The sequence below is a fragment of the Acomys minous genome, assembly GCF_964271855.1.
Source record: "Acomys minous genome assembly, chromosome: 10".
NCBI lineage: Eukaryota > Metazoa > Chordata > Mammalia > Rodentia > Muridae > Acomys > Acomys minous.
In genome coordinates, this window is record NC_140491.1 from 60,627,700 (window position 1) to 60,916,057 (window position 288,358).

At 48.5% G+C, this 288,358-nt stretch overlaps 1 protein-coding gene across 2 annotated transcripts; it reads right to left on the reverse strand.

Moving 5' to 3' along the window:
* Positions 1 to 81,665: 81,665 nt before the first annotated feature.
* Positions 81,666 to 228,799, reverse strand: COL5A1 (collagen type V alpha 1 chain). 2 transcript variants are annotated; one of them, XM_084798098.1, is made up of 66 exons: positions 228,237 to 228,799; positions 192,021 to 192,188; positions 185,270 to 185,483; positions 184,006 to 184,168; positions 170,616 to 170,747; positions 169,414 to 169,545; positions 168,665 to 168,907; positions 167,758 to 167,937; positions 167,224 to 167,280; positions 162,269 to 162,310; positions 162,014 to 162,076; positions 160,452 to 160,526; positions 158,864 to 158,956; positions 156,792 to 156,848; positions 155,554 to 155,607; positions 155,212 to 155,265; positions 153,668 to 153,721; positions 152,408 to 152,461; positions 150,808 to 150,861; positions 149,216 to 149,260; positions 147,462 to 147,515; positions 146,796 to 146,840; positions 145,997 to 146,050; positions 145,753 to 145,797; positions 144,814 to 144,867; positions 139,678 to 139,722; positions 139,142 to 139,195; positions 135,369 to 135,413; positions 133,680 to 133,733; positions 131,338 to 131,445; positions 130,508 to 130,561; positions 128,641 to 128,694; positions 124,716 to 124,760; positions 124,558 to 124,611; positions 123,442 to 123,486; positions 122,675 to 122,728; positions 121,677 to 121,730; positions 119,685 to 119,738; positions 118,787 to 118,894; positions 117,154 to 117,243; positions 117,008 to 117,061; positions 115,779 to 115,886; positions 113,173 to 113,280; positions 111,873 to 111,926; positions 110,962 to 111,015; positions 110,765 to 110,872; positions 110,022 to 110,075; positions 109,813 to 109,920; positions 108,423 to 108,476; positions 107,574 to 107,681; positions 106,976 to 107,029; positions 106,690 to 106,743; positions 105,238 to 105,291; positions 104,629 to 104,682; positions 103,926 to 104,033; positions 103,790 to 103,843; positions 103,658 to 103,711; positions 102,639 to 102,746; positions 101,143 to 101,196; positions 100,427 to 100,462; positions 98,618 to 98,671; positions 96,228 to 96,483; positions 95,320 to 95,432; positions 91,092 to 91,160; positions 87,361 to 87,594; positions 81,666 to 84,321 (listed from the first exon to the last, which is right to left on the reverse strand). In XM_084798098.1, the coding sequence occupies exons 1-66, from the start codon at positions 228,343 to 228,345 to the stop codon at positions 84,175 to 84,177; spliced, it is 5,526 nt and encodes a 1,841-aa protein (XP_084654224.1). In that variant the 5' UTR covers positions 228,346 to 228,799; the 3' UTR covers positions 81,666 to 84,174. The 2 variants fall into 2 exon arrangements, with proteins under 2 accessions (XP_084654224.1, XP_084654223.1); XM_084798097.1 differs by lacking the exon at positions 91,092 to 91,160 and adding an exon at positions 91,222 to 91,290 and having other exon boundaries at positions 228,237 to 228,797.
* Between the last annotated feature and the right edge of the window lie 59,559 nt (positions 228,800 to 288,358).

Here is a 288,358-nt window from a genome sequence, read left to right on the forward strand (position 1 = left end):
TTCCTCTGTTGAAAATTCTGTTTAATTCTGAGCCCTATTTCTTAATTAGGTTACTTCATTTTGTGGTTTGTAATTTCTTGAGCTCTTTATATATTTTTGATATTAGACCTTTGTCAAATGTAGGATTAGTGAAGATCTTTTTCCAGTCCTCAGGCTGTCCCTTTGTTCTGTTGACAGTGTCTTCTGTCTTACAGAAGCCTCTCAGCCTCATGAGATCCCATTTATTAATTGTTGACCTTAGAGTCTGGGCTGTTGGTGTTTTCCTCAGAAAATCTCCAGTGCCAATGAGTTCCAGGCTCTTCCCCACTTTTTCTTCTAATAGTTTTAGTGTCTCTGGTTTTAAGTTGAGGGCTTTAATCCACTTGGACTTGAGTTTTGTGCATAGTGATAAATATGGGTCTACTTTCATTTTTGTACATATAGACATCCAGTTAGCCCAGCAGCATATATTTAAGATGCTATCCTTTTTCAATTGAATAGATTTGGCTTCTTTGTCAAAAATCAAGTGTCCATAGGTGTGTGGATTTATTTCTGTGTCTTTGATTTGATTCCATTGATCAACTAGGCTATTACTCTGCTAGTACCATGCTGTTTTAATTACTGTGGCTCTATAGTACAGCTTTGAATCAGATATGGAGATTTCTGTGGAAGATATTTTACCACACAGGATTGTTTTAACTATTTTGGTTTCTTTTGTTTTTCTATATGAACTCAAGAATTGATCTTTCAATGTCTTTTATAAAATTGTGTAGGTGTTTTGGTAGGGATTGCATTGAATCTGTAAATTGCTTTTGGTAAGATGGCCATTTTTACTGTGTTAATTCTCCCAATCCATGGACAAGAGATATCTTTCCATCCTTTGATGTCATGTTCAATCTCCTTTGTAAGAAGTTTGAAGTTTTATTTTCAAACAAGTCTTTCACTTGCTTGGTTAGAGTTACTCATAGATACTTTATATTACTTGTGGCTATCACGAAGGGTATAATTTCTCTAATTTCTTTCTCAGAACAATTGCCATTTGTTTTTTTTTTTTTTTTGTACTGTATTTTTTTTAATTAATTTATTCATATTACATCTTGATTGTTAGCCCTTCCCCTGTTTCCTCCCATTCCTCCCTCCCTCCCACTTCCCCCCTTCTCCCCTCCCCTATGTCTGTGATTGAGGGAGACTTCTTCCCCCTATGTATGCTCTAAGATTATTGAGTCTCTTCTTGGTAACTTGCTATCCTTCTTCTGAGTGCCACCAGGCCTCCCCATCCAGGGGACATGGTCAGAAAAGGGGCACCAGAGTTCACGTGAGAATCAGATCTCACTCTCCACTCAACAGTGGAGAATATCGTGTTCGTCGGCTAGGTCTTGGTAGGGGTTCGAAGTTTACTGCCTATTTCTCCTTGGCTGGTGCTTTAGTTTGAGGAGGACCCCAGGACCCAGATCTGCCTGTCATAAAGTTCTTCTTGTAGGTTTCCAGGACCCTGTGGGTCCTGTTATTTCCCCATTCTTCCATGCTACTCTCGCCTAAAGTCTCAATAGGATGTCCTCTCCTCTGACCCACTTTCTTGGTAAGTAAGGTTTTTCATGGGACGTATCCCTTGGACTAGTGTTTTGATATAAGTGAGTATATACCGTTTGTCTCTTTTTGCTTCTGGGTGAACTCACTCATTATGATAATTTCTAGGTCAATCCATTTGTCCACAAATTTCGGGAATTCCTCGTTTTTAATAGCTGAGTAATACTCCATAGTGTAAATGTACCATAGTTTCTTAGTCCATTCTTCTACTGAGGGACACTTAGGCTGTTTCCATGTTCTGGCTATTGTGTATAAAGCAGCTATGAACATGGTTGAGCATATGTCCCTGTTGTGTGTTCGAGCATTTTCTGGGTATATTCCAAGGAGTGGGATAGCTGGGTCTTGAGGAAGCCCTATTCCCATTTTTCTGAGAAAACGCCAGATAGCTTTCCAAAGTGGTTGTACTAGTTTGCATTCCCACCAGCAGTGAAGGAGTGTTCCTCTCTCTCCACATCCTCGCCAACATGTGGTGTCATTTGAGTTTTTGATCTTAGCCATTCTGATGGGTGTAAGATGGAATCTCAGTGTCGTTTTGATTTGCATTTCTCTGATGCCTAACGAGGATGAGCATTTCTTTAAGTGTTTCTCAGCCATTTGATATTCCTCTGTTGAGAATTCTCTGTTTAGTTCTAAGCCCCATTTTGCAATTGGGTTGTTTGGTTTTGTGGTGTTTAATTTCTTGAGTTCTTTATATATTTTGGATATTAAACCTTTGTCAGATGAAGGGTTGGTGAAGATCTTTTCCCAGTCAGTAGGCTGTCGCTTTGTTCTCTTGACAGTGTCTGCTGCCTTACAGAAGCTTCTCAGCCTCATAAGGTCCCATTTATTAATTTTTGACATTAAGGCCTGGGCTGTGGGTGTACTGTTCAGGAAGTTGTTTCCTGCGCCTATGTGTCCCAGGCTCTTCCCCACTTTTTCCTCTAACTGAGTTAATGTCTCTGGTTTTAAGTTGAGGTCTTTAATCCACTTGGACTTGAGTTTTGTGCATGGTGACAAATAAGGGTCTAATTGCATTTTTCTACATGTAGACATCCAGTTAGACCAGCACCATTTGTTGAAGATGCTATCATTTTTCCATTGAATAGATTTGGCTTCTTTGTCAAAAATCAAGTGAGCAAATGTGTGTGGGTTCATCTCCGGGTCTTCAATTCGATTCCATTGATCTACCAGCCTATTACTTTGCCAGTACCATGCTGTTTTAATTACTGTTGCTCTGTAGTACAGCTTGAGATCAGGTATGGAGATTCCTCCGGAGGATCTTTTATTGTATAGGATTGTTTTTGCTATTCTGGGTTTTTTATTTCTCCATATGAATTTGAGAATTAATCTTTCAATATCTTCAAAATATTTTGTAGGTATTTTGATAGGGATTGCATTGAATTTGTAAATTGCTTTTGGTAAGATGGCCATTTTTACTATGTTAATTCTCCCGATCCATGAACAAGGTAAATCCCTCCATCTTCTGATGTCATTTTCAATCTCTTTCTTCAAAGGTTTGAAGTTTTTTTCAAATAAGTCCTTCACTTGCTTGGTTAAAGTTATTCCTAGATATTTTATATTGTTTGTGGCTATCGTGAAGGGAGTAGTTTTCCTAATTTCTTCCTCTGCCTGTTTGTCATTTGTATACAGAAAGGCTACTGACTTTTTTGAGTTTATTTTGTATCCTGCCAATTTGCTGAAGGTGTTTATCAGCTGCAGGAGTTCTCTGGTGGAATTTTGGGGATCGCTTATGTACACTATCATATCATCTGCAAATAGGGATAATTTGACTTCTTCCTTTCCCATTTGGATCCCCATGATCTCCTTTTGATGTCTTATTGCTCTGGCTAGAACTTCAAGAACTATATTGAAGAGATATGGGGACAGAGGGCAGCCTTGTCTGGTTCCCGATTTTAGAGGGATTTCCTTGAGTATCTCTCCATTTAATTTAATGTTGGCTGTTGGTTTGCTGTAAATAGCCTTTATTATGTTTAGATAAGTGCCTTGTATTCCCGATCTCTCCAGAACTTTAAACATAAATGGGTGTTGGATTTTGTCAAATGCTTTTTCTGCATCAAGAGAGATGATCATGTGGTTTTTCTCTTTCAGTTTGTTTATATGATGGATTACATTGATGGATTTCCGTATGTTAAACCATCCCTGCATGCCTGGAATGAATCCTACCTGGTCATGGTGGATAATGACAATTGCCATTTGTATACAGGAAAACTACTGACTTTTTGAGTTAATTTTGTAACCAGCCACTTTGCTGAAGGTGTTTATCAGCTGTAGGAGTTCTCTGGTGGAATTTTGGAGATCACTTGTATACATTATCATATCATCTGTGAATAGGAATAATTTGACTTCCTCCTTTCCCATTTACATCTCTTGTCTTATTGCTCTAGCTAAAACTTCAAGAACTATTTTGAAGAGATATGGAGATAGTGGGCAGCCTTTTCTGGTCCCTGATTTTAGAGGGATTTCCTTGAGTTTCCCTCCATTTAATTTGATGGTGGCTATTGGTTTGCTGTAAATAGCCTTTATTATGTTTAGGTATGTGCCTTGTATCCTTGATGTCTCCAAAAACTTTAAACATGAATGGGTGTTGGATTTTGTCAAATGCTTTTTCTGTATCTAAGGAGATGATCATGTGGTTTTTTTCTTTCAGTTTGTTTATATGGTGGGTTACATTGATGAATATTAAACCATCCCTGCATGCCTGGAATGAAGCCTACTTGGTCATGGTGAATGATATCTTTGATGTGTTCTTGGATTCAGTTTGTGAGTATTTTATTGAGTATTTTTGCATCAATGTTCATAAGAGAAATTGGTCTGAAATTCTCTTTCTTTGTTCGGTCTTTGTGAGGTTTAGGCATCAAAGTGACTGGCCTTATAGAATGAGTGTGGTAGTGTTCCATCCATTTTTATTTTTTGGAGTAGCTTCAAGAGTATCTATTTTAGCTCTTCTTTCATGGTCTAGTAGAATTCTGCACTGAAACCCTCTGGCCCTGGGCTTTTTTATTTTTATTTTTGATTGGGAGACTTTTAATGATGTTTCAGTTTCTGTAGGAGAAATAGGAATATTTAATTTGTTTATCTGATCTTGATTCAGCTTTGGCAAGTAGAATTGATGAAGAAAATTATCCATTTCCCTCAGATTTTAAAACTTTGTGTCATATAAACCTTTGAAGTAGGATCTATTGATTCTTTGTATTTCTTTAGTGTCTGTTGATAACAGGCCTTTCCCCCTTGCCACTTTTAATATTTTTCTTTGTTCTGAACATTTTGTGTTCTGATTATTATGTGGCAGGAGGATTTTCTTTTCTGGATTATTCTATTTGGTGTTCTGTAGGCCTCTTGTATATTTATATTCATTTCTGATTTTGTTGATTTTGATAGCATCTCTCTGTTTTTTAGTTTGTCTACCTTGTTGGCCAAGTGTTTGTCTATCTTGTTGATTTACTCAAAGAACCAGCTCCTGCTTTTGTTGATTCTTTGAATTGTTCTCTTTGTTTCTAATTTATTGATTTCAGCCCAGAGTTTGATAATTTCTAGATGTCTACTCTTCTTGGGTGATTCTGCTTCTTTTTTCCTAGGGCTTCCAATTGTGTCATTAAGTTGCCTACATAAGATGTTTCCAATTTCTTTATGGAGGCAGTTAGTGATATGAATTTTCCTCTGAGCACTGTTTTCAATGTGTCCCATAAGTTTGGGTATGTTGTATCTTCATTTTCATTGAATTTTAGGAAGTCCTTAATATCTTTATTTATTTCATCCCTGACCCAGTTGTCATTAAGTAGAGAGTTGTTTAGTTTTCATGTGTGTAGACTTTTTGTTATTTCTATTATGGCTGAAGTCCAGCTTTAGTCCATGGTGATCCGATATTATATAGGGTATTACTTCAATCTTCTTGTATCTGTTGAGGCTTGCTTTGTGACCTACTATATGATCAGTTTTGGAGAAAGTTCCATGAAGTGCAGAGAAGAAGGTAAAATCTTTTGTGTTTGGGTGAAAAGTTCCATATATATCTGTTAGAAAAATTTGATTCATGACTATGGCTAGTGTCATTATTTCTTGGTTTAGTTTCTGTTTCATTGATCTATCCTTTGGTGAAAGTGGGGTGTTGAAGTCTCCCACTATTAATGTGTGGGGATCAGTGTGTGGTTTAAGTTTTGTTAATATTTCTTTTACAAATTTGGGTGTCCTTGTATTGGGGAAATAGATGTTCAAAATTCTAATGTCATGTTGGTTGAATTTAACTTAGATGAGTATGAAGTGTCCTTCCTCATATCTTTTGATTAATTTTGGTTGAATGCCTATTTTATTAGATATTAAAATGGCTACACCAGCTTGCTTCTTGTGCCTGTTTGTTTGGGATACCTTTTTCCAGCCTTTTACCATGAGGTAATATCTATCCTTGTGGCTGAGATGTCTTCCTTGAATGCAGAAGAGAGTTGCGTCTTGTTTATGCATCCATTCAGTTAGTCTGTGTCTTTCATTGGCGAATTGAGACCATTGATGTTGCGGGATATTAATGACCAGCATCTGTTAAATATCTTGATATTGATGTTGGTTTCAGAAGAGTGTTTGTGTAGTTATGTTTTGCAACAGAGAAGTTATCTATTTTCTGTGTTATTTTGGTTGTAGTTTGTCACTTTGGCTTGGAGTTTTTCTTCTAGTAACTTATAGGGCTGGATATGTGTATAGGTGCTGTTTGTATTTGTTTTTGTCATGGAATATCCTGTTTTCTCCATCAATGTTTATTGAAAGTTTTGCTGGGTGTAGTAGTCTGGATTGTCTTTTGCGGTCTCTTTAGGTTTGCAGGACTTCTGCCTAGGCTCTTCTGCCTTTTACGGTCTCTGCTGAGAAGTGAGGTGTAATTCTAATAAGTTTGCCATTATATATTACTTGGCCTTTTTCCCTTGCCACTTTTAATATTTTTTATTTGTTCTGTACATTTTGTGTTCTGATTATTATGTGACAGGAGGATTTTCTTTTCTGGATTATTCTATTTGGTGTTCTGTAGGCCTCTTGGGTATTTATGTGCATCTCCTTCTTTAAATTGGTGAAATTTTCTTGAAAATATTTTCTGGGTGTTGGAGCCAGGCATCTTCTCTTTCCTCAATTCGTAGTATGCTCAGGTTTTGTCTTTTCATGTTGTCCTTGATTTCTTACATGTTTTGTGTCAAGAATTTTTCAGATTTAACATTTTCTTTGATGGTTGTATTGAATTCTTCAATAGTATCTTCTATTCCCAACATTCTTTCCTCTATCTCTTGAATTGTGTTAGAGAAGCTTATGTCTTCATTCTGTGCTTTCTTCTCTAAGTTCTCTCATTCCCAGCTTTATTCTGTCCATGCTTTTATCATTGTTTCCATTTTCATCTACAGATCTTGAACTGTTTTACTTATTTCCTTCATCTGGTTGTTTGTATTTTCCTGAATTTCTTTCAGTGCTTTGTTAATTTCCTCTCTATAGGCATCTTTCATGTCATCATTCTGTTTGGCTGCATCTTCCTGCATTTGTTTACAGATTTTATTCATTTCCTCCATTATCATCTTCATCACTATGGATTTGAGGTCATTTTATTGTGATTCCATTGTGTTGGAGTTCCCAGGGTTGAATTCTTCCGGATCGCTGGGTTCTGGAAATGTCATATTATTTTGGTTTTTGTTGTTTATGTTTTTTACACTGGACTTTAGTCATCTTGTTGTCTCTGACATTGGGAGGTAATTTCTGGTGTTCTTCACTGGTCATTGATAACAGTTTGTTGGTGAATGTTTATAGGCCAAGAAGCCTCACTTGGTGGGATCAGGGAACCCTCCCCTAGGTCAGGCAGATGACCTGGTTTCAGCTCCAGGAGACTTTGCCCCACATCCTAGGCTCCTCACTGATTCAGCAGAGGCTGTTGCTGTTGCTCTGGAGCCCAATGATCAGTTTGAGGTAGTGGAGGTATAGCTAATTATCCTGGCTTTGGATGGGCTTTGAAAACCCTACCTTTGGCCCTGGAACCTTGAGGTCCTAGGCTCAGTCCACCCTAGAGAGCCAGAACCCCCACTGGCTTGTGGTGGTTGTCTAGGCTTCCGCCTGATTCATCCAGGCCATGGGGCCTAAGTTCAGTCCCACTTGAGAGAGCAGATACTGCACTCTGGCTTGTAGCAGTTGTCTAGACTTCTGACCAATCCTTTCAGGCCAGTTCAGTCCCACCTGAGAGCATGGGAACTGCTCCTTGGGTTCAGGTGGCTGGTTAGGTTTCTGCCCAATCACCTCAGGCTGGTTCAGTCCCACCAGAGAATGATAGAATAGCTTCCTGAGTTGGTGTGGCTGGCTAGGTTTCTGCCTGATCCTCTCAGACAAGCTCAGTCCTGCCCAAGTGTACAGGAACAGTCTGTTGTGTGGGGACGGCTGGCTAGGTTTCTCCCTGATCCATTCAGGTTGTGCTGCCTTAGCTCAGTCAACTTGAGAGTACAGCTAAGGAGTTGTAGCTTAAGAATGTGTGCACAGCTGCCTGGGCCACCTTGTGGGCACTAGGTCCCTCTGTAGACTGACAGGATGATCTGAGGTCAGATCTATTCCAGATCCACACTCTTGTCTTCCCTTGGGTCAGCAGACACTGCTACTGTTTCTCTGTATCCCCCAGATCAGTCAGAGAAGGAGAGAGAAAGAGTACAGGTAAGGCATGATAGGCTCTGCTGGCTGTGCTGAGCTTTAGATACTGTGCCTGCATGGTCACCAGCCCCTGGGGCTTTTTGTGCAATGGTGGTGCAGTCTGAGGTCAGATCCATTCTTCTTCCTGGGTTCTCCCCAGGTCATCAGATATAGACTCTGGTGCTTCACTGCCCACAGTTTAGTCCCAGTCTGTGATATAGAGCACGGCTTCAGCTCATAGGCAGGTATGAGTCCAGTCTCTGGAGACCGGCCACCTGTCCTCTGTGGACCAGTTTGATGGCCCATGGTTGGGCCAACCTGTGTTCTGCACTCTGTGGAACCCTCTCACTTAGGGCTCTCTAGGTCTTGCAGTCTGTAGCTCCCAGCTGGATCCCTAGTCTCTGTCTTGCAGATCAGATACTATACATGTTTGGTGCCACCATCTTGGGTCCCCATGTGCCTGAATTTTTGCAATTAGGCATAGCGTTGGTCAATTGACATGCTATGCAGTTAGTGACAATGTCTATAATTTTTGAATTTGCACTCCTAATCATTATATTAGATTGTGGGACTAATTCTGGAATCTTCTGGGTGCCCATGTGGGTTCAGTGATGTATTTTTCTCAACATCTTTGTCCCTAACTCTTCAGGTAATATCAGGTCTCCTGCTAATTTCCACCCTCCTTAGAAATTGAGACATGGACAACCTTTTGGACCATTTAATGTCTTCTGGAGAATAGTCTTGTTGTTTGGGAAGGACTGGATAGACTAGGGCCAATGAATGTTCAGCCTCTAATACGATTGTCTTTGCTACTTGGTCAGCTCAGTTGTTTTCTACTCTTATGGGTGAGTCTCCTTTGTGGTGTCATGGACAATGGATGATAGCTAGGTTCTCGGGGAGCCAGAGGGCTTTTATTAATGCCAATATCTCCTCTTTGTTCTTAGTAGTTTTCCCTTCAGCTGTTAATAAGCTTCTCTCCTGGTAGATGGCACCAGGCACATGGGTGGTGGCAAAAACATATCGACTATTGGTATATACTTTCAGTCTTAGGTCCCTTCCTATGGTCAGTGCCTTTGTCAGTGCAATCAACTCAGCTTTTTGTGTGGGAATTCAAACAGGGAGAGGCTCTGCCCATTTGGTCATAGTCAAGGACACTACTGCAGTTACTGCATATCTTTTACCATTCCAAATGAAGCAGCTCCCATCTGTGAACCAGATCTCATCTGCATTGTCCAGGAGAACATCCTGGAGATCATCAAGGATCCCATATGCATGTGCCAATATCCCAGCACAGTCATGTAGGGGAGTGTCTAGGTTTGGGTCTGGCAGTAGGGTTGCCAGGCTCAGAGAGGTTGGTACCTTGACGGGTGGGTTTAGAAGTAGTGCCTTGCAATGAGTCAGATGTGCATTGCTCATCCATAGGTCTGGAGGCTGCCTTAGAATTCTCTCAATGGCATGGGGGGTGGTTACAATCAATTCCTGTCTAAGTGTTATCTTATCAGCATCCCTAACCTGAACAGTGCTACTGTAGGGATAATGTGAAGGCAAGGGGAACAGCCTGCTGCCACTGGGAATAATCTCTTGGATAAATAAGCTACTGACCTTCTCCAGGGTCCAAGCATCTGGATGAGGATGCCTTTAGCCACTCCCTTCTTTTCATCAATGAAGTGCTGAAGTAGCTTAATAACATCAGGTAGCCCGAGGGCCAGGGAAGATATAAACACCTTTTTTATGGTTTCAAAGGCTTGCTGATATTTGGCTGTCCAGGTGAAGCCACCAGTATTCTCTTTTGTGACTGTGTAAAGGGGCTTTGCAAGCTCTGCAAAACTTGGTATCCAGAGTCTACAGAACCCAGCTGATCCCAGAAATTCCTGCACTTGCTTTGGGTTCTTAGGGGGTGGGATCTTAAGGACTGTTTCTTTGCAGGCATTGACAGCCACCTCTTACCTCCTTTTAAGACAAAACCCAGATACTGTACCTCTGATTTTTCATATCTGGGCTTTCTTTGTGGAGGCTCTATAACTGAGTTTTTCCAGTGTCTAGAGCAGGTTCCTTGTAGGCAAATCTCTTTATCTGCAACTGCTCTCAGCATGTCATCTACATACTATAAGAGGGTAACTTGGGGGTGCTGTTCTCTCAACCAAGTCTTCATGCAGGGCCTCATCAAAGATTGTCATGGAGTGTTTGAAGCCTCGTGGCAGCCTTGTCCAGGTGAATTTTCTGTTCACTCTGATTTCCAGATCATGCCACTTGAATGCAAAGTATTCTTGACTTTTTGGGGCAGTAGGCAGGCTAAAAAATGCATCCTTTAGGTCTAAGACAGATACCATTGATATTCTGGGGGCAGGGCACTCAAGAGGGTGTATGGGCTTGCCATAGTTGCATAAATGTCTGTCACTCACTTGTTGACTTCCCTGAGGTCCTGTACCAGTCGATAGTTGTTTGTGTGTGGCTCCTTGACCAGCAGCAAGGGTGTATTCCAGGCTGACTGACACTGTTTGAGAACCCCCAATCCCATCAGCCACTGGATATGAGGAGTGATTCCCCTTTTAGCTTCTAAGCTTGTTGGATGTTGTTGAACCCTAGCTGGATCTGTGCTAGGTTTTAATTCAATGAAAACCAATGGCCTGAATTTCACCAGTCCTATGCCTCCTGTTTCTGTCCATGTCTGGGGGAAATATTTCAGCCAGACTTCTATGTCCCTGTCTGGCTTTACAGCTAGACTGAAAAATCTGTATTCATCTGCGAAGGTGGTAGTGAGGATGTGAACTGGGGTCCCCCGTCAGTCAAGAACTTTGTTACTATTTTGAGGAGAAATATATCTGAGCTCTTAGTTTAGGTAGGAGGTCTCTCCCCAGCAGTGGGTAGGGGCAATCTGGTATCACCATAAATGAGTGGGTTACGCGGCCCCTTCCTAAGCCCACTGTTCTTCAGGTAACCCATGGATATTGTTTTATCCTGGTGGCTCCTTGTACTCAGGATATTCTATTGGACAGTGGGCCCTTTGGTTGCAGTAAGACTTAATGTTTGGCTCCAGTGTCAACCAGGAAGTCCACAGGTTTACTCTCCCCTTTTACTGTTACTTTAGGTTTGGGGAGGGGCTCCAAACCCCATCCACTTCAATCTTCTCCATCATCTGACTCAAGGGGGAGTATCCTTTGGCTTTCCTTTGTCTTGGGGCAATTCCTTACCCAGTGCCTTGTTTCCTTGCAGTAAGTGTACTGGTCACGGCCCAACTTTAGCCTTACCTTGCCTCACCCTCTATGTTCAGAGTTGTGTGCCATCTGCTCCAACTGTCTGTGGTGATCTGGTTCCAAGGTGGCCTCTAGGAGTACCTTTGCCATCGTGGTTACAATGTCCTTCTGACATTTCTGATTGGCTCTCATTTGTTTTTCCTCTGCACTCTCCATGTTGTTTTATACCCTGACTGCCATGGCTACTAAATCTATGAGACTCTTTTCCTGCAAGCCATCTAAACCCTGGAATTTTTGCCTGACATCTGGTGCCACCTGAGCTACAAAGGACATTGCAACTGTAGGCTTGTGCTCAGCAGCCTCTGGATCATATGGAATGAATCTCTGGAAAGCATCTATGATTCTCTCTAAGAAGGCAGATGGGCTCTCATCAGGTTCTTGCCTGATGTCATTAGTAACCCTGTCTCTGGTGGGGCCCGTCGGGTCAGTTGCTAGGTAACACTATCTCTGGTGGGCCTCTTTCTTGCAGCTGTGAGCTCAAATCTCCTTCCATGTGGGGAGCCATGCTAAATTCAGGCATGTTAGAAATCCTGTGCTTAGGCTGTGGGTTGTGACCTTTGAGTTGTTGACCCTTGTTGAAGGAGGTCTTGTGTTTAGGCTCTCTTTGGATAGTTTACCTTTGAATGAAGTGGGGGAAGTTCTTACAGGGAACTACCCAGAGAAATGGGGATGTTCTTACAGGGAACTACACAGGGAAATGGAGAAATTCTTACAGGGAATTACGCAGAGGATTAAGGAAGTTCTTACATGGAACTATTTAGAAGATTGTATTCTTGCCTGGGGACTAGGGAAAGTGAGATTACAATAGAGCTTCTGGTGACCTTGCTATATAAAGTCTACTTGCCTGCATTAAAGAGAGCCTTGATCAGAAATCTCCAGACTTGTCTCAGTTTTTCCTCATGTCTCTGTTCTCCACTTTCAATTCCTACCCCCTCTTCTGGGAAACCCTGTTTGATTTGTCTAGTGAGCCAAGACACATACAGATTTTTTTTTTACCTTTTTAAGTCTCTTTTTTCAAAGAACTTTGTGACCCTTAGATAGGCACCGAGGCCATATATGGATCCAGCAGCCTTGGTTTTAATGGCCATCTGGGTGGGTTGCTAGGGAATGATATTGTGTTAGCTCAGGAGGAAATGCACACCCTGGTTACTCCCTGGGCCTGTCTAAATGCTTGTCTCTTATATTGGGGTTTAGTCAATTTTTAAAATCTCAGCACCTGCTAGCATTTTAAATCTGCCTTCTGTAATAGTCACTGTGTTGGTTTGGGATGGAGGAGGTGCTTGCTATCTATGCCAGCCATGTGACTGGTCACCATCTTTGTTAGGGGAAACCACATGGCTAACCTCAGTCTTTAAGAACTACCAGGTGGCTAGCTGCTATCTTTAAGGGCAACCACATGACTGCTAGCTTCCTGCCTCTGCCCTTGCCCCACCCTCTTCCCACCACAGATGTGCCAGATATTCAGTAGATATGTGCATGTGCAGCCCCTACTCCCTGAGCCCCACCTGCCCAATGATGGACCAGGGGAGAGTTAACCTTCTTTATGCAGTGCTAACTCAGTATTGTACCCTGGTTCTAAATGTTTCTTGTTTCAAAATTACAAATGTCTATTCAAATTAACAAGATAAATTCTAAATGTGATGTTATTGATCATACAAAAACTGTTCTGTTCTCTTTTATGGACTGTGGTTTTGGACTATGTTTATGTTTTTAAGGTTCCAACTTAACAGGGATAAAGCCTAAACTCCTAGTCTTTAAGTATTATGATAAATTATGAACAAAGTTGTCTATTTACATATTTTTAAGATAGACAGGACTGTGGTCTTGCTACCATCTTAATTAAAAGGCTGAGGATGTTTCCTGGATCCCCATATAAGAACTGGTAAAAAAAAATAATTTTAAAATCTTTAAAACCCAAGAGGAGCCTTCCCAACTGGCTCAGTTACAGCAAACTATACTCCAGGCCTTAGCCACTATGCTTGAGGAAAAAAAATAGAGGCTTGCAATACCCCCTCCTGCTGGGGCCCATCCCAATCCAGCTCTGCCAGGGACCTGTTTCAGATGCATCCAAAAAGGAGACACTGGTCTCACAGCTGCTCCAGCCAGAATGGGACACTGGTCATACAACCTAGCCTTTTGGCAAATTTAACCTATGGATGGCAATGCTTGCACACAGGTGTGTTCTCTGAGCCTAGTCACTGGAAGTTCAACCAACACAAGAGCTATAGACATTTCCAACCTTCAAGCTCCTTGACCTGGTGGAGTACAGATGGCTCTTAGATTCAGCAGCCTCGTCAAACCCAGGGTAACATAGTTTTGTTTTAACCTCATACTCAGGTTACATAGTAGCATGGCTAACTTCTATCATGGGAGACTTCAGGTACCTTCCCAGCCCTCTTCATAAGCAGGAGACCAAACTTTTAACTGTCAGGTCTAGATACAGTCCACCTTGTTACCATTCTTTTAGCTAAAGGACAATAACTATTTACAATTTTACCTATTGCTTAAAGCTTCCAAGAAGGTGTTTTAAGAATGTGCTTTAAGTTGATAAATACAAGTTATAAAGGTTAAAAGGTCTAAAAAGATGTTTTATTCATCCTGTTGCTATGCTATTGTTATATTAAACTGTTCAGAGTATTGACACTGATGAATGGAGCTCTAGTTTATTAATCTAACTATGATAAAGCATTCCACTACACAATCCTATCATAGTTACAAGATTTTAAATTTCCTTTTGCTTGTCTTTTTCTTAAAATGTCTCTCATTGTGCTAAAATTATATACCTCCAGTCTTCTAAACAGAGGGAACAAGTCCCTTTCTCATGATGTGTACTGACACTAAAGTGAGCTTTTGCCTTCTGCTCTACAGCCTTTTCTACTCCCCATGTTACTGTTCCACAGAGGCCAAAAAAGCTTCTGCCTTCCCTAAGCTCACCTAATAGTATTTGTGCTTTTAATACAAAGTTCTTTTCCTAATCCTCTTCCATGCTATATGTCTACTACTTTTTCCTACAATGTGTTCATGTCTAATAATGTGTATTTCATTGCAGATTACAAACAATGATGATGATAAATCTATCTCCCTTTATGAACTTAGAAGGATTCTTGTAAGCTACAAAAAAAATCAACCTCTCAAGTCAGTTGAAATCCAGATAGGTACTACAATCCAAAGCCTATGTTTCTCACCTATTGCATATCTCTGAGTGTGGGATTCCTTCCCTTTTCACTCATTTTGGGACTCCCCTCACCTAACTACCCGATTGCCACCTTTCTGCACCCAACAACAGCTGAATTCTCCCTTCCTAGTTGCATAAATGATTCCCTTTGCCCAAGAGGCTGTCAACACCTCTCTGGTTTACTGGGAGTGGAGGTACCTAAGCCCAGTCTCCATGACTGGTTGGTCTTTCTTGTTAACCTACAACTAGGACAGTTCCCACTAGGTGAGAACTGACACAGTTGCTCCCGCTGCTGCTTGGCCTCTGAAAATTTCCTAGTGCATTAGGTAGGTGACTGTGTCCCTGGGCCAGCTCACCCACCCACCCACATTAAGGGCTTCTAAGCTTATGCCTCTGAAACCTAACTCAGATAGATCCAAAACTAAAGTGTTTTAATTATTGCCAGCAATCAAGTAAAATGGAAGGAAGCTCCCTATATCCAGACTTTTTCGTTGCTCTTCCAAAAATTTCACACATTGTCAGCATTGTCTCAAGCCTTTTCTGATTGCTCCCCCAAGAGTTTCAAATGTACACCTAAAGGGAATTTTCTCCTTAACCTACTAACTCTGTCTTCTGCCCACATACATGTTCCAGTATCTTGCTAGACTTCCTACATCTGGGACATTGTCAAAGCAGCTACCCACAAGTGCTCCTATCCAACCTGGATCCATCCAAGCTGGACTTGCATTGTTCCTCCTAGCTTGACCTACATTGCCCTTCCCAGCTACAGGTGTTCTCAGACCCTGGACAGCAAATCAACAGCCTGTTCTTTGGGAACTTGGCCATCCTTTTAAGCTCCTATCAATGCCCTGCTGACAGCAGGAAGTAGTTAAGATGATTACTTCACCCCTTATCCATTTGCAAAAGGCTGAAATGGTGTGTTCCAGACCTGGGACAAACAGTTCAAGGTTCTCCCAGCTCCTCAGTCCCTATCTGATGCAGGACTTAGCTGACATAGCCTGCCCTCTACCTTGAACTTTCAGGGCAGAGCTTTTCCTTCCCCTTCACTATGTAATATCGACATTTTGTTGCTATGGCTTTTCTTTCTTTTCTCCCTTATCTTCATTTATACACTTTAACTTACCTTATATAAAAACAATTCACCATTCTCTATATTTTAATTAAAAGAAAAGTTAGGAATGTTAGGTCTCAGCCTCAGTCCACCTACCTGTCATGTCATTACTTACTTGCCACAGGGGTGTAACCTTATCCAAGGCCATATAAAAAATCAGACCACCCATCAGGTCTGTCTTTCCTCTCTCTTCTGTCCCTGCCCCTGTCCCTGTCTCTGTCTCTGTGTCTCTGTGTCTGTCTCTGTGTGTCTGTGTGTCTCTGTGTGTCTGTCTGTGTGTCTGTGTGTCTGTGTGTCTGTGTGTCTGTGTGTCTGTCTGTCTGTCTGTCTGTCTGTCTCTCTCTCTCTCTCTCTCTCTCTCTCTCTCTCTCTCTCTCTCTCGTACTCCTATTCCCTTTCCTTCTCTCCTCATGCTCATTTAATAAACTACTCTACAACATAACATCTGGCATCTGGTACCTATATTACATTTACCATCTACCTCCTATTTATTAAACAGAAAAATAAGGTCTCTATGGAGAAGACCTGCAGGGCCCTGGCTCTCTCTTGTTTGCTTTCCTCTCCGGTGATCTGTGAGAGACAAACAGGAGTACTATAAACTCGGAGAACTGAAAGTATAAAAAAGGCAGGTTTGTTTGGGAACTAGGGCTACTGGGAGAGTTTACTAGGCAAAGGGGACGAGACCAGAGGAAGTTGCACCCAGACTATAGTGGAGCAGGGCTTTTTAGGGATTGTAGGTGGAGAAAAATGCCATGTCTGCCACATGCTGGACTTGTGCCCAGATATAGCCATCTGGGATGGTGGGCGTGGGCAGGGTAGGGCTAGGGGAGCTAGTGGCTCCAGGTGAGGGGATTAGGGCAGTCTTCAGGAATGCCAGGATACAGAGGATTTTCTCTGAGCATGCAGGGTTAGAGAGAAAGAATGGGATTTACCTTATCATGGTGGAGGCCATTCCAACCCAATAGTTTTGTTTTTATTTCTAGTGGCATTTTTATGTTCCCCGAAGTCTTTCTTAGCTGAGTGTTTATACATTCTTTCCCACTCATCTAGCACAGTTTCTCCCCCAATTTCCCAATCTCCTAGGGCTCATGATCTCCACTTTTATTTTTTATTTTATATGACTGCTCAAGCCTAAGACAAATTGAAAGCAACTGACTGCGTAGGCACCAGTGGCTAGCTGGGGAAACAGGAGCCCAGTGCCTTCTGCTTATTCATGATTAACTAATGTGCTAAATTCACTTCTTCCTAAAAACTGGACTATGGTGACTTCTTTCTTACAAGATGGCAGCTGCCTTTCAGACTGAGCACTTGTTGCCAGGGATCCAGGTTATCCAGGAATGGGTGTCCTGATTTTATTTCTGTTGCTTCAATAAAATACCTTGTGTTAGTTCACAGGCAGTTCCACTACCCTGCCTTTCAGGGGCTTAGCAACTTCTGACGTCATCACTTACCACCACCAGGTGTGTGTCAGGTGTGTGCCGGATAAAAACGACCCTGCCAGCCTCTTATGCTCTGCTCAGTTTCACTCCCTTTCTGTGCCTCTCTGCCTCTTTCGATCTCTGCCATTGGCACCCTCTTCTCTCTCTCACTCCCCCCCTTTCCAACAATAAACCTACTTTATACTAGATCTATTGCATGGCATATTGATCATCATCATAAGATCTTGATGAAAGCAATTTAGGAGAGGGAGGATTTATTTTAGTTCACAAGTCCACGGTATAGTCCGTAGTAGCTGAAAAGTCAAGGCAAGGACTTGAAACAGCCAGTGACATCCACTCACAGTCAAGAGCAGAGCAGTAACTGCATGCATGCTTAGTGCATAGCTTTGTAAGATTCCAGACTCAAATAGTATGTAAAAACAAGGAGTGTTTATTCCGCAGAAACAGCCTGCATGCAGGGGTCAGCCAACCACACAAAATGCCAGCTACCATGGTCAAAGGCATGCAGGCCTTTTAATAGGGAACTAGGGGACTTTTAATAGGGTGTATATCTCCTAATTTGATTGAGTGGACTAAGGAGCAATCATAGGGGGCATAAGCTAATAAACTAGGGCTGAATAGTCAGTCACCTGAGTTACAATCCAGAGGCATTAGGCTATATAATGTCACCTTAGAGGTTGATTGACTCAGATCTTTCCTGTGTGTGGTCTTTTAGGAACCAGAAGCATCCTGTTCTATGACTCTAACTGGGATTCACTGGTGTCAGCCAGTGCCTGCACGTGACTTCTGTCATGGGCCTTTTATTTTTATTTTTTAATTTCTATTTTGTTGTTTCCTCCACATCTTTTTGCATTTTTATTTATTTAATTTTAACATATACATTTATTTTATTACACATGAATAAAACAAACTACATACAGCAGGGAGAATCATAAGGCAATCATGAATTATAAAATTGTTGCATTCATAGTGATTTGGCTATTTGTACTTAAGGTAAACTTGTTTCCTATCATGTTGGGTCTATATTTCTGAATGAAATTCAATAACTATCATATCCCATCTCTATTAACTTGAATAATTTATCTTGATCTAAAAAGATCTTATCCCCTAACCATCAAACTTGATTGCAAAACTAAACTATCTGATCTTCGACTCCCCTCAGAGACTTGAGAAGGAATAAAACTTAAGTGCTTGAGTGAACTGGTAGTGCAGGTTGGCAGCTTCTAAGATGAAAAGAGGACCAAGACAGTTTACTGCCTGAACAGTCGCCCAACACTCTCTATATGTTGGAGCCTCATTTTTGGCCTTCTAGGCCAATATCTCTGCCAGACTTATTCTCAAGGCAAGAACTATTGAGGACTTGCTTACCCTGTCTTGGCAGAGTATAGGCATCGACTCTGCCTGCGTCTAAACTTGCCCATTTTTAGGCAGAATTCTGTCTGTGGCAGAAATGAGGACATTTTGCCCAGTGGCTTGTTTGCCACATTAGAAGCCAACTCCATAAGGAAGTTCTTTGATGTTCATCATCTTCTTTGAGGTCAGCTGGATATTGTCAGGAGTTAATTTGTCTTGTTGTCAAAGAATTTTTAGAATAATATAAACATCTTTAAATGTCGTTTTCTGTGGGTCTCTGAGGAATTTGAAGACCTTATTTAACTATTTTACCTTATATATTCATAGAATCATATCTATCTGTTAGACTTAGGATACATATTCTTGTGCTAAATCAGATTAGCATTTGACATGACCATGATTTGCATCAATATAAAAAATTCTATACCAACGACTTAGAGATAACCTTTTTTTGTGAGTGACATTAAGGCCTTGAGTAAGGAGTAGGGTCAATCACCCATCTTTTGTTCTACCCTCACTCTATATTTCAATATCCTCCTTTCTTTCTTTTCAGCTCCTATTTCCTTACCTGCAGATGAAAGCTAAAGGAAAAGAGAGACATTGCTGCGTTCAGCCTAGTTTTCCCTCTGTATAAGACCAATAATTACTTATAACCACCTCCTGATGACCAAGAGACTAAACAGAAACCTATCTAACCTCCCCTTAGAGGTAATGGGATGTCGTTCTCTTAAGGTGTCTTCAGGCTGAATTGGGTCATATAATACCTTAAAGGGCCCCAAAATTGGGGGAAATGGTTAAGAAAGCCAGGGATTGCATTTGTAGTCCAGTTTCTAAATGTTGAGAGATCTGGCTTAATAGGAGTCCTGTGTGGGACAGATTGAAATGCTGGACCAAATGGGATCAGGGGCTTTCTACAATGCTGTCTGGAAAATTGTCCAATTCTGATGGGTAAGAGCAACAGAGGTGTCTGTGGCTGGAGCAAGGAGGATGCAGCGTATCAGTGTCCAACGTGCTGAGAGGAATGAATCTTTTCAGGTCTGATCCAGCATCAGTGGCTGGTTCTTTTGTTCTGAAAACATAATTTTTCACAAGCATTATACAGTTCTAACATTATAATTGTATGAGGTGTGTGGTATGTACAGAGCAATTAAGGCTAATTCTCTGCTCATTGTATGAGCAGAAGTAAGACATCTGCAGATGTTCTTTCGTTCCATACTAAGAATGGCCTCTAGTAATAAGTCACAGAGAGTCTGTGGCCAACATGAAGCCTCTCTATACATTTACATTTGTATCTCTGCTAGTCTCAGAGCTATTCCCATGTAGTGGGATTAGCAATATAAATTACCTGCTTGTTTTGCAGTTTGAATTCTTTACATCCCAATTGTCACCCCTCCCTCAACACCTCCCAATCCCACCTCCTACCTCATCATCTTCTGATCTCATCCTCTCACTCAATCACTTTCCTTCCCTTCCCAGTCCTTAGAAAGGGCAGCCCTCCTCCCCTAATGTCTGCCCTCATCTTATTTAGCATCCCCTGAACTACATATAACCTCTTACTCTGTGGCTTAGCAAGGCCACCCTAGACTCTCAGCACTCTGCCCAGTATCCAGTTTGAGTCTTGGTAACTGTCCCTATTCCCTGCTGGGTGGAGTTGCTCATAGGACGTCTATATATCCACATATAGTGAGTATATACCACGCGTGTCTTTTTGGGTTGGGGTTATTTCACTTAGGATGATCATTTTTAGTTCCATCCATTTGTCTGCAAAATTCAAGATTTTCTTGTTTTTAATAGCTGAGTAGTATTCCATTGTGTAGATGTACCACAGTTTCTTTATCCATTCTTCATTTGAGGGACATCTAAGTTGTTTCCAGATTCTGTCTATTATGAATAAAGCTGCTATGAACATAGTTGAGCAAATGTCCTTACTGTATGGTGGATCATCTTTTGGATATATTTTCAGGGGTGGTATGGTTGGGTCCTAAGGTAGAGTTATCCCCAATTTCCTGAGAAAGCACCAGATTAATTTCCAAAGCGGTTGTACAAGTTTCCTCTCCCACCAGCAATGGAGGAATGTTCCCCTTTCTCCACATCCTTGCCGTCATGTGCTGTCACCTGAATTTTTGATCTTAGCCATTCAAGTAGGGTTAAGATGGACTCTCAGAGCCATTTTGATTTGCATTTTCCTGATAACTAGGGACGTTGAGCATTTCTTTAAGTGTTTCTCAGCCAGTCAATATTCCTCTGTTGAGAATTCTCGGTTTAGTTCAGTACCCTATTTTTAATTGGATTATTTGTTTTAATGGTGCTTAAACAAAATGGTGCTTGAGTTCTTTATATAGTTTGGGTATTATGCAGATGTAGGGTTGGTGAAGATCTTTTCACAGTCTGTAGGCTGTCATTTTGTTCTGTTGACAGTGTTCTTCACCTTAAAGAAGCCTTTCAGTTTCATAAGGTCCCATTTATTAATGGATGCTCTTAGGGCCTGGGCTGTTGGTGTTCTATTCAGGAAGTTGTCTCCTGTGCCAATGAGTTTAAGGCTCTTCCCCACTTTTTAAAATAATGGATTTAGTGTATCTGGTTTTATGTTGAGGTCTTTAATCCATTTGGACTTTAGTTTTGTGCAGGATGATAGATATGAATCTATTTTCATTTTTCTACATGTAGCCATCCAGTTAGACCAGCACCATTTGTTGAAGATGCTATCTTTTTTCCATTGTATGAATTTGGCTTCTTTGTAAAAAATCAAGTGTCCATATGTATGTGGGCTTATTTATGGGTCTTTGATTCTATTCTATTCTATTGATCAATGAGCCTAGTTCTATGCCAGTGCCATGCTTTTTTTTGTTACTGTTGCTCTATATTGCAGCTTGAAATCCAGGATGAAGATTCCTCCAGAAGATCTTTTACTATTCAGGATCATTTTAGTTTCTCTGGTTTTTTCCATATGAAGTTGAGAATTGATCTTTCAAGATCGGTAAAGAATTGTGAGGATGAATACGGTATGGTTTGGCAAGAGTGTTGGAGCATGGTCCTTGATCTCCAAGAGAATGTATTATAGTAGCACAGATCTGTTAAGTTGCTGCTGTTCCTGTTGCTGATTTCTTCAGTGATACCAGAAGAGGTGTTTTCAGGCTTCTGTCCTTGACAAGAACCAGTGGTTCTCCAGGAACTTTCTAAGTTTTATGCACTACATAGCAACTGCTGAGGCACCCTGTACCATGGGCTGAGCAACTGCATAGTTCTCAGCCTCTCAGATACCAAAACCTCTTTCCACTATAGAAGTTGAAGAAATTGGAAGGAGAAAATCAAATGCATAGGATGGCATCGACCAGTATGCACCATATCTGATCTACTTTGAGAAGACCATGGACTTGAATGGAGCCACAGACTGCTGGATCTTGAGAACTGTAGGTGAGTGGGGTCCCAAACTCTGCAGAGAACAGGTTGGCCTGGTCCTGAGACAAGAGCCTGGAGGTCCTGAACCCACTCCCCAGATGCTCCAACGCAACCCACATGTGGGCTGCAGCTGGCCTATAAAGCACAAACTCGCTATGTGGGGAGGTGGTACTCCGGAGCCCCTGGCTTGAGGAGTCTTAGCGAATAGGGTGAAACTGCCATTGGATCCCTCTACCTACCCTATGCCAAAATGTGGGGGTGCCACAGGCCCAGTGGAAGCACAGGTGGTTGGGCCCACCAAAAACAGCTAGAGTGGGCATGCAGCTTACGGGCGATCCTGGGTCCAATCTAAAGCCGGACACAATGGAATGAGCCTGCAAACAGGGGCAGTTAGAAACCAACTTGGACTGCTCCCACAGGCCCAGCAGGATCTCCCACTCTATCGGGAGAGGTTGGCCACCCCTGAGGTGTCTAATCGCTGACCTAAAGGCAAATACAGCTCTGAGGTTCTGTGAGTGGTCACAGCTACGGGGTTGTGGAAAGCACAGGCACCTTGGAGCATGCCAGCAGTCTGAAAAGTTCCTGTCTCTGGGCAGCCACTACTGACCCTGCACTTTCCAACAGACAGAACCTAACTGGATCAGCTCCCACAGGCCTGGCAGGATCGCCCGTGCTATTGAGAGAGGTTGGCCACCCCTGCAGTGTCTAATTGCTGACCTAAAGGCAACTACAGCTCTGAGAATCTGTGAGTGGTACCGGCTACAAGGTCGCAGAAAGTGCAGGCAACTTGGAGCTGGCTGTGGTCTGAAACAGTCCTGTCTCTGGGCCGCTGCTACTGATCCTGCACTCTCCAACAGACAGATCTTTTTTTTTCTTGATCCTAATTTTATTTTTCCCTCACATAGAGAATAGGTCAAAGAAAGATTTGATTCAAATGTTAGTCCAGAGAGGTTATGAATCTGACCCAGTGAAAGCATGGAAAGAAGCACAAGAAAAGGTAATCACTTGCAGAAAAAGACACTTAGAGAAGCTCTGAAAGCAACTTCCAAAACAAACAAAATCCCTAACACTAGAAGTTTGAATTTAGAACTGATAAAGGTGCTAAGCTGGTTCTTTGGAGACTGAAGGCTTCTTCTAACCCACAGAGGAGACACAGTCCAGGGATTTACAGTGCACATCCACCACAATACACACATCTCCCCCAGGGCCTTTAGAAATGACTTCATGGTAGAGAAGGTAGCTCAGTCTCCTTGATTTTTTCTTTGAGTCTGCCATTAAGAAGTTTAATTTGTCATGGTGGTTTCTATGAGGTACATCCATACTATCTGAGATCCAGACTGGTAGCCCTTAAAATCATTCCATTGTCCAGTCTGTGATGACAGTGTGGCATCTTGTCACTATTTGCTTGGTCTAATTGTGGTTGGGGCTGGAAAGATGAGAGACAACAGGTCTTTGTTGTAGTCACTAACACTAAGCATGTACTTTGTCTGTGTTGAGACTTTTGGTCCAAAATTGTAACACTATAATTAAGTTGTCCATTTCAGATAAATGTTGTATTAATTCAATGAATGAAGCATTTAAACCTTAAGAGTCCTCTCAAGCAACAGACAGATCTTAACTGGATCAGCTCCCACAGACCTAGCAGGATCTGCCATGCTTTTGGGAGAGTCTGGACACTTCTGCAGTGTTTAGAGGGAGAACTAAAGGACAGCGACAGCCCAGAAGATGTGATCCAGCTGGGGTATTGGCTACAAAGCAAAAGGAAGGACAGGCAGCTAGGACCAACCTATGCAACCAGAGCACTTGTGTGCTGACCTTGTTCTAGGTCCCTAAACTGCTGATCAGAATTACAGCAGTAAGGTGAAAGGATCCAGACAGAAACCTACTTCTGCTGACTTAGTCTCGAGCCTAAGGTGTAGAGCAAAATCTCCAGGAGTGGAAACCAGATCACTTGCCTGTTCCAGGGAAATACTCCTTGGTCCCCACAGGAAAGGGCAACTGACCTATAATCATTCACCAACTATACACTCTCAACCTTCTGGTGAAGGACACCAGAAGCTACCTCCCAACATCAGACACACAAAAAAATAAGAGGACAGCGAAAGAATGCAACCAAAATCCAAAACAGTTTGACATCTCCAGATCCCAGCAATCCCGATGAAAGCAACCCGGAGAACCCAAAAACAATCGAAATACAAGAAAATGACCTCAAGTCCTTAGTAAGGAAGATGATAATGAAAGAAATGAATAAAATCTGTAAACAACCGCAGGAGGATGCAAATAAGAGGGTTGACGACATAAAAGAGTCATATAAAGAGGCAATGGAAGAATTTCAGAAAAATACAAACACCCAGATGAAGGAAATCATTAAAACAGTTCAAGATCTGAAGATAAAAATGGAAACAATGATAAAGGAACACACAGAAGAAAAACTTGATCGAGAGGCATCAGAAAGGAAAACAAGCATCACAGAGGTGACCTTATCTAACAGAATGCAAGAAATGGAGGAACTAATATTGGGACCTGAAGACACAATTGTAGAACTTGAAACAATCATCAAAGAAAATGCTAAATCTGAAAAGTTCCTGACACAGAACATCCAAGAAATCAAGGACACAATGAAAAGGCGAGACTTGAGAATAATAGGTATTGAGGAAAGAGAGGACACCAGACTCCACAGCCTAGGAAATATCTTTAACAAAATCATAGAAGAAAATTTCCCCAATCTGAAGAAGGAGATGCATATGAGCATACAAGAGGCCTACAGAACACCAAATAGAATAGACCAGAAAAGAAAATCTTCCTGCCACATAATAATAAAAACACAAAATATACAGAACAAGAAAAAATATTAAAAATGGCAAGAGAAAAAGGCCAAGTAACATACGATGGCAAACCTATCAGAATTACACCCAACTTCTCAGCAGAGACCATGAAAGCCAGAAGGGCCTGGACAGAGGTCCTGAAAGCCATAAGAGAACACATGCCAGGCCAGACTACTATACCCAGCGAAACCATCAATAAGCATTGATGGAGAAAACAAAATATTCTATGACAAAAACAAATTCAAACAGTACCTATCCTCAAATCTGGCTTTACAGAAGTTACTAGAAGGAAAACTCCACTCAAAGGGGTCAAATTACAACCAAAACTACATAGGAAATAGATAACTACACCATTGCAAAATCACAACCTCACAAACTCTCGACTGTAACAAATAGCAAAAATGAAGGGACTTAACAGTCACCAGTCATTAATATCTCTCAACATCAATGGTCTCAATTCTCCAATAAAAAACACAGACTGAGTGGATGCATAAACATGACCCAACATTCTTCTGCATTCAAGAAACACATCTCACCCACAAGGACAGATATTACCTCAGAGTAAAAGGTTGGGGAAAAATATTCCAAGCAAATGATTACAAGAAGCAAGCTGGTGTATCCATTTTAATAGCTAATAAAATAGACTTTCAACCGAAATTAATCAAAACAAACTAGGAAGGACACTTCATACTCATCAAAGGTAAAGTCAACCAAGAAGACATCACAATTTTGAACATCTATGCTCCTAATACAAGGGCACCCACATTTGTAAAAGAGATATTAACAAAGCTTAAACCACTCATTGATCCGCACACATTAATAGTGGAAGACTTCAACACCCCACTTTCACTGAAGGATAGGTCTTTGAATCAGAAACTAAGCCAGGAAATAATTTCATTAACCAACAAGATACCTACAGAACTTTTCACTCAAATGCAAAGGATTATACCTTCTTCTCAGCACCCCATGGAATGTTCTCTAAAATTGATTACATAGTAGGTCACGAAGCAAGCCTCAACAGATACAAGAAGATTGAAATAATGCCTTGTATCCTATCAGCTCACCATGGTCTAAGGCTGGACTTCAACAACAACAGAAATAACAAAAAGCCTACACATACATGGAAATTAAACAACTCTCTGCTTAATGACATCTGGATCAAGGAAGAAATAAAGAAATACAAGACTTCCTGAAATTCAAGGAAAATGATGAAACAACATACCCAAATTTGTGGGACACAATGAAGGCGGTGCTAAGAGGAAAATTCACAGAACTAAGTGCCTTTAGAAAGAAAATAGAAACATCCCACATAAACAACTTAATGACACATCTAGCAGCCCTAGAAAAAAAGAAGCAGAAACACTCAAGAGGAGTAGATGTCAAACTCAGGGCTGAAATCAATATGTTAGAAAAAAAGAGAAGAATTCAAAGAATCAACAAAACCAGGAGCTGGTTCTTTGAGAAAATTAACCAGATAGACAAACTGTGAGCCAAACTAACTAAAAGACAGAGAAACACTATCCAAACCAACAAAATCAGACATAACAACAGACACTGAAGAAATACAAAAAAATCATAAGAACCTACTTTAAAGGTATTTATGCCACAACATTTGAAAATCTAGGGGAAATGGACAATTTTCTTGACCGATTCCATTTGTCAAAATTGAATCAAGATCAGATAAACAAATTAAATAGCCCTATTTCACTTATAGAAATGGAAGCAATCATTGATAGTCTCCCAACCAAAATAAAGCCCAGGGCCAGATGCCTTCAGCACAGAATTCTACCAGACTTTCAAAGAAGAGCTAAAATACATACTCTTCACGCTACTCCAAAAGATAGAAATCGATGGAACATTACCAAATTCTTTCTATGAGGCCATAGTCACGTTGATACCTAAACCCCACAAAGACCCAACAACAAAAAAGAGAATTTCAGACCAATTTCTCTCGATGCAAAAATACTCAATAAAATACTCGCAAAGTGAATATAAGAACATATCAAAGACATCATTGACCATGACCAGGTAGTCTTCATTCCAGGCATGCAGGGATGGTTTAACATACAGAAATCCATCAATGTAATCCACCATATAAACAAACTGAGAGAGAAAAACCACATGATCATCTCCTTAGATGCAGAGAAAGCATTTGACAAAATCCAACACCCATTCATGTTTAAAGTTCTGGAGAGATTGGGAATACAAGGCACATACCTAAACATAATAAAGGCTATATACAGCAAACCAATAGCCAACATCAAATTAAGTGGAGAGATTCTCAATGAAATCCCTTTAAAATCAGGGACCAGACAAGGCTGCCCACTCTCTCCATATCTCTTCAATATAGTTCTTGAAGTTCTAGCCAGAGCAATAAGATATCAAAAGGAGATCAAGGAAGTCAAATTATCCCTATTTGCAGATGATATGATAGTGTATATAAGTGACTCCCAAAATTCCACCAGAGAACTCCTACAGCTGATAAACACCTTCAGCAAATTGGCTGGATACAAAAGTAACTCAAAAATGTCAGTAGCTTTCCTATATACAAATGACAAACATGCAGAGGAAGAAATTAGGAAAACTACACCCTTCATCATAGCCACAACCAATATAAAATATCTAAGAGTAACTCTAACCAAGCAAGTGAAGGACTTATTTGAAAAAAACTTTAAATCTCTGGAGAAAGAGATTGAAGATGACATCAGAAGATCGAGGGATCTGCCTTTTTCGTGGATCAGGAGAATTATCATAGTAAAAATGGCCATCTTACCAAAAGCAATTTGCAGATTCAATGCAATCTCTATCAAAATACCTACAAAATATTTTGAAGATATTGAAAGATCAATTCTGAACTTCATATGGAGAAACAAAAAGCCCAGAATAGCAGAAACATTCCTATACAATAAAATATCCTCCAGAGGAATCTCCATACCTGATGTCAAGCGGTACTATAGATCAACAGTCATTAAAACAGCATGGTACTGACACAGCAATAGGCTGGTAGATCAATGGAATCGAATTGAAGACCCAGATATGAAACCACACACATTTGGTCACTTAATTTTTGACAAAAAAGCCAAATCTATTCAATGGAAAAATGACAGCATCTTCAACTAATGGTGCTGGAGTAACTGAATGTCTACATGTAGAAAAATGCAATTAGACCCATATTTGTCACCATGTACAAAACTCAAGTCCAAGTGGATTAAAGACCTCAACATGAAACCAGAGACATTAAATCAGTTAGAGGAAAAAGTGGGAAGAGCCTGGAACACATTGGCACTAAAGATAACTTCTAGAACAGAACACCAACAGCCCAGGCCTTAAGGTCAACAATTAATAAATGGAACCTCATGAGGTGGAGAAGCTTCTGTAAGGCAGGAGACACTGTCAACAGAACAAAGCAACAGCCTACAGATTGGGAAAAGATCTTCACCAACTCTTCATCTGACAAAGGTCTAATATCCAAAATATATAAAGAACTCAAGAAATTAAACACCACAAAACCAAATAACCCAATTGAGAAATGGGGCTCAGAACTAAACAAAGAATTCTCAACAGAGGAATATTGAATGGCTGAGAAACACTTAAAGAAATGCTCAATGTCCTTAGTCATCAGAGAAATGCAAATCAAAATGTTCACTGAGATTCCATCTTACACCCATCAGAATGGCTAACATCAAAAATTCAAGTGACACCACATGATGGCGAGGATGTAGAGAAAGAGGAACCCTCCTTCATTGCTGGTGGAAATGCAAACTAATACAACCACTTTGGAAATCTATCTGGTGCTTTCTCAGAAAACTGGGAATAGGGCTTCCTCAAGATTCAAGTATTCCACTCCTTGGAATATACCTAGAAAATGTCCCGCCACACAACAAGGACATATGCTCAACCGTGTTCATAGCTGCCTTATTCATAATAGCCAGAACATGGAAACCACCTGAGTGTCCCTCAGTAGAAGAATGGATAAAGAAAGTGTGGTACAATTACACTATGGAATACTACTCAGTATTAAAAACAAAATGAATTGAACTAGAATTTATCATAATGAGTGAGTTCACCCAGAAGCAAAAAGAGTCAAATGGTATATACTCACTTATATCGAGACACTAGCCCAAGGGTCATGTCTCATGAAAATCTTCATGTACCAGGAAAGTGGGTCAGAGGGAAGGATATCCTATTGGGACTTTAGGTGAGAGAAGCATGGGAGAATGGGGAAATAGAAGGACCCAGAGGGTCCTAGAAACCTAGAAGGAGAACATTATGATGCATGGATCTGGGTCCAGGGGTCCTGCTCAAACTATAGCACCAGCCAAGGACAATATAGGCAGTAAACTTTGAACCCCTACCCAGATATAGCTGATGGACTGGACATTCTCCACTATTGAGTGGAGAATGGGGTCTGACTTTCATGCGAACTCTGGTGCCCCATTTTTAACCATGTCCCCTTGATGGGGAGGCTTGGTGGCACTCAGAGGAAGGATAAGAGGTCACCAAGAAGAGACTCAATACCTTATGTGCATATACAGGGAGGGGGAGGAGGTCCCCCTCAGTCACAGACATAGGGGAGGGGAGTAGGGGGGAAGTGGGAGGGAGGGAGGAATGGGAGGATACAAGGGATGAGCCAACAATTGAGATGTAATATGAATACACTAAAATATTTTTAAAAAGAAAAAAGAATTGTGATGATATTTTGATGGGAATTGTATTGAATATGTAGATTGTTTTTGGTAACATGCCATTTTTACTATGTTGATTCTCCTGTTCGTTGAGCATGGGAGATCTTTTCATCTTCCGAAATCTTCTTCAAGTTCTTCAGAGATTTGAAGTTTTTTTATACAAATATTTCACTTCCTTAGTTAGAGTTACACCAAGATACTTTGTATTATTTTTGGCTATTGTAAAGGGTGTACTTTCCCTAACTTCTTTCTCAGCCTGTTTGTAATTTGTATACAGGAGGGCTACTGACTTTTTTGAGTTGATTTTGTATCCAGTCAGTTTGCTGAAGCTGTTTATTATCTGTAGGAATTCCTTGATATAATTTTTTTGGTCACTTATGTATACTATCATAACATCAGTGAAAAGTGATAGTTTGACTTCTTTTTCCATTTGTATCCCCTTGATCTCCTTTAGTTGTCTTATTGCTCTAGCTAGGACTTCGAGTATTATATTGAAGAGATATAGAGATCATGGGCAGCCTTGTCTTGTCCCTGATTTCAGTGGAATTGATTTACGTTTCTTTCCATTTAGTTTGATGTTGGCTATAGGCTTGCTGTATATTGCCTTTATTATGTTTAGGTATGTACCTTGTATCCTTGCTCTCTCTAGGACTTTTAACATGAATGGGTGTTGGATTTGTCAAATGCTTTTTTGGCATCTAAGGAAATGATCATGTGTTTTTTTATTCAGTTTGTTGATATGATGAATTACATTGATGGGTTTCTCTATATTGAGCCACCCCTGCATGCCTGAGATAAAGCCTACTTGGTCATGGTGAATGATAGTTTTAATGTGTTATTGGATTTGGTTTGTGAATATTTTATTGAGTGTTTTTGAATCAATGTTCATCAGGGAAATTGGTCTGAAATTCTTTTTCTTTGTTGAGTATTTCTGTGGTTTAGGTATCAATGTGACCGTGGCCTCATAGAACGAGTTTGGTAATGTTCCTTCTCTTTCTATTTTATGGAATAATTTGAAGAGAATTGGTATTAGCTTTTCCCTGAAAGTCTGGTAGAATTCTGTGCTGAATCTATCTGGTCCTGGGCTTTGTTTTTGTTGGGAGACTTTTGATGATTGCTTCAACTTTCTTAGGTGTGATAGGACTATTCAATTTGTTTTCCTGATCTTGATCCAAATTTGATAGTTGGTAGCTATCAAGAAAATTGTCCATTTCATTTCAATTTTCAAATTTTGTGGCATATAGGCTTTTGAAGTAAGACTTGATGATTCTTTGGATTTCCTCAGTGTCTGTCATTTTGTCTCCCTGTTAATTTCTGATTTTGTTGATTTGAATATTCTCCCTCTGACTTTTAGTTAGTTTGGCTAAAGGTTTGTCAATCTTGTTGATTTTCTCAAAGAATCAACTCTTGGTTTTGTTACTTTGAATTGTTGTCTTTCTTTCCAATTTATTGATTTCAGCCCTGGGTTTGATGATTCTCAGCCATCAACTCCTCTTGGGTGTGTTTTTTTTTCTAAAAACTTTCAGATTTGTTGTTAAATTGGTACTATGGGATCTTTCCAGTTTCTTTATAAAGGCACTTAGTGCTATGAACTTTCCTCTTAGCATTGCTTTCATTGTGTCCTATAAATTTGGGTATGTTGTATCTTCAGTTTCATTGAATTCTAGGAAGCTTTTAATTTCTCTTTTAATTTCATGCCTTACCCAGATGTCATTGAGTAGGGAGTTGTTCAGTTTCCATAAGTTTTTAGGATTTAGTTTGTTTCTTTTGTTGTTGCATTCCATCTTTAATCCATGGTGGTCTGATAAGATACAAGGGATTATTTAAATTATCTTGTATCTGTTGAGGCTTGCTTTGTGACCAAGTATGTGGTCAGTTTTGGAGAAGGTTCCATGAGGTGCTGAAAAGAAGGTGTGTTCTTTTGTGTTTGGGTGAAATGTTCTGTAGATATCAGTTAGGTCCATTTGTTTCATGATGTCTATTAGTCTCCTCATTTCTCCATTTAGTTTCTGTCTTGATGATCTGTCTATTGGGGAGAGAGGATTGTTGAAGTCTCTATTAATGTGTGAGGTTCAATGTGTGACTTAGCTTTAGTAATGTCTCTTTTACGAATGTGGGTACTCCTGTATTTGGGACATAGATGGTCAGGATTGAGACATCATCTTCATGTATTTTTCCTTTGATGAGGATGTAGTGACCTTTCCTGTCTCTTTTTTTTAGTTTTGGTTGAAAGTCTATCTTATCAGATACTACTCCAGCTTGCTTCTTGGGTCCATTTGCTTGGAATACAGTTTTCTAACCCTTTACTCTGAGGTAATGCTTATCTTTATTGCTGAGGTGTGTTTCTTGTATGCAGCAGAATGATGGATCCTGTTTTCACATCCATTCTGTCAGCCTGTGTTTTTTTAACGGGGGAGTTGAGGCCATTGATGTTAAGAGATATTAATGGCCAGCGATTGTTAGGTCTTTTGTTTTGATATTGGTGGTGGTAGAGTGTGTGTGCTTCTGTGTTTCAGATTTGTTTATTACCTGTGTTTTCCTGGTTGTAGTTAGCCTTCTTGGGTTGGAGTTTTCCTTCTTGTACCTTCTGTAGAGCTGGATTTATGGTTAGGTACTGATTAAACTTGGTTTTGTCACCAAATAGCTTGTTTTCTCCATCTATGGTGATTGAAAGTTTTGTTGGGTATAGTAGTCTGGCTTGGCATCTGTGATCTCTTAATGTTTGCATGACTTCTGTCCAGGACCTTCTAGATTTCATAGTCTCTGTTGAGAAGTCAGGTGCAATTCTGATGAGTTTGCCTTTATATGTGATTTGACACATTTCTCTTGCAGCTTTTAATATTCTTTGTTTGTTCTGTACATTTAGTGTTTTGATTATTATGTTGTGGGAGGATTTTCTTTTCTGTTTGAATCTATTTGGAGTTCTGTAGGCTTCTTGTATGTTTATGGACATTTCTTTCTTTAGGGTAGGGAAATTTTCTTCTATGATTTTGTTGAAAATGTTTTCTGGGCCTGGGAGCTTGGAGTCTTCTCTTTCTTTTATTCCTATTATTCTTAGATTTGGTCTTTTTATAGTGTACCAGATTTCTTGGGTGTTTTGTGTCAGGAACTTTTCAATTTTAAGGTTTTCTTTGATTGATGTATTGATAACTTTGATCATATCTTGTACATTTGAGATTCTGTCTTCCATCTCTTGAGCTTGGTTGGTGTGGGTTTTGTTCCTTTGTCCCTGTTCTCTTCCCTATGTTTTCCAACTCTAAGATTGCCTCAACTTGGTTTTTTCTTTTTCTTTTTTCTTTTTTGCTTCTAATTCCCTCTTTAGGTCTTGAATAATCTTATTCATTTCTTTCTCCCATTTGATTGAATTTTCCTGTAATTCTTTATAGTATTTATTCAATTCCTTTATCTGTTTGGATGTATTTCCCTGTAATTTTTTATAGGATTTATTCAATTCCTTCATTTGTGTTTCTTTGAGTGATTTACTTTCCTCTTTCAAAGCTTCTATCCTTTTTCATTACCTCAGATTTAAAGTCTTCTCCTTGTGCTTTGTGAGTGTTCATATCTCCAGGGTTTGCTGTGTTAGAATCACTGGTTTCTGGTCTTGTTATATGGCACTGAGTTTTGTTGCTAGTCTTCATGCACTGTCCTCTAGGCATCTGGTTGTCTCTGGTTTTAGCAGGCCTAGAGGTTCCTCCAATGAGGTTGCTGTCTATGTCCCATGTTGGCCAGGCAGGTTGGCAGCAAGTAAAGAGAGCTCCAATTTAAGTTTGTTTCCCAGGGCTCCCTTGAGACCTTCTCAGGATGTTGGTCAGTAGGTGTTAGAGCCTGCACCCAACTCAACTCAGCTGGGTTTCCTGACTGTATACCAGTTGGATCTGTCAGGAGAGGGGTGGGCTGATAGATTTCCAAGCCCAGAGTTGCTAAGGCACCTTACAGTCCTTTTTGAGATGGCAGAGCTCTACCTATCTGTTTTGTGTTCCAGATGAGCTATGTCAGTAAGCAGCAGCTAATGTGGGGTGTGGTCCACACAGGTTTCTGCTCTGTAATCTACGTGGATCAGGCCAATAATCTGTAGGTGGATGGGGTGAGAGCAGATCCAGATGCTGCTAGCAGGATAGCAGCTAATGAGGATTGTGGCCAGAGTTGGTTTATGTTCAGCCTGTTTGCTTTGTCTGAGCAGTATGCTTCAGGGGGGTGGGTAGAGACAGATCATTCTGGAAGTTGCTTGTAGGATGGTGGTTAATGGAACCTGGATTCATTTCTACCCTCCACAGGCCCTTTTGAGATGGCAGGGCTATGCTTATTTGCTTTGTAACCCTGCTAGGCTTGGCTGGCAAGCAGCTGGGGGGTTGAAAGGGACTAGAGTTCAAAGGGTTTGGGTGCCCCTGCCTTTTTTTTCAGGAGGCAGCCAATGTGGATTGTGTCTAGTGCTGGTGCTGGTGCCAGTGCCGGGATTCAGCTCTGTCTGTTTGCTGTTCCCTGTCCTGGATCCAGCAAGCAGTAGACTGACAGTGAGAGCCCCAAGCTGCAAGGATAACCCACTTTCCTTCTGTCCCAGATATGGCAAGTAGTAGACGGGTGGTGAGAGTCTGAAGCTACATGGATAACCCACAGTCTTTCCCAAGACGGTGGTTAATGTGGGCTTTTTCCAATTTATTTTTGTGTGGGTTAGCTGGGTGGCCAGGGGTCAGATCCACTCGTACCCCACACATTGTGGACCCCTCTCACCTCGGAACCAGCAGCTCTGGTGTTTTGTAGCCCTCAGTTTGGTATTCATGTCCCTGTGTAGTTCTGATTATCCTACTAATGTCGCCATCTTGGATTTCTTCTGTCATGGGCCTTTTAACAATATCTGATTCTCTCATTCTCCCCATGAGTATTGTTCTATCTCAAATCCTTGAGTAGAGTTTAAGGGCTGGTGTTGGGGTTTTAACACCATGAGTTGAACAGTAGTGATCCAATTGGGCTTACTCTGGCCCTTCACACACACACACCCTCATCTTTATGTACCCGGATCAAATGTCGAGAATATAAGAGATTGCATGGCCCTCAAAATCATGAACTTGATACATTAATGCAGTCTTGGAAAAACATGAAATAAAATCTGCCATGTAAAGGGCACAAAGCATGACCAGGAGGAACAGAACTAAGGGCCTATTTTCTGATAAGTCAATAGGTAGCCATTTGTCTCTGTACCAGAGTTTCCTCTTAGCATTTTAGCCTGTTAGGTGGAAAAATGGGAGGCCTATTCTCCTCTGTCACTATTTCCAGCTGACATTAGGACATTGTTATCAGAGCCCAGGAAGGCTGAAAGGCCAGTCAAAGGCTAGGCAATGGGGGAATTTATCAGAAGCATCTGATTAGCCAGTCCAGTTGAAGAGACAGGAGGCAATTACATTAGCTGGATTGGTTTACATCAGCTTTCAGCAAGTCCAGATCTCAGCAGCTTGAAATCCATAGGTGACCTCTAAAGGAATCTGTTAGCCATATGAAAATCTGCTGAGACAAATATAGACTAGGGACAGAAATTAAATTATCTAGTAATTGGGGAAGATGAGGAATCCTATGACCAAGAGAAAAATCCCATTTTCAAGAACAGGCGAGTGAACTTATGTGAAATCTGTTTGATCGGGTCTTATCATTTTTTGTTCCCTGAAGTTCATATTAATTTTATTTTAGAAGGAAATACATTAATATTACTATTGTATTGAGACATATATTTTAGAAAAGGCAGTCAACAGGTGTCTGTAAGACAACAGGAGTACATGCATGTCTTTGTAAAAGCTACAGTTTTGGGTTAAAAAGCATGAACAGTCTTTTCTCAGTCCAGTGGGCTAGATAAACATACTGGACTGAGATGGATTTAGCATGATGAGAAGCACAAGTCTCTCTCTGGAAGACAACCTAAGGGAGATTAAAGTCTTGAACTTGTAACTGGATAGTGAGCAGTTAGTGCTCCACCAGCTTATCAGAACTCTATCACTTAATGTTAAAACTCTGACCTTTTAAATATTATACAAATATACATACCTTAATACATCTTATTAGGCCCTCCAACTTTAACCTGCATTTATTAAACTTTAAATATTTTCTTAGCTTCTCAGATGCTTTCTTAGGAATCTCTTTTTATAGCTTGTATTTACCAACCCTAAAACACCTTCTTTGCACCTCAGACATTTTCTCAGATTCTCATAATGTAAACTTTTGTTTCCTCAGACCTTACATAAATTTTACGCATTTTTAAAATGCAGTTATTCACTAGGAGACACAGGTAGTTTATTACTGGGGGGCACTCATTTATTGAAATCTGTTTGCCTTTTAGCATGAAACTTGTGAGCTAGGCAAACCTGTTAGCCTTTTAAAATAAGAGACCTAGTAACTGATAGTTGTAACTAGCTAATGAATTGACTAATGAACTAACAGTGGATCTAATTGTCCTCCATCTGTCAAGCTACCATTAGCTTAGCCATCAATGTGATCAGAGAGCTGGGAAGGATAAGCTTTAACCTAGATGAATTTACATATCAATTAAAATGACAGAGATAACTAGTCAGTCTACCACCTAGACAGTTGTCCCAGACTCCTGTCATTTTCATGGCACCATGGGCAGAGGCAGAAGATGAAAGGCTGTTTCTGTGCAAGAAGACTATGAGAGACTGACCCCACATCGTTTTCAAGAACATGAGGCAAGAACTCTCCAGGTGGTGTCCAGTGTATCCAAAGTGCAGGCAGGGCCTAACAGCAGGTGAAGTACTGGGACAGTCTTTCCCAGTGGTTAGAAGACCACAATGCAGCATTGAAACCCTTTGCTGTGCTTGAATCTTCTTAGAGACCTTGGGGACCAACTATTAGGATAAAGAGTTTCTGTCATAATAAGCTGAAATATATTTAACGCCATATTCAGCACATCTCTGACAAGCTTGAGGGTTATCATATCTGAGTTAATCTTTGTCTATATTTAGTTATCTGCTCAAAACTACATCTTGTAAACATACAACAGAAGGTTATGATCTATAATCTGCCTATAAGTGTTTGAGGACCATATCTATCTATTTTTAGTATATCTGAATTGCTTGTTTCTAGCTATATATTAACCAATTAACTTAGAAAGCACATGTGATCAACTGAACTAGTACCTAACGAAACCACAGGTTTGATTGACTATTAGTTTGCATCTCTTAATTACGCTAAACAGTTTGTGATAGTAGCTTTCAAAATGACTAGAACTGCACATAGCATTTTAAAGAATTACAAAGGTACGATACCTTAAAAAGAGATGGTACATAGTATGCTATAATCAAAATATAACCTTAACTATGTATAATATTGCAAAGATTTTAACAACCCAAAACCATCCACCCCACCCCAGAATAGGACCTCGTTCTCTTAAAATTGCTTCATTAACCACCAGACAATTGATTGCCTGATAGAGATGACCATCAACTTGTATTTCCTAGTTATCCTTAATGTATACAAGAATTTAGTTATTTACCTTTAATTTTGAAAAAAATAGGAGGCTAATTAATGCCTGCGCTGGCAATCACTCATGACCAGACTCTCAGTCATAGATATTTTAAAGACTACAATCATTCATGAAGCAACCGATATGTGCACATCTCAATTATCTTTAACAGTTCATAATAAAATGGCAACCCTGAACTCAACTGCTTCAGCATCAAGATCCCTAAATACAGAGACTGGGGACTTTCCCTATCCCCTCATGGCACATCACCACAGTACATAAAAGTTCCCTGTATGACCCAGTTTATGACCAAAAAAGTTATTTCTTAATATTGCTAGTAAAAACAAGGAGGTGAAATATATATCTTTAAATCTGTCTCTGTTAGCCTGGATAAACCTTATGAGCCAGTGACTTTCATTCATTCTGGGGGGAGGAGTTTTACATCCTGACTGGAGAAAAAAAAATGTTGATCCATATGAAAAAGTTTATTTGTTTGTTTGTTTGTTTTGTCTTTCCAAGAGAAATTAATAGTTAGTAACTATACAAAAGGACATTTTATAGTAAAATGGAACTAGATTTAGAGATAGTCAATTCACTTTCAATTTATCTGTTTATCAAGATTGTATACTGACAAAGACATTGTTATAAAATACCTGATAAAATTATAAAATACCTTCTATGTTTAAACATTTTTAAAAAACCTGTTTTTTGCAATAAAGTGTTTTTTTAAAGAGTGAAGTCATGGAGTATAACAATAATCTTATAAGATAAAACCAAATTTTAGCCGGGCATGGTGTCGCAGGCCTTTAATCCTAGCACTCTGGAGGCAGAGGCCCTCGGATCGCTGTGAGTTTGAGGCCAGCCTAGTCTACAAAGTGAGTCCAGGACAGCCAAGGCTACACAGAGAGACCCTGTCTTGAAAAAACAAACAAAAAAACCCACCAAATTTTAACAGTGTAAACAACTGAATGTCTCTAAAATTAATATATCCCCACTTAAAAGTATCTCTAGAACCACCCATTTCCAGATTCAGCGATACAATAGCTTGTTGATCTGAATAGATTTTTATAACCTTAAGTTTTTACCATCATGTAAAGAATACTTTGAACCAGGATTGAATCCTATATACAATATGTTGTAAGAATAACTTTAAATTTCTATAAAAATTCATAACAATTTTAAAAATGAGACCAGTTGTTTTCTTAGTCCAAAGGGGGATAAAACAGCAAGCAGAGGGCTCATTAGGACCATGTGGTTTTCTCAAGATGGTGGACTCAGACCATGGTAGCTGCAGACCATGTGGTCTGCAGGGGTGCTGTTTAAAAACATCTGTGTTTCTATGGATGTTACAAACACATATGCACACATATCTTAAGATAAACAGGATGTGGTTAATACCTCATTATAGAAACATTGCTTTTAATTCTATTTTTTGTAAGCCTAGTTTTTTTTTGCATGTTTGCTTCTTTTTTTAAATTTAATTTAATTTTATTTTATTATTTTTTCTTCTTTATTAATTTATTATTGTTACATCTCAATGGTTATCCCATCCCTTGTATCCTCCCATTCTTCCCTCCCTCCCATTTTCCCCTTATTCCCCTCCCCTATGACTGTTCCTGAGGGGGATTGCCTCCCCCTGTATATGTTCATAGGGTATCAAGTCTCTTCTTGGTAACCTGCTGCCCTTCCTCTGAGTGCCACCAGGTCTCCCCCTCCAGGGGACATGCTCAAAGGTGAGGCACCAGAGTATGTGAGAAAGTAATATCCCACTCTCCATTCTACTGTGGAGAGTGTTCTGTCCATTGTCTAGATCTGGGTAGGGGTTTAAGGTTTACCTCCTGTATTGTCCTTGGCTGGTGCCTTAGTTTGAGCGGGACCCCTGGGCCCAAATCTGCCTATCATAATGTTCTACTTGTAGGCTTTTAGGACCCTCTGGATCCTTCTACTTTGCCATTCTCCCATGCTTCTCTCATCTAAAGTCCCACTAGAATGTCCTCCCCTCTGTCTCAGTTTCCTGGTAAGTGAAGGCTTTCGTGGGACATGCACCTTGGGCTAATATGCAGATATAAGTGAGTATATACCATTTGAGTCTTTCTGCTTCTGGGTTAACTCACTCATTATGATCATTTCTAGCTCAATCCATTTATCCACAAATTTCGGGTATTCCTTGTTTTTAATAGCTGAATAGTATTCCATAGTGTATATGTACCACAGTTTCTTTATCCATTCTTCTATTGAGGGACACTTAGGCTGTTTCCATGTTCTGGATATTATGAATAAGGCTGCTATGAACATGGTTGAGCAAGTTTTCTTGTTGTGTGCTGGAGCATCTTCTGGGTATATTCCAAGGAGTGGAATAGCTGGGTCTTGAGGAAGCCCTATTCTCATTTTTCTGAGATAGCACCAGATAGATTTCCAAAGTGGTTGTATTAGTTTGCATTCCCACCAGCAATGAAGGAGTGTTCCTCTCTCCCCACATCCTCGCCAGCATGTGGTGTCGCTTGAATTTTTGATCTTAGCCATCTCAAAAGGGCCTGTGGAGGGTAGAAATGAATCCAGGTTCCATTAACCACCATCCTACAAGCAACTTCCAGAATGATCTGTCTCTACCCACCCCCCTGAAGCATACTGCTCAGACAAAGCAAACAGGCTGAACATAAACCAACTCTGGCCACAATCCTCATTAGCTGCTATCCTGCTAGCAGCATCTGGATCTGCTCTCACCCCATCCACCTACAGATTATTGGCCTGATCCACGTAGATTACAGAGCAGAAACCTGTGTGGACCACACCCCACATTAGCTGCTGCTTACTGACATAGCTCATCTGGAACACAAAACAGATAGGTAGAGCTCTGCCATCTCAAAAAGGACTGTAAGGTGCCTTAGCAACTCTGGGCTTGGAAATCTATCAGCCCACCCCTCTCCTGACAGATCCAACTGGTATACAGTCAGGAAACCCAGCTGAGTTGAGTTGGGTGCAGGCTCTAACACCTACTGACCAACATCCTGAGAAGGTCTCAAGGGAGCCCTGGGAAACAAACTTAAATTGGAGCTCTCTTTACTTGCTGCCAACCTGCCTGGCCAACATGGGACATAGACAGCAACCTCATTGGAGGAACCTCTAGGCCTGCTAAAACCAGAGACAACCAGATGCCTAGAGGACAGTGCATGAAGACTAGCAACAAAACTCAGTGCCATATAACAAGACCAGAAACCAGTGATTCTAACACAGCAAACCCTGGAGATATGAACACTCACAAAGCACAAGGAGAAGACTTTAAATCTGAGGTAATGAAAAAGGATAGAAGCTTTGAAAGAGGAAAGTAAATCACTCAAAGAAACACAAATGAAGGAATTGAATAAATCCTATAAAAAATTACAGGGAAATACATCCAAACAGATAAAGGAATTGAATAAATACTATAAAGAATTACAGGAAAATTCAATCAAATGGGAGAAAGAAATGAATAAGATTATTCAAGACCTAAAGAGAGAATTAGAAGAAAAAAAGAAAAAAGAAAAAGAAAAAACCAAGTTGAGGCAATCTTAGAGTTGGAAAACATAGGGAAGAGAACAGGGACAAAGGAACAAAACCCACACCAACCAAGCTCAAGAGATGGAAGACAGAATCTCAAATGTACAAGATATGATCAAAGTTATCAATACATCAATCAAAGAAAACCTTAAAATTGAAAAGTTCCTGACACAAAACACCCAAGAAATCTGGTACACTATAAAAAGACCAAATCTAAGAATAATAGGAATAAAAGAAAGAGAAGACTCCAAGCTCCCAGGCCCAGAAAACATTTTCAACAAAATCATAGAAGAAAATTTCCCTACCCTAAAGAAAGAAATGTCCATAAACATACAAGAAGCCTACAGAACTCCAAATAGATTCAAACAGAAAAGAAAATCCTCCCACAACATAATAATCAAAACACTAAATGTACAGAACAAACAAAGAATATTAAAAGCTGCAAGAGAAATGTGTCAAATCACATATAAAGGCAAACTCATCAGAATTGCACCTGACTTCTCAACAGAGACTATGAAATCTAGAAGGTCCTGGACAGAAGTCATGCAAACATTAAGAGATCACAGATGCCAAGCCAGACTACTATACCCAACAAAACTTTCAATCACCATAGATGGAGAAAACAAGCTATTTGGTGACAAAACCAAGTTTAATCAGTACCTAACCATAAATCCAGCTCTACAGAAGGTACAAGAAGGAAAACTCCAACCCAAGAAGGCTAACTACAACCAGGAAAACACAGGTAATAAACAAATCTGAAACACAGAAGCACACACACTCTACCACCACCAATATCAAAACAAAAGACCTAACAATCGCTGGCCATTAATATCTCTTAACATCAATGGCCTCAACTCCCCCGTTAAAAAAACACAGGCTGACAGAATGGATGTGAAAACAGGATCCATCATTCTGCTGCATACAAGAAACACACCTCAGCAATAAAGATAAGCATTACCTCAGAGTAAAGGGTTAGAAAACTGTATTCCAAGCAAATGGACCCAAGAAGCAAGCTGGAGTAGTATCTGATAAGATAGACTTTCAACCAAAACTAAAAAAAAGAGACAGGAAAGGTCACTACATCCTCATCAAAGGAAAAATACATGAAGATGATGTCTCAATCCTGACCATCTATGTCCCAAATACAGGAGTACCCACATTCGTAAAAGAGACATTACTAAAGCTAAGTCACACATTGAACCTCACACATTAATAGAGACTTCAACAATCCTCTCTCCCCAATAGACAGATCATCAAGACAGAAACTAAATGGAGAAATGAGGAGACTAATAGACATCATGAAACAAATGGACCTAACTGATATCTACAGAACATTTCACCCAAACACAAAAGAACACACCTTCTTTTCAGCACCTCATGGAACCTTCTCCAAAACTGACCACATACTTGGTCACAAAGCAAGCCTCAACAGATACAAGATAATTTAAATAATCCCTTGTATCTTATCAGACCACCATGGATTAAAGATGGAATGCAACAACAAAAGAAACAAACTAAATCCTAAAAACTTATGGAAACTGAACAACTCCCTACTCAATGACATCTGGGTAAGGCATGAAATTAAAAGAGAAATTAAAAGCTTCCTAGAATTCAATGAAACTGAAGATACAACATACCCAAATTTATAGGACACAATGAAAGCAATGCTAAGAGGAAAGTTCATAGCACTAAGTGCCTTTATAAAGAAACTGGAAAGATCCCATAGTACCAATTTAACAACAAATCTGAAAGTTTTTAGAAAAAAAAACACACCCAAGAGGAGTTGATGGCTGAGAATCATCAAACCCAGGGCTGAAATCAATAAATTGGAAAGAAAGACAACAATTCAAAGTAACAAAACCAAGAGTTGATTCTTTGAGAAAATCAACAAGATTGACAAACCTTTAGCCAAACTAACTAAAAGTCAGAGGGAGAATATTCAAATCAACAAAATCAGAAATTAACAGGGAGACAAAATGACAGACACTGAGGAAATCCAAAGAATCATCAAGTCTTACTTCAAAAGCCTATATGCCACAAAATTTGAAAATTGAAATGAAATGGACAATTTTCTTGATAGCTACCAACTATCAAATTTGGATCAAGATCAGGAAAACAAATTGAATAGTCCTATCACACCTAAGAAAGTTGAAGCAATCATCAAAAGTCTCCCAACAAAAACAAAGCCCAGGACCAGATAGATTCAGCACAGAATTCTACCAGACTTTCAGGGAAAAGCTAATACCAATTCTCTTCAAATTATTCCATAAAATAGAAAGAGAAGGAACATTACCAAACTCGTTCTATGAGGCCACGGTCACATTGATACCTAAACCACAGAAATACTCAACAAAGAAAAAGAATTTCAGACCAATTTCCCTGATGAACATTGATTCAAAAACACTCAATAAAATATTCACAAACCAAATCCAATAACACATTAAAACTATCATTCACCATGACCAAGTAGGCTTTATCTCAGGCATGCAGGGGTGGCTCAATATAGAGAAACCCATCAATGTAATTCATCATATCAACAAACTGAATAAAAAAACACATGATCATTTCCTTAGATGCCAAAAAAGCATTTGACAAATCCAACACCCATTCATGTTAAAAGTCCTAGAGAGAGCAAGGATACAAGGTACATACCTAAACATAATAAAGGCAATATACAGCAAGCCTATAGCCAACATCAAACTAAATGGAAAGAAACGTAAATCAATTCCACTGAAATCAGGGACAAGACAAGGCTGCCCATGATCTCTATATCTCTTCAATATAATACTCGAAGTCCTAGCTAGAGCAATAAGACAACTAAAGGAGATCAAGGGGATACAAATGGAAAAAGAAGTCAAACTATCACTTTTCACTGATGTTATGATAGTATACATAAGTGACCAAAAAAATTATATCAAGGAATTCCTACAGATAATAAACAGCTTCAGCAAACTGACTGGATACAAAATCAACTCAAAAAAGTCAGTAGCCCTCCTGTATACAAATTACAAACAGGCTGAGAAAGAAGTTAGGGAAAGTACACCCTTTACAATAGCCAAAAATAATACAAAGTATCTTGGTGTAACTCTAACTAAGGAAGTGAAATATTTGTATAAAAAAACTTCAAATCTCTGAAGAACTTGAAGAAGATTTCGGAAGATGAAAAGATCTCCCATGCTCAACGAACAGGAGAATCAACATAGTAAAAATGGCATGTTACCAAAAACAATCTACATATTCAATACAATTCCCATCAAAATATCATCACAATTCTTTTTTCTTTTTAAAAATATTTTAGTGTATTCATATTACATCTCAATTGTTGGCTCATCCCTTGTATCCTCCCATTCCTCCCTCCCTCCCACTTCCCCCCTACTCCCCTCCCCTATGTCTGTGACTGAGGGGGACCTCCTCCCCCTCCCTGTATATGCACATAAGGTATTGAGTCTCTTCTTGGTGACCTCTTATCCTTCCTCTGAGTGCCACCAAGCCTCCCCATCAAGGGGACATGGTTAAAAATGGGGCACCAGAGTTCGCATGAAAGTCAGACCCCATTCTCCACTCAATAGTGGAGAATGTCCAGTCCATCAGCTATATCTGGGTAGGGGTTCAAAGTTTACTGCCTATATTGTCCTTGGCTGGTGCTATAGTTTGAGCAGGACCCCTGGACCCAGATCCATGCATCATAATGTTCTCCTTCTAGGTTTCTAGGACCCTCTGGGTCCTTCTATTTCCCCATTCTCCCATGCTTCTCTCACCTAAAGTCCCAATAGGATATCCTTCCCTCTGACCCACTTTCCTGGTACATGAAGATTTTCATGAGACATGACCCTTGGGCTAGTGTCTCGATATAAGTGAGTATATACCATTTGACTCTTTTTGCTTCTGGGTGAACTCACTCATTATGATAAATTCTAGTTCAATTCATTTTGTTTTTAATACTGAGTAGTATTCCATAGTGTAATTGTACCACACTTTCTTTATCCATTCTTCTACTGAGGGACACTCAGGTGGTTTCCATGTTCTGGCTATTATGAATAAGGCAGCTATGAACACGGTTGAGCATATGTCCTTGTTGTGTGGCGGGACATTTTCTAGGTATATTCCAAGGAGTGGAATACTTGAATCTTGAGGAAGCCCTATTCCCAGTTTTCTGAGAAAGCACCAGATAGATTTCCAAAGTGGTTGTATTAGTTTGCATTTCCACCAGCAATGAAGGAGGGTTCCTCTTTCTCTACATCCTCGCCATCATGTGGTGTCACTTGAATTTTTGATGTTAGCCATTCTGATGGGTGTAAGATGGAATCTCAGTGAACATTTTGATTTGCATTTCTCTGATGACTAAGGACATTGAGCATTTCTTTAAGTGTTTCTCAGCCATTCAATATTCCTCTGTTGAGAATTCTTTGTTTAGTTCTGAGCCCCATTTCTCAATTGGGTTATTTGGTTTTGTGGTGTTTAATTTCTTGAGTTCTTTATATATTTTGGATATTAGACCTTTGTCAGATGAAGAGTTGGTGAAGATCTTTTCCCAATCTGTAGGCTGTTGCTTTGTTCTGTTGACAGTGTCTCCTGCCTTACAGAAGCTTCTCCACCTCATGAGGTTCCATTTATTAATTGTTGACCTTAAGGCCTGGGCTGTTGGTGTTCTGTTCTAGAAGTTATCTTTAGTGCCAATGTGTTCCAGGCTCTTCCCACTTTTTCCTCTAACTGATTTAATGTCTCTGGTTTCATGTTGAGGTCTTTAATCCACTTGGACTTGAGTTTTGTACATGGTGACAAATATGGGTCTAATTGCATTTTTCTACATGTAGACATTCAGTTACTCCAGCACCATTAGTTGAAGATGCTGTCATTTTTCCATTGAATAGATTTGGCTTTTTTGTCAAAAATTAAGTGACCAAATGTGTGTGGTTTCATATCTGGGTCTTCAATTCGATTCCATTGATCTACCAGCCTATTGCTGTGTCAGTACCATGCTGTTTTAATGACTGTTGATCTATAGTACCGCTTGACATCAGGTATGGAGATTCCTCTGGAGGATATTTTATTGTATAGGAATGTTTCTGCTATTCTGGGCTTTTTGTTTCTCCATATGAAGTTCAGAATTGATCTTTCAATATCTTCAAAATATTTTGTAGGTATTTTGATAGAGATTGCATTGAATCTGCAAATTGCTTTTGGTAAGATGGCCATTTTTACTATGATAATTCTCCTGATCCACGAAAAAGGCAGATCCCTCGATCTTCTGATGTCATCTTCAATCTCTTTCTCCAGAGATTTAAAGTTTTTTTCAAATAAGTCCTTCACTTGCTTGGTTAGAGTTACTCTTAGATATTTTATATTGGTTGTGGCTATGATGAAGGGTGTAGTTTTCCTAATTTCTTCCTCTGCATGTTTGTCATTTGTATATAGGAAAGCTACTGACATTTTTGAGTTACTTTTGTATCCAGCCAATTTGCTGAAGGTGTTTATCAGCTGTAGGAGTTCTCTGGTGGAATTTTGGGAGTCACTTATATACACTATCATATCATCTGCAAATAGGGATAATTTGACTTCCTTGATCTCCTTTTGATATCTTATTGCTCTGGCTAGAACTTCAAGAACTATATTGAAGAGATATGGAGAGAGTGGGCAGCCTTGTCTGGTCCCTGATTTTAAAGGGATTTCATTGAGAATCTCTCCACTTAATTTGATGTTGGCTATTGGTTTGCTGTATATAGCCTTTATTATGTTTAGGTATGTGCCTTGTATTCCCAATCTCTCCAGAACTTTAAACATGAATGGGTGTTGGATTTTGTCAAATGCTTTCTCTGCATCTAAGGAGATGATCATGTGGTTTTTCTCTCTCAGTTTGTTTATATGGTGGATTACATTGATGGATTTCTGTATGTTAAACCATCCCTGCATGCCTGGAATGAAGACTACCTGGTCATGGTCAATGATGTCTTTGATATGTTCTTATATTCACTTTGCGAGTATTTTATTGAGTATTTTTGCATCGAGAGAAATTGGTCTGAAATTCTCTTTTTTGTTGTTGGGTCTTTGTGGGGTTTAGGTATCAACGTGACTATGGCCTCATAGAAAGAATTTGGTAATGTTCCATCGATTTCTATCTTTTGGAGTAGCGTGAAGAGTATGTATTTTAGCTCTTCTTTGAAAGTCTGGTAGAATTCTGTGCTGAAGGCATCTGGCCCTGGGCTTTATTTTGGTTGGGAGACTATCAATGATTGCTTCCATTTCTATAAGTGAAATAGGGCTATTTAATTTGTTTATCTGATCTTGATTCAATTTTGACAAATGGAATCGGTCAAGAAAATTGTCCATTTCCCCTAGATTTTCAAATGTTGTGGCATAAATACCTTTAAAGTAGGTTCTTATGATTTTTTTGTATTTCTTCAGTGTCTGTTGTTATGTCTGATTTTGTTGGTTTGGATAGTGTTTCTCTGTCTTTTAGTTAGTTTGGCTCACAGTTTGTCTATCTGGTTAATTTTCTCAAAGAACCAGCTCCTGGTTTTGTTGATTCTTTGAATTCTTCTCTTTTTTTCTAACATATTGATTTCAGCCCTGAGTTTGACATCTACTCCTCTTGAGTGTTTCTGCTTCTTTTTTTCTAGGGCTGCTAGATGTGTCATTAAGTTGTTTATGTGGGATGTTTCTATTTTCTTTCTAAAGGCACTTAGTTCTGTGAATTTTCCTCTTAGCACCGCCTTCATTGTGTCCCACAAATTTGGGTATGTTGTTTCATCATTTTCCTTGAATTTCAGGAAGTCTTGTATTTCTTTATTTCTTCCTTGATCCAGATGTCATTAAGCAGAGAGTTGTTTAATTTCCATGTATGTGTAGGCTTTTTGTTATTTCTGTTGTTGTTGAAGTCCAGCCTTAGACCATGGTGAGCTGATAGGATACAAGGCATTATTTCAATCTTCTTGTATCTGTTGAGGCTTGCTTCGTGACCTACTATGTAATCAATTTTAGAGAACATTCCATGGGGTGCTGAGAAGAAGGTATAATCCTTTGCATTTGAGTGAAAAGTTCTGTAGGTATCTTGTTGGTTAATGAAATTATTTCCTGGCTTAGTTTCTGATTCAAAGACCTATCCTTCAGTGAAAGTGGGGTGTTGAAGTCTTCCACTATTAATGTGTGCGGATCAATGAGTGGTTTAAGCTTTGTTAATATCTCTTTTACAAATGTGGGTGCCCTTGTATTAGGAGCATAGATGTTCAAAATTGTGATGTCTTCTTGGTTGACTTTACCTTTGATGAGTATGAAGTGTCCTTCCTAGTTTGTTTTGATTAATTTCGGTTGAAAGTCTATTTTATTAGCTATTAAAATGGATACACCAGCTTGCTTCTTGTAATCATTTGCTTGGAATATTTTTCCCCAACCTTTTACTCTGAGGTAATATCTGTCCTTGTGGGTGAGATGTGTTTCTTGAATGCAGAAGAATGTTGGGTCATGTTTATGCATCCACTCAGTCTGTGTTTTTTATTGGAGAATTGAGACCATTGATGTTGAGAGATATTAATGACTGGTGACTGTTAAGTCCCTTCATTTTTGCTATTTGTTACAGTCGAGAGTTTGTGAGGTTGTGATTTTGCAATGGTGTAGTTATCTATTTCCTATGTAGTTTTGGTTGTAATTTGACCCCTTTGAGTGGAGTTTTCCTTCTAGTAACTTCTGTAAAGCCAGATTTGAGGATAGGTACTGTTTGAATTTGTTTTTGTCATAGAATATTTTGTTTTCTCCATCAATGCTTATTGATGGTTTCGCTGGGTATAGTAGTCTGGCCTGGCATGTGTTCTCTTATGGCTTTCAGGACCTCTGTCCAGGCCCTTCTGGCTTTCATGGTCTCTGCTGAGAAGTTGGGTGTAATTCTGATAGGTTTGCCATCGTATGTTACTTGGCCTTTTTCTCTTGCCATTTTTAATATTTTTTCTTGTTCTGTATATTTTGTGTTTTTATTATTATGTGGCAGGAAGATTTTCTTTTCTGGTCTATTCTATTTGGTGTTCTGTAGGCCTCTTGTATGCTCATATGCATCTCCTTCTTCAGATTGGGGAAATTTTCTTCTATGATTTTGTTAAAGATATTTCCTAGGCTGTGGAGTCTGGTGTCCTCTCTTTCCTCAATACCTATTATTCTCAAGTCTCGCCTTTTCATTGTGTCCTTGATTTCTTGGATGTTCTGTGTCAGGAACTTTTCAGATTTAGCATTTTCTTTGATGATTGTTTCAAGTTCTACAATTGTGTCTTCAGGTCCCAATATTAGTTCCTCCATTTCTTGCATTCTGTTAGATAAGGTCACCTCTGTGATGCTTGTTTTCCTTTCTGATGCCTCTCGATCAAGTTTTTCTTCTGTGTGTTCCTTTATCATTGTTTCCATTTTTATCTTCAGATCTTGAACTGTTTTAATGATTTCCTTCATCTGGGTGTTTGTATTTTTCTGAAATTCTTCCATTGCCTCTTTATATGACTCTTTTATGTCGTCAACCCTCTTATTTGCATCCTCCTGCGGTTGTTTACAGATTTTATTCATTTCTTTCATTATCATCTTCCTTACTAAGGACTTGAGGTCATTTTCTTGTATTTCGATTGTTTTTGGGTTCTCCGGGTTGCTTTCATCGGGATTGCTGGGATCTGGAGATGTCAAACTGTTTTGGATTTTGGTTGCATTCTTTCGCTGTCCTCTTATTTTTTTGTGTGTCTGATGTTGGGAGGTAGCTTCTGGTGTCCTTCACCAGAAGGTTGAGAGTGTATAGTTGGTGAATGATTATAGGTCAGTTGCCCTTTCCTGTGGGGACCAAGGAGTATTTCCCTGGAACAGGCAAGTGATCTGGTTTCCACTCCTGGAGATTTTGCTCTACACCTTAGGCTCGAGACTAAGTCAGCAGAAGTAGGTTTCTGTCTGGATCCTTTCACCTTACTGCTGTAATTCTGATCAGCAGTTTAGGGACCTAGAACAAGGTCAGCACACAAGTGCTCTGGTTGCATAGGTTGGTCCTAGCTGCCTGTCCTTCCTTTTGCTTTGTAGCCAATACCCCAGCTGGATCACATCTTCTGGGCTGTCGCTGTCCTTTAGTTCTCCCTCTAAACACTGCAGAAGTGTCCAGACTCTCCCAAAAGCATGGCAGATCCTGCTAGGTCTGTGGGAGCTGATCCAGTTAAGATCTGTCTGTTGCTTGAGAGGACTCTTAAGGTTTAAATGCTTCATTCATTGAATTAATACAACATTTATCTGAAATGGACAACTTAATTATAGTGTTACAATTTTGGACCAAAAGTCTCAACACAGACAAAGTACATGCTTAGTGTTAGTGACTACAACAAAGACCTGTTGTCTCTCATCTTTCCAGCCCCAACCACAATTAGACCAAGCAAATAGTGACAAGATGCCACACTGTCATCACAGACTGGACAATGGAATGATTTTAAGGGCTACCAGTCTGGATCTCAGATAGTATGGATGTACCTCATAGAAACCACCATGACAAATTAAACTTCTTAATGGCAGACTCAAAGAAAAAATCAAGGAGACTGAGCTACCTTCTCTACCATGAAGTCATTTCTAAAGGCCCTGGGGGAGATGTGTGTATTGTGGTGGATGTGCACTGTAAATCCCTGGACTGTGTCTCCTCTGTGGGTTAGAAGAAGCCTTCAGTCTCCAAAGAACCAGCTTAGCACCTTTATCAGTTCTAAATTCAAACTTCTAGTGTTAGGGATTTTGTTTGTTTTGGAAGTTGCTTTCAGAGCTTCTCTAAGTGTCTTTTTCTGCAAGTGATTACCTTTTCTTGTGCTTCTTTCCATGCTTTCACTGGGTCAGATTCATAACCTCTCTGGACTAACATTTGAATCAAATCTTTCTTTGACCTATTCTCTATGTGAGGGAAAAATAAAATTAGGATCAAGAAAAAAAAAGATCTGTCTGTTGGAGAGTGCAGGATCAGTAGCAGCGGCCCAGAGACAGGACTGTTTCAGACCACAGCCAGCTCCAAGTTGCCTGCACTTTCTGCGACCTTGTAGCCGGTACCACTCACAGATTCTCAGAGCTGTAGTTGCCTTTAGGTCAGCAATTAGACACTGCAGGGGTGGCCAACCTCTCTCAATAGCACGGGCGATCCTGCCAGGCCTGTGGGAGCTGATCCAGTTAGGTTCTGTCTGTTGGAAAGTGCAGGGTCAGTAGTGGCTGCCCAGAGACAGGAACTTTTCAGACTGCTGGCATGCTCCAAGGTGCCTGTGCTTTCCACAACCCCGTAGCTGTGACCACTCACAGAACCTCAGAGCTGTATTTGCCTTTAGGTCAGCGATTAGACACCTCAGGGGTGGCCAACCTCTCCCGATAGAGTGGGAGATCCTGCTGGGCCTGTGGGAGCAGTCCAAGTTGGTTTCTAACTGCCCCTGTTTGCAGGCTCATTCCATTGTGTCCGGCTTTAGATTGGACCCAGGATCGCCCGTAAGCTGCATGCCCACTCTAGCTGTTTTTGGTGGGCCCAACCACCTGTGCTTCCACTGGGCCTGTGGCACCCCCACATTTTGGCATAGGGTAGGTAGAGGGATCCAATGGCAGTTTCACCCTATTCGCTAAGACTCCTCAAGCCAGGGGCTCCGGAGTACCACCTCCCCACATAGCGAGTTTGTGCTTTATAGGCCAGCTGCAGCCCACATGTGGGTTGCGTTGGAGCATCTGGGGAGTGGGTTCAGGACCTCCAGGCTCTTGTCTCAGGACCAGGCCAACCTGTTCTCTGCAGAGTTTGGGACCCCACTCACCTACAGTTCTCAAGATCCAGCAGTCTGTGGCTCCATTCAAGTCCATGGTCTTCTCAAAGTAGATCAGATATGGTGCATACTGGTCGATGCCATCCTATGCATTTGATTTTCTCCTTCCAATTTCTTCAACTTCTATAGTGGAAAGAGGTTTTGGTATCTGAGAGGCTGAGAACTATGCAGTTGCTCAGCCCATGGTACAGGGTGCCTCAGCAGTTGCTATGTAGTGCATAAAACTTAGAAAGTTCCTGGAGAACCACTGGTTCTTGTCAAGGACAGAAGCCTGAAAACACCTCTTCTGGTATCACTGAAGAAATCAGCAACAGGAACAGCAGCAACTTAACAGATCTGTGCTACTATAATACATTCTCTTGGAGATCAAGGACCATGCTCCAACACTCTTGCCAAACCATACCGTATTCATCCTCACAATTCTTTACCGATCTTGAAAGATCAATTCTCAACTTCATATGGAAAAAACCAGAGAAACTAAAATGATCCTGAATAGTAAAAGATCTTCTGGAGGAATCTTCATCCTGGATTTCAAGCTGCAATATAGAGCAACAGTAACAAAAAAAAGCATGGCACTGGCATAGAACTAGGCTCATTGATCAATAGAATAGAATAGAATCAAAGACCCATAAATAAGCCCACATACATATGGACACTTGATTTTTTACAAAGAAGCCAAATTCATACAATGGAAAAAAGATAGCATCTTCAACAAATGGTGCTGGTCTAACTGGATGGCTACATGTAGAAAAATGAAAATAGATTCATATCTATCATCCTGCACAAAACTAAAGTCCAAATGGATTAAAGACCTCAACATAAAACCAGATACACTAAATCCATTATTTTAAAAAGTGGGGAAGAGCCTTAAACTCATTGGCACAGGAGACAACTTCCTGAATAGAACACCAACAGCCCAGGCCCTAAGAGCATCCATTAATAAATGGGACCTTATGAAACTGAAAGGCTTCTTTAAGGTGAAGAACACTGTCAACAGAACAAAATGACAGCCTACAGACTGTGAAAAGATCTTCACCAACCCTACATCTGCATAATACCCAAACTATATAAAGAACTCAAGCACCATTTTGTTTAAGCACCATTAAAACAAATAATCCAATTAAAAATAGGGTACTGAACTAAACCGAGAATTCTCAACAGAGGAATATTGACTGGCTGAGAAACACTTAAAGAAATGCTCAACGTCCCTAGTTATCAGGAAAATGCAAATCAAAATGGCTCTGAGAGTCCATCTTAACCCTACTTGAATGGCTAAGATCAAAAATTCAGGTGACAGCACATGACGGCAAGGATGTGGAGAAAGGGGAACATTCCTCCATTGCTGGTGGGAGAGGAAACTTGTACAACCGCTTTGGAAATTAATCTGGTGCTTTCTCAGGAAATTGGGGATAACTCTACCTTAGGACCCAACCATACCACCCCTGAAAATATATCCAAAAGATGATCCACCATACAGTAAGGACATTTGCTCAACTATGTTCATAGCAGCTTTATTCATAATAGACAGAATCTGGAAACAACTTAGATGTCCCTCAAATGAAGAATGGATAAAGAAACTGTGGTACATCTACACAATGGAATACTACTCAGCTATTAAAAACAAGAAAATCTTGAATTTTGCAGACAAATGGATGGAACTAAAAATGATCATCCTAAGTGAAATAACCCCAACCCAAAAAGACACGCGTGGTATATACTCACTATATGTGGATATATAGACGTCCTATGAGCAACTCCACCCAGCAGGGAATAGGGACAGTTACCAAGACTCAAACTGGATACTGGGCAGAGTGCTGAGAGTCTAGGGTGGCCTTGCTAAGCCACAGAGTAAGAGGTTATATGTAGTTCAGGGGATGCTAAATAAGATGAGGGCAGACATTAGGGGAGGAGGGCTGCCCTTTCTAAGGACTGGGAAGGGAAGGAAAGTGATTGAGTGAGAGGATGAGATCAGAAGATGATGAGGTAGGAGGTGGGATTGGGAGGTGTTGAGGGAGGGGTGACAATTGGGATGTAAAGAATTCAAACTGCAAAACAAGCAGGTAATTTATATTGCTAATCCCACTACATGGGAATAGCTCTGAGACTAGCAGAGATACAAATGTAAATGTATAGAGAGGCTTCATGTTGGCCACAGACTCTCTGTGACTTATTACTAGAGGCCATTCTTAGTATGGAACGAAAGAACATCTGCAGATGTCTTACTTCTGCTCATACAATGAGCAGAGAATTAGCCTTAATTGCTCTGTACATACCACACACCTCATACAATTATAATGTTAGAACTGTATAATGCTTGTGAAAAATTATGTTTTCAGAACAAAAGAACCAGCCACTGATGCTGGATCAGACCTGAAAAGATTCATTCCTCTCAGCACGTTGGACACTGATACGCTGCATCCTCCTTGCTCCAGCCACAGACACCTCTGTTGCTCTTACCCATCAGAATTGGACAATTTTCCAGACAGCATTGTAGAAAGCCCCTGATCCCATTTGGTCCAGCATTTCAATCTGTCCCACACAGGACTCCTATTAAGCCAGATCTCTCAACATTTAGAAACTGGACTACAAATGCAATCCCTGGCTTTCTTAACCATTTCCCCCAATTTTGGGGCCCTTTAAGGTATTATATGACCCAATTCAGCCTGAAGACACCTTAAGAGAACGACATCCCATTACCTCTAAGGGGAGGTTAGATAGGTTTCTGTTTAGTCTCTTGGTCATCAGGAGGTGGTTATAAGTAATTATTGGTCTTATACAGAGGGAAAACTAGGCTGAACGCAGCAATGTCTCTCTTTTCCTTTAGCTTTCATCTGCAGGTAAGGAAATAGGAGCTGAAAAGAAAGAAAGGAGGATATTGAAATATAGAGTGAGGGTAGAACAAAAGATGGGTGATTGACCCTACTCCTTACTCAAGGCCTTAATGTCACTCACAAAAAAAGGTTATCTCTAAGTCGTTGGTATAGAATTTTTTATATTGATGCAAATCATGGTCATGTCAAATGCTAATCTGATTTAGCACAAGAATATGTATCCTAAGTCTAACAGATAGATATGATTCTATGAATATATAAGGTAAAATAGTTAAATAAGGTCTTCAAATTCCTCAGAGACCCACAGAAAACGACATTTAAAGATGTTTATATTATTCTAAAAATTCTTTGACAACAAGACAAATTAACTCCTGACAATATCCAGCTGACCTCAAAGAAGATGATGAACATCAAAGAACTTCCTTATGGAGTTGGCTTCTAATGTGGCAAACAAGCCACTGGGCAAAATGTCCTCATTTCTGCCACAGACAGAATTCTGCCTAAAAATGGGCAAGTTTAGACGCAGGCAGAGTCGATGCCTATACTCTGCCAAGACAGGGTAAGCAAGTCCTCAATAGTTCTTGCCTTGAGAATAAGTCTGGCAGAGATATTGGCCTAGAAGGCCAAAAATGAGGCTCCAACATATAGAGAGTGTTGGGCGACTGTTCAGGCAGTAAACTGTCTTGGTCCTCTTTTCATCTTAGAAGCTGCCAACCTGCACTACCAGTTCACTCAAGCACTTAAGTTTTATTCCTTCTCAAGTCTCTGAGGGGAGTCGAAGATCAGATAGTTTAGTTTTGCAATCAAGTTTGATGGTTAGGGGATAAGATCTTTTTAGATCAAGATAAATTATTCAAGTTAATAGAGATGGGATATGATAGTTATTGAATTTCATTCAGAAATATAGACCCAACATGATAGGAAACAAGTTTACCTTAAGTACAAATAGCCAAATCACTATGAATGCAACAATTTTATAATTCATGATTGCCTTATGATTCTCCCTGCTGTATGTAGTTTGTTTTATTCATGTGTAATAAAATAAATGTATATGTTAAAATTAAATAAATAAAAATGCAAAAAGATGTGGAGGAAACAACAAAATAGAAATTAAAAAATAAAAATAAAAGGCCCATGACAGAAGTCACGTGCAGGCACTGGCTGACACCAGTGAATCCCAGTTAGAGTCATAGAACAGGATGCTTCTGGTTCCTAAAAGACCACACACAGGAAAGATCTGAGTCAATCAACCTCTAAGGTGACATTATATAGCCTAATGCCTCTGGATTGTAACTCAGGTGACTGACTATTCAGCCCTAGTTTATTAGCTTATGCCCCCTATGATTGCTCCTTAGTCCACTCAATCAAATTAGGAGATATACACCCTATTAAAAGTCCCCTAGTTCCCTATTAAAAGGCCTGCATGCCTTTGACCATGGTAGCTGGCATTTTGTGTGGTTGGCTGACCCCTGCATGCAGGCTGTTTCTGCGGAATAAACACTCCTTGTTTTTACATACTATTTGAGTCTGGAATCTTACAAAGCTATGCACTAAGCATGCATGCAGTTACTGCTCTGCTCTTGACTGTGAGTGGATGTCACTGGCTGTTTCAAGTCCTTGCCTTGACTTTTCAGCTACTACGGACTATACCGTGGACTTGTGAACTAAAATAAATCCTCCCTCTCCTAAATTGCTTTCATCAAGATCTTATGATGATGATCAATATGCCATGCAATAGATCTAGTATAAAGTAGGTTTATTGTTGGAAAGGGGGGGAGTGAGAGAGAGAAGAGGGTGCCAATGGCAGAGATCGAAAGAGGCAGAGAGGCACAGAAAGGGAGTGAAACTGAGCAGAGCATAAGAGGCTGGCAGGGTCGTTTTTATCCGGCACACACCTGACACACACCTGGTGGTGGTAAGTGATGACGTCAGAAGTTGCTAAGCCCCTGAAAGGCAGGGTAGTGGAACTGCCTGTGAACTAACACAAGGTATTTTATTGAAGCAACAGAAATAAAATCAGGACACCCATTCCTGGATAACCTGGATCCCTGGCAACAAGTGCTCAGTCTGAAAGGCAGCTGCCATCTTGTAAGAAAGAAGTCACCATAGTCCAGTTTTTAGGAAGAAGTGAATTTAGCACATTAGTTAATCATGAATAAGCAGAAGGCACTGGGCTCCTGTTTCCCCAGCTAGCCACTGGTGCCTACGCAGTCAGTTGCTTTCAATTTGTCTTAGGCTTGAGCAGTCATATAAAATAAAAAATAAAAGTGGAGATCATGAGCCCTAGGAGATTGGGAAATTGGGGGAGAAACTGTGCTAGATGAGTGGGAAAGAATGTATAAACACTCAGCTAAGAAAGACTTCGGGGAACATAAAAATGCCACTAGAAATAAAAACAAAACTATTGGGTTGGAATGGCCTCCACCATGATAAGGTAAATCCCATTCTTTCTCTCTAACCCTGCATGCTCAGAGAAAATCCTCTGTATCCTGGCATTCCTGAAGACTGCCCTAATCCCCTCACCTGGAGCCACTAGCTCCCCTAGCCCTACCCTGCCCACGCCCACCATCCCAGATGGCTATATCTGGGCACAAGTCCAGCATGTGGCAGACATGGCATTTTTCTCCACCTACAATCCCTAAAAAGCCCTGCTCCACTATAGTCTGGGTGCAACTTCCTCTGGTCTCGTCCCCTTTGCCTAGTAAACTCTCCCAGTAGCCCTAGTTCCCAAACAAACCTGCCTTTTTTATACTTTCAGTTCTCCGAGTTTATAGTACTCCTGTTTGTCTCTCACAGATCACCGGAGAGGAAAGCAAACAAGAGAGAGCCAGGGCCCTGCAGGTCTTCTCCATAGAGACCTTATTTTTCTGTTTAATAAATAGGAGGTAGATGGTAAATGTAATATAGGTACCAGATGCCAGATGTTATGTTGTAGAGTAGTTTATTAAATGAGCATGAGGAGAGAAGGAAAGGGAATAGGAGTACGAGAGAGAGAGAGAGAGAGAGAGAGAGAGAGAGAGAGAGAGAGAGACAGACAGACAGACAGACAGACAGACACACAGACACACAGACACACAGACACACAGACACACAGACAGACACACAGAGACACACAGACACACAGAGACAGACACAGAGACACAGAGACAGAGACAGGGACAGGGGCAGGGACAGAAGAGAGAGGAAAGACAGACCTGATGGGTGGTCTGATTTTTTATATGGCCTTGGATAAGGTTACACCCCTGTGGCAAGTAAGTAATGACATGACAGGTAGGTGGACTGAGGCTGAGACCTAACATTCCTAACTTTTCTTTTAATTAAAATATAGAGAATGGTGAATTGTTTTTATATAAGGTAAGTTAAAGTGTATAAATGAAGATAAGGGAGAAAAGAAAGAAAAGCCATAGCAACAAAATGTCGATATTACATAGTGAAGGGGAAGGAAAAGCTCTGCCCTGAAAGTTCAAGGTAGAGGGCAGGCTATGTCAGCTAAGTCCTGCATCAGATAGGGACTGAGGAGCTGGGAGAACCTTGAACTGTTTGTCCCAGGTCTGGAACACACCATTTCAGCCTTTTGCAAATGGATAAGGGGTGAAGTAATCATCTTAACTACTTCCTGCTGTCAGCAGGGCATTGATAGGAGCTTAAAAGGATGGCCAAGTTCCCAAAGAACAGGCTGTTGATTTGCTGTCCAGGGTCTGAGAACACCTGTAGCTGGGAAGGGCAATGTAGGTCAAGCTAGGAGGAACAATGCAAGTCCAGCTTGGATGGATCCAGGTTGGATAGGAGCACTTGTGGGTAGCTGCTTTGACAATGTCCCAGATGTAGGAAGTCTAGCAAGATACTGGAACATGTATGTGGGCAGAAGACAGAGTTAGTAGGTTAAGGAGAAAATTCCCTTTAGGTGTACATTTGAAACTCTTGGGGGAGCAATCAGAAAAGGCTTGAGACAATGCTGACAATGTGTGAAATTTTTGGAAGAGCAACGAAAAAGTCTGGATATAGGGAGCTTCCTTCCATTTTACTTGATTGCTGGCAATAATTAAAACACTTTAGTTTTGGATCTATCTGAGTTAGGTTTCAGAGGCATAAGCTTAGAAGCCCTTAATGTGGGTGGGTGGGTGAGCTGGCCCAGGGACACAGTCACCTACCTAATGCACTAGGAAATTTTCAGAGGCCAAGCAGCAGCGGGAGCAACTGTGTCAGTTCTCACCTAGTGGGAACTGTCCTAGTTGTAGGTTAACAAGAAAGACCAACCAGTCATGGAGACTGGGCTTAGGTACCTCCACTCCCAGTAAACCAGAGAGGTGTTGACAGCCTCTTGGGCAAAGGGAATCATTTATGCAACTAGGAAGGGAGAATTCAGCTGTTGTTGGGTGCAGAAAGGTGGCAATCGGGTAGTTAGGTGAGGGGAGTCCCAAAATGAGTGAAAAGGGAAGGAATCCCACACTCAGAGATATGCAATAGGTGAGAAACATAGGCTTTGGATTGTAGTACCTATCTGGATTTCAACTGACTTGAGAGGTTGATTTTTTTTGTAGCTTACAAGAATCCTTCTAAGTTCATAAAGGGAGATAGATTTATCATCATCATTGTTTGTAATCTGCAATGAAATACACATTATTAGACATGAACACATTGTAGGAAAAAGTAGTAGACATATAGCATGGAAGAGGATTAGGAAAAGAACTTTGTATTAAAAGCACAAATACTATTAGGTGAGCTTAGGGAAGGCAGAAGCTTTTTTGGCCTCTGTGGAACAGTAACATGGGGAGTAGAAAAGGCTGTAGAGCAGAAGGCAAAAGCTCACTTTAGTGTCAGTACACATCATGAGAAAGGGACTTGTTCCCTCTGTTTAGAAGACTGGAGGTATATAATTTTAGCACAATGAGAGACATTTTAAGAAAAAGACAAGCAAAAGGAAATTTAAAATCTTGTAACTATGATAGGATTGTGTAGTGGAATGCTTTATCATAGTTAGATTAATAAACTAGAGCTCCATTCATCAGTGTCAATACTCTGAACAGTTTAATATAACAATAGCATAGCAACAGGATGAATAAAACATCTTTTTAGACCTTTTAACCTTTATAACTTGTATTTATCAACTTAAAGCACATTCTTAAAACACCTTCTTGGAAGCTTTAAGCAATAGGTAAAATTGTAAATAGTTATTGTCCTTTAGCTAAAAGAATGGTAACAAGGTGGACTGTATCTAGACCTGACAGTTAAAAGTTTGGTCTCCTGCTTATGAAGAGGGCTGGGAAGGTACCTGAAGTCTCCCATGATAGAAGTTAGCCATGCTACTATGTAACCTGAGTATGAGGTTAAAACAAAACTATGTTACCCTGGGTTTGACGAGGCTGCTGAATCTAAGAGCCATCTGTACTCCACCAGGTCAAGGAGCTTGAAGGTTGGAAATGTCTATAGCTCTTGTGTTGGTTGAACTTCCAGTGACTAGGCTCAGAGAACACACCTGTGTGCAAGCATTGCCATCCATAGGTTAAATTTGCCAAAAGGCTAGGTTGTATGACCAGTGTCCCATTCTGGCTGGAGCAGCTGTGAGACCAGTGTCTCCTTTTTGGATGCATCTGAAACAGGTCCCTGGCAGAGCTGGATTGGGATGGGCCCCAGCAGGAGGGGGTATTGCAAGCCTCTATTTTTTTTCCTCAAGCATAGTGGCTAAGGCCTGGAGTATAGTTTGCTGTAACTGAGCCAGTTGGGAAGGCTCCTCTTGGGTTTTAAAGATTTTAAAATTATTTTTTTTTACCAGTTCTTATATGGGGATCCAGGAAACATCCTCAGCCTTTTAATTAAGATGGTAGCAAGACCACAGTCCTGTCTATCTTAAAAATATGTAAATAGACAACTTTGTTCATAATTTATCATAATACTTAAAGACTAGGAGTTTAGGCTTTATCCCTGTTAAGTTGGAACCTTAAAAACATAAACATAGTCCAAAACCACAGTCCATAAAAGAGAACAGAACAGTTTTTGTATGATCAATAACATCACATTTAGAATTTATCTTGTTAATTTGAATAGACATTTGTAATTTTGAAACAAGAAACATTTAGAACCAGGGTACAATACTGAGTTAGCACTGCATAAAGAAGGTTAACTCTCCCCTGGTCCATCATTGGGCAGGTGGGGCTCAGGGAGTAGGGGCTGCACATGCACATATCTACTGAATATCTGGCACATCTGTGGTGGGAAGAGGGTGGGGCAAGGGCAGAGGCAGGAAGCTAGCAGTCATGTGGTTGCCCTTAAAGATAGCAGCTAGCCACCTGGTAGTTCTTAAAGACTGAGGTTAGCCATGTGGTTTCCCCTAACAAAGATGGTGACCAGTCACATGGCTGGCATAGATAGCAAGCACCTCCTCCATCCCAAACCAACACAGTGACTATTACAGAAGGCAGATTTAAAATGCTAGCAGGTGCTGAGATTTTAAAAATTGACTAAACCCCAATATAAGAGACAAGCATTTAGACAGGCCCAGGGAGTAACCAGGGTGTGCATTTCCTCCTGAGCTAACACAATATCATTCCCTAGCAACCCACCCAGATGGCCATTAAAACCAAGGCTGCTGGATCCATATATGGCCTCGGTGCCTATCTAAGGGTCACAAAGTTCTTTGAAAAAAGAGACTTAAAAAGGTAAAAAAAAAATCTGTATGTGTCTTGGCTCACTAGACAAATCAAACAGGGTTTCCCAGAAGAGGGGGTAGGAATTGAAAGTGGAGAACAGAGACATGAGGAAAAACTGAGACAAGTCTGGAGATTTCTGATCAAGGCTCTCTTTAATGCAGGCAAGTAGACTTTATATAGCAAGGTCACCAGAAGCTCTATTGTAATCTCACTTTCCCTAGTCCCCAGGCAAGAATACAATCTTCTAAATAGTTCCATGTAAGAACTTCCTTAATCCTCTGCGTAATTCCCTGTAAGAATTTCTCCATTTCCCTGTGTAGTTCCCTGTAAGAACATCCCCATTTCTCTGGGTAGTTCCCTGTAAGAACTTCCCCCACTTCATTCAAAGGTAAACTATCCAAAGAGAGCCTAAACACAAGACCTCCTTCAACAAGGGTCAACAACTCAAAGGTCACAACCCACAGCCTAAGCACAGGATTTCTAACATGCCTGAATTTAGCATGGCTCCCCACATGGAAGGAGATTTGAGCTCACAGCTGCAAGAAAGAGGCCCACCAGAGATAGTGTTACCTAGCAACTGACCCGACGGGCCCCACCAGAGACAGGGTTACTAATGACATCAGGCAAGAACCTGATGAGAGCCCATCTGCCTTCTTAGAGAGAATCATAGATGCTTTCCAGAGATTCATTCCATATGATCCAGAGGCTGCTGAGCACAAGCCTACAGTTGCAATGTCCTTTGTAGCTCAGGTGGCACCAGATGTCAGGCAAAAATTCCAGGGTTTAGATGGCTTGCAGGAAAAGAGTCTCATAGATTTAGTAGCCATGGCAGTCAGGGTATAAAACAACATGGAGAGTGCAGAGGAAAAACAAATGAGAGCCAATCAGAAATGTCAGAAGGACATTGTAACCACGATGGCAAAGGTACTCCTAGAGGCCACCTTGGAACCAGATCACCACAGACAGTTGGAGCAGATGGCACACAACTCTGAACATAGAGGGTGAGGCAAGGTAAGGCTAAAGTTGGGCCGTGACCAGTACACTTACTGCAAGGAAACAAGGCACTGGGTAAGGAATTGCCCCAAGACAAAGGAAAGCCAAAGGATACTCCCCCTTGAGTCAGATGATGGAGAAGATTGAAGTGGATGGGGTTTGGAGCCCCTCCCCAAACCTAAAGTAACAGTAAAAGGGGAGAGTAAACCTGTGGACTTCCTGGTTGACACTGGAGCCAAACATTAAGTCTTACTGCAACCAAAGGGCCCACTGTCCAATAGAATATCCTGAGTACAAGGAGCCACCAGGATAAAACAATATCCATGGGTTACCTGAAGAACAGTGGGCTTAGGAAGGGGCCGCGTAACCCACTCATTTATGGTGATACCAGATTGCCCCTACCCACTGCTGGGGAGAGACCTCCTACCTAAACTAAGAGCTCAGATATATTTCTCCTCAAAATAGTAACAAAGTTCTTGACTGACGGGGGACCCCAGTTCACATCCTCACTACCACCTTCGCAGATGAATACAGATTTTTCAGTCTAGCTGTAAAGCCAGACAGGGACATAGAAGTCTGGCTGAAATATTTCCCCCAGACATGGACAGAAACAGGAGGCATAGGACTGGTGAAATTCAGGCCATTGGTTTTCATTGAATTAAAACCTAGCACAGATCCAGCTAGGGTTCAACAACATCCAACAAGCTTAGAAGCTAAAAGGGGAATCACTCCTCATATCCAGTGGCTGATGGGATTGGGGGTTCTCAAACAGTGTCAGTCAGCCTGGAATACACCCTTGCTGCTGGTCAAGGAGCCACACACAAACAACTATCGACTGGTACAGGACCTCAGGGAAGTCAACAAGTGAGTGACAGACATTTATGCAACTATGGCAAGCCCATACACCCTCTTGAGTGCCCTGCCCCCAGAATATAGACCTAAAGGATGCATTTTTTAGCCTGCCTACTGCCCCAAAAAGTCAAGAATACTTTGCATTCAAGTGGCATGATCTGGAAATCAGAGTGAACAGAAAATTCACCTGGACAAGGCTGCCACGAGGCTTCAAACACTCCATGACAATCTTTGATGAGGCCCTGCATGAAGACTTGGTTGAGAGAACAGCACCCCCAAGTTACCCTCTTATAGTATGTAGATGACATGCTGAGAGCAGTTGCAGATAAAGAGATTTGCCTACAAGGAACCTGCTCTAGACACTGGAAAAACTCAGTTATAGAGCCTCCACAAAGAAAGCCCAGATATGAAAAATCAGAGGTACAGTATCTGGGTTTTGTCTTAAAAGGAGGTAAGAGGTGGCTGTCAATGCCTGCAAAGAAACAGTCCTTAAGATCCCACCCCCTAAGAACCCAAAGCAAGTGCAGGAATTTCTGGGATCAGCTGGGTTCTGTAGACTCTGGATACCAAGTTTTGCAGAGCTTGCAAAGCCCCTTTACACAGTCACAAAAGAGAATACTGGTGGCTTCACCTGGACAGCCAAATATCAGCAAGCCTTTGAAACCATAAAAAAGGTGTTTATATCTTCCCTGGCCCTCGGGCTACCTGATGTTATTAAGCTACTTCAGCACTTCATTGATGAAAAGAAGGGAGTGGCTAAAGGCATCCTCATCCAGATGCTTGGACCCTGGAGAAGGTCAGTAGCTTATTTATCCAAGAGATTATTCCCAGTGGCAGCAGGCTGTTCCCCTTGCCTTCACATTATCCCTACAGTAGCACTGTTCAGGTTAGGGATGCTGATAAGATAACACTTAGACAGGAATTGATTGTAACCACCCCCCATGCCATTGAGAGAATTCTAAGGCAGCCTCCAGACCTATGGATGAGCAATGCACATCTGACTCATTGCAAGGCACTACTTCTAAACCCACCCGTCAAGGTACCAACCTCTCTGAGCCTGGCAACCCTACTGCCAGACCCAAACCTAGACACTCCCCTACATGACTGTGCTGGGATATTGGCACATGCATATGGGATCCTTGATGATCTCCAGGATGTTCTCCTGGACAATGCAGATGAGATCTGGTTCACAGATGGGAGCTGCTTCATTTGGAATGGTAAAAGATATGCAGTAACTGCAGTAGTGTCCTTGACTATGACCAAATGGGCAGAGCCTCTCCCTGTTTGAATTCCCACACAAAAAGCTGAGTTGATTGCACTGACAAAGGCACTGACCATAGGAAGGGACCTAAGACTGAAAGTATATACCAATAGTCGATATGTTTTTGCCACCACCCATGTGCCTGGTGCCATCTACCAGGAGAGAAGCTTATTAACAGCTGAAGGGAAAACTACTAAGAACAAAGAGGAGATATTGGCATTAATAAAAGCCCTCTGGCTCCCCGAGAACCTAGCTATCATCCATTGTCCATGACACCACAAAGGAGACTCACCCATAAGAGTAGAAAACAACTGAGCTGACCAAGTAGCAAAGACAATCGTATTAGAGGCTGAACATTCATTGGCCCTAGTCTATCCAGTCCTTCCCAAACAACAAGACTATTCTCCAGAAGACATTAAATGGTCCAAAAGGTTGTCCATGTCTCAATTTCTAAGGAGGGTGGAAATTAGCAGGAGACCTGATATTACCTGAAGAGTTAGGGACAAAGATGTTGAGAAAAATACATCACTGAACCCACATGGGCACCCAGAAGATTCCAGAATTAGTCCCACAATCTAATATAATGATTAGGAGTGCAAATTCAAAAATTATAGACATTGTCACTAACTGCATAGCATGTCAATTGACCAACGCTATGCCTAATTGCAAAAATTCAGGCACATGGGGACCCAAGATGGTGGCACCAAACATGTATAGTATCTGATCTGCAAGACAGAGACTAGGGATCCAGCTGGGAGCTACAGACTGCAAGACCTAGAGAGCCCTAAGTGAGAGGGTTCCACAGAGTGCAGAACACAGGTTGGCCCAACCATGGGCCATCAAACTGGTCCACAGAGGACAGGTGGCCGGTCTCCAGAGACTGGACTCATACCTGCCTATGAGCTGAAGCCGTGCTCTATATCACAGACTGGGACTAAACTGTGGGCAGTGAAGCACCAGAGTCTATATCTGATGACCTGGGGAGAACCCAGGAAGAAGAATGGATCTGACCTCAGACTGCACCACCATTGCACAAAAAGCCCCAGGGGCTGGTGACCATGCAGGCACAGTATCTAAAGCTCAGCACAGCCAGCAGAGCCTATCATGCCTTACCTGTACTCTTTCTCTCTCCTTCTCTGACTGATCTGGGGGATACAGAGAAACAGTAGCAGTGTCTGCTGACCCAAGGGAAGACAAGAGTGTGGATCTGGAATAGATCTGACCTCAGATCATCCTGTCAGTCTACAGAGGGACCTAGTGCCCACAAGGTGGCCCAGGCAGCTGTGCACACATTCTTAAGCTACAACTCCTTAGCTGTACTCTCAAGTTGACTGAGCTAAGGCAGCACAACCTGAATGGATCAGGGAGAAACCTAGCCAGCCGTCCCCACACAACAGACTGTTCCTGTACACTTGGGCAGGACTGAGCTTGTCTGAGAGGATCAGGCAGAAACCTAGCCAGCCACACCAACTCAGGAAGCTATTCTATCATTCTCTGGTGGGACTGAACCAGCCTGAGGTGATTGGGCAGAAACCTAACCAGCCACCTGAACCCAAGGAGCAGTTCCCATGCTCTCAGGTGGGACTGAACTGGCCTGAAAGGATTGGTCAGAAGTCTAGACAACTGCTACAAGCCAGAGTGCAGTATCTGCTCTCTCAAGTGGGACTGAACTTAGGCCCCATGGCCTGGATGAATCAGGCGGAAGCCTAGACAACCACCACAAGCCAGTGGGGGTTCTGGCTCTCTAGGGTGGACTGAGCCTAGGACCTCAAGGTTCCAGGGCCAAAGGTAGGGTTTTCAAAGCCCATCCAAAGCCAGGATAATTAGCTATACCTCCACTACCTCAAACTGATCATTGGGCTCCAGAGCAACAGCAACAGCCTCTGCTGAATCAGTGAGGAGCCTAGGATGTGGGGCAAAGTCTCCTGGAGCTGAAACCAGGTCATCTGCCTGACCTAGGGGAGGGTTCCCTGATCCCACCAAGTGAGGCTTCTTGGCCTATAAACATTCACCAACAAACTGTTATCAATGACCAGTGAAGAACATCAGAAATTACCTCCCAATGTCAGAGACAACAAGATGACTAAAGTCCAGTGTAAAAAACATAAACAACAAAAACCAAAATAATATGACATTTCCAGAACCCAGCGATCCGGAAGAATTCAACCCTGGGAACTCCAACACAATGGAATCACAATAAAATGACCTCAAATCCATAGTGATGAAGATGATAATGGAGGAAATGAATAAAATCTGTAAACAAATGCAGGAAGATGCAGCCAAACAGAATGATGACATGAAAGATGCCTATAGAGAGGAAATTAACAAAGCACTGAAAGAAATTCAGGAAAATACAAACAACCAGATGAAGGAAATAAGTAAAACAGTTCAAGATCTGTAGATGAAAATGGAAACAATGATAAAAGCATGGACAGAATAAAGCTGGGAATGAGAGAACTTAGAGAAGAAAGCACAGAATGAAGACATAAGCTTCTCTAACACAATTCAAGAGATAGAGGAAAGAATGTTGGGAATAGAAGATACTATTGAAGAATTCAATACAACCATCAAAGAAAATGTTAAATCTGAAAAATTCTTGACACAAAACATGTAAGAAATCAAGGACAACATGAAAAGACAAAACCTGAGCATACTACGAATTGAGGAAAGAGAAGATGCCTGGCTCCAACACCCAGAAAATATTTTCAAGAAAATTTCACCAATTTAAAGAAGGAGATGCACATAAATACCCAAGAGGCCTACAGAACACCAAATAGAATAATCCAGAAAAGAAAATCCTCCTGTCACATAATAATCAGAACACAAAATGTACAGAACAAATAAAAAATATTAAAAGTGGCAAGGGAAAAAGGCCAAGTAATATATAATGGCAAACTTATTAGAATTACACCTCACTTCTCAGCAGAGACCGTAAAAGGCAGAAGAGCCTAGGCAGAAGTCCTGCAAACCTAAAGAGACCGCAAAAGACAATCCAGACTACTACACCCAGCAAAACTTTCAATAAACATTGATGGAGAAAACAGGATATTCCATGACAAAAACAAATACAAACAGCACCTATACACATATCCAGCCCTATAAGTTACTAGAAGAAAAACTCCAAGCCAAAGTGACAAACTACAACCAAAATAACACAGAAAATAGATAACTTCTCTGTTGCAAAACATAACTACACAAACACTCTTCTGAAACCAACATCAATATCAAGATATTTAACAGATGCTGGTCATTAATATCCCGCAACATCAATGGTCTCAATTCGCCAATGAAAGACACAGACTAACTGAATGGATGCATAAACAAGACGCAACTCTCTTCTGCATTCAAGGAAGACATCTCAGCCACAAGGATAGATATTACCTCATGGTAAAAGGCTGGAAAAAGGTATCCCAAACAAACAGGCACAAGAAGCAAGCTGGTGTAGCCATTTTAATATCTAATAAAATAGGCATTCAACCAAAATTAATCAAAAGATATGAGGAAGGACACTTCATACTCATCTAAGTTAAATTCAACCAACATGACATTAGAATTTTGAACATCTATTTCCCCAATACAAGGACACCCAAATTTGTAAAAGAAATATTAACAAAACTTAAACCACACACTGATCCCCACACATTAATAGTGGGAGACTTCAACACCCCACTTTCACCAAAGGATAGATCAATGAAACAGAAACTAAACCAAGAAATAATGACACTAGCCATAGTCATGAATCAAATTTTTCTAACAGATATATATGGAACTTTTCACCCAAACACAAAAGATTTTACCTTCTTCTCTGCACTTCATGGAACTTTCTCCAAAACTGATCATATAGTAGGTCACAAAGCAAGCCTCAACAGATACAAGAAGATTGAAGTAATACCCTATATAATATCGGATCACCATGGACTAAAGCTGGACTTCAGCCATAATAGAAATAACAAAAAGTCTACACACATGAAAACTAAACAACTCTCTACTTAATGACAACTGGGTCAGGGATGAAATAAATAAAGATATTAAGGACTTCCTAAAATTCAATGAAAATGAAGATACAACATACCCAAACTTATGGGACACATTGAAAACAGTGCTCAGAGGAAAATTCATATCACTAACTGCCTCCATAAAGAAATTGGAAACATCTTATGTAGGCAACTTAATGACACAATTGGAAGCCCTAGGAAAAAAGAAGCAGAATCACCCAAGAAGAGTAGACATCTAGAAATTATCAAACTCTGGGCTGAAATCAATAAATTAGAAACAAAGAGAACAATTCAAAGAATCAACAAAAGCAGGAGCTGGTTCTTTGAGTAAATCAACAAGATAGACAAACACTTGGCCAACAAGGTAGACAAACTAAAAAACAGAGAGATGCTATCAAAATCAACAAAATCAGAAATGAATATAAATATACAAGAGGCCTACAGAACACCAAATAGAATAATCCAGAAAAGAAAATCCTCCTGCCACATAATAATCAGAACACAAAATGTTCAGAACAAAGAAAAATATTAAAAGTGGCAAGGGGGAAAGGCCTGTTATCAACAGACACTAAAGAAATACAAAGAATCAATAGATCCTACTTCAAAGGTTTATATGACACAAAGTTTTAAAATCTGAGGGAAATGGATAATTTTCTTCATCAATTCTACTTGCCAAAGCTGAATCAAGATCAGATAAACAAATTAAATATTCCTATTTCTCCTACAGAAACTGAAACATCATTAAAAGTCTCCCAATCAAAAATAAAAATAAAAAAGCCCAGGGCCAGAGGGTTTCAGTGCAGAATTCTACTAGACCATGAAAGAAGAGCTAAAATAGATACTCTTGAAGCTACTCCAAAAAATAAAAATGGATGGAACACTACCACACTCATTCTATAAGGCCAGTCACTTTGATGCCTAAACCTCACAAAGACCGAACAAAGAAAGAGAATTTCAGACCAATTTCTCTTATGAACATTGATGCAAAAATACTCAATAAAATACTCACAAACTGAATCCAAGAACACATCAAAGATATCATTCACCATGACCAAGTAGGCTTCATTCCAGGCATGCAGGGATGGTTTAATATTCATCAATGTAACCCACCATATAAACAAACTGAAAGAAAAAAACCACATGATCATCTCCTTAGATACAGAAAAAGCATTTGACAAAATCCAACACCCATTCATGTTTAAAGTTTTTGGAGACATCAAGGATACAAGGCACATACCTAAACATAATAAAGGCTATTTACAGCAAACCAATAGCCACCATCAAATTAAATGGAGGGAAACTCAAGGAAATCCCTCTAAAATCAGGGACCAGAAAAGGCTGCCCACTATCTCCATATCTCTTCAAAATAGTTCTTGAAGTTTTAGCTAGAGCAATAAGACAAGAGATGTAAATGGGAAAGGAGGAAGTCAAATTATTCCTATTCACAGATGATATGATAATGTATACAAGTGATCTCCAAAATTCCACCAGAGAACTCCTACAGCTGATAAACACCTTCAGCAAAGTGGCTGGTTACAAAATTAACTCAAAAAGTCAGTAGTTTTCCTGTATACAAATGGCAATTGTTCTGAGAAAGAAATTAGAGAAATTATACCCTTCGTGATAGCCACAAGTAATATAAAGTATCTATGAGTAACTCTAACCAAGCAAGTGAAAGACTTGTTTGAAAATAAAACTTCAAACTTCTTACAAAGGAGATTGAACATGACATCAAAGGATGGAAAGATATCTCTTGTCCATGGATTGGGAGAATTAACACAGTAAAAATGGCCATCTTACCAAAAGCAATTTACAGATTCAATGCAATCCCTACCAAAACACCTACACAATTTTATAAAAGACATTGAAAGATCAATTCTTGAGTTCATATAGAAAAACAAAAGAAACCAAAATAGTTAAAACAATCCTGTGTGGTAAAATATCTTCCACAGAAATCTCCATATCTGATTCAAAGCTGTACTATAGAGCCACAGTAATTAAAACAGCATGGTACTAGCAGAGTAATAGCCTAGTTGATCAATGGAATCAAATCAAAGACACAGAAATAAATCCACACACCTATGGACACTTGATTTTTGACAAAGAAGCCAAATCTATTCAATTGAAAAAGGATAGCATCTTAAATATATGCTGCTGGGCTAACTGGATGTCTATATGTACAAAAATGAAAGTAGACCCATATTTATCACTATGCACAAAACTCAAGTCCAAGTGGATTAAAGCCCTCAACTTAAAACCAGAGACACTAAAACTATTAGAAGAAAAAGTGGGGAAGAGCCTGGAACTCATTGGCACTGGAGATTTTCTGAGGAAAACACCAACAGCCCAGACTCTAAGGTCAACAATTAATAAATGGGATCTCATGAGGCTGAGAGGCTTCTGTAAGACAGAAGACACTGTCAACAGAACAAAGGGACAGCCTGAGGACTGGAAAAAGATCTTCACTAATCCTACATTTGACAAAGGTCTAATATCAAAAATATATAAAGAGCTCAAGAAATTACAAACCACAAAATGAAGTAACCTAATTAAGAAATAGGGCTCAGAATTAAACAGAATTTTCAACAGAGGAATATCAAATGGCTGAGAAACACTTAAAGAAATGCTCAATTTCCTTAGTCATCAAAGAAATGCAAATCAAAACTACTCTGAGATTCCATCTTACACCCGTCCAAATGGTTAAGATCAAAAACTCAAATGATAATGCGTGCTTGCAAGGATGTGGAGAAAGGGGACATTGCTGGTGGGAGTGAAAACTCGTACAACTTTGGAAATCAGTCTGGCCCTTTCTCAAAAAACTGGGAATAGGACTATCTCACGACCCAACTATTCCACTCCTTGGAATATACTCAAAATATGTTCCACCACACAATAAGGACATATGCTCAACCATGTTCATAGCAGCCTTATTCGAGATAGCCAGACTCTTGAAACAAGCTAGATGTCCCTCAGTCAAAAAACTAGATTTAAAAAACCTGTGGTACATTTACACTATGGAATACTACTCAGCTATTAAAAACAAGGAAATCTTGAAATTTGCAGGCAAATGGATGAAACTAGAAATGATTATCCTGAGTGAGTTAACCCAGACCCCAAAGACATACACGATATATATATACTCACTTATAATTGGACACTAACTCGACAGGGGTGTCCCCTAAAGTATTCCCTTAGCAGGAGATTGATATAGATGCTGAGACTTCCTCCTGGGACTCCCAGTGAGAGAGTTATGGGAGAATGGAGAAATAGAAAGATCCAGAGTATCCTAGAAACCTACAAGTAGACCACCAAGGCTGGTGGATCTGGACCCAGAGCATTCTTCTCAAACTACTGTAACAACCAAAGAACAATTTATGCAGTAAACATAAAACCTCTATTCAGATCTAGCCAATGGACAGCACATTCTCCACAGTTGTGTGAAGAGCAGGAACTGACTCTGACATGAACTCTGGTGCCCCCTATTTGACCACTTCCTCTTGGTGGGAAGGCCTGGTGGCACTCAGAGGAAGGGTAAGCAGGCTACCAGGATGAGCCCTATAGGCTATGATAATATGGTGGGAGAGGAGGCCCCCTTCTGTTACAGACCCAGGGGAGTGGAATAAGGTGAAAGAATAAGGGAGAGGGGAATGAGAAGACACAAGTGGGACAATAACAATTGAGACATGATCTGAGTTAATTACTTAAATAAAAAAAGAAGTTCAGGCACCCACCTGAGAGGTAAGAGAACTGGACCCTACTGGGAAGTAGATTTCATGGAAGTGAAACCAGGTAAATACAGTTACAAATATTTGTTAGTTTTTATAGGCACCTTTTCAGGGTGGACAGAAGCCTATCCAACAAAGCATGAAACAGCTCAGATAGTAGCTAAGAAATTATTAGAAGACGTTGTCCCAAGGTATTGATTCCCTCAATTGATAGGGTCAGACAATGGACCAGCTTTTGTGTCCAAGGTAAGTCAGAATTTGGCCATGGTTCTGTGGATTGGTTGGAAGCTACATTGTGCCTATAGACCCCAGAGTTCAGGGCAGTTAGAGAGGAGGAACAGAACCCTAAAAGAGACCTTAACAAAATTGACCTGGAGACCAGCAAGGATTGGGTGGCTTTTCTTCCTTTCATGCTCTATCGAGTGTGAAACTCTCCATACCTAATGGGACTCACCCCTTTTGAGATTATGTTTGGGGCCCAACATCCCCAACCTCCAGGCTGAGGTCATCACAGAATTCAAGTGGTCTCACAAAAATGTTCAGCCTTGACTAAGAATTCTTTATGAATTAGGTCCTCCACGAGAACCTCACCTATTCCAACAAGAAGATTGGGTCTACGTTAGAAGACATCACCAGGGGTCACTGGAACCACATTGGAAGGGACCATATGTGGTATTGCTGACAACTCCAACTACATTGAAGGTTGATGGCATTGCTACATGGGTACATCACATGCATGCTAAGCTGGCCAACCCTTCCTCAACTCAAGACCACTTGACTCCCACTAAGACAGAATGGAAAATAAAAAAAGGGACCTTCACTACTCAAGCTAAAATTATCACATTCATGATAGCAACATTAATATTATATACCACTTCCTGGAATCCACACACCACTATAAATAATACCTGGGTCCTGTAGGATGAATATGGCAATGTTTTGGCCACAGCATCTTGGGTAGTCCTTCCAAACACTTGGTTCCCCAAGTTAAGCTTTGACCTGGCCTTTGCCATGCCATCAGAGACATGAATGAGACATAAGACTGAAGATTCCAAGGTATATTTTTATATGTGTCCTACCCCCTTTGATTCTGCTTGGTGGTGGGAACACTGTGGGATCATGGCTGACATGCACTGTGCAGAATGGGGATGTGAGGAATATGCCACTGACTGGCAACCTATTTCCACTGGACTCATCCAATTGTTGAGAAACCCCAAATATGATAAATGTAAATGGACAGTCACTGATAGCATTCGAAGTAAGCCAAGACCTGAAATCAACTCATACTTTCTTTTATGGACCAGGGTAAAAGGCAAACTAATTGGCTACAAGGCAAAAATTTTGGGTTACGCCTGTGGAAGATAGAACGGCTTGAGGGGATGATCTGCCTTAAGTTACTTCTTTCAGAAGAGGCTCCCAAGGCTATAGTCCATAACACCATGCTAAAAGGGGTGCTCACAGGCCCCAAGACTATCCTGCATCCCTTCCTTATAGGCTCCACTACTTCCAAAGTGCCCCAAGCAACAGGGAGCCCTAACTCCCCATCTACCCCTCCTCCAAAGCCTTATCAAGACAGGAAACCCCAGTCTGATCCCCTCTGAGAATTAATGTGCAATACCTATAAGGCTCTAAATGGGGCATGCCCAGACATCACCAAGTCTTGTTGTTTATGTTATGATGCACAGCCTCCTTTTTATAAAGCCATAGCTTTATATCTTGCTGCAGATATGACTGGTTGCAGATAGCATCAACTCCCACAGGCCAGACTTACCCTCCAACTGGTCTCTGGAAATGGGACTTGTATAGGAACAATCTTGGACACCCATAAGAGCCTTTGTAAGCAGTCTCTACTGTTGAAGTAGGAACAGACCAATATCTGGTACCCTCTAACAATACATGGTGGGTCTGTTCCTCTGGCTTGACCCCCTGTGCATACAATAAGCTGCTCTCAAATCTCAACTGCGTGCTAGTACAGTTTATCCTCTGGCTGGTTCATCACAACAATGAGGAATCTCTCCTGACCCTTGATCCATTTAGGCAAAATCATAGAAAGAAAAGGGAGCCCATGACAGCTAAAGCTCTTGCAATGCTACCAGGGCTAGGAGCTGTGATCTTGATCTGCAGGAGGCTGGCTCTAGCTAGGGTGGCTGAAGGGAATCACCTATGTACTGTAAGCAGCTGGCAGAGCATGGCCAGTCCAAAGTCAAAAAATTGGTCACACTCTGTAGTAGCCTTTTGCTTGCCAAAACTGGTCTGGCAGGGCCAATGACAACGATGGTGCTGGACAGTGGCAGTCCCTTGATTGTGATGGGGTTCACCATGAACAGCACCATTGGGGGAGGTGTAGCCTGAAGCAGAGTGAACTACCTGCTTTCTGGTCCTGTGAGAAAGCAAAGCAGCAGAAATTGTCTCAGCTTAGAATCATGGTCTGAAGGCAGGGTGATGATAGGTTAAGACAGAATGAACGGATGTTTAGAATGAAGAAATTTGGAAGAATGGAGTTTGATATAAATGATTCCAGACTTGTTAGTCATGGAAGAGCCTTCCTTGTACAGGGCCACTAATTTTATATTAATATAAAGATATAAGATATAAGATAATAATGTGCCAGGCAGCAGATATTTTGTTGTAGAGTTTACTAAGTGAGCATAGGAAAAGAAAGAAAGGGGGGAAGGGCACCCCAGAAAGAGAGAGGTAGAGACAGGAATAGGAAGAAGAAGGAGGAGGAAGAAGGAGGAGGAGGAGGAGGAAGAGGAGGAGGAGGAGGAGGAGGAGGAGGAGGAGGAGGAGAAGAAGAAGAAGAAGAAGAAGAAGAAGAAGAAGAAGAAGAAGAAGAAGAAGAAGAAGAAGAAGAAGAAGAAGAGTAGAGAGAGACTTCCTGGAAGGTCTGTTCTTTTATATGGCCCTGGGTAGGGCCATGCCCCCATGGCAGGTAACCAAAAGCATCACAGGTAGGCAGACTGAAGCAGAGCCTTAACACCTTCTACTGCCTCCCCTTCTACAGCTCACCCACTGTAATAGTTTCTTTTCTATTGATAAAATACCATGATCAAGGCAGCTTATAAAAAAGGAAAGGATTTAAGTGATCTTATGGTTGCAGAGGGTTAGAATTCATGATGGTGGAGCAAAGGCAGCAAGAACAGCCAGGAGCTCACCTCTCAAACCTTATACAAGCAGGAGGCAGAGAAAGACACTGGAAATGGCACAGATCTTTTGAAACCCCCCCCCACCCCCATTCCCAGGAACACACTATTCTTACAATAAAGCCACGTCCTAATCCTCCCCAAACAGTGCCATCAAATGTGCACCAAACATTCAAGTATACAAGCCTCAGGACCATTCTCATTCACATGGGACACATCTACATCCTTTCTGCTGTGCCTTAAAAGGGTGTGGTCCACAGCGGCCTTCCAGTTCAGTTTCCTAAGCAACTGTGAGACACAATGCCCACAGGTCTCATAACTGACTTGGGATGGTGAAAAGGTTGTCCATAGGAAAAGATCTCTGCGTACTTGATGGATTCATGATCAAACTCACCCAGCATCCATGTGTTTCTGGCAGTGACAGCCTGTGATAAAACTCAAAATGAGCACTGTGCAGGCTGCTGCGTCATCAAGCTTCCTGAAATACTGCCACTCAGACATGAGAGTTGGCTGTTATGAGCTGCAGAGTGTGTCTGTACTGTACATACACAGGTCTGGGCTCTTAGAGAGATGCAGTGGCTTTTAACTCTCCCCACATTGTTCCTTAGCATGCAAGTATCAGCCTAGTATGTCATTGGATTGAGAATGTTAGACTTAGGGTCTGAAGAGAGGGCTCAGCCACTAAATGCTAGGTTCACAGCCTCAAATATGAGAGGATGTTAGATTTTTAGAAAATTGCTATTTGAGTTGCTGACTTGAGTTCCATTTTTTTAAATGCTCAATGGAGCAGAATTTCTAACAGTTTCTGAAACAGTTTTCAGTATCTTCCTGCCACCTTGTACTACATTTCTATGAAAAGTGGAATTGATTGTTGTAAAATGGAAATATCAATCAACTCTGAAAAATAAAGAAGAGTCTCTAGGTCTCCTAGTATCAAATACTCAGGCAAGATTTGATCATTATGTTAAGATAAGCACAGCCAGGCATTGACAGGCAATTTTTTGTCTTTAATGAATGATAAAATTAATATGTCTACCAAAAGATTATTTTAAAACAAATTTCTTTAAAATTTATTATCAATAAATGTCTGGTATGTGTATCTGTTTTATGTATCTATATGACTGCAGTGTCATAAAATTTCTTAGAAGAAAATGGGTCAAAACCAGAAAAAACTTAGGAAGCCATGCCCTGGGTTATCATTGTGGAATATGTGAGAAAGGAATCTTTATGGTCCATTTTCAGAGTGAGGTGAATTTAGAGTTTATCAGAAAGCCATAGCTCAGCAGGAGGCACTGGGCCTCTGTCTTCCCTACCTGGTAGCTGGCTTCTGCTTGCCTGGGGGCCTTTTAGTTTATCTCAGGGCTGAAAAGGTACCGAGTCTGCTCTGTGATCATACCCTCAGAACCCATGTGTCTGAAAATGGGGGTGGGGTGTGGAATAATAATGATTAAAAAGCTACCACAACATATTTGGAATTGGTGGTTTGTTGTGAGAAAGGGAGAGGGGGAAGAGAGAGAGAGGAGGGCACCCATGATAGAAAGAAAATAAGAAACAGAAAGACAGACAGAGGGAGTGAAACTGAGAGAGAGATCTAGGGCCAATATGGGTCCTTTTTATCAGGCACACAGTTGGCAGTGGCAGGTGATGATGTCAGAGGTTGCTAGGCCCCTAAAAGGCAGGCTAGTGGGAATGCCTGTATGCTAACAAGGTCAACCTGGAGTGCCTGGAGGATGAGGAAGTAGGGGTGGAGCATCAACCTTTGGGAAAAACAGGGCAGTAACTTATCATGATCAGGGGCTATAAAAAACACTGTTCTCTTGGAGCTGCAGAGATAGCTCAGTAGTTAAGAGCACTGACTGCTCTTCCAGAGGTCCTGACTTCAATTCCCAGCAACCACATGGTGGCTCACAACCATCTATAAAGTGATCTGATCATACTGTATTCATAATAAATAAATCTTTTTTTAAAAAAACACTGTTCACCAAGTTGGTGTGTCGGCCACTTTGCCTATACTCGTTTCTAGTGTCGAGGCTGACAACTGATGTGTTCACAGGCAGTAGAGTAACACACTTTGCATTTGCTGCTCTGAGTCCTCAGTAGTTTTCTTTAGAAGCAAAGTTGCTGTTTGTCACAGTGCTAAAGACAGACACAAATGGTCCTCAAAGATGCCAGGAGTCTGGGGAGTGTTCACAACCTCAGCTCTGTAAAGTAACAAGTACAAGGTGGGGCTCAGAAAGAGGCAGAAACCTTGGAGGATTCCAGACATAGTAAGAAGGGCAAGTCACCAGAGGACAGTGAGTGAAGACCTTGGAAAGAATGAGTGAAGGTGAGTTTGACTGCACAGGTGTGTGACACCCGGTCCTAGATCACAAAGACATCAGCATGCAGGTAAATGAGTGATACCCACTCTTGGTCCATCCAGACACTGTCACAAAGGCATGTGATGGCCACATCTCCATTTAAAATCTCTGTATTTCACTGGACCATATAATTATCTTCCAAAAGGGCTCTGTGGCCCATCCCAAGCCTACCCTCCAGGCCAAGTCCACACTCCAGCCACATCCTCCATCACGTGACCCTCTGTCCTCAAGTCCCTTCCCTAGATGTCCCTTTGCTGTGAAATTAAACCTTCAGAGATAGACGCTAAACAAACCTTTCTTCTTCATAAATTGATCTTCTCAGGTATTTTGTCACAGCAATGGGATGCTGAAAATAGACTAGATATACAGGAAGTGGTCCAAGCTACTGCCATGTTCTAGCTGTGCCTAGTGTTGTGTGTGGCCTTCTGTGACTCACTCGTGCTATTTCTGGCTGGGAGCTGCTGGGAGAAAGGCAGTGCATTTCTGCCCTTGAACCCCAGTCCCATGGCTTTCCCATCAGGAAATGTGCTCCTCTGTCAATCTATAAACCTCTTCCATCAAATCGTTCTTTTTCCTGGGCACTAGAGACCCTGTGATGTCAATCAGAGTGGAGCAAACCACCATCTAGCTCTGGTCTTCTTCAGCCGTGGCAGCAGCCATTAACCTCGCAGGCAGGAGGGATGTGACCACTCCCTCCCCCCCCCCACCCAAAGATGAAAAGGTGAAAGGTGAAATCATGGCACACTGGCCTCCAGCAGCAAAAAGGCTTCCACTCTGCATTTTCCTTCTCGGGAGTTGCTCTTCACTCAAGTTCCATCCTGGACGAAGGTTCCTGTGTTCATCAGCTTCACTGCTGTGACAAAATGCCTGGGGTTAACCTACAGCTTCTGAGGGTTTAGCTCACAGTCAGTCTCTGTTAGACGTGGACCTATGAGGTCACTGTGTCTCAGAGAAATAGGAATTATTATAGAAATCTCATTATAATGGTTACAGAAAATGGCATCAAGGAGAGAATGGGGTCCCTATTCCCCTTTCAAAGACATATCCTCATTAACCTAATGTCTTTTTTTGTTTGTTTTGTTTTCTCCTTTATTAATTTATTCTTGTTACATCTCAATGGTTATCCCATCCCTTGTATCTTCCCATTCTTCCCTCCCTCCCATTTTCCCCTTATTCTCCTCCCCTATGACTGTTCCTGAGGGGGATTGCCTCCCCCTGTATATGTTCATAGGGTATCAAGTCTCTTCTTGGTAACCTGCTGTCCTTCCTCTGAGTGCCACCAGGTCTCCCCCTCCAGGGGACGTGGTCAAAGGTGAGGCACCAGAGTATGTGAGAAAGTCATATCCCACTCTCCACTCTACTGTGGAGAGTGTTCTGTCCAAACCCAATGTCTTTTCATTGGGCTCCACCACCTATCAGTAGTGCCACGGGCCACTGTCTGAGCCTTGCTTAAGATCCACAGCAAAGCACTTTCTTCTTGACCCACAAAGGCTTCTGACCACCTCACAACGCAAACTGCAGTGGGTCTGACTCTAGGAGTCAAGTGGCAGCCGCTGGACCACGGCTGTCTGGTTCTTTTAACCCAGGTGGCAGGGGACCACTTCTAGGTGTGCTGAGCTCCTCTTTATCTTCTTAGCCACTTTCCACTCACCAGTGTGGTGAAGTAGGATGCCACACGTGGAGAGGCTCCGAGGATGAGGGTCAGCAGTGGCCGCCAATCAACAGCACCCAGAGACCTGAATCCTGCTACCACCAAGGGCACCTGCAGGTAGGACCTTCTCTGGTCAACCTTATGAACAAGACCTGGATCCTCGAAGACACCTGGTTCTGATGTCAGGAGCAATCTGTGCCTTGGGCATGCTGAAGCTCTTTCTGGAAGCTGTGCGGTAAATTGTGTGCTGTCTCAAGCCTCTTCGTTTTGGGGTCATAGGTCTCACAGTGAATCCCACAGATGCTCCCATCTTGGGGAAGAGTCTCTTTAACAGCTCCAACCCTGGCTTCTAGTTTGAAACAAATTTGAGGACAGTGGATTCCTGCATAGCTGAATATGTTGGCTCACAACATATGCCTGGGGACTGGATGTCTCCCAAATTGATGTGATTTTCACTTGTCAATATGGGAAAAAAGGGAAGTGGCATGTGTTTGGTAGGACACACGTGTGGCTTCTTTTGTGTTTTATTCCTGGGGCACAGAACAGATGCAGTATCTGACAGAGATCCCATGTGAGTGCAGTGGCAGGCAGTGGCAGATGCTTGTGGTTCATATTTTGGGAGTTAGGGGAGTCAAAAGCAGGTGAAAGCCTGGGCCTCACACCCCATCTTGATTTCCACAGGCTGAGATAGGGCAAAGGGCTGAGCTGGAGTCTTTCAGGATCAAAGCTCATTGCCGCCAAGCTGAGGATATAGGCTGGGTTCCTGCTGGATTGGTGATGTCCTCTCACCACACTGCAGTGGGGCAAGAAGGTTCCAACACCTTACATGGTGTCCAGCTACCCAGCCAGCCATTCAGACCCAAATGTCTGACAAATGAGGCTTTGTCCCAAGGACCATTGACCAAAGGAAGGGAGGACCACAGAGGGCCCACCTGGGCAGGGCTCTGACCTCTAGCAGTGTCTTTGAGCAAGGCAAGGAGGCAGAGATGGAATGCTGAAACTTGCCTCAAATTAGGAGAGAGTCCCTGTCCTCACAGGGGTCAGGAGTAGAGGAAGTCATGGCCTCAGTGGGACCCCACACCATTCCCCAGCCATAGTAGATTTGGCTCAGAGAATGAGCTCATGGACCATGCCTTTGTATGCACCACAGCCAGGGGGCATTGCAGAAGTCTAGTCCTTTAGAGTATTCTAGAACTTACCCCAGAGGAAAGAACCCTCAGTCTGGGGGCCTCTAACCTGCATGGTGTGGAAAGATCGCTAAATCCATTGTTGGAAGGCATTTTGTCTGTCAAGGTCTGGGGCCAAGCACAGGCTTATGGGCATCCTAGACTGGGGAATCCCCTGTTGGTGCCAGGCCCTCCCGTTCACAGTCAAGAAGCTGGTCCACTCTAATCTGGAGAAAACTCTGCCCTTAAGAAGTATTTAACCAGACACTGGTTGGACATTTCCTCAATTTCTGCTCTATCTTTATCTCTGCATGTCTTTTTTTTCTTTGCTTTTCTTTTTATTAATTTATTAATTTATTCATATTACATCTCGATTGTTAGCCCTTCCCTTGTTTCCTCCTATTCCTCCCTCCCTCCCACTTCCCCCCTTCTCCCCTCCCCTATGTCTGTGACTGAGGGAGACCTCCTCCCCCTATATATGCTCTTAGAGTATCGAGTCTCTTCTTGGTAACTTGCTATTCTTCCTCTGAGTGCCGCCAGGCCTCCCCATCCAGGGGATGTGGTCAGAAAAGGGGCACCAGAGCTGCATGCATGTCTTATATAAAGGGTGAGTTTTGGATCAAAGTTTTTGTGGGTTGGTTGGTGTGACTTTATGAGCTGGGCGAGGGAGTGAGTAGAGGGTGCTCCTCTTTTCTGAGGAATAGGGAAAGGGGAAGGGAGGACGAGACTTGGAGGAGAGCAAGGACTAGAACGTAAAGCAAATTAATTAATTAGAAAAGAAAGTGTATAACCTGAAGGCACAGCTCCCAAAGAGATGACTGGGCCATTTTCTTGCCATGTGCCACAGACCCTGCTGGAGGTCTTCTGTGAATCCCATCTCTTAGAGACAGTCAGCTCTCCACCTGTGCATTCCGGAAGTCCCACCAATGGCATTTCCCACCATGATTCCTGGACCTCCTACACCCCTGTGGAATCTTACATCTACTGGCCTTTAACAGTGTCACACTATTGGTGTCCCTTTCCCAAGCCACTCACTGTAACCCACAGGATGTATCTAGTACCACCCACTCCCACTTCAAGGCTGCATTCCAGATGCTCAACTACAGTGGCCAACTTGTGATTGGTGTGTCCCCTAGGGCTTCTCTCAGTTGGATATGTCAGTAGTGGATGCTGAGAAATTTCATCCAGCCTGCAGATTTCCGACTCTGTGGGCTTTGCTTTCTACATACAGTTCAGGGCTGTTTCTGTCATGACCTTCCAAAGCAAGTAGGAGCAACCATCCTTTGAAGCCAGCAGTTTCCTACCTGGGGCTGTGGGTTACTGCTTCATCATCCACACTTCCAACCCTCGGAGCTATGTTTCCTCACAAAACATCTGTAGTTCAGCTTGGCACCCTATTGTGGGACTGTGGACCACAGTGAGCTCCACTGGCCTGGGGCTCTGTGATAACAATCATCGTTTGAGGTGGCTCAAAGTAGCAAAATGTGCCTCCTGGAGTGATGGTACAAGTTGATGACAGGCTGGTAGGTATGACACCAGAACCTGCTGGGATGTAGCCATGACTGGTGACATACAAAAAGGGGACACCCCTTCAGAGGCTGGAGGTACATACCTCACTTGCAAAAGGTCATCAGCTGATGTGAGCCACATGCAAGAATCAAAGGGGTGTGATCTGGTGGTCCCACAACAACGGGAGGCCACGACCAACCAGCCATTCTCCATGCCTCCTGACCATCGCCCTCAGGTTCACAGCTCCTCATCTCCTGGGCTGTAAAGCAACAGGAAAGCCAAGTGGAGGGCCTGGCCATGAAAGAAGACAGCCAGTCAAGTCTCTGGGGATGTAAACAGTAAACTCCTTTATTGAGACATGGTTACAATGATTCCTGTTACACAGTTTTAAAATATTTTCAAACACTCTTCCAGGGGAGAAGTTAAAATAGGAGGCTTAGATTGTTCTGCTGGGAAGTACACAATGTATCCTTTGGCCTGGAATTTTAAAGAACTCAAGCTCCTATGGTTTTTATCACAGCCCTTCTGTTTACTTTTTGTGTATTTTCAACAGCATTTGCCCAATTATATATATGGAGAGAACACGCACACACCAGAGAAAATGAAACAGAATGATGCCAGAAGCTTTTCTGCAAATATAAGAAGTAATTTTATTGTAAAATATTGAAGCTGGCGTGGCCTGAGGAGAACAGGACACGTTTTGGACTTCAGTACAAATTCCAACTTGGAAGGGACCGACAGCAGAACAGGACAGAGTGAAGAGACAAATCAGATGGGGTGAGAGGCAGAAACCGAATCACATGACCTACACAGAATCCACGGGGCATATGGCCATCTTCCAATATGGCTTTTCTTGTGCAGAGGCATGCACAGCAGTCCCTGGCTCACAATGGCATCCTGGCTTTCAGGAGAACTCTCCAAGCCAGGCATTTCTTTGGCAAGAGTAAAACTGTTCTTCGGGGGACATTGGGGATGCACATTGGTGGCATTCATCAATCCCAGCCACTCCTGGTGCTTCGCTGTGTTTGCCATCACTTCCAGGGTGGGGTGGGGACACAGCACCGGAGCCGAGTGTGATGGCTGGCTCCCCGGGGCACCATAGCTTTCTCATAGTGGAAGGAGAGGTGTGACAAGAGGGCAACACTCGCTGTGAGGCATCCTTGTTCCTTGTTGGTCCTGGATACCTCTGCATCCGAACGAAGGCCCCACCCCCACCCCCACCAACCACCACACACACACACACACACACACACACACACACACACACACACACGAGGAGGCGGCAGAGGCCAGCATACAGAGGAATCCATACTGCCCTCCAAACCCCCCCGCACTGAGGCCTGCACCCAGGACACCCCTCTTTGGAGACCCAAACAGAGGAGCCTGGAGCCAGAATCCATTGCACTGGTTGTCAGTCCACTGGCTGCTCACAAAGCAGTCTGGCTGTCAGCATGGGCACCCAGTGGCTTCCATCCCTTCTTGGCACACACAGAGAAATTAGCACCACAAACATCCAGCGACTGAACAAGACCATTGATGCACCAGGTACCAGGCAGAAAATCTTTGCTTTGCTCATGTGTTTTCAAATGATATAAGTAGAGCCCAGAGTAGGGGACAGGCTTCAGGAAGGACTCCACACCATCATAAGCACGGGGTACTGGCAAGGAAGAAAGGTCTCTGGCACCAATATGATCTTCAGGTCCTTGGGGGGAAAATCTCAGAATGTGGAGAAAGAAAGGTGGGGAACGAGACATGGCAGGCAACTTGGTGCTGCCTCTAGGGATCTCAGGACACATAGCACCACAAGAGACTACGGTAAAAAAAAAAAAAAAGTCAGCACCAATGTTCATAGCTATTTATCATCTACAGAACACGTGGTTCTCCAGGCCTGGACACTGTCCCATCAGCCTCTGCAGGAAGGAACACGGAAAAAGGAAGCAATCAGAATTAATTTAAGCCTGTGTTTTTTATCTGAGTGCACGTAGAAAAGGCAGGCTATCAAATGCCTTTCTTTTTCCCTCCCCATAAAAATTATTCAGAGCTAATCAAAAAGAAAAATATATATAATTAAGAGTCTGGAAAGGGGCCCAGGCACCTGCAGTGGCAATGCAGCTTCTTGTTGACTGGGCAAATTTCCAATGTATTGCACGTTCTTGGGGCGGGTGAGGAGATGCCCTCTGCTGAGAGCCTGATTGCAAGGCCGAGCAGGTGCCCATTCTCTCCATGGGCCTGAGGTTGGGTTTCCATGCAAGACTGAAAGCCAGGCACACTCAACATTTATAACAATACAATACAAATATTTACTTAAAATTCTCACAAAAACATAAGCACCTTTAATCCATCGGAAAGGCACGTGTGGAATGACATTTGGCCTCTGAGTGGATGTGTTGAGGGTTGTTTAAAAAAAAAAAGGAGGCTTTAGCGACCTTTACAAGACCACCTCAGAACATCTTTGAAGGTCAGGGGAATATATATCTTCATGTTCAATTTTTAAAAGTGATTTCCAAATACTGCTCCACCCGTCCCACCCCTGGCCAATGGTCCATTAACACCTTTGATGAACCTATCCAGAAAGCTGGGGAGCAGGGCCTATAGGGAGGCAAGAGGCTGTGGTGTGGCTAGGTCATGTGATTCGGCTCCGTGGGGACACGGCTCTTTCCCTTTGTTCTCTCTGGGCGTGGGGTCCAACGCCAAGGGGTGCCCGAGGCGCAGGTGAGTCGGGCAGGTGGGGGTGAGAAATGTTCACTGTCCAGGATGGGCCGTGCACAGGACACCCACAGGTGGGGTGCTGAGGTCACGAGGTTGCTCTGGAGACCAATGGGCTCAGCAGCTCCTAGCCCAGGAAGCAAGCTGGCCCCACTTCAAATCCAAATTTCTGTGAGGCTTCACCAAAGTCGTTGAACATGATGTCCACAATGGGAACTTGCTCTACTTTGGGCGTGTCGATCTCCAGCACCGTCTTCTGATAGCCTTTCTTGGTCTAGGAAGGGGGAAGTGGGCGCAGTTAAAGCTGGCAGTCTAGCCTTGGCCCAGGTCTCCCTCTGCCCCAAGGCTCCATCAACTCCTGAGCCAGGAAGACAGCAGAGCAGCAAGTCTGAGGAACCACGGCCAGGCAGAGAAGTGATGGGACTCCTGTAAGACTTCACACAGAGAGGCAGGTGGAGCTCTGCAGCCGTGCCAGGCCCCTCCACAAGTGTGGCCAGGCAAGGGGACCTTCTGTACTTACTACCTGCTCCAGCATGCACTGAGTAAACTGAGGCACAGGAGGGTCACAATTGTGCAGTATGAACAGCCTGTTGGATAGATAGGTCAGTGCTCCTCCTGTGCTCAGACCAGCACTCTTGAGCAGAGGGGACAGGGTTCTCCTAGGAAAAGCAGGCTGGGCCTCGGCCAGGAGAGGGAGTTGCCAACAGAGACATCTCTTTCTGCCAGAATATAGGGAGGAAGACACCACTTCTGTCCCCAAAGCCAAGCAAGTGTAACTTGAGGTGTCAGGAACACTTGTCACAGAGGACAGTCTGGTTCTGCTATTCTGCCAATGCCCTTCAATGGTTCCTGACATCCATCTTTCCTCCAGCCAGTACACACTGGCCCATGTCCTGAGCCAGGATGTCCACACCCATGGATGTAGAGTGCACTTACAGGAGACTGTGTCTGGCCTGGGAATGGTCTCCTCTACTGCCTATCCCTTGGCTGATGTCATGAGGAGAAAGTGGGTGGGCAGCAAGTACCCCAGATGTAACTGTGGATGCAACGCCCTGGGGTGCAGCCCAGCAGAGGGTCTCCTAGTAACCCCATGTCAGTCCTGAAACTCTCATGTTTGATGCCCAGCTGTGGGGCTTTACTCTCCCTGAGTGTAGACTGGATATGTACCCAAAATCTAAATAAGAACCCCATTGCTCCAGGTGATGGTGGGAAGATGAGGATGGACCCCCTCATGTGTGGGCTTGCTCCCCTTATGAAGGGACCCCAGAAAGACCCACCCTCCATCTCTTCCTTATGGTAACACTGCAAAGGTGTCTGTGTATAACCTGGGTTGATGGTCCCAACCTTGAACATTCTGAATGCAGAATTGTGAGCAGTTCCTGCTGTTTATAAAGCCACTTTGGCGACAGTCATTGGTGATTTCGGCCAAACCAACCCAAGCCACCCTGAGCCACAGCTGGAGGCTAAGCCATTGGTAGGTTTCCCACCTCAGGCCTGAGTGCACTGGGAAATTTCTTTGTTTACAACTGCTAAGCTTTGCGGGAGAACTTTTTACATACAGCAAATAACACAGCCTGCTACCTGATGTCTCCATCTGGAATGTGGATGGCTTGCTGAGAGTGCAGGGATGACTGGGGGTGGGCAGTACCTTTTCTAGCTGTCATCCAGTGTCCTGCCTTCACTGTCCTCACCTTCCCTCACATGCCCCAGACTGCACCTGCCCACAGCTACCCTAATTGGATGCCTCTGTCCTGTGCTCAGAGCCAGGGTAGGGATAGCCAGTGTTCCAGAAGCATTTGAGCACTGCACGCTCTTCCCATTGCATTGACTTGGGGTGGAATCTGCATTTTATTCAATGGGAGTCTTGGAGAATTTTGTCACTTGTAGTTTTCTGGCTGCCCCCTAGAAACACTGAGAAACACCAGGAGTCCAGCACAGATACTGCCTGCCTTGAACATGGTTGTGTTTGAGGGATAACTATAACTGATCTTGCCAGGCAGGTCATAAGGGGACTGGCCAAAGGCATAGCCACACCTATCCATTTCCATGGTCATTTCTTGAAACTTACCTCACAAAATATCTGAGGGGCTAGAGATGGCTCAGTGGTTAAGGTGTTTGCCATGAAAGCACGAACACTGCCCATGAAGAGGTGGCCAATGCGGGCTGCAGTTGGGACAACTCCCACCTCAGCTACCACACTCTCTCAGGGTCTGCCTGGCCCTGGAGGTGCGCTGAGAGCTCCCCAGTACACTCAGATCCTCCCTCAGATGCCCAGATGCGTGAATAACAGGTTCTTGCCATGCCAGCATGCAGGCCAGAGTCTGATCCCCAGAACCCACTGGGCTGGACTGACGGCTTAGTAGATGAGGGCACTTGTCCTTGCAGAGGACCTAGGCTCAGTCTCAGTCTCAAGCACCCACATGGTGGCTCACAACCATCCGTGGTTCCCGTTCCAGGGGATTCAGTGCTCTCCTCTGGCCTCCGTGGGCACCAGGCTTGCATGTGGTCTATAGACATACATGTGAGCAAAGCACTAACACACATAATATGAAAATGAAATAAATCCTTAACATAAAAGCTTGGAGGAGCTGGAGAGATGGCTCAGTGGTTAAGAGCACTCTCTGCTCTTCCAGAGGTCCTGAGTTCAATTCCCAGCACCCACATGGTGGCTCATGACCATCTATAATGAGATCTGATGCCCTCTTCCATCATATATGCAAATGGAACACTGACGTATATAAATAAACAAATTTTTTTAAAGCTTGGAATGGTGGTGCATGCTGGCAACCTTGGTGCTTAGGGGGTGGGGGTGGGAAGCCTGCCAGATTCCTGGAGTTACCTCAAGTTTACTGGCTAGCCAGCTTAGCTTACTTGGTAAGTTAAAGCCAGTGAGACACTTTGCCTTTCTACAGGAATAGCCGCCACTTGTCCCATCCGTATGTAACACACACACACTCATACATACAAGAGCACAGGCACAAATACAGACACATGCGTGCACAAACACACACTCACACACTCATACATACAAATGTACAGGCACAAATACAGACACACACACACACACACACACACACACACACACACACACACACACACGGTGATCACACCTGACCCAGAAAAGAGCTACTTAAGTGGGAGTGCTCTCTATGATCCAACCCAGACCTACCAGGCCAGCTATACTCTGATATGGCCAGGCTGGGGCATATTTGGCCCTCCATGCATCCCCAACACACAGCCCAGAGAATAGCACACAGAACATACTCCACAAATTTGCACTAGCGAGTACTGCACCCAAAGGGGTCATACTCACAGCACAGCCGTCCACTAGAGCACGGATGTAGGGGTTGTTATCGTAAGAAATTTCCTCATCGTTGGAGCCCAAGAACCGGATAGCTTTGTCGTAGCTGCCTGTGGCGGCATCCTGCCAGGCCACCGACTGGTAGCAGTTGTAGGTAATGTTCTGGTGGGCAGAGGCACTCAGCAGCCGCAGGAAGGTCATTTGTACCACGCCCACAGGGTTGCCTTCAGCATCCACGTAGGAGAGCTGGGGGTGGGCACAGCACGGGGAATCAGCAGGGTGGACACAGCAATGGTCACGGAGTTTCCCACATCCACAGGGCCTCACCCAAGCCCATCTTCCTAAGGCTGCTGCCTAGAAGCTTCCGTCATCCTTGCCCTTAATGCACAGGATCTCCTGGGAGCTCCAGGAACACGAGCCAAGGGAAACACATCTTGTGTTCTTCAGAGACTAAATGTCTGCTTAGCATCCTCCCTTCAGCATCCCTACCTCTCTAGATGCAGTGCCTGCACTGCTTCCTCCAGGAAGCCTGCCTAGGTCACGTTTTCCTGCACTTGACCCTCTTTTCCGCCTCTAGTTCCCAGGCCACTTCCGAGGAGCCAGTCACCTCCTCCCTTCTCACGGGATCTGCCTGGCTTGCTGCACTGAACAAACATATGTTCCATTAAGACCTGCCCTCTGGTCCATGGGTCATAGAAGGCACCACACTCCCATCCCATCGATGAGTCAGGATGCTGGGAGCAAGAGGCAAGGCCCGAGTCCCTGGAGCAGATGCATGGTATTAAGCCTTGGAAGTAGAAGATGCTCTTGGCACCTGCTGGCCACGCCCTTCCCTGCCTTTCCTGGGTGTTCTTGAGTGTTCTACCTGACCTTGAGCCTTGACAGAAGCTCTCCTCTTTGCTAGGTCCATGCCCAGAGGCAGGATATGCTGCAACTGTCACCTTTGGTCACAGCTCTGTCCCTGCTCTTCACTGTTCCTCGAATGCAGCCCTGAGGCTGTGTGTTCCAGCCTCCCTCTGCACCATCAGGTCCTGTGTCCCACCTGTCACCTTCCTTGAACCATGTATGCCACAAGCCTATCCTGTTGTTCCTGCCACTGTGCTGAGCAAAGGAAGGCAGCATGAGCTCTTGTAGACAGATGGAAGGTTGCCTGCTTAGTGGTCAGCATGTCCAAGGCGCCAGCTTGGGAATCAAGAGCTAGAATGGCCAAGAGACAGTGGGGAAATGGCAGAGCATGATGGACTAGCCTAAGTAGGATCTGAGTGTGTGGGTACTGGAGTGACCAGGTGTACCCCGAAGGTGCAAGGGCATCCTATTCTGCCAAGGGACAGGCTTCTAAGGCAGCCAACACACTATCCACTGCCCACTGCCCAGACCAAGCAAGTAGTGCATGGCTCTGGAAACAGGACCCACACTGGAAGGCCCACTCTCCACAAGAAGCTGGGACAGCGTCGGGGAAAGAGAATGCCACTCTGTAAGTGGCTTCCACAGTGTCATCAGGATCTCAAGCCATTCTGCTCCACATGGGCGCCTGAGAGGAGAGTCCTATTGTCTACAGCTTCTTTGCAAACAGAACTTTCTGAGCCATTAGTATTATCAGGGGTGCAAAACTCAGCTGTAGGACAAAGCACTGCTTCCCGGCGCCTGGATGTGACTGAAGGCCTCTCTCCAGGCAAGGACTAACAGGGTTCCGCTGGGCATCAAGGAAAGAGGCTGGCAGAGGGAAGTGTCTCACTCTGCTCCAAGCAATGTCTGCTCCAACACTGTTCTGTGTTGGCCATTCCAAAGGGCATGTGGTCAGTGAAGGAATGCTGGGGCAGTGCTGGCTCTTGCACATGGTGACCAAAAAGACATGGCAACTTCAGAGCCCACGTTTTCAAGAGTAACAGGAGGAAAGAATGGGATGGTGGAGCCAGGCCCAGGACCCTGTTCCTTCTCACAATGGTTGTGGAATACCTGGGGGTCCCCAAGTTATGTCAAGCAAACTCCACTCCCTTGGAGACGGCTTGAGAAAACACACAGTCAGAGTCTGCAGAGGGGAGAAAATGCATACCAACCGGCAGTCCAGGCATCTGGAGCTCCTGGGAGGACACGTGACTGACTTGAGAAAGGGCACACATGCCACAGCAGAGGCAGGGATGGCACCACAGAAGGACCGGAAGCCCTAGTACTGTCCCATGTTGGAGTCTTCAAGTGGCCCTGCCCTAGGGGATTGGTTCCCTGCAGCCTCAGTGTGAGGGGCCATCTTAGGCATCTAAGATGAAGATTTGATCCCCTAGGTTATTATGGTTCTTACTGGGAGCTGGGAACCAGCAGTGGAGCCCGAAGGCAGTCTGGTTTGCCTTGGATGGTCCTTGCGCCTCTGTCGCTGGTAACTGACTCAGGATAAAGGTGAGAGGTGGCAGCCTAGACATGGGTATTCTATGACCATTTGCCCCTTTAAGAAGGATAGTGATTGGGTCAGGCACCCCCTCGGGGAACCTGGACTACACCAGGTGGAAGCCATTTGGGAAGAGGGGAGAAGCCAGGTCAAGTTGAGGCAGACAGGACCCCAATGGATCTCAGCCCTGGGCAGTTTCACTCCCACAACAGCTCCTTTTTTGCCTGATCCTCCTCAGATCTCCTGTCACTGCTCACTGGGCCTTCTTCCCCACAGGTCCTTCTGTGTGCCAGCGGCTCTCCTCTGAAGAGAGCAACAGAAGCAGAGAGGAAACAATGCCAGGCAGAGAAGAGAAGGGGAAGAGAGGGCCTCAGGGCTGAAGCCTAAAGAACATGGCTGCAGAGGTGAGCTCCTCGGAACCCTGACCGAGAGCCAGGCATGCCTCCAGGCTGAGGGCTGACAGAGAGGTGGGGGCAGGATGGTCCTGGAAGCCACACACACTGTGCTCACTAGAGGGGCAGAGGCTGGTGCAGCGCTGAGAGGCAGTGGAAGCCCCATGGAGTCTGTGTGAGCAAGGACTCGTGGGATGAGACCCCACTATATTGATGAGTCAAAAGACGGTGTGGACTCTCCTCGGGACCTGGAACCTGAAGCCTAGCAGGGCTTCGCAAAGTTTTGAGCTGACTTCAGTTAAGGCCCACAGTGTGGGGGGGAAACGTTCCATTCTGAGGGGGTGAGCCCTGCTCTCACAGCAATGGATCTAAACAAGTTCCTGGGCCTCCATGCTGATCACAAGGGCCTTCGGGTTGATGTCTTAAGATCTTTTCACCTCTGAGATGGATTGTGTTCTGAGATACACCTCCCATAAGTTAAACCCAGACTAATACAGCCATGTGGGGTGTGACTGTGAACTGCAAGGTCAGCAACAGCCAGAGCCCAGGAAGAGGGTGTGAATGTCAGGGGCCTGGATGAACCCTTAATAAACCAACTTCCCTGCATGCCCACGGACTTAGGAAGGGTCACCTACTCTCTGCTCATCTCTGACCTGTGGTTTGCCAGCCAGCTTGCATCACCCATAGGCAGCAGGGGGCTTTAATGGAGGGTGCTCACCTCCTGCTGTGAAGGCCCTGAATCTCAGTGGGAAGCTACCCACCGACTTCCAGGACAGAAGGAAGGAACTCTGGTTTAGGTGAAAGAGGAGGCAAGAAGAAGAGATGCTACACCCATCCGGGCCTTGCTGTCAGGCGTGTGGAGCATTCTGGCCTAGAGGGCAGCAGCAGGTGTGGCCCCAGCTGCCGTTAGTGCCATGCAGCGCCAAGAGCCAGGCGGAGCCGCAAGCAGGCTTCGCAAGGCGGCCACTTACCAGGGAACCCCGCTTGTACTGACTATACCAGGTGGAAGGCTGCTCTTTGGGCCAGCGGGCCATTTTACTCTGCAAGATAGGAGATGGCGGGTTTAAAGTGACAACCGCAAAGGACGTGGGGTCACCTTACCAGTTTCCCACGCTTGAATTCACTGAACCAGGAACCTGGGTTTTCTTTGGGCCAAGAAGTGATTCTGGCCTACACATCAGTCATGGATGGCGGGGAGGAAGAGAAACAGAAAATGAAAGGGTTACTTCTATCCCCATAGACAGACTTTCCCAGTTCTCCCAGCCCCTTTGTCCTGCCAAGATGCCCATGCCTCCTCCCCTAAGAGCTGACATGGGATGACAACAGCTCTGTAGGGTGTCCAGATCATGCCAGGACTGCAGGCTACACCCTGAATGCCAAGGCATCAAGTGACTGCCGAAAGCTAAGAGTAGGGCAGTAAATAACAAGGGAAAGCTGCAGCCAGTATGACTGCTGGTTTAGCGATGTGTGGACATCTCAGCACACTCTCCTTTTGAGAGGCAGTGGCTCAGGCTCTCCAGTTGTCACTTGGCACTGCAGCAACCTGGGCAGAGCCACTGTGCATGTGGGGTGTCAGTGTGTATGCACGTATAGTATGTGTGTATGTGTGCACAAGTGTACCTATGTGGTGCTGTAATGGCCCAGAATTAACAGAGAGTCAAGGAAAGATTTAACCCCAGATACGTCACATTTGCTCCTTCCTCTCTCCCAACCTGGCACTAGAGAGTTAGTTGCTCTACTGTGAACCCAAGTAAGAATTTACTACCCTGACAGGTATCGAGCCTTACTCCTTGTTTGACCTTATAAAGCTCCCCAATTCCCTAGAACCATAGCCCCTAAGTAAGCAGATGAAGTATCTTCCAACGCCCCAGTTCCAGCCAATTGTCCATGACCATACAAACCTTGCCCCAGAGACCTGGCCCACCTCCCCTGGGAAAAATAAATATCCCTGCCCCCCGAATAAACTGAAATAGTTTTCCAAAGCTGTTCCCAGGTGTGTGTGCTCCTTACCCAATCACTCTCTGTCGACCAAGGCCCTGCATTGTACCCAGCCACCCTGGCAAAGCTTTCCTCCCTCCCTCCAGACGAGTGCACAGGCTGGCTATCAAGAGGAGACACGGACACGGAGTGACATATATGCATAATGAGTACGCATAAGGTACGTGGCTATGGCATGTGTCGAGTATGCACCCGTATGAGAAGCTCCCTCCATGCTGGCTCGCTGCAGGCCATGGAAAACTCAGGCTGAGACTGAGCGGGACACTTCCTCCCTTCTGGTAGACTTCCTTAGCATCAGGAGGTACCGAGTAGGCTGCTGGGGGAGAATTGTCCCCAACAGTCCTGTTTAGTTGTGGGTCCTGTGTGCGATGCTTCCAATAAGCCAGGCAGATGTACACACAGGTGCCAATGTGGTACCACTTCCATGATGTAACCAGCTGCTCTTCAACAGGTGTAAGGTACACTTCACAGAAGGGAGCTAACATCAGGAACTATAAACTTGGGGAGAAGCTCACGGCTGGGGAGTTGACGGGTTCCAGTGGAAAGGCTGCTGCTATTTATTGCTCTGTTAATGGATATGATGTAGCTATCAAATTGCCTTCTAATCTTTGGTGTTTAGGCCTGTACAGTACTGCTGCTTTCTCAGTTGGTCACTGGAAGAAGTTAGTTTATATTAATCAATTGATGTTCCACAACAGGAGATGTGGGAAGAATTTTAGAAGAAGGAGTGAAGTGTTGTGTGGTTGTGGCCTCCAAGTGGAAACATCTTTTCTTAGAGCTAAGCTTACTAAGGCTCAGAGAGTACACACAACTCACAAGTCTCAGGAACTTGCTCAGACTTACAGTATGTACAAGGCACCTTAGAAGGCTATAAAAGCAGTGCGAAGAAGAGGTTCTCTGACCAGCCAAGCTGCCTGCCAGTCACAAAACTCCAATGATGCAGCTTTTGTGAATTGTAAACCTGCTGGGCTGGTCTTTTTAGTGAGACAGCTGCCTTTGACTCAGCCATGTCCCTGTAAATAACCCCAATCAACTCATATCTTCACTCAGATAGACCTGGGTGAAATCATTTTTTGCTCTTTGCACTATTGTCAGTGCCCTAATATGAGGTGGAAAGATTTTTGTTGTCTCCCAAAAAAATATCATACAACAGAGGTGTGTGTGTGTATGTTGTGTATGTGTTAAGGTTTTCACTGGGGACTTGTACATTAGGTAATCTGCCATGACAAGGGAACAAAGGCTGCCCCAAAAGCCTCCTGAAATCGAAGAGCTAAAGGAACACGCTTCATCATGGAGCTTGCCTCTGTACCTCCCTTAGGGAGTCTCACTTCGGGTCTGTGTCTATGGAAGCCAAGGATGCAGATATGCAAGATTGGCCAACAGAGGGGGCTCAGAGCTACTGTGGGCTGAAGGAGTGGGTGGCTGAGCCTCTGTAGGGTGAGGGTGGTGGGTGGTGTCTCTGGGCTGACTCACTGTTAGTGTAGAAAAAGGAAGTCCTCAGGACATCCTGGGCTGACCAGGCACAGGAGAGACCCATGTTTCAGACCCAAGCCCAGTGGTCAAGTGGGGAAAGAGTCAGAGATAAGAGTCATTGTCGATTGTCCCCTTTGAGCTGGCTGGCTGCTGGGGAAATGAGGTATCCCGTCTGCCTGACCCCCAGAATCCTGACTTTCCCTGTGGTTTTCAGATGTCAGTCAAGGCCACACTCCAACTGAGTAGGAGCAGTTCCCCCGAAGTTAGGGACAGAGAACACAGGCTTTGCCTCAGACTTCTGCTCAAACTGCTCCAGGCTCTGGAGCCCTCACTCTCGAGGACTCTGGGAGAGGGTCCCTCCATCCTTGGCAGTCATCTCTGGCCCAGCCCATAGTCCATACATGTGGGAGAAGCAAAGAAGCAGAATGCAGGGTCTGTCTAGACGCCATCTGACACAGTCCCAGAGACAGGCTGGCTACCAGAGGCTGGCTGTAGAGGGCAGAGCACCAAGACGGGTGAGAAAGGTCTGTTAGCTCAGTCCCATCCCCAGAGCTATGGCCAGATGTAGGGATACACCAAGACCCATACAGTGGGTCCTCATGTCTCAGACCTCTTCAAAGCTCTGGCTTATCCTGAAGCCCAGGATCTCAGAATTCTGGAGGGATGGAGGGACGCAGAAGACTATGAATCTCTTATCCCTGCCCTGCCCCTGCTGCCACCAGCAGGGTGTGACCCAAGGGCATGCGGGCACTTACCACATTTATGGTGTGATTTAGAGAGAGGCTGGAAGCCCCAGGGAGCCCTTATGCTCTCTCCAGCAGGGACTCACTTCCCAGATCACTAGGCAGGTCACTAGGCAGCTGTGATGTGGAATACACACACACACACACACACACACACACACACACACACACACACACACAGAGACCCCTGCTGTGGTCTCCCAAAAATGGCATGGGACAACTCTGAGCCATCCCAGGCCAGATGGAGGGACACTGAGGCTGGAGTCATGGTTATTCTCTCAGACACAGAGAAGGCTTTCTTCTTGCCTGCCTGTCCTGTAGCCTCTGCCACAGATTCCTTGGCATAGTTTAGACACCTATCTCTCTCTCTCTCTCTCTCTCTCTCTCTCTCTCTCTCTCTCTCTCTCACACACACACACACACACACACACACACACACAGACACACACACACACAGTCCTACCTACATGAGTGAGCTCTGGAAAGGCCACAAAGGTGACTGCACCCCTCACAAAATCTCTTGAGTCAGAACCCGGCACATCCTCTCACAGACCCCTGTCTGGCACCTGAGAGGCCTGGCACAGGTTCCACAAAAATAAGCTGGCACTCCCAGTTTAGGCACCCAGCAGCTTCCTTCCAGGTGTCTTGGGCTCTTTATCACACTTGCCCCAAAGGCCTTCCAGAGTTTTAGGTTGGTCTGGGCGGTGATGCTGCTGAGCCCCAATGATGGCTGCCTCTGCCAGGATAATCCTATTGTGGATGACTGGAGGAACACACAACACACTCAGAGCAGTAGCCTCATGAAGGAACTGAGGCTGCACCTGCCACTGCACACCTGAAATATCTCACCCTGAGACAGCTCAAGAGTGACTTCAGGGAGAAGCCTCTTGGTTCCGAAACCGACTGGCCTCTGACTTTCAGCCTTAAGGCTGAAATACTGACACCCTGGTCCAAGTGGAGGCAGGCAGCTGGTCGGGGTACTCACCCCCTCAGACTTCTTGTCAGGGAAGACGCACGTGGACCCTCCGGCTGTGAAATTGCAATACACTTTGAAGGAGTCCCTGGAGCACCCTTGGTTGGGATCGACCCAGTATTCACCTGGATTTCAGAGACAGAGAGGCCGATTCATGAGAAAGGCTCCCTGGGCAACTGCAGGAGTCACTGCAACATTTCAGTTTAGCTGGGAAACGCACAGCCAGGGCCACAAAGCCACCGACACAGCCTTCCCTGCTCATCTCACAGTGCTGTCCTTTTCCTGTGGGGAGCATAAAGACCAGCGGACGGCCCTGTTCACAAGAACACGGCCGGAGCATGAAGTGCGCCGTGTCAGTGTCTGCCGACCTTTGTGGGTGGAGGACAGACAAAGGATGCTCTCAAGTGAACCTGGAAATGTGTGAGCATGGGGCCAGAATCTACTGAGATGAGACACCCCTCAAATCCACCAGGGGGAACATCCCTACTTCCTGAGAAAGGCATGCCAGTTTCACTTCACAGCTAACAGGCCCTTGGTTTGAAGAGGGTGAGGACAAGGTTCTACGGTTCTGCCACTGCTTAAAACCCACCTTCCCAGGCACAGCAGTGGACATAAACCTGGCACCAAGCTGCCTTCAGGGCCAGCTAAGGGCCAGGCCAAAGGCATTTTTATACACTGCTCATGTACCACTTACAGGGTGTGTGTTTCTGTCCTCATGTTACAAATCAGGAACAGCGAGACTTGGAGTAAAGCAGGAAGATGCCTAATAAGCCTCGAAGCCTTGATACTTGAGCCCTGTCTGACCTCCCCTGGTGTGTTAACTAACTCTCTGGTGTTTCAGCAGATGAATGAGGGGTCCAGCCTCGCCTTCCTCCCATGGACGGTGGGGATGTGTCTCCCGCACTGTGACCCTCCCTCACCGTCTGGGAAGTCAGGATGGCAGAGCTGCAGGTCCTTGCAGGTACGGGCGGGGTTCTGCTGTGTGCCCAGTGGCCGCTTCATCTGCTCAATCTCCAGTTTCAGGGAGTTGAGGGAACCAAAGATCTCCTCCATGCCATCCGCATAGTCCACGTAGCTCTCCCCAGCCCCGTCATCCAGGAGCTGGCTGGCATCAATGTTCCGCCGAGTCCTGGATGCCTGGATGGGCAGGGGCTGGATGACCTCACCTGGAGGGCCCTGGGGTGCAGAAGAGAGCAGTCGTGCTTAGGAGAGGACAAGGATGATCCTGTCCCAAGGGCAGAGCTAAGTGGCACTGAGCCAGAAGTCTAGTTCCCTCAGCCTGTGTCCTGGGCTGGAAGGACAGCTGCCGGCCCACCTGGTGTTTTATCTCCTTCCTATATCCTGAATATTCCATGCCCACCTATCCCCCAGGTGTCTGCCTGGCTAAGTTTCTCTCTTCCCTGAGCCCAAGGCCCTTCCTCTTCTTCAGAATGCAGTCGCCTTAGCTACGTCTGCTGCCCTGTTCTTAGCCTACAAGCCAAGCTGTGGGGAAGCAATCAAAGCTCCATCTTATCTCTGTGGCCCCACTTGGCGCTGAACACAGAGAGCCGTTTAAGTGCCAGTTGGTACAGAGAGTGGCTCATGTCCAGGTGCCCCAGCAGGATGACTGAGGTAGTCGGGAGGCTGGCAGCACCAGGACACATCAAGCTTTTCCTGCATGTACATTCAGCCACAGAACCACACATACGCAGACACAATATACACACCCACACACATGCATGTTCACACATACATACATTGTTGTGTAAAAGTTGCCTCCAAGACTGAAACATTCCATCCCGCAGGTAAGTACCTTAAAAAGGAAGGTAAACGCTTCAAAACAGCTTCAGGAAGTTCCCGAAACTGACTAGATTCACTAGGCTCCTCCCTGCCAGACTAAGCAATGAAAGCTGAGAGTCCTTCTGAGAGAAGCTGAGTTAAGCGCCAAACTCAGGTAAACCAAGCTGCAAAGACTCTGAGACCAGACCAGATGCCTGGAAAAGCAAAATCAGCCAAGCTGCCTGAGAGAGACCCAGGCCAACGGGTCCATTCACTTAGAATGGACACTCTGCGACCTGCTGAGCTGCCTGCAGGCTGTACAGTGTGCTCCAGGTTCCCAGCTTTGCTGTCATCAGTGCTGGGGTGGACTTGGAAGATGCAGCTGTTTTTCAGGCATTTCTGTTCCTGTAAGTAACCTCTCACCCATTTCTTTTAACTAAGCCCAATAAAAGTCATGGCTCACCAAGCTGGACATGAGCGCAGTATCCACACTTTGGTCTATTTGGATGTATGTGTGTTGTGACTGCCCATGAAAAGTTTAGTCATACAACTATACACATGTACAATACACATATGGAATCATGCCCAAATGTTTACACGTGCCTGTTTATACACATACATACGCATTAACACACACCTAGAAATACACAATTCATATACACATATAGATACATATACAAGTTAGAAACACCTATACATTTATATGTGCATATTCATATACGTACATACACACATAAACAATACACAGAGAAACACATACATAAACATATAGAAACATATTGCACATCAAACAGGCATGTTGACAGACACATGCAAAATATAAATACATATATTTATACATATGTATAAATATATGTACATACATAAAATATAAATACATATATTGTGAACATGAATGCATGTTCACAATACATATATGCACATACAATATACATATAGAAATATACATTATACATTTCATGTTCATACACATGCACATAAATACATATACACATATCTATACATATCATGTTCACAAACATACTCCTCTGTATGTACACATATGCATGTAAACACACATATGCATATATGTTCACACACATGCATATAGCAGAGAAATATACATTTATACCTGCACATGTATGCATGTATGTTCATACATATGTGAACACTTACACATATACTTAATGCATGTTTGCACACATATATAGAGAGTACATACAAATGCACAAGTCCATTCTTGCAAACAAACACGTATGCAAACTGTTACCTACATAAATGAATACATGCACATAAAATTAAATACACATATGTATGTACAGCAAATGAAGCACTTACATAGTCACATACACTCACAAACATACATGCACATTCCCTGGCTGGCCAATGATCTTTCCCAGACAGGGCAGCCCATGAGCTCCACAGATAAGTGTGTGAGACCCACTGTTTCGCCCTGTGATTCCCCAGGGACAAGCCCCTGGGTGTGCCATGTGAGCCTCCCTTGCATCACAGAGAGCAAGCCCCACAAACAGACACTCCCTCAGTTCCCCTTCACACTTCACACACTACTCACGGGTGGGCCAGGGAGTCCTGGGTGGCCTGCCTCGCCCTTCGGGCCAGTGGGACCCTGGGAAGAAAAGAACAAACCGTTACTTGGTCATGTGGCCTACTGTGATCTGATGGAACTATTAGCTCTGAAAGGTCAGGACAAAGGGACCAGGCAGGCAGTACATCTCTGCTCCTGAGGCTGGCACCCTCCTCAGCAGGGAGCAAGCAGCCTAGATGCCTTGGCCTGAGATGAGCTGGAAAGACATGAGATAGGTGTCAAAAGAAACAAGACCGCCAACAAACAGGTCTGTGGAAGTATGCCAGCATGGGCCATCGGGGAATGTGAGCCCTCATCCACCACAACCAGCAGGACCATTGTCAGAGAGACAGAAGTGCTGGAGCGGAAGGGACACTGCTGCTGAGAACGCAGAATAGCTCTTCCATGGCAGAAACTAAACAAAGATGGACATACTACATGATCTTGCTGTCCACCTCTGCGTGTGTGTGTGCAAGTCATTGTACCTGAATGACACTAGAACACCTACTGATCACACAGCTAAGATGGGGGTCAGCCTAGGTGCTCCATCCAGTGAGTAAGGAAAGTGTCTTATACACACAGGAGCCTTGCTCAGTCACAAAGAAGGCCATCTTGTCTTGTCCATGGGTGGGGAGGGTAGACACGGGTGAGGAGGGGAAGTGGGGATGGTGGGCAGAGGCAAGGAGGGGAGCATGAGTGGGGAGGGTGGAGAGGAGCGAGGAGAGGAGATGAAGAGGGTAGGGCACGGGCACGGGTGAGAGGGGAGGAGAGGAGGGGCGAGGAGGGGAGGGGGAAAGAAGTAGGGGTGAGGAGGGGGGCAAGGGTGAGGAGGGGAGGTGGGGAGGGGAGGGCAGGGGTGAGGAGGGGAAGTGTGGGCAAGGGCGAGGAGGCGACAGACAGACTAAAGGCACTCCCAAGTGAACACTAACAGACACAATGCAAAACAATTTGAACAATAGTAGTTAATAGACAGTAAAAGGTAAAATGGTGATTTCCAGGGGCTGGGGGAAGGGCAAGGGGGCTGGAACATTGGGAGGACAGATGCTGAGATGATGGGCACCAAACACGTTTGCACAGAAGGAATAAAACCAGGTGTTCTGTGACACAGTGATGGGGGAGGGGGGTGTTCTGTGACACAATGATGGGGGAGGGGATGTTCTGTGACACAATGATGGGGGAGGGGGGTGTTCTGTGACACAATGATGGGGGAGGGGGTGTTCTGTGACACAATGATGGGGGAGGGGGGTGTTCTGTGACACAGTGATGGATGGTAGGGTGGGGAGCAGCTGACACACAGCCTGCTAGGTCTCATGAATACCTAGAGAGGCTGGAGGGCTCCACACACACAGTAACAATAAAGGCACAGAAACACTAACGACTCCAGTTTGATCAGGACATGTCACGTATACATAGTGAAAGGCCACACAAAGGCCCATAAATACACGGAATTATTGTACATTAGTCAAAAGTGTGAAGGTGTTGCAGGATCTGGCAGAGCCAGCTGGTCTCGCTTGATTTTCTCCTGCCTCACCCCATGAATGGCTACAACTAAAATAATAGTTAAAAGCAGCCAGCAGTAGAATTGTTATTTTACAAACAACAACAACAACAACAACAAAACCCTAAAGACAACAAGGAGCAGACATAGCACACAGTGTAGTGTGGAAGAGAGGAGGTGTGGAGAGGACTGCCATGGCTGAGGGGGGAGGTCTGGGATGACCCACATCCCAGAGGACTCCTCCTCCACCTCCAAGGTCATCTCTGGCACCACAGCCCCCTGAAGTTAGAGTCACTTACCGAAGAGCCTTTAGCACCTTTGGGACCTGGAGGGCCCTGCAGAGAGCAGAAGTCACAACGTGAGGAAACCTCTCAGGTCCCAGTCTTCCCTGGCCTGTCCCCAACCCCCTCAGAGTCCTCTCTGCACCTGGCTGGCTGGTAGGCAGGAGGAGGGTGTCCAATGAGAGGTCACCCTACCCACAATGCTCAGCTGGGGGATGACATTTGTACATTAAAAGCCAAGGGAGCTCCTAGGCTCCTGAGGAACTACATGCTGGACACTCACAGCCATGTGGGCCCAAGGCCCAGCCTACACAGATGGGTCAGAGTGGGGATGTGGGGATAATGTTGGAGTGCTGGACCCTCAAACCACAAGGGACACCCCGGCCCAGGTACTGAGAGAACAGGTCCTTTGTTTTCAAGCCTGGACTGGGCTGGCCCTACTTATGCACACTGGGAAGACCATGCCCCTCCCTCTCCTCAGATGCTTGCAGAAGGTTCACCATTCTCTGTGAGGGGGTCCAAGGATTAAAGTTTGCCTCTTCCTTCCTCTTGGGCAAGACAACCAGGGGACCAACAGCCCTTCTCCTGCTCCTGTCCCTAGGGCCCCCAATGCTGTGTTATATACAAATCAACCCTGGTTCAGTCACCTCTCCTAACACCCTGTGACTCTCTAACCAGGCTCGTCCATCTGCCTTCCCTCCTTGTATACCCCTGCACCCATCCTAGATACATACCGGCAAGCCAGGGGGTCCAGGGGGCCCAAGTGGGCCAGAAGGACCAGTGATACCCTGGAAAGGAGCAGAAATGCAGGTTACCAGCTTTTAGATGAGGGTGGGATTGAGGCAGGTGACCCCCGTGACCGCACCATGATTCCAGATTCCCTCATAGTGCCTGTTCCAGGGACCCCGAAACCTGGCTGGCAGCTATAGTCAACCACTCTGGCTGGACCTTACATCATGGTGAGGGCCACCATGTCTCCTCAATCGATTAGACTGATTGACCGGAACATCAGCCACAGGTTGAAGTCCTCAGGCCCCGCTCCCTGCCCAGGCTGGAGGGAACTGTGGATTAAAACCCCCCTCCCCCCATACACTACTAGAACTCAGAGTATTCAGCTCCAACCTCCTGCCCAGCGTGGCCACATATCTCGGCTCATGGTGTTAGGTCTCACCACAGTGGGCGGGGAAAGCAATGAATGTCCTTTCCGGCCACAGTTGACAGCCCAGACTCACAGGGATAATGTCCCTCTACCATCAGCTCACAGGGCCTGGGCCTCTGGGTCCCTAACGGGTCCCATGTTTCTCAAGCCTGCACCCTGGTGACACTTTCTCCCTGTAACATGGCCAAGATGACAATTTGTGGCAAAGTGAGTAAACATACATGCACAGAGCCACACAGATCTGAACGCCACTGAAGCCTGGGAACACTCGGCAGTCAGACAACTGCCCACTGTGGCTGTCGCGGGGGTGGGGATGGGGCATCCACGGAGCCTCATCCTTTGATGTCACCCACTTCCAATATGACCTAGAGAGGGATGTCTGCTGTTTCCTCAGCCTCCAAAGGCTCCTGCCACCCCCACATCCTGCTGTCTTTAAGGATAGACGTAGGTATGGATAAGCAAAGATCCACAGGTGTGAGTGCTGTCACGCTGTGGGCACAAAGTGGGGAGTCCCACTACAATGAATAGGGATTTCCCACGCAAAGACTTGCGGGTCTTCTATCCTGCATTGTACACAGACTACCCCTCGTCACCTCCAGCAGCCAAACCAACGTACACTCAGGCTCGCCAAGATTGCATGCTAACCGACTAAGTGGATTCCAGGGCAAGTCTGGGGTCAGATGTGAGCATCTGTGGCAAGGTGGAGGCAAGCGTGTTAGTGCCGCTGTTTTGCCTCTCTCCACAAGAGAACATGGCTGCTGGACCACCACGACCTTCTGCCCAGCGAGTCAGCTCTGAGGCATTTGCATGGACGTGGAAGGGGCGAAGATCTGCCTGCTAAGACCCCTTGACTCTGAGGATCCTCACAGCAGTGAGGAGAAAGCTCCTGCCTCCACCCAGCACCCGGAGTTGTGGTGTATTCTAACTTGTGCCTCGGGGACCTAGCTAAGTCCAAGCCTCCACTGGCTCCATCTGCAAAGAGAGATTTGGGGTTCCATGGCAATGAGGAAACCCTCCCAGGCTCCAGGGGAAACCAGAAGTTGCTGCAGTGATGTCGGTGACTGTATGTACCTGTTCTCCTTTAGGACCAGATGAGCCCTGGGGGCCGGGGAGTCCTCGGTCACCCTTTTCACCTTGTTCACCCGGAGGTCCGATGAGTCCGATGAGGCCTGGATGGCCCTGTGAGAAAATGAAGGTGTGAGAGGTATGCATGCTACCACCGCACAGTGGGCCAGGTGACCTGGCACACAGCTGTGACACAGGGAAATGTGTCAGAGCCAACATGTCAAGGAGCGAAAATCAACAAAGAACAGGCCAGGTGACAAGTCTCACGGTGACTTGCTTGTAAGGAATGTACTTGAAACACACAGGGAGAGCCAGGGTGTGACTGAGCAGCTAGAAACCTAACATATGTGGGACCCTCGGTTTAATTCCACAGTACTGTCACCACCCCTGCCATTGAACCCCAATAATAACAAAAATGAAGCACACAGTGGCACTCAGACCCAGAGACCACTGACTTTCCTGAGGGATAGTTTGCGGTTGTCTTTTTACCTAGTAAACTTTCTGACTTTTGGTATGCATGTAGCCTTTTCCAACAAGGCCTGTGGCTGACACAGAATAGAAACTGTCTTGAACGTCTTTCAAGAGAAAACTCCCCATATCTGCCTTATACATCATTTGGATTCATATGAGCTTCTAGAATGTTCTGGAAGGACTTCCAGCTTTCATTATGTTGGTGAAGGATACTAAAGGGGAAAAGGATGTCCCTTGCTGACTTCCCTATGAACAGCTATTTGTCTTGGGAGCCTGTTTATTTATAAATAAATTAATGTAAGGAGGAAAAAAGTCACCAAGTTAATGCAGCCACCAGGGCTCTGGAAAGGTCTTGTCAATCCTGGAGCTTCTAGGACTCCTTGCATACAATCACAAGTCTCAGAGCCCTGTATGTATGTGCATTTCTCTCTTGTCGATCTACCTCAGGGTCCCATGACAGCCACAACAGGTTCTTGGCGGTGGGTCAGTAACCCCAGTGACTGAGTCAAGGGTGCCCTTATTGCAATGTTAGGGTCTCCTAGATCTCAGCTCACCTTTTCACCTTTGGGACCAGAGTCTCCTTTGAGGCCAGGGAGTCCTGGAGGACCCTGCAGGAGAAAGAGGAGTCAGCATCCTTGCCCCAGTGCCTCACCTATACAGACACATTGACAATGCATGTCACTCACCATGGGACCAGGTGGACCATCAGGGCCTGGGGATCCTGGGAGGCCTTGCTCACCCTGAAACAGAGTCCCTGGGTGAGAATCTGTGTCTCCATCAGCAGCTTTCCTTCATCCAAAGCCTACTAGGCCTCTTACTTACCACAGGTCCAGGGATACCACGAAGACCATCAGGGCCAGGCTTCCCAGGGGCCCCTTGGGGGCCAATGGGGCCAGTCTTCCCAGGAGGGCCTTCTAAGCCAGCTTCTCCCTGCAGAGGTGGATGCAGATGTTCAGATGCTCGAGGCATGGGGATCAAGACCCCTGGGGTGCTGCAGAGGTGTCCCCATATGTCCTGGGTGGTGCCACATCCCCCTTTCCTCTGGAGACTGACTTGGTCTGAGCTCTATTCTGTTAACATCCAAATGCAGTGGCCTGACTCCTGCTGACCCCAGAGGGTCACCCACCATGTGCCAGGCTCCATAGAACCCAGATGCAGAGCTCACTAAGTCTCAGAGAAAGATGGCAAATATTCCCATACAGGCCATGTGAGTCACCTCACGGCAAGAGTGGCTGCGTGTTCCAGTGCTGGGCAGTACATGAACCACTCAGGTAAAGGACATCCCAGTCTCCTAAGGCCCCACTTCCTGTGTGTGCTGTCTTACCCTCTGTCATAGGCCAAAGACTGGGTGTGATCTTGCCCTGGCTTCCTTCTGCCTCCAGCCTCTGCCTCCTTCCCACCTTTATGCTCCATGGCCCTCCCCACCTCCCCCTGCATCCCTGGATGCTCTGCCTTCAGACTGTGCCCTATCACTGCCCCAGCCTCTTCCAGGCCCATAGAAGTCACAGGCACCAAGGTAACTTACCTTGGCTCCTTTCTCCCCTTGCCTGCCTTCAGGGCCTGCAGGGCCTGGGGGACCCTAGAAAAACAATATAACAACTAATATGTGAGTTTGGAGACCAGGCCCAGACTCCAGAGAGGGCTACAGGGTGTGAGGGGACCATGGATCACTGACCAGTGAAGACACAGGGGCCTATACAGGGCCAGCTAGACCTCTGTGGATCTAGGGATGCCCTGGGTGCCTTGTGTATGGACGTCCCTCTCCAACCTGTACACCCTTTGGCTCAAGTGTCACAGCACAGACCCCCACTGGAGCTTGCAATACAGACATCTATTTCTAGTCCTGGACCTCCTCTGTTCATAATGGTCTGGTCTAGGGACAAGGAGAGTCCAGCTTTTGAAGATTTTTTTGCCCTCATATGACAGTCATTGGTCATCCTAGGGCACCCCTGGTCTAGACTCTACTTCCTCAAACATTGCTCCACCCAGTTGTGTCACCTCACACACCTGATGAATGTCCCACATTTCAGATATCCATGAACCCTCCTGAGGGCCATGTAGGGCACCAGGGGCTTCACAAAGGGTAGAAGACTTTGTGTGGAAAGCAGCCAGCAAGCAGGGCAGGAGGACTCACCCTCTTTCCTGGGGGCCCAGATGGGCCAGGTTCACCAGTAGGGCCTGGGGATCCCTGGTTGGGAGAAAGAACACAGAGCACTAGGAATTTGTCCCATCAGGACACAAGGCTGTACTGCCCACAGCCAAGGAAATGGACAAAGATTCGGGCCTTTCCATGGCCAGCCCTGCACAGCCCCCTCTCTGATATGAGCACAGCAAGTCCACAACAAGGCCCTTGCAGCCTTCACACCCTGTGCCCTGCAGCTGGCACTCAAAGACTCCAACTCACATCCCACAGCTGCTGCACCTAGATCAAAGAGACCGCCCTGGGGTATGCTTGCATCTACCGCCAGCTGTCTGCCTTCCACCATGTTACCATCACCTACATCCCCTTTCCAGAAGGAGCAAACCAGGAGGCCAAGGCAAGGGCTGGGGAAGCAGGGACACGCACAGAACACAGCTGGCTCACAGCCTGTGTCCGAGGCCTTTCATTTCCTTTGCTGCCTGTCTCAGAGCAGTGACAAGTATTTGCCCTTGGGTCAGGGATATGTTTTGGATGGCCTCCGAAACCCAGGCTCATATCAAATTGTTCCTGTGCTGGGACTGATGGGAGGGGCCTGTGAGATCATATGAGTGTGCACAGGTGGCACCACTCACAGAAACGAGCTGGGGTGGGGGCTAAGCTCACCTCCCCCTTTCCCAGAGCTTCGTGATGACATCCACTATAGTACTGTTGTTTGCGACAGGGTCTTACTCGAGACCAAGGCTAACCCTGAACTCATTACTAGACCAGAAAGGCCTCAGACTTGCAGCAATCCTCCTGCCTCAGTTTCCTGAATGCTGAAATCAGAAGCAGGAGCCACCAGATCTGTTCTTGCCTTGTGAAGCCACAGCAAGACACCCCAACCGATAAGGTCCCTCTCTCTTGACTTCCTACCCTTTAGCACCCTAAGCCAAACGCGTTTATCTTGTTTTAATTCACCTAGCCTGCAACATTATCACATCAGCAGTAAAATGTCCCAGTTAGGCAGTCATTCCTAGGAGCTGGTCACACCTTGGGGGTGGGCTTGAGAGACCTCTGAGGAACTCACACTCTAGCCCAGGGAGCTGAAAAGGTCACCTGGCCCCACCCCAAAGAGACCACCTTGCATTAAAGCAGCTGCCCAAGGTCAGATGACCTCAGTCACAGGGATGTTGGGCCTGTGACAACTGGCGTGCACCTGTGGGGCAGCTCTAGCTGAGATTCAGAGTGAGATCTGGGGCACTTTGCAGAGCCCTTGGGGCTTCATACAGGTCCTCTGGTGGGGCTGCATATGCATCTTTCCTTTTGAGAAAGGGCCCCAGCCTTCATCAGGACCCTGGGGCTCCTCAGTTCCAGCCACAGTCAAGAGGGACCTAGGTTTGGGCTTCTTATAGAGACCCAGGAACACAGGGAGGCTCCCACCAGGAAGCCATCAGACCACACACTCACCGTCTGTCCAGGTTCACCATCGTCCCCTTTGTCACCAGGTGGACCGTCTTGACCCTGTGGGAACAAGAAAGCTGCTTCCACTGGACAGATCAAGTTCACCCTCCAACCCTAGTGTAGCCTCAGATCCTTTCCCAAACCCGACACACCTACTGTGCCCAGAAGCTGGGCATTGGAACAGGAACAACGTGGAGAGATGATGTGCCCTAGAGAACCCGGTATAGAACAGACGCAGAGAGCAAGGGTACTGGGGGTGGCAAGGGGCATCAGAGATGGGGTAGACACTTACTGCAGGGCCTGGCTCTCCAGGGGGACCAGGATCTCCAGGAAAGCCCACAGGGCCCTGAGAAGAGATAAGCAAGCTCTCAGCACCCTGACACACCCTGCCTGGCCCACCACCACCCAGGGTGCAGGACAAGGGACAGTCTCAACACCCTCAGCACTTTTGATCAGGAGAGATCTAACTAGAAGAGTCCACAGAACATAGAACCCACCCACGAGGCAGACACGGGGTAGTAGTATTCTGATCTTCTGAGACTAGTGGGGGCAGGCATCCTGCCCACACATCCACTCTGGTGGCCCCTTTGACTTCTGATGAGGCCAACAGGGACAAGCCGTTCCCGGAGCCTGAAGGCTTTTCATAGGGGACCCCCACCCCACCCTCCAACACACTGGCTGTTTCTTCTATCCCATGCCTCCGTGCTCCCCTCTTGCACACCAGTAGCGGGTGTGGAAACCTCTAGAATAGACAAAGTTACCCCTAAGACACGAAGCATCTGCACAGCTGTTCCCAGAGCTCAGTGCACACACTGTAGGTACCACAGGGACTCAGAATGGCCTGAGTGCAGGGACACTGCCTGGACACCACAGCATCTAACAGTACTCACAGGGCTGCCTTTGGGACCGTCATCTCCAGGAGGGCCTTTGGGTCCAGGGGGTCCAGCAGCACCAGAGGGGCCGGCCTCTCCCTTCTCCCCTCTTTCTCCTTTGGGTCCCTGGAAAGGAAGAGGCTAAGGTTCAGTTCTCAGAGCCCAGCCTAGAAGGTGCTAATCTACATCCGTGGACTCATTGCTGCACCTCATTGGCAGCTCCTTCCCAGCATCCCATGGGCCCCAGGATGGGGATGGTGCTGTTCCTGCTTCCAGTCTCCATAGCAACCCCATGTGTACCACCAGGCAGGCAAAGAGGCCTGCCCTTCTAAAAGCTCCAAGGCCTAGGTTCAGCTCTAGGTTAGGGATGGCTCCTGGATTAATGGTCGGCAGCTAGGGTTACTTGAAGTGTCCTCCAGCCCACGGTTTTCAGGCATAGGAAACTGAGATATCTCAGTCCCCCAACAGGTTTCCTAAGCCTGACCATACCCCAACCTTCAGATGCCTGGCTATTCTCTGGCTAGCCTGGAAAGTCTGAATCAACAAGGTAGTAATGGTCACACTCACAGCAGCCTGTGAAAGGGCAGACCCTGGTGGTTATGAGTTGTGGAGTCAGTGCCGAGGTCTGCACATATGTGTGCTCAGCCCCACATATGTACACATGCATGCACATAAGCTCACATCCCACAATGTACCACACTTTCCCACCATAGTTCTATGTTGTTCAACACAGTAGAGTCATGACTCCCGTTTCGAGGTGGGGGTGGGGGTGGGCTGGGGGGAAGACAACTCAGGCAAGGTTAAAGTTTCTAGTCCAGCGCTATATCAGTGTTCCCACTGGGCACATCCCTCCAGGCCCACACTCACCAGGGGACCTCCTTCTCCTGGAAGGCCAGGCTCTCCAGCTTCACCAGGCTCTCCCTGAGGAGACAAGTCAGTGTTAGAAGGTTCCCTCAACAATGGTGATAGTGGAGGGTCCATCTGCCAGCGCCCACCCATCTGCAAGGGCCTGTCCTTGGTGTCCAGGACACTGTGGAGTCAGGGTTATTGTCTCCAGATAATTCACAGAAATGCCATGGGAAGCCAACAAGGAATAAGGAACGTGAGAGTGTGTGTGTGTGTGTGTGTGTGTGTGTGTGTGTGTGTGTGTGTGTGTGTATGTGTGTGTGCGTGTGCACATACATGGAGGGGGGCAGGTGGGGGGCACTGTACAGATCACAAGGGACACCAACTAAGGGCTGGCCTAAGCAGGTGCTCTGCATCCTGACCATGGATGTGATGTGACCAGCACCTCACACACCTGCCGCCATGACTTTCCCACTGTGATAAGGCAAACAAGCCTGTCGGCCTTTAAGTTGACTTTCTCAGGCGTTTTGTTCCAGCAATGGGACAAGTAACTAACACAGGATGCAAAGCAGGGCAGAAGCTCGGAGGCCCAGTGCACTGAGACAGGGCAGAAAGGCCTGTGAGGTGGTGGCAGGCGCAGGTAGTGCAGGAGGGAGGCAGGAGGGAGGACACACAGGGCCTCTACATCACACCTGTTTCTTACTTTTTCTTAACATAAAGAGCAAGAACAAAGCAGTGTCTTGAGCATAACATCCCGTGTCACAAGAAAGCCCTGACAAGCGCAGGCAGCCGCTTCCAACCCTCCCAAGGCCCAAGACAGCTTCCTAAGGTTATGCTCCAAGGATCCTGTGGAGCTCAGCCTCACACTGAAACTGTCATGGTGCCTACACACGTGTATTCATGTTCACACCTGTATATTCACAAGCGTGTGCACACACACATTCACACATATCCATGCCTACACTCTGAGGCTCACTGTGCTCAGTCGGTCTCAAGGGCCAGGCCCTAACACCAAGCAGTGGGTACAACAAGACCCCAGCTGTGAGAGAGTAGGTTGTCACAGCAAGCTCAATGTGGAGGGAGAAAGGCTGACGTCATCAGGTCTAAACTGGAGGGAAGGAGGGAGTGGGGCATGGGCAGGGGAGGGATGGGCATATTAGTGCTTTAGAGTTTGCAAAGAGCTGTTATAAATGAACACTGTCGGAGATCCCACCTCGAGGTCATGAATCTACTTCTAGTTTTCACAATGAGTGTGATGGGAGTGTCTCGGCACAAACACACACACACACACACATACACGTGCATGCTTGTGTATGCATATACCCAGGCACACAGGGCTGTGTACACCCACAAACACACTGCTTCCCGTGTAGCTACGGTGCAGACACTGTGATAAGTAGGCTGACATCACCTTTTCTCCCACTGCGCCAGGGTTGCCAATTCCTCCGGGAGGACCCTGCGGCCCATCAGCACCTGGAGCTCCAGAGGGTCCTCGGGGGCCTGGTGGACCAGGAGGACCCTGGGAAGGAGAAAGGACATTGAGCAAGACAAGACGTCAACATCCTGCCCCAAAACGAAAACCAGGGGAGCCGTTTGGGTCTGAATGGCGCAGCCACTTACCATCTGGCCCACGTCTCCTGTCTCGCCCTTCTCTCCTGGAGGTCCTGGCAGACCCTGTGGGCAGGACACTGTGGTGAGGCGCTACTCTGTGAGACACACATGGCTGTCATGATTGCCACTGCCACAATGCTTCCCACGGGCCATGAAGTGTGTGTCCGTGAATCTGCATCCATGGAAGGATTCCTCCTGCTCCCGGGGGCTCAAACAGTCAAGGAAGTAACCAGAGGAGAGCGGAAAGGTTTATGGGGAATATGCCCCAATATGCCCCATCTGTAAAATAAAGGCTGCTGTATGGTTCACAGCACATGGTGAGCTTGAGGTTTTCTTGACATCAAGTAGAGTCACGTGGGCAGGGATAGTAACCTGGAGGGCACTGAATGACATGGGCTGACGGCTGTCACTTCTAGGTGGTGGGTCTGTAAATCTTTCTTACAGGACACGGTTCCAGGATTCCACACAGTAAACATGGAAGCAACTGTGGCTGTATATAGGCTCTGTGTGTGTATGTGTGTATGTGTATGCGTCTGCGTGTGTGTGTGTGTGTATATGTGTGTGTGTGTATGTGTGTATATGTGTGTGTGTGTGTGTGTGTGTGTGTGTGTGTGTGTGTGTGTGTGTTTGTACTCCCAGAAAACTGGCATCACTTCTAGCCCCTACTCCCGAGGTTCAGAGATGACAGGAAGAAGAGGCCCAACAAGATACTGACACCTCTGCTGGGGAACTCTGGGAAGCTCCATGGTTACCTGTAATCCCACTGGCCCCGGTGGTCCTGGGAAGCCTCTTGAACCTTCATCTCCTTTCTGTCCGAACAGGCCCTGCTGCCCACGAGGGCCAGGTTCACCGTCTGCTCCCTGGGGGAAGGAAGTGAGCACAGGTGAGCTCACACGGATGGTCAACAGCTTGAGAGGCGGCCTTGCTAGGTCATCCAACACATACTCACCGATGGGCCTGGCTGTCCAATGGGGCCTTGAGGACCCGTAGGCCCAGGAGGACCCTGTAGGAGTCAAACAGAGACATAACTGTTTTGGAATTGCAGGTAAGTCCAGGAGCAGGCCACTTTTGTCTCTGGAAGTGGCTGGATTGTGCAGGATTTGGTTATCAGTCCCCAAATGTGCCAATCATCAGAGGAACAGTACTATTAACAGCATGGCATGAGCTACGTTGTAGGCTTTCGGAAGTAAGCCAGGATCTCAATTCAACAATGATCATGTTGCTATGGGTAACAGAAACAGGAGAGGTCACTATGTGTCCTCTCAGCAACCATCACATGCCCTGTTGTGGCACAAGGGGACCCTCAGATGACAAGGATCAGAGGCCTCAAATCTCCTAAGTGCTGAGCTAGGAGGGACCTTACCATGACCCCTGCTCACATGCTGTCTTCAAGCACCTGTCACTGTGGGCGCAGGACCAGGGAGAAAGAGAAAAGCCAGTAGGAACAGAGGCCCTGCCCTCAGGGAGCCAGAGGCCTGTAGAGAAGCTTGGCTCAGCGCACGCGCGCGCGCGCGCGCACACACACACACACACACACCAGTTTGGAGAGGGCTCATGGCCCTGAAGGGAGCTGGTGTGGGTGACAGGGAGGCAGCATCTCTGAATGTCTGAAATACCAAGGGACAAATGGATGCCCTGCCTCTGCAGAGCTCTGTAGTCCTCGCTGACGGGGTGCCCAGGCAGACATGTGACTGGTCATGCTCTCACACCAAGAGATTCTCTCACACATGAGTACACACACGCACATGGGATATTCTCAGGAAAGACAGCCAACTGGTGTGACCTATGAGTCTGCAGAGCTGGGATCACAGGGTATACATTGCACTCTTGGCAGCCACCCCAGCACACACTCGCTCTTACCTGCTCACCCTTGTCCCCTTTGCTTCCTTTCTGCCCCGGCTCCCCGATCTCTCCCTGCATATGGGACAGGAAAGGATGTTGTTAGTCCAGTGTCTGTGTCTGCCTTTTCCAGTCTCATGGGAAATCTTTCTTGGAGATGATCCCAAGACTTGAGCCAACAGAAAGCATTTCCTTATATGAATTTGATTTCCTTCCTGATTTTGGCATCTGTGTAAACATAGGGGTGTGTGTGTGTGTTTGTGTGCGTGTGTGTGTGTGTGTGCATGTGGCCTGCATGTATGTTTGTGCACTGCGTGTGGGCACTCTGATGAGGCCAGAAGAGCATGTTGGATGCCTCGGAACTGGAATTACAGGCAGTTGAGAGCTGTCATGTGGGTGCTGCGCACTGAACCCCAGTGCTCTTAGTTACTAAACTATCTCTGCAGACTTCTACTTGTTATCTGCTCCATTTCTCAATGGCCTTGGACTTGCCTCCATAGAGCAGGCTGGCCAGACAGAGAGGGTAGAGATCTCCCTGTCTCTACCTCCCCAGCCTGAGATTATAGACACCACCACACCTGGCTTTTCAAACATGGAGGGCGGGGGGAGTCAAACTCATGTCCTAACGCTTGCAAGACAAGTGCTTTACTGACTGAGCTATCTCTCCAGCTCCTTTGCTGCCCCTGTGGTACTTTGATTACTGCCAAGGCAGGGTGATGTGGTGGTCTCACATCCTCTCCGGTGTCCCTGTTGGACTGTCTCCCACAGACTGAGACATCCTCTGTGCAGAGGTGACAAAGTCAGAAATATCACCAGAGAACTATGACAAATGGAGACTGGCGCTGAGTAGCTAAGCTGCCTTTCCTTAATGAAGTATAAAATCCAGGCTCCTCTGTAATGGCACTAGATGTAGCAGTAAAAACAGAGCTTCGCTCATTCAAGGGGAGATGCTTAAAAATAGACACAGAGTAAAACCTCATTAAACCCAGCCCCACACAGTCCTGGCTTGAAAGGGTTCAGAAGTGAGCAGGGAGCAATTTCTTCAGCTCTGGCCATGACCGGCACATGTCTCAGGCAACAGAAGCTGTCAAGGTGCCGAGTGCTTTCCAGGCTCCTCCCTTGCCCCCAGCACACCCTACAGGTCTTGTTTGTTGGCGTTTCTCTGTGCGCTACTTCAAAATCACCCCCTCTTACCAGATCTGAAGGGAACCAGCCCTGCTCTGCTCACTGAGCCTCTTTATTGTATGCACATACTGCTGTTTAAAACACTGCCATTGCACTCACTGCCTGCCTGGCCACACACACTCCAACTTCTCCTTACCTTATCTCCATCTTCTCCAGGAGGACCCACAGGGCCGGCTGGACCAGGGAGCCCCACAGGACCTTGGAGGCCATCTCGGCCAGCTGGGCCTTGCGGACCTTTCTCGCCCTAGAGAGGACAGGCAGTTCAGATTCAATGCAGTTTTATATTGGAAACACCATGCCACCGCTCCTCACCCCAGAGAGGGACCCAGGGGTGGGAAGCTGGGAGTCTGAGGGAGTGGTAAGGACCATCAAGGTCCTAACATGCCAGCCAGGGGGCAGGGAGGCTCATTCCGACCAGTTCTGGACCCTGAATGGCTGGCACTTTGCTGGGCCAAAGCCACACTCAGAATAGTGCACAGATTAAAACCTCATTAAATCCAGCCCCACACAGTTCAGTCTGAAATGGCTGAGGGGGAGCAGGGAGCAATTTAGAAGGACCGCTCATTAGAGATGAGGAAACTGAGGCACAGTTAACGCTGTGGTCTGGACATGCAATGGTGGTGAAGGCTTGGTGCCGTCGGTTGGGGGATAGGGCTGTGGGAATCTGAGGAGGCTGGACCTAGTGAGGGAAGGTTTGGCCCTGCAATTGTTCCGGAGGATAACAGTCACCTGCCCACCCCGCTTCCTGGCTGCCGTAAGGTGAGCCGCTCTGACCTAGCAAGCCCTTCCGCCATGCTGCTCTCTCTCACTATAGACCCGTAGCGATGGTGCCAACCACAAACACAAACCTCTGGAACCACAGGCCCCCCAAGCAAACCCTTTGATCTCAGTACCTTCTCTCAGATATTTGTCAAAGTGACTGGCAGCTAACAAGCAGAGCTTGTGAACATAAGTCCCTGGACCTGTTTGGGCTCCTCCAAGCTCCTCCACGCTGTGCTCCAGGACAGCATGAGCAGCGGCTTCTGCTAACTGTGTCACTCTATCAACTCTCTGTGAACACCCTGCCTGTGCACACACAGACATGCATGTGCACATATACATATGACATGTGTGCGCAGATACACCTAAGTACAGACATGCACGTCTATGGAAATGCTCACACACAGGATATGCACAAGCATACTGCACATGCAGACACATGCGTGCACGCGCGCACACACACACACACACACACACACACACACACACAAATGCATGAAGACATGCATACTAACATGACAAGCACGTACACACACACTTAAGTGAGCATGCACACAGGCATAGTCACACACAAACTTATCTTTTCTGCCCTCATAACTTTGACTTGCTTTTCTCACACCTGCCCCTTCACACTCTCCTGTGACCTCACTAGCTCTTGCTATGCCACAACAGCATTTTCTCACCTCAGCTAGGAGTCCCTTTCTTCCAGTGTCACAAAGAAAGAATTTATGTGCGACAGGAGGAGAAACATGGATGTCTGGACAGCCCATCCTGTGCTTCCCGCACCTCACTCCCACTCCTCGAAGTCAGCCCGTCCTCCCTAAGCTAGAAAGTGTTCCGGCGGGTTCAGGACTTCCGGGCTTCCCTCCCTGCATTTCCTGTCAGGTTGGGAGTTTGGCAGAGAAAGATCTTCTCTCAACTTCGCTCCTCTTGCTGGAGCTATTCTGGGACAAGGTGAGCTTTCCTTGCTTAGGGGAGTTCTTGCAAGGTTTCTATGTAAATCCGAGTCTCTGGAAACACGGAGCCCTCTCCGGCTGAGTCTGTGAACTCTGCATGTCCTGGACCTCCAAGGACATCTGTGTTGCACACAGAATCCTGCTGGATCTGTGTCCTGGATGCATCACTAAATTTGGCACAGCACTATCAATTGCCAAAAGGGTGTTGCAAGATTTGCCACAGTACTGATGCCTCAGTGTGGTCTCCTAGTGAGGCCAGAGAGCAGGATGCACAGAACACAGAGCCGCGTCACTGGCATCAGTCAGTGGGCATATGTGGCTAGCTCAGTGCTCCACGCTATCCTCCACTGAGGCTCATCCTAGCTCTGTGCACTGAGATAGGGAAGCTGGGCCGAGACCCATGAAATCTCCCCCACAGCCGTGGGAAATCAGGGGTGATGGGAAGGCACGGAGCTGCGTCTGAACTGCAGATATGAAGTGGGGCTGTGGGTGTCATTATGGGTGGGGAGCTATGCTGGGTGATCAGAAAAGGGCTGTGTGGGAACCCAGGCCTGCCTGTGTCCCTGCTTCAGAGGCCTTTCAGAGCCCAGTGAACCCAGGCCTTGTAGAGGAGCTGTCCCACTTTCTGGGGACCTACCTGCCATCGTCTGCCAGACAATGTCTGCCCTCCTGTGCTCTCTTATCAATAAAGGGACCACCTGCTCCCAAACACTTGTCTTTTTCCTAAAAAGGCCCAGCCATGGGGTGAGGCCAGTGGGGAGGTGATGTTCACTCAGCAGACAGTATGGCCCAGATACCCAGGAGGCACAGCGGCCTAGACAGAGCATGTCTAGCCACTGTGACATCCCATTCGGGGCTGGCCAGGCTGAGCTGGCTGGGACTCCTCAGAGTGGCTATCCCTGTAGGATAATCAGACACCACAGCCTCTGTCCCCTCCCACACCCAGGGGATTACCCCATTGAGATAACACAGCAGGGGGGATGAAACCAAACCTGGGAGGAAACCCCCAATCTTAAGTGGTACTTACAGGAACCCCTTTTTCTCCAGCAGGGCCTGGAGGTCCCTGAGGCCCAGGTCTCCCTGGAATTCCGATGGGCCCAGCAGCACCAGCTGGTCCTCTCTCCCCTGGAGAACCCTAAGTTACAGTAAGAAAATGGCTCACTTTAGAGGTTCTTGAAGTATACAGTAAGACTTCCTTAAGCACTGATGGGTCACACTACTCTTCCCTCACTTTAAGCCCTCAGTGGCTCCCACTACATGGCTGGCTGCAAGTATGGACTAATTGGTCTAGTATTTCAGGCTGTCATTAGGCCCCTTCTTAGCTCTTCTCCTCCCATAATTACATCTGACTCATGCCCTCTCCTCCAAGTGTCTGGAAGGAAGCAAGTCTTATTTTAGGTCTGTCTTTGATGGTCTTTTCCAGAAGCCTGGCACATACCCATCCCTGTAGGGTCTGCCTGCCCACAAAGTTCTCATAGATTTAGAGGAGGGGGTCCTGATATGGGGGTACATATGGATGCTAACAGGGATCCAGGCTAAGCTTGAGGTCACATCAAGAGGTCAGCACAGCCTGCAAACCTTCCATATGCCCTATCACAGGGAAGGCTAGTTTCTCATCTGATTTGCCCTGTCTGGAACTCAGCTAGGGGAGGTCACTCCCAAACTCAGACAGGCTTTATTCCTGAGCACGGCCATCAGGCTAGCTTGAATGAGGGGGAAGGAAGCAAAGCTGACAGTCCTTATCCATATGAGAGAAGCAACAGTCTCTGACACGGAGCCACAGCTAAAGTCCTGGGAATGCAGGGTCCTAAGGCCTCTCACGGTTGGGGTTCTGAGATTGGCAAGAGGCTAGATAGTTCATGAGGACAATATGTGATAGTTCCTGGACTACAGGCTAGAGATAGACCCTTCCTTTCTGGTGCCAGGTGGCCTACCCTTGAAGTTCATAAGAAGAGTATGTACTCTCCCTGCTGACCCAAGCAGTCCACATCCAGTGCTGGTCTCTCTCCTTGCCTCCATGCCCAGGCAGGTCACATGTAGAACTCCAAGATGCCACTTCTCTGCTGTCCCTCAGACAAGGTGGCCCTGTGATTCTATCAACCCAATTTCTGTATCAGGAACACTGTCCCTATGCTCCACCCTGTCCCCCTGACACATTTGATGGGGACTTTGGCATCTAGGCGTGTCCTCCGAGCCCTTGTTGCCTGTGGAACAAGAGGCCTGAAGGATAGTATAAAATGGAAGGCTTCGACTCACCGCAGGACCTGGGGGGCCAGGGGGGCCTTCACTGCCTTTTAGTCCAAGTGCTCCCTGCAAAGTAGTAAGAATATAGGTTGAAGACACTCAGAGAGAGCCCCAGGGCTGTGCACCATACCACTACCCCCACCCTGCCCCTCACTTACCACGGGGCCGGGGAGCCCACGGTCCCCAGGGAATCCACGCAATCCTGGAGGGCCATCCTTCCCAGGGAGGCCAGCGGGGCCTGGGTCACCCTAAAAAGAGAGACAGAGTTAGCGCCGCCTGGAAGCTCCGGCTGTTGACTTTTCACCAACCTCCAGACCACAGGACCCATGTCTAAGGAGCAGGGTGAGTCTTCTATCAAGATCCACTGGGGATACACGTTGACCTGGGCTTCCTCTAGCCCTCGGCTTCAAAGAATTTCTCCGGTATTATTTTGATTTGGAGGCTGAGGATAGAAGCTGGGACCTGGCACATCTCCTACATACACCTGGAAGCCATATTCTACAGGCTGCCTCTGTATGTAGATCTGGGGAAGGGACTCCAACTCTGATACCCCCTTCCCCAACCCCATGCTCTTTCAGGGCCCAGATCCGCAAAATCCAGGAGCTGAAGGGGAGCTGGAATGACATGAAAGTCCTCATTTGCATAGGACCCCCCAATGGGACTGTGGCTAGTTAAGGGCATCCCAGTGGCTTGTGGTTAAAAAGCACAGCCACTCAAGGAAGTTGTTACCAGCCCAGTGCCCCATATCTAAAACCAGTCACCACTGGGCGTATGTTCCCTCACAATGTAAAAGTTAGACTATCATCCAGAATTTTCCTGGGGCTTCACACAGGAGCACAATGGTCTTTCCAGACCAGCACATCAAATGCACTTGGCTTTTTTCTGAACTCAGTGAGCTCTCTTTGTCCAGGGTAGAAAGACTTATAGGCCAAATGCTATGTGTGTTATCATCATACATGTATATTTATATACACATATTTGTATACATACATATCTGAGGATATATGTACTTACTCAAACAGACAAATAAAGGATATATTATTTTCCTGAGTATTTATTTACTGCATGTCTCTAATTTTAATTTTACTATTTTATGTGGTCACATCAACAGGTGTGGTGGCTCAGGCGTGGTGGCACACACCTTTAATGTCAGCACTCAGGAGGCAGAGGTAGGTGGATCTCTGTGAGTTTGAGGCCAGCCTGCTCTATATGGCCAGGGCTACTCAATGAGACTCTGTCTCAAAACAACAACAACAAAAATAGGCTGAGAGCTTCTGTTTTTAGTTCCTCTAAAAGAAACTGGAGTAGTTTTATAACACAGACATTACCACCACAAGTTTGGGGCACCCTAGCCTGCTGAGCAAACTAAAGAAAAGAGGTAGACATAACAGGAGCAGGGACTGGCACAAGGCTGGAGACGAATTCATTTTACACTTTCAGAATCTATTTTCAGTGTGTTTGAGTAAGGGGGTTTCAAAGGACCAATCGCTAGCAGATCTGTATCGGCTATTGAAGACCCAGGCCTTTAGTCTGTTTCCAGAGACGTGGGCAGCAAGGAAAGGTGCTCCCCACAGGGCCTGGGATGGTTTGATCCCACATGCCCTCCGTGTTCCCTCGGCATAGGCCCACAGCCCTGTCTCAGCTCAAGCAAAATGCATCTGAACGCTTAGGTTTCAGAGATGCATTTGTTTGAGAAATTACCCATTTGCCCAAAAAGGCCAAGAGAAAGCATAGAGTTCTGATTCCCTAGGACAAAAGATTCACCTGACGTGGAAGCTTCTGGAAACTCACCTTTGTCCCTTCCTTTCCAGCCACACCTGGGAGGCCCTGTTCACCAGGGGGTCCTGGAGGGCCAGGGTGGCCACGCTCACCCATCGGACCTGTTTCTCCCGTGGGACCCTGTGGGGACAGACAGTGTTGTCACATATTGGTTTTGAGGAACTTGCAAAGGAATGATCGCTTCACCCTGAGCCTGGGTACAGCCCTGACTGTGGTGACACCTACTGTGGGCCTCCCAGCTTCTCTATTCTCCCTCTCAAGGCAAAATCCAGATGGAAAAGATGAAGCCAGGTAGGCAGTGTTAGCCATGGCTGCTGTCCTCCTGTCCCTGCGCCTCTCTAGAGGCTGAGTTTTGGGGATGTGATCAGAAAGATGTTCAGGGCTGCCATATTTGTCACAGAGGGGAGAAGGCCTGTGTTGATATTAGCTGTCAGTCTCTTACTTCTCATTAGGTCAGGTGTGGCTGGCTAAGTGACAGGTACACAACTGTCCTCGGATCTAAAGTCATCAGCCCTAGCTGGAACTTGTACCTTCACTGCTCTGTGCTGGTTGGAATCAGAGTCCCACAACACTGACCAGTGTAGAAGAATTGGGTGCTTCTGCTGTCCGCAACAAGACAAGAAGAACCCATTGGCCCCTGTGCCAGCGGGGATAGTCAAAGTCCAGAGGCTGGCCCTGTTTGGCCTGGGGTCACCTGAGCTCTGCTGCTGGGCCCAGGCCATTTGCTCCATGAGTTACTTTCTTTCTCTCAGCATAGCTCCTTCCATCTCCTACAGTTAGCACACGCTTGCCATGGCACTTAAACCTCTCCATTAATGGAGAAAACTGACCACAGCCCTGTGTTTTGGTAACACCAGAGAGCCACCCCCACCTCACCCCCATCCCGCCCCACGATGCTGCAACGTCTCACCTGAGGGCCAACCACTCCTGGGGGGCCTGGAGGCCCAGTCTTGCCTTGGAAACCCTGTGGAGAGAGTCAGCAAGCTGAGGGGCCACTGCACCACCCTGCTGCAGTCTCAGAAGCCCACCCACACCTGTCCCCAATGGCTGCGTGCCATAACTCTCATTTTAGAGTCATGCCTTATGTTCCCTTTCCATATTAATTTCATGAAAGTACTGGAGCCAAGCGGGTTAGCTCCATGCTGTGTCTCTGTGTTGAAATATGGATTTTAAGTCTATTCTCCCTCATGTCAATGTGTGTTCATTTTCTGAGGCCACATAAGAACCATCTCTGGACTGGTGTTCAGTAAGCAACTTTGTGAGACTTTTCAGCCTTTGTTACCCACACCTCTGATGCATGGCAGGTGACTGCTCCTCTTCAGATTTAGGACAGCAGGGAACCTGGCCTGGCTGCTCTCTGAAGCTGTCAGCTCAAATGTGTTAGTTTTAAAGTCACTTCAAAGACACTGTCTCTTCGAGGATCTGAGTGATCATGCCTAGAATGGCCCAGGCTTGCATCTCTCTTCGGCTCTCTTTACCAAACTCTCCTAGTGAGCAGGAAGCCACAGCAAGTCAAGCTTGATTTGGGGCACAATGGCCAAGCAAAGTAGGTACCACGAGACACACCTGTAGCTGCCAGGCCTGAGAAGAGCAGCTGAGTTGCGCAGAGGTCACAGCTATGGCAGAAGGGTGAGCAGATGGCTCCGGGCCAGCAGGCTAATATCACACACAATTCACTGGCCACACAGACCACAGCAGGCCCTGCCCTGGAGACCCCAGAGGGCTCTTCTCTCTCAGCTCAGCTTAGCTCACATAGTGGGCAGAAGTGACTGTTTCTAAGACACATTTCTCTGACAGTCAAAAGCAAGAGGTGAGGAACAGGTCAAGAGGGAGACATGCTGAGAGGGGAAGGAGCCAAAGGAGAGCTCTGCCCACTGCAGTCACTGAGGAGGGCAAGCAAGGCCTCCCATCGGGTCCACAGGCACTGAGCCAACCTTGTCTGATAAGGAGGGAATTGGTCTTCTGCTCCTTGTGGAAAAACAGGCTTTTTCCTCCCATTAAGGAGACAGAATGGCCATTTGTGTTCCTTGGAGGAGGAGGGGGAGAGAGAGAAAAGAGGAGGAGAGGAGAAGAGGAAAAAGAAAAAGAAGAAAATCTATACTCTAGAGAACACCAAGATGAGTCTCAGAGAGCACTCCTGTGATGACAGGGGTAGCTGGACATGGTAGAAGTTGCTGGAGACTACAGTTTCCCAAGCAAAGACGAGAGGCTTGATAAGCTGCAGAACAAGTCTGAGGGAGGAAAGCAAGCAGGATGCAAAATTCTTCTCTCCTTGGAAAGGCATTAGAGGAAAATGTGCAGCGCTCAGAACTGTTTTCATTTTTCTCTCTAAACAAAAGAGCAAGGTAGTCTCCCTTTGTCAGCCAGCCTGGGCTGCTCGAATACTGGCAAAGGCATAATTAAAAGGCGTCTCCTCTCTATGTGCTGAAAGACAGAAGGAGACAATGTGAGGTCCGAGGCCCACGGCCCTTGTTTTGTGGCCTAAACAGCCAGCTATCCACAAGCACAGACCTCCCCAACTGCTCTTCCAGGAAAGGCCCATGTTGTACACTCAGTTACCCTCAGAAAATCAAGGTTTGAGACACAGGTCTTGTAATGCCAACATCCCCGTGTCCTGATGCTCTAAACATGGCCTTTGGCCAAAGCTGCTAGAACAAGCAAAGAGCCATTGTCCGGTTTCCACTGTGATATTCCGGGGCTCCTGCCTACCCCACAGCCTGACCTCAAGTCAACAGCAGATGGCAGACCCACAGGAAGCCTTGCCAAGGCCTTTGGTCTTTACCAGCTAGGAAAGGCCCCATGCCTGTCCAGGCAGCCAGCAGCATGTCATATGTGTATGACTATGAGAGACGCAGCCAGAGAGACCAGACACAGCCATGTCCCCAACGCCTGTAATACTCACAGTCTCGCCTCTCTGCCCCGGATGTCCAGGGAGCCCGTCCTTGCCTGGTGGGCCCTGGGGAGAGAGTCAGAACCAGGAAGGCTTATGCAGCAGAAACAAGTGACAACAATTACTGTCCTCCTGGTGGCTTACGAGAAAGGAGGTCACCTGACACTCACAGCTACAGTGGTCATGGAACTAGATGCCACACAAGAACCTGTCCCCACAGTCCTCACCACTGCCCCAAGGGGTTAACAGAGGCCAAGGAGGTCAGCTGGCTCCCCAAGATTGAGTAGGTGGGTGGCCTGGTTTCACTGGGACCCTCATCTGTCTAGTTTGGCAAACACCAAGGAGGGATAGTAACTCCATGCCACAGACCCCTCCCTCCCATGCACCTCCCATGCTACAGACCCCTCCCTCCACGCACCTCCCATGCCTTGCTCTTCCCCCTACAGTGGATCCATTGCAGGCATGAACCTCCCTGGCATGGATCTTCACCTTCCCTGGGCTTTCCCTGGCATAAGCCCTCCTTTGGTATGAATTCTCATTTGCTGTGGGATGCCCCCTACCCCTCTTCTCCTATGAGCTCTCCTTGCAATAGGTAGGCCCTGAGTGGACCTTTCCTGCTGTGGACTTCTGCTGTGGGCCCTGCCTGGATCCTGGGGAGGAACCAGCCTTGGTTCAGACTTGGACCCAGAATTGAAAAAAGACCTATGGATGATTTTACAACACCTTGTTTGTTGAGCCCAGTCAGAGTGCCATGAAGGTTCCCATGATAGCAGGACCTGCCATGGGAGGTCTACCCCAGAGAAAGGGCCTCCAGAGGGGAGGTTCATGGCAGGAGAATTCAGCCCAGAACTAAACGCTTGCATGGGGGTGGGGGCCACAGCCACAGGTGGGCTGCCTACCCAGAAAGGGCCCAGTGTGCTCCTCCCCTTCCCCCACACCCTCGGGAGATGAGAAGAGCCAGGTATCAGAGGACCCTGACCTGCCACCCCATGGGAGGAAGCACCACTTACCGGAGGACCCTTGGGTCCTGGGAAGCCGGTGGGACCTTGGGGTCCGTTGGGCCCCTGGGAACAGAGAATAGTCAGTTTGAGGACAGGCGTTCTTCCTGTTAGCAGCCCCCACTGTTTTCCTCACTGTGGCACTGGCTGCAGCTAAGACCTTTTCCCTCCTTAACCTGACCCCATTTTCCCCATATGACTCTAAAGGAACTGAGAAGAGAGAGATAGATGCTAGATAGAAGATAGCTAGATGGGTAAAAGAAGAGAGATAGGTAAGATAGATGATGGATAGATAAATAGATAAATAGATAGACAAATGCATGCATACATACATACATACATACATACATACATACATACATACATGATAAATGATAGATGGGTAATAGAAGATAGGTAAGGTAGGTAGATGAATGGATGCATATATATATATATATACATACATACATACATACATACATACATACATCCCTCATTAGGTACACTGGTGGCCAACATACATGGCAAAGCCCAGAGTCTTCTGTTCTACATAAGATCAAGAGGCAATTTCTGTGGTCTCAGTCACATCTAACACCCTAAGGCCAGGTCTAGAGTGTGAGATGAGGTCCCTCCCCAAGGAGCACATCACTTCTGGACACGAGCCACCCTTGGGCCTCAGCAAGGCCTGCTCCTTGGCAGGGCACCATTGGCCTCCTGTACTGGCTCACCCCAAGTTAAGTGTATGTTGGGACCAGCTTCCTCCCTGTAAACCTCATAGCCCAGGCCTGGATGACTCTTACCCGCTCGCCAGGAGGGCCGGCCGGGCCATCGCCTCCCGAGTTGCCCTGGGAGAGGACAGAAAAGGTCACCATGAGTACTCTTCCAAGGTCATCCTGACCCCAGTACAGGGCCATGTGTGACAGCACTGAGCCTCGGGGCTCCATACTAGCCTGCCTCTGTGTCCAGCCAATGTGGAGCCAGCATGAGGAGGAGGGTAGCAGGTCCCCGTGACTAGTCGGACACAGGCTATGCTAAGCCAAGAACACCTAAAATGACTTAAGAGAAAGAACACAGGGCTCAGCTTCACGACGAGGACCATTCCATGTACCTGATGGTTCTCATGAAGAGGTGTGTGTGTGTGTGTGTGTGTGTGTGTGTGTGTGTGTGTGTGTGCGCGTGCGTGTGTGTTACACCCAGAGTTTAGCCTATCACAGAAGAGCTCCAATGAGGGGATGGTCAGGGATGGGTCAGCTCTGACTGTCTCAGCAAGACTTTCCTAGGAACATTTTTTAAATTGTATGTGTCATTGTTTGCCTGCATGCATGTCTGTGCATCAGTTGCGTGCCTGGTGCCTGCAGAAGATGGCATCAGATCTCCCAAGACTAGAGTTAGAGGTGGTTTTGTGCCACCATGTGGGTGCTGGGAACCAAACCTTGGTACTCTGTCTCCTCAGACCCTAGTCTGGATTTATACTGGTTAGAACTGGTCAGCATTGCCGTGTTTGGTGTCTCCCCAGGTTTCCAGCACAGGGAGCTGCCTTCACTCCTCTCGCTATATGGGGTCCTGGTAGGGGTAGGCCCAGCTTCTGCCTGCACCAGAAAGAACCTTCTAGTAAAGATCTCTGCAGTTCCCAGTCACCTTTACCAGAAAAGAAATAAGGTTTCTCCACCAGACCTGGGTGGTCTGTACTAGCCTGGCTTCCAGACTCTAAAGTTCCCACATGTGTTCCCAGCTCTGTCGGTCTTGAGTCTCCTTAGGGTTAGCCTTAGCCATGTGATCCAAGTCACAAAGCTTGCTGAAGGCCATTACAGGGTAGAGTGCCCTTTAATGGTGTTGAAGAACACTGTTCTTTTTGTTGTTATATGAAAGGCCACTGACTGCCCTCTTATGCCTCGGAGGACTGGGAACATACGTACCTTAGGGCCAGGCTTCCCCGTGATGCCCCGTGGGCCTCTTTCACCCCTCGGGCCCTGAACAGGGAAAAGGAAAGCCAGTTAGCTCAGAGGCCTCAGACTCACAGGGCCCACCCACCTACAGCCCATATGCTTTGTACAGAGGCCACAGGGAGGGTTACCGTTGGGCCTCTCTGTCCCCGTGGTCCTGGCTTTCCAGCTGTTCCCTAGAAGCAGAGAAATGATTGTCAGTCACACTGGGCATGTATGGTCCTCCCTGAGTTAACAAGAGACTTCAAAAATCCAGAATGAGGCCGGGAGAGCCTTATCTGGGGGAGAATGGGAGAGCATAAGGGCAGAAATAGCGATGGGTAGTGTCTGTTACTTAGCTGGTTCATTTGTGCCCTCCCTCCCTTCATCTGTCCCTCCCTCCCTCCCTCCTTCCCTTCCTCTTCTCTCTTCTCGTCTTTGTAGGCGCAGAAATCATTCCATGAAGCGAGAAGAAAGTCAACTCCTATCACACATAATTTTCTTCTGCTACTGTTAAGAATATTAGGCATTACATTTTCATCGGGCTCTGCAGGCACGAAGGGAAACTACAATTTAAAATATCAATCATATATCCAAGAGTCCCGGCACCCCTCAGAGCTCAGTCCTTTTGCTGATCTGCATTTTCTGAACCCCAGAAAGCAAATGCCCGGCATTTGTTTTCTGTTTTCTGCCATAGCAAGGCTGTTAAAGGCCTGCAAGTGCAGTTTACCCACCGCACAGAGGTAATGGATTGAGCACAGAGGCTCCAGTGCTCTGAGGTTCATCCCGGGTTTATCCTGGTCCCCACCAACAAAGCCAGATCAGATCTATAGGCTGAAGCCACAGAACGAGTCTCTCCTTAGCATTTTCACCCAGTTCACTATCAGGAGCAAACCAGTCTCCTCTTTTGAAGGCATTTAATGAAACAATCTTTTTTTTCCCCTTAACAACATAGCCACTCCTGTTACAATGATTGAGCTCTGTGACAACATCCTTTTATGCAAATATAAACATTTGCATATGGAAATTAAGCAAGACATCTGCTGTCTTCTCATGCTAAGTGTGTACCCTTATTGACAGTGTAACCAGCCCTGACTCATCTGGGTATGTGAGCCAGGCTGCACTGCCAACACCTCTGTCCCTACCCCCTCTTTAGCATCACCTAGATTCACAACTCTGATCCAACATCCCCTCTGACCTAGCAGCATACCTGGCTCCTGGGACATCTAGACAGTTTTTGCCTTGACAGGAGGCAAACCAGTTCCCCATCTGTGTCCCGGGGTAGCATGGTGCTCAGCAGGGCATGTGGTAATCTAACCCTCACAGGAGCTCCGCCTGGTGGCTGGAGCCGCTAAGCCTAGCATGGCTCTAGTCCTCCCTCGCCCATTAATTGTTCACCTCTAGTTCCTGCCTGGAAAGCATGGGAGGTCCCAGAAATGGCCTTGCTTCCTGCTCTTCTGGAGCCCAGAGTCAAGGTGAAGTATGAAGAGCCTTGAATTTGCTGGGAGACCTCAGTGGGTCCTTCCTCTCCTGGGACCCCTCCAAGGGGCGGGGTATAGTCTCTTCACAGGGCACTTTTGCTTGTGTCATGGCTCTGCCTTGGGCTGCAGACAGCTTGACAATGCAGTATTGTTTCTGATGGTTTCCCGTCTAACCTCCCACCGCCAGGCAGGCACAGACATGAGCCATCAGCCCTGCAGAAGCCAGGTCTCTGGTAACAAGAGGACTGAGGTGTATAGGTAGCACTTGGGTGAGTAGCAAACACACACCGCTGCTGCAAACCCTGCCATCCCATCCTAGAAGCAGCCTGCTGACATATCTGCAAACACAGCAGGTCTCCCAGGGCAGGGTACAGACAAGCCTCCTTCACAGCCCTGGGATCCTTCCTGATCCTCTCCTGCATGGGACCCGTACTACCTTCAAAACTCTCCCTGGAGTCACCCCCAGGCCTTGGGATAAAGAGCCACTCAGAGGCACTGCAGAGGCAAGGCCTCCACAGGCACCCACAGCCCAGGCCTCTGCACTGGGCTTGGCTTCAGCAGCAGCTTCTCTAAGAGGCTCCTCCCCACCCACCTCCTTCCCAGGGGGTCAGCAGCCTTCTGTGAGGACCCAGGTCTGGGCTCTGGGTTTATCCCTCCTTGCATGCCCATTACCCATGAGCACTGGTTGCTGGCTGCTCCCTATCTTGCTCAATCACTGGATGCCGTGCCTAGTAAGCTCTGAGCTTAGCGAGGACTTAGGGAACTCATGATGCAAGTAAATGGACTGCCTTCTGTGAAGCCCCAGTGACTGAGGGGTCTACAGCACAAGGGAGCAGCAGGAGAGCACAACCTGAACTTAGCGTTGGCATTTGTTCATGATGAGATTTTGTACCAAAGGCAAAGCAACAACCCATGGGCTCTCCATCTTATTACAGTAGCATCTTCCACACCTGTGAGACCCTGAGCCACTCTTCACAGGGAGTGCCTCCAAATATGTCAGGGGACAACTCCCCTCACAAACACTAATCAGATGACTCTAGATAAAGTCTGGCTGAGAACAGAGGATAAATGGTAAATGGCAGATAGGTAGATAGATAGATAGATAGATAGATAGATAGATAGATAGATAGATAGATAATAGATGGATGAATGGAGAGAGAGAGATGATAGACTATGGACGGATGGATGGATAGATAAATAGATAGATGATAGACAGATAGATGATAGATGGATAGATAGACAGATAGATGATAGATAGATGAAAAGAGAAAATAGACATGTAGAAAAATAGAAAGATGATAAAGAGACTGTGTAAGAAAGAGGCAGATGATGGCAGTAGATAGTGTCCACCCTGTGTGCTCGCTTCCAAGACAGCCCTGCTTTCCACACTGTGAGGCTGGTGACCACTGGCTTGTCCACACGCTCTCAGTTATCGTTAAGTCGTTCTCCCCACTTTACCCATGATACTCTGAGGAAGCAACATCCTATGAGGAGGAGCATGTGTGCTCTGTGTGTGCATGGAGGGGAGCCAGCCAGGAGCACTCTGTTCTGTGTCCCTGCTCAATGGCCCTGTATGTCCAAGGGAAGGCCCAATAAGACCACCACACTCCATCTCCCAAATGGTAGTGTACAGGCTTTGTGACACCACCCAGAGACATGGGGGGGGGCAGGGAGGGCTTCTGTAGGGAAGGTAAAGCCTACAGGGACATCACAGGAGGTAGATAGATATGATTCCTGTTAGAATTCTGCTTCAGTCCGCCTACCTGTGATGTCACTGCTTACCTGCCACGGGGGCGTGGCCCTGCCCTGGGCCATATAAAAGAACAGACCCACCAGATGGCGGTATACTCTCTCTCTCTCTCTCTCTCTCTCTCTCTCTCTCTCTCTCTCTCTCTCTCTCTCTCTCCCTCCCTCCCTCCCTCCCTCCCTCCCTCTCCCTCTCCCTTCCTCTCCCTCTCCCTCCCTCTCCACATGTGTCTCCAGAGACAGTTCCTGTATCTCCCTATTAAACCTCTTAAGTGGATCTGTTGCATGGTGTGATTCCATCCCTCTGTACAGCTCTGCCATTCACCTCTAACCTCTGCCTGTCAGCTTTTTACATCTCCCCCAGTCACCCTCAAGAGACCTCTGTGAGAATGACAGGAGAGAGAACCCACTGGTGTTATGCCCTGCCCCGTATTTATAGCCAGGGCAACTTCCAACAGGGACTGTAGGTCTAGACTGCACATAGATAGCCCAAGGTGACATGTGCCCAGCCTAAAGGAGGTGGCAGATCACAGCAAAGAGGACAAAATATCACCCTTTTTCTCTCCCTGTAAAGTTGGTATGCAGGAAAGTCTCTCTGCAAGAGAAGACTCTGAAGGAGCTCCCAGGAACTTCCTGGCTCCGTTTTCCCAGCATGCTCTTTCTTTCTTACCACTACTCCTTCCTGTCACGGTGCCTCCATAACCGACAGCTAAAGAAAGCCTAGAGCTCAAGATCAGCTACTTCTGGAAAGTACTTTTGCTAACAAGTGGAGAAAAATGAACAGGGCACTGAGTGGAGAGCCAACGCCGGCACACGGACGGAGGCAGCACAGGGAGCAAGCAATCCTTACCCTGCCGCCCTTCTCTCCATTGGCACCGGGGAAGCCAGGGAATCCAATAGAACCCTGCAAGAGAGTTAAGGAAGGTGAGACGGACTGCCGAGCCGGAAGCAAGGGCCATACTGTCATGCCCACCCCAGAGAGTTATGGTCACAGTTCACACATACCCCTTAGCCATTGATCAAATCTGCTTCTACCCAACCACCCATGAAAGCCACCCAGCCACCCTACCACCCACCAACCCCTGGCGAACCCACTCACCCAGCCTTTAGTTCTCCTGTTGTCCATTAGCTAGCCACCCGCCACCCACTCAACACCCATCCTCTCTACCCAGTAAATGTTTCCTGAAAATTCTCCAGACCTCAAAGCTAAGTCTTAGCATGTTTTGTTCGATTCCTGTCAGCCCCCACATAGAGGCTGTGCAATGCCAGCTGAAGTTTGGGGGGATACATTGCTGAGGCTCCCTGGAAAAAGGGGGTGCATCTCACAGCCCTGTTCACTGGTCCTGCTGTCATATTTTGTGACATGTCCATAACACCTTAATCAAAGCGTGACAGTTCGCAAGGTCAGAAATGGACACAAATCCAGGCACAGACGGTAGCATCTGATGTTTTCAACTCTACCGATAAACACATGGGCCAAATGTGGCCTCCAAGACTTAGATCTGCCAAACATCAAAACTCCTGCTGTATAAAAAAGATGCCACAGGGCTCCCCAGGACATACCCAGGGCAGCCCACTGCCCATCAGTGTGGGTGTTGTCTATCACCCTTTGTGAGGCTCTGCCCTCTTGGTGGCCTGACACCTTGACCTGAGAACATTCATATTCCAGGAAGTGTGCTTGTTTCCATGCCTTGCGTTCCTCCTCTAAGCTCACCTGGCCACCGAGGCAGGGATTGAAACGTGGTGACCTGGGGTGAAGGATACAGAACCCCCAGGCTGCTATGCAGCCCATCGCTGTGTCTGGTCACAGCCTAAGAACAAAGCTTCAAGGTCTTGTTTTCTCATATCGCCAAAGCTGCCAGCACTTAGTCATAACCCACCCTCTCCTCTCTCAAATGCCTCCTCTGCCTTTCTCTCCTCCTGTAAAACAGGGACCTGAAAAGAGGAAGAGCAAATGCACTCGCAGTGAGCCCAGTTTTCAACACTTGGATAGATGGCTCTCAGTGGCAGCTACACTGGAGCCACATCTAAGGGACACACTCCTCCAGGCTGGATGTCTGTCCACTCTGCACGGAAAGGATGATAGGCCACCGCTCGCCCTCACAGCCCGCGCTCCTTTGATTGGCAGGCCCAGGCTTGTGGGGCAAAGACAGTGAAGCTAGCAGGCAAGCAGGCAGCAGAAGGGCAGGATGCAAATCTGGGGCGGGCTGGCTGTGTGCCGCTAACCAGGTCTCTAGCACACGCGGCAGTTATTGTTTAAGGAGGAACTATGAATAATAAAATGTGGGATGAGAAGAAAATAATGTTTCTCTGATTTCCAAAGCCTTTAGGAGCTGTTCCACTTAAGCCTGACCATGCCTGCAGATAAGACAATGGTTGGCCCTCCCTGCTCCATTAAACACAGAGGCTCCGTACTTCCAAAGGAAAGTGGGGCTAAGAGGAGGCTGGTGTGGAGGAGCACCCGCAGCAGGCCCCGGGACTGGCGTAGTTTCTGCCCTCTTCTCTGAAAGGCTCAACTTATTGTCTAAGTGCTTTCTTTGAGCTTGCTCAAATTGACACCAAAGGCTGCCTGGGGACAGTGAGATCACAGCGAGCATATTGTTCCGCTGTGGCACAGAAGCCAAGCAGAGCTGGGGACCGGATGAGGGACCTCGGACTGTGCAGGGCACCACATGAGACAGTGCCTGCCTGGACATACTTAGCAGGGCTTAAATTACCTTTGGCCCTTGTCTTCCTGGGTACCCCGGTAATCCTGGCACTCCAAGCTTTCCCTAGGAGCAGGAAAAAAAAGACTCATAAATCATAAGCATGACTTTTCTCAATCTTGTCTCTGAGCAGAGCACTGAGGCGTTCTGAGAGGGACTAGGGCAGGTTGGAAGGGCAGGGTGGGCAGCGTGCAGAGGCATCTGGATCTCCCCCTGGAACTGAGTGGGTTTCTAAGCCCTCAGGAAGGAAGATGTCCGCGATCCTATCAGCAGGCACGGAAAACCAAACACCAAGCAAAGAGATGGTACCGTGGGCAGGAAGAAGATTCTTATCCGTGGGGGTGCTGAACACTCTGTCAGGGTTCTAGCCACAGGGCCAGATGGAACAGGAGGCTTAAGCACTCCTTGTGTCCCCTCCTCACCAGGTTACTGGGGACAAGGTGTAGGAGTGTGCTGCTGGACAGGAGCATATGCTGTACTGTCAGACTGTAGTGAGAACATTCTGTCACCTCCAAAGTAGAGGCAGGATTTGATAGGAATGGGTGGCTGGTGAGGACCCCACACTTTGCCTATACCTGGAGGAAGACACTCCTCCAAAGTGTGTGGGGGGTGGGGGTGGGGCAAGTTGGGGAGATCAGAAACAGGATAAAGATCATAGGATACATACACACACACACACACACACACACACACACACACACACACACCTACTAGGAGAAGTAACAAAAGGCTGGGGGTGCTGGCATGGGCTATTCAGGAGTCACACTACCCATGCTAAGCATGGGAGGGGCCATCTGGCGCTCAGAGCTCTCTAGCCATAGTCAAGTATTATAAACACAAACCTTCTCCCCAGTGGGTCCCAGAGGACCAGGATCGCCATTGGGACCACCACGACCCTTTGGGCCTTCAGGACCATCTTCTCCTCGGGGACCAGGTGGGCCAATCTCTCCCTGCAGTCAGAAAAGAGGAGGTTGAGGGAGCCCCTTCCCAGTCTCCACCCCCAGCTCCACCCCCAGCTGACCCCTCCCACCACTTTGGAGTAGGACTGCCAAGCAGGCATGCTGGGTGAGAGCTGTGCTTGCTTGGCCTTTGTTAGCTGGACTGCTGTCATCTCTCTGCACTGAGTGCCACCATGGCGACCATCTCTGCTTCCGGACTCCCTTGCCTAGTTAAGTGACTCTTAGCTGAAATAACTGGCTAACAATGGTGGTCCCAAATTGCTCTGTCCCTGTATTAATCCAGGTTCCTTAGAGGAATGGTCACCCCAGGACATGCCCTCAAAGGCCCATGCAGAGGTGTGCCCCTTACTTGATCCAGACCCAACCATCACAGTCCCCAAATTCACCTTCTTCTGAAGCCTTGGGAGGCACTGAGGTGGACCTCTCCCCAACTGAGCAGTGATCTGGCTTTGCTCACACCAGGAGACCCCAGATGCACACCAAAGATGCCATCCAGTGTCCTAGCTGCATGTATGAAGTCTACACTTAACTAAGAGGGACTCGGACCCACTCAGGCCACAGACGCACAGTGGCCATTGCCAAATAGCAGCCCTGAAGCTCTTGGAGACCTGTGCCCTCCTCTGACTACCTGCTTCCACGAACAGCTGCAGACAGATGGATGACCCCCACATCAGAGCAGACTGCACAGATAGAGACCAATAACCGCAGAGCTAAGAAGTCCCTGTCCTTGGAAAGAGCTCCTTTAATTCGCCAATCCTTTAGGAATTAACATCTGACCTGACTATCCACAGAAAGCCCTGTGCAAGGCTCCGCCATCTCACCCTCATCTACTAAGAACTGAACTGTGCTCCCAGGAAGTGTTCTTTCTTTCTTTCTTTCTTTCTTTTTTTCTTTCTTTCTTTCTTTCTTTCTTTCTATTAATCTATCTATTTCTCATCTCCTATCTCCATCTCATTGCCAGGGTCTCTCTATAAATACCAAACTAGCTGCAAACTCATACCTATCCTCCTGCCTCTGTCTTGTGACATTAATTATAGGCGCGCACCACCACACCCGTGCCTCAGTCAAGTGGAATCTAATTGTGTGTGCCAAGTCATCACAGAGGAGGGCTCAGAGGGACTTTTTCTTTTGATCTAGGGTAGCCTCTCATCACTGATGATCTTTCACTTGGAGGAGACCTGGGGCAGCTACGCTCAGAAGCAGCATAACGAACACCGAGTCCTTTTTTATTCTCCTCCTCTGACAGACAATGCAGGTAGCTTTAGAGAATCCTTGTCAGGTTGTGGCAAAGTGTACAGGCCCTCTTGTTCTAGAATGTTTGCCATAGGTGCTTCCAGGGTCTGCCAGGAAGATAATTACAGAAACGGACAACAGGCCCAAAATAACCGATAGACAACACTTAGGTGCATGCGACAGCTGGGCTACCAGGAGCACAGTGTGTTGCCTTCTGACTCACTCTGAAGTTGTGGGGGAAACTTCTCAGCAGGAGCTAGCAGGTGGCTCTAAGGTCAGCACCTAGAAACTGCCCTCAGTGTTCCTGTTAACCCCTTAGTTGGTGTGCTTGCTGTGCTGTGCATCCCCACCTCACCCAGAGCAAAGCCAGGCCCTCATCTGCACCAACTGCTTTCTCTGGAGCTGGGATGCACAGACCACCAGAAAGCAGCCAGGTTTGGGGTTTCATCCAAGGGCCAGCACCAGATGGCAGGGCACTGGGTTGCACAGGCTTCAAGAGTGACTTGGGTGCATCTTAGGGACCAGGATGGTCCAGGAGCTGAGCAAGAACTGCAGACTCAATAGTGCACGGTCCTGCCAGCCATCTGCTACGTCTTGGGTAGGGGCTTGGCTTGCTTATGGGCCTGTCTGGATAGTTTCCACACCACCCCCTTTCCTCTTCATCCTCTGGAGTCAAATTTCTCTGTAATCCAGGGTCCCCATTCCTCACTAAGTCACCTATCCAGGGTACAGTGCCAGTGACCACAGTTGTCCTTGGGGTTAAAACAGGTGAGAGCTGTCTGGCTTTGGAGTAGGAACTGAGGAGCAGGCTAGAGAACACTGCACAGGGCCCCTGGGCTCCAGACACTCGGTGCTCAGACCAGGGTCTTGCAGAGGTGTTACCTCCCTTCTGATAAGCTTCTCTGTGATCCCAGATACCTCTGGCTTTCACACAGGTCCCCCAAACCCACTCTGCTTGTCCCTGGCCCAAATCCTAGGCCCATTATACTCACCCGGTCGCCCTTTATTCCCATGTCGCCTTTAAACCCCGGGAAGCCGTCTTCACCCTGAACATAGACAAGAGAAGACATCAACCTGCAGAGAAGAGCTCCATTCCAAGCACCACTTCCCACTGCACAGTGGGCATGCGCAGCACAGAGCCCCTGGCCCAGAAGAGAAAGAGGAGAGCTATACAGGGACGAAACTTCGTGCCTGCACAGAAGGGGCCTGCATACACTGGGCCTCTCACCCATCCCCGAGGCTTCTGCCACAGTAGACATAATGTACCGGAGCCACAGGTCCTCAGACTCCCTTCTCCCTAGAACCATTTTAGTCGGCTTTCCTCAGATGCCTGGGGACAGCCCGGGAACTTTCCTTGTAAGGCAGAATCCCATTCATATCCTTCCAAGTACATAACGAGACACATCCTGTCTCGTGAAGACAAACAAACTGAGATAAAGTGGTAAAGCTAGGACTCTGGAAACCATCTTCAAAAAGGTAGAAGATGCCCCCATAACAGTCTCCCAACAGAATGGGAAATCTGGGACACAGGGCATGGAGAGAGTCCTTCCAGGGAGCAAGTGGGCATCTGCTCCTAAGAGAACATGCTTTTCCCTAACCCCTGTGAGGTCCACATATAGGTGCTCCTGGCTGAATTGTTCCCAAGGCACACACACCCATGCCCCTGGCCCTGCAGAAGGAGACCCTGTGGAGATGCTCTAGAAGGCCTGAAAAATGGAAGAGCTCTTTGCCTGCTCCTCCCAAAAGGTGAGCAAATGGTTAGCACACAGCCAGGCTCAAGCTAGATCCTACAGCGAGAGTGCTGTTCTCGTCCACAGCCCTTGAAGCAGCCCCCAGAGAATAGATTTCAGCCTCGCAGATCATGTGGGAAAGGAGACAGAAATGTCCATAGGTGCCCAGTGAAAAGCAATGGCGTGCACACCTTCCAAGTCCACGCCGATGCAGGAGTACGGTGCTTGAGCTCAGGCTCGGCAGGCCCTGCTCTCACTGCCTTCAGACCCCAGTGTCCCAGGGAGCACCCCAGCCTGCCACAAATGGCGACTACACCCACTAGCTATACCTGTGTGGGTCAGGGAGATGCCCAGTAGGATGGAGCATAAGATGGGCAGAAAACATCCAAGTGCCAGGCTTCCTACCACCAAGTGGAAAGGACAGACATGGCCGGCTGCACAGTTCCACAGGCTCAGGGTGTCTCAACTGCCGGGGACCTGGGCACTCTGAGTCTGCGCCATTCAGAATGCCACCATCTAGCTGTGTTAACCAGGACGGTCCATATAGGCCTGATGTGCAGCCTTGACCATGGCAGGCAGCACCACATTCTACAATGTGGCTTATATGTGAATGTGAACAGTCACCAAGCTGGACTCTGTGCAGGAGTGCTGGGCCTCTCAGTGACAACTGACCACCACGAGGACTATTGTCAGTGATGACCCATGGGGAGAGACCTGGGGGAGGAAGGTATGTAAATATAGCCATGTGGCCATCCTAGGGCTTCGTGGGTGGATGCTCTGGGCCAGCCCAGGAGGTGGGAAGTACCATGGTCCTCAGCAGCTACTTTCTCCCTTTACAAACAAGCAAGCTTCCTTCATGGTGTCATCAATCCCCCTCCACACTCAGGATACACCCCCATTGTATCCTGCACCACGCTGAGCTCGCCCACCCTCAAGGGGACAGTTCCTTACCTTTTCTCCTTTGGTGCCCTTCAGACCTCGGATGCCATCCGCCCCCTATGCAGGCAAGAAAAGCGAATGATCACAAATGTGCAAGGCCCAGAGGCATCAAGGGAACAGGTCCCATGAGGTGGGGAGGGGCCTCTGATGTGCCCTCATTCAACACATCTCCATCTCAGGAGGGAGAGGCATTTCCTGTTCTCTCGTTGATTGACAGGGGCTCGTGTGAGGCCCTCAGTGTCCTTAATTCCTACGCTGGCCTCTGACTCCTCCTTCTACACAAACATCCAAGCCTCTCCCTGGCCAATTTCTCAAAGAACTGGATTTACCTGTTTAAAAGCCCAGACCCCTGCCAACAAGTCCCCATGATAAAATGCCTGCCTGTTCCAGAAATAGTCCCTCAGTTTTTGCAGCCAGGAAGAACTCAATGCAGGCGGCAAGTTAAGATCCTGACACTTTCTGTGGCCTCTGAGGAGACATCAGACTTCTGTGTGCCTCAGTTTCCTTACTGGAAGTAGACTGGTGAAGACCCTAGCCTTGTCTCTGCTGTTGGAAAAGGCTGGTCTGCAAGTCCTCATGGAGTGGCCAGTGCACACCTGACATCCAGTAGACCGTAGCTGTGCACCATCTGTCTGTGTTAATTCTGCATTATCACTGAAAGGTGACGCGGATTACATCAACTAATGCCACAGCAATGACTGTGGCTGGTCTCAGCCCATGGTGGGTCACCTCACATCCCTGCTAGACACAGCTCTAAGGACACAGACCAGGTCCCTTTCCTCCATTTTCAATGGCCCCAGCTCCTCAGCTGTAGGAGGTGAAATCTAGTGAGATGCAGCCATATCCTCATGGTCCATGCCTTTGACCTTAAGCCTCTAAGAGGAGTGACATTTACCTACACAGACTCATTGTTGACTCCAGGAGCTGCCTCAAGTCACCTCTGCCTAGGACCCCAGAGGAGTCACATGGCCCAATTTCTTCATGGTTAAGGCTGAGGCCTGAGCCACCTTCTGGACCCAGGGGCCACTAGCTGCCCTCTGCTGGCCAGTGCTCCACATAGGCTTAATAGTTCTGAATGTGGAGACACACAGACCCAAGAGCACAGGAAGCTGGGAGCCAAGAGCCAGGTGCACTGGTACCCTGAGATCTTACCCCGGGGAGGAGGGAGGGCTTAGAGCATCAGGAGACATGCTCACTGTTGACAACATCCCTAGTCAGTGCCCGTGGTGCACAGTGTAGAATGTGGAATGGAGGGCCAAGAAGAGGAAGCCGTGGAACAGGGAGAACCTGAGCAGCAGCTGGGTCAGAGAGACTCCTGCTCGTTGACTCTGACACATCTTGACACTGGACAAATAAATGTGGGTTGACACCAGAGGTGCCCAATCCATTAGGCCAGCAGCCCCTCGCCCTTGGAGGCAGCTGTAGATGGGACAGGCACTGGGGAAGGGACGCTGACTCTAGGGAGTCTGCTCTGTGCTTGCTCAAACCTGAATCAAGATGGACAACAAACTGAAAACTGGAGAGGGGCATAGAGCAGGCATGGAGACATCTGGCATACACAGTCTGTGAGCAAGGCTTGCCACATGTACCCAAGCAACAGGAGTTTAAGAACATCTGTGGTGCAAAGGACCCAGGTCAGTGCAATGTGCCAGCTGGCTTGGAGCCAGTGTTCTTTTCCTGAGACGCAGTCGAGAGAGTCAGAAGTCCCCAGAGAAGAAGATAACAGGCAGGCTGTTCAGGTGGTACCCAGAGCCCTATCCACCATCTCACTCTTGCAGGCATCTCCTTGGAGGAGAGAGACAGAAGCACAAAAAGCCAGCAGAGATGAACTCTCAGGTCCAGGCCTGCTGGCACAGGCCTGTCATCCCAACTGCTCCTAAGGCTGAGGCAGCAGGACCCTGAGTTTAAGGCCGGCCACCTAGGTATGTTTCTGCCTCAAACAAAAAGTAAAAGGAGGCCTGACGGTTTAGCTAAGTGGTAGAGTTCATCTCAGCAAGAAGGGAAGGAGGGGGTGAGATAGTCTGTGAGCCATTTCTTCCCCAAGAGGCCACTGGGAGAAGACCAGGCTGTGAAGCAGAAAGCAGTCCTAACCAAGTGATGAATCTACATGCACCTTGACCTTGGACATCCAGCCTCCATCCGGGCTTTCAAAAGCCCAGATTATGGAATTTCTCTTCCAGATAGGCCAGGACAGAACCCTGTCTCGGGAAGAAGCTTAGGTAGGAAAAAACCAGCTCTCTCTAGCTTAATGGCGACATCTCCCACATCTGCGGCACCCATGGGCCTGGGACTCAGTAGGTGGCCATCACCATTCCTCATGAATACAAGGAGAATATCTGTTTCTCTTGTGAAAGCTGTCTTGAAGCTTGCTTTCCCCTCTGCTTCCAAGTCTAACTGGATTGCTCACGTCACGAGTGAATTTTAATCAGACAGATAGATTCACCATAAACACTTCAAAGTAAACACCTTTCAGCTTGAAGAGGGAGCCTTGCATAATTAGCCATGTATAGGAGCTGCCAAAGGCTTGGGGAAGGGGCGACAGGAATTTGTACGATGAACATGCAGCTCCCATAATCAGCATCGCTGCTCAGTTTTCACCGTTACAGCATTCAGTGTGCATTCTGCTGGGAAAAGCACACTTAAGGAAGAACCTGACCTGCCTAAGGCTGCTGTCCTTCAGAGGTTGCTCTTGAAATTGAGATGTCCAGGTTTCTGAGACATGTAAACAGGGCCAGTCGGATTCAAGCCTAGCCTGGGGTACCATGCTTGCTAAGCTTCCGGACAGTCTCTGAACACTGAGGCAATGAGTTCTCCACCCTCCACACCCCCAGGGCAGATGTATACTTTGGGTCTGCAGCAATGCTGGACAGAAACAAAGAACAGCAAAGTGCATAGGTGAGGCCCAGTGGCCTTGATCGTGTTTATAAAAATTCTTCAAACCCAAGAACTTGTTTTGTGGGTGTGCTGTGTATACTGCACAGTTATGGGGTACACCTGGGTTTCCTTTCATGTCAGTTTGAAGGAAGGAGTTGTTATCTTTTTCTTTTCTTTTCTTTTCGCCAGTGGAAAGCCTGGAGCTTTGAGATGCTGCAAAGTCCCTGTTATGGAGAAGGAAGAGGCCCTGCCCACGCCCATCTTCTGCACAGGAATGTGCCTTCACCCTGGAAACCTCGGATCTCAAGATTAAATCATGCAGCTCAGAGCAAACTCGGTTAGTGCTGAAGGGACAAAGGGGACCTTGCTCTCAATATTGCTTTGGTACTCGGTGTCCCATTTAACAAGGTTCCAGGAATTTCTACCAGCAGAAACAAGATTGTAAACAAATGGACATCTCTCATGAACCCTGCCTCCTAGGAATTTGAGAGGACACTCTGGCTTTTTCCTCTTCCAACATGCCAGCTGCTCAAAGGACTGCTGCTGGGCTTCCCTGGGCTGGCCAGGCCGCTGCCTCACGAGATCCATGCCCTGTGAGAGGCTCCTGAGATCAGCCTGGCACGGTCAAGCGGTAAACACACAAGGGTGGCCGGTACAGTGCGCCCTGCTTCTCCACAGGCTGACTAGGAGGTATGTATCAGTCTGTCCCCTTGCTGGCAGGCAGGGTCCTCGCCTGCTTAGACCTAGCATCCAGGGTCCCAGCATCTGCATACTGAACTGGGGAGCCAGCCTACTCTAGAGTCCGCAGAGTAGGGTGTAACCACAGAGATACTTCCAGGAACCAGCCAGGTTCAAACCCCCATCCGACCCCTGACTTCCAGGAAGACCCAGAGTTGCAGAGTTGCTCTTACCTTAACTCCCCGTGGACCTGGGTAGCCAATGGGACCCTGGGGACCAGGAGGACCCTAAAACCAAAGGGAAAGAACGTTAGCTACCTTCAAGTGTGAGTTCCCCAGGCAACCTCTGTGGGACCCTACGAAGCAGCTTGTGGGATATGCAGGACCCCGCCTGTGGTCCACACTGGTACTGATGCTGGTGATGGAGGCCATGGGTGGTGCCTTTCAAAGAGCAAAAATGTCTGAGGACAGTCAGATGCTGTGTCCAGCTCTAGGAGGCCAGGATGGGGGAGAGAGAGAGGCAGCCATGTAACACAAAGAAAACACAGCACTGGGTCCAGAAAAGACAGGCCACTGAACAAATGAGTCTCCATCCTAGGGACGATGAAGCAATTTTCAGCTAAGGGGAGCAAAGGTGTCCTGTCCATGGAAATGACATCCTTCAACAGGCAAAAGGCCTTCCCAATGACAGTCCAGGCACTGCCCCTCCTCCTTGCCTGGGAGATCTATACAGAGACTGACTGCTGGGGCAGGGTGCAGAGGGTACCTACCTGGCCTCCTTTCTCTCCTGGAGGACCTTCTTTGCCAGGGTGCCCCTGTCACAAGAGAGAAGGTCTTTATTAGTGAGCCATCTGCTCAGAAAGAGGCCACCTACCTCTGTAATATTTGTGTCACAGTCCGCTAGTGCTGCCCTCTCCAGGGGAACAAATGAAAATCAAGGCCATCTGGCCAGGCAGCCCAGCTACTTCCAGTCCCTGGACCTCAGCTGCTTCATCTGCAAACACGGAAAGAAGCAGCGTGGCCCTGCAGTTGTCTGACTGTGCGCAGTGTGGCCCTGCAGTTGTCTGACTGTGGGCAGCGTGGCTCTGCATTTGGCTGACTGTGGGCAGCATGGCCCCACAGTTGGCTGACTGTGGGCAGCATGGCTCCGCAGTTGGCTGACTGTGGACAGCGTGGCCCCACAGTTGGCTCACTGTGGGCAGCGTGGCCCCGCAGTTGGCTCACTGTGGGCAGCGTGGCCCCGCAGTTGGCTCACTGTGGGAGGGACATGACCATGTGATGATGAGGGTGTGTAGAACGTCATCCTATCCTCCAGGGCAGGCTTCACAGACCACTAGGACATAACTCAGGGTCACACTAGCCAAATAAACCCTCAGCATAATGAACTAGGACCAGACCTCAGGATCCTAAGTCCCAGGACCAGCAAGGGCCACGATGTCTGCTAAACCCAACAACTGGCCGTTTAGAGAACTGAGGCAGACAGGCAGGACAGAAAGAGGGCCATCTTGTCACTAGACTGAGTGTCCCAGCACGTTGTTTTCACCAATCACATCCCAGAGGGTCTCTGGGGCCTAGGAAACAGAACAAAAGTAGGAGGTGGCCCTGCAGAGGCACCTGTGTCCTCTGGTCACCTCCCACCAACTAATTCCATCCTCCACAAAGCGCCATATGCTGTCTCACCAGAATGACCCTGGGGTCAGAGCCCTAAGTGCATAAGCAGAGAGCCGCAAAGGTAGAGAGGAAAGCAAAATGGCTGTGCTCACATCATGAGCATGCAGTCCCATCACCACCTTTTCCATTAATAGAGACCCGGCAATGGGGGAGGAGCTCAACTCTATCTTGGATACACTGAAGCTACTGCGCATGCTTGAACAAGTCCTCTGCCCTCTCAGGCCCCACATTTCCTCAGGTGGACAGGTAAAAAGATAGACACATGTTCTAGCTTGAGTGGGTTAAGGATCTGGGGCCCTGTCTCCAGAGGGCAATGGTTGGGTGTGTGTTTCATTGCTTCTCTTAGTGGGATCATTGATTTTGTAAAGAGCCTAGCAAGTGAGTTGGGACACAAAGGTCCCACGTGGGAGCCCAGTGACTTTCAAGGAAAACTGAGGCACCCACTGGTGATCTGTGCCTGCGGCTTCAGCCCCTGCCTTTTGGAAATGACAAGCATTCTTAAGGTTCCAGAAGCCCTTGGTTGCAAGGCCAAATCTAAGACAGCACCAGGAGACTACCTGTGGTCTTGATCTCAGTGCCCACCACCACAGACATGGATCTGCTCAGGGACTTGGGTGGGCGGGCACCACGAGAGGTCATCAGCCTAGATCTCTGTGGCACATGCAGTGAGGGTCACTAGGAAAGCCAGATGTCCTCTCCATGTGTAACTCCTTCAGGGACATGTCAGAGACTGCACATGCTTATACCGCTGAGGCCCCCAGACATATAGGTGCTCAGCAAGCACCAAGCAGAGCCTGAGTGACGGGAGCTGGTGGACACCGTTGCCATGGATGACCAGACGCCTTAGATGGGTCTCAGCTGTGGTCTAGGAAGAAGCAAGTGCAGTGGGGAGGCAGAGGGTTCATGTTTTTAATCATGAAGCTGAGAATAGAAAAAAATTTAATACTGACAAATCTTCCTGCTGTGCAAAGTGAGGGTGTGTTCTCTCTCTGCCACTGTACATTTTCCCAATATTTTACAGTGAATGCTACTTTCATAATGGAAAAATAATAAAGCTAAAATTATTTGTATTTGATATTTTTCTGATTAAAAAGTAATATATGTGAATAGTAGATGATTAGGAGAGCGGAAAAGGAAATTAAACTCCTCCACCGCCCACAATGCAGAGCCACAGGGCTGGTGGGGCACAGGCTTCCAATCCATTTCCTGTGTGTGTGTGTGTGCGCATGCAAAGTGGGCAGGTGTAATATGATCTGCATTTAATACTGGATCACGAGCACTTTCTCCAAACCTTTGATGTTTGCTACATTTTATTTTTACTTGCTCCTTTTACCCATTATCCTGCTGTGTGCTGTGGGGAATTCATCACACTTCAGGCCACTAGGTATGACTTGAATCTCTCTCTCTCTCTCTCTCTCTCTCTCTCTCTCTCTCTCTCTCTCTCTGTGTGTGTGTGTGTGTGTGTGTGTGTGTGTGTGTGTGTGTCTCTGTGTGTGTCTGTGTCTCTGTATCTGTCTGTCTGTCTCTCTCTCTCTGTGTATGTGTGTGTGTGTATGTGTGTCTATATGTCTGTGTGTCTGTCTCTCTATGTGTGTCTGTGTGTCTCTCTGTCTGTCTGTCTCTGTGTGTGTGTGTGTGTGTGTGTGTGTGTGTGTGTGTGTGTGTGTGTGTGTGCTCCTCCATATGTGTACATGGGCATGTGTATACATGTATGTGAGTGCATGTAGAGGCCAGAGGCTGGTATCAGCTGTCTTCCTCAATTGTTCCTCATGGTAATCTTTAAGACAGAGTCTCTCACTGAACCTAGACCTCTCTGATTTGCTACACTGGCTGGCTGGGAAAGCCCAGGGATCTCTTTCCCAGCCCTGGAATTACAAGCCTGCACTGCCACGCCCAGCCTCTGTGCATGCTGGGTAAACACTTTCTAATGAGCTATCTCCGTGGTCTGTCAATCACTCTTCCTTCACAACTGAAACTAAACAAATACTAGGGAAAAACAGCCTCAGCACAAGCTGGCCTCTTCAAGTTTATCAACAGTGAGCTGCTTTTATAAGGCGAGCCATCCATCTTCCCTCCCTTCCAAACGCGGGCAGCTAGATCTGTTTAGGGCTCCAGTGGCTTTCCAGCTCACCCGCTATCTTTGGGCCTCTCATGGGCCAGAAACCAGGCCCCTCTCACAGCACATTTTAAAGCTTCAGTATTGAGCCTGAGGGGATTGTAGAACCACCTAGGAGGCAAACCTCAGGGTATGGCTGAGGGAGCGTCTAGACTAGGCTAACTGGGGTGAAGACTCCCCCTAAGTATGGGCAGCAGCATTCCATGGCCTTGGGGTTCTTGACCGAATAAAAAGAAGAAGCGAGCCGAGCACCAGCACCCAGGGCTCTCTGCTTCTGATGGACACGCTAAGACCATCTGCTTCAAGCTCCTGCTGCCCTGGCTTCCCTGCCGTGGTGGACTGTGCCTCTCTCAAACTGCGAGCTCCTCCTTCCTTAGGTTGTTTTCCTCAGGAATTTTGTCACAACAATAGGAAAGGTAACTAATATAGCCAGGAGCAGAGGTGAGAGTCGACAGGCCAGCAGGTTCTCGGTGTCCCACCCACAAAATGTCGAAGAAGACCACTACACGCAGGACCTGACTCTTGGGAGGTCTCTGTGTGAGGAGAGGAATTCCAGGACAGAACCAAGTCTACGGAGGCCAGAGGCGTGTCTGGTTGTGGAACCGGTACAACCACTCTCTCCTCCCTGCAGGAGGTGTGTGACACACTGCAGTAGACCTCCATCTGTGGGCATCACCTACTACAGGAACCAGACACTAGGGAACTGTGGTCCTGTGACCGCTGCTGGCCAATGGGGACAGGATGGAATCTTCTACTTGCCGCTTCACACTGGGAAATACCAGTCACTGGGCTCCTAAACTCCCCAGTCTGACAGCATGGAGATGGGAATGGCTATATGCATTTGCTCAGACCAGTCAAAGATAATCTGGGATCTGGGAATCACTGTGACTCTTAAAACGAAGTGGCGTTGACTGCTCATGGTGAACTGTCCCCAGTTACCATCAGCATATACTCAACATCCCCATTTATTTATTTTTATTTTTCTACTTCTGCATGCGCGTGTGTGGTGTACATGTATGTATATGTGTATATTTATATGTATGTAGGTAGGCACATGTATGTGTGCATGAGCACATGGAGGTTTGAGGCTGATGTGAGGAGTCACCCTGACCACTGCTCCACCTCACTCCCCGAGGCAAGGTACCTCAGACGCAGAGATTGCCAATGGAACTGTCTCTGCTTTCCAAAGCTGTAGGTATATGTGGACACCATGACGACCCCGCATTTATATGGGGTCCTCATGTTGGTGCAGCAATCACTTTAATCAGTGAGGCATTTCCTAGCGTCTCATCTACCCCATGCATTTAGTTTTATTAAATGATTTTATTAAACAATAAATAAAACAGCCATAAATAATTAATGTATCTCATCTCACTCTCTGAGATACATCCTTTCAGTTTCACTAAACACTAGAAAGCATGTGACACTGGGGGCAGGGAAATAGTGGGAGGGGGAGCGGAGAAATCAGAGGGGGTGGATTTAATAATTTACTTTAAAAATATTTAAATTAAAAATCCCTCAAAGCAGCAACATCTTCAGGCAGAATGGCAGCGCGCGCGCGCGCACACACGCACACACACACACACACACACACACACTTAATGCTTCCTCTTCTCTATGCCTCCCTTTCTGCACAGCTCACTTCCCCAAGCTTGGACCCTTCACTCACTCACTATTTCCAGGTACTGTCTAATCTGGTTCCCAGCTGGGCTCACTGCAGACAAATTACTCACCCACCCCAGACTCCAGTTTCCCCCACCATGCCTAAACTCAATGTATGAACACTAAAAATACTTCTAGCACACCCTGCCCTCACTTCCCACACCAGTGACAGGTGTAATGGCTTGGAGCCCAGCCCAGCCCTCCACACAGTTTCAGACATGATGCTGAGTTCAGGCAGACTAATTTGCACACCCTAACAAGTCAGTAGCTCTCCCTCTGTGTAGTCACATCCCCTCCATGACAGGAACATGGTATGAAAGCTTGCCTGGCATCTAGAAATCACTCAGGCCAGAACACCAGGGCACATGGTCTTCACCCACAATGGCTCAGGCAATGGTGCTCCCAGTTCCCCTCTGGGGAGGAGAGGGGCTTCCTGGAGGTGGGGGGCACTACTCACCGGGGGTCCATCAGCACCGGGCATTCCTGGGAGACCTGGTTTCCCCAAAGGACCCTAGTATAAACCAGACAGTCTGTGAGTAGTATCTTTGATGTTTACTCCTTTCCTGGGATGCCCAACCCTTCTCTATAGGCCCCTAAAGTAAATATTCCGACACCATCACTTAGGATGCCTACTGTGGTCCTTGCTCCCAGCATCCAGTTCCCCCTGCACCCATCAAAGTGCCTCCCCTACCAGAACCTTCAGTCCTGCTGTGGGAGCAGCCCCCCCTCTGTGCCCCCCCAATCGTCTTTCTCCCTCATATCCCCTGAGCAGATGCTGCTGTCCTGGGAGCCTTCTGAAGCTGCTCCTGGCACAGTGCCTTCCTCGGATGGATTCTCCAGCAGCATCCATGGAATCCCTCCCACAAAGGGCAGGGCAGCCACAGGACCACCAGACCACCTCTCTGTGTCATTCTCAACAAGGTCCAGGCCTAGCATAGGCTGGCTGGCTGCATTTCAACAAGCTCTCCCAGGAGCTGGATGCCCACAGAACCACCTTCTGTACTGCCTCCTGCTAGACAAGACCTAGACATTCCGCATTTCCTGTACTAACCCGTGCCTGGATCCTGTGATGCCGGTGGAAGCCAAATTTACCAAAACTCAACGAAATAGGATGCCCAACTTAATCTTCTGATAAATGGCACATAGTTCATACTTAACAGTGTGTGCTGGTTTAAGGACTGCTAAAACTGGCACCTCCACACATAGTGAATGGACATTTGAATCTATGAACCAATTAATGAGAAAGACTCAAGATCCTCCCTGAGGCTGATATGCTTGGTTCCCAGAAAGCAAGGTGCACATGCCTGCCAGTGAAGGCCAACATTATCTCCAAGGCCTGGATAGAAGTGTGGCCCATGGGCAAGGCAGCCCCTCTTCATACATCTGTCCCACCTACCTTTTCTCCTGGAGGACCAATGGCACCCTGGGGACCCGGAAGACCCTAGGAGGAAGAACCAAGAGAGAAATGAGGAGACTGACTAGAGGACCCTCCTCACCCTCTGCCATCTTCCCACTCACCATCCCTCATCCAGGTACCAACCATCTTGTGATGGCAGAGGTAAGTCTGTACTTCCCAGGCATTTCACCAGAACCTGGGCCCCACCCTTGATACCCTAAGCCACCTTTCCCAGGACACTTACCTGGGCACCAGGGTTACCCTGCTGTCCTGGAGGCCCAGGCTCTCCCTGGGGACCCTAAAGGAAACAGAAGCAAAGGCCCTGAGAAAAGGACCTAGGAACCACACCCCATTTTGGGGAATCCCATTTCCACATCTTTTCTTTTTTTAAGATTTATTTATTATGTATACAGTGCTCTACCTGTATGTACAATTGCAGGCCAGAAGAAGGCATCAGATCACATTATAGATGGTTGTGAACCACCATGTGGTTGCTGGGAATTGAACTCAGGACCTCTGGAGGAGCAGTCAGTGCCCTTAACCTCTGAACCATCTCTCCAGCCCCAGCATTTCCACATCTTATCTTTTTGTCCTGCTCTGAACTGTCCCCCAGTAGTCCCAGGAGTCAATGTGTGGGAACAGCTCTAGGGAAAAGGGGTGCTGGCCCTGAAAGCAGGCAGAACCATATTCCCATAGGATTAAGGGCTTGCCTCGGCAGAGAGCACATGGACTCTTTAAGGCAGAAAGTGTGACAGGAGCTGACCACGCAATACTCTACTAGTAGGAAATTGTGCCCTTGAAATAGAAATAGAGCTAATAGACTCATCTGGTGGAACTGTCTTCCAGCTCCAGCTGAACTAACTTTGGAAAACAAATATCAACTTGGGATTCTGGCATGAGGCTCAGCCACCAGGGGGCAGCACCAGACCATGGGCCAGAGGCCTAAGTGCCCCATTCGCCTACCCCATTTTCCAGCCCTGACAGGCAGGGACTGTGCCCACAGACCATCACCAAAAGCCAGCTCATGAGACCCTGGGACTCACCACATTTCCTTTTGGGCCAGGCTGGCCATCCATACCCGTTACACCCTGCAGGAGAGTTATAAAGAAAAGAGATGTTTTCAACACAGAATGAGCAACCCTACTCCGCATTCTTGGACACGGTCCAGAGGTGGAGTATATTCTCTGGGGAGATGATGGACTTGACTCTCGACCCCTCACAGCTGGGGCTACTAACCCTACACCGTAAGCTAGGTGAGCCATCAGGCCCTAGCACCCTCATATGAGCAGACCCTGAGTTCCAGAAAAATCACTCAGAGGGTCTGAAGAGGCTAGGGCCAGTCTGACTCACCCAAACAGAGCCCCTGTAAGAACCATGACCCTCTACCTCTTTCCAGAACTCCCAAAGGAAGATGAGAGACAATGTGGCATTTTGAGGCATTGCTTATAATAGAAAAAATAAGAACCATCAAGTGTTGTGTGCCAGAAAGGGAGATTGAAAAGCCTAGAAGAGCTTCAAGGCCAACTGCCCCAGCCCCATCTATTTCCTTGTTCTTCATGTGTGAGCATGAAGGACCCACAGCCCCTCACGCCCACAGCTGGTGTGTACTAGGGTCAGCATGGCTCCATGGCCCCAGTGTCACTAGCTGGGACAGAGGGTCTCTGGGCCATAAGGTGGACACATAATACCAAAGAGGTGACAGAACTTACAGGAGGGCCGGGAGGGCCAGGAGGGCCTTTTGGCCCAAGCAGACCACGTGGTCCCTGCAAGACAAAAAGACAAGGAAGGATGAAACCCAGACAGAGGCCTACCCTGCTTGTCTGCCCTGTGCAGACCGTACCCGGTACCCAGTGCCCCACTAGAGCTGAGCTGGTGAATCCAGAGTGCTGTCACACTCACTTTCCATTTCTCCCATCCTCCTCTCTACCTGGCCATGGGAACCAGAGGCTGGGAGCTCCTGGTATGCTCCCTTGCAGCAGGGATGTCCTCAGGGAAGGGGTCTTTCCTGCCTTCCTCTGACACTCAGGGAGGTGAGCACACAATCTCTCCATGGAAAACTCATGACATTACACTGTACTGCTGGATTACGTGTTTATTGTGGGGTCTTTCTTCAATCTCTCTCCTCAGTCACATACAATGGTGTCATTTCTGGGATGACAGAGCTCAAGGGAGCAGGGAACTGGTTCAGAAGACACCATGCCTGTGAGGAACTTCAGAGCCTTGTTGGGGACAGCTACTCAGGAGAGCCACAGTATCTTCCCCTCCCTTGGGCATGAAAGGGTTGTGCACAGTGACTGCATGCTAAACCAAGGGACGGGCCTGAGGCACCACTGATGTCTCAGGTGGGTATGGGGTGGCTCTAGGGGAGGTGTCCGCCTTCAGAATTGAAGACTTCATTCACCCTAGGCACTTGGATCTCAAGTGCTCTTGATTTTAACAGAACCTTTTAGATGGCAACAAAATAAAAAAATAAAATAAAACCAAAAACAATAAAACTCTTTCCTCACATTCTCTGCATCTTAAATACTTCCTTCATTATTTTAATACTTGTGTGTTGTTGTTGTTGTTGTTATTGTTTTTGGGTTTGTTTGTTTTGTTTAGACACTAATAACCCAGAAGGCACCACTTAGATGTGTGTTAAAGAGAACAGCACTGATGGATCATCCTCAGTGGCTAGTCAGACATCTAGGGGTATAAATTCATCCCAAATGAACTTGAGCATGCTGACCCCATGCTCTGCCCTGTGCAGCATTTACGGCATAGCTCATCAATTAACTTCAACAGATACAAACGGCCTCCTGACTTGGATGATGAAGGTAGGTTTCTGAGCATTGGTAAATGACAGGTAATTAATGTCCTTTTGCCCTTGTGAAAATCTGCTTTAAGCCTAAATACAAGTTGGCTGACAAAAGGCAGCTTTTCCTGCGGGGGCGCTGGGCACCACCCTGGAGCATGCAGTTGCCAGGCCTGGGGCAAGCTCAGGCCTATTCAGTCCCCTTGACTGTCCCAGCACCCACTATGACTGCTGACTGGGTGCCTGCCATGGCACCTTGGACACCTACCACGATGCTCTACCACCATGTTGCTTAGGCGCCTGCTATGACTCTTGCAGAAGGCACACCATATTGGGTCTTCCTGTCTACTCTGACACACTTGGGTGTCCACCGTGAACCTTCTGCGCGTCCTCCATGGTGCACTCAGGCACCTGGCATAATTCCCCTGGAATCATAAGCCCATGGGCACTTGCGACAACTCCCCAGGGCCCAGCTTCCTCCTGCAGAAAGGGTGGGGTGCGTATGCATTCCCTAGAGTCGCCCAGCCCATAGTGTCATCCCTCTGTTCCTTCCTGGGCAAATGTCACTTGTCCCCTCCCCCAGACTAAGCTCTCTAATCCACTGCACATCCATCTATCAATTCCTGACTATGGAGCTGAGGCTCAGAGTCCCACCCACCAGCGACTTACAGGCTCCCCGGGCAGGCCCCTGGGCCCAACTTCTCCATCGTCACCCTATGGAAGAGAAAGAAAAGGATATTTCAGGACAAGCTTTGAGGCCTGGGTACCCAGAGGCCATCTCCCTGTACCACACAGCAGGATCCTGCCCACTCCTCAGGCAGAGGAGCTAATTTGTTAATTTGCTAATGTTGGTCCCTTAGGAGAGGCCCCTGTCCTCACTCTGGAGCTGCAAGGGTGCAGCTGCTGCAGGGGACAGTGAGGCTTGGAAGCAGGCCCTGCTCGCCAGCTGCATTCAAGCTGCAGTGAGGGCAGTTAGGCAGACACTGAGTTCAAGGCCGCAGCCACCCTCATGAGTAACAGAAACTGAGGAACAAGGACCTCAGAGGAGAGGCAGAGGAGCCCCAGGCCGACTGCAGTGAACATGGGGTCTACCAGGGTCCAAACAGCCAGTGGCAAACTCAGAAGAGCCTTTCCCTCCTGACTCCAGATGGGATGGTAGCTCTGGGTCCCCTGGGTCCCACCTGGGGCTACTAGCCAGGACACTGCTCCCTATCACACAACTCAGCTCTCCTGCCTTCCTCACACATAAAGACATACAGTTAAGACATACAACCTGTGTGCGCACATGCTCGTGTGTGCCCCCATTCAATAACTGTGCAGCCACACATATAGCATGCATCCATAGATGCACACACGTGCACGTGCACACACCTAGTACACTTCTGCTTACACAGCAGTGTACATGTATGCACATGCCCTGCATGCACATATGTACACAAAGGCATATGTGCACACAAAACGTAGATAGCTGAGTATGCAAATGCATGCATATGAGCCCACACCCAAATTTCCTAAATCAAGAGGGCGGAGCATGCAAAAGTAGCCCTCTCCTTCCTCGGCTTACAGCTAATTAGGCCAAGGCCAAACTCCCTGGTAAAGTCTGGGATCTGGACAGGACAGTGTCTCTCTCCCACTTTCCTGGGGTTCTTGAGCTCCCAGCAATAGTTCAGGGAGCCCATATTCTCTGCCATGCACACCTGTGCTGTGGCCTATGAGCTCAGCCTCCAGTCGCTGAGGATCCTGGGATAGACACTGAGGAGTGCTCTGGGAACAGAAGCCCAGGCTAAGAAGCCCAACTCCAGCCCGTCCCTCCCTTCCCCATTCCTATATTGAGTTACTTCATCCTTCCCTCCCTCTGGGGCCAGAGATAGTGACTTCCCTCCATCCCTCCACCCCTCCACCCCCTGCCCTCCTGAGCCCATGCTTCTCCCTCTGACACCTCATTTAGATGAGATCAGCAAAGGCGCTGAGCTCATTAAGCCCCTGACATCTCCCCTCCACGGGATCCAGGGCACCTCCCTCCTATAGTTAGAGGCTTCCTTTCTGAAACTCATGACAGTTTGACCCTCACTGGCAAGAAGGATAAAGTAAAATGAATGCTTGTACCTTGCTTCAGTCTCAGGAGCACACAGCCACCTCCCCAGGCCAACACACATGCTCCCTTTCCCCAGCATCCCCCCCCCCGCCCGCACCCCCTCAACCACCCACCCTGTCTGTTTTCCAGTAGAAACTCAGGGAAAAGGATGCTGAGAGATACGTACCCTTTCTCCATCATCTCCTGGGAGTCCCGGCGGGCCAGACGGACCAGGGTCACCCTAGCAAGTCAAACAGGGTCAAAGTTAACCAGTGCAGAGCAGACTGCCCACAACCATCCCAAGCCTCCTTCTCTGTCCTCTTAATTCTAAGCCTCGGTCCTGTAGGCCAGTTCTTCTGGGAGGGCATATGCTGGAGGGTCAGTCTAGTGGCCCTTGCATCCAAGTCCCATCTGGGTAGCTTGACAATGGCAGAATCATCAGACTGAGCACCTAGGAAGCTTTGCAGGAGCCACAGACATGCAGACACACTGTGCACTCAGTGTCCTCCCACAGAAAGGACCATCCTGCACCAAGGTGAGGGACAGGGCTAATTTCACCTCGCGCAAACCTGCAGCTCCAAGCCTCGCCTGTAGTAGGCGCTCAATGTGTGCTCTCATCATTTGGTCAAAATGAGGGCACACCCACCTCCCACTGCTCACCCCAGACAAAGACTGCCATTGGTGACTCTGAGCTTGTTTTCACGTAATTATGAGCAAGCATAGAGGCGGCAGTGGTTGGTGAGTTCCAGCAGCCACTACTCAGTGTATTCAGAGCACAGACATTTCTCACTGTAAGACTCATATCTGCATGCTTTATGCCCACGTTTCTACGTGTGTATATATTTTGCCCATGTGTATGCATGATTTTATTGTTGCATCTCTGTGTACATATATGTATATGCACATGCATGTACTATATATGCATGTATCCCCACATCTGCCTATATGTATGAGTGTGACTGGGTAAATCTATCCATGTGTACCTGTTTACGTACATGTGTACTCCTATGTATATACATGTATATGCACATGGGTGTCTATATGCCTATGTCTCTGTGTACATGTCTGTATGTTTATGTGCTTGTGAATGTGTGTACATGTTTCTGGGCCCTATATTATCATACTTTCTATGTATGCATACATGTCTCCATGTATGTATGAGTGTATGAATGTGTGTGAGTGTGAATATGTCCATGCATGTGTTTATGTATATGTGTACGGATGAATATGTGTCCCTGTGCCTTTGTGTGTATGCCTGTGAAGGTATCTGTGTACATGTTTGTACATACATACATATGTGTCTGGATGTCCCAAACAATGCTAAAATTGACAAATAAATCTACTTCAAGGTAAAGCAGGTTAGAGAGGATCCACTCCCAGCTAGGGGTGAGAAAGGCAGGCAGGCACCACGGTGGCCCAAGCCCAGCCCTCCTTAGCAGCAGGCCCTTGAGACTGCCCCACCTTCCCAGGGCCACAGCCTGCATGTGATAGCTGTTTGGATTTCCCATGAATGTGAAGCCTCCCTTAGGTAGAAAGTTGGTTCCAGAAGGTTCTAAAACTAGTTCTAACACACTTATTCCCTCACTTCCCAGTCCTCTGTGATGCCCTGCGATGAAGTGCCTGCTGCCTTTGCTCATAAGCCACAGGTAGGAAACTGAACTTCTCTGGGTTAGATCTCCATCAGCAGAGACTTCATTCCGGGGGTCAGTTGTGTGAACAGCTACAGCGCTTCCACTGTAAAATGGGGGCACCTGGGCCCCTCCCCAAATCCCACAGCAAATACTCACCCTGTGGCCCTTCTCTCCCGGCAACCCAGCCAGACCATCAAAGCCACGGTCACCCTGCAAGGACAAGAGAGCTGCGTCAAAAACCACACGCACAGCAGGACCTACTGACACCTTAACCGAGCACCCTGGACCTAGTGTCCTCTCATGGCCTCTGCACAGCCGTCCTGTGCCAGGCCACTGTGGAGATTGTATATGCCACCTCCTCTCCCCAAGCAAGGCAGAGGTGAGAAAGGGAGGAGCACTGTTGTCCCCAAGCCAAAGGCCAGGGCATCCTTGGGGATGTTGACATGCGGTTTATCAGTGGCCACTGCAAAGTCAGCATGTGTTCACTTGCTCTGAGTCTCCCCCTGCAGGAGCAGTCCCACTGTCCTGATGGCTGCAGCCTTGTGTGCTGAGGGCTGTCACACACCAGTGCTCACACTCATTGTTAGAGGCCCCAGCATCTCCACCTGCAGGGACCCTGGCTCCTGCCTTCCAGCCTCATGGATGCCAGTATCAGCATCCTATCTTGTGGGTGTTCAAGCCCAGGAGGATGATATCAGAATAGAGTATGTGTGGCTTTTGTGACTTCATATTTAAAAGAGCATAAACTACTTGACAGAACAGTCAGATTCTCTTCCTCCTGTCATCCACAGCTTTCTGTGTTCATTAACTCTGGGTTCACAGGAAACATTCAGGACTTTGGATCCAGGGGCACGCAGCACAGATGCACTGAACAGTGACAGTTCCTGGTGACCCAGGCATGTGGGAGAGATTCTGTCTATACAGGGTCACAGGAAGAGGGATGAAGCCAGGGTCCACACATCATGGATCCACAGCTGTCACAAGTTCTGTGCACTCACAGAAGCCGCTACTCACCCACAGGTTGTGTCTACTCTCCCCCACGAGGCCCAGGTCCTGACTTCCCAAGGCAGGGCAGGGAAACTCATGTCCCCTAGACTTGGGATCATCTGGCCCGCCTTGCCACCAAGGTGTGGCCTGCTTACCTGCACACTCTCAAGGGGTTCTCACAACTCACCCCACCTCAGTCACTGCCCATATGCAGAGGGCACCTGCCCCTTTAAGGAGACTGATTCTCACCCATGCAATTCGCCTGTCAATCTGTCTTCTCAACACACACACCAGAGGGACTCATCCAAGTGAGTCAGCACTCCCTAGAGTCACCGCTCATCAAACATGAGGGTTATGCCATCAGTATGACGTCAGCGATGATGGTGAATGGGAGCCCCTGACATGAGGAGTGTAGGGGTGACTGCCTACCTTGGGGCCTGTTTGTCCAGGCATGCCTCTGGCTCCATCACTCCCAGCTCGGCCCTGGAACAGAAGACACAAGCAGTCCATATGGGAGAAAAGCCAGCCTGCCACATCCTCTGGGAGCAGTTTCCCAGCAAACCAAGCTGAGGGAGTCACCGTGGAAAGCACTCCAGCCAAAGGCGATTGTCCAGTGTCACCAGACTGGACAGGGGACCCAGATCCAACACCTCGAGGCCATGCTATGGCCAGCAAATAAAAATATAGTGTTTGCCTCACTGGGACTTGACCCAGGAGCCTGATGCCACCTTCCCTTCTAGGCTTGAGAAGGAAGATGGGATTTGGGAGGTCTGGCACAGGGAGCTTGCTTTTGTGGCTCCAGGGACATGCTGCTGACAATCATGAGAAGCTCAGGTCTTTGCTACCATTGGGAAGAAAATTAAAGACCAAAGAATTGTGGGCTAGCTCCAGGCCTTTCTTGATCACTTTTACCTGAGTGAGTATGAGACAGGTCCACAGGGTGTGTGTCCCAGTCAGACAACACAGTGACCTAAAGGCGGGGTCTGCACTGCATGGCGAGCTGGCCACCCATCTTTGTCTGCTCTCACACTTGCTCCCCAGACATGGAAAATATCCGAGAGCAAACCCAAGGTGCCCAGTTGATTGCCATGGGTCTGAAGGCCAAGCCTGGACTTGCAGAGTCTGTATAAAGCTGGGCATGGTGGTGCATGCCTGTAATCCCAGCACTCGGGAGGCCGAGGCAGGTGGATCACTGTGAGTTCGAGGCCAGCCTGATCTACAAAGTGAGTCCAGGACAGCCAAGGCTACACAGAGAAGCCCTGTCTCAGAAAAAAAAATAACAAAACAAATAAACAAAAGAAAACAACAACAACAAAAACCAATTAAAAAAAAAACATAGTCTGTATAAGGACTACAGTACAACAGAGAGAAGCACAAGCACACAGGGTCTCCCTGACAAGCCCCTGATCACTAGTGCAGCACACCAGCCTCTTCTTTCCCATCTCCTGACGATGACTGATCATGACTTGGGGGTGTTACTCGTGGGCACAGAGGCCATGTGGACAGTCTCCTTATGCAATGCGTGAGAAGGGCTGTTTGTAGTAACAGGATGGGCTAATTAAGCCTTTGCTAGCCTTCCTGGGATGCGGGCATCACTTTTTTAGCATGGCATCTTGAAGCTGCTGTGCTCCTGAGGAAACCAGCTGGATCCATCCAGGAGGACAGCACTCTCAACAGGAAATCTCAGGAGGCTAGTGGGCTGAAGGAAGGCTTGAGCAGTAGCCAAGACAGCCATTTCTGGAGAGGAGGCACAAGGTGTTCCCCCAAATACAAGGCCCACTATCAACAACCAACAATGTGGATCCAGTGCATGTGACCCAGCTGGGAGATGGCTTTAGGCACAGGTCAACCATCTCACCCCAGCATTTGTTCCTGGACACAGACACAGCTTTGGAGGTGGACACGGGACCATGAGGTTCCTAAGGGGACAGTCTACCTCAGGTTTGGACATGCTCATAGAGCCCAGCACTTACCCGTCTTCCAGGCTTTCCTGTTGGGCCAGGTGGGCCTTGCACACCTCGTGGACCCTGCCAGAAATCAGACGACAAAGCATCAAGATACGTCACTCATTCATCCCCATGCATGTCAACCTAGCCTAAGGCTCACTGTTCCGGTTGCCCACATGTGGACATCTTGGTGACAAGACACAGGTACTGCCTTAAATGAGGGCTAGTAAAGACAGCACAAATACCTTGCTCTATAGTGTCAAGTAACAATTCTTTCTGCTTTTGTTGGCAAAGTATTAGCAATCGGACCACCACCAGCAACGAGGAGCCACACCCTAGAGAGCAAAGCAGAAGTAGGTTCACACATACCTGAGGCCCCATGTCTCCTGGCTCACCCTTCAAACCTCCGCTCCCAGGAGGACCCTAGAGAGACCGTACCATATTAGTGTGTACCAGACAAGTGACACAGGGACATTGTGTGTAGAGCAGGCAGGGAGCCCTCATCATGGCAAGCCTGCTTTCTGTGACAAAGGAAAAAACATGACTTCCAGGAGGCATTGGGACCAGTAGCTGCCAAGGTCTCTTCTTGGTACTTAGTAGAACCCCAGGAGAAGGGGCTCATGGAGACCGTTTAGTCTTAAGTGGTTTTTGACCCCAGGACAAGCCAGCCCATGATTTTGACAGCCTCCAGCTTGGAACACTGTGCATAGCCTATGGGTTAGTTCAAGATAAGAGCACCTGGGAGATTGGCCTCAACCTTCTGCATGCAGGGGACTGAGCCCAGACCTGGGGGTGAGAGGTAGCATACGGCTAAGTCAGCCAGGCGTATAAGGATAAGCTATAAGGATCCTGTGTCCTTAGGGTTGGAGGTTTAGCTCAGTGGCAGAGTGCTGGCCTAGCAAGTGCAAGGCTCTGGGTTCAGTCCTGAGCTCCGAAGGGCTGAGAGGTGGCTGTGTCCTTGCCAGGCCCTACTCCCAGTGCCCAGAGCATGTATCTGACACTTGGATGACAGCTTAGGGTCACTGGATTCACAGCATCCATGCTGTACTGTGAGGGCCCAGAGGAAGCCGAGCTGAGACACCTAGGCCAGGCAGGGAAAGACAGCAACCCCTGTGGTTGGCCTGCACTGGGGCAACATTTGACACCAGGACAGAAGTCTAAGGAAGAAGACCCCTAAAGGACACAGAAGCTGACCCCTCATCAGCCAAAAGTGTAGCTGGCATAGCTGCACGGGCTCAACCTCTGTGGACATCTCCAGGCCTCTAGTGTAGCAGTCCCTTACCTGCTGTGTTCCCTGTGATAGAGAAAAGAGAGGAGCCTAGAGCGTGTCCTTCACAGGGAGAGCTTGGAGCTCAGAAGCAGAGGTGGGGAGGGACCACCCCATCCTCCCATCATGTTTAAACTGTGGCCTATTTCCCAGGAACCGCCCCCAAATACTTTAAATGACCCCAAACACATCCAACCCCCTGACACATGCTCCCACAATGGGATGGAACGGCTCCAAGAGGCCACGTGTCTGAGCTGACTCCCAGCTGGGAACAAAGGTACCAGGCAGAGGGCCATCCAGTGCTCTCCACCCACTGGCCCCAGACCTGCCAATCACTCACCATCGGGCCAGGTCTCCCTGTAAGACCCATTGGACCAGCTGGGCCCCTCAGTGCCAACTGCAAAGGAAAAGGGAGGAGATCAGGAAAAGGCTCTGGGTGGCCCTGTCCTGGTTTTCTGGCTCCTGTTCTGTGACACGTGGCCAAGGACAGGGAAGACTGGAGGTTCACTGGCCCATTTCCGGGCTCTTAGCATCTCCACAGGGAAACACGACACAGATGTAGAAGTCAGTGCTACCCGCAGCTCCACTGTGGCCAAGTCCCCAGCGTCTTCCTCCTTGCTTGTGGACCACCCTGTATCATATCTGAACTGTGGTCTCCCTTCCTGGGGTGGAGCGTGGGCTGAGGCATAGATGTTCTTTGTGGATTTGAGACTTTCGTCTCCAGAAGAGGCACTGTGTACTCTGCAGCAATGAGAGAGATGTGTGCGGTGCATGGGGGAGGAGCCTGTGGCCCTAGACTCTCTGTCATTCACTGACCCCCCTGGCTTCATGTGGCCCCTGTCAGCCACCACCCAGGCTCAACTTGTCTTCCCAAAAAGCCATTCTGTTGCAGGGTTCCAACCCCCCACCACAGTGCCATCTTACTTTTGGAAGATTAGTTTGCAATTTGAAACTCTGTGGGGACTAGCAAGATGGCTCAGCTGGCAAACTGTCCACCAGGCAACCGTGAGGATCTGAGTTAGGATTCCCAGCACACCTGCAAAGCGCCAGATGTGCAGCACCTGTCCCCATCCCCAGTACTGGGAAGGCAAAACCAGACGGTTTCCTGGTGTGCCTTGGCCAGCCAACCTAACCAAATCAGTGAGCTTCAGGGTCAGGGAGAGACCCTGTCTCAGAATAAAGAGACTGAGAGAGAAAATTACAACACTCACCTCAGTCCTCCACACATATGCGCACGTATACCCCCCCACAGTAAAATGTGCAATATTGTATTTTAATTTACAGATAAAAACACACAAATTTTAAAATATTGAAAAAAAAACAGGGCTGGAGAAATGGCTAAGGGGTTAAGATCATATCTTCCACAGGACCCAAGTTCCATTCCCAGCACCCACGTGGTGGCTCACAACCATCTGTAACTACAGTTCCAGGGTATCTGATACTCTCTTCTGACTTCTGCGGGCGCCAGGCACACAGTGCAGGCAAATAACAGAAAATAAAAATAAATACATCTTTTTTAAAAATTAAAAAAACAAAAACAAAACAAGCCCTTCGGCTTTGATTAAAATGCACAGATTAAGAGGCCGGCCAGGCAGGCACAAGTCAACAAACCCAGCCACAAGCAGAGCCTTGTCTGGTGTTGGTTTTACCACTGGCTTGCCTGCTCCATGGCAGCTACTCAATACTGAAACTGTCCTTCAATTGCCCCCAGCACACTCTGCCATTAATGCCTCCACTGCACTGCACAGGGTGGTGTCAATATTTCCCAAACAAGGCTTCTATGTTGCCTTTATCTGCACATCACCAGAGGAGCACCCACCCACTTGCCCACCCCACCGGGCAGTGGCAGCATCAGGCCGGTCACTGGCAATCAGCAATCTGGAGCCACGTTCTCTACTGATGCCTGATGTGCTCACCCGGGAAGGAGAGGACCCTTAACCCAGACAATGTGACCCTGAGCTCAGTGTAAGAGACCCTGGACCCAATGCAAGAGCCTTGTGGAGTCCATGTGAGGTACCCTAGGTCTGGGATCACTCTCCTAGGGTGTGTCCTTGCACTCAATCACAACCCCAGCCCTGGGAGCCTGAGTCAACCAGCTGGCAGCCCTACCTGGAGCCCCGAGCAGTTCCTTTCCCCGTGGCTAGCCCCAGGTGCAGGCCGTGGCACAGAGCTGAGTGTCTGCACACTGCAGATAAGAGGGGTCCATTGGGCCAGATGAGCTACAGAGGCCCCTTTTGTGGACAGGATGCCCCTGAAAACTCTCCTTGAGTCTCCCACATTGTGCAGCTGGACACAGAGGACCTGACCTCCCCTAGACTCCTGACCATGCGGACTGTGAGACAATCACTCAGTTCCTGCGACCACTGGGGCCAGGCTCTGTCACATGCGTCCCCAGGGGGCCACATTACTCACCCTGGCTTGCTGAAGGATAGCCTGGGCTTGGGACTCCTGCGCAGAGACCATGGGGCCCTTAGAACCAGCGTCACCACCGCCTCCAAACCTGAACTGCGAGAGCAAGGGGAAGAGTCACCAGGGGTGGAACGTGGCTAATAGAGACTCCCAATCCCAGAACCTGTGTGCACATGGCCCTCCTGTCTGTCTTAGCCCTGGATACCTAAAACCCAGCCTGGGCCGCAAAGGACCTCGGGCCTTCATTGTCTTGCATCCTGATGAAGCATGGGCCCTCATCACTGCCAAGAGTAGCAAGGGGCCAAAGAAACCAGCCTAGGTCCAAGGGACCTGCAAGGGACACCTGGTTCTATGTTGGGTCTCCCTCAGTGCAACATGCAACTTGAGGCTAAAGTGCAGTTGATGCTCTACATGAGCAGCAAATGTCACATTCTTTAGCCTCTGCCCTTGGGGAGAGGAACCTGCCAACTTCCCACACTCCTCCATACCAGCTGTCCCCGGAACACTGTGCTGAAAGAACGCTGCTGATAACACAGTCCTGGGAGCACAGTGCTGGGGCACAGTCCTGAGAGCACAGTGCTGGGGGTACAGTCCTGGGAGCACAGTGCTGGGGGCACAGTCCTGGGAGCACAGTGCTGGGGGGCATAGTCCTGGGAGCACAGTGCTGGGGGCACAGTCCTGGGAGTACAGTGATGGGGGCACAGTCCTGAGAGCACAATGATGGGGGCACAGTCCTGGGAGCACAATGATGGGGGCATAGTTGGAGGGCACAGTGCTGAGAGCACAGTACTGAATGCAGTCCTGAGGACATAGTGCTCAGGCTCAGTGAGGGAGATGAGGGACAAGGACAATAAATAACAGCAAGGTGGCTGAGGAGCTGGTCTGGCTCTGCCTATACCTGGCCCTTCACTTACCCAAGTTTCTTATGCCTGACCTGGAACCCTCCATCCTGAGGGCACCTCTGCAAGGGCCCCAGTTATTCTCCAGAGGACAGACAGGAGTCCAGGACATGTGCCCCTCCCTTCATGGTCTCCTGTAACTGCAGAGACCCCGATGCCAGCGGCAGTGGTTGGGTGCTGACTGCCAGGGCTATGTCTAAGAAACTTCTGGGTTTGGAAGTCTGAAGCCAGCTGGCCCTTGGTTCCTCTCTAAGCTCTAAGTCCCTCATCTCTGAACGATTGGCCTGAGGGACCATCCTCCACTTGTCACAGAGAATGTGAGCCTGGGCTTCATTCTTATTGCTTAGGATTCAATAGCAACTCCAGTGAAAGGCAGCATCCAGAAGGTTCTACATGGCATCTGACCACACAGATAGCTTCCAACGAAGACCCTGTTCCTCTCCCACCCACAATAACTGGTCGGTTCTTTAGGGAGAGGGGATTCAGCCATTGTCACAGAGAGCCTTGCAGCAGACTTCCCCAGGAGTCCCACCCAGAGAGTGGGACTTTCCTTTCCCCACATGGTACCAGTGACAGGCTGAGTTACATGGACCTCACTCATACCCAACTCCTGGGCCACCACAGATCCATACATACCTACCTCTATCATGACCCACCCACCAAGAACGCCACTCCCAGTTACAGACACTCACCGGCAACATAAGCATTGTTCCTGGGGGACCAGGCAAGCCATCAGCCCCAGGAAGACCTGGGCGCCCAGGGGGACCCTACAGGCAGGGAGGAAAGAAAACCGGTCAGAGAGAGACAATGGGACAGAGATGAATGGCAGCAGTGAGGAGAGGGTAGAAAACAGGCTAGAGCAGGCAAAGAGCAACGCAAGACTCCATGGCAGAGAATGTGCTAGAGACCTGGAGAAAGGAGCAGCATGACAGGGGGATGTGGGCACAGGGAGTGAGGGAGCTGAGTTAGATGTGAAACATTCAGAGATGAAAGGCAGGCAACTGTGTCTAGCTGGAGGCTGGAGGCTGAGCCTTGAGCTGGAGAAAAGCAGGGGTCAACCCCTATCAATCTGCATAGCCCAGCCCTCTGCGCTGTCTCCACACAGAACGAGGGCTGAGAACCACAGCTCTAAGCTCTCCGGGCTGAGTGAGGTGCTGGAGGACAGGATAGAGCTCTTCCTGCTGGCCCTGAGGGCTGGTCACCCTTGCCTCCTGCGTGCCTTCCACACAGCCTCCTCTTCTGGGTCTCACAGCCGGCCCCCATCTGCTCTTCTCTCCCAGGAGTCATCTCCCAGCCCTGACAAATGAACCCCTTTGACAGCCTAGATGGGTCACAAAACCTTCCTGTAAGTGCTCAACTTATGGTGCTCCTCACGAAGGCAAAAGGCTGGCTGGCCACCTGTCGTCATGTATCCTGTTTCTTCCATCCTTCCCCTGAGATTTGCCATCCTCTACTGACTGACACCCAGAACCCCTCTCAGTCTTCCCTGCATCTACAGACACCCGACTTTACCCTTTACCAGCACTGCCCAAACCACTGCCTTGAGGAGGCCCTAGCCAGCAGAGCATACATAACACCCAACCATGTGGCCACACCATCATGCGACTTCACCTGCCGCTTAAACGCCTTACTGTGCTGGGCCAAGAGCCAGGGACAAATGCCTAGCCAATTCATTAGATGATTGGGCAAGGAAGGGAATGAGGGAGGGAAGAAAGGAAGGAAGGAAGAAGGGTGGGTGGGCTTCAGAAACCCACAGGCTGCAGGCTGCAGTACTTCAATCCACCACCAGGTGTCAGAAGAAGCTCATGGTCCAGGGCTTGGCTCACATCCCACTCAGAACAAACCTCGCCCCCCCTACCCCCCCACCAGTGGCTTGACTTCTACTAAGAGGGTCTATTGTGAGAACTAATGCAGGCTCCAGGCCAGGAGCTGCTCCTGGGAGGCACAGAGAAAGCACCAGGGCCCTCCAAGCTGTCACTTGGGGTCACTGCTGAGGGTTCACTGCTGGCTGCCTCAGGACCCAGGTTTAGTTACACACGTAGCCAGGTAAGAGTGAACCCTATAAAGACCTGAGGGGATGACACTGGGTGGCTGGCTCTACGGAGGTGGAAATTTGAGGAAGGAGTGGTTGTTCTTAGTGTCATTTCTACATTGAAAATCAACACAGGAGCAGAACAGGAAGGGAGGAGGGAAGAGAGCAGACAAGGCAAGACAACCCACACAGCATGTGGTCATGGAGCTGAACTGGTCTTACCCTTTCTCCAGGGTCACCCATTTGGCCAGTAGGACCTGTAGTTCCTGGAGGTCCTGGCAGACCCTGGAATTAAAAACAAAAGCAAAACAGAGTTTCAGATATGGCCTCAGGGCAAAGACTCGAGAGACAGAAATGGAGCTAAGGAAGTTGTAGGCCCGGGTATCTGCAAAAGTGAGGAACACTGAACTTCCTCCCCAGGAAATTACCCCCACAGTGCCCCCCACAAGACAGAGGGAAATAAAACCAGACACTCACAGCAGGGCCTTCAGGGCCAGGGGGCCCCTCTATCAGCATTCCCTGCAGAGAGGAAGAGAAACAGGCCATCTGAGATCACGGGCCCAGCCCTTGATCTGGGGTAGACAACAGCCCTTAAATTTACCACAGTCAGCCAAGAGGTCAGCCAGTCCTTACAGGACTCCTGGACAGTGGCCGGTGGTGGGAACACATTCTGTCTTTGCATCCCAAGTCACAGCAGGCTCCAGCCAGTGATCAGGAGCCCACAGGCTCCCCTCAAACACAACTTTGACAAAAGCACCCCAATTTTCCAGAAGGAGAGATCAGGCCCCAAACATGACTCCTGTCTTTGCCGTCTACCTGAAGAGTATCCGGCTATCCAAGGGGTAAAATGGAAACCTGGGACCAGGCACCCAGGTGGACTGACAAAGGCTAAGGGAAAAAGCTAGGTGGGCTGAGCATAGTCAGGACTACTCCTGTCCCAGCCAGCGGAACATTCTGTCCCTCCTCCCAGGCTGCTGACGTCACTCGACCCACGCCTGTCTTCTTCCCATCATTCCTAAGCCTGGGTTCCATCCTGCCACTAGCCCTCACTGTGCCCAGCCCCGAGAGGAGATAAGGCCTCCTGCTGCCCATTGGCCCTGTTTTCAAAGGTTTCTTCTACACTCGGATCTGCTTTTCTAGATGCTGTCCTTCAAAAAGCCCCACCCAGACTTCTCTTGGTCTCCTTACCATCACCCAACCAGAACATTCTGAGCCCCATGCACACTTTAGGAGAATCTGTTGGGGGGGGGGGGGCGTCCACACAAGAGGCCTGCAGGCTGGTTCCCAGAGTCCGCGGCACGCTTTGGGTAGATAGATGCAGGACCCTGTCATGACACTTGCAGGCTGTGCAGGCTAGCCACATGTAAGACATGCATAGATATGTCTCCCAGGTAGCTCTCAAGACTGCAGGAATGATGGCGTGAGAGGCTGGCGGCCTTGTCCCTGGGCCAGGTCCCTCTCTAGTCTCCCAGGCAAAGGGAAACAGGTATGGCTATTCTTTTGAGATAACGGAAGTCATCATGCCTCCGATGTGTCTTTGAAAGCACACAGCCCTCTTGTCAAATTTGGGCTTAGTCCTGACAAGCAAAATAGACCTACTCAAGTGAAGGTGCGAGGCCCTGGCAGGCTGGTCACCATGTCTAATGAGTTGGATTGGTGGGGTGAGATTCAACTGAGCAAGGAATTCAAAGTACTGCCTGCATACAAGCCTTATCCACTCTGCCCACGTGGTTTCCTGGTCTCTGGGAGGCTAAACGCCATGTTTACACAGATGTGCTGAGGAGAAATATTTGTGCGTGCGATATACACAGAGAACTCATCCAAGCGGCTCATCTTCCCATTTCCTCTGATGGGCAGCTGGGAGGACTCAGAAGTGGAGAAGGGATTAAGGGGAACCACTGGCCCTGGCAGGGCCCAGGGGACAGCAGCTGTCTTTACACACACACACACACACACACACACACACACACACGCACACGCACACGCACACGCACACGCACACGCACACTGTTGTTCAGCAAAGCAGGGTCAGCATCACGGGATCTCACAGGAGGCCAGTCCAGATCACCCCAGCTCAGAATAAAAAAGAAGACGTGCGGCTACAGGAGGCAGCCCTGACACCCCTGGCCTTCCAAGGCCTGCTGCCTCTACCCTGCATCTCACCATCCCGCCCACCACCAAATGCGCTGGGGCTCAGAACTACAGGAGAAGGTCTCTGTGGCTTTCATGGTTGTATTCACTAGTGACCTATCAGAAATAAACTCATACTCTGCCCCACGCTCACACAAAGAAAGACTGTGATGCTCAGTGGCAGCGGTAGGGAGCTCTTCACTGTGTGTACAAATATCAGGTATGTAAAAGCACCATGAGATAGAGAGATGGCTCAGTCAATAAAGTGTGCAAGAATGAGAACCTGAGTCTGGATCCATAGTATTCTAAATAAATAAATAAATAAATAAATAAATAAATAAATAAATAAAAGCAAGCTAGGCATGGCGGTGTGCACCTGTAAGTGGAGAAAGCTGGTCCGGGCGCTTACTATCCCAGCCACCTAGCTGGCTGCTGAGCGCACAACCATCTTAACTCCAGGGGAGCCCTCTTCAGGATGCAGACACTTAAAACATGGTAATTTTCTTAAATCTTTTAAAAAATAGAGTGGAGAGCAATTGAGAAAGACAACTGACATCTACTTCTGGCCTCTGCACGTATGTATACACATCCATAGGCATACACTGCATATACCCATACCTAAATACACACATACACACACACACACACACACACACACACACACACACACACAAAGCCGTGATGTTTTGTTACTTTAAATAGACTTGGCCAGACTGAAGATGGTTGCTTACTTTCCAATGAGTCAAGATCTTGCTCTGTAGCCTAGGCTAGCCCAGAGCTCAAATCTTCCAGCCTTAGCCTCCCAGGGTGCTGGTTTCATAGGCATGTGCTGTCATTCCCAGCACCCAAACCCATTCTTAGTGAAGGTCCCTCCACATGCTAAGCAGAACACTGGGGCCGATGCCAAGGAGACTGCTGGATCTGCCTCATCACAGCCAAGCCAGGTCTGTCCTTTTAAAGAGTCCCCTGTCTTGCTGACAAATCAGAGGAGCTGAAATTGAGCAGTGGGGTTGGGGGCGCCAGCCATGTCACCTCCTGGATGCAGGGAGGGACTGACCCTATGCTAGCAGTTGCTGTAAGCCCGTTATTCTGTGGGGCAGGTGTCAGGAGAGGGGATAGCAGCCACCCCAGCACGAGGCAGGCTGTACACCACCAGTCCCCAGGGCCTCCATCTGTGTATGTATCGCTAAGACTCCAGGGACAGCTGGCGATGCTCCAGGTTGACAATTCCAAATGTTTACACTATCTCTCCATGGGGACTCGCCAAAGGCTCTGTGGACACCCCAGAGGAAGCTGGGAAGAAGCAAGCATCAGGTGGGGGCGGGGGCCTTCTGTAACTGCCTCCAGATGGCTTGCACTCTTCCCAGAGAAGAGAAGCTGGGTCATCCAGAGATGAGCATCCGCTGGACCACCCCGACATTCTCAGTGCTGTCTGCGGCCCACCCTCACCCACAGCCTCTGTCAGGGCAGCCCTCTAGCAGGACTCTCTCTCCATGCCTCTCCCTGTGCCCAGACCTAGAGAGCCAACTCCATAAACAATAAGCTTAAGTAAGCCTTATTCAAAGGTTCGACCCACCCACTTCTGAAGCTGGGGACCAACCACAAGGCCCCCAGAGCCTTGGGTACCTGCCTTCTCTGGAATCTCAGGAAAGCTGCCCCTTTTAGTGAAGCGTTAGGGACCTGTCAAGGAGCCACAAGTGATGACCAAGTCCACCTGGGGCCAAGTCCAGTTGAGGTGGTCCTTGAAAATGGTCCAGCATAGCAGAGAGGCCATCTGTGCTGCATCCTTCCTCTGGCATGGGGCAAGACAAGCCTCAGACATGCGCCATGGGATAAGTCTGCCCCAGTCCCTTAGGATGCTCGTCTTCAGGCCCACCCATCTCCCATGAACACGAACTTGGGTTGAGGTTTCTCATGGGGTTGAGCAAAGGGCCCCAGGCTGAGCTACCCTTGTGCTCTACGCCCTTTCCCTTTGTGTCCTGGTCCTCCAGCCTCACCTGTAGAGCGTCTTCTTTGGAACTACAGAGAGGTCTGGGAGGAGGATAAGCGTCCTCAGGCTCACTGCCAGGGGAGCCAGGGGCACGAGTGGCAGGCAGAACCCCTGAAGCCAGCAAGAGGCTTCCTTCCAGGGCTCCCGTTGGCTAGGGAAGAGGCCAAGCCAAGGAGCTTGCCCTGGCCCGCTGCCCTATTAAGCACTGCTGAGCAAGGCTCTTCTCCTGCAAGAGGGCCGGAGTCCTGTGAGGCTCGTTCTCTCTCCTAGGGAGCCCCAAGGTCATGCTCTGAACTCAGCCCCAGGGAGCTGAGTCCTGGCAGTGGAACTTACAGCTGCCCAGCCTTGCACCAGCCATAGTGCAGGACAAGGGCTTCCTCCCTTGGGTACTCATAGGGCAGATGAGTAGATGACCTCAGCAGCCAGCCCCTGTGGGCAAAGCCAATTCTGAGTCCACACTCCCATATCTACCAAGCCCACTCCAGCCAACCACCCATCTTTCCATTGTCTGGGCCACCCGAGCAGGCCACAGCACCTAGCAGGATGAGGGTGCCCTAACCAAGGCTGGGCTCCCACAAAAATCTCTGACCTGGGATGGGCATGGACTGCACACAACCACACATTCTCTACCGGCCCCTGTGCTAACTTACCCAGAATTCCATTGCCTGACGAAAGAGGGATTTACTCAAGGGGGATTGCTGCCTTAAAGCTGCTTCCTTTCCCTTGACACAGTTTCAGGCCTTCCCAATGGCTGCCGCAAATGGCCTCAAATGGAGGCATAAAAGGCATGGGGGAGGTGAAGCTCTTAACTCCCCACTCTACGCCACCTCCTCACCTCCTCCACCTCCCCGCCACCACCTCCAAGGTGCCTGCTACCTACACTAGGAGTTTCCCACCCAGCCGTTGGCAAGGTCTGTATCCACTCTTCTGAGGAAAGCTCTTCAGGGGCGCTCTGATCCTCCACCTTCCCTCCAGCTACAAACACTTGTGACCTACACCTTGCCCATCATCACCTTGACCAAGCTCTAAATAGTCCCCCACCCCCCAAGAGCCTCTCCCAAGTATCTGTGATTCAGGGGATGTAGAGAACATGGGGGTGGCTTCTTAAGTGGGCAGAGAGTGGGGACCCACAGTCTGGTCACACCCTACAAAACCATCATGAACTTGGCAGAGGACAGCATAGCTCAGAGATGCAATAATTAACAACAACAGCAACAAAAACAATAATGATGATGATGATGAATAATAATAATAATAATAATAATAATAATAATAATAATAATAATAATAATAATAATAATAACATCCTTACCGGCTCAATGATGGCTGGTTCTCCCTTTTGCCCTTTCTCACCTCGAGGTCCGCCAATCTGGGGAGGAGAGGGTGTGAGATTCCAGAGGAAGAACAGGAGAGCCAGGGGTGGGGGAGAGGGACAGAAAGTCCACATGACACAAAACTTGTGCAAAACCAGGGTGTTCCCTGCAGCTAGACGCCTCATGCCCAGGAGGAGGATTGCAAGCTGCAGTGGACCTCCCATCCCCACCCCAGCTTTAAGGAATGAAGCTCAGCCAGGCGTGGTGGCGCACGACTTTAGTCCTAGAACTGAGCAGGCAGAGGCAGGTAGAGCTCTGTGAGGCCAGTCTGCTCTACATACAGAGTTTCAGGCCAGCCAGGGCTACACAGTGAGACCCTGTCTCTAATCAGGAATTAATTAACTGAAATAAGAAAGAAGGCGCATGGCAGCCTAGGTCACTCTTGCCACCCTCAGACTTCTGGAAGTGCTACCCTCCCCTCCCCCAGCCCCCACTCAAATGCACTTGTGCAGAGAGAAGCCGAAATCTCTTACCCCCTCATAGATGGTGTCCTGGTTAGCTGGCATGCCTGGCCCTATCTCCGACGGGGAGACATTGGAGTCGGAATCAGGGTCAAAGTACGGATCATAGTAGTTTTCCTCTAGATTCTTGATGGTTTCCTCGGTGAACTCACCGCCCAGGTCATCCTTCCCTTCCTCTGGAGATGGAGCTGGCTGCAGATTAAGGGACAGAAGTGGCAGGGTCACTCAGAGAAGCCGACCACATGGACATGCAGGCTGTGCTTGGAAAGCTCTGAGCCCAGGACTTCCTGCACATGGCATAGCCAGCAGCCTCACTACAGAGCATCTGGAGCTTAGAGCCCATGGGAGATTCCATGCGGGAGGACCTGTGGCCCCCACAGCCACTCCGCATACCTCCCAGCCACCATGGAGATGGTTCCCTCAAGCTGCCAGGGCAGGGAGGAGCACCAGTGTCCCTCAGAGCTGTACTCCATCCCTCGGGGATGTCTGCGTTCAGTTGGTGATGAGAGCTTGCACACTGGAAACTGAGGTTCTCTCTAACAGTGAAGAGGGCAGCGCTCCATGAGAGCTATTCTGGCAACCTGGAGAACCACCTATGATGTTCTGGGTGGAACCCAGAAACTACGGTGTTATCTGAGTTACCTTGAGGATGAGGATGAGAAATCAGAGCCCAGCAAGCTACTCTACTCACTTTGCGGGGGGGGGGGGGGGTGACTGAAATATGCTCAGAAAAGCCCATGGCTTCTGAACCACACTCAACACTGCTACGGAGGACACAGGAGCCAAGATGCGGGGGGAGGGGGGATGCAAGGAAGGCTATCCAAGGAAGTAGGTGCTCAGCAGTGACCCACAGCAGTGGCCTTTGCCCCTTCTCCACCCTGCCCCCTAGATCCACACAAACAGGAAGGAGAGCAATTACATTAGAAGTGTTGGAGTTAACGGTGGTGCTGGTGGGGATCTCCTCGGGCCCTGAGTCAGGGTTCGTGGGCTGGTCGGGGTTCTCCACGCCCTCATTATAGCCAAAGTCTTCATATGGGGAGGGAGTGTAGTAGTCGTCAGTAGGCACATAGTCATAGTCCCCGATGCCTGGATCGTCCTCCTTGCCGGCCGGGTCGCTGGTCTCAGGTACTGTAGGGGGTTCTGGTGGAGGCTGCGTCTGTTCCTGGGGGCAGAGGGTAGAGAGAGACAGTCAGGATTTTCCAAGGACCCACACTGGCATCCTTCTAGTAGGAGAGTGAGCTGCAGAGTGTGGATGTAGAGTTTGGCCATGGCTTGGACTTGGATTCAGAGCCGTCAATCCCTGGCAGGCAGAGAAATGAGGAGGTGGGCAGCCAGTGCATGAGCACCAGATACCAAGAGTGCCACGACTCGATGGAGGACCACCCAGGGACACACCAGAAATGGTCCAACCACAGCTAAAGCTTCAGGGGGAGAAGGGAGAAGAGGGTATCTCTCACCCTGTAGCCCAGGCTGGCCTATAACTCGTGACTAGCCTGCTTTGGTGTCCAAAGTGCTAGAATTACAGGTATGTACAATGTTCACAGCCTCTGGCTCTTAACCCTCCCCTACTCTGTGGCCTGGCGGGGAGGGCAGGAACCTCCCCAGCCCAGCCCCTGTCCACATCAGACCTCAGGAACCTCCCCAGCCCAGCCCCCATCCATATCAGACCTCAGGAACCTCTGTGGTTTCTCTGGCGGCTTCCACTGGCTTCTGCGTGGGGGCAGGCTCCTTTCCCAGGTCGTCAGGGTCTTCATAATATGGGTACTCGTAGTAATAGGTCTCACCCTCTCCTTCTGGGTACTGAAGTCAACAGTGTCCGTAGGAAGAAGAAAATGGATGTATTACTAGAGCCAGTCGACCTCCCTGTCCCAACTTGGGTGGAAAAGCAGGGTCTCCAGACTGGGCTCTTCCCTCAGCCTCTCCCCGAGAAGCTGAACAAACTCCAGAAGTGTAACGTGGGGATGGACATCCCCACAGGCTCCCAAGAGAGGTCAGCAAATGCTGAGCCCTAAAAGTAGTTACGTCTGACCCACAGAAATCAGAGCCAGGCCAGCAAACTTGACCTTCAGCCCCCAAACATGGGTACCCAGAGAGAATGGCTAGCAGTCACAAGCAGTCACTCTATGCTCAAATACAAGTTAGGGGCCTGGTGGTGGCTGGCCTCAGAGCTCCATCCAACACAATCTGAGGATCTGTGGGGGTGGCCTGAGTCAGGGAATCCTATAGCCCCATGAAATCTCCACCTTCTCTGGCCAGCAGTGAAAGAGAGACACAGGGAGATTAAGATGCAAAGATACCCAGGGCAGTGGGAGACAGCCCAGCCAGAGGCAGGCAGAGTACCAGAAAGAATTGCACATAAAACGAGGAAGGTGTTGCTGGAGGAGGGCACAGGGGTGAGGAGAGGGACCCAGCAGAGTGGGAAATGGGGAGAAAGGACAAAGGGGAGAGACACTGCCCTGCAGAGTTACTGCTTACCCTGGGAGTCGAGGGATGAACCACTACACTAAGGGCAGAATACACCCTAGAGTAAAACTTTGGGTGCCCTGAGCAAATGGACTGAGCTCTAAAGAGCAACTGAGGCCACAGCCTGAAGGTAAGGGGTACCTGTCTGCATCCATCTAGGTTTGTGGGGAGCGGGGAGCAGGGGTTAAAGGGCACTGTTGCTGATGACACTCCCTTGAGAGACTCCATGATGGGCTGGAGGTGGGCTCCTGAGTGGTAAAGTGGGTCAGACACTGCTTCCCCTATGCTTTGTTTAAAATTCGGTCCTGTGGCCTCCAGGGTCCTTCATAGTCACAGTTCTGCTGACTCTGCACTACCCTGGGGGGCTACCTGTGCTCCCACCATGCATCCAGCCAGAGGGGACTCACATATTCATCTGGGTTAGGGTCCTGTGACTGAGGTGTGTCAGGGACCGCGGTGTCACAGTCGGGGCTGTAGTGCTCACAGTAATCATAGGCAGCCCGGTGGTCTGAGACAAAGAGCAACTGTTGGATGTCACCCTGCAAAAGGACAAAAAGCTCATGATCAGGCAGCACAGGTACTCACAGGGATCTAGGGGCCCAGGGGACCCAGCCCAATGCCTTGGGCAAGAGAGATGTCTAGGAAAGACCTCAAGAGGTGACACAGTTCTTCCCAGAAGATGCTATGCTACACTGACACATCTAAGGATCAATCCATCCATCTATTTACCCATCCATCCATCTACCCAACCATCTATTTAATCATCCACCTATACACTTTCCTACCTTTCCATTAATCCATTATTTAACCGTCCATTTATTCACCTACCCACCCCTCCACTCACTTACCTTTTCATCCATCCATCCATCCATGCATCCATCCATCCACTCACCCAATCATTTATCTACCTTTCTATTCATCCATCTGTCTTCCCATCCATCTACTCACCTGCCCATCCACTCATCGCCCACCCATCTCCTTACCCACCCACCTACCTACTCATTGACCCTTCTATTAATCATCCCTTTACCTGTTCCTGCATTCACCCACCACTCCATCCATCTATCCACCTTTCCATTCGGCCAGCCAGGCAGCAACCGTCCACTAACCCACCCTTCCATCTTCCTAGCCATCCTTCCAGCTGATAATTCCTCAACCATCCACCCACCCATCCATCCACCCCACAATGTATCCTTCCATCTACCAAACACATGTTGCACATTTGCCAGCTTGCTGTTCACAGCTACAGCAGTTACAAAGCACCAATGAATCTCTCCTAGATTCATTCAGAAGGGCATGTCCCTGTCTCCATCAGCCTCCAGGACTGAGGGGGCATTTCCTTAAGATGCAATGCTTGATTTTTTATTAAGTTAAACACAGAATTGTCATACAACCCAGCAGTTCAAACCTTGGAAACCAGAACAAACACTTGAGCAAATTTCCCCATATCAGTTCACCCCTAAAGGTAAAAAGAGAGGGACTCAGGCCAACTCTCTCCTCTCCCCCTGTGTTCTCTCTCTCTCTCTCTCTCTCTCTCTCTCTCTCTCTCTCTCTCTCTCTCTCTCTCTCTCTCTCTCTGTTTCTCACACACACACACACACACACACACACACACACACACACACACACACAGCATTACTGTCAATAGCCCCAGAGTGGTAGCACCATGTGTCCATCCAAAGATGGTAAATAAGTACAATGCAATGATGAATGCCACAGGTAGGAGCCATAACCCAGATGACGGCTGTAATATATACTGCATGTGTACTGTTTTGTCTGTGTACACGTGCATGTCATGGGAGGGCCCCATTATATAGTATGCAGTTGGCCCTCAGAGAGCACTGAGGTGGAACCTGAGTGTCCCTCACCAGCAGCTCATGAGTCCTCAAGAGCTGTACCGAGACCCTCTCCATCCCCATAGGATGTCTTGAGCTCATGGGGAACAGAAAAGCTTGACTGTGCCCTCCTCACACAAGGTCTAGTGACCATCCCTCTCTGGCCCACTCTGTCTCAGCGAAGGTGACTTTTTCTCCAGGGCTGACCCTACCCTCACACTTCCAAGTGAGAGGATGAATGACTTTTTCCCTCGTTGTCTCACAGGACACAGATGTAAGACCACTGTCATGGCCACCTAGCAGGAAGTTTGCCTGCACCCCTCCCAGCTCCCTAGAGCCATTCACTTGGACCATAAGGCCACAGTGTTAAGTTGCTCACAGCACACACAGGACACCCTCTCACCACTCAGTCACCCACAGAGGCTTATACAGAGTGGGTAGCAGCTCAACCCACTCCTCTACCCTCAGGGTCCAGGACAACCCCTGGCATCACATCAAATGCCGCAACCCAGAACTGGCAGTCCCACACAGCCTGCCTATGACGACTCTAAATCACCTGAGAAGGTGTCGGTGTTTGAATGCCACCTTCACTCTCATAACATCCTTTTCACTTTCTGAGCCCCTAATGAGCCTCTAGAAGCTTCTGCACCCCTCCCCCCATGCCTGTTGGTCATTACTGTTGTTCCAATGCGTTGCACTGACCACGCACCCATGTTGGCAGCCATCAAGTGAGCGGCCCATTTTCCCGCAGAGGACAGATCTGTGTCCATTTGGACACAGTAGAGATCATGCTGTCCTTGGTGTTCATAGAGCCCAAAGCATTTTGCTGAGCAAGTCAGTTCTGTTTCCACCAATAATGAGATGTTAGCAAAGCTTTTGCTGGAGAGTCTGCAATCCTGGCGCCTATGCAGCGAACGCGCATACAGCAGAGAGCTTAGCAGTGCACCCTCTGATAATAGGATCCCCTCTCTGCTCCCCTTCCTTTTCACTCTTCCTCCTCCCTGAGGCACACCAGCCCCCACACCATGGCTGCCACACCTGGCCCTCACCCTGTCCAATGGTGCTCTGTGGGGATCCCCACAGATTTTTGCATAACTTACAGATTTCATCATCAAATTTTACCCAGATGGCTCAGCAGGACAGCAGCTGTATCTGACCCTGTTGCCTGCCTGGGGGTCCCTTTTCCCCTTACTGGGCTGTCTTGCCTAGCCATAATAGGAGAAGATGCCAAGGAGGGTTGATATCCATGGAAGGCCTCTTTTTGTGAGCCTTTTCTGAGGAGAAAGGAGGGGGATGGGAGAATAGTGGGAAGGTGAGGTGAGAGGGAAGAGCTAGGAGATGAGGGAGGGGAAATTGCAATCGAGATATAAAATTAATTAATTAACCAGACTACCTCATGCCTAGAAATAGACAGGTGCAACTAAGTTGAGAAAATAACCCCTTCTTGTTCCAGGCTGCAGGAGAGGTGGCCCACAAGTGTACTAGCCAAGCAAATCTTGAGTCCTCGTTGTCACACTCCCTGGCCATAAGGCACCCAGAACCATGCCCTTCCACCACCCATTCAAAACACACCTAGGCACCTGAGGCCTGTACACGTTCCCAGGACATCCTTGATTGTTGTCCCAGGTGGAGGAAGGTGGAACTTGAGAGCCTCCAAGCTCCCCTGGGGTCCCATCTGAATCACACTGTGTGATCTTAGGCACTTTCCCAAACCACAGCAGGCCACACTTCCCTGTCTGGGAGGATGGAAAGAGGACTGGCCTCGGCGGTTGCCAGGGAAAGACCCAACCCGATTTCCTCAACTGGAGCAGAGCGGGACATGTTTCCAACAGAGGTGAAGGATCGCAGGGCCAGCCAGGCCACACACCCAGGCAGCAGGCCGGGGGATTCTCCCACAGGCTCAGAGCAGAGCAATTGGGTGCCACCGTGGGGTGCTTTCCTCCACTCCCTGTGCCCTCAGAAGTTTCCTGTAGACAGACCACCCATTCAGACTTTCAGGGACCCTCAGAAGTCACATTGAAAATCTTGATTTTGTATTATTACTTATGGGGCTACACAGGGTGGGAACAAAAAGTGTCTAAGCCAGGGGAAGGGAAGCCAGAAACACTGCTTTGTGGTTCCCTGTATGGCTGGGAGAGTGGGCTGAGCTGTGTTCACAGGAGAATTAAGGAAACAGCTTCAAGTGGTCAAATATGTCTTCTTGGTGTCTTTCCCTAGATCCTGTCTAGGGCGGATGGTATAAAGGCATCATTCAGGAAATACCTCATAGATGGACCCTGGAGAAAGACAGATGATCACCATCCTCACCACCAACATTAGCAAGGCCACCATCACCACCACCAAGACCACCATTATTACTACTATCACCACCTCCACGGCTCACACCACCAAGACCACCATCACCCCCTGAACTGCTAACACCACCAAGACCACCATCACCACCTGCACTGCTAACACCACCAAGACCACCATCACCACCTCCACAGCTAACACCACCAAGACCACCATCACCACCTCCACGGCTAACACCACCAAGACCACCATCACCACCTGCACTGCCAACACCACCAAGACCACCATCACCACCTGCACTGCTAACACCACCAAGACCACCATCACCACCTCCACGGCTCACACCACCAAGACCACCATCACCACCTGCACTGCTAACACCACCAAGACCACCATCACCACCTGCACTGCTAACACCACCAAGACCACCATCACCACCTGCACTGCTAACACCACCAAGACCACCATCACCACCTGCACTGCCAACACCACCAAGACCACCATCACCACCTGCACTGCCAACACCACCAAGACCACCATCACCACCTGAACTGCTAACACCACCAAGACCACCATCACCACCTCCACGGCTAACACCACCAAGACCACCATCACCACCTGCACTGCTAACACCACAAAGACCACCATCACCACCTGCACTGCCAACACCACAAAGACCACCATCACCACCTGCACTGCCAACACCACAAAGACCACCATCACCACCTGTACAGCTAACACCACCAAGACCACCATCACCACCTGCACTGCCAACACCACCAAGACCACCATCACCACCTGCACTGCCAAGACCACCATCACCACCTCCACAGCTAACACTACCAAAACCACCATCACCACCTGCACTGCCAAAACCACCAAGACCACCATCACCACCTCCACGGCTAACACCACCAAGACCACCATCACCACCTGAACTGCTAACACCACCAAGACCACCATCACCACCTGAACTGCTAACACCACCAAGACCACCATCACCACCTCCACGGCTAACACCACCAAGACCACTATCACCACCTGCACTGCTAACACTACCAAGACCACCATCACCACCTGAACTGCTAACACCACCAAGACCACCATCACCACCTCCACAGCTAACACTACCAAAACTACCATCACCACCTGCACTGCCAAAACTACCAAGACCACCACCACCACCTGAACTGCCAAGACCACCAAGACCACCATCACCACCTGCACTGCTAACACCACCAAGACCACCATCACCACCTGCACTGCTAATACCACCAAGACCACCATCACCACCTCCATGGCTAACACCACCAAGACCACCATCACCACCTGCACTGCTAACACCACCAAGACCACCATCACCACCTGCACTGCCAACACCACAAAGACCACCATCACCACCTGCACTGCCAACACCACAAAGACCACCATCACCACCTGTACAGCTAACACCACCAAGACCACCATCACCACCTGCACTGCCAACACCACCAAGACCACCATCACCACCTGCACTGCCAAGACCACCATCACCACCTCCACGGCTAACACCACCAAGACCACCATCACCGCCTGTACTGCCAACACCACCAAGACCACCATCACCACCTGCACTGCCAACACCACCAAGACCACCATCACCACCTGCACTGCCAAGACCACCAAGACCACCATCAGCTCCCCCTGGAGCCCCTGAGTCAGTGCTCACACACTCTCACCCATCAATAGCCTGGTAGCAGTTTAGGCTCTCACAGTTTCCTCAGTCGCATGCCCCGCCTCTAGGTGGCATACTGTCTGTCCCTCTGCTCTCCCTACACGTGTCCCTGCCACCCTGTTCCCCTCCCTCAGTGACATGAGGTCCAACTTCCCAGAGCTTCTTGGTCACCATGCTCCCAGGGGAACCGGATCAGAATGTCCACCACATGCCAGCCCAGCATGATGTCATTGGACAAGGCCTGACTTCCAACCTAAGGTCAGCCCTGTCTTCTGGGAGACACTACAGCTCACAGTTTCCATGGAACAAGCCTGACACCCTTACAGGCTAGGCAAGTCCTGTGAAGACTGAACCTCCACTCTGCTGCCAACCTCATACGGTGCCTTCCTGGGTCTCCAGAAGCACAGACCTCCCATCTGGCTGCCAGTCAGCCAAGGGCTTTAGGAGATGAATCACCCTGTGTGGCCCGCTGCCAGCCACGGCACAGGCTGGGGCCAACCCCTGCTCCCAACCCGAAGCCATTCCTAAGCCTGGGAGCTGGGGAATTGGAAGCCATTCAGGAGTGCCCAGAGTGTCCAGGGCCTCACGCCGTAGTGCGCATGCTCTGGTGGGGTCAGAGGAGGCCTTTTCCAGGCTGTTTTAGAGACAGGAGCTAAACGGGGGGGGGGGGGGGGGGGGGCGCTCCAAAGCTATGTTTCAGCTCTAACGCTTCAACTCCAGAGCACGACCTTACCAAAGACAGGACATGGATGGAGCTCAGTTGAGGGTTTCAAAGTGAGACCACTAGGTTTAGGGTAAGCCTTGTGAGGAAGTGTGTGACATGCCCATACCCGGAGCCTTCGAGATTGGAAGGAAGCCGACTCTCCACTTTACCGCCACCTGTCACCATGTGTGTCAGTCCCAGGTAAGCCATCAGAACAGAGCTCTGCCCTTCCTGGAATTGGGGGTGGGGAGGGGTACCATAGAGCAGGCAGACTGAAGACACAGCCAGGTAAAGTCTTGAATCCACACTGGCTAGTGTCCTGGGGCTTCTCAAAAGACACGTTATGGCCAGAGCTCCCTGAATAAAGCCTGTGGCACGCAAGCATGAAGACCTGAGTTCAAATCCCCAAAGCCCATGTAAAGCCAGTCATAGTAGTGCATATCCCAGTGTTCCTACAGTAAGATGAGAGGCAGAGGCAGAATCCCTGAAATCTCATGGACCAGCTGCCTATTATAGGAAACAGAGAAGAACAAAGAGATCCCACTTCTAGCCAGGCAAAAAGAGAGGGTCAGCAACTGAGGGTGTCCTGTGAGCTCTACGTGTGCACCATGGCATGCATGCTGACACTCACACGCGCTGCACGTGCGCACACAAGCCCACACACACACACACACACACACACACACACTGACCTCTACATGTGCACCATGGTATGCATGCTGACACACGTGCTACATGCGCACACACACACACACACACACACACATACCCACACACACACACTGACTTCTACATGTGCACCATGGCATGCATGCTGACACACGTGCTCACGCATGCACACACACACACACACACACCGTACACATAAATGTCACATGCATATACACAAGAGCACATGCTAAGGCTCACTCAGTCAGCTAGAGCACAGGCATGCTGGCCTGAGAGGGCCAGAGGCCACATCTACATTAAGCCTGAGCAGAAGTCAGAAGAACAGACTGGCTAACTGTGGGTTGTGGTCTAGAGCCAGAAGGGCATGACCCCACTCAACACCCTGCTCACCTACTGACACAAACTCCTCTCATCTGTTGCTGGGCCATTTGCATCCCCCCCCCCCCCCCCACCGCTTGGCCATGCCCAGGATGAGCAGCTGAGTGCCAGGGTTGGAGATTTCCTTTCTTGTTACTGAACTCAGGACCTACCATCTAAAGGCTTCCAAATTCCCATCTGTAGGTCAGGACACAGGGGCCTAGAGTAGTAGCAGAGGAGTCTCTCACAGAATGGCCACAGCCACAGCTACGCTGGCCTGGGTAGCAACAGAGACTCTGATACAGCTGGCCCAGACTGCCCACCCCTGGGCTGCAACATCATAGTGGGTGGGCACTGGGGCACAGAGATGGTATCAGAGAGGCTTCTGGCAGCCAGATCATAGCCCTCTGCAACCAGAGTCAGAGCCAGCCTTTCTTGGCTGCTCCTTTTGAGACGTGCATGGCCATCAGGCCAACAGGGGAGGATGACAGAGATGACGCAATGCAAAGAGCTGGACACAGAGCGGCTGTTCTCTGGACTCTGCAGCTTGTCCACCAGTCACTGGCAGACTCCCACAAACAGGGACCAGCTCTCTGTGGTAATTTGTCACCTCATTCCACCCCCCAGTGAGACAAGGCTTTTCCATTGGCTCTGCATCCCCACTTGACAACAGGCCTGAGCTGAATCCCTGGCCCCTTAAAGCTTGCCATGGAGGCCATCGGTGGACAGGTGACTGGCAGGAGACTTGAGAGTCCCTGGGAGGAGACAGAGGCTAAAGCCAGGCCTGGATCTGGGGGCCACACTGCTGACCGGGGCTCTGCTCCCCACTCACACAGAAGATGGCTGGCTCTCAGACCTGTTTGAGAAGGCCAGGCCCAGATCCCCTTGGGCTGACTGATGAGGAAAGCACCTCTTCAGCACAGCCCGTTCCTGTCTCAGAGCAGATTCCAGGAAAAAACACGTCAGTGGAAAAGCTGGGCTCCTGGAAACAGGGAAGCCAGGATTAGGCAAACACTTGGCCTTCTTCAAATGCTGAGGTGCGGTCAGGAGGGGGGACCCACCAGCAACTGGGGGTACACAGTGAAAGCTGAGTTTACAGTCTGTTTGGTCTTGTTGCCCCTTGAAACATTCAACAGCTTAAAAGCACATTTGGCTCCTGGCCCAGAGTCTGCAACCGGTCATCCCTCTATCCCCAAAGTCTCAGCCTCCTCCGTGGCCCTCCTTCGTGGCATACTCCAGCAAGAAGGCCTTTCCACTTCAGGGCCTTAGAGAAAACAGGCGACACCAGCCTCTGTTGTTCCCTTGAAAACACAGGTCAGCCTCGAACCTGCAGACAACAGAGCAAGAACAGCCCCAAGTTCCAGTTTGGGGTGTGAAATAGGAGGATGGGGGTAGCGGAGTCAAGCGTCATGCAGGATAGAGCATTGAATGAGCTTCCATCCTGGAAAGTTGTTTGTTCTGGTCCTTTCTGTAATGTCCCAAGTTTCATAGACCCCACAGGACCAGGGATTCGGATGTCTTTGGCTAATGGAGGGTCACAGGAGCCAGTGGCAGAGGCCCAGAGCAAGGCTACCTGGCTGAAGAAGTCCCTCTCTGCCGCCACGCTGCAGATGATCTTTGAAAAGTTGCTCAGCCACGGATGCCAGCTTCCCAAGCCCTTAGATGGGAACAGGGTCCCCAGCCCCCAGCACCTTGAGGTGGGCAGGCAGAGCACGGAGCTGCTATTGCTGGCAGCCTGTCTGCAAGGACACTCCACCAATGAACAGCTCACTTCTACCATCCAGAGAGCCCCCTTCCCTGACAACTGTGTCCCTGCTCCCAAACCCCAAAGCTCATCCCTGGATGAAAAGGAGTGTTTTCCCATATGGGGCACCCCCACCTTCCTGTATCATGGGGTCTTGGCCTGCCCAGCACCTCCTGTATGTCAGATCTCAGGCACATTGCAAGGAAAGCGACAAGACTCAGCTATACAGGGAAGGCAGCAGCATGGGGTTAGACCAAGTGAGCAAGGCAGATCATTCAGTGAGTCTCTAGGAAGCCCCCAAGCCCCAGACAGTGGGAAGCCCCAGTGATGAGAACTGCAGCCCATGTTTCACAGTGGGTCTCTGGGATAGCAAGGCGAAGTTGGGGCCAGGGTGTCCCAGGAGCAGTAACTCAGCCAGGATTACAACTTCCGGTCTGCTCTCAGCTCAGATGGAGACAAGGGCGTGGTCATGAGACTCCACCCCCACACCCCACACCCCACAGTCCCACCCCCACCCGTCTCTGAGGGGGAGGAAAAGCATACTAGATGAGCATGGAAAATCCAGAGGTTAGACAGCGAGCATCTTTGCCTCCACGGAGAGAGCAGTTAGTGCCACGGGCAACAGGCAAGGAGGGTCACCGAGAGTCTGGGCTCAGCATGGATCCCTGAAGCCCTTGAGTAGGCAGGCATTTCACACGGCCCTCCATACACAGCCCTACAGTGGTGGCCTCATTGCACCCATTTCACAGATGTGAGTGCTGAGCCCCAAATCCTCAACCAGGAAGGTTTTCAGCTCACCCGGGCAGAGCTGAAAGCATGCACCCTGCACACCTTCACTTCCTCTCTATATAGCTTTGCCAGACCTTGGTATGTCCAACATCCCCTAAACATCAGGGAAACCCCAAGAATCAAGTCCAAGCTAGTGAGGCAAAGGGGCTGTGCCTGAGGGAGCCAGCAGCTGCCAGAGACTGCCTGCCAGGGCCACTGTGCCAGGGCTCAACATGTCTGTGCCCTAGAGCTGAACAGGATACTGGGCCACCGAAGCCTCTACTTCTGTCCTGGGGGTTCTCTGTGGGGCTATGGGCACCCCAGGCTTCCCCAAGGCCCTTTGGAAGCCTTGTAGGGTCCTGTGAATCTGCCTAGAAGAGGTGATGAGTGGGGCATGGTGAGGCTGTACCAACAGTACCTGGCCTAGGCCTCAGCTCTGGCACCCTCCCTCTCTCCAAATCCAGAGAGCTATGGGGCCGACTGGCCTTTAACAAGCATAAGAATCTGGTGGGACGAAAAGGCCACTGGACAAGTTTCCAGCAAGAATCTTCTAGAGAAATTAGGCACTGGAAATGAGAAAACATTGAGCACCATTATCTAAAACCTGGAAAGCCAAGAGTTAAATCACTTCTATTTCAAAAGGGATAAAAATTCACTTGCAAGGAGACTGAGGCCAGCTCTCCTCCTCTGCCATTACACTGGGAAGAAGCAAAGAGGAGGAAAAGCCCCCTCCCCCCCCCACCTTGCTGCCCTAGCTGGTCTTCATTAAGGCAGACAGGTCCAATTTCCCACCGTGAGCACAGCTAACAGCCAGGAAACCCTGGGGCTGGGAAAACACAGACCTCAGACCATTAACAACTTGTGGTCAACAAAAATCCTGGGCTTCTGGCAGCCGCTCTCCCTCAAATCAAATTCCATGGCAGGGGAAAAGGGCTCACCAGAAACTCCGGACTGTGAGTGCATTGCACCCTGCTGTTCCAACAGAGTTGCCAGGCATCAGCTGCAGAGTGAGACCCACCTGTGCATGGCGAGAAAAAGCCAACGAGGCAAAACTGGACTCTGCAGCCAGTATCCAAGCGAGTTTGAAAACAGAGACCTGTCTTCGTCTCAACATAAATAGGTAACCATTACAGAAGACTTGCTGTGCGTGCTTTTTGTGGAGTGATTCCTGTGCACACACACGCATACACACACACACACACACACACACACACACACACACACACACACAAACACACATACACACACACACGTATATTATTATTGTCTGAATTTTGCAGTCACTGAGCCTCAGCTATGGGGAACACCCAGTAAAGACCTCTGAGCTGGGTCCAGTTCCCTGAGCTTCTGCTAGAGAACCTTCCCCGGCATTCTGGACAGTGTTGGCTGCTCCATTAGGGGTTTGTCTGACGATCTTGCACTTTAAGATGGACCAAGACTGAGGAAGTAGCTCAGTCAGTAAAGTGTCTACCACACAAGAGTGAGGACTGAGCCTGGTGGCACATGCCTGTCAGACTGGATCTGCGGAAGTGGAAACAGCCATCCATAGGGCTTAGGGACCAGCCAGTGCTGCTGAGTCAGTGGCTACCAGGTTCAGCAAGATCCTGTCTCCAAAAACAAGGTGGAAAGTGACCGAGGAAGACATTTGACACTGACTTCTGGCCTTCATATGCACACAAACAAGAACTTGCACACATAAACCACATGTGCATAAACCACAGAGAGAGAGAGAGAGAGAGAGGCACACACACACACACACACACAGAGAGAGAGAGAGAGAGAGAGAGAGAGAGAGAGAGAGAGAGAGAGAGAGAGAGAGAGAGAGAGTTTTCTTTTAAGGGTCAAAGCTTTTTCCAGAATCTTGATAATAAAAGGGACTTCCTGCAAAAATGACAAGTGTTTGGTACAGCCCAATACCAATAGCACACAGCAAACTCAGTCAGATCCAATGTTTTGCTCAGCCCTGGGATGTCCTTGCACACTGCTTTCAAGATTTTGGTTACCAGAGACTGGACATCAGGAGCCACTGTGGCTCCACTGGCTAAGAGTTCTCTCTTCAGCTCCTCTTACGCACACTCTCCAGAGCGGTCCTGGAACCTGCCAGCATCTCAGGCTTGCCTAGGCCTTCCCACAGAGTAACCGGTAAAAGCAGTACTTGACCTCTAAACCCGCGGTAAGCACCAGCTCCCCACAAGAGGCCAGCAGCTGCCTGTCCAGCTGAGGCCACTTGGCCACCCTCCAGCTCATCCCAGACTCCCGGGCATGTCCACTCAGAAGCCTGCCCTGAGGGCAGCCCCATGGCTTCCAGGTTCAGCACTGTCTGCACCCATGTGCCCGTCCCAGCTGGTAGAAGGCCCCAGCTACAGTGTCAGCTTAAGGCAGCTAAGTCCAGCAGACATACCCTGCTCGTACCTTCTCCTGTAGGCCCACCCCGTGTCCATAGAAGGCAAGCTGGCTGTTCTGGGCTCCGATTGGCTATTGACTGCAAATTCTATCCCATCTTCGCCCCAGCTGACCTCGGCCCAACCTCCATAGTGACTGTAATTCACACTATCTGGCACTCACTCCTTATGACACACAACTACATGTCACTTTAGTCACAGATCTATGTAGTAGTCACATTGCAACTGATGTCAGGTCACTAAGTCTTGGCAGAGCACTAGGGTAGACTCGGCATTGCATCCAGCTTGCTGGACCCTGAGCCACTAAGAGGACATGGCCTAGAACCCCCACTGCAGCTGTGAGGCCATCAGCAAGCCTCCCCAGATACAGGTGACACATGTCCCCATGGTGGGGACCCAACACAAGGAAATGGCATTCACACGGCATTTGGAGAGCTGGGAGGGCACTTCCCCCATCCTGTCCTGAGAGTTCAGATAGCTCTCAGAGACCATTTTCCAGGTGACTATGAAACTTCTCCAGTCAGGGAGCCCTGCACCCCAAAGCTTTCCACAAAGGCCATGTATGTCTTAGAAAAGAAACCATGCCAAGTGTCCCAGCCCAAGTCCAAGAACTCAGGCTGTGGATGTACTTGGGACTCAGACCTAAGGGTGTGGTAGCAGGTGCTGTCTCAGTTGTTCTGGATTCAAGTGGCCTCTAGGACCACCCCTCCCCACTCCCCACCCCCACCCAGACACCTGCACAGGCGCTCAACCTTCTTCCTGAATCAAGACAGTTGCCCAAATCCTTTCATGCCCCACACGAACCCAGAGGACTCTGTGGACTACAGTGCAGGCCACAGCCCCTGATGTGCCTCCTGCTCCTGTCTCTGAGCATTTCCCCAGGATGCAGGCTCTGCTGGGCCTGTCTGGACCGCCGCTGACTTAGAACACACACACACTGAGTCAGGACGATCCCACTGCATGGCCCAGCTCTGGCCTGCACGTGTGCTCAGAGGAAGTTGGCTCTCCTCAGCAGAACCCTTGCCCACCAGAAGGTGCCAGTCAGAGCAAGCTTGCCCTGTGTCTATTCCAACCTGGTACCCAGGACACATGGACTGGGTTGCTTGGAAAGGGGCAGTCATTACATTCATGTGCTAGCCAAGCTGGCCTCTCCGCTCACAAGCCACAGTGTCCTACGGGAAGCAATGAGAGTCAAACCGATCCCCAGCTGAGGAGATGGACCTCCCACAGCAGCCGCAGCATCTCTACATGGAGGGCCGCCACTTGCCACATTGTCCTCGAGTGTCATGGTGAACCATCCATCTCATGCCTACCTCAAATATTTCATCATCCAAAATCCGGGAGCCGAACATGACGATGCCATTGACGTCTATTATGGGGTGTTCACTGCGGTTGAGAAACTTTACAATCTTCTTTTTACAGTCGAGGATCAAGGTGACATTTTTCTGGTAGACACTGATAGCAATCCGGTGCCACCTGCAAAGAAACAAATATTCAGGCAGGGAAAGTCCCCAAGGGCCATGTGACACAAAGCCACTGGGTGACAATCTTGTGCACGAGTCTGGGCAATATCACACAAGGATAGTACTGTCACTGAGAGAATCTCTAAGAGTCAAGGAAGAGATCACAGCCACTGGCTTCAGACCTCTGTGTCAAAGGCCACAGTAGGCTTCTTTTCCCATTGTGAATATAGGCAACATGAAATTAATGCTAATGAAGCAGAAAGCCCTTGCCCTAGGTCAGAGAGTGGTCTCTGTTTAACTCCCTTCTTTGAGTGCGACTAGGAAGGTCCTGGGCTTCTGAGAGTCCTGCTATGCGAAGTCCTAATGTGCCCCTCATTACTTACAATAAAGGGGGGTCAGACTCCGGAAAGAGCTCTTGTAACACAGGAGCTTCTTGAGAATAGATAGAAGATAATCCCTAGTCCATTCAGATCCTCCAAACCAGAGTTCTCATATCTAAGGCGCAAACACTGGGAGCTCCTGAGGTGCCCTTGGGAGGCACAAGCATGGGGGCTCAGGGTGGGTTCAGCCATAGGAAGGAGTCATGGGGGGGGGTTGCTGCAGTCACAATAACACTATCACAAGGGCCCCATTTTTATGCAGGACACCCACTCCATGGCAGCTGTGATGGGCTGACACAAAGCCTTGCTAGAAACCCCAGGAGCCGTGGCCTACAGTCTCCAGGTGCCTTAGGGATGGTGACCAGCACTCAGGGAGCACACAGCAGAATTCTGAAGATAGGGCTCTGTTTTCATTCGCTCACACAGACACTGTGCCAGATCCAGAAAGGGTACGCTCCTAGGGAATAGGTAGGTGTGGCCACATACCCTCCTCTGCCCCTTCTGCCCTAGGGCCAGCACAGGATGCACTCAGTGCGTTCTACGGGAAACAGAGCTAGGGAACAGCAAAGGTCCCTGGGGTTTTAGAGATGAGAACAAGCCCTGGGGAGGTCAGTGCTCCATCCTCCTGGTCCCCAGCATGTGGGCATCATATGCCATCTACTGCCAGGCTAGCTGCTGTCCCGCGATGTCCGGCTAGCAGCTCCACCCCATCCCTCAGCGGGCAGGGTACTTACTTGCCATCTGACAAGTTGATGCCAGGAAAGAGTGGATACTCCTCAGGCCCAGGCTTCCCTGTGTGGTCCTCGTAGAGGAAGACAGGGGAACGGCCCAGCTCCAGCCCCACCTGCTGGATGCCCTGTTCGTTGTAAATGGAGACCAGGAAGGCCTGGCTGCCTTTCTTGGCTTTCACAGTGGTCAAGATGGAGAAGTCTTCAGGAAAATCAGACTCTGAAACAGAGGACAGGGTGAGAGGGCCATAGGAAAACCAGACCCTGGCCAGCCATGGCAGGCTGCAATGAGCCAGCTCAGAGATCTGGCAAACTCTGATGGGTGGAGCCCCTCTGCAGTTCACCTGCCTGAGATGAAGCTTCTGCAGCCTCCTCCTCCACCACCAGGTGGCGGCGGGGGGGGGGGTGTCAAGCTGTCAGTTCAAGGCATACTGGCCACACAAGCTTCTCCAGAAAACAGCAGTGTCCCTTCTAGTGAGGAGCCCACGACACCCTCTCCTTGGCTCTACCCTGCACCTCCACGCATCTGCTTATGAGTCCTACCCAAGACCTGCTGGACTGAGACCTGCCCTTAACAGGGGCAGCTTACAAAGGACCTTTGCATCTCCTACTGTACGAAAGGCTGGGCACGGTGTGCCTCAATCACAGGGGATAAGAGGAGTGGAAGAGAGAGGGTGGGAGACTACAGGCCTGTGGCGTACCTAGACTCACCCTTTCTGATATGTCTCTGTCAGTAAGCAAATCAAAGAAAAAGCAGAAATAAAATTTTAAATGCTCCAAGCTTAAATTTTTAAGAAAAACAAATATCTAGTATGTTGAACAGGAGGGGTTGTCACTTTCAATATAGGAAGCCCCTAGGCTGTCCCTGAAGGTACCTGAACCCACTCCTGATGCCACCCTTGCCTGAAGCTTAGTGAGGACCTTGGCTGCCACCTCCCCAGGGCTCCTGGTGGAAAAGTCTGTCCTCCTATGACTGAAGTTTTGCTGCCGAGGCCCTGGGTATGATGAGGGTGTGAGCAACACAGCCAATTAATGAGAGGGAAAATGTTCTAGAAACGTTCTTCCCCTCCCCCACCCGTGGAAAGTGTACCTCTCAGATCCCTCAGAAAGTGATACCCAGCCAGCAAGTTATCAGCAGGAACAGGCTGACAAAGGGCACAGTGGTGAGGTGTCACCAAGACACACTGTTCTGTAGATGGCTGGGAATCTGATTTATGGGTCTGGGACAAGAGTGTCTGGCTATCTCACCTTCTCCTTTAGAGTAGGAACAAGGACAGCCATTTGGCCCAGAAGGCCACCAGTCACTGTCGTAGCCAGGCTGCTTTGCATAGTTCCTAAGCAAAGCTATCCAAGGGCGCCCTCTGCTGATAAAACTGCATGCTGCAGGTACCATGCTAGGGGAAAGTAAAATGTCAGAGGGAGGGGAGCAGTAAGGACGTGGATGGATGGACGGATGGGACACTTGACTGCTGTTCCTTCCCATTCCTGACGTAGGACACAGGCAGAGAGACCTTATGAAGGCTGTGGGAGCTCCAAGCAGTGAAACTGTGCAAGCCCTAGATGTGGCCCAGGGCATTGTGGGATAGGAAGGCAGTGGAAGAACCATCCCGTGAGGTCATGACCGCTCCTTAAAGGGCCCTCAGTCTCTGACATGGAATGGCCATGTGTCCTAGCCCAAGTCAAGCACATGCGTAAAGAGGCTAGTGTGCAGGGAGCTGTATGTGTGCTTGGCAGCATGACCAGCTCCCCTGGGGTCAGGATGACAACGGCAGGCTGCTCTAGAGCAGCTGCTTGAAGAAAGACAGGCTCCATGGAGGGACCTGCTTAGCCTGCCCTCAACTTCCAGACAGGAAGCTGCTTGGAAGAGAACATGCGAGATCTCACTGCTTTGATGCCCTGAACATCAATACTGCATCAGGGATGTGAGGAAAATGGAGGTCTCAGCCTTAGCTGAGATGGCAAGAACCGCCATACATGCCCAGTGCAAGCCTCCAGTTAGCCAGGCCAGTGAGGAGCCTTGTCCCCATAGGAAGTGGACACTGTAGTCTCTATAGCAGCCTGGAGGTCTCTGCCTGCATCCAGGGTGCACCGCGCAGTCATTGTCCTGCCTCTGTGCCCACCCTGCCTCTGTGTCCCTTGCAGCCATTGACTGAAAGAAGGAGAAGGATGGCGCATGAGAGAGTCCTCTTTCTCCGTCATGATCTACGGCCGAGGACAGCCAACCCGTCTCTCCCAGCTCATTAAAGTGCTCTTTCTCAATGTTTAAAATCACTACGGTAACACATTTTCTCAGCTCAGACAAAACTTGAGAAAGATAAGTTGTGTTGAACATTAATCTCTCTCCTGGCAAAATAACAATGGATTTATAGTCACTTTAAGGAGGTCCCTTCTCACTGTGACAAGAGCTGGCCGCTGACACTGTACTCCAAGCTTCCAGGCAGTCTGGAAGAAGTGCATCTGCTGTCTGGTGCTTTGTGTTTCATCTCCCTCAGAAAAGCCACTGCTGAGAGGTGAGGGTGGCAGAGGGCCAGCTACCTCCCTCCTGGGATACTCTCTCCTTCCACCAACACCCAAAGGTACCAGTCCACGGCAGGAATACAGTAGGCGGCTAGTAAGTGCAGCTGCCATGGAATTGACTCATTCTAAGTCAATGGTGATGAGCTGGCTGACGGACTGCTCGCTGTGGTGAGGTAATCAATAGTTATGACAATTCCTCTAATATGGGCGGGACTTCAGGGTGAAGTCAAGGGATGGACACTGTCCCTTGTGGAGGAAGTGACATTTCCTTAAGGGACAGAAACAATAATCAAGTTATTTCAATAATAGCCAATGTGGTGTGGCTTGAGGGGAGGTGGCAAGACGAGACAGGGGGCAGGAACTCACTGTAGGTGTGGAGAGCTTTAGGCAGGGAGCCAGCATAAGGATGACGGCTCATGGGGACCCAGAGGGACTCTCGTCACCTGAGGAAGATGATAGGCCTGAAGAATCACTACCAGCTGTCACTTCCTGCAGGAAGGAGTTATTCTAAGGCCACCAAGTGTGACCCCAGGTCCTCAGGTGACAGCAGGGCACCTGCAGCTGGCTGTCACCATGAGACAGCTGGGCTCTAACATGGAGCAATAGGAGGGCACCTCCAACACCATTTAGATGCCAAGGTGGGCCACTCCTCAAGGGGACCCTCACACCCCACAGTTCGGGATGCACTAGGGACCCTATATCCTACTGTATAGGGGTTCAAGGAACAAGATATTCCTAAACTGGAGGATTCCATATACCACTCCATGTGGGGACAAGGGACAGGCCATCCCTCAACCAAAGGACTTCACATATTGATGGGGATATTAGGCAAAGGCCATCCTAAAACTCCTCACTATAGAGGAGAAAGGGTAACTCATTGCTAAGCTAAGAGATCCCACAACTTGTTGTACAGGGAATGGGGTGAGGGAGCCCTCAACCAGGGAATCCCACATACTCCTATATGGGTGGGGTGGACAGAAGCTCTCGGAGAACACCCAGTTCTGCTCACTGTGGGAAACAGCACCTCTGGCCGGGTGCTGTATTCTCACTGTCCTCAGTCCTTATATGGGCCTGCTCAGGCAGACAGCACCCTGCCCTCCACCCATGGCCATGGTCTAGGGCCAGCATTCCAAGAAGTGGTTTAGCCTGTGGTCACCAGTGGACTGCTTGGACTGGGACCTCTGCCCAGTGGGAGTGGGAGGGGACAGTAGGAGCAGCAGGCTACTCTGTGGGTCACTGGGTGCTACTGGAGCCTGGGGCCTGCTGACGATGTAGGATCCTGGAGTAAAGATGGAGCCCTGACAAGGAGGCATGAGGAGAAGAGCTTCAGCCCCACCCACCCTGTCTGGAGTCCTGAGTGAGTCAGAAATCTCGGCTCCCTCCTCAGCTGAGGTGTTAAGACCTCAGTGCCCAGCTCAAGAACATTGGGGATCGGTCCTCTACACCCAAGGTGAGATCAGCGGCTCTGCCACAGTGCGACTTAGGAGAACATTGCAAGCAGCCTGTTGGGACACAGGGACACAGGGACAGTTGAGCTTGGCTGTCTACAGGTAGTTTCTTTTAGATATGGTGCCCACCCTGTGGAAGAGAATGACCAGACTGTACCCCCATGGACAGACATGCCCAGCCATCTAGAGACCCAGAGCCACACAGGCTATGAGGGGATAATTGTGCCGCCCTCTAGGGCTTCACTAGGCACTAAGACAATTACAAACCTCTATTCCTGCTCTGCTCAGTGCAGCCTTGCTGCAGTTGCCTGGAGCCCTCAGGCCCTCATGTGCAGCTGCCACAACCAGCCTCCCCACCCTGGTGCAGCCGAGCAGCTCCCACATTCTGGAAGGTAGCTCACAGTCGCTCTCATTCTTGCCTTGGCAATGGTTGGCAAGTGGCCACATGAGTCCCATGGAAGACATCCCACAAGGTCTGACCTGTTTCCTGAGCACTTGCCAATCAGAAAGCCCGCAGTACCTTCCAGGACTTTCCAGGATTAACCGCCTGCTCTGAGCTGTGCAGCCTCATAGACCAGATGATGCATAAGTCTGTGCCCGACTGACCTGTGGGATCTGAGGAGACTGACTCCATACGAATTCCTCCGCAGACACTCTGAAGCCACCTTGGCTTCACTAGCCCCTAACGACAATCAGTGTGTGGCCCAGTGCCCCCCTTCACACACACCCTAATTAGAGCAAGTCTGAATGCCCAATCAAGTTACTAATTTGCGGACAGAAGAAAAGAAACAAAAACAAAAACTTCCCAAGGCCTCTGGGAAGGCTGGGGCTGGGGCTCAGTCAGTCGTAGAGCACTCTCTGGAGCGCCATGTTTGATCACTGCCCCCACCACACAAACCGCAAACCGATGCATGCCTACACTCTTAGGGTGGATTCAAGACATCAGAAGTTCAAAGCCAACCTTGACTGGCAATCGAAATCTCAGGCTAGCCTAGAACACCTGAGACCCTGTCAAAAGTAAATAAATAAATCCCAGGTCTATGGTGCCACACACTGGGGAGTCAAGGCAAGAGGGTAAGAGTTCAGGGCAGGCTGGAGGCAGCCACAGTGGCACGTGCCTATAGTCCTACCGCTTGGGAGGTGAAGACAGGAAGACCAGGAGTTCGAGGTCTCCTTAGCTGCTTGGCACTCAAGGGCAGCCTGAGCCTACCTGAGACTGTCTCAAAAACAAAAGAGCCACAAACTAATTAACAACCACAAAAACATCCCCCATCATCTGATTTGGGGATCCACTCAGTTTCCCAGGCTCATCTCCCTGGTCCTAGGAGAATTCTTACCATAAGCTAACCCAGGGGGAACTGAGTGACAGACTGGAATTCTAGCGACCTGCTCTGCTAGCACTCTTGCCTTGGGTGGCAGCGTTAAGAGAGGCTATTAGCGGCAGGCTGTGTGAAGCTCCTTGTGCTGGGAGCCTCCCCCCTCCCACAGCTATTCCCACATCAGCTTCATATCCCTTCGTCCCCTGCCAGCAGCACCTTCCTGCCTGGGCCCAGGACTCTATGGCGCCAATTCAGAAATTCTAACTCTCGGGCCACAAGGGCAGAAAAATTACAAGTCTTTTTAAAAAATGAGACTTGGGGTTCTAAAAGTGACCTCTCTCCAAAAAATATGCTGTCTCCAAAGAGTAAGGCACAGACTCCCTGCAGCTCCCCGTGAGGAAGGGTGGGTTCTCGCTCAGAAAGCATCTGAGATGAATTGGACCGGGCATCTGTGAGCCAGGGTAGTCCTGCACCAAGGGCTTGCTCCTTGGAGCCCCCAGGCTGCTCCCTCTGAAGCTGCAAGGGGGAGCATTGTGCACGCCACCCATCCATCCAATATGACACCTTGGACCAAAGCACCCAGCTCCTCCCTCAGTTACAAACTCTTAAAGTCACAATGACTTCAGAGAGATGCTGGATGGAGGAAAAAACCCAGACAGGAGAAGGCCACAGGAAGTGACCACACCGCCAGCAAGAGCATCCTTCGGGGTGGAGACAGGAGGTTCACTGGGACAGGATAGCTTGCTAAAACTGCCCAGTTCTAGTTCAATGTTGGGGTCGCATCCAGACCACAAAAAAGAGATTGAACGCGGGCTTCTAAACGCATGCTTTCTGCCTGGCTCACTTCATAATCAGGTCAGCAGGGTTGGGGCACCTCAGGTTGAGCCAACAGGTCCTCCCAAGGCAGGGAGAGAGGAACCCATCACCTGCTCATCAGTGAATAAACACTTAATCAATACCACAAGATGTGGAGGATCGGAGCTAAATACCCAAGTGTGCGACTAATTCGGATGTATACCTCCACCCAACATGGCTCCCTCTGGATACATAATTAAAGCAGAGGCCTGGCACCTGGCAGCAGATTCTCATTAAGGCTCCCTCATGCTGGCTGCCAGCCAGAAGGTTGGACTTGTGTCTCTCAGTGTCACTGGCCCCAGGTAGGTTTGTGTTCCCTACTACCAGCCTTTCCTTTGCCAGGACCTGAGCTCTCTCTTCACCTCATCCCTTGGAGGGCATCCAGCTCCTTTCTGCCCTTTGTCATGGTGGTCTATCATTGCTGGAAACTTGCCTGCTTGGATCCGGTGAGGCACAGACAAGGCACACAAGTGGTAAGTGGGTGGTAGGTTTCACTCCCAGAATTCACACCCATGGCTCTTCTACAACCACCCACTCAGGCTTCCTCGTTGCCCCCAGGCCAGAACCCTAGAGTCCCCAGAACTCCACCACCCAGAACAGGAATGGGGCACTTCTTACCAGGGTACAGCTGCTTGGTGGGCATGCTGAGTTGTGCATCTTTAGAGACACGGTAGGCAACATCCGGCCCTTTGGAAGATCGTCGAGTGGCACAGAAGCCTGTGGTTTTTGTTACCCCTGAGGGCAAATTGTGAAAATCTAGCATCTCCAGAACATCTGATGGCTGAGCTGCAAAGACAGAAAGGCTGTGTCAGCCCAGGGTAGACACAACTGAAAGGCACCCCCAAAGAGGAAGACAGTCTTAGACAACTGAAACCAGCGCTCACCCCGCCCCTCACATTTCTCTCCAGCAAACATCTGTGCTGGGAAGAGGCTGGGGCACTGCTCGGGACCAGGAGGGACACTTCTAGAAGTAGTCCTATCTTCATCATGCAATCAGTTTCCCAGGGAAACTGGCCTGGCCTCACCTACACCCTCTGACAGTCCCCCGTCGTGGCCCCCTCTCAACCTTTCTTGCTTTGCAACCTGCAGAGACTCCTTGCTCCAAATCCTTGGCTGGCCTAAGTCACACAAGTGCTACTTCCTAACTGTGTCTCCTCAGCAGCAGCCCCAGAGATGTCTCTGTCCCTCAGACACAGTCAGGAAGCCTCAGTAGACCCTCTGTCCCCAGACATCCCTGCAGAGCTGTTTCCAACATTGGAGTTGATTGACAGCTTAAGAAATTGCTAGGCACCCTCTCCACTGTTATCGGTGTCATTTTTGTCCCCCATGTTCCCACAACACTTTACAGCAAATATCCAACTTCTGCCCGGCCTCAAAAGACCGAGGCCTGACTTCCCAGGATAGGAGAATGCTTGCAGAGACCTCAGATCCTTTTAGGAAGGTTTCTGACTCTCCCACCTCTGGGAGACACTCAGGGAAAAGCAGAAGCTTGACCCTCCAACCTCTGAATTGCAGGTGCTTGCTCAGGAGCTCAACAGTCGCCCCTGCAATACTTTAATTGTCAAGATGACCTTGTAAGAGTATTTCAGTGAGGAATTATTTATAATGGGTTGGCCTGTGGCCATGCCTATGGGAGGTTACTTTAAATTAACTGATGAGGGAATACCCGGCCCACTGTGGGTGGTACTATCCCCTAGGCATGAGGTCCTGACGTATAAGAGTGAAGAACCAGAGCTGAACATAAGCCAGCAGGTGAGCATGTGTGTGTCCATTTCTCTCTGCTCTTGACTGTGGATCTGATGTGACCAGCACTCTGAAGTCCCTGCCTCAACTCCCCCATCTGAAGACTACAGGAGGCTGAAGTTGGCTCATCCCTTGATTGTCTCTCCCAAACTCAACCCACCTACTTCCTGCCTTCCTCCTCAAGTGGGTGTTACTGTAGGACTGACTCTCCAGGAGAATAGTCAGGCTGTTTTAAAGAAGGTGGCAACAAAGGATGATCATGCAGGCTTCCTCCGGTGAGGGTTTTGATGAATCCTTCAGCAGCCGCCACCAAGTCAAGAGCCTGACACTCACTACCCTGTGCTCCAGACAACCATGTGGCCAGGTCTGCAGCCAGCTCTTGGCATCCTTCACCATCTACTCCAGAGAAAAGTGTTCCCCACCCCTATAAGAAATCATTATGAAGGACAGCAGAGCACAGTGTAGACGGCCAGCCCACTGTTGATCCCGTACAGCAGAGCACAGTGTAGACAGCCAGCCCACTATTGATCCCATACAGCAGAGTACAGTGTAGACAGTCATCCCACTGTTGATTCTGTACAGCAGAGCACAGTGTAGACAGCCAGCCCACTGTTGATCCCATACAGCAGAGTACAGTGTAGACAGTCATCCCACTGTTGATCCTGTACAGCAGAGCACAGTGTAGACAGCCAGCCCACTGTTGATCCCATACAGCAGAGTACAGTGTAGACAGTCATCCCACTGTTGATTCTGTACAGCAGAGCACAGTGTAGATGGCCAGCCCACTGTTGATCCTGTACAGCAGAGCAGAGTGTAGACAGCCAGCCCATACCGCCTCCACCCGGTTCAGAATCCTGGACAGCTCTTAGCCAGTCCCCAGTGCCCAGTGCTACATAAGGTGTCAGTCACTTGCGTATCTGTGGCGCCTCCCAGACACTCACGTGGTGACAAAGCCCTCACTGGGTTCTTGTTTAGTGAACATCAGAGGCAATGCTCAGCGCACTGGCAAGGCTGTGTGGCACAGCCCCAGGCCTGGACACAGCCGTGGGAAGATGACTGTGCCAACCGCCAGCACACCTGGCCAGAATGACATAGCACCGAACCTTGGGTCATCTCAGAAACTGAGCTCGGAGGCTGGCAGTAGCCGAGGGAAGATCTTGATGGGGATCCCAGAAGGGCTTCCTGGACCTGCATCACAGCATCTCTGCTGTGATGTTCTTCCCAGAGCAGGCTGGAGCCTGCTTTCCCCATTGTCAAAGCAGAGAGCAGTCTCTCAGGGGCTTGCCTGGGGATGTTTGCAGACCTGTATTCCAACAAGTTTAAAAGGCCACCAGACCTCTACTAGGCCTAGTGCCACCCTTCCCGCTGGCCAGGGATTTTCTGTGCCAGAGAGCAAGATATATTTAGTCTTAAACAAGATGTGGGGAACACCAGAGTTGTGTCCAGCACACAGGCTTCTAGAAAACTCTCTCCCACAGAGGATGCCTATCCACCCTTCAAACCTGTGCCTAACCCAGGGTGAGCGCCTCCACTCTGACGTGCCTGGGCCTATTGGAACAGGTAGATGTGGCTAGGAATCCAGGGTCACCATACCCCCAAAAGATGATCATACCAGCTGAGGCCAGTCAAAGAAGCCACAGAATCCTCCTGGAACCTGCCGGGGAATGGGGCGGGGGGGGGGGGGTGCAGTTCCCAGAACTCCATAGCTAATGTATAGGACGCTCAGCAAGGGAAATGGTATTGATGGTGACCTCAGGACTCACCTGAGTCCCACAGACTTTGGAAAGACACACATGGTATTGCATCTGAGGCCTTTGCTCCCAACAAAAGCCTGTGCTTCAAAGAGTAAAGCCTGAAGAATCCTGAGACCCGCCACCTGCTGCAAATGAGACCACCTCCAAATGGTTTGCATGCAGGAACACATTGTTCTTTCACATGCTGTTCCACCTATGAACAGATCAGGCTTCAGAGAGAGAGCTGCCTGCCTTATCTGTTCACTTCAGCTAGACCCAGTCTCCTCCCAGAGAGTCCTGCTCCACAGCCTTGGGGGCTAAAACTACATTTCCCAGATGCCTTTGGGATAAGAATCTTTGCAGCAAGCCAGAATCTAACAATCAAAGATTATCCTGGAGTGGAACATGAGTTGTATTAAGCTCCCCAATCCACCTTAAGGCTATGCCCATGAGTCAGTCTTGGCACTAAGACCCCTGTGTTTGGGCTCGGGGTCCAGCCCAAGGATTCCATACAACAGCAAGAGTGATCCTGACACGTGAGTAGTAGCCTCATTGTGATAGTGTGACCTTGGATGCTACCTCAGGACTTCTGACTCCAACTAGCTCTTCTCTCCAGACAGCTTGCCCTCCCCCAGACAGCCTGGTACTCATCTATGCAGATGCTACACTTGCATTTGAAGAACATGCATGACAGCACATAGTGGCCCAGCTGCTAAAGACAGGAGCCCTGCTGTCACTTCTAGACATGGAAAGGTGCAGATGTTGGCCCATCCCTCAGTGGACAGAAACCTAAGAGGCTGGACTCAGCCTCTCATGTGTGTTCTTGGTCAGCCCAGACACTTATTACTAACACTCCAGCATCCTCATGTCATTTTAGTGCTGACAGGACCATGTGTGGCATCTCTAAACTGGGAAATGGATGCAAGTGAGGTTAGTTGTAAGATCTTTAAAAAGGGTAACCAAGGAAGCAATCAAAGCCATGTAGCTGAGTTCTGGATACTCAACACACTAAAGAAACCATGTCACCAAAGGGGCTCAGATAAAGGGGCCAGGATAGACAGAATGATAGATGGATAGACAGATGGATGGACAGATGGATGGATGGATGGATGGATGGATGGGCAGGCAGATGACTGACTGGTTGGTGGGTAGAAGAGTGGGTGAATAAATGGTTGACTGGGTAGCTGGAGAGAGAAATGGATGGGTGGGTAAATGGGTGGATGAGGGGATGGGTCCATAGGTGGGTGGGTGGGTGGGTGGGTAGGTGGGTGGATGGTGGGTTAAGTTTTCTTGGGAAGACATGAACAAACATCTATTCACCCCAGATAAGGCAACAGTGACAGACCAAAGAAAGGCTTCCACCATTGAGTCTTAGGTCTGACAGGAGCATAGACAATCACTTAGAGGTGGTTAAACTGACAAGGAAGAGACATGCCCAGCAATAGTTAATCACTTGTGTCCTCAGGGAGGAGCCAGGCCTTATATGATGCCTTATGTGGAGCCATGTGAGCCATCTGTGAACATCTAGGACACCTTGTGATACCTCTCTCCCCTCTACAAAGGAATGTTAGTAAATTCAATCTTGTGAGAATATCATGTGGATAATTAGAGCTGCTCTGACTTCAAGACAGCAATAGCCATTTATGCTTGAGAACAAGATTCCATGGGTGAATGAACAGACCAGTGTGCTGATGGATGGTGGACAGTAGGTGGATGATAAGTGGATATGGATGAGTGAACAAGCTAATGGATGGATGGTGGGTAGGTATAGCTGGTAAGTGGGGTAGGCGAGTAGACAGATGTAGATTATGGATAGACTGTTTGATAGGTGATGATACTGGATAGATGAATGAGTGGGTGGACGGATGATAAGTGGGGTGGGTGGATAGAAGGTTATAGGTTATGGATTGTTGGATGATAGAATGATGGATAGATGAGTGGATGATAAGTGGGTAGTAGGTGGACAGAAGGATATATAGATGGTAGCTGAATGGCTAGATGGAGGTACGGATGGATGATAGAAGATAGATAGATAGATAGACACATGAATTGGTAGTGGATATATGGAAAGATGGATGGATGACAGATGGATGTGTAGGTAGATGAATGGGTGTGTAGATTGATGGATGATGGATGGATGGATGGATGGATGGATGGATGGATATTAGAGACAAATGGATTAATGGATGAAGTACAGATGTGTAGGTGGATGGATGAATGGATATATGAATGGATGGTAGGCAACAAAATAAGTGGGTAGTAGATGAATAGATGGTTGGAGGGAAGGATTCATTCATCACTCACTCAGCAAGTGAGAAGAATGGGGCAAACCAGGAGGCAGAGGCCAAAGACAGATCTTACAAATGGCTAGGCAGTCACATGTCTCACCCACTGGCGACACTGCCACCTCTGACCAAGAGGCAGAGGCCAAAGACAGATCTTACAAATGTCTAGGCAGTCACATGTCTCACCCACCGGCGACACTGCCACCTCTGACCACAGGGTAACCCTACTCTGCCCCATGAGGCATTTCTTTCACCACCACTAAGCACTGGCTGCTCTGTGCTCCTGCAGAGCTGAGAGCTGGAGTGGCTAATCTCTGTTGCCTCCATCCACTCACTCCGCAGCTATAGGACACTAAAGCCTCACTGGCATGGCCATAGCACATGGGCTCTCCTGACCTGCTGGCCAGAGATCGACAGCTAAAACTGAGCCATTGGCACATGAAGATGTAGCCTGCAGCTATGCCTAGGACCAAATGAGGCAGACGGCTCATGACAAGATCCTGGAGCAGCACTCCACAGCCCAATATCAGGAGGTCCCAGGCTAAATAATAGACGGAAGGGAAAGTCTGCTTTTAGGAAGAACAGAAATTGGTGCCTAGCCATAGGTGCCATCTAGACACCCCTGCCTTATGCCCAGAAACATTTGTGAGGACGCCAGCCTGCTCTGCAGGAGGGCCAGTCCCACGCTCAGCAGCCTAACCCTTGGACTGGTGGCCCTGGCTGTGGAACACATCAATCAGGCCACTGGTTGCCAACACTGCAGAAGGCAGCCTGCTCTCAGAAGGCCAGTGAGGTCTGGGTCACCATCTGGAGCCACTCACACTGTGTCCTCAGAATAGAATCTAAAACCCCAGCTTCATGCTTTCTGCCACCACAGTCCTGGCCACCGCAGGGAATGGAAACGCTCAGAGGGGACCCTGGCCAAGCACTGCCCTCCAGCTCAGCAGGAGGCTTGGGGACAACAAAGCACAGACAGCACTGCAGAACGCTGAGGTCCTGAGAGGAGGGCTACATGTAATGGCTTGCAGGATTCATCTTGCACCCCATCCCATCGGGGTTTGGAATGGGAAGAAGTAAGAAGGGCAGAGCCCTATGTGCTGGACTGGGCAGGGGCACAGCAGAGCCATGACTCAGCTGTGTTTGTTGAATGACTAAGTGAGCTCATGGCCTTTACACATAACAGGCCAAAGGTAAATAAGCTCAGCCCCCCTGTTCTGCTTTCAGGAATGCAATTCACTTTACCTTGGCTGCTATGCTCTGCCTCCCGCCAGGCTCCGATCTCAGAGCAGCTGTGAGCTGATGAGAAATGACCCATGACCTTTGGAGTTGCAGTAGGGAAGCACTCAGAGTCCTCTGAGGTCACAGTTCTGACCCAACAGATTTGAGTGACACAACTCTTTGCCCCTGATTCAGCACGCACACACCCTCAATAAATTGCCCATTTTACACATTTGCCAGGAGCAGGAGGCCTCCAGCCCAGCTAGCTACCTGTCCCCTCCTCACCCATGCCTGGAACAGCAGCTCTCTCCTCAAGGAGTGCCACAGGGATTCATGGGCCCTCTGTACCTTCACAGGGAGGTCCCTGGCCCGGATTCCCCGATGCAGCCTCATCCCCACTAATCACTCAGTGGTGACTGGTATCTCAACAGGGGTGAGGGAGTGTTGTGACTTAGTCATCTGAGCCCAACTTATGGCTGGTATATTACGACCTCATGGTCAAGCAGGCCTCTTCCCACCTCATGATCCACAGCCTGCCTCAGACACTAAGCCTTCTCCATGTCTCACTGCTGGGAGAAGCTGTGGGCCACACTTACCACAAACCTTAGAGAAAAGGAGGAGTGGACAAAGACTGAGAGACACAAAAGAGCAATAGACCGAGAAAGACAGGGTTGGTGACAGAAAGACAGACAGAAGGACCAGGAACAGAGAAACGGAGAGTAAGGTATTTTGTTTTATGTTGCAAGTTCCAAGGGCAACATCGTTGTCTTCAAGAGAAAAATGTGTGAGCCTTTTTGACAACCCCTGGGCTCAGTTCTATAAGTTCACAGACAGAAGAGTAAGAGCCAAAAGGCTCAGCAACAGGCCTGGACTAGAGAGGTGCAGCCAGCATAGCACCACTACACAGCCCGCTGGTGTCCAGCCTCTCGCTCCTGACCTACCCATACGCACAGGACAGCTGCCTTCCCAGGCTGCAGCAGCCAATCCTCCCCCTCTCTTCCCTGTCTCTTTCCCTGTGGCTTCCTTGGGTAAAGAGCCAGTTTTAGGAAAGACCTAAGAGCCAAGCCAGAAGGTATGGCAGCAACAGAGGGTCTGCCCAAGTCCCTCCCACTAGCCCCCGCCCTCAGGGTAGTGGCCTCTTGCAAGGCCAACCAGGGGATTGGAAAACAAACTGGGTGCCTTGGAAGCCCTGATGAAATTCTTCCATAGTGACTAAATCTGGGGACAACAGAGGGTGTGGCCAGGGCTGCAAGCAGGCAATGCAGGCCACTGGAGCTAGCCAGGCTTTCTTTCCTCTCCTGCTATCCCCAGGGCTCTGGATGTTGGTGTTCTTACCTCAGACCCTTTGCCTGGCTCACTGCTACCATAAACATGAGTCCCTTTACCCACCTGTAAACTCTTCCATAATTTATAGCTTCTATTTTCTTCAGACAAGGAGTCCTCAGCCTGCCACCACAGCACCTTCCTCACCCATACCCCAGGAGGCCAGAGCTGGCTGGCCTATTTCCACATCACAGCTATGGCCTTGTAGGGACGCACCCCCCACGGTCCATCCAAAGGCATGCTTGATTTGCAAAGTACACATGATAACTCTCCCCAGTTAGCTCCAGATTGTCATATGACCTGTGAAAGACACCAAAGCACAGTTTGGAAGAGGCCAAACTCCTAGAACTATCTTGTCTCCTCCACAAGGCCTTGGAGTCATGTCCCCAGGTGTGGGACTTGGACAGTCACAAGCAGTTATGAACGTAAAGTGTCAGCCTTGTAGTAGCCTGCACATGGAAGGGCTTGCTTTTCCTGCCCCGCCCGGCCATCTCTACCATGGCACTACCTACTGGGCACTTCCCACTAGCCCCACAGGGCAGAGGATAAAGGGGGACTGTACAGTACAGGTGGCAGTCCCAACAGCAAGACAAGGAAATCAGAGATGGGACAAAAGGAACAGTACTGTCAGCCAGATATGACATCATGGTGTGGGTCTGAGAGTGAGACATGAAGGATTGGTTACAACTGAAGGCCTGAGGGAGAGCTTGGGAAACCAGAGGCAGAAGCGTCTCTTCACAGAGTAGTAAGTGGAAATCAGTTCTGCCTCTGGGAAGCAACACCTGGGATTCCCTCTACACACATCCTCAGGCCACCCACCCAGCTGTCATATCCCTGGTCCTTTCTAGGAGATCCCAGGGTTGCCTAGGCAGCAGGGCTCTGCCTCCGGAGAGCATGCATGGAGGCTTGTGGCGGTGGGTGGGGGAGGATGCTGTTTGCTGTTCTACTATGCACAGCTTTGCTCCTTCACCCAGGATGCCTACTTTTTCCTTGCCAACAATTGCCAAGTTCATTTTGCTGCCCTGAACTATGTCTGAAAGGATGAGCCCTATGGACCTAGATGGGCTGTGGTGGAGGAGAGCCTGGAGAGCTGGAACATGGCAGGAAATGAGGTCATTGTCACTGACTGCAAGAGGGAACCTCTATTGAGAAGTGACAGAAGTTAGCATGTATATGTTCAAGGCAGAAGGGAGCAGCAGGTGCAGGGGAGATGTCTCAAGGGTGCAAGCAGCCACATTAGGCCCAACAGACTGACATCTCTGCCTGCAGAGACCCACACAAGGCAAGGGCTATACCCACTGGGGCCATAAGCATGTGTAACAGTCTTGTCTTGGGAAGGGACAACAGTGGCCCTGGACTATGCACCACTCAGCCCAAATCCCTCACTCTCAGTCTTCAGAGCTTTCCCTTTAAGGGTAGTCCTGACCACACAATTGAGGAAGATGCCTATAGTCTGACTACACTTCAACCAACTATATATTGGGATCTAAAGTCTTCACTATTTCCTTTACATCATGGGACAGGAGGCTGGTAAGATGTTTCCAAAGCAGACATATTGCTGAATCCCCACTCCTCATAGGTATCCATGCAGGAGAGTGTAGGACAGGGCCAAGGGACTGGGTGAGGTCACTCCAGGAAGGATGGTAAGAGCTGTTCTTCAGTAAATGTCAAGGTCTCAGGAGGCCGTGGCCAGAAACACAACCCTTATCTGACATTCCACAACATCAAAACACTAATCCTGGTCATTCAGGAAGCACTCTGGGAATGCAGGTTTCTTGTTTACAAAATCCACAGCTGCAAGCTCCATCAACCCTCAGGAGTGAAGTAGATCAAGATGAGAAGATACAGAATGATGAATGAGTAGTGGAAGGAGAAAAGAAAAAAGAAAGGGTGGCTGGAGACTGGCTTTGTGAGTAGATGGGGAGATAAATAAAGGATGAAGGATGAATAGATGAATAAGCTAGGTGATTGATGCCTTTAATTCCAGCACCTCGGAGTCAGAGGCAGGCAGAGCTCCATGAGTTTGAGGTCAGCCTGGTCTACATAGTGAGTTACAGGATGTAGAGAAACCCTGTCTCATTAAAGGGGGGATATGTATGGATGGATGGATGGGCGGACAGATGGATGGATGGATGGGTCAGTGATGGTATATTAAAATGGATAGATAAGGGTGGATGGTTAGATAGTTGGATAGATAAGCAGTGGTCGAATGGTTGGATGGATGTATAATTGCATGAACAGATGAATGGTGCTATGGGCAGGTGGAGGGATGAAGGATGAGTGGATGGGTGGGTGGGTGGATGGATGAGTTGATGGGGGTGAAGACTGAATAATTAGATAAATGGATGTTGAATGAATGGATTGCTAGACATGTGGATGGTTGGACAGATCAATGGATAGGTAGATAATAGCTGAATACATGGACAAATGATCGATGGGTGGATGGATGGATGGACAAATCATGGGTAGTGGCATGTGTGGAAGAAGGGATAGATACAAAAGGTCAGACCATGAACAGAAAGACTAAAGTTAAATTGCTCTCCCAGGGAGTGAAGTAGCTCAAGATGAGCCACATACATTATCACTGTCCAGCTTCTGCTCCAGCGAAGATTAGCAATGTTCCTTATTGCCCTGCCTGGCTTCGTGGCTGGACTGGGCAAGCATCTCTGACCGCTTGTGTTCTCCTTCAGCTCCTGGCCACAAAGCTGAGGGTTCCAGGAAGCTACTGACCACTGTGTCCCAGATAGGCAACTTTATGGAAAATCTGGATAAGGAAAAGGGGGCTTTTCCATATGTCTGCCCCTTTGCTTGGGAACAAATTATTATGGAGGGGGCCAGTGCCCCAAGGCTTCGCTCCCTTAGTCTGTGACTGCCCATCTCTCACTTCTCCTAAAGGATGGACGTAGGTCTATACACTTGTCACCTTTGCACTACTGTGTACTCTTAATCCAGACATTGGTCAAGACACCTTCAGAAAGGCTTAGAGACGTGTACCTATAACTCTCCCTAACACAGTCACCTACAGTACAGGTGGTGGTACCCCAGATAGAAAGACCACCTGTAATACACATAAACTGTTACTCAAACAACAACAACAACCAAGTTAACAGTAAGAACTCCATGGATGGTAAGGGGGATGGGCATAGAAGCAGAGACCTGAGCCAAGCCTCAAAGGGTAGAAAGAGTCAGTGCCATATGGGTATTGGCAGATGCCACCACACAGTCTGAGGCCACATGAGTACTGTGTCAGGCACAGGAGTACCTTACACCAGACAGTAGCAGGAAAGTCCTGGATGAGGCCTGCCCCAGTGACTGTGGGTGCTGTGGTCCATCCCATCAGGGGCCAGAAGGAAATGTCACCAGGCAAGGGACAAGCTACTGTGAAGAGCCAGATATGTCTAGCTCCTCCCACATCTGCTCAGCATCTTCCTCTCTTTTGGGATGATCACTGATGCTCTTCACTTATGGCTATAATAGACATCTTTCCCTCGCCCTGTCTTTTCTCAGAGAATTATGACCACAACAGAATGGAACATGTGTCAAGGGCATCTCTTTTACAGTCAACTGCCAAAGAAGGTGTGTGACAGGGGCAGGCTGAATGCCAGGCTCTGAGTACGGGCACTGCCAGCAGAGTCTGCTCATTGGAGGGAGTGACCTGAGAGCTAAGCAGGGAACCAGGCAGGTCTTCTTGTTTCCTCACAGACAGTTTTACCTCATTGTTCTGAATGAGGTGGGGATGGTGCCGGGAGACAGATAACATCCTGTGAGGCTGGCTGTGCATGTGTGCGTGTGGTTCACAGGGTCCTGGGAGGACTCAGAGGGCGCTGTGGTCCAGGCTCAGCATCTAGACAGCCATGAAGCTGTGTTAAGAAATGATAACATAACTGTGTCAGTTGCAACTCAGATCGCTGGTCACCGAGCCTGCTGGGTAGCTCTAGGCTGCCTTTCCTCAGCAATGACCCATGAGCACCTGCTATATCATGGCGTCCTGAAGGACTGTGCCACCTATGATCCATTCCATAGTCAGGCAGGGTCAAGGGTGTCCTATACCAAGTATTTCCAGACACCACCAGGGACAGAAGCCTTCTTGGATGTTCTGACAGAGTTTTCAAGTCTCACAGGCAGTGAAAGGCACCATCCTTGATAATATGCTCCACGGACTCAGAAACTAACCAATAAACCACCACTAACGAGCCGATGAACAAATGAGACACCCACTAACAAGCCAATGAACAAATGAGACACCCACCAACTAACCAATGAACCCACTAACCAATAAACAAATGAGGCACCCACTAACTAACCAAAGAACAAATGAACCATCCACCTACTAACCAGTGAAAAAAAACCAACCAACTTATCAATGAGCAAATTAGTCAGCTAACAAATCAGTGAATAATGAATAACCAACCAGTGATCAAACACAGCAACTGGTGAAAAAACTCACCAACCATCTAATCAACGAACAAATGAGCCAACCTATCAATCAATGAACAAACCAACCAGCTAGCCAATGAACCAACTACCCAATGAACAAATGAACCAGCCAACAAATAGAAGAGGTTTGTGGCCTGGGGTCTAAAGACAATCACTAGTGGAGGAAGCCTTGATGGTGACGGGTGCAGTATCTCGGTGAGGAGACAGATGCCAGGCCACACTAGCCTAGCATCTCCCCTTTTTGGTAGATTGTATAGAAAGGTTTGTATTGTGCCAAGGCGTGCAAGATTACTTGTGAGATAAAAGCAAGATCCATGCCCATCAGAAGGAAACTGGTTGGATCCAAAAAGTTGTCCCTGCGAAGACTGAATGGGAGGGGCCAATCTATACAGCCTGACATGGGAAGGTGGCCAGGACACATGGCTAAGTGTACACCACCATGTTCAGAGACACTGATATAGCATGTAACACTCTGTGTTAAACCAAAAACAGAAACTGATGGACTCTGAAACACACACACACACACACACACACACACACACACACACACACACACACGATCACAAGCAAATGACTAAGGGGCCCACAAGACTGCACAGATGTGTGCTCGCCACCCACCAACATTTGCTTCTGAGGAACTGCATATGGGTCAGTATAAAATTTGCACAATTCTTAGCACAAAAAAATATATAAGTATGGGCATTTAAAGCCACCCATAGCCCTTTCATTCAAGTGTCTGTCAAGTGGTGCTGTCCCCTCCAGCAGAGGTGAGAAAAGCATGTGACCAAGGGCGTGCACTGCTAGCTCTGCAACCTTTGCTTTAAAAGCCATGGCACCTGCCTCTTCAACTCCTGAAGCACAGATGTCAGATACTCTGAAATCCAGAAAATTCTGCTAAGAAGGTCCTGGATGAGGAATTATCCAGGCACCCAACCACCAGCCAGGCCTGACTATGCACTCTGGGAAGCCAACTTGGAAACTGATGGCTGGGCCATCACACCACTGACTGTGGAGCTATCTAGGGAGACAAGCCATCTTGGCAAGCCACACCCCTTAAGTGGGTCCACAAGCACAATACGAGACCACAGCTGTCTCAGAATATGGGATTTCTGGTGCCCATCAGGGGTGGCAAAGTTAAACATTACAAGGAACTAGTGAAAAACAAGGAGGCATATTTGTGGCAGTAATCCCCAGGCAACATCTTGCAATTAAGAAGGAGGGTAGACAAACAACTAACGCTCAGGGTCACTGATGGATAAATACATTCAAATTAAATCCAGATCTCTTTGTGTCCATTCAAAGTGACACAGGTAGCATGGATGGGGATTCTTGGTTCACTGCAGAGGGCAGGGTGTCGTCAGTCTGCCAGCAGGGATTCAACACCTCCAATGCAGGCCTCTACACCGGGGCATGCATCTCACCCTCAATTCGAGAAACACAAACAGGGTCACCACACATCTGAACACATGTGCACATGTGTATACAGGCAGGTGTGCACATACAGGAATGCACACTCCTTTCAAAAGTGATCACACATGCACACCATTGTGTGCTCTCCCACATGAGGTGTGGGGTGGCATCTCATGGGCTCAATTTCCAACTTTCTGAAGACTGGCAATGTGAGCATGTTTTCAGATGTGTATTGGCCATCTTCATGTCTCTAATGAGATGGCTGGTTGTAAACTGGCTCATTTTCTTTCTAGAAAGGGCTGTGACTATGCTTTCTAGATCCCAGATGTAAATTCTGTATCAATACATGCGTTGCAAATATCTTACTGCAACTATCTCTGTTTTCTAAAAAATGTGAGGCTGTGTCGTCCACGAAGACGCACCAGCTTTCCCACCTGCTATGGTTCACAGGGTCTAGGTTAAAAGTCCTTCCTCACTCAGCTGAGACTTTACGGGTCTAAGTTCTAACTGTTGTCTATCAGGGTAAGAGTCACAGTTTATGTCTTTGCAATTGCACATCTAATTGTTTAGATACAAGTTGTTGATAAGGACCATCTTCCACCACTAGGGCCTTGATCAAAATCAAATGATCATGCTGTGTGCACCTTTAATCCCAGCAATCTGGAGACAGGCAAGTGGATCTCTGAGTTTGAACTTCAAGCTCATCAATTCAGGCCACTGAGCTCCAGGAACCTGCCTGACTATTTCCCCCACCAGGGCTCTCTCACCCACCACCAGCATTACGGTTACAGACATGCGCCACTGGCCATGCCAGCCTTATGCGTGGGTTTAGAGGAATCTGGCCAGAGAGCCAGCCAAGGCTACATAGTGAGACCCTGTCTCAAAATAAAGAAACAAACAAAAATCATATGATCTGTGTGTGTGTGTTTATGTATGTGTATGTGTGTACAAGTGTGTATGTGAGTATGTATGTGTGCTGTTTATGTATGTGTAAGTGTATATGTATGTGTGAATGTGTGTGTACGTGAATGTGTGTTAGTATGTGTGTGTGGTGTTTATGTATGTGTCAGTGTGTAATGTGTGTGCGAGTGTGTGTATGTGTGTGTGAGTATGTGTGTGTGGTGTTTATGTATGTGTCAGTGTGTATGTGTGTGCGAGTGTGTGTGTGTGTATATATATATATATAAAATACTTATGTACTTTGTCCTATCCATGAGTCTGTGCCTTTGTGTCAACATTGCACTGCTTTGATCACTACAGATAGCAAGCCTTAGAACAGTGGTTCTCAACCTGTGGGTCGTGACCCAGGGGGGTCACATATCAGATGTCCTGTAATCAGATATTTACATCGACTGATAACAGTAGCAAAATTACACTTTTGAAGTAGCAATGAAACTAATTTTGTGGTTGGGGGGTCACTGCAACATGAGGAGCTGTATTAAGGGGCTGCAGCATTAGGCAAGTCAAGAATCACTGCCTCACACTGACACAGATGAGTCCCCTAACACTTTCTGAACAAAGTGGTTTTAGCTATTTTACAATTTTTGCATTTCCCAGTAAATTTCAGAATCTGGGGAGGTGGCTTGGTTAGTAAAGTCTGTGTCCCAAAAACATGAGGACTTGAGTTCAGATTCCTCTAAACCCACATATAAGGCTGGCATGGCCAGTGGCGCATGTCTGTAACCGTAATGCTGGTGGTGGGTGGGAGAGCCCTGGTGGGGGAAATAGTTAGGCAGGTTCCTGGAGCTCAGTGGTCTGAACTGATGAGCTTGAAGTTCAAAGAGACTCAGCCTCAAAAATAAAACATCAACTGAAGAAGACACCCAACATCAGCCTCTGGCATCCACATACATGCATGCACATTTGCACATATACATAAACTACACATACATGAAAAGTTCAGAATTGCCCGCTCATTGGATGTTTCTAAGATGTTAGCCTGCATCGCATTGATCTGTGGGCCAACTTAGGAGGAAGGATAGCTGAAGGGTGTGAGTCTTCTGATTTGTGAACTCGGTATAGCTCTGCGTGTTTAGATTCTGATTTTGCTAATGATATTCTATAATACTCAGTATACAGGCTCCATATGTTTTGCTATATTCTATTAAGTTCAAAAATTGCATATTTAGATGCTCTTGTAATGGTTTTTTAAGTTTTCTATTTCTGATGTTTATTGCTTCAGTCTAGATATACCACTACCAGTATACCTGTTGTATACTGGCTAGATTCCTTTGGGTTTCTCCTTAAATAACAGTCATTTTCAAATAGAGACAATTTTCCTCCTTCCTTACAATTTATAAACCTTTCATTTCCTTCTCCTGCTTTATTGCATTGGTGATTATTTCCACTTGAGGCTGAGCTAAAGCAGGTGGCCTCACCCTGCTCCTTCATCTGTGTTCAGCCCAGAATTTCACATTCAGTAACTTTATCAGATTGAAGAAGTGCCTTTTATTCCTTGCTTATTGAGATTTGCTCATCAGAGTTTAACTTTGAAAAAAAATCTTGTACAAAGTACATGTAATACCCAAATAGGAAAAAAGTAAATATATCAAGTGTTCATTTAGTAATGTGTTTGACTTCAGCTAATAGTAAACAACATCATCATCATCACCATCATCATCATCATCATCATCATTGCTACCAACTTCACTATCATCACCACCACCATCACCACTGTCATCACCATTGTCATAGCTGTTATCACCATTGCCACCACAAGCATCATCACCATTGCCACCACCACCACCAGCAGCATCACCATCAACCACCATCACCAACAACAACACCATCACCACCACCATCACCAACAACACCATCACCACCAACAACAACAACAATAACACCAGCATCGCCATCATCACCACCACCATTGCCACCGCCACCATCACCACCACCACCAGCATCGCCACCACCATCATCGCCACCATCACCACCATCACTACCATCATCATCATCATCACCGTCATTATCATTGTAATTACTATCATCATCACTGCCATCACTGTAGCTACAAGTAAGGGATCCTGACACTTTCGTCTCTTCTCTATTTCTTGGTGCTTTTCCATGTTTCCATATGAACACATGTTGCTTTTATAGCACTTTAAACAGAGAAGGAATGCCAGTCAATGCCCAGCAGGAAATAGCACTATGTAGATAAATACCCATCCTCTCGTCATGTCTATCCCAAGAAGCAAGATGGTCCTAGAGCCCATGGTCTTTGCCTTGATAATGGGCAATTTTCACCTGGACTTTCTAAAACAAAACCACTTTTTCAGTTCTCAGGGCTGTGTACCTTTCACAGGAGAGTGACATCTGAAGCAGGCCACCCCACATCGTAAGTCCACCCAGCGTCACTTGGCAGTCTTCGGTCTGCCTCACACTTACCCATTCAGATTGAAATGTGGACAAAAAGCAAATGTGTCTCTTGGCTGCCAGCTCCTCCCAGCACCAGCAGCAAGCTGGCATTGCCTTTAAATTCTCCTTAGAAGAGACTCTCTTTAGAAGCAGAAGAAAATTGGCCCCTGGAAATAGTTTAATAGCTATTAGATGCTGAGAAGATAGCAACATAAGGGAGGAAACTGAATGGAATACAGATGCCAGCCACCCACAGCCCTACACTGAGCACATCACCCATTCACACAGGGTGCTGTTGGATCACAGACTGCACCCTATCATGAAGCATTTGGGGGGGTTCTGTTTACAGGCTCCCTGGGTTGTTTTCAAGTCTTTGCTTGCTGTTTGCAACCTTTCTTACAATTCTTTCTGTCCCTCTATTTGATTGTTTACATGGTTCCTAAATGCTCTAATCCATTTGCACAATGCAAAATTATGCACTGGTCACTCTGACCCTCGGACAAACATCTCACACCACACCCTAGGACCAGGAAACGGTTTTTTTTTCCATTCCCAGAGCTCATGGTCAGCTCTGTGAAGGCAAGGCCAGGCTCCAAGGCCAAGGAGCAGGACACAGACGCCTTCTCCTTTTAAACCCATGCCAGGGCTGAACACTGCCCCCTCTCATGGCTCTCAAGGTCTTCCCACGAGTAGATAGGCAGGGATGTTCTGCATCACTGTGCAGGCTCATGAGCTGCAGCTTGCCCTACTGGGCATGAAAGAGCATATTGCATGCACGCGGCTGGACATTATTAGCATTCTGGGCAATGCCTTCCTAAGAACAGGCTGCAGAGCAGCCTTTCATGACACCCATCTTTCTCCAGATCAAGCCGGCCCCTCTCCCACCCTGCTCAGCAGCACCCAGATCACCCCACTACCTTTACAGATACTTCAGGCTCTGATGCACTTTCTTCCAAGTCAACCAGTGGGAGACCTTGCAGGAAGAGCCTGACGCCAGCAGGATGTGGTAAGCATGCTCAGTGGGCCCCAGCTAGGACTTTACCAAATATGGATAGCCAGAAAGAGACGAAGAGAATGGGAGCATGGTGGTTACTATCTGTTAGGTGTTCGCTGGGTTCTAGAAGGTTCCATCATGATTTCTGACTAAGGGAAGGAGAGCTATGAAGCATAGAGTATATGTGTGTGTGTTCTTATTCCCAAGAGTTCAGCTATTCATGTTCCCCCTTGACTTGCCTCACAGTCACCTAAAGGCCTAAGGGACCCAGCCAAGCTGCATCGCGAACTTTAAGCAAAAGTCCCCTGCTGCCTCTCCAGACCCAGAAACAGCAGATTGTTTCTTCACGGTGGATCGAGCCCCTTCATTTTACAAGATGGGGTCTACTTGAACTTGACATCTGAGGGGCACCCAGGATGTGATAACTAGGTATTAGCTGCCCACCGTGGCAGGAACAGAATTCAGCGAATCCAGGGCTCTACTGTTCCTATGCTTGGTATGTGTGTCAGTATCTCAGAAGTCATCCTAAGGGAACAGTCAGAGAGGCGGGAGGTTCTTCCGGAAAGCCGTTCACCAGCTGGAAGCTGTGCAGATCCAATGCCAGAGCGCAGTTAACTCAGCTACAAGTCTCAGTCCCCAACGATGACACGGGGAAGGGAGGTCCAGAAGCAATTCAGCCATTCTAAATGACTTTTATTACAGCATACTGTCACAACTGGCCTGCCTTAGCAGTCACGCATCTGGAACTGTGCCCAGTCTGTGAATGAAAGCTCTCGCCACAGGTATGTATACAAAGGATCAAAGGCAGCACCCCCAGGCTTCTCTACAATTGTGGTTTCAAGCATCCCCTAGGGGTCTTGGACTGTGGATGAGGTGGGGTGGCTGTACTTACAATGACTTCTCAATGACACGTGAGGGGGGCGTGGATGACTCTTATTCCTAAATAGATTCACCAAAAGCCAAAAGCCAGTCTGCAGGAAAGAGGCTCCAGTACCTGAGCAGAAAAGTCGAGGGAACCAAGGCTGAGCCCAGAGACCCCAGTTTCCAAGCGACTCAGTTTGAAGCATGTGGTGGCCTCAGTTTCTCCTCCTGTAAAATGGGTAGATGGAGAGTGCTAGGGCCATGGCAGTCAGCTGCCACTTTCACCTCCATGACAACACGGTGCACTGCTGATGAGCTTATCCTGGGTTTGCTTCATGAACTTTTTCGTTTGCTTGGTTTGGTTTGGTTTTGGTTTCGGTTTTTGAGACAGGGTTTCTTGGTATAGCCCTGGCTGTCCTGGAACTCACTCTGTAGACCAGGCCGGTCTCCTTGAACTTCGATATCTGCCTGCCGCTGCCTCTCAAGTGCAGGGATTAAAATCTGTCCCCACTGCCACCCAGCAGCTTCATGAACTGTTTTTTTTTAAACATCACCTTTCATTATGTGCATGGATGTGTGTGCACATGTGAGTCCAGAAAAGGGCATTAGATTCCGCTGGAACTGGAGTTACAGGTGGCTGTGAGCCTCATAACATTGGTACTGGGAAACGAACCCAGGTCCTCTGCAAGAACAGCATATGCTCACAACCGCTGAGCCGTCTTGCCAGACCTTGCTTTATAGACATTTAAGGCCACACATTGCTTTTGCTGTTATTTCAGCCAAAAGGCATGCATCCCCAGAGCAGTCGCTTCACACTTCATTGCCTCTGTTTTCTGTAGCCCTAGCCTGATATCTGCCTGCTCCCCAGCAGCTCACATCAGGGGTCCTGCGTTCATCTCTCAAAAAAAGTAGGTAAGAACTGTGGCCTGGGAGCCTGCTACCGACTCTGGGGGTGTGGGGAGGCGCCAGTCCCGAGACCAGATATTTGAGCATCCTTTCCCATGATTGACACATGCATAAGAAGGGATCTGGGTGTTTTCCTCCTGGAAAGGGAAAGGAGGCGCTCGTAATGGGAGAAGCCCTCTTCTTTGCTAGGCTTCACCTCACATTTCTTGAAGACAGGCCCTGCTCGCTTAATCAGAAGGCTTTTAAACTCCATTGCTCTCTGCGCGGTGTCCATGCGGATGCACCATAACGCATTTAAACACCTCCCCTGCAGCTAGTCACAGTGGTGTATGCCTGTGATCCCAGCACGCACTGAGGCCCAGCTACTCAAGGAGAGCCTGACTGGACAAATGACTCCTCTCGGTGAGCATGCAGGCATTCTGAGCTCTTCCCAGCAGCACCTTGCACAAACAGGAATGGTGAATAAACCACATTCCAAGGGACAGCGATGCTCGCTCAAAGGGCACACGCACTGTAGCATCTCAATAGCTACTGCTGGCTGCCTACTGGAGAGGGGCAGGGTACCACCCCAGCTGCCAGTGCGTGCTGTTCCCTTCATCAGAGGCTTCACCTTCATGCGGTCCTTGTTAAAGCTGTACAATCTTCACGTGTATAAGAATTCCAAATGTTTTCCTTCCTGAGAACTAGTCATACCTTTGAGCTTTTTAGTAATTTGTGGGAACTCTTTGCATATTATGCCATATTGACCATTTCCTGCCACATAGGTTTACGTTCTTTTCGTTGGGACTGGCGGCTGCTTTTACTTTTCAGCCAGACAGAAAAACTCAAATAATTCCCTTTTGCAATTTCTGAGGTTGGTGTCATGCAAGCAACATCATTTTCCCACCCCATCCCGCCCCACCACCTCATGGTCACAAACACATAGCTCCCCTGCTTTCTTCTGGTGGTTCTGTGGCCTCATTTTAAAGTACACATCTTTGATCCATCTGGAATGAATCTAGTGCAAGAGGGAGGCAGGCAGGCAGCAGCATCTTTGCCCCAGATGGCTTCTTCGTTAGCACAGCCCAGCTCAGATTAATCACTTCTTCCAAGGCCCTAATGAAACTGCAGCCTTTCCTAGGCCCCAAATCCCTGCCAGTGCCCTGGCTTTTAAGGGCAAGGGTCATACCTCTCCCACCTGCAGCTGATTGGCTTACAAAAAATGGGGTATACTGCTCACCAGCCCCCCAACATGTTCTCCTCCCTAAGACAAGTCCCCTCCTTTTGGTATTCTCTGCATTCAGACCTACAAGCCCTGATTTTGAGAATTATAGGTGTTTTTAGCCACTTCTGCATTAATTTTCCTTTTTTTCCCAGGGTCACTACAATGAGATGTATCTTTTACCACAAAGCATATGTATTATTAAAGGTGGAGGAGGGAAACATATGGTGAGGCCACCCTCGGTGGGAACCCTAACTCTGCTGGTGCTGTCCTAACCAGGCTGACCACCCAAGGGGAATCTGTTCTTCCTCCTGGGCTGGCATGAGGTGTCGGGGTAGTTCAGGTCTCACACTGGGTAAAGCCACAGTACTGCCATGTCCAGCTCCAGGATGCAGCTCAGATTCCAAAGACCCCCCCGTGGCACAGCCAGGATGTCACTCTTCTTCTTGGGGCTGTGCCAGCTGTGTGCCAATCACAGGTGTGTAGAGCCCACTGAGTTACACTTTGGGAAAGCGGTTCCCTTAATGGTTCTTTGGCAAAGCCACACACAGTGCCTTAGACGTTGCTGGTGCCCACAGAGACCCTGCTGCGTTTAATCTGGGGGTTTAGCTGAGCAGGCAGGGTACTTAGTAGCCCCAGGAATGAGGCAGACAAGGCTCTTCTTTGGCTAAAAGCTCTGGATTTTAGGCTCGCAGTACAGACTCTGGTTTGAATTTGTGGCCCAGTAGAGACACAATTAACAACAGTTTTGGAGCTCATCAGTTGGCTCTCACCCAAGCGGGCAGCAATGCAAACCCATCCCGTGAAGAGCTGTGAGAAAGAACTGAGGCCAGGGATGAGATCAGAGGTGAAGTAAAGCCACAGCACTGTGACAATGAGAGTGGCGAGTCCTAGCAAGAACTCCTGCCAGCTAAGCTACGCTGGCATTGGCCTCCATGCCTACCTGTGATGCCCACCCAGGGATATAGGAGGAGCCCCACCAGTGAGGTTCCCCAGGGATGTAAGAGGAGCACCGTTAGTGAGACTCCCCTAAGGTTATAGGAGGAGCCCCACTAGTAAAGTTCCCCCAGGGGTGTAGGAGGGGCCCACCCATGACCCCCTGAGAGATACAGGAAGGGCCCCATCAATGAGGTTCAAATTTGATAGTCACTGAGAAGAGAACTCCATGTGCCCGGCTAAGAGCCAGGAAGAGTAATAGAGAAAACAGAAGCCAGCTCCTCTGGCCCCTACAGATGGAGTCCCTGGGCCAGTACAGAGTGTCAAAACGGGAAGGAAGGTGATGGCTGGACGGCAGCAGGACACAGGCATGCTGCGAGAGCATCTCAACAGACACCCAATCTGACATAGGCTGGGGCGGGGGGGGGGGGGTGCTGCATGGACCAGGGCTGCTTGGAAGGAACAGTAGGGTGCCAGGGCTGAGTGGGTGTGGCTCTGCCCTGGAGCAACATCACTGGAGAAACCAGACCAGGAAACAGTTTTATAAGTGACTGGCAAGAGGTCACACCGCCTCTCTGCCAAGGAATTTATCTGCTGGCGAAGACACCGACCAGACATTAGCACTGAGGTAGAGAGAGCAGAATGAGCAGGGCAGGGGCATGGTGTCTTCTACAGGCTTAGTCTTAGCCCAGGCAGGGGGGCTGGGTGCACGCCTGTGTCTAGAGCAAGGAGTCCTTTACCATCTCACTTCCCACCCCCACCCTGAAGTCCTGGAAGACAGGAGCTGTTCAAGGGGCGGGCTCCAACAGAGTGGGTAGGAGTGGGCTGTATTTAAATTGTTGCAAAGCAAGGCTGGATGTTTTTTATGGGGTGAAATGGATGATCCTGGAAGTAGATAAGCTGGAGGCAGCAGCTGCAGGATGGACCCTCTAAGAGGTGGCACAGTTAGCTGGCCAGCAGAGAGCAGCGGAGAAAGGCCCAGATCCCAGAAGAGCGTCAATGCACGCTCAGGCAGGCTCCTTGTGGGCGCAGACACCCAAGGAGTCCTTCCAGGGGCAGGCAGCAAGCATATGGGGGCCACATGGGGTACAGAGTGCAGAGAAATTAAGTAAAGCTGGGAATGTGGCTCAGCTGGTGGAGTGCTTGTCTAAAGTGCACAAAGCCCTGAGTTCGATCCCCGGTGCTACATAAAACTGACCGTGGTGGCACACAGCTGTAATGAAAATACTCAGGAGGTGGAGTCAAGAGGATCAGAAGTTCAAGGTCATTTCTGGCTACACAGTGAGTTTGAGGCTGGCCTGGGAGTATAAAGAAAGCAAGTAAAAATCACCTCATCACGGATCTGGGCCCAGAGATCCTGCTCAAACTATGGTACCAGCCAAGGACAATACATGCAGTAAACTTCAAACCTCTACCCAGATCTGCCCAATGGACAGGACAGTCTTCACAGTTGAGTGAAGAGTGAGGACTGACTTTCACATGAACTCTGGTGCCCCATATTTGACCACGTCCCCTGGATGGGGAGGCCTGGTGGCACTCAGAGGAAGGATGGCAGACTACCAAGAAGAGACTTGATACCCTATGAGCATATACAGGGGAAGGAGGTCTCCCTCAGTCACAGTCATAGGGGAGGGGAGTAAGGGGAAAATGGGAGGGAGGGAGGAATGGGAGGATACAAGGGATGGGATAACAATTGAGATGTAATATGAATAAATTAATAAAATATATTTTTTAAAAATCACCTCGTCCCCAGGAGGAGGCATGTGCACACTTAGCCATGTGCACATGGGGCTCTCTGGAGATAGCGGATTATGCCAGAACCTACATGCCTGTCACCATGTCCAGCTTCAAGCCTGCTACGTTCCTGGGCACCACAGAAAGACCCAGGGTGGTTCAAAACACCATAGGGACTGTGATGCACATGCCCACCTCTGAGAAGGGACAGTGCACAGGACCTCAAGCCAAATATTCTGATCCACCACACCTATGGGCAGATTCCGTGGCTGACCTACAGTCCCTAGATGCCTCTGGAAAATGCCTGGTCCCCTCTCCCTGACACCTTCTCCCTGCAGGTATCAGGGCATCTATACTCGTAGCCCGGCTCTACAGCAGCTCAGGCTGCCTTTCTCAGATGACATAGGCAGCATGGGCCAGAGCTTCCCAGGATTCCCAACTCCAATTGTTACTAAATCATGGCTACTTTCTTGTTCAGCAAACACCCTGGACTTTGCCAATTACTTTCAGCTCCTCCCAGGAAGGATTCACTAGGCATAATCCATGCCGGTCCACTGTGAGACACAGCAAACTCCAGACCTCTCTGCTTCTGTGTGGCCTCAATTCTGCCTCTTTAGGTCCCCACCACGAGCCTCTGAAGGATGTAGACATCTTCCATTCCACTGCACATGAAGAAACTAAGGCATATGGTGCCTTAAGTCACACTGGCTTCTAGAGCCACAGTAAACTCTGAAGTGCAATGTCACACTTGGCCTATAGGTGATGCCATCTTCTCTTCCCCCAGTACAGTCGGAGGCCTGACTTCCAAGCCTTGCTGCCACTCCACAAAGCTAGGGCCATTTCTGCTACTGTGTGCTGGGAACTCTGGTCCACTAGGTGACCTGAAGATCAAAATGTCTAAGATCACAAGTGCAAGGTGACCTTTCCCTCACTTTCCCTTTTAGTGTCCGAGGTACACAGTGGGGCCAGGTGGGTGGCCTAGACAGCAAGCACCCGTTATAGGAGCAGAGTCTCATGGGGCACACACTAGGACAGCTAGGTAGGTAGCCAGGCATTATTCTCTGTGCTTTTTCATTTTCTTTTCTGAAAAGCTCATGATTTAAAGATGTGGATCACACCCTGATTAACTTCTCAGACCACACTGAGCCTCCAGCTAGGCTGTACCAGCTTAACTCTTGGACCCTTGGCTGATGACTCAACTCCCACTCTGCTTATGTGCTTAAGGGGACCCACCCTTGCCATGAGCATTTGCCTTTCCCAAAGCAGCCCCCCACACTCCTTTCATCAGCTGCCACTGAGATGGAACAGACAGCCCTTACCTAGCCATAGCCCCCCCATTATCAGACCTTCTTCCACTAAAATGGAAACGGTGACTCAGACTCCTAAACAAACAAGCTGCTCACAGCTGGACGCCGTGGACAGCAAATCCGCAGAGCTCTCCAAAAACAGACCAGACCAAGCAAAAGACAAAAACTCAGGGCTGAGGGGCTTTCAGAAGCAGTGCCCAAGGACAAGAACCTGAGCCCCAGCCCTGATCTCACACACACACACACACACACACACACACACACACACACACACACCCCACAAATAACAAAAAGGAGGAAGTGTCTTCAGTGGAGACTGAAATGTCTCCCTGGCATCAGCCTTCTCTACTGTTCCTGTCACTGAGCCTGAATGCCACCCTCAGGATGGACAGTCATTCCCAGAGCACAGATGTTGTCTTACGGGCTCAAGCTCTGTCCCTCCCCAGTTTCAGGGCTTCTGTGGGCCTGGCTCATCTCCCCTGGGAAACAAGGAGGGTGGGGAGCAATTCCTCCCACTTTACAGCCAAGCTCTTTAACCTCATGGGGTCACAGGTCACATGACAGAACATGGAGGGGCGTTGTGAAACGGCTTAGTGACAGCAACAGGTGTCAAAATGAACTATGACCAAAAATTAATTTCAAATCAAACGCATCATGAATCTGGGGTTTCTCTGGCAGTGCCGGCCTCTGGTGCATTGCGTGACTTCACTGTAGCCTTGGTTCTGGACACATAAGCACACGCTGTGCACTGTGTGTGCCTCAGCTCAGAGTCCGGACTACTCCACCTCAGGGCAGCAATGCTTTGTCTCTATGTAATGTTTTCTGCTCTTAAAGAGGTATGATTTAATCACAAACAACAAAGGCTTTTATTTTTCCCAACCACCATCCCTCAGGAACAAGTATCAAATTAGCATATCTTTAGATTGCATTATGCTACAGTGTTTGATTTTTTCAAAATTGATATTTGAGCTGCTGATTTGAGCATGAAAACAAAATCTTTTTTGCTCATAAAAACAAAAATCATTACGTAAATTCTGGCTTGGCATTAGGGCAAAATTCCCAACAATTTATCAAATGGCCCCAAACACACCTGGCCAACTTGTACTGTGCATGTGTATGAAACAGTGTTCTCAGCACTGACAATCATAAAATCAAGATATTGAGCCTGTGACCAGCTGAAGCCACCAAACAGCTGGTAGTGACAACATTCAGCCCAGATTTAATCTTCATATAAAGATAAATAAGTGTAGCCATTTCATTAACATACAAACTTGCTCTCATTTTTAATAGATGGCATAATATGTATAGCAAAGAAATGTTTGAAAATAAACTTCCCCGCCCATATCAGTAATTGATTGGTTTGTGTGCCTGTTACAGTATATCTGTATATACAGGGCCACATGGGGAAAGGGTTCAGGCAGGACACACTTAGGAGCCCTTGGTTAGAAGATGCCATTAGGACAAACTAAGCAGGGAAATACTTGGGTAAGAGCAGGTAGGGGAGGGTGGGGAGGAGGAGTGGGGAGGAAAAGGAAGTGTAATGAGAAGGGAAGAGGAGGGGAAAGTGAAGGAGGAGGAAGAGGAAAAGAAGAAAGAGAAGGAGGCAGCAAGTTACTAGAACCAGTGGAAGCTTTGGGGAATATCAAGACCCCAGAGTCTGCTGGGAGCTCAGTGACCCTCCCACACCACCCATACCCCCCATCCCCATACCCCTCTCCACCCCCACTGTCTGCAGTCCAGACACTGACCCTCCCCCACTGTTCTGACCTGACCGACTACAATGTACCTGAAGGACCAGATCAGCTGTCTGCTCCCTGGTTTCCAGTCTTTCTAAGGCACAGAAGGCAAGCAGGGAGAAGGGCCTTGGCTGTCCCCTAAGACACTCCAAGTGGCCTTTTTGCTACACTGTCCAGCAGTCCCTCCTGAAGCCTGCAAATCCACCTCAAGGGCCAAGCAGCTGTTTGCAATCGGCCCAGCCCTGGCCCCAAGCAGAGGAGATGGAGCAAGTCCACAGGCTGGACCCAGAGAGTCTCAGGGCATATGAGGACAGGCAGCTCCGAGGCTAGGAGACCAGGGACTGCCCCTCCCCATGAGCAGAGCCAGCAACAGTGAAGAAATGGGGCAGGCCTAAGAAGGCAGAAAAGACAAGCGTTCTCTACTTGCAGCCCATTTTCAGTGACTGCTGACGAACAGTGAAAAGCCAGCCAGCCTCAAGCCAGAGTTTGGTTACACTAACACAAAGGCTTGGAGGCATTTTATAGCACCTGCCAGGGATGGAAGTGGGTTCCCCTGCCTATACACGACTGTAACAGAAATGTCTGGGGACACCAATGGGCATCCAGGGAAGACTTGGATGAGACAGCCATCATCAAAGGCAAAGAAAGGCCTTAGAGCTGGAATAGCACCCCCAGCTGGTTGGATTGGGTATAGCCACAGGGCTCCTTTACCCAGCACCCGGATTGTGGCAGATGGGATCTTTCTGCCAGGCATCACCAAAGGTCTGGTCCCCTCTCCTCGCCACTTCTAACTTCAGAAATCCCGAACTCATCTGTCTATAATTATCTGCAAGTGGCCTAAGACTGGAGGCCGGACCTCAGATTCTGTAAGCCCTCCCTCAGAGCATCTGTCAGTTCCCTCCAAAGTGGCCAACTGGCCCTCCTGCTCCCGGGCAGAAAAACACCTATACTAACTCCCAGATGTCAGATGCAGGAGAACGTGGGATGGCTCCGGTGTGACCCAGGGATTCACCCTCTTGGGACGCCCCCTACCCTTGTTCTAAGGAAGGGACTGCTGCTGAGATGGTACTGTACCCACACACAGCAGCTTCACACATCACAGAAATTAAGGGGTGCTCTTCAGTCACTAATAAAGACAAGCTACGTACCAGTCACAGGACAGGCCCTGCTGTCATCCACTCACTATTCACGTGGACTGAAAGCATCTATCTCACCATCATGGATTCAATTCCCACAGGAATCTCACCACCTCTGGTCCTACAGTCAGCTCTGTTCCCAGGCAAGCAATTTCTGATGCGTTGATAAACTGAGAGATTAACTATCACACTCAAGGGCCCACAGCCAGGAGTCCAAGCATTCTCTCCTGACTCACAGGACCCTTCGTTCTCCTGTTCTTTAGCTAACTGTCTTTTCCAATGCCTGAGATACAACTGAGCTGGCGGTGGGAGCAGACCCTCCCCAGGGACTGCCTACTGTGCCCAGAGTTGTCCCAATAGGCCCTCAACTGCTCACTAGCATCAGAATTTGGGGGGATTGCCAGGGAGCCTCTTAAAGCAGGCCCTGTGAACAAGCTAGCATCTACAAGGCAGGGTCCTGGGGCCTCTGGCGCTAATAGTTACGTGGTGCCTGCTGCTTTCATGCTGCGTCCTTGCTGAGCCCCTCCAGGCCCTTTCTGAAGGAAATGGACATGTCCACTGTCCTACTTTACTTCCCTCAAGGCCAGAGACCACCAGGCATGGCATGTGCGGGAGGGTTCACAGGCCCTCTGCATAAGGCTAGCTTCAACTCTCTGGGGACCAGCCCTCCACGGCATTCCTAGAGGGCGGGAGAGCCCCTGCTGCATTAGAGTGCAGAACAGGAACATCTGGGATGCAGCTTTCCTGATACAGGGCACAGTACACAGAGCATCCATCTTGTGTCACGCACCAAGCAGTCGCTGCAGGTCCTCAGCCCCTGGCTTGGCTGAGTGGAGCCTGTTCTGTGCCTGCCACTCTGCTTGCCCAGGTGGCAGCAGCCACACAGCCAGGATAAACTCCAGGAGGGCTTCTTGGCCGCCTATTTCAGAATTGTCTACTCAGGGGATAACTGAGCTAGTAAAGGGGGCTGGAGCCTGTACCATCAGCCTAGCCACGAATAGCTGGAGGAGGGGTGGTCCCAGGCTTCCCCGCAGCGCCTTAATAAACTCCAGGCAGTATAGCTCCATGTGCGAGCTCTGCAGGCTCCATGTGTGCTCCATGCAGGTACATACTGACATCGCATGTGTCAAAAAAGGAGGGCAGCTACAGCAGGCACTGCAATCCCCATTCAGCTTGCGTCGGAGATGAGGCAGCGTTTTATGGGCACTATGCAGACGGGAGAACCAAGGCATGGTAGGTGCCTCTGTTGTGCTACGTCCACAGGAAAGGGCAAGATGCAGGGGCCTTCCTTCCCAACCCCTGACTGTGAGTGATCTGGATGTCTGAGGCCGTGGGAAACAGCTGTCCTCTGCCCCTCTGGCCTGGAACCTCCAGGGCACTGACCCTCTCGAAGCTCCAACACTGCAACTCTCTTCATCCTTCCCACGCAGATGTGTCATCAACAAGAAAGTGGAGTCTTGAGACCACACTAGCATAGCCTAGAGGGAAAGAGCCTGTGGGTGATGATGGGCAGAGTCCAGAGAGGTGGAGGAGTTTTAGGGACATATGCCCAAAGAGCCACTAGTGAAGGCAGGTCATATCAGCAATCTGCTTAAGAAATCTGGGGTGTGAGTGGAGAGGCAGTGGGATGAGGCTAGGCTAGCGAGTGGCGGGGGGGCGGCGGGGGAGACCTGAGGGCTTTGCAGAATATGGGGCCTGTACCAAGTGTCAAGTTTCTCCCACTACCCTCAGTGCTAACAGACTGATCGCTGCGAAGTAGGCAGGAGTTTGCTGAAAAGCAGTCTTCCTTTTGGAGAAGACTGGATGTCCACAGAGACAGGAAGGCAGTAACGTCCAGACCCTTCAGGTGAAGAGAGTGTGTAAGGAAGGGGCTGGTGGGGCAGCCTGGCCTTCACACTGCTTCTCCTTACAATCGTTCCCCAGCCAGCCCCCCCCCCCCCATGCTGAAATTCAGGCCCTGTTAAGAGACCTGAGAAAACATTCCCCAAAGGCCTTTCCCTTATCTGTCAGCTTCCAAGAGCCAGACTAAATTCAAGGGGCTCTTCCTGTGCCCACCACAGCAACTGTAGGCTGCCCCATACTGGAGCACTGAGGACCACAAGCACTGTGCAGCTTTCCCCGCATCCACCTTGTCTGCCGCTGCCCTCTGTGAGCTCTGACAGTGGAAGGGAATTAGCTAGGCTCAGCATGCAGCTGGGCACACACCTGGACCACTGCCCTCCCAAAAGAGATGCCTTGGGAGTACCTCATCCAGTATCAGAAAGGGAGGAGAATGTGTGTGTGGCAAGGACATTGCTCTTTTCCTGAATCATCAACCTCAGTCTGAAGGAAACGGGCGCCAGGCCATGGCCACTTCACTGGCTTTTAACATAGGTTGAAGGCCGTATACCAATATATATGACTGTGGTGAGGACTGCAGATGCAGAGAGCAACCTGGCCTGGCAGAGCCTCCATGCACACATCTGGAAGGTTCAGTCCCACCCAAAGACATCTGAGGAGCACTGTTCAGGTCATGCCTGGGGAGCACTCAAGAACATAGGCATTGCGCAGGTCATGCCTGGAGAGCATTCTGGAGCACAAGCATTGTACAGGTCATGCCTGGAGAGCATTCTGGAGCACAAGCATTGTACAGGTCATGCGTGGAGAGCATTCTGGAGCACAAGCATTGTACAGGTCATGCCTGGGGAGCACTCAGGAGCACAAGCATTGTTCAGGTCGTGCCTTGGGAGGACTAAGGAACACAAGCACTGTTCAGGTCTTGCCTGGGGAGCACTCAGGAGCACAAGCCCTGTGCAGGTCGTGCCTGGGAGCACTCAGGAGCACAGGTACTGTGCAGGTCGTACCTGGAGAGCACTCAGGAGCACAGGTACTGTGCAGGTCGTGCCTGGGGAGCACTCAGGAGCACAGGTACTGTACACGTCATGCCTGAGGAGCACTCAGGAGCACAAGCATTGTGCAGGTCATGCCTGTGGAACAGCATTAAACGTGAAGGTGAAGAGGAGCAAAAAAGAACAACAGGGGAACATGCCCTCTGCATCCATCCAGAGGTACCTACCTTCAAATGTGTAAGGTGTGGACCCCAGCTTAGCACAGTGCTTCTGAGGCAAGCCTGTAAACACAAGCTGCTCTATGGGATTAGCAAGTGCTGTCTTTTGATTCTCCGAAGCTTGTTAGGGGTTGGTAGGAACTATCTCATGCTGACAGGGACCTCCGATGATTAGTACAAATCCTAAAGGCCGGTGAGTGTTTTCCTGCTTCCCACTTTAACTGCGCTTCATCTACACAGTTGTCTGTCCCCTCTAAACACCCAATCCAGAAGTTCCTCTCAGCTAGGGATGGCTTCCCAGTTGCTCACCTATGCCCTAAAGCCCACAAAGGCTATAAGATTTAAACTCCAGTTTCCTCACTGCAGCACCTTCCTGACTGTCACCACATCACAATGTCCACTTAGGCTAAAATGCTCACCAGTCTCATTGGGAGGTCACTGCTTTCCCAACTGTTCCCAGCAAGACACACACACACACACACACACACACACACACACACACACACACACACACTTAAATGCAATACAAAAAAATGTTAAGAAACAGATCTGTAATCAGGAAGCAAAGGTGCCCATGCCATAACCAAAGCCATCTCTGACCCTGGAGCACGAAGTTATTATGTGTTGAGTAAAGTGGGTCAGTCTGTGGTTCATGTCTTAGGTCTGAGTCACCAACTATTGGTAACATTTACCACTGATGTGGGCTCATTACTGAAGTTGGGAATGTTCCAGAAAAAAATGACTGTGCTCACAAGGAGTGGATGGCTGAGACTACATGACATGGGTGACAGAACGTAGACCTGGCCTGCAGTACACACCCAAGAACGAGTCTCATCTCCAGTTCTTTCATTCTGTCGCTTCCTCCCCAGAACCAGAAAAGGTGACCAGGAACCAGGCAGCCATGGAGCCATGGAATCCGGGCACATCCACGAGCTGAGCCAGAACTGCCAAAAGCGCCCCACAAAGGGTTGACAGCAGCGACACTGATTACATGGATAAAACAACTAGATGAGGAGTCCAGGTGTCACATGACATCGCTGTCCTCATCACACTGGGGGAACCTGTGGCCACCAGGAGCCCCAGGGGCTCCAGGGCCATGATCATCTGCTCACCTCCCACCCTGCACAGAGTTTTTAAGGACAGCTGTGGAGGCACACATGCATGGGTGTGCTTTTATGCCACCACACACATGTGCAGATACACACACAGTTGTTTTACACATGCAGGCATAAAGCACACGGAGAGACATGGATCCTACATGGGCAAGCAATTATACAGAGAGAGAGAGAGTACACACAACACTCATGAAAACAACCCTGGAATTGACCTGGTCATTGCCTTCACACACACTCCTCAGGTGACTACAATGCCACCATGAGGGGACTGGCAAGTGTGGCACATGCCAATGAGAGTCAGGGCAGGAAGACAGGAGCTGTGTGGCACCTCCTTGCACACCCGCACCCCACCCCAAGCTTCTAGAATCTTGATGTTCAGAGAAGATTTAGGGGACACTGCCCTTTTCCTTTTGCAAATTACTACAGACCACATCTTGTGAGATGAATTTGTGTCCCAGCACCTAGGAGGCATTTGCAGAGCAACCCAGTCAGTCTCAGGCTCTTCAAAGTGACACAAGCTAGTCTCCCCATTTTTAGGAATGGAAACTGAGGCACGGAGACTCATCCTAGCTGGCCTTCAAACTCAGAGGCAGAGGCTTCTCAGCAGGCACATCCGCTGGAGGTGCAGCACCAAGGAATGCCCCCTACAAATAACCAGCAGTTCTCACAGGCAGAGGCAAAGCCCATCCAGTCTGTATTGTGTCCTGTGCCTGCTAGCACGGTGCTAGGTCCTGCCTCTTATCCTGAAGGGAAAGGGGATACCAGAGAGAGTTACCAATGCTCTGGGGACCCCCTACTTGTTCTCTGTCTGTGGCATTCTTGTTCTCTTGGTGTAGGGCCACCAAGGCAGACAGGAACTGGGGACCTGCCAACCAACTGATGAGGGGCTTTCCAGCCCAGGGAGACAGAACAGGGTGAACCTCCTGGGATAAATTTGGAATACTCAACCAGAAAAGAGGAACAAGAGCAAGATTAAAACCGGAGGAAAGAGGACACAGTGGCTAAGGGTAATAAAAGGAAAAAGGGGTCAGGCCACCAGGGGCCCCATAGAGAGATCCTCCAAGGCCCACAAATCCTACAGGGCCCAGCATTTCTGAGGTGGCATAAGAACAAGAAGAAAGGTGTCTGATGCAGGAAAGGAATGAGGAACCCCTTCACCACCAGCCCCAGCACCTCCAGGCCAAGTGTAAGCTAAGAGCCTGTGGTATTTGAAGGTCCTGCTGACTGTGAAGAACCTAGGGAGTCCAAAGGGAGTAGGGGAGTCCCTACACACGGCCACGGACTTCCAAAGGGAGACAGAAAGGAAGGGGGAAGGAGGAAGGATGGAGAAAATAAGGAAGAGAGAGGAGGGAAGGAAGGGCACAGGGAGGGGAGAGGGAGAGGTGTGGGAAGAGGCAGCAGAAGGAATAAGCATAAACATTGCACTGGCCAAAGGGGTTACCCCATCTGTCCCCCAGGGCCCTGCCTGGCCTGGGCCCCCAAGATAGGATTGAAGCCCAGGGTACCAGGTCTCCTGGGAGAAAGCTAAGAAATGGATGTGAAATCAAAGAACAAAATGCTTGGGCCAGGGCCAGGCAAGAGGGTAGCCGTTCACTCGTCAGAGTTTTGGCTCCTCTGCTGCTGAGACAGGTACCAGCCAGCAAACTAGCCACCAGCATTAACTGTTCCCAGAGCCATGGGCAGGAGGGCTGGATAACCCCACACTACAGCAAGCAGTGTCCTGGGGTGGGGGAGATAACGCTGCCCTGATCCACTAGGCACCACTCACCATTCCTGATGTGCGGTGTGGGGACCAGCTTAGATCCTTACAACCCCTACTCTCCTCAACAATTGTAACCCTGCAAGAGGGTACAGGCTGATCCAGTGAGGGAATAAAGAACAGAGAGAAAGGCCTCCAGCCAGAGGCAGGGGCAGGCAGCGGGCATCAGCTGGCCTCAGCTAAGGGTGTGGCGAGGAGGAGTATCCAGAAATATCTACAGGGTGGGGTGGAGAGGCAGTCTCTTGCCAGCACCGCAGGGCCAACCCCCCAAGACAACATCATCAGAGAATAGGCTGTGAGCTAGCCCCAGGAGGTCACTCTACTACCACAGCTGGGTAGTCACAGCTGGAGAGTGCCCACAGCACCAACGAACCACACAGCCAGAGTAATGCACCCCGGAGACACAGAGGGTTTCTACAGGAAGTTGGGTTCCCCCACCAACTGGACTCTGTACAGAAAGTGAAGGAGGGATAGAGCGAGGAGAGTGGAGGGAGGGCCCAAGGATGTCCCTGTAGCCAACTCATTGAGTCACAGGAAATTTAACCATTCAATATCTGTCAAGTCTCACAAAACTTGGCTGGCCTTCCCCCCTGCAAATTATTGCAAAAAGCAGTCATGTGACTCGGGCCCACCAATAGCACATGGAGGAGATGACCTCAATTTCCAAATATTGGGGTCACGTTTCATTTCCCATCACCCCCCCTCCCCCGTTAAGACTTTTAGCGGCTCCCAGTGCAATCTGACTTCTCACTCCTTCGCACACTTGGCCAAGAAACAGCGGCAGAACTGTGCTCTCAGAAAACATCTGGCAGAGGGCGGGCAGAGAGAGAGCAGAGCACAGCAGGGTTGGGTTGCACTTTCTCCTGATGTGCCAGCATCCAAAGTGGACTGCTGTCCCTCTGGCCGTGCCCTGAGGATGACTTTAAAGTGGGTTCCACCACAGGATCAGAAAAAGGTCTCCTGAAGCCCACCAGAAAAGCAGCTTCTTTATATGTTTCTAATTGTCTATCTTGTCTGGAGCAAGACCTCTGTCTAACACCACAGCCAGGGCCCAGGCAGCCTCTTCCAATTGGCCGCACCCTCAACAGCAAAGGGAAGTAGGGGTGGGGTGGGTGATGAAGCAGAGAGGTGGGTGGCCATAGGTCAGGGCAAGGCTGGAGCAAATGGCTGATGGCAAGAACAGCCTGCCAGCTTCTCCAAGGTTCATCGGAAACCCCACCAGACCAGGGGAGCAGCTTGTGGGGCTGAGAGGAAAGGAGGGGCTGACCCCATATTGTCTCTCTTCCACACTTTCTGAGGGCCTCCGTCACCCCCTACTTCTAACTGAACCCTGAAAATTTGAGGTCAGTTGGTCCAAGTCCCAGTACAGTGGGCATCAGCCCATACTCTCCCTTGTCCCCCGAGGCCCTGGAGCCCCTCCCACTCCCACTCTTGCCTATTCTGTACCCACTGGACACTAATGGTGCCAGGGAACAGGAGAAGAATATTGTAATTGGCCATGGAGCGTGGAAAATGACTCTCCTGCTAGTCTTGGAAGCACCAGCTAAGAAAAGCCCTGTCACTGGACAAGGGCTGACCAGACCACTATCCACTGCAGCCACCTGCTGTTCGGTGCATGCTTGGATGCGTTCCCACACTGGGCTATGGTGTTTAGGGGTCTGGGAAGATTTATCCCACACTAACTAACAAAAGTGATGCTGAGAACAACACTTCTGCCCAGACCTGAGCCTGGAAGTGCTGAAATACATACAGGGACGTCATCAGTGCCCTCCTGCTTCTTCCCATTGGATCAGGGCTTCTTCCAAGGGCCCATCCTGGCAGGAGGAGCCTCACATCCGCACATCATCTGGGGCTCTCTCCAGGCCCGGTTCCCCGTTCATCCCATCTTTGGGCAGTAAACCCAAGAAAACTACCTCTAAGGGGTTAGGAGGTTTGGAGTCCCGACTAGGAGCAGGATTGGCTTACTACCTCACAGGGCTCTCCTGTACCCCCTGAAGACTTGGCGGGGACTGGAGGGGAAGCCCATCCCCTGGGACAGCAGAGAGTAAGCCCAGACACGCGGGCAATCGGGAGGGTGTGTACCGAGGCAAGTCCAAAGCTGGGGATTCAAACTTCTAGGATCCCCCTCCATCCCCAGGAGTCCCCGAGGAATCGAATGGCCTTGACTCTAGGGGGCGGCCCTTCCCAGCTTTCAGGAGGGAAGTGTCTGCTGAAGAGCTGCGTGGGATGGATGCAGCCGGTCGCCTGTGATGTGGGACTAGGAATGTGAAGTTTGGGGACAAAAAGTGTGGCCAACTCTGCTCAGATCTAACACGAGGTACACTCTTCCTTGACTCGAGCGACAGCCCCACCCAGCTGGCCCTGTTAGAGGAGGGGGCGGTACACCCGCCGCGATGGAGTTGGCCAGGCTCCCTCTCCTGGGCCCCCAACGAATGGTATTCGTTGTCTTGCCCGGTGCATTCCACAGGCCAAGGGGGAAAGTTCTGCAGGCACGGAGGAGGCGGGCGGCGAACGTGCCTGAGATGACAGCGGCGCGGCGATTTCGCGCGCATCCTGCAGTGCGGGAGGCCCGGTCCGCCGTGCCCCTGGAGCACTCTTACCTGCGCGGCTCAGAGGCGGCGCCCACAGCAGCAGCAGGAGCAGGAGCAGCGGCGGGGACAGGAGCGGGGCACCCGGGCGCACAGCTTTCCAGCGGGTGTGTACGTCCATGCCGGCGGGGTGCGCGGGCCGGGGAGCGGGGGCGCACGCGAGGAACCCGGACCAGAGACACTGCCCGGGTAGCGGACACAGAGGGGAGCGCGACGACTTCAAGGAGTCATAGGAAGCTCGGCGCCTGCCCAATCTCCCCCGCGGTGGTGGCTGTCCAGGAAGGGGCGGCGGGCGCGCTCGCCCACGGCGCGGGGATCGACTATGGCCCGGGACGGCCGGGACCCCCTCGCTGGCTGCTCGCGCGCTCCCTGTCCTCCTCCTTCTAGTTCCGTGGCCTCCTCGCCGCTGCCGCCCCGCGACCCGCTCCCCGTGGGCGCTCCGCTGGAGTGAGGTCCTGCGCCAGCCGCGGGGACGAGGAGTGCAGACCTCGCCTTCGGCGCCGAGCACTTTTTCCCCCTTTCCCTCCCTCCTTTGCTGCTGGCAGACACCGCGGAGGCTGTCGATCCCCAACGCCCGCAGCAAATCAGAGCCTGGCGCCCGGCTCAGCAAGGCCGGCCCCCGCCTCCCACTGGGCGCCGCGGGCGAGGGGGTGGGGACAGCGGGCGAGTCGCGGCGAGGAAGGGGCTGGCCCGGGGCGGGAGCGGACGTGGGACGGGGGCGGCGCCCCCGTTCTTTCTCCCCGCTCTGGGCGGCGGCCTCCGGAACCCGGTGGCCCACCCTGGTCCTCGATTCTTCCCGCCTCAGGTACCCCGACCTGGCCAGACTCCAAGAACCAACGTTGAGCCCCCCCCCAAAGTTTGATCGCTTGAATTCAAGACGGGGCGGGGGGGGGAGGGGAGGGAGGGAGGGAGAGAGAGAGAGAGAGAGAGAGAGAGAGAGAGAGAGAGAGAGAGAGAGAGAGAGAGAGAGAGAGAGAGAGAGAGAGAGAGAGAGAGAGAGAGAGAGAGAGAGAGAGAGAGATTGTGAGATTGCACTACCACGCGGAACTTTCTCTTTAAGGAGGAGTTCCGAGAGCTCCTCTTCTGGGCGGAGACACAACAAGCATTTTGTTAGTAGGGGCTCCCTTGACTGACTGGTCAACGCACTTCTGAGGACCCGCCCTTCGCCTCTCCCCCAACTAAATTGTCAAGGATGCCCAGAAGAGCCTCAAGTGAACATGGAGTAGCCAAGTTATTAATCAGGTGAAGGGTAGTCTGGAATCCTACCCCACCCTCTTCCTGCTGCCCCTGGTGGCCCAGTCACTTGTAAGGAAAAGGAAGCCAAAGGAGAACCCCCCTCTTAGAGCTGACAGCTGGAGAAGGGAAAGGGGCTTCCAACTCCCCATCCACAGCAAAGGGAGACAGACTTCTCCGGGCCCAGGAGGCCCTGCTAAGGCCTGACTCACCGCCCTGCCCTTCTCCAAGAGCTTCAGGGCTTGTTTAGAAAGAATCAGAGTGAATTAAGGAGGCTTTCAGACTCAAAGCCATTGCTGCCTTTGAACAACACATTGCAGCCTGGGAGGATTTGGGAGTGATGGGGATCTGGCTCCTCACTCCTGTTACAGAGAGAGAGAGAGAGAGAGAGAGAGAGAGAGAGAGAGAGAGAGAGAGAGAGAAGAGAGAAGAGAGAAGAGAGAGACAGAGAGAGACAGAGAGAGAGATATGCCCCGTTAGATTCCCTAAATGACCTTATTCTCCAGACAGGAAGAGAGAGGCAGTCAGAGGGCAGAGGCTGTCAGGGTGGAGACAGTCAGAGGGCAGAGGCAGTCGGAGTGGAGGCAGTCAGAGCTGTTGCTGGGATGGCTGTGCTCTGGTTCTTGAATCTGGATGTAAGTAGCTAGTACTGACTTAAGTCAAGCTTTTCTTAAGTGTGGGACTACCCAATAGGGGGCGTCACACTGTGCACAGAATAGAGGAGGAGGGCTGGGCATGTAGTTCTGGGGCTGTGCAAGAAGGCCCTAAATTCCACTCACAGCACAGGGAGGGGAGAGGGAGAAACAAGCACGTGAGCACGCAAGACAGATTCAGGCACGATACAGTAAATGTTAAAAGTCAACTTGTATAGTTTATTAGGGAATATTATCGTATGTGTGAGAACTGTATAAATGACAGTGATATGTGTAAGTGTGTGTATATGTACACGTGTGGAGCATGTATATGTATGCATATGCTGTGTATACTGTGTGCTGTGTGCCTGCTGTGTGGAATGTGTGCATACATGTGCATATGTATAAGGTATGCTCTTGCATGTGTGTAATGTATGACTGCATGTGTGTGAGGTATGTACATGTTTTCATATGTGTGTTTCATGTACTGTGTACATGTATATGGGCTTGTCTGTGTGTTGATTAATCTGGGACTTCTGACCCTCTCTTTCCCATGGAAGTTTCCCTCTGGCACTCCATCCCCTGCCACATCCCTTTGATCTGGAGTGAGCCCACCCCTACCTGCAAGAAGACCAGCTTGCCCCTGTGGACAAAGAGTGTGGACAGAGGTTAGCAGCAAGCACTGTGGCCATTCCGATTCCATCTTGGGCAATGCCTTACTTTCCTTCAAGCACATATGAGCTTCCTTTGTGACAGTCTGGAAGCTGGTCCCTGAGGAGCCTAGAGTTAAGTATATATTCCAAGGTCCTGGAATTCACCTACCGAGAGCCATAGGAAATGGGCTAACAGCTCATGGCACAGTCATATTGTGCAGTCATATTGGGCTGGTTTTGTGTCAACTTGACACAAGCTAGAATTATTTAAAGGAGGGAACATCAATTGAGAAAATGCCTCCATAAGATTTTTTAAATTAGTGATTGATGGGGGTAGGGCCCATCCCATTGCAGTGGGGCCATCCCTGGGCTGGTGGTCCTGGGTTCTATAAGAAAACAGGCTGAGCAAGCCAGAAAACAGCACTCACACCTCCATGGCCTCTGCATCAGCTCAGCCCTGTTTGAGGTCCTGCCCTGACTTCCTTTGGTGATGAACAGTGTTATGGAAGTGTAAGCCAAATAAACCCTGCCCTCCCCAGTTGCTTTGGTCATGGTGTTTTGTTACAACAATAGAAACTGTAAGACACCCATCTCATTTTCTCTGAGGAGTGAGCCACACAGTGACTGGGCCATGCAGGCAAACAAAGTCAGTAATGGAGTCCAAGCCTGGATTTGGGGGAAATGAGTTCCTATCTCACAACTGTGTGCCTTGTGCAGGTCCAGGGTGGTAGGAGAGTGTGTTACCATCCCATTGGTGAGTTCCATGGGGATATGAAAAACTCATTCACCCATGAGACTTTCACCAAGTTCAGCTGACACCTCCCCATCCCCAGCCTGCATCAGAACCACGTAACAAGAGAGACCACTCTTCCCATCTACAGATGAGGAAGCTGCAAGTCAGAGGGGGTAAAGCTAAGTACCCAGAACACCAAACCAATGAATCACAGTGACAGAGACAAGATGAGGGCTCTGTCCCTGCAGCTGCTCAGCAGACACAGGCTTCTTATCTTTCCATGCTATACAGACTCAAAATACCTGCTTCCCAGCAGGAGTGTCCTAGCCATCCTGCACAAGCAGCCCCTTACTCAGCATCCTCCTCCATTGGCATCTCGTTATAATGGAGAGTCCTTCTCTACTTATTGTTCATAATCTGCTTGCCAGCATGGCTCTTGGTTGTAGGGAGTCTTGGGAGGCAAGCTGCCTGTGAGCTCCATCTACACCAGCCTGCAACGTTGCACCAGCACTCCATGATCATGGGAGTGGCCCTGTGCTGGCATCTTTCTATTGCCATCTTGCCTGGCCCTGTGCATCTGCTGGTGGCATCCCAAAATGGAAGGGTTGACCTCCATCCACTGTCCCCTGCATGTCCCAGCCAACCCTGCATGCCATTACCCTCTGTTGCAGAACACAGTCCTCCAAGCAAAACAGCCACCAGTACCATCAGGTCAGCTGTGCCTGTTTGCAGGTGTCCGTTGTGATTAGGCTTGTGAAGTGTTGCTATGCTCTCATAGAAGGGGGGGAGGGAAGGACGTCGGACCCTTACCTGAGACTCCGGGGCAAGGAGATGCAAAGAGGAAGCTCTGAGAGGTGCTGGGTGCTTCCCTCTCCCAGGCAGTTGTCCTCAGGCACATTACAGGCAGGGCCCTATGGCCCTCCAACAGGTCACAGGCCTCTGTGGCTCTGCAGTAGATGCAGAAGGTCGTGGGTGAGTGGTGGCTTTGTTCTACGGCTAGAGATATGTACACCAGCAAAGATGCCTTTATGCTGTGCCAAGTGAAGAGCTCCATCCATTCATCCTTCAGCTGGCATTCAGAGGCCAGGCCGATGCCACAGTTGGACATGCCAGGCGTATGAGTTCCCTCTCTGAGATGCTTGTCACCTCACCTGTAAACCAGGGTGATGGAGCTGACTCTGAGATTCCAAGGACTCAGGTGAGAAGGTAGATGGTGGGTTTGGGACATAGGGGCAGGGCAGCCCTGGATCTTCCCTCTGTCCCCAGACACTCCCTGCACCAAGCTGTTTCCATGTCCGATCTATGACTGGCTTCTTTAGCCTAGGCTGGCTAGCCTTTCCCTGCCGGTGCCAAACAAGCCTTTTAAAATGATGGGATTTCCAGGCAAAACAGCTCAGGAGACACTAGACTGAGTTCTGGCATGAAAATCAGGTTTGCATGGAATCAGACGACAGTGTCCTGAGATGTGTTTTCCAGACAGTGGCAGCTGGCGCACAGATCATCTCCTCTAGACTGTTTCACAGAGCGGGCTTGAGACTACAGGCCAAGGAAAACGTCCATGGGAAAAATTCCTGTTTTGTCTCTTTAAGAACTGTCTGCAGAGGTGGAGATAGCACCTCTACTGCAGAGGACTCTTCCAGGGACCAGTGAAATCACCTAAAATTACCTAAATTCCTGCTTGTCTGGGGTGACCCTCCCACACAGAGACCTGATCTCATCAGATCTGCCCCATAGGGCTGTATGCCCGTGGTGGCGAGTCTTGTGGTCAGCTCATGTGGAGCCAGTCAGCCTGGCCCTGGAGAGCAGTGGAGCTTGTCACACCTGCATTCAGAAAAGATCTCTGGCTCCTCTAAACACTCACTTTGAGGAAGGGGTTACTGATTACTTGCTATCTTGACATAAACTACAGTCATCTAGGTGAAGGCAAACCTCAGTTGAGGAAGTCTCTCCATCAGATTGCCCACTGTGGGTGGTGTCCTGCCTGGGTAGGTAGTCCTAGAAGATATTAAAGTAGCTGACTCTGAGACCGGGAGCAAGCCAACCATCGGTGCCTCAGGCCCTGCCTTCAGATTCCTGCTTGCGTCCTTCAGTGATGGACTGTGGTTAGGGTGTGGAAGCCAAATAAACTGTTCCATCCCCAAATTGCTTTTGGTCATGGGTTCTTCACAACAACGGAGAAGCAGAGTAGAACAGAAATATAGGAGAAGGGGACTAGGCATTGGAAGGCAAGGTCAAGGATGAGCAGCAATGTCCTGGAGCTCCAGGGAGCAAGGGCTGCAGGACCCCACAGATAATCCACAAATGCATTCTCAGGCGCTGCCCATCGTAGTGCACCACATGCCAAGTATCATGCAGCATTCACTCCTGTGTGGCCCCGCCCCCTCCGCCACACATAGGTGTAAGAACCAGGACCCACCAAGATGAGACTTGATAGCCTATGACCATAAAATGGGGGAGGAGGTCCCCCTCAGTCTTAGACCTAGGGGAGGGGAATAGGGTGAAAGCGGGAGGGAGGGAGGAACGAGAGGATATAAGTAATGGGATAACAATTGAGTTGTAATCTGAATAAATAAATTTTTTAAAAAAGAACCGGTACCCAAGATGAGCAGCATGGGAGAACAGGGTTCTACCATCTCTGCCACAGAAACTTTACTCTCCTCACGAGCAACCTCCACACACACCTTCCTGCACACAGCTACCAATAACTCCCAGGCACCTGTCTGGCCCTAATAGCTGAGCATTCCCTGTGAGGGGTTCAAAGGCAACTAATCCTATTTCAAAGATGCCCAAACTGGGGCCTTGAGGGGCCCAGCTGACCTTGGGCGGAACTGTTGTTGCTAACGGCCAGGCTTTGTATTCTTCTCTCCCAGAACCCACCAACTACTATGTGCACACATCCCAAGGATGCCTCAAAGCTCAGCCTCTCAAAAAATGTCCTGTCCCCAAGCCCTGGAACGCTTCTGAGCAGGGAACCAAGGGGTGTCATGGCTCTCTGGTCCCACCCATCTTCCCACCATCTGATGTTTGCTGATGTCACCTCATAAGGGCCTGGTGAGGCTGGGATTTGGAACTGGGTCCCCCAAGTACAATGAGCTCACCGTGAGCTCTCCCAGAGCTGGAATGCATCTTACATGGTTCCTGGCTCTGAGGTCGACTGAAGAGTAAGCAGGCGATGCTGTACCAAAGCCTGTGGGGATCTCATTTGACTCAGTACATTCTCCACTCTGTGCTTTGAGACAGTCAGGCTGAGCAAGCATCCAGATAAGGTGAGTGCTCCCCCACTCACTGGCAGAAGCAGCTAGCTTTGCTCTCAGAATTTCTAGTCCACTGAAGCATCTTCTGCTGCCACCCAGACAAACCTGGAACTGAAAGCAACAAAGCCCACTCTCTCCAACCTGGAGACTGCAGGTCAAGATGGATGTGTGTCAGGATGGAACCAGAGACACTTGGAAGACCTTCATACCTCCTCTGCTCCTGCTGGCAACAGGCTTCTCCACAGGGTACCAAAGTCCATCTTGGTCTCCACACCACCTTGTCTGCTTTGTAATTACCCTAGGTCTCTCTAGCAAGGACTTTGTGACAGACATGGGCAGCCAAGGTGCCCCTCCCACCAACTCAAGGTCTTTAACTTGCATCTTCATAACCCATGTGCAAATTAAGTCCCAGTCACAGCTTCAGGGCTTAGGATGCAAAAATAGAATTTGGTACCATTGGTCAACCCATTACAGCCCTGGACACAGTAAGATTGGCATCTGTGCCCCGAGCCCTCTAGTCCCTCCATCACCTTTGAGCCAAGAAGATGCTAGGTTCCACTTCTGAGGCCTAAAACAAAGGGCAAATAGGAGCTACAGTGCAGCAGCTGCCAGGGCAGACACCACCCAGCTTCCTGTGCCCTGAGAGCCTGTTCCCAGCAGGGGGGCTCAGCTGGCATAGGGACCAGCCACTGAGCTGAAAGCAGTGTGCAATGGCAGTGCCTGCCAAACTCTAACTGGGACTGTTAGTTTTTCCAGAAGGCTCTAACTATATTTGTTTTCGTTTTGAGTATTAAACCAGTGTTTTTAATGGAAATATCTGCCCTCTTGGACTTTCTTCCATAAGAGGGAATTTAAAAGGGGGATCTAGCCTTTAAAACCAGACTCCCAAACTAGAGTGTCACCCAGAAGCTGAATTCGCTTGTTCCTCAGAATCGAATCATTTGAGCTTGGTTCATAGGGACAGCTTGGCCTGGGGGGCGGGTGATGTATGAAATTAGGGGAGGGTGGGAGGACAGAGGTATTAGTGAGACTCCAGAACAAGCCACCTGACTACTTAATTGTGTGTGTGTGAAGGCCAGAAGTCAGCTTTAATGTTATTCTTTAGCAGTCAATCATCTTGGTTTTTTTGTTTTGTTTTGTTTTGTTTTTTGAGATAGGGTCTCTGGCTTACTGGTCTCTTTCAGTGCCTGTGGAGACCAAAAGAAGGCATCAGGAGGCATGGAGTCAAAGACAGTGCCTTGTGAGCCATCCAGCGTGAGTACTGGGAACCGAACTCAACAAGGGTGACATGTGCTCTTAAACAGTGAGCAGTGCCTCCAGCTCCACGCCCAATGATTTTTAGTGTGTTCTAGAGATAGGATTTGTGGCTTTGTGCTTACAAGCAAATGTTCTGTTAGTTGAACTATCTCCTCAGTTCCAGTTATCCCTCTCTCATCCTCACTTGAGCCATAGCAAGACAGCATTCAGGGCCTTCAAGTGACACTTACAACAATAGGATTTCTAGGTGGAGATGCATAACGGACCCCACTGCCAACATACTCCCTAGGATGGATGCTCTTGCAGGCCACCTCCTGGCAGATTGGATGAAGGTGACAGTCAGCTTGAGGTACAATCAGACAGATTGTAAGTGAATGAGGTACTGACATGGGGTAGGGCACCTTAGGTGGCTGACAGTGGAACGGGCCACAGCCACATCACCAATCTGTAACAGCAGTCTCACCTCAGAGAAAGTTCTGGAAGGATGTCATGGAGCTAGCCCTTCTTGATTAGTTGCTTGCTGTCCCTAGCTTGCTCAGCCTGCTTTTTTGTATAAGCCAGGGCTGCACTGCCTATAGTGATCTGGGCCCTCCTACATCAGTCATCAATCAAGAAAATGCACCACATGCTGGCCCACAGGCCAATCCGGTAGAAGCGTTTTTTTCCCATTTGGGGGCTTCCTTTTCCAAAATGACTCTAGATTGTTTCGAGCTGATGTGAAACTGTCCAGCACATGAGATGGGAGAGGTTCTGAGCAGAACGTCATCCACGGAATAAAAACACCACTAGAAACCCTGAGGGTCCCAGCTGTAGGAGCAGCTCTGCCATGCCTGGGCCTGGGCGATCTGCAGCCAGAAGCACAAGATGTTCCGGGTATCGTGGATACAGGAAAGGGAGTGGGCTTCAGGAAGACTTACAGGATGAGGTTGGGAGCAGATGAGAAGGCCGCTTAGGCCTGTCCAGCTTTAGTCCCCTTCCAAGAGTCATGTAAGACCTTCAACCCGCCCACAGTCACACCAGAGAAGGTTAGGCTTGTCCCAGTGTTCAGAGAGTTTCTGGGAGACTCTGAGAAATGGAAGTGTCTTCTGATGGCTTCTGAATGACTAAAGGGTTAGGCAGAGATGTGCAGAAAGGTGGGAGGGGGGAATCAGGACACAGTCTCCAGGGAAATCTGGACAGGAAACAAGGAAGGAAAGGTGTCGCAATTATCTGTCATAATGATCTTGGGTGGACACAGACATTCAGCAGTGGCCTTGGCCTTATTTAGAAGAAGGGTGGTTCCAGACATCAGTGGAAACTCTCATAATCATGGTGGCATCAACATGGGTAACTCAGGTGGCACAAAATCCAATGATAGGTGTCCACACAGGAGAAGCACTGAGGACAGACAAGACAAGGAGATGAGAGGCCACGTAAAGATGAGCTAGACAGGAGACGCTGAGATCAGGAACTGCCAGGCGCAGAGCTGGCTCTTCCACACCTGCAGGCCTATTTGGGCCCCAGGGCCATCGGAGAATACACTGGTGTTGTCTCAGTCCCCAAGTGCTGCTGTTTTGTCACAATAGCTTCAAGACACAGAATCTCCACCCAATGTGCCTTTTCCTCCTGATCCACTGGGCTCTCAAGACCTGAGCCTCAGAGCTGGGAGCGGCCAGCTGGAGCCTCTGCCTGGTGGAGTCTGCGATGGCCATGCACCCTGCCTGTTGCCCACCCCCCTGCTCTGCTGATTTGCACTGTTTGCCTCCTAGGCACTGTCCTCTCAGGTACCCGGCACCATGAGCTGGCCACCCATCAGTGGCCTCTCAGGCTCAAAAATGCTGGCATTGCAGCCCAAGCTCACCCTGATATCCATTCTGCATTCCTGTCCCACCTCTGGGTTAGGAAAATCCAAGCTGTTTGCCAAGGAAAATGTAGCAGAATGTTGGGTAGCAAGTGTCAATGAGACCCTGGGCCTGGGCACCTGTGGCTGCTCCCCCCTCCCGGGGAGGTGCTCTCATTCACTGGGGCACACAGCCAACGCCCCTTCCCATTTAGGAATGCCCCTCATACTCTTTGAAGCCTATGAGCTTGGGCCAGTTTGGAAGCCTGGGCTCTAGCTCCTTGCAGGAAAATTAAAGCAGACCGCAGATGGTGCGTGCTGGCATTGATTTGGTCCTTTGTCAACAAGGAGATTGGTTTTAATGAGAAGCAGCAGATCCAGGCTGCAGACTTTCCACTCCTGCAGGTCTCAACAGCAGTGGCCTGACTTCCCACCCCAGGTGGGAAGCTACAGAGTTTGTGGACCTTGGAAACTGCGGGGAAGGAACAGAGGGAAAGGGGACCCTCCGCGTTTGGCCTCCAGCCTTTCCCATGGCTGGCCTGCTGACTCCTCTGCTGGCATTCCTGTCCCCCTGAGGCTCCTCCTCCTGCAAGCCTGAGGTCCAGGCTCTACCTCCTTCCTTCCTAGGCTTTGCTTAAGAGAGAGGTAAAACAGAGCCTCTTAGAGCCTGGCAGTCCTTGCGCAATGACTCAGTTTCCTGGTCTGTAACTCGAGAACCAATAGGACTGGCACAGGGACTCTGTGGGTTCGCAGATCAGTGCTGCCCAAGGTGAAGACCTTGGCCATGTAAGGAACCCAGACACTGGGAACAATCTAGTGGAAGCCCCTACTCCATTCTCCAAAGATGGGGACCTCTGGACTGACCCTTTCCTTTACTCCTGCAGGTCCCGACAGCCCTAATATGACCCCCAGCTATTAGTCAATTCTTCCTGCTTCCAGCTGTAAGGAGGCAGTGGCAGTGGCCATCGGTGGCTGATGCTCTATTACCAGAAGTGTCCCATGGTGTCATGATGCCTTAAAACCAGGCATGGCAGGACTATGGGCAGCTGGCAGTGAGCAAATGGGACAGTCGCGGCCTTCGCCCTGAGTCATTAACTCTTCCTCAGTAAGGTCCTGGTTTCTGACCTTGCTCTCCTCCTCCAGGCTGAGGAGGGATGCCATTTTCCCTGCCACCTGGCAGGGAAAGTTTTCTCCCCTATCTTCTTCAAAGCTGGGATTTCTTGAGAGGCAGCCATCTGTTTTCCTCAGACACTGTCTTCCTCAGCAGCTGCCTGCAGATAGGTATCCTGAGGGTTGACACATGATGCATCTACATGGGCCAGAGGGAGAGAAGGCAGAGTGGGGTGGTGAAGCAAATTATTCTGCCCTACATGTGTCAGGCCCTGCAAGGCCATTCCCAGGCTTGTTCATCTGAGCCCCGCCCCCCAAAACGCTCCTTACCTCTGAAGTAAGGAGTCACCTTTTCTGTGAATGGCCTTGTTGGCCTGGTCACACCGCACCTTCCCATCCAGGCCTCCCTCATTCCCTCTTGGGAACGGGAAACAGATTCTCAGCACAGGCCCAGCAAGACTTCAGAGTATGACCATCTTTGTGTCAAATCAGGGATGGTAAAGCTGGCACTGGAGGGTGAGTAGTTCTAAGCCAGTGCCTCAGGCCAGCTTTAAGTCAGGCCCAGGCGGCTCCTGCTGCCACCATTACAGCCTCTAACAGAGGCTCATTAGGCTGGACACCCTCTCTCCTGACCTCAGCAGGGGCTGGAGCTGTACTCACAAAGGAGTACACTATTGGCCTGCCTTCAGACCAGCCACCGGACATCCTGGATACAAAACACACTATTTTTGTTTACCTTTTGAACAAATTAAAGCAATTAGCAATGCTGGGTTGAAAGTTGGGTCAACCAATGATGTTTAGAGAGAGGAGGCATCCTGTTCGTCTGAAGATGAATCTGAACATCACTGGGGAAGGCTGAGGAGCTGAAGTTTTCGTTGGTTGCAGTTTATGTAATACTTTCAGACACATTTTATCTTCTATCCCTCAGAATAAGCCAGCAAAGAAAACATGGAAGGCTTGCGGAAGTCAAGAGTTGACCACATCATGGCTGTGTGTAGCTAAGCTGAGAGCTCGGAGTCCCTGGCTCCCAGCTCTATTCATTTTCCCATACAGACAGGCAAGTTCTTAAATTAAAAAAAAAAATTACAGCCAGGTGTGGTGGTGCACACCTTTAATCCCAGCACTCAGGAGGCAGAGGCAGGTGGATTGCTGTGAGTTTGAGGCCAGCCTGGTCTACAAAGTGAGTTCAGGGCAGCCGAGGCTAACACAGAGAAACCCTGTCTTGAAAAACCAAACAAATAAACAAAAACAATTACAAGCTGACACACACCTTTAGTTCCAGCACTCAGGAGGCAGAACCAGGCCTGAGTTCGAGGCCAGCCTGCTCTACAAAGTGAATCCAGGACAGCCAGGGCTACCAAGAGAAACCATGTCTCAAGGAAACAAAAACAGAAACAAACAGACAAGCCCCCCCCTCCAAATTACAATATGGTACCAAGAACAACTCCTGAGAATGGAGCATGTGGTCCGTGTTGGGCACTGTGCAGGCCCTTGATACCCAACACCACGCTTGACTCTGTAACAGCCCTGTGTCCCAGAAGCTGGCAATGGCCTCGCTTCCGTGCTGTTCTGAGGAGGAACCAGAGCTGAGGGAGGACCGGGAGTGTCAGGCTGGATTTGGACTCGGTCTCCACAGCTGGCCTTTGGTATGTCTTTCCTGCTAACATAGATGACTCACTGTTCACTGAGACCTGGCAGCTGGATTTAGGATTCATCATCCTGCTCAGGATCCCTTCTGGGGTGGATGGTAGGTATAAGTTTGGGAGAGTCCCTTCTCAGAAATAGGCTGCCTGGGGAGGGGGAGGCCTGGAGTAAGGAGGGCCAGTGACTGACTAACCTCGATAGCTGACCTGATTTCCCCCTCCTAGGCTGAGCTTACTGTTCCAGAAAGCCCATGTTTACCTTGCTGCCAAGCTAAGGGAGTCCATCCATAGGGAAGTCTCCATCACCTCCGTGGCCAAGAGCAACTGCTGGCCAGAGGGGATAAGGAGGAATGAAGACAGCATCTCCCTGTGCAGAGGTACAGAGGGCGAGTCCCCAGACAGGCCTCTCCCTAGCCCATGGGCAGAGCCAGCTGTGACTAAGGGGTGTGGAGGCACAGTGACTCTGAGGCCATGAGTGGGGGAGGCTGATTTGTAAGGGCACAGGACACAGACATGCAGGGTCAGGCTGGGCAGTGGTTCAGCCTGTCTAAGGCAGCATAGCAGCTACGCAGTGGCTTTGTGGCATCCACAGCAAAGCAAGCTCCGAAAAGAGACCATATAGCCAACAGGGTTTCTGGATCCATTCGTTTTACACGGCTTGAAGACATCCCCCACCCCCAGTTCTTACGAAAGAAACTCAGGGGGTCAAACATATAACACATCCCTCCATCAGTGTTAGGGGAGGGCTCCTTCCAACCTTCTGGGAGACAGATGAGCCAGCCCCTGGAGGGCATGCAGACAAGTCAGGTGACCGTGGGCCATCTCATTTCCTCCTCTAAGCCTGGCTTCCGCCATACTGGATTCTGGCAAGGCAAGGAAGAAGCAGGTACCGTGAAAGTCTCTCAGCTTGGCACACAGGGTGTGCTCTGGAATCTCAGCAGGAAAGTGTGGGTAGACTCTTTACTGCTACCTGAGACTGCAGGCTGAACGCACTTGGGGGTTCTGTGACCATGCTGCAAGATGAGGTGCTGACTGAAAATATGTCTTCAGCCCCACAGACAGTTCTAATGGAAGTGACTGTCAGAAAGGGTAGGGGGGCAGCAAACAGGCTGGCAGGAGAGCAGGGATCCAGGTGCTTGGAAACAGATCACATAGGGTAGGTAGTAGCAGGGGAAGGCTCTTAGTTTGTACATGACTTCTGTCTGCTCTGGTTCATTTGAGCTCTGGAAAATTCATCATTGTCATCCAGAGGAGGCCTAAGGAGGCCTATCTGTCAAACTCTGGTTCCTCTGACTGCTTTTGATTGGAGACACTGTGCCCCAGTCTTGAGCTCCCATCTGTGAATCTTCCCAATTAACTATAGAGTCCCCCGTGGACTCTAGTCTGAGGCCAGCCTCGGTGTCCGTATATGAGTGGCAGATGATGGTGGATTATTTGGGTTTCTGTGAAGTCACTAGCTCTCTCAAGAGGCACCAGCAGTGGACCATCTTGGGTACTTGGTGTTATGGCCACAACACAGAAGGAGGCATGGCACCTGCCTTTGAGAAGCTTGTGTTTGGTGACAATGACTCTTTTTTTTTTTTTTTAACAGTGCAATGGGGAAATAGGGAGAGGAAAAGCTGTGAAGCTATGGAGGGACTGAGTAAAATGAGGGCGAAAAGAGAAAGAAGAAGGAGGGAGAGAGGAGAAAGAGAGGGAGATGGTTCAAGGGGAATGGGATGTGCTAAGTGGACTGAAAGGATGAAAGTTCAAACTGTGAGCAAAGTGAAGAGGGACCTCCCCAGAGCCGCACGTGGACCATCCAAAGACAGAAACTAGCCTGTCAATCAGATGGTCTTGTCTGCCATCACTAGTGTGAACTCTGTCCCTAACTGTCTCTTTGTACCCCGCTGTCTCCTCGGGGCTGAGGGCAGGGCCTGACTAATGGAGTTCTGAGAGAGGAAGTACAAAGACTTGGTGCACAGGCTTGGGCAGAACCATGTGCAAGTGCAGGCGGGATACTGCAGCCTGTGCTCCTGCAGCTGCAGCCTGCCTGCCTGCTGCCTCCAGACCTATCTCCTGTCTTCAGCCCTGTCCTGCTGCCGCAGCTGGTGGAATCCAATCAAATGAAAGATCCATGCTTCCTTACTGTGGGTGTCCTTGTCTCAACACTGTGAACATATTTGAGGCTATCTGGCTCATCGTAAGGCACCCCGGGCCACACAAGATGAGTAGCAACCTCCCTGGCTTCTGTTTAGCCAATGCTGGCAGCACCCCACTTCCATCTGCCAGGAGACAGTAGCCCCAGATGTTTCCACACACACCCTCCACTGAGGACAGCTGATCTACATAGATCGTAGACTTCTTCAGGCCACTCAAAACACACAGTGTGTCTTGGTCTTTCAGGGACAGGGACCACCACGGTCAGCATGTTCCTGGGGCCCATGGCCTTAAAGGGTCTAAGTCTTGTCTGGAAATTTCCGAAGTTTTGAAGGAGACATACAGTTTGGGCCAAATGGCTGTCACAGGTCTGTATGAGCACTTCCTGGCTTTGCGGTGTGGGGCACAAAAATCAATATAACAGAACGCAGCAGGTAAGGGCCCTTGCAGCCAAGCCTGGGAACCTAAGCTTGAGCCTGGGCCCCACATGGTAAAAGGAGAGGACCAATTCCTACACATTGTCCTCTGACTTCCACATGCTTGCCATGGCGTGGACACGTGCATGACAACAGACACAGTAAATGAATGAAGAAGAAATAAGAAAGGGAGGGAGGGAGGAAAGAAGGAAGGAGGCAGCAAGCAGTAACAAGAGGAAACGAGCAGGGATGGGTGTAAGAGGGCTTTGGATTTCGTGTTGTTTCTCTGTCATATTCTTTGGTCTCTGACCTTTCCCAGTCATTTGAAGATAGAACCCCACTGAAAGCTTGGAAGCTCCACCAACTTAGGCCACATGGGCCATAGTTTTCCATCCCCAGTTTCAACCCATGTTCTCCCTTTTGTAGACAAGACAAGCAGGTTGGTGAGAAGGAAGAGCCATGTGGGACCTCCTTGGGGCCTGTTTTAGGATTGGCCCTGCAGCTGTGGCCTGTAGCCCTCACCCACAGACAGGGATGTGCACTGTGACCCTGGGGTCACCCATGTTTCAGTACAGTGGAAGCTCCAGTTCTCTCCCAACCTGAGCAGGGAGATGGGGGGGGGATGGAGTGGGGGGAGGGACTGCCCTGACGGGAAACAGCTGGGTTAATTAGTGCCCAAGGGTTAATCCACTCTGTGAGAAACACCATCCCTTTTCGACAGCAGGGCCACCTCTGAGCCTGGCTTATCTGTGTCTGGCCACTCCACATGTCAGGCAGCAGGAAAGATAACTCCACTTCAGGCTTGGGTGGCTGACTGGGAAAGGAAGTGGGAGTTCCCAGAACCATCTCCACAGCTACACCGTTCTCCCCTATTGTGCAAACTTTTCTCAGATGCCTTACCCCAAGAAGCCTGCTCTCCAGGGAACAGAGACCCTATTTATAGCTCAGCCCATCCACACATCTCTCCTTCCAGACTAGTATTCGTAGCTGGAGTGGAGAGAGCCACAACCAAAATTGCTGGACTGCATCTCGGGTGCTGAAACCGAGACACAATTAGGGTCCCAGGCTGGCCGCTCACTTTGTCTGAAGGCACGATGCGTTGGTTGCAGGCCAGCGTGGAGTCTATAAAGCCGTTTGTGCAAGAAGTGCACTGCCAGCCAGGCATGTGAAGGTGGCCTTTAGGGAACTAAGCTGGTGAAAAGCCACGCCATCCCATTCCCACAGCACAGTCCTGACCACTGTGTGCCCTGCTGGAGAAGACACAAGCTCTTTCCCCAGATGCCAGGTTCATAGGAAGCACAGTCTAGGTACACCCCCTCCCCACCTCAATTGTCCCAGAGACCTGCTCTGGATTCTCTAACCTCCTATGACCCTGCAGATGGGGACATGAGGCTCCTTGCGAAAGGTCCCTGATGGGGGACTTTGTAGATAGACATAGATAGATGATCTACAAAGTCGGATGTGCTATGAGACACCACGACCCCTCCTTGGGGAGCGGGGGAGTGTGGCTATAGGAAAGGCCCACAGATACCTGGCTAGGTGCCAGCATCAGCTCAACTGGAACCTTCCAGCACTCCCCAGCTAGAAAAACCTAAGACCATCAAGCAGTGCTTTAGGCTCACACCACCATAGTCGCCATATTGGCTGTGCCTGCTTGTGAGTGTCCATCACTACTAGGCCTGAGGTTTCCTCAGAGGAGAGCTTTGAGAGGGTCATCTGACCCTCACCTGAGATCACCAAGGCTGCTCTCAGTCTTTTGTACCCATTGAAGAGATACCCAAAGGAAACTGCAAGCCTCACAAGTGGGGAAGCCAGGTGCTAAACGGATGGCTGTGCCACTAAAGGAAAGCTTCTCCACTCGGGTGTGGGGCTCAGTGCAAGCCATCCTCCCACACTCCCCCATGTGCCTCCACATCTCTGCATCCTCCTGCATCCCTCCACACTCTGCACTTCTCTCCACATCCTTCTTTGTCCTTCTACACCCCGATGGCCCTGTCCTCACAGCTCTCATTCTCCTTGGCCCTAATGCAGCACGTGTCTGACCTTCCCTTCGTCTTTTTGACATTTATTGAGAGCTTGGAGTTTTCTAGATATCCTCTGGCACACCCAGGGTGATAGTGCACAGCTCCTTCCCGTGAGAAACCCACTGTGTGGCCTGGGTGGTCATAGAGAAAGACTCATGGGAGCAGGGGCTTTGATTGCAGGCAGAGTTGGTTTGAATCCCACGTACCCAGCAATGCAGAGCAGGGAATGCAAAAGAAAGAACTTCTATTCATCCAGGGCAGAGCTAAACTATGGCTGGAGGGAAAAATACTTGAAACTAGCCAGTGGGAGGGCCAGGTGTGGGAATCCCTGGCTTTTTAATCCTCGAACGAATGAACACTCTGTGAGTTCAGGGTCAGCTTGGTCTACATAGTGAGTTCAGACAAGTCAGGGTTATATAGTGAGACCCTGACTCAAAAACAAAACAATGACAGCAACAAACCTGGGTGGAGAACATCAGAATGGGCAGCAGCCCGAAGCCCACTGTATTCAGACTGGTTTGCACATAGTCTGTGGGTATCTCTCCTTACATCTGCTTTTCTAGGAAGCTCCATTCATCTTAGACCTCGTTACCGGCCACAGACCAGGGGGAACCTGCAGAATTGTCCAATCCAGCCTTCTGAAAAAGATGGGCCTGTCATCTACCTGGTCACCAGAGACAGGCAGGCTGGCTGGTGGTGGGATAAAGGGGAGGGAGAGGGGGGCATGTGAGAGTCTAGAAAAGGATAGGGAAGAGACTCAAGGACAAAGACATGCAGATGGGATGAAGGAAGTGGAAAACAGCAAATCCTCTCCTTGGCAAGAAGAGCTGAGGCAAAGACAGCCAAGGAGGGTTCCGGCGCTGGCCACCACGCTCCACAGCAGATGGCTGGTGTGTCACGCAGAGGAGCCAGCACCTGGAACGCTCCTGCATGAGAATCCACATGTGCGGGCCTGCAGTAAGCTCATAAAGACCAAGACAGGACAAGAAAGTGGGACAAGAAGTGGCCCTAGCTGCATGGATGAAGAAAAAGGACTCTGGGGGCCTTCAAGAACACACCATCTGGCCTTGTGGCTCTGAGGACCAGCTGCCATAGCTGAGCTGCATAGGGGAGAGCAGAGTGGACAAGCATGCTGGGCAGAGAAAGCTGAGGATCCACCGGGGACATCTACAACTACAGGAGGCTGGCTGAACTGTCCAGAGAGGGTGAACTGGGGCCTCAGAGAGCCGGGTGCTCAGGGAGGTGTCTGTGGGACCAGCTCAGACTTAGCAGCACCAGGAGGGCCAGGATGGTGGGCTGCAGTCCCTGCACTTCTGTGCAGGAGATGGTAGTGACCTGCAGCCCCTGTCCTGAGGCAGAGGGCCCTGGTCTTTCTACCTTGTTTGAAGAGCCAGTTTACTCCCTCCTCCTACCTACCCGAAACTGGTCCTGTGCTTCCCATGGGAATAGCAACAGCTGAGACTGGCTTGAAGGGAAACAAGAGCAACCATGGGGCTATGTAGGGATAAGGTCGCTGTGTGATGCTCAGGCCCCTCCCACCTGCAGAGGCATCACTTCTCTGTGGACAGTGGTCAGTTTTACTAGGCCTATTTGACCTTGTCCTGCCCTGTGCACAGGCCACTTGCCTCTTGCCTCCTGAAAGATGCTCTGGGCAAGTCAAGGCTCAGACACACCAGACCGCAGTGGAAAAGCAAAAGTGTTTAGCATCTGATGCTGACATATGGACCAGGAGGACCAGCAGATGGTGGGTATATTCTCTCCAACATACATTACCCCCAACATGATGAATCCAGGACTACGAAGGGACCCTCAAGTCTGTCTCCTAGACACTTCCTGGACACCTGGGCCTCAGGCCTGCCCTACAAACTGCACCCCAAAATTAAGTACAGCATACATGCCTTCTTAGGCTAGGACACCCAGTGTCTGAGGCCACAGCAGTCAATGAGAAAAAGGAGCACAGTCAGATGAGGGGCAGGGCCAGACAAAGTGTAGATTTTTAACGAGCTGGAAGTACAGACACAGAAAGAATGAGAGGGCAGTTGTCCGAGTAACACTTGAAGTGTGGTAGCACAAACACCTGGGAGCCACATGGTGGGAGGAGAGAACCAACACCTCTGACAAGTTGTCTTCTGACCTCCTCAGGTGTGTATCAAGGACCAGAGTTCAATTCCCAGCACCCACATTAGCTTATAACTCCAGCTCCAGGAGCTTCAAGCCCTCTTCCTGCCTCTGAAGGCACTGCATGCATATGTGCATACGCACATGGGCAGAGGCACACATATACATGCATAAAAAGTAAGTCTTAAAAAATAAAAGGGAGCGTGATCCCTCATGGAGACTGGACTTGGGGTGATGGCATGTGAATGTGGCTTACCCTAGTATTAAAGCCTTGTCATGGCAGAAGTCTGTGCATGTCAAGATACGGATGTGTTGGCACTTTTTTCTTTCAAGACAGGGTTTCTCTGTCTAATGTTGGCTGTCCTGGACTCACTTTGTAGACAAGGCTGGCCTCGAACACACAGAAACCCACCTGCCTCTGCCTCCCAAGTGCTGGGATTAAAGGTGTGAGCCACCACACTCAGTGGCATTTTTTTTTTATCTATTTTATTCAGGTTCTTATATCTACCACCGTTCTCCACCCCAAACCCTTCCAACACCCCAGAGAGACAGAAGGTTAGTCGGGAGAGGGGGCACTGAGATCTTTTTAGGCTACTTCTTGCTAATTAGTGGTGTTGAGCTCCTGGGGGCAAGTCCAATCTTCATCTCACCAAAATATGTCCAACTTCCTCTTGTCTCTTTTCTCTCGACACCTTAGAAAACCAGTAACAGCAGAGCAGGAGCAGGAACCAGCAGGAGAAACAGCTGCACCCCTCTCTTGGGGCTCTGCTCTCTTCATGCCCTCTGTAGAGTCCCCAGAATTAAACCATCTTCAGCTGGCGGAATCATGTTCCTGCCAGAGCACGCATGAGGCCAATCGTCTGCTGCTGTGGATAATCTGACGCAAATAAGTTTACATAGCATAACTGGCTTTTTAAAGTCATCAATATTCTCACTACACAGGTAATCCATGGGGAAAAGCTTTATGGACTGCTCAGTTTCGCTCTTATCAAAAAAAAAAAAGAAAGGAATTATTTGTTTATTTATTTTGTGTATATGTGTGGGGCTTGTGCGCGCCATGGTGGACATGTGGAAGTCAGAGGAAACTTGGGGGAACTTATTCTTTTCCTTCTACCTCGTGGGTACAGGGAACTGAACTTTGGTTATTAGGCTTAGCAGCAAGCACTCTCACCTGCTGACCCACACTGCTGGCTTATAATATGCACTGACTGAAATATAATCAGTGCTGTGGTCTGAATGGCTCTGTCTCTTTCATGTTCCTTGCCAAACCCAGATTCTCAGAAGAACCAGAAGAACGGTAGGGGGAAGTGAGCCGGTGGGGACCGAGTAGGTTTCAAGGACAAAAGCCTACCCATAAAGCCACCTGGCCCTTCCTCAGAGCTAGGACACAGAGGGAAGGCACTCTCGCTGAGTGAGGAACCAAGCCTCCCAGATGTTGGACCTTGGGCATCAGGACTGTGGGCATCCTCCTCCCAGGACAGTAAGCATTGAGTTTCTGCTGCTGAGGAGCTATTCGGTGTCTGGTGTTTTGTTACAGTGTCCCAAACAGAGGAAGACAAAAATCTATGCCAAGGAGCAGGGGAAACACTAAATCCAGTACCTGCCAAGCAGACACAGTAATGGGATGGACAGCACGTACAGGCGCAAGGGTTGTGAATAGTGGGGGAAGGGTGACTGCGGACAGGCCCGTGAGGAGAGCCTTATTCAGAACACAGCGGTGACAGGAAAAGTCATGAACCTCAAGCGGAAACTCAGAGCACATCACTAGAGAGTGGGGAGAGGCAAGCTGATCCCAAGGCAGCAGAGAACCGTGCCTGGGCTGGGCTGGCACTGGGTGGGTGAGGGTGTGGAAGGCAGAACTGTGGAGGGACGCAGCGTGGTGCCTCTCAAATGCTCATTGTGAAAAAGGTCAAAAAGTGAATGCTTCAAGGCAAGATTTTTAGTCAAAATGGAAGCGAAGCCTAAAAAATATGGGAAATTGGACCTAGTGTGGGGCCCGTATCTGTAATCCTGACTCCCACAAATTAAAGCATTGTTATGCTGCCTCAAACACCAGACACAACACACACATACACACGCACACACACACACACACACACACACACACACACACACACACACACTCACGCACGCACTCACACACGCACACACGCATGCACGTGGGCACAACTGAAGCATGGGAGCAGGAAAGATTTGGCCATCCAAAACAGGAATTGCCTTGAAAAAGACAATGGAGTGACCCCCAAAAGGCATTTCAGAGATGATTGGTTCAGGTCTCCCAGAACAGGCACATGAAGCCTGGGAGACAAAGTGACTTAAGCACAGGAGTGTGGCCTACTCACGCTTCTTGCCTACTGCCTCCCCAAGCTCTGCTCCCCACCTCCAGAGCAATCCCTGTCTACAATGCCACACTGAGGTCCACTGAGCCACAGTGAGCTATAGTCAAGCCCGTCGCCCTTCGTTATGTTGTACGGTGGACCAGCAGTGTAGGTGAGGGGGCCACAGCTGGCAGACACCTGGTGATTGGCCAAGGTACAGGACTACTTCAAAGACAGACTCATCAAAGAGTCCTCACTAGGATTAGGCCTGGTGGAGCTATGTCAGAGGGCTGACACCTACATCTTAGAAAGCCATGGGCTGTGACCTCCAGGCTGCTGCATCTTTGGTGCATAGCCGGTGGCGCTCGCCTTTCACCTCAAGGCATTCAGAAGGCAGCTTGTGGTGTTGAGAATGCTTTTCCCAGAGCTGTGAAGTGGACCATTGCCTTGCCCTGCCAGTTTTATGTTTGTGGGTACTCCTCCTGCCTCCCTTCCCGCCCCTCTCTCCTGCTGGCAATGGGGGTGTCTGTCCCTACCTGTCCAACTCTTGTATTTTGGAAACCCAGAATGGTTTGATTTCCCAGTTTACAGCTGGAGGGGAAAGCTGCCTGGGGATGATTCATGCCTGGAGTTGCAGCCACATCTGATTTAATAAAAGGGAAGAAAAATAAAACAAGCTTTGAGAACCGTGCGGCAACATACAGGGAAGATGCCCAAATGCCATCCATGGTGACAAAGCCAAGGTCCCAGCAGCAGGATGATGGGGGAGGATCCAGTGGACCAGCACTACTGTGTGTGAGAACCCTGCAGGACCCAGACTTAACGTGAAGGAGAGGAGTATAGGAGAGGAGGAGAAGAGAAAAGAGGGAGGAAAGGAGAGGGGGATGGGAGGGAGAGAGGAGGGGTGTGCTGGAAAGGAAGGCTTAGGTTGAGCTGGACAGATGTCATGAATGGGATTTCAGCTGGGAACAACTTACTGCACATTACAGCTCCTGGAGGCAGCCTGGCCTGGCCACTAGGACTGTTTTCCTCCAGAACATGGGGGCTCCTGATCTCTGGAAGGTTCTGCAAGCCTTGGGGTGCCATGGTGTTTCTCTTCCTTCCTTGTACTCTCTCTCTCTCTCTCTCTCTCTCTCTCTCTCTCTCTCTCTCTCCCTCCCTCTCTCTCTCTCTCTCTCTCCTTTCTGTCATCTTTAGGATCTCCTAAATCCCAGGTCTCCATTTGTCCTATAAAAGTGAACATGGCAGGAGCTAGAGTGATGACTCAGTGGCTAAGAGCACTGGCTGCTTGTGGTTTGATTCCTAGCACCTATGTGGTGCCTCACACGCATCTGTAACTCCAGTCCAAGGAGTTACAGATCTAACACCTTCCTCTGGACACTGCATTCACATGGTGCACAACCATACATGCAAGCAATACACCACACACCAAAAATAACTAAAAACAAATAAATTAATTAAAATGAACACAGGGGCAAAAGAGATGACTCAGTAGCCACTAGAAATTTGTCTTCAGACTCTCACATGCACTCTAAGACAAATGTGAGCATGCTCTCACACGCACATGTACACACACACACACACACACACACACACACACACACTTTTTTAAAGTGGCCATGCCTAGGGCTAGGGCAGAGGCTCAGAATGTAAACTGCTAGCCAAACAAGCAGAAGGGCCTGAGTTTGATCCTTAGAACTCACATAAGAAGCCATGTGCGACGGTGTACATCCTAACACCAGTGCTGAGGAACCAGAGACAACAGGATCCCTGGGGCTCACCAGCCAGCTCACTTAACTAAATCAGGCAACTCCTAGCTCGCTGATAGACCCTGTCTCTAAAATATAAGCTGGAGATTAGGACCAGTGGCATGGCTCTAGGAAGAACGCTTGCCGCACAGGCCTGGCGACGTAAGTTCCGAGTACCCATCTACAAATGTAAAGAGAGAAGCAATGCCTGGGAGTTGTCCTCTGACCTCCCCCTCTCTCTTTCCCACACATACACACAGAGTTAGTTAAAATGTAAAGGTATAAAGTGAGCAGCAGTAGCAGAAGACACCTCGCTGTGACCTCTGGCCTCCACATGTGTACTCATACCCACAGGCACACATGTGCACACCAGATACACACAAACAGTGCATGCATACTCTCTCTCTCTCATACCATGAACATGGCTCAGCATCTAACCTCGCCACCCAGGTCGTCCACTCACTTGAACTTGGCTGACTCACTGGCCCTCTGCACATACAGCAGACTCCAGCCTTGCTCTTGTTCCCATGGGGACCTCCCTCCCCATCATATTCCTTGTGCTGGTAGTGCCCATTGAGCCCTCCATGTTTAGAGAAGAAAGCTGGTCCATTGTGGCCTTCACAATGATGGCCTTGTTGCTTTCTGGTCACTTGGAGGCCAAGGAAACTACTGACTTTCTTTAGCCCTTATCTCCCATCAGGCTATGCTCAGGCAGGGTCGTGCCCACTTCCTCCTAGTCCAGGACCATATTGTACCATACATGAAAGGCCATGGGAGATGCTGTTGTCACTGTGAGACAGTAATTAACCAGACACGAGATATTGATCTCTTTACTACTGCTGCAAGAACAGCATGCTAGCATGTTCACAAGGGGCTGCCTTGTTCAGGAGACATGACAGGGACAAGGAGGGCCCTCTTGCTCCTCAGTTAGTGCTGGGTGGCAGGGCAGCCTGGAGCTGTCCTAAGGCCGAGACCTTCACAGGGGTTGTCAAGCTACGTAAAATCTGAGTTGTTTAATGGGAGAGGCTGTGAGGGTTGGCATCTCTTGCCATCAGCACTGCTTTCTCCTCATGAGGACAGGGCTTCATGTGGAAGAATGTGTGTGGGTTCACCCATTTCTGCAGAAGTTTCCCCCAAGGTAGGGGTGGGAGATCTCAGAAGCTCAGACGGTACCTCAGCTCTCGGGTTTCAGAAATTCCACTAGTTGGGCTGCGATCTGGCCTGTGAATCATGCCCTGGGTTTGGAAAAAGTTGCAGAATGAAAGAAAGCCAGTGGAGGCTTGGGGCCCACCCAGTGGGGACATGGGCTCTTGCCCAGGATGGTGAGTTCCAGAAGCTGCCGCACTTCCCCATCCATGCTCTGCTGTCGGGGTGGTGCCAGGAGACTGAAGAGCAGACCGAGTCAGATCTGCATGAGTTTCAAGAACCTGACACATGTAGTACCTTTTTGCCAGGAGCGAAGCTACCCAAGGACCTCAGACAGCATGCCAAGGGTGCCCTACACCCACTGGATAACACTGCAAGCAGACACACTGTAGAGGGCCCAGGAACAGGAACAGCAGAGGAGACCCTCACCACACAGCTCCCGTCATTTAACAGCAGATGGAGGAGGCATCGGAGACAAAAGCTCACTCTGAAATGGGGAAACTGAGGCACAAACAGACAAGAAAGTTCCTCTCTCGATCTATAGAATTTAGCAAGACACAAAACACTCACCATGAATCTCCTCTAGGCTTGCCTATGGCTCCTCACTTGCAAGAACTCATGAGGCCTGATTCGTGGCAGAGACTTCCAGACCTCAAACTCCTGTCTTATGTCTGGCCTCCTTGAACAAGAATACACTTTTTGGAAATGTGCTTTCTAAAGACAGCTGCCTGCAGCCGTTGAAATCATGTCAAAGCCCATTGCCCTGTGCATTTGGTAGAAACCTTGAGATTAGCCTGTTTTTTGGCTCCTTCATTGATAATCTTGATCTTCCATCCCATGAGATTGGGAGGGAAAGGGCTTTTATATGTCTCTGAAAGGACAGACAGTCACTTCACCAAGGTCCTTCAAACTCTCCAGTCCTAAGAGGTTGGAAGTTTTACATATTGATTAGTCATGTCCTGACTTTGAGCTGCTTCGTCTCTTCCTCCCAGAGCTCGCTTCCTTGCTGAATCCATTAGCCACAGGGTGGCCATGCTGGGTACCAAGCACTCACCATCTCAATGTGCCTTACAGCTGGGGATGCAATGCCGGTCCTTCTAACAGCTACATGCTCTTCTGCCGGAGGCTGTATCCTCAAGGTGTGGGTGGCTGTTGCCATAGCAGGGAGGTGGGAGTGGTCCTGCTCAGAAGAGAAGGTGCTGCCATTTCCCCACACAAGCTCATGGCCATGGTGGCTTTGAAGACATCCCCCAATAGAAGAATGTGGGGCTGGGGTGCATGACGCAGGCTTAGAGCCAGGGGAGGCTGGCCTGACCCTCCATGGGGATTCCTTCATCCTTGACAGTGAATTTGATGGAAAGCTAGGCAGGTCCTGAGGATGGGTGACAAGTCTTAGTCTACTTTAGGATCTCAAGTATATCATGACATGATGGTCCCCATAGGTAGTTGAAGGACAGTGTGGTCTACATCTGAGGAGAAGCTGGGAGGAGGGGGTTGACAGACTATGTGTGGGGTGGGGAAAAGCAGAAACCTTCCTACCACTTGGTCCTCCATGGCCTGTGGGCCTGTCCTTCCCAGCCTTCAATAGGTATTAGCTGGGATCTATCTGACATCTTAGGGACAACTTATAGACATACTTCACAACCAAAGAAGGAACGAGGCTGTGCTGTGGCAAAAATGGGGTCATCTCCATTTCCAAGTCCCCCGGTACCTACCCCCATCCCCAACATGTTTATGAAAAGACAGAATTGAGGCCAGCAGGAGAGTACAGCTTCTGGTGCTGAGCCCCTGGTACAGACGCAGCTTCCTTGGCCACCACCCCTGTGTCTCTGTGTGTGTCTTCTCTCGGCCTCCCTCTGTTTTTCTCCCCAGACTACAGCACGAGACGACATGCAGCCCCAGCAGCTGTCAGATCCTGGAGAAGCCTGGGTCTTAGGTGGTATAGATCAGAACCCGCCTTCTCCCCAGAAACCCCACAAGATTTGACAGCTGAATTCACCCTAGGCTGCAGTATGCCACTCAGACCCCTGGACTGACACCCCTTGGAAGCTGGAGACCCCCTGCTCATGGAAAATGTGTGTCATAGAGGCTTCGGTCTGCTCTATCCAGAAAGCCAGTAAACAAGCTGGCAACGTCCCTCGCTTGGAAACCAGCAGGCTAATGACAATAGCAGACTCTATGGAATCACCCGGCCAGGAGCCACAGACAGAGTAGCCTCACCTCTTCCAGGGCCTCGTGTTCTCTGCACTTTCCTTCAGAGCCTGCCCTGTGAGGACCTGCCAGAGCGGAATCCACCATGCCAGGATGCCGCCCTTCCAATCCTGTGGGAGGGAAAACATGAAGTGTGCACATGGTCCCAGTGTAGAGTGAGGGCTGACAGGCATCTCTGCAGCCAAGTACAGTGTCTTCCAGCTAGCTGCATATCTATCTCACCTGCACAGCTGCCCTTCACCTGCACTGGGACAGTGGAGAGAAATGGAAAGCCTCTCAGGAGGAGATGGACACGGACAGCGCTGGGCCTATGCCCCAGGCTCACCATCTGGCCTCGGAGAAGCTGGTCCCTTCTTTGGAAGGAAAGGATGGCAGGTTCCATGGCCATCATCAAATCTTGGACTCCCCAAGATTTCAGCATGATCTCAGTACCAGCAGAGACACCCCCACAGATGAGGGCCTAGGAGGTGGAGAAACTGGGGCACGCATGGGGCGGGGTGACACACACAGGCTCTAGTTCTGCCTAGACAGAGCTCAGACAGTATCTGACAGAGACCTCACCCGAGTATCAAGATGGCCATAGATTGACTGCAGGGTTGCGAATGAACACAGGGAGGAAGAGGAGTAGCCTCTAAAAGAGGGAGGTGCGGGGGGGGGGTTGCTGCAAGGCTGCAGGAGGTGAGGTCAGCAGGACTTCCCTGCCTTCCCCCCTTTGCTGTCCCCTCCTTTGGGACATTTCCATCCCACCATCTGGCTGTTCACTCCTTTCAGGAGCTGTCTCAGGAGGACAGGAGCAGGAGGGACGGACATGGCTTCCCCAGCCAACCAGGCTTCTATCCCCACCCCCAGGGCAGTTACAGAGTGATCACTGCGGGCAGGCTGGCCCTGGGCTACAGCTGGCTGCAGCGGTGACCCGGGGTAGGCTTCATGGGGACTCCCAAAAGCCCCTCTGGTCTGATTGCTCATGGGGATCCTGTAGGTTTGTCACAGCATCATTTGCTTGGGATATCTGGACCCCACGCCAGAGCCCTGAGCCCAAGCCCAGGAATTGCACAAGCAAAGCCCAAGCCTGAGAAACTGGGGCCCAGGCAGGGAGAGGAAGAAGCTGCCCCAGAGAATGTTTGCAGGGTGAGTCAGAGCAGGTGGGGGGCTGTCATTGCACACAAGGCCACGTGGGCGGGCGGCAGCAGGGGAGGAGGCTCAGGTCCCTCCCGACCAGACGGGAGGCCAGGGAGGGCAGGCAGGGCCTGTCCAAAGGCAAAGGCCTGCTTGAGTCAGAGAACATAGGAGATGAAGAAAGTCCCATTCTGTTCTAAGAACTGAGCTCCGATGGAGCAACTGACAGGCATGGAGCTGCAGAGGCTCCCTGCCAGAAAGGCATCTCACTGGGTCTGCCCTGAGGAACAGATGAAAATAGCCCCTTTCAGACTGTGGATTGCTCCATGGGAGAGGGCAGCCTGTGATCAAGAGGTCATGGCACGGCCTTGCCTTGTAGCTTTCTAAAGCAGAGACTGCCCAGGGCTATCCTGTCACTGCTCTGCTGGGGACGGCAGGGGTGGGGTGGAATGGGGTGGGGATGGAGGATCCAGGAATACAGAAAACTCACAAATGCCCCTTCTGCTTCTTTTGTTTTGCTTTGTTGTTGTTGTTTTGTTTTGTTTTGAGACAGGGTTTCTCTGTGTAGCCTTCACTGTCCTGGACTTGCTTTGTAGACCAGGCTGGCCTTGAACTCACAGCAATCCGCCTGCCTCTGCCTCCCGAGTGCTGGGATTAAAGGTGTGCACCACCACGCCCGTCACATCCTTTCTACTTTTATACCCCAGTGGCTACCCTGATATTCTGGCAAAAATGACTGCTCATCAATTTTCTATGGCTAATCGGAACCAGAAGACACCAGGTTGGACAGCACTACCCTCCAAAGATTCCTTTATGCCCTGTCCAAAACAAAATCCAAAAAGGAATTGATTGGTGCTAGGCCTGAGGTCCTTCTGCATGGTGTTGGCAGGTCCTAGGCAGGTTACCTGCAATGGATGTGATCTATAAAGATCCTTGTTGGCTGGGAACCGTGCACTGTGTCCCAGTGAGAACCGATGTGCCAGGAGGCAGATGTGAACTAGTGGAGCCCTGGACAGAATCTCACGGTACTGAGATTTGACTTATGAGGGTGACAATGACACAGAGGACAATGCCTCCCACAGAAGAGTTTATTGCTCACAGTTCCCAAAGGATGGGCTGCATGAGACCACACAAACCCAGAAGGTACTTGGATCTTTAGGAAGCAGCAGGGGGGTGGGAGGCAGCAAGGACCAGGGCCTTCATCAAGGTTTCTGCAGGAGAGCCATGGGAAGCTTCCCTGTGGCTGATGGTTGTAGGGGAGCTGCAGTGTGGGAGTGGTGTTCTAGAAAGTATCTGCATGGTAAGGTAGATGGGAAAGGTGGATGGGGCCATGGAGCCTTGGTGTTGGCATGTATCTTAGAAGATGTGCTCACAGGTATGCTGTTGGCCTCTAGGGGTGTCAGTGTGCTTGAGACATCAAAGCATCACAGAGGACAGGATGTGGCAAATAGGACTGGGAGGCAGGTGACACTTTGCCCTATACAGCTCTGGTCTCCTCAGCCTTGTCACACAGCTCTTTGGGTCCCTATTAGGCTCTGAGGGCCCCTCCCCATCTGGAGACCCCTCATCGTCCTTGGGACCCTCAGCTGATGACTCAGCAATGTCTCTCCTCTGGGCTGTTCCCTGCTGTCACTGACACCCTCCCTGGTAATCAAGTGACATGTACAGGCGATGGGTTCCCATCCCCTTCAGACTCATTCCTCAGCACAGTTCCCAGGGGTCTGCCTGCCACATCTCTCACTGGCTGGACATGCCCATTCCCTCTGCGGTCTCAGTCAACCCTTTCCCTTCCCAAGCTCTCAAGGAACCAAGTTGTAACATCACAGAGATCCTGCGCACTCTCAGCTCTGAGTGGAATGGGTGGCAGACATTTTCTCCCTGCCATCCCTACAGGGACAGGGACAGGGATGGAGTTCAAACACTCACCTTCCCTTCAACATCTGGCTTGTCAGTCACTTTTTATTTGAACCATGCTACCTCATTGTGCAGCTGTGGCATATTTCGTTTGGTTTAAATGTTTATTGAGGAGAAGTGGTAGCCTAAATGATCTGTGGTAGGTGAACTATCCCTTGGCAGTTGGTGCGTTCACCATGCGCACAACGGCCACCTGTTAGTTACTTCTCTGTTGCTCTGATGATCGCAAAAGAAGGCATTCCACTTGCCTTTCAATTCCAGAGGGTCAGAGCCCAGCCTGGCTGCAGGAAGCTAGCTGCTTACATTCCATCCACACACAGGAAGCAGAGAGATAAGGGCTTCCGTTCTCCAGGACTTCAGGCTCTCATCCGTAGAATAGTGCTGGCCATGGTGAAAGTGTGTCTTCACACATCCATAGAGAACGCCTCCGCCCCGCAGGCTCAGAGCCTTGTCTTTGTGGCAGTGCTACATCCTGTCAAGCTGACGTTCAGTATTAAGGATCACATCCAAATACCGTTTTCTGAGGCTCCTACTCCACCCGCTGACTTTCCAGTTAACATGTGAGTGGTTTGAGGTTTTGTCAGAGTTTGACATACAGCGTTCTAGGTTCAAGTCCTATAGGGTACACCTGCTGTCCATGTCCTATTCCATTTGAGTCTCTGGTTCGTTCTTGGTGGGTCTCTTGAGGAACTGTATTTTCAGGTATAATGCAGTGTGGCTTATCAGTCTTTTGCTTTCTGATGACTCGATGTGTGTTCTGGTGGGGACGCACGTGAGCGCTCACACACACACACACACATACACACACACACCTTCATCAACAAGGTCACACTGCCTACTGGAAGGTGTGTTTCTTCCAGTGCTGCCCTCAGTCGCTCTTGGGTGTGATGTCATTGTCACAATTTCTGTCTCACCATCTCTTCCCATGTGAACAACCACCGTTTATATATTAAAGTCACCAGAGCCAGGCCTAGGGCCACATGAGTCCCTTGTGCTCTGTCCTCTTGGCCTGCTCGGGGAAACACTTTACTCTCTTACTATTCTCCAGCATTTTAGTAGATAGCAGAGCAAGTCTTACTGTTTGTTTCTTTTTTAATATTCTCTAGACTATTCTTGTCCCTTAGCACTTCCATATAAATTCTAGGGTCAGTTTATCAATCCTGCTGGGATCTGGCATCAGTTCTCTGAGATGGACATTAAACACACAATGGTCCATGGGTTTCTATAACCGACTTTTCATCAGACACATGATGTAGCAGTGTACCTTTTCATCCATCCGTGCAGCTTTCCCTCCCTTCCTTCATCCCCACTACCTCACTCCCTTTCTTTTTTTTTTTTTCAGTCGATTTCTTTATGTGCATGTATGCTTTGCCTGAATGTGGATGTGTATCATGTGTGTGCAGTGTCCATGTGGGCAAGAAGAAGGCATGTGATGCTCCTGAAACTGGAGTTATAGACAGGTGTGAGCTGCCATGTGGGTGCTGGGGGGAAACTGTGGTTCTCTAGAAAAACAACAAGGAATCACGGAGCCATCAACAAGGAATCATGGAGCCATCTCTCCAGCCCCATGCAATTTATTTTTACCATGACATTATAATCATACTCTAGACAGATTCAATTTTTTAAATATTAGGTTTATTTATTTTATTGCATGTGTATGAGTGGTTTACCTGCATGAATGTGTGTATACCACAAGTGTGCAGTGCCTTGGAGTCCAGAAGAGGGCACTGGATGCCCTAGAACTGAAGTTAGAAATGGTTGTGAGCCCTCATGTGGGGTCTGGGAACAGAACTCAGGTTCTCTGCAGGAGCAGCAAGTGCTCTAAACTGATGAGCCATGTGTAGCTCAGGCTAGCCTCGAACCTGTAAACCTCCTGCCTCCACCTCTTTAGCATATCCTACTCATGGACACCTCCACACTGGCAGATTCACTTCTATTTCCAGCAGTTTTACAATACCGTCTTTTGGCTTCTGGCTGCACACATACAGTGGGAGGTGATAGGAGATGCTCTGGAGATGCTCTCTCTCCTCCTTCAGATGCTGGTACCTGCTTGTTCTCTCCAGAGACTGCAGAGGGCATTGCTGTGGTAACGTCCTTGCTCCATTCTCAGAAAGCAATCCTCGTGTTTCACACAGTGATGGATACTTGCTACTGCTCATGGTTTTTCTTGTTTGCTTTGAAAATTCCCTCTCTAGACTAATGAGGTTCCCTTTGATTTCTTTGGTCTGCTCAGTCCTGGTAACGAACAGCATTCCGTTGCTTAGCAATTTTAAACACTAAAATAACCCTGTGTAGCACACCTTATATTATTTATCCAAATTGAGTCTGTTGGTGTTTTGCTTGAGATCTTTATATCTATGTCCATGAGACATATCAACTTATGCATTTCCCTTTGTGTAAAATCTTCGTTAGATTTTATGTCATGGCCTCATAAATGGAGTTAGAGTCATTCTTTCTGTTCTCTCAAAGAACTCACGTGTGATCAACACTTTAATGACTAGTTAGAAGAATTGTATGATCAAGCTACCAGACCCAAAGCTGTTTAAATTTAAAAGTCCATTTCATTGCCAATTATATTAATTTTTCTTTTGTATCTCTTTTGATAAGCTATTGCTTCCCCTGCCCCATAACCATCATCCCTGATGAGTGAAGATTTCCCAGTGCTCTCCTGGGGTCACCCACTATTCTGTCAGTAACCCTCATCCATGCTTTACAAGTAAGCCCTGTAAAGTCACCGGCTCCCTGGGGTGAAGCTGGTGGAATCCTGCTTTGCTTTTCCATGGGGCCTTGTGAGGAGGGGTAGGTGATGGTCCCATCTCCCTGGGCTCCCTGAAGCACAATGTGTTTCATTTAATGCTAATCAGATTATAAATTTCTTGGTCTTCAAGGCCTACAACCGTTCTTATTGTGTGTCCATTGCTGGGGAATCTGTTCTAGGCTCCCACCCCTCTTTTCTTCCAGCCACATGAAGCTCTCCCTCCCCTGAGTCTGTTTCTACCATCTCTGGTGAGAGATTTGGCTACCTACTTAACTGTTAACTGTTTTCCTTTGACTGGGCATAAATAATACATTTTTCTTTGTCTTTGGATTTTAGTAGATTTTACCGCACTCTATGTAAAACATAGTTTCTATTTAATTTATTTCGCTTCAGACTACAACATTTCTTAAATCTGTGGCTTCTTGCCTTTGAAGTCAGGGAAATTCTCATCAAGTATCATTTCCATCTCTTTGTTCCTTTTCAGACATCCTGGGGCTGCAGTTCCAAGTGTTCTACATGCTGCAGGGGTTGGGGGAGGGGTGGAGGCAGAGACAGAGGCAGAGAGAAAAAGAGACAGAGACAGATAGAGAGGGGCATGCATGCGCGCTCGGACGTGTGTGTGTGTGTGTGTGTGTGTGTGTGTGTGTGTGTGTGTGTGTGTGTGTGCGCGCGCGCGCACACACGTGTGCACATGTGCATGGGCAGGTACATGTGCAGAGGCCAGAGAAGGATGACAAGTGTCCTGTTCTATCACTCTCCATCTCCTTTCCTTGTCAGGATCTCTTACTAAATCAGTAGCTCAGCAAGCAGCTGTCAAGCCCCAGGTCCAGTCTCCACCCGCCATAACTGTAGCATTACAGGTACGCACATGGCCATGTCTGGCTTCTTATGTGGGTGCTAGGGATTACACGCAAGTCTTTGTGCTTTCACAGCAAGCACTCTTACCCTCAGAACCCTCTCCTCATCCCTCCACTCTTATCTCTTCTTCCCATCCATCCCTATTATTATATAAAAATATAATTTTTTTATATTTCCTATGCTTTTGCCTATCATGGCACCCGGATGTTTTCTTCTGACTATCTAATTCTGGAGCACACTGCCACTGTGCTGATCAGCCATGAAGGGTTGGGAGGCTCATGTTTCATTTATAATTTTCAACTTGCTCTTTCAGTTCTTGATTTACCCCAAAATTCTCAGTCAAGTATTTTTTTTTTTACTTATTAATCTCTTTACAGCCTGATTCCAGGTCCCTCCCTCCTCTCCTCCCAGTCCCACCCCCATGTTCATTTTCCCTGTTCCCCCTCTCCTTCTTCTCAGAAAAGAGAAGGCCCCAAGGGATACTACCAAGGAAACCAACGTGGGCCTATGGGGGATCACAGAGTGAACCAGCAACCAAAGAGCACGCATGGGCTAGACGTAGATCCCCTACACATATGTAGCAGATGAACAACTTGATCAACCTGTAGGTCCCCTAACAGTGGGGGTAGGGGCTGTCTCTGATTATGTTCCCTGCCTTTGGATCTCCTTTCCTTAGCTGGCCTGCCTTGTCAAGCCCCAGTGATAAAGGATGTGCTAAGTCCTGCTGTGATTTGAGATGTCAGTCAAGTATCTTTAGTGTTGCATGCATTATGGACCATGTCTGATTCCACCAGTGTTGCATGTATTTTTTAATCTATTTTACTTGAGTTCTTATGCCTCTATCTCCCTTCCAACTCTTATCCCTTCCAACACCCCAACACTAGATATGAGAGAAAGAATGTTAGATGGGAAACAGGACATAGACCTCCTTAGACTTAGTTCCTTGGGCCAAGTCCAATCTTCATAGGCAGGATATCCACAGCCCAGCAAAACAGCAAATAGCAAACCCAGCAGCAGGGTGAACAGCAGCAGCAGGGAGAGCAGCAGTGCTCTTCTTTCTCAGAGCCACGCCCCATCCCTCTCTGGGCTCTGACATTTATACCCTCTCAGAGTCCTCAGAATTAAATTATCTGCAGCTGGCAAAGGTCACACTCCTCTCAGAGTGCAAGACAATCATAGTTAATAGCTGTGGGCAAACTAAAGCAGCCCACATGTGGCCCACACCTGGGATTAAAACAAAAATATGCCTACATAACATAATTGAGTTTTAAAAGAAACCAAAACTTCCACTACACACCAGTCTCAGTGCTCCTTAAGGTTTCATCTTGTTTAGTTATCACCCTCACTGCTTCTCAGAGCCAGAAGCCAAATCACGTCTTGGGATAAATGGTGCTTCCAACAGCAAAATCTGTCTGTAAGTTAGCACTTCCTGGAGTATCAGTGGCATCACTGTTCTGCACAGTGCAGAGCACACAAGGCCGCAAGTCCTAGCTCTTTGTTTTGATGCCCTGTGACTCTATGGTGATCTCTAATATCTTGTCAAAGGCCTGCACACAGCATATAACCACAGGTGCCTCTGGCCCTCAGCTGGGACAGTACACATGAGCACCTAATACATGTTGACTGAACAGATAGCATCGCTACAATGGAAGGCTGTGGAGCCAGAAGACAAAGGAAGATGCTGGCCTCTCAGCTGAGAGGAAAGGATGCAGGGCCACAACTGCATATATAAAATGCTCAGGCAGAACTGGTGGTAGGGTGGGGGCTGCCTTTAGCCCCTGTCTGTCTTTAGGTCCAGGATAAAATCGGGGAAGCTTACTTGACCCCTAGCTTCCCTGAACCCATCATCCATGAGAGTTACATCCCAGAAGGAAATAGCTCAGTCGTCAAGCGTGAGGACCTGAGTTTAGCCTCAATTGCCCACATTAAAGGCAGGCATGATGGTACTCACCTAAGGCAGGCGTGATGGTACCCACGTAAAACCCCAGTGCTCGGGGCACAGGGATGCTGGAGAGAGGAGGATCCCACACCAGCCAGCCTAGCTAATGAGGGAGCTCCAGGTCCGTAAAAGATCCTGTGTCATTAAACAAATAATAAGTGGGAGAACTGCTTGAGATATGATACAACATTGAATATTGTCTTCTGGCCTCCATACACACATGTACACATGCACGTGTGTGTACACATGTCCACACATACACATACATGCAAAGAATATGTGAATCCATGGATCCAACTATTAGGTCAAAAGACACAATCGGACCCAGTGAGATAGACTGAAAGGCTGAGCTCAGTATCCAGGACCCACAGGGTGGAAGGAGAACTGACTTCTGCAAGTTTCCTCTGATGTCAGCAAGCGTGCATGCATGTGCGTACAGAAAGACATACTCACCGGCCCTGGCCAGGCAGCTCAGCATAGCTCCGAGCACTGGCCTGGTGTGGGTGCTGTGGTAATTGCCTCCTTCTTTTCCTTTGAGTTACACTAATTACACAGCCCTAACCACACAGCCAGGTTTTGTCTGTGTCTGAATGGTGCCTACATGAGCTCACGAGGTCAGGCTTCTCTTTGATGCCTTCTCGCGTCCTCAGAGTAATGTGCTCAGGTTTGTGTTGTTCCTGAGTTCAGTTTACTCCTGTTTGGATGCATGTGGCTTTGTGGGTTTTGTTCTGTTGTACTTTCTCTGTTTCACAGCACGACACTTCATCTCACAGACATGCCATGCTCTGATGGGCACTTGGCACTGGCCAAATGGCTTGGAGCCACAACCTCTACCTCCTGGTGTGCATGAGATTCATCTCCAGAGGGGCAGAGTGCCAAGTCCAGGTGGGTGAGCAAGGCTTGTCCTGTTCGTTCCTCTCAATGGGGAGAGTGTTTCCCAAAACACTGCTTCTTGCCAGGTGTACTCACTGTCACCAGCCTGGTGGCATTTGTGCCGTTTCAATGTGAATTTAACCTTCCTCCTAGTTCCAGGTCAGTTTCAAGGGCACAGGTAGTGAGTCAGCTATCCCAAGCAGGGCTCCTGGTGAGTCCAAGAACCGTGTTCGGGTTATAAGGCTTCGAATGTCCCAATAAAGCAAAGGTTGCACCTCAGTGATGCTGCTCTCCTATTACTCCCTGCAGATGCCTCAACCCCACCTGACCCATAATTTCAGGTTCTGAACTAAAGCACATCATAAGAATCGCTCCAGAGAAATTTTGAGGGACTCTCAAACTTCCTCCGGAAACTTCCTAAGCCAAGCCTCCATCATCTGCGTTTCTCTCCACATTGTCTTCCAAACTCCCACCCCAGCCCACTAAGCTCTGAGTACTCAACAGCTTTTCCAGCCACATTTCCAAGTGTTTCCACGTCCTGCAACACAAACAACAAAAATACCACCCCCAAAAAGGACCAATGTCATAGCAACACCCCACTGCTATCACCAATTTCTGTTCTAGGTAGGTTTCTGTTGACTCAACCGCCTATGTATGGGAGGAAAGGGTTCGTCTCAGCTTATGCTTCCATGTGACAGTCTGTCCCTGAGGGGAGTCAAGGCAGGAACTTGAACCAGAAGTCAACAACAAAGGAATGCTGCTTACTGGCTTGCTCCTCAGGCTTACTCAGCTGGGCTCAACCAGCTGTAAACCTCTCAGGTCCACCTGCCTAGGGACAGCACTGCCACAGCTGGTTCAGCACTTCATTATCAGCTCACAGTCAGGAAAACGTCCCACATAGTTCCCCACAAGCCAATCTGAGGGAGGTAATTCCTCAGTAGATGTGTTGGCAGCCGTGACCAGCCATCACATACATATACATAATTAAAAATAAGTATAAGAAATTATGAATATACTAGCTACCTTGATAAACTGTATATGATATTAACCATTGGTCACACCATGGCTAAGAATGGCGGGGTACACTTGTCAACCTACCACCTCAGAAGTGGAGGAAAGAAGATCATTGTAAGGCCAGTTCAGACTACATTTTTTTTCATTTTTGGATCACTTTAGTTTTTTTTACATATGTATTTATGTTATTACACATATATACAATAAACTACCTACAGTAGGAAGAATCACAAAATAATCAGGAATTTTATAACTGTTATATTCATAGTGTTTTGGCTATTTGTATTTGGCAACCTTGAAGAAAACATCTTTCTTATCTTGGTGAGTTTATAATTCTGAATGTAAATCAGTATCTATCATATCTCATCTCTATTAACGTAAAACATTTGTCTAGACCTAAAATCATCTTAACCCCTAAACAACTAAGCTCACTTGTAAAACTAAACTATCTGGTCTTCAAATACATTGGAGACTTGAGATGGAATAAAATTAATCACCAGAGTAAACAGGAAGTGCAGGTTAGCAGCTTCCAAAATGAAAAAAATGACAGAGAAAGTTTACTTTAAACAGTCACCCAAAACTCCCTATAACACTGGAGCGTCTTCTTCAGCCTTCTGGCCCAGTATATCAGACAGACATATTTGTGAAGCAGGAATTATTGAGGAGTTGTTTACCCTGTTGTGGCAGAGTTTGGCCATTGACTCTGCCTGCATCCAAGCTTGCCCCCTTTTAGGCAGAATTCTGCCTGTGGCAGAAGTAAGGACATTTCTCCCAGTGCCTTGCTTGCTATATTTGAAGCCATCTCCATAAGGTTGATGTAAGCTAGGTGTTACCAGGAGTTAATCTGTGTTATGGTCAAAGAATACTTTTTTTAATCTTTAAATGCCATATTCTGTAGGTCTCTGAGGTTTTGGAAGACCTTATCTGACTATATCTATCTTGTCTATTTATCTATCTATCTATCATCTATCTATCTATCTATAGAATCCTATCTACCTGCTAAACCTAGAATGTATACTCTTGTGATAAAAATTCACTAGTAATTGACATGACCATGAGTTGATCAACTAACAACTTGTGTTACTTAATTATCCGCAAACAGCCTGCAAAAGCACTTTCTTTTTTAAATTTTTTATTATTACAATTCATTCACATTACATCCCAATTGTAACGACCTCGCTCTTATCTTCCTGTTCCCACCCTCCCTCCCTTTTCCGTTCTATTCCTCTCCCCTTGACCTCTGACCGGTGGTCTTTCTCCCCACCGTCTGACCACAGCCTCTCAGGTCTCATCTGGATAGCCTGTGCCCCCGCCCCCTTTTTCTGTGTTCCAACAGGACCTTAGGGGACCCTAGGGGGCAGTGATCAAATTGAGAGCACCAGAGTTCTTGTCAGAGACAGCCCCCTTAATCCCCCCTCCCCTAGACTACATATTGAGACCCTGTTTCCCCTAAAAGTGATACCATATTCCACAAAAATGTACAAAAAAAAAAAAAGAACCAGGAGATTCAATGGGAAGGAATCTTGCCATTGCAGCAAAGGAAGCTTGCTGACAAGTCAAATGACCTGAGTTCAATGCCCAGAACTATGTTCTTAGAACTCAGTTCTCTGATCTCCACATGGAAGATGTGGCATACAAATAAATAAATGTAGTAGCTTTCTATATAAAATGCAGGCTAAAGAGATAGCTCAGTGTGCAAGAATGAGTTTGGATGCCCAGAACCTACCTACAACCCAGATGGCGCCTCAGTAGGGAGAGGGTTGGTTGCGACAAGCATATTTCTGGCCATCACAGTGCAGTTAAAATGTTGCTGCAGGTCCTGTGAGAGACCTTGTCGCAAAAACTAAGGTGGAGCACTATAGAGAGATACCCTGATGTCAACCTCTAGCATGTATGTGTGCACACAGAGGCCAGCACACCGCAAATACGTTTGCATGCATACAGATACAGACCCACATTCACATAACCCACATGTGCACATGTATATACACACAACATACATGTATGCACACACAGACACAAGCCTTCCTACAATAAAATACTTACATTAACAAATAAAGATAAATTCTATGAGCAAATAAATAGCCAGACATGGCAGTACACGTCTATGATGCCAGCTCTCGAGGAGGGAGTTAGAGGCAGGGGGACCAGTTCAAAGTTATCATCTACCAGCCTAAGCTTCAAGAAACCCTGTCTCAAAACAACAATGTAAGGAGTCTATAAAAACACCCACATTATGCACTTGGGAGGCAGAGGCAGGCATATCTGTGAGTTCGAGGACAGCCTGGTCTATAAAGCAAATCCAGGACAGCCAGGACTACTTGAAGAACAAAAAAAGAAAAGAAAACAAAAACAAAACAAACAGAAAGCCACCAACGTTACCCTCATCCAGCTGTTTATAGGAAGAAACTAAATCCCCGCAAGGACAGAAAACAGGTAATACACTCGATTGCATATGGCGGCAGGTAGCAGAACACTTCCAGTGTGACAGCTCAAGGGCAGCTAAGCTTGGAGGCAGGAAGAAATGAGGCCATTCTTCGACACACTTACTGTTACCACACACAGTCCCTCTCATGTCTCAGTACACATCTGTCAGCCAAGTGGCTCTTCCACCCATCCATTGGCAGGGCGGGGACCTCCTAATCTTGGTGTGGTGCCTGAGGAAGGCAGCCCAGCCCCTACTTACTTCCTGTTCTGCTAGAACATTCCACCCCCAGGGGGATCTCAGAGCCCAACATTCTTACATAAATCTGTTTTCTTGCAGAAACATATCTGTACAGACGGATAACATATAGAAGTGGCCAGGCCATCTGGGCCGGAGGCCACAGCCTGGGCTGACGTGGTCTGAGTTGGACAGGCTATTGGCTCCACACCCAGCTGTGCTGGCAAACTTGCCCTGGCCTTTCACAGTCCAACAGCATCTGTGAGAGCCCCCTCCCCAGCTTTAGCTCTGAGATGCCCTCATGTCTGGTGGGTGTCATCTTCTCTGAGGAACACATAGCTCAGGGGTGCAGAGCTGAACACTGCAAACCTTGGGAATCGCTGCCTCCTGAGATCTCATCTCCTCAGCTATGTGAAGGAGTGACTGCAGCTGCCTGAAGACAGCCATGGTTTCTCCCACTTACCTAGTCCCCCGTAGTTCCTGGAACCTGTACCCCAACCCTACCCCAGTGTTGACAAGGTCAAGTCACCACTTTCCAGACAGGTGGGCTCAGCCACCTTGTTCCTAAATGGAGCAGGAAGTTGCCACAAAGGTTCTCAGTGGCTCCCAAATTGTGCTCACATGACTTGGTCTTCACTTCATGAAACTGGAAGCCTCTTGTGGGAGAATCATGTCCCAGAGAGGACCCCGAGAGGAGAAGGAAGGTTCCTTCATAGAGAACTGCTTAGAACAGCAGTTCTCAGTCTGTTGGTCGAGTCCCCTTTGAGGATCAAATTACTTTTTCCCAGGGGTTACCCAAGACCATCAGAAAGCACAGATATTATGCCAGGCACAGTGGTGCACACCTATAGCCCCAGTACTCTGGGAGGCAGAGGCAGGTGGATCTTTTTGAGTTGGAGGCCAGGGAAGGCTACACAGTGAATTCCTGTCTGGAAAAACCAATGTGAATCCAGGGCAGCCAAGGCTACACAGAGAAACCTTGTCTTGAAAAACCACAAGAGAAAAGATAAGAAACCACAGGAATTTACACTACCATTTGTAACAGTAGCAAAATTACAGTTATGAAGCAGCAACAAAAAATGATTTTATGATCGGGGGTCACCATGACACAAGGAACTATATTAGAGGGCTGCACTGCTAGGAAAGTTGCCTTAGAATCACAGCAGCCCCCAACAGAGCCAGCTCCCGGGCACTGAACAGGGGCGCTTTTGTCTGAAGTCCAAGGGCCTTGCTTCCAGACCATGGTAGTTTACTAAAGGTTGCAAAAAAGTTCTAGGGCTAAGTGAGAGATTCCTGTGATCTTTCTTATATTTCTTTCTGAACCTTTCCACGCATGTTCACGCCACTGTGTCACATTGCCCTGGCTAACCCCACATCTGTGCAGTTTTAAGAACTGCTGGTCTTTTCAAAATCAGAATCCACCAGTACAGTGAGGCCCAGAGACTCCCCCCATCCTCTGGTGCCAGAGCAGCTGAGAACCCAGGACCAGGCACAGCATGGCAGAAGGACATTCTGCCCGGTAGGACATAACATCTGCAGACCGCTGTTCCCTGGGCTGACAGTTCAAACCTCAGCCTGACCTTCCCCCAGCCCCCAAGGCCGAGCAGCCTCCAGCAGCCTGGGGGATAGCTTGGCCCAGTCCTGGGATGAGCTAAGCCTCTCACGTCTGGTGTCCAGATGCCCAGCCAGGACCTCCTCTCCTTCACAGGCGATCCTCTGGCCCCTGCCCAGGGCTCACATTCCACAGCTTGTCCTCAGGAGACAAAGGCCAGCACACTCAGCTCTGCTGCCTTCTCTGCTCGTCACGCACACTCAGAAATGTATGGACCCTCGGCCAGGACAGCCAGGGGAATCTGTCTCACCTGGGATATGGCCGTGGCTGACCTTAGAGCTGAGTATGAAGATTTGGGGTCAGGAGACCTCCAAACCAGCTCCCCTCAGTGGGAACAAGCTCAGCAACGGATTGGTGACCTCTGCCATGGCCATGGGCAGAGGCGAGGCCGACCTGTAGACATGCTGGACCTCCTCCTGGAGGGTCTGCTTAATGGTCCAGAAGGAGCTGAGGAGCCCAAAGCTCAATGATCTGTGGATGCAGCTAACTGAGGAAGACTAGCAATGGAGCCGGCAGCACGTTGTCAGCCCCGCAAGGACAGCCTGTGATTCAAAGGTCCCTATGAAGCTCAAGCCATAGGTGCAATAATAAATAGCAGGTCCTTTCCGAGGTGTCAGTCATAAGAGCAAGGCCTCCTGGATTAGCATCGTTATTTAGGGACTAGCTTTATTGGAAAAGCCAGTCATATCCTACTACAGAATCCTTCCCTAGGGAGATGCTAAACAATGTCTGTCAGGCCTACTGAAGTCCCACTGACTAACTAAAGTGCCATGGTATCAAAGGTTACCCCGGGGAACTGGGGAACCAATGAATTTACTGGGCTTACAGAACGCGGGTAAAGGTTTGGGCCCTGGAGCATGGGTGATCCTCAAGCGGCCACACTGGGAGGTCTGACCCTGCACAGAAGACAGCGCCCCACCCCCATACCACTTAAATGGAAGCCCCTCAGTTAAGCCTCCCCAGCCTATAAACTCTAGCTCCTCCTAAGCCCTTCCTGAGTCATGTGCAATTAGCATAAAATTTGCATACACATGATGGCTGGAGTCTCTTGATACTAAGGTGAGGGTCCAATGACCCTGCGCACACTTCCTTCCATGAGGGGGGTGTCAAGAGTCCACAGATCCCACAGTGATACACATTCCCTAGCAGACACAACTGATCTGATGAAGAACGAGGCCGTTTTGCTAAAAGGATGAAATTCTGCGACATGCATGTTTCTCACTTGTGTGACAGAGTAACAGACCTGAGGAAGGGCATGCAAGGGGCTCATTAGGTTTCTGTTGCTCTGCTAAACACCATGACCACAAGCAGGTTGGGGAGGAAAGGGTTTATCTGGCTCATGATTTATAGTCCATCATGGAAGTCAGGACAGGAACCCAAGGCAGGAACCTGGAGGCAGAAACTGAAGAGGAAGCCACAGAGAAATGCTGCTTACTGGCTTGCTCAGCCTGCTTTTTTATAGCACCCAGGACCTAAGATGTCACTGCCACTGTGTGTTGGGCCCTCCCACATCAATCATCAATCAATAAAATGTCCCAGAGACTTGTCTAGAGGCCAGTCTGATGGAGGCGTTTTCTCAGTTGAGGTTCCTTCTTCCTAGATGACTCTAGCTTATATTGAGAAAAAAATTGACCCAAAAGGGTCTGCTTGGGCCCACAGTTCACAGGTTCCACCCATCACGTTGGGAAAGGCATGATGGCAGGAATACGAGGCAAGATGCTTACCTGGCACCCACAGCCAGGAAGCAGAGGGAGATAAACGTCAGTGTGTTCTGTGTATCTCGTCCTTTTTATTCAGTCCAAGACTCTGTCCTGCACAATGGCACCACCCATACTAGGGTAGATCTTTACTTAACACAATTCACAAATCCTCTCCCCAGACATGCCCAGAGGTTTGTCTCCTGGGTGGACAGTCAAGTGGACAGTCAATATTAGCAGTGAGATGCCACTTAAGCACCTATGGCTACAGATGTTGGGAGGTGCCCTGTCCCTCCCTCCTAATCATCACAGGGCAGCTGGCATCCAGGAGAACAGAATGGTGCAAAATGGCTCCCTGGCCCTACTTTCCTGCCATGCTTTCCTAACTCAGCAAAGAGGCTGGTCCATGTTCAGACTCCTTCTGCCTGGCAGGAACCCAGACTAGACACACAATAGGTACTCATGTGGTGCCTGCTGCCTGCAGATCTGGGGACAAGTGTCATCACTGCTAAGCAACAAGCTGTTCAGATGGGCCCCCGAGGAGAACCCTCTGTCACACCCACTGCTTGGGCCACTGAGCTGTGGAAAAGCTGGGTAAGATGCAACAGGCAGTGCTGTGAGAAAGGCACCCACTGTCCCACAACAATTCAGTCTCCTGACACCTCCCACCCACAGCTGAGCTGAAGGCCCTCAACAATCTCTCGGTGCCACACTATGGACCACAGCTTGTGGTCCTGGCTACTCCTTCGATCACCTTGCCTAGCCCTACCTATTCTCTTCCACTCAACAGAAGGGACAAATCCTCTATCTTGCTCAAGCCTGCGGGAAGTGTTTTTGGCTAGGTGTTTCAGCTGATTGCCTCTTGCACCCAGAACCTCATCTTCTAGACATAGGCATGGCCTTCGTGTGTGCCTCACAGCACTAAGCCAGCCACAGGGGCACTGAAGTAAAGGGCCAGGCAAGTACTAAAAGGGTAAATGGCACCTAGTGACCCAAAGGACTGTTGAAGGATGATGCTGTAACGTATGCAAGGGTGCCTACCTACCGTGAGTGAGGCTGGGTGCCTGTCTGGGCAGCTTAGCCATGCAGGTTACATGGAAGATCCTGGTATATTCACTCTGGCCTTCCCTGCTACGGTTTTGGGGATCCAGAATATCTCTGGAGTGGCAATCTGTGCCTGCCTAGACTCCTGGTGCCTAAGGAGGCAAAAGAAGAAGAAACACTCTCCTGCTGTTGTCTAGATTGGGAGAGATCCCAGCATCAGCAGGGCATGGCCCTTTGTAGTCACAACGCTGGCCTCAGCCTGCTCAGTCCCCCTCCGTTGAACTTGGCCATGCAAGCTTCTCTCTCTTTTGCTGTCTCGATCATCCCAACGCAATTTCCTTTCTCGTCTGAACACTGATTCCTCTCCAGATGGCTTCCTCCTTCTGTCCCCCTCTACCAGGTCTTGAGCCAAAGCCTGTGGCTAAAGGCTAAGCTGGAACACGGGGGTCCCGTTAGGAAGGTTGCTGTGCAGCTGGCAGGAAGGTGCTGACGACGGCACGTGCTTGGAAACGAAGTCCTCCCACAGAAGTCCGCTGAGGCTCGCTGGCCACAACTGGGCCCTGAGCACATTTTCAGACTGTGAGTCAACAGTTAACGGAAAGAGCAAGCCTGACCAATAGCCCTTCCCTGAAGGGTGAGTGGAGGGAATTTGCTCTGGAGAGGGCTGGCTGGGACACCCCCACCTCCAGACTAATCACCAGGGAGGGTGGTGAATTAGGTCAGAGGATGGCTATACATCTTAATCCATTTTCCATAAGGGGTGGAGCTTTCTAAGACAGAACCAGATGGAACTGGCTATCTCATCACAAAGTTGGAGGCATGTGGGGTCCTCTGTCAACTCTGATGCTGCATACAAGAAAGTGATAGCATAAAGCTATTGTGTTAACTCCTAGCATAAGACAAAATCCATTCATCACTAAGCCTTTCTGGGTTCTGTTCTATATCAAGCCCTAAGAATATTTTGCTTTTGTTTTCTGTGTAAACTTGCTTTGTAGACCAGGCTGGCCTTGAACTCACAGAGATCTGCCTGCCTCTGCCTCCTTACTGCTGGGAAAGCATGCGCCACCACGCCCAGCAATCCTTGAGAGTATTACGGATGAATTAGTCAAACCTCTGCAAGGGAAGGACAGCATGTGAGAAAAGGAATGTTCTGCACTTTTGAGATGCGCCATGCATCAGCTGTACCTGTTGCACTTAGTTTATAAGTAGGGCCTAATGTTTATTATTAGCCCTGGAAGTATTATTACGGCAGTGTTTTCTAACCTGCTAGCAATCAATGAAGGCATAGACACCTGTTATATTTTACAATAGCCTTAGTTAACCTGAGGCAGGGTAGAGCTTAATCCCCAAAACTGCTTCCCACATTGGGGCAGGCATCCCATACCGTGCCCCAACCCCATGCCATCAGCTTCTAATACTTTCTACTGAGCTACCTCCCATCTATAATCCCAAATACTTGTTAATGTTCTTCATCTGGGCCAAATCATCCATGCCAGCCATGTGCTTCTTCTCCATCTAACCTATGGCACCGTCCTTCTCCTCCCTTCCTCCTCTGGTCTCCCCCATCTCTTCCAGCCTCCCTCCCAAAAGCCCTCGAACCTTAGCCATGCCTATCCCATTTGCCCTGCTGAGGTGTGGTGGCTTTTTATTGGTCAAACAGGAATAAGCTCTTAGGCAAGGTTACAAACATTTTGGGGTACGTGGCAGCAACCAAACCAACTCCCAACATGTACGCTCAGAGTAGGATCTTGGTGGCCAATGTCCTATCTGACCACACCGCGCATATGTTTAGGCTGCTAGGATACCCACCCCGCGCACGCACGCACGCACGCACACACACACGCACGCACGCACACACCCATACTCCTTCAGCTGTAGGGCAGCCAGCCAGGAAGTGGATGCTGCTTGAGCTGTGGGGAAGCTAGGTAGTTTGCATCCTCTCCCTCTATTCGAGCAAGAGGCAGGTCCACAAGTGAGGAAGACGCCATCCCCCGCCACAGTTGCTTCTGCAGGCCAGCTCTTGCACCACTATGTTCTCCACTTGATAGTGGAAGTCCAGAACCCTAGGACCCCCAAACTCAATGACTCACTCAGGCTTTTCACTTCACACCAGCCTGCTCACCTATGCAGTGGGCGCCCTGAGAAACACAGCTTCTCTAAGCTCAGTCTCCTCAGCCAAGGTCACGGTGTGCCTTCATCTCTGCGGAAGCAGTGTGGGGCAGGTGTGAAAGGGCTGAGGGAGGTTGGAAATGAAGTTATAGACTTCAGAAGACAGCCGAGGATAATGGCGGCCTACTTACCCTGATTCCTTCTCCATCCCACAGGCAGCACTATCAATCAAACACAGCTCTCCTTCCTGTGGATCCCAGCTATGGCTTAGGCCCCTTCTCACAACTGATAAAGAGAACACGATAAATTCCCTTTGCTATTTTTCCGTGTTATCAATGAAACTGAAGCTCACAGAGGGACAAGGTCCCTCCTGAGGCTGGCCATTCAGGTAAGCAGAGGGGACACACATGCATCTAGAACATCAAGAAGGGGGGGTACATATTTGACCATGTCCCTTGGATGGAGACGCCTGGTAGCACTCAGAGGAAGGATAATAGGTCACCAAGGAGAGACTCGATACCCTATGAGCATATACAGGGGGAGGAGGTCCCCCTCAGACACAGACATAGGGGAGGGGAGGAGGGGGGAAGTGGGAAGAAGGAAGGAATGGGAGGATACAAGGGATGGGCTAACAACTGAGATGTAATATGAATAAATTAATAAAGAAAAAAATTTTAAAAAAATAAAGAAAAAAAAGAAGGGGGGTAGGTATGGGAAGTCAGTGTCTAGGAGGTGGCGGGAGCAGGATTGGAGACACCTGAGGTTAGATAAAGCGGACATTGACAAAGGGATTGATGGCCATGGCCTGGCACTGGCTTTGTGTTCAGACAATAAGTACAAGAGGCCAACACAGTGCTAGCTAGAAATGCAGATGGGATTTGAGGCCTCCCTCAGGGCCTTGGTACAAACCAGAGGTAAGGTCAGTGGCTTAAGGAGTTTCTGGGGTTTATTTGGTCCTTCTCCTCCTCCCCTTCCTCCTCCTTCTCCTCCTCCTCCTCTTTCCCCTCCTCCTCCTTTCCTTCTTCTTTAATGGTAAGGGAATATTTTTTTCAGGCCCTTTAAATGAATCTGAAGAGCAGCAAAAAGACTCAGCCAGAAATCATGCACAAGAGCTCCTGGGAAGGCAGTTGAGGTAGTTCTCCACAAGGCTCCCAGGGACAGCTTAGGTCCTGGTCACAGCCAAGTCATCCGGGAAAGTCCTTCCAAGGCCCAAGTGTGGAGAGCAGGTGCTCCCGCCACCACTTAGTTTGGAATAGAGCATGTGGGTGTGTACCAAGAGGCTTGGAAGGGAACTCAATAAAACTCAACTTTCCCTTGGACAGGGGTGTCCCTTAATGGTGGAGCATTCACTTAGCATGAGTGAGAGGTGGGGCCCATCCCTAGCTTGTATGAATTGTCGCAGTGCCGAGTGGGCACAAGGTGTGTCCCTGTGTAGCCCAAGTCAGCAGCCAAAGTGTGAAAGCTCAAAGTGGATCTGGGAAGTGACAGGCACAGTGGGTTCCCATAAAAAGCACATTGCTGCTGGCCAGGCAGGGCAAGGGAGGGCCTTCTAGCCTTGCAGCTGGGGCAGCCATTGGAGGCATGACTTATAAAGGCCAGTGCTGGGCTTTTTGTGTGTTCCCACTCAATTCCTTCCTGTTTGTGCCTGTGTAAACCCATGCTTGCATGTGTGGGGGTGTAGTTATGTGCATGCACATTCATGTGTGTGCACACATGTCTAGATGCCCAACGTTGAGGCAGGCGTCCTCCACAGTCACTTTCTGCTTCATTTAGTGAGGCAAGGTTTCTTGCTGAACCGGAACTCACCATTTCCTCCTGGTCGATCTAGCCAGCTTGTCTCCGGGGTCCCAGTGCTTTGTTTCTAGGTTGCTGAGCTTACAAGAGGTGCCTGTACCTGCCCAGCTTTAATGGGGGCTTTGGAGAGCCCAACTCTGGCCCTCATGCTTGGATGGAGCTATCATGTGCCTGTGGCTGTAGTTAAGTCAGGATAATATCATTCTTATGAATGGGGTCAATGCCATCACCAGGGGCCTTGCCAAACCTTATTTGCCCTTCTGCATTCCAAAGTGAGGACACCACATTTGTTCCCTCCAGAGACGCAGTGTTCAAGGCACCACATTGTGCAGAGACCGAGCCCTATGCTTATACCAAACCTGCATGTACATGGGCCTTGAACTTCCCAGCCTCTAGTTTTGTTAGCAATAAATACATGTTGTTGTTAAGCTAGCCAGCCTCAGACATGTTGTTATAGCCACAGGAGCAGACTAAAACAGGGAGGAAGAGACATGGCACATCCTAAGCCAGTGACCATCAGATGTACTACGTTCTCTGGGTGAACAATTCATGGATCTAAGAAACAAAGGTGGCTGAAGGGGAATACACACACACACACACACACACACACATACACACACACACACAATCCACCTCCCTGAAATCAGCTTCCCACCTCTTGTCTTCTGATTTCCATAGTCCTAGGCCTACAAGTCCAGATTCTCAAATAGAAATGCTTTAATGAGAGACAGGGAGTACTCTCAAAGCCTCCCTACTGGGAAATTGGCTGATAGACTTCAAATAATCGCTCCTCACCAGGGGACAAGAGAGCGCAAAGATAGTTATCACCTTCATCTTTCCCTGATCACATGTACATGGACAGGCTGAGAAAGGTCCAGCAACCTGGGCTCCGACCTGAGGAGATGGCAGTGAGGATCAGCAACAGAAGAGAGGCTGCACTGGGAAAGCTGCAGTCCAGGGTAGGATGAGAACAGGACATGGGGTCAAAGGGAGAACGGGATGGGGGCATTGTGCCTTACCTAGCAAACGGTGTGAGCAGAAGTCGGGGCAGCAACAACACCTTTCAAAACCAAGGCCCTTGCTGAGTACCTGCCTGGACCTCGGCGGCCAGTGACACCCATCTGTGGCCCCGACCATGCCCTTCCCAGGGCTAGGCAACTGATTGCTGGTGACAGTGGTCCAACACCTTACCTAACACAGAACTACTCCAAAGGGGCCTATGAATTCAGGAAACACCCGGAGCCAATGGAGCCCCATTGTGGCCTGCATCATACCTTAGCTGCCTCCTTTTCCAGGCCTGAGCCCCTTGCTACCTTTTTGACCCTTTTACCAGCAGCACACACCCACACCCAGGGGGACATAACGTGACACCCCCAAGGCCAACAAGACCAGAAAATGACAACTGGCTGTGAAAGGGAAGGCAAGCACAGAAGACTGTATGAGAAAGGGACCACGCCGCAGGGGGCTCTGTCAAGCCCCTTGTCACCCTGCAGCATCTGATGTCACCTCTTCCTCAGCACCTCTCCCCAGCACACAGGCGCTGACACTACCACTACGCCCACCACCTGGCTGGCTGCTTCTTTAAATGCCTCAGCCATTGGTAACTCCCAGTGGCAGAGGGCTTGTCTACATGGCCTCATCTCGATGAATGGAGGGTGTGCTTTTAATTATTCAGGATTACGTGGGGGCTGACTGCTCATTGTTCAGAGACTCCATCTCAACGGGTGGTTGAAAGAGTCGGCTGCATGTACCCTGGTTGTGCAAAGAGGCAGAACCGCTCCTCAGAGTGTGGATGGAATTCTTGCCCGGGATTTTCAGCACAGCCCAGAGCCAGGTTTTTATTTCAAAAACATATGAGTTCCTGCTGAAATCCAGTGAAGAAGGAATTTCGTGTTCACGAGCCAGTGTTCCACTGGGGCACACGTCCTCTGGAAGGTCAGGCCTGAGTGTATATGGATGGCCAGAGGTAAACTTTCTTTTTTTTAAACGTATGTATTTATCTGACCTACAGTGAGTACATTAGGTTGGAACTCAGATCAGTGCACTTCTCATCACTGATGCTTTTTCTTAACCGTGGACGGGAATTAACACGAAGAGCCACAGCTGGACAGTGTGCAGAGAGCGAGAGACTTCGGAGCATTTAGTTCTAAATGGGATGTCTTCATAAACCCCTCTCAGGGATCTGTGTGGAAGATGAGAGAGGACGATCATAAGAGTGATATGGATGACTCCAAGGAAACAGTGTCTTCCGGACACAACAGGACTGATGCCCACAGGAATTCAGAGCGACTATGACAGCACACACAGGGCCCGCACAGGTTCAAGCCAGATGAGAGCCCTGAGAGGGGGGAGTGGACACAAAGTCCCACCCTTAACCAAAAAGATATTTGCAATTGATACCTATTAGGAAAGGGGGGGAAAAATCAATTTTCTCCCATGGAATCTCCCTGGGAGTACCAGCCACACTCCACAGCAGGCTCCATGCCCAGCAGAAGTTGGCCAACACAAAGTGGATTTCTTGGTTTTTTCTGGACTTTTGTTTCATTTTGGTGTTTTTGTCTTATTGTTTGTTTGCTTTGGCTTTTGGTTTTTGTTTTGGGTTTTATGTTTGAGAGAAAGAGAGAGAGAACAAGAAGTTGGGGAGGCAGGGAGATGAGGAGGATCTAGGAGGAGTTGGAGAGGAGAAAAATATGTTGTGTGAAAAAATTTAGGCTGGGCATGGTGTCAAAAGCCTTTAATCCCAGCACTTGGGAGGCAAAGGCAAGATGATTGCTGTGAGTTCGAGGCCAGCCTGGTTTACATAGAGTTCCAGGATAGGGTACATAGAGAAGCCTTGTCTCAAATAAATAAATAAATAAATAAATAAATAAAAGGAAAGTAAGAAACATTTTCAATAGAAAGAAAAAAGTGTGTGTGTGTGTGAGAGAGAGAGAGAGAGAGAGAGAGAGAGAGAGAGAGAGAGAGAGAGAGTATGTAACATCAGATGTCTTCCTCCACTGTTCTCCACCTTACACCTTGAGGCTAAGCCTCTTACTTCAACTCAGAGCTAGCTAGCCTGCTCTAGGGATCTGCAGATCCCTGCAAAAGAGAAGTCAAATACAGAAAACGATAGGAAGAGGGGGCTGTGCTGGAAGGGACTCCTGAGGCCCCCTTGGTACCCTGAAGCATCTAATGTGACCTCGCTGTCAGTGCCTTCCGCCTGTTTTGGGCATGTGAACTTCAGTCCACAGGCTTGTTTTTCCCAGTGAGCCATCCCCCAAGGCCTTGGGGCGAATTTTCACAAATGCAGTTTCGTCTGAGTGAGAAGCCAACCCTCCAGTGGACCCTGGGGTGTTTGAGCACTTTCCCATTGCTTCCTAAGGATAAATGAGCCCACGGAGCAATCTCAGGAAAGCCCTGGGGAGGGAGGGCACGAGGGCAAGGAAGAATGCTCTCGGAGGTCTACCCAGGGCTCCTCATGTGGGTCTACTTCACACCCTGGATCCCTGTGATAAGAGGACCTTGTAGAGGATTTCCCATCAAGGACAGCTCTGCTCTTGAAGGGTACCAGAGCAGCAAAGAGGACATCCCATGCCTCTATGGCCACATTTCCTTCAGGAACCGCCCAGCTCCACGTCCACAGTATGCTGGGACCACATGGCTGGGGGAGGGTAACCATGGCAACCCTCCAGTCATCGCTAACTGACTCTTTCACAATGTACAATCGCTCTGTTTATAGGAAGAATGCTGACCGTATATTCTGGTTTTCCAGCACGTTACTTTACTAGGAAAGAATGCAGAGCCCACCAGAAGGAGCAGACGCTGCAGTTTCCCCAACCTTCACTGAGGCTTCTCCTGCCTGGTGTGGAGCAGACTGGCTGAGGTCTCCTGCCCACCATGCACTAAGAGAGGCGTGGGTCAACACAAAGGCCACTGTTGCCCAAGCAAGGGTCCCAGAGATGCCACCTGGCATCTCCTGAGACCCAAAGGCCACACAACTGTGCCTCATTGTGGGTCTGGCATCTGTAATCACGCCAAACCACCATAAGCATTCATTCGTCAGAGTGAAATTTCAACCCAGTCTGGATGGCGAAGGGTGTCTGTCTCCTCCCTGGATGAGGCCACAGGCACTTTGTCAGTGCTCTGGGGGAAGGCACACACATTTGCTTCCTTGAAGTTTAAGTTTAGGAAGGGGGAAGATGAGCTTCAGATGCTAAAAATAATCTGTGGGGGCTCTTCAAATGAAAAGAGATGACTTTCTGCCGGGCCAGGCTCTGAGGCGGTGTTTCCACTCCTGAGCCCCTTTGATGGCCGCAACCATCATGGCATTGATATTCCAAATGCAGCCTGTAATTTCCTGAGACATGGAGAGGCAGCTGCTTCCGGTTTGGACAGCACAGTTTTGAAAGATGAATCTCAGCAGAAATGTAGACTATAACTTCTTTTTTCAAAAGATGTTCTCATTTTTATTTGTGTGTGTGTGTGTGTGTGTGTGTGTGTGTGTGTGTGTGTGTGTGACTCTGCAGGTACAGGTACACACAGATGCCAAAAGAACTGGAATTACGGGCAGTAGTGAGTTGCTCAAAGTGATAATGAGAACCAAAAATGAGGTCCTTCTGGAAGAGCAGTAAGTGTTCTTAAGCACTGAGCCATCTCTTTAGCTCTGTGCTGGGGTTTTAAAAGTCCTTTTCTTTAATAAAACACGTTAGCAACAACAACAAACCCTATTCTGTTCAATAAAATGCCAGTGTGTAGAAGCTCATGAGGCAGGGCAGGCCAGGCAGGGCCTCTGTCCCCTGTGCCAGTTCCTATCAGGGTCCCTCATGTCCTCCCTTTAAGGACCGCTGCCCTCTCTTAGCACTGCTGCCCGTCAGCAGAGCATTGCACACAACAAATTTGATGTCTGTTTCCCCCGTGGCTGGGTGTGGCTCTTGTTCTGATACCTGTGACAAATAAAAAAAGAGATTAGCTGTAGGTCTGCCTGCCTTGACCAGCTGAGGTCATCTGCTGGGAGAGTTTGGGGAGACGGCATTGAGAACATGCAGCAGGAAGCAGGCTGGGGTCTCTCAGGGAGGGAGAGCTGGGATTGGTTCAGACAAGAGTCCATTCCAAGGGACAGTAGACAGCCAGGGCACCACCATGGTCCTGGTCACTGCAACTACACACTCCATTAAGTGAGATGCTTCTGAGATGCTATGGCAACGGAGCTATCTAGGGAGGTCATTCTAGGCAGAAGGGCGCAGTCCCCAGGACGGCCCTTGGGATGTGACAAAGGACCACCTTTCGTTGCCCTCCAGAGATGAAGGGCCCTTTGGATGACTCAGCCCTTGGTATTTTTAGGCTGACTCCAATGGGGGTGTGGGAATTGTAGCTTCTGCATGTTGTGCTAATTACCCTCAGCTGGCCAAGGTGGGGCCACAGGACCCAGTGTCCCGCCCTCCTTTTTGACGACAGCTGGTCTAGGATCTAAAGGCGGGTGTTCCCTCCTGCTCCCCTTCATTCCCTGTCATCTACAGCACAGCTTTATAAACTGCTGGTCATGACCCCACATAAGGTCATTAAAAAGAAAACCACTGGAAACAGGAGAAGGGGTCTGATAACACAAAAATTAATTCAAAATCATTCTTGTTAGTGTTGGTGTTGCATCCCTGGTTCCGAACATACAATATGGGCACTTCACACTACACACGCTCTCATGCCACACAGCAGCAGCAAACACTTGGGACATCTCGGCTCAGATTCAACCCTATCACATATGTGAAAACTGTGTGAATCCCAGTGGGTTTTTAAATATATATGTATTGTGTGCACATGGGAGTGTGTATGCGCACATCGTGTTGTACATGTGGTCAGAGAACGATCTCAGCAAGCTGGTTGTCTCCTTCCACCTTGTGGGACCCAGGGATAGAGCACAGGTCGTCAGGCTTGGATGGAGGCTTTTCCATTCCCTGCCCAAACTGCAGGGTTTGTGACTAACAGGCAGCAAAGTTTTCTATTCTTATGGAAACATAATGGCTTCGTTATGGGAAACAAAGACTTTTGGTATTTTCTGTCCCTCACTGAGTACCGACTTGGTGTATCTGTGAATTGTAATGTGTTACAATGTTTGATTCCAAACGTTGCTATTTGAACCGCTGGCTTGAGTTTTTATGTTTAAAAAAAAATCATTAAATAAATTTTGGCTTGGGGTAAGAGCAGAGTTGCCAACAATCTTCTACATGGCTGTAAACACACCCCAGCTATTTTATTTTTACTATAACGTTATGTGAAACAGCATTCTCTGCATTGATGGTTATAAAATCAAAATACCAATCAGCTCTGCAGAGTGCTGAAGATGCTCTGTGTCCTGTCAACCACTCAGCCAAGATTAATCTTTATACAAAAGCACAAGCATAGTAGTCAGTCCTGGCTACTTCCTCCCCTTTCTCCCCACACCCCACCCCATCCCCCCACCCTGTTTCACCCCCATTATTTGATAGGAAGGAGAGAGAGAATCACTACATCTCATTCCTTCTTCTTTCTTCTTTGAGCGTGACTACTAACAAACCACAACCAACCCCCCTGAAGACCACCACCCACCCACCCCACCTAGCAGGGCTCTAGCATTTATAAACCCTCTGAAAAGTTCCCAGAATTCCAACCATCATGAAATCACAGAAACTATCTGCAGCTGGCAAGACCACGCCTCTTCTAGAGCAGGAGGTAAACAATAGCCGCTGCGGACAGTCCAAAGTAGCGTATATCCCCACACCGGGACTAAAACAAAAACATACTCTTAAAGCCACGTATGGCGGTGCAGGCCCTTAATCCCAGCACTCAGGGAGAAATTCTTTCTTAAAAAAAAACCAAACCAAAAACATATTCTTATATTTTCTCTGTGTGTGTTGGGGGGGGGGGGTCTTTTTTCTTTTCTTTTCTTTTCTTTCTTAATTTTTGGTTTTTTGTGTTTGTTTGGCTTTTTTGTTTTTGTTTTGTTTTGGGTTTTTTGTTTGTTTGGTTTTTTTGGTTTGGTTTGGGTTTTGGTTTTTGATTTTTGAGACAGGGTCTCTCTGTGTAGCCTTGGTTATCCTGGACTCGCTTTGTAGACCAGGCTGGCCTCGAACTCACAGCGACCTGCCTGCCTCTGCCTCCCAAGTGCTGGGATTAAAGGCGTGCGCCACCATGCCTGGCTGGCTATTTTCTATGTTTTTAAAGAAATCAAAATTCCAGAACTCTTACTACATACAATTATATTCATCTCTTTAATATGCAAATTTGCTTTTGCCTTTAATAAATGCTATAATGTTTTAAAACAAATTTGTTTATGATGTATCAGTAAATATTTTATCTTTCTTATGCGGACCTTGGCAGAAGCGTAGCCATAGCGGAAGAAATTAAGAACCTTTGTCTGCAGCATGGTCCACCTGCCGTGGAGACGGACAGTCTGAATGAGATCGGCTTCCCCATAAGCTTACGTGTGTGAACGCTTGGCCCCAGGTGATGGCGCTGTTTGGGGAGACTATGGAGCCTTGCTGGAGGAGTATGATCTCTGGCTATGGGCTGTGAGGGCCGTGAGAGTTAGCACCTTGCTCCACTTCCGGTTTGCCCTGTTGTCGGCCTGTGTTGGACGTGGCATCTCCTAGAGCCTGCCCTGGCCACCTGCTGCCATACTTCCCTGCCATTAGGAAAGCCCCTTTCTGGAACCATAAGCCAAAATAAAGTCTGCCTTCTATAAATTGCTTTTGGTTGTGGTGTTCTGTCACAGCAACGAAAAGTAACTAGAACCGGGTCTTTAATCCCAAAAGGGGCAGAGCCCAGGGCCTAGCCATGTGTGTCCCACCCAAAGGCCCCACCCCAAACCGTTGTACAGTAATCAGCCACTTCATAAGGATGCAGTGAGCCAGCATAGACCCCACTAGACAAAGGTAATAGCTAAGTATATTGACAAGTATACTGACAAGTATACTGACAATGTGTGAGGTCTGCATGGAATAGATGTTAAGCCTTTAGTATGTCATACAAAACAAGAAAAAGAAAAGAAGGGAATCCCTCACAGGGAGAGACATTAAATATATACCTGTCCTTTTTTTTACCTAAATTCAACCCTCTGACTAAAATTCCGCTAACATTCTTTATGGCGGTGGATACCCTCAGAGCCGGCGTGCGTGCGTGCGTGCGTGCGTGCGTGCGTGCGTGCGTGCGTGCGTGCGTGCGTGCGTGCGTGCATGCGCTACTTGAGTTCAGGGGCCTTTGGAAGCCAGAGGTGTTGGATCCCCTGGAGCTAGATTTATGGGCAGTTATGAGCTACCTAACTTGAACTTGAGTGCTGGCAAGTGAATTCCTCTGTAAGAGCAATATTTCCTTTTAACCGCCGAGCCATCTCTCCAGTCCTTTTGAGATAATTCTTAGGGAAAAAATAAAGTCACTATTCACGAATAGAGATCAGGTGTGCTCTAAAAATAGCATTACATAATTGTCTCTCTCCATCTCTGCCTCTTGTCTTTTCTCCACGGAGCCCAGACTGGCCCTGAACCCATTATATACTCTAGAATGACCTTAAGTTCTTGATCCTCCGGCCCCAGCCTCTCAGTACAGGTGGACACTATCACACCCAGTTTATGGGGTGTGGGAGTCAGAGCCAGGACTTCATGCATGCTGGGTAAGCACTCTACCACCTGAACCACATCCTCAGACTGAGCCAGTCTCTGGTACTTAGCCCAGCTGCACACCTGCACCCTCCATTGAACGGAGCAGAGCTCACAAGTATGAGCCAAAGGACTGTGGGGACCTCCCTGCTCATAAACTGGGAGAGGATGGCGTGCTTCGTAAATTATTGTGGGATAAATGGCTCATGATTTGGAGGACGAAAGCACTGGGAATAATTGGATTCTGCCTCCTTCCTCACACCAGTACACCAGAAGTCCGACCTTCAGATAAGAAACCACAGGAGTATGGGACAGAATCGTGAGGATTCATAATGCAGTTTTAAAGTGAAACAGAACATTCTACATACCTTACCCCAAAAGTCATGTCAGAAAAGATGTAATGGCTTGACCTGACACAACTATGTATGTGCATATGTGTGTACATGTGTACGTAGAAGTCAGAGAAGTGGGCACTGGGTATCTTAATCTCTTTCCATCTTTTTTTTTTTCATCTTATTTTTTGAATAGCAGGCTCACCAGTTCAGCTAGGCTAGCTGGTCACAGAGCCCTAGGGATTGCCTATTTCTGTCCCATCTCCAGTGATGGGGTGGGCTACAGATGTGAATCCCATGCCCAGCTTTGTATATGAGCACTGGGACTCAAACTCAGGCCTCATGCTGTATGGCAAATGCTTTACACACTGAGCTATCTCCCCAGTCCGTTTAATACATGAAGCTGGAAGGTTCTACGCAGCTTGTATCTACAATATCTACAAAGGGTGTGTGTGTGTGTGTGTGTGTGTGTGTGTGTGTGTGTGTGTGTGTGTGTGTATCATGGCTATTTTTTATTGTCAACTGACAAAATATAAAATCACCTAGGGATAGAGTCTCAATGAGGAGCTGTCTGGATTAGGCTGGCTTGTGCGCATGTCTGTGTGGGGTTGCCTTAACTGCACTGATACGAGAAGATTCCGGCAACTGTGGGTGGCACTATTCCCTGGGCTAGGATCCTAAATCATGTAAGAATGTAAAAGGATGCATGCAGTCACTCTTTCTGCTCTCGACTGTGGATATGGTGAAACCAGCTTTTTTACCTTGACTTCCTTGCCGTGACAGACTGAACCTGGGATTGTGATTTAAAGTAAAACCTTTCTCCTCTAAATTTTTGGGGGGGCCAAGAAGTTTTATCACAGCAACAGAAATGAAACTAAGACATTTTCGGCCTAGTACAGCCTGTGCCACAGGCATGAATGAATGTGTGTGTGTGTGCGCACACACACAAACACACATATGCCTCCAAAGGCTGTAGTCCATCATGCAGGGAAATCAAGGCAGGCCCCTGAAGGCAAGAGCTGATACAGAGGCCCTGGAGGGACACTGCTTACCAGCTTGCTGCCCATGGCTTGCTCCCCATGGCTTGCTCAGCCTGCTTTCCTGTACCATCTAGGACCAGAGGCTCATGAGTGGGACCACCTACAGTGAGAAACGCCCTCCCACATCAATCATCAAGCAAGAAAATGCTCTAAAGACCAGGTTACAGGCAAATCTGGTGGAGGCATTTTCTCAGTTGAGGTTCCCTCTTTCAAAAACAGTTTGTGTCCAATTGACATAACACCAGCAAGAATATAAGGGAACACATAGCTACAGCTATACAAAAATATAAGAAGCCAAGTAATTATTTCTGGTGCATTATAGTGTCGAAATATTATCAAATCTGAGAAGGTTAGGGAAGATTGAATTCGATCAAAACACGTACAAAATTCTCAAAGAACTACTCTCTCTCTATATCTATCTATCTATCTATCTATCTATCTATCTATCTATCTATCTCTGTGTGTGTGTGAGTGTGTGTGTGTGTTTGTCCCCACTCTCTCTCTACAAAGAATACATAAATGTAATAATTTTTTCACAAAGAGTATTTCATGTCTGGTGTTAGTATGAGAGACACCACCAACACTGTGGCAGACATGGTGCTTTTCTTAGAAGGACGATCTGAGCAGATGATGGACATTTAAGGCACTCCAGATGCCCTGTCTTGCCACCTAGGATCCATATGGTGAATTTCTTTCTCTCCATAGATGGGCCACTGTGTCCTCGTAAGGACACCTGCATCTCATTGCTTATGAAGCAGAAGGCACACAAAGGCTTGTTGCTCAGGCGCTCAGGGTGCTGACAGAGGGTCTGCCCCATGTGCTCTGAGGGGCATCCATTCAACCTCACAGCCCCCAGAGAGACACCGAGAGGCTGGACAACTTCCAGAGGGCATTAGGCAGAGGGAGGTAGCATGGTACAGCCTCCAGGGTGAGCAGGGGCCACCCAATATAGAGCTGCCAGATGAGATGTCACTGCTGCGGGATGTGGCTGAATCAGCAGGCACCAAGACCAGAGCCAGCTGTGGGCTGGGCTTCAGGTGTGCCCCTCCTCTGCCACACTGAAAAAATACTATACCAATAAGATTGCCCCTAGGCTGTGGCTCGAAACAGGCTGCCAAGAGACAGCACCACCTCCTCTAGCTCCAGTCGACCCTGATGTCCTAGAAGAGCTCCAGAAGATGGGTGGAGATTCCAGCACGTCCCCCCTACCTGAAACCAGGTGGTCCATAAAGACTTCCTCCAGCCATAAGGTGCTGGGTTAGCCCCAGCCCCAGGACAGTGGCTATGCCTCCTCCTCTTCACAAGCCTCAGCCCCACAGCTGCAAACAAGGCATAAGAGACACTTCCTACGTACTTCCAAGAGGGCTCCAGGTCCCTCTCTGAGAATCTCAGGCATCCTCGGGGCCATCAGGAATGTGAAGGGGTCACCAGGGCACTCTCTGGAGACCCAAGTGGTAGTGGTATGACTCAGAGGCAGGGCTCAGACCATTCTGCAGTCACCCAGGTGCTCCACACTGTGAGACCAGAGACCATCTACCATGCTTCTCCTTCCGTGGAGGTATTCATCTATTTCTGGAGAGCGCTCTCTCTCTCTCTCTCTCTCTCTCTGTGTGTGTGTGTGTGTGTGTGTGTGAGAGAGAGAGAGAGAGAGAGAGAGAGAGAGAGAGAGAGAGAGAGAAGGAGAGAGAGAGAAGAGGTGTGCTGGACATCCCAACTCAGTCACACCACACAAGTGACCTCAGAGAGTCACCCTTTCACTTTGTTTTCCAGCTGAGGTGTCGGCTGAATCAAGATTCATTTGGCAAGACCTTCTGGACTCCCCCAGGCCTCTCTGGGCATCTCTATGACATCACAGGGACGAGCCAGGTACCATGGAGCAGATGGGTTGGGTCAGGAGAATTGGAGGAAGGGGATGTCCCTAACAGGCTAGAAGAGCAGCAGGACACAGGCAAGCACAGCACTGGCCACCCCCGGAATGTCCCTACCCTGACATTGGGATCACTCCTGGACACAAGTTTAAGCCTTTGTGTAGCAGCTACAGCACCTCAAGTCTCCTCCCTGCTCCCCTTCACTCTCTGCTTAGAAGGCATTTTGCTCCAGCTGAAACTTTGTACCTAATGACGTGGTGTTTCTGTGCATAGTGCTTTGACACCTGTAGGAAACATCTCTGGTCTTTTCTGTGTAGGAGTCTAGGGGAGCCCTGAGGGCAAATGAGCCAGAACATCACCTCAGTGGGTATTGGTAAGCCATTCCCTGCTTCTGTTCCTAGGGGCCCTTCACTGAGGGGCGATGACAGTCCACAGGGAAGCAGCAGT

Coding starts and splice junctions, on each gene's coding strand:
- COL5A1 (XM_084798098.1), bottom strand. CDS start 228,345: ATGGACGTACACACCCGCTGGAAAGCTGTGCGCCCGGGTGCCCCGCTC. Junction 155,266..155,553: donor CAGGAGACATGGGGCCTCAG/GTATGTGTGAAC, acceptor GATTTCTGGCAG/GGTCCACGAGGTGTGCAAGG. Junction 147,516..149,215: donor GGGGCCTGCCCGGGGAGCCT/GTAAGTCGCTGG, acceptor TTTGTCTTGCAG/GGACCACGTGGTCTGCTTGG.